Source organism: Bufo bufo, chromosome 1, assembly GCF_905171765.1.
Source record: "Bufo bufo chromosome 1, aBufBuf1.1, whole genome shotgun sequence".
Classification (NCBI taxonomy): domain Eukaryota; kingdom Metazoa; phylum Chordata; class Amphibia; order Anura; family Bufonidae; genus Bufo; species Bufo bufo.
Window position 1 is genome coordinate 418,684,052 of NC_053389.1, and position 288,358 is coordinate 418,972,409.

The following is a 288,358-nucleotide window of genomic DNA, read 5'->3' on the forward strand; positions in this document are numbered from 1 at the left end:
GTTGGTACTATTTTCGGGTACATACAGTCAGGTCCATAAATATTGGGACACCGACACAATTCTAACATTTTTGGCCCTATACAGCACTACAATGGATTTTAAATAAAACTAACAAGATGTGCTTTACCTGCAGACTGTCAGCTTTAATTTGAGGGTATTTACATCCAAATCAGGTGAACGGTGTAGGAATTACAACAGTTTGCATATGTGCCTCCCACTTGTTAAGGTCCCAAAAGTAATGGGACAGAATAATAATCATAAATCAAACTTTCACTTTTTAATACTTGGTTGCAAATCCTTTGCAGTCAATTACAGCCTGAAGTCTGGAACGCATAGACATCACCAGACGCTGAGTTTTATCCCTGGTGATGCTCTGCCAGGCCTCTACTGCAACTGTCTTCAGTTCCTGCTTGTTCTTGGGGCATTTTCCCTTCAGTTTTGTCTTCAGCAAGTGAAATGCATGCTCAATCGGATTCAAGTCAGATGATTGACTTAGCCATTGCATAACATTCCACTTCTTTCCCTTAAAAAACTCTTTGGTTGCTTTTGCAGTATGCTTTGGGTCATTGTCCATCTGCACTGTGAACCGCCGTCCAATGAGTTCTGAAGCATTTGGCTGAATATGAGCAGATAATATTGCCCGAAACACTTCAGAATTCATCCTGCTGCTTTTGTCAGCAGTCACATCATCAATAAATACAAGAGAACCAGTTCCATTGGCAGCCATACATGCCCACGCCATGACACTACCACCACCATGCTTCACAGATGAGGTGGCATGCTTAGGATCATGAGCAGTTCCTTTTCTTCTCCATACTCTTCTCTTCCCATCACTCTGGTACAAGTTGATCTTGGTCTCATCTGTCCATAGGATGTTGTTCCAGAACTGTGAAGGCTTTTTTAGATGTTGTTTGGCAAACTCTAATCTGGCCTTCCTGTTTTTGAGGCTCACCAATGGTTTCCATCTTGTGGTGAACCCTCTGTATTCACTCTAGTGAAGTCTTCTCTCGATTGTTGACTTTGACACACATACACCTACCTCCTGGAGAGTGTTCTTGATCTGGCCAACTGTTGTGAAGGGTGTTTTCTTCACCAGGGAAAGAATTCTTCAGTCATCCACCACAGTTGTTTTCCGTGGCCTTCTGGGTCTTTTGGTGTTGCTGAGCTCACCGATGCGTTCCTTCTTTTTAAGAATGTTCCAAACAGTTGTTTTGGCCATGCCTAATGTTTTTGCTATCTCTGATGGGTTTGATTTGTTTTTTCAGCCTAATGATGGCTTGCTTCACTGATAGTGACAGCTCTTTGGATCTCATCTTGAGAGTTGACAGCAACAGTTTCCAAATGCAAATAGCACACTTGAAATTATCTCTGGACCTTTTATCTGCTCATTGTAATTGGGATAATGAGGAAATAGCACACACCTGGCCATGGAACAGCTGAGAAGCCAATTGTCCTATTACTTTTGGTTCCTTAACAAGTGTGAGGCACATATGCAAACTGTTGTAATTCCTACACCGTTCACCTGATTTGGATGTAAATAACCTCAAATTAAAGCTGACAGTCTGCAGGTAAAGCACATCTTGTTTGTTTCATTTCAAATCCATTGTGGTGGTGTATAGATCCAAAAATTTTAGAATTGTGTCGATGTCCCAATATTTATGGACCTGACTGTATTATTTTTGGTTGCTCTATATTACACTTTTTGTGAGGCACAGGTTAGATCATGTGCTATTTTTATAGAGCAGGTTGTTATGGATGTGACAATACCAAATATGACTACTTTTTTTGCTTGTTTGTTTCCGTTTTACATAATAAAGCATTTTGAAATTTTTTTATTTTTTAGTGTCTCCATATTCTGAAAGCAATATTTTTTTTTATTTTTTGGGTGACTGTCTTATGTAGGGGCTAATTTTTTTCGGTGTGAGATGGTACTATTTAGGGTGCATATGACTTTTTGATCACTTGGTATTACACTTTTTGTGATGTAAGGTGTCATAAAATGTTTTTTTTTTTTTTTTTTACGGTGTTCACCTGAGGGGTTAGGTCATGTAATATTTTTATACAGCAGGTTGTTACAGATGCGGCAATACCTAATATGTATACTTTTTTCATTTATTTAAGTTTTACACAATAAAAGCATTTTTGTGCTATTGTCTTAGGGAGGGTCTCATTTTTTTGCGGGATAAGATGACGGTTTAATGGGTACTATTTTGGAGTGCGTATGAATTTTTGATTGCTTGGTATCACACTTTTTGTGATGTAAGATGACAAAAAAATAATTTTTTACACCATTTTTTTATTTTTTTACGGTGTTCACTTAAGGGGTTAGGTCATGTGATATTTTAATAGACCTGGTTTTTACGGACACGGCGATACCTAATATGTCAACTTTTTTTGTCACTTTTAATACAATAAACGCATTTTTGAAACAAAAAAAAATCATGTTTTAGTGTCTCCATATTCTGAGAGCCATAGTTTTTAAAAAATTTTGCCCGATTGTTTTATGTAGGGGCTCATTTTTTGCAGGATGAGGTGACGGTTTGATTGGTACTATTTTGGGGGGCATTTTTGATCGCTTGGTGTTTCACTTTTTGTCATGTAAGGTGACAAAAAATGGTTGTTTTAGCACAGTTTTTATTTTATTTTTTCTATGGCGTTCATGTGAGGGGGTGAATCATGTGATATTTTTATAGAGCGGAGGCGGCAATACCCAATATGTCTGTTTTTCTTTTTTTTTTACTTGAAACTTTATTTTTTTTATTATGAAAAACACTTTTTTTTACTTTTTATTTTTGTCCCTCTCTTCAACTTCTGGGGTCTGATCCCCTCTGCAATGCATTACAATGTAACCTGTATTGTAATGCATTGGCTGTCAGCTTTTATGCTGACAGCCTGCCTGTGAGAGCCAGCCTAAGGCTCCATTCAGACGTGCGTAGTGCATTGCAGATCCGCAATACACATCGCCGGCACCCCCATAGAAATGCCTATTCTTGTTCACAATTGCGGACAAAAATAGGACATGCTCTATTTTCTTGCGGATATGCGGACCGGAAGATTGGGGCGGAGCTCCAGAAATGTGGATGCGGAGAGCACATAGCGTGCTCTCCGCATCACTTCTGGCCCCATAGAGAATTCATTGGTCTTCACCCATTCCGGATAATTGCGGAACAGATTCGGACCTATTCTACGGACGTCTGAATGGAGCATAAGCGCTGGATCTCACAGACTCCTATGGAAGGCATCAGGCTTTCCTTTTCTGCCATCGGGTCCCCGCCACTGCAGCGCGGGGACCCGATGGAGATGCGGAGGGCACCCGTACCCTCCGCAAACCCTCTGCATGCCACGACCAGCTTTGACCGCGGCATACAAGGGATTAATACGCCAGCATCGGTGTCTTCACCAGGGGTCCGGCTGTAAGTGATTGCAGGGACCGTGCCGCTTATCGTGCAGGCGCAGCTCCTGCATCCGCCCCATCAGCCCGCCGCACATATACGGCGCTGGTCCTTACGTCACGTCCACCAATGCCGTACATGTACGACGAAGGTCCTTAAGGGGTTAATTGACCCAGTCGTTTTGACAACATCTTGTGTTGAATAGCGCCAACACTGGAGATGTTTAATACATAGCACAAGCCAATGAGTCCTGATATTCATGGGGTCCTACTGTAGCTCTCCTGGGCCTCTGCCACTGATTGCTATAAGAAAAAATACGTAAATCAGTGACAGAAGGAGCAGGAGAGCTGGAACTTTATGAATATCAGGACTCATCAGCTAGTGCTGTTTACTGAACAGCACTGAAAGAAAGTTACCCAGCATTTTGCTCACAGTATTTTTCATTATGATGTCTTGGTTAGGGTCACAAAAAATAGTGACAGATTCCCTTAAATTATTATTAACAAAAGTGTACTTAATATTGTTTTCAGTTCTGTTAAAAAAAAAGAAATTGTAAAATTCTAAAGCAGAACCCTCTAATGAAATCAACATTTAGTTCTTAGCCTTGAGGGTTTTTTGGATCTGTCTGAGGACACTAGGCCAGCTCTGTGACGTTAGATCTCTTTGATTTGGAATAAAAGCCAAATCTTATGCTCTCACAAGGGACAAATTGAAAAAGGAGAGATGTGTCATGAATGTGGTTTTATGGTCAATGCAGCATTTATACAAAGGGTCTTTCATTCCTTTTCTAATGGGTTCAGAAAATTGGCTCAGTTTCATCAAGCGGACAGCAAAACGCTGCAGGCAACATTTTGGTGTCCGCCTCCAGAGCAGAATGGAGACTGATCGGAGGCAAACTGATGCATTCTGAGCGGATCCTTTTCCATTCAAAATGCATTAGGGCAAAACTGATCCGTTTTGGACCGCTTGTGAGAGCCCATGACGGATCTCACAAACGGAAAGCCAAAACACGAGTGTGAAAGTAGCCTTATGTTACACAGAGCATAATTTTTGGGCACTTGGCATGGCCTAGAATGGAAGGTGTCTGTTTTGGCCTAAGGATGACTTTGTTTCCGTAGCTGATTTCCAAGTCTCAGATTGTCTTTGCTGAGGCTCTGTGGTGTCAATTCATAAACATTATCCCTAAATTACTCCACCTAGGAAAGAAGACCTTAGAGGGTACTTATCTGTAGGTATAGTTTTTCTGCTTTTCCTTCCTGTGGATCAACACAATAGAATTATAGGTTGAACTTGATGAACTAACATCTATTTTCAAACTTACAAAGTTACTGTTGAGATATAGAAAAAACTTTTATCCAGCTCACCTTGGTATGGTATATAGTCCCGGCTCCAGAGGCCCTGGGGGAGTGTTCCCGTAACAGGCAGAAAACAAATTGGAAGAAGGATTCTGGAGACAAATAAAGGTCCTCTTTTCAGCTCTTCTTTATTGAATATTTCTTAAAACCGACATAGTCACTGTCCCCACGGCATGGTCGCTGACGCGTTTCGGGTGAGTACCCTTAGTCGTAGCACCATTCTGAATGTGACCCCACATTATAAAGGAATTGGAGTGCGCCTCTTCAGAAAATCCAAAGAGAAACCTCCGATCCCATAGGCTGCCACAACAGAAGCACACCTCTTCCCCAATTATTTGTACAATTGAAAACACACTGTGTGGATAGTCCTGGGGCAATTTAACCCCTAATCTCCATGCTGTTGGTTTCTATAGGAATAAACCGCACAGTGTGAATACATAATCCTTTCTATCTGTTAAAATAACATTATAAACAACCGGAATGGCCTGACAACTGCGGTAAATTGCAATCAGTTGTAAGCCGACAATAAAGCACGACTGAGTATTGGAACAGAAGTAAGCATATATAAAAATCACATTGTTGCAGCGATAAATGTTGCAGAAAATTCACTATAAATACGTAAATCTACATAGCTAGTGTTGTGAATTTAGTTGCTCTATATATGAGAAGCAACAAGAGAAACCAACACACTTGCTTCGGTATAATCTTATCACCCTTACTTTAATCAAGCAGATTCATATTATGTGTGGATCATATTGTTGAAAAATAAGCCGCTCTGTGTGATCAGTGTCCTGAGCAGTGTTCAGCCTGCACGCACAATCCTATGCGACATTCAGAATCCCACTCCTCCTGACTACTATAACCAGAATGAGTCATTATAATTGTCAAAAATTTCCCATTGAGCTCTGGGTAAATGCACATCTCCACTTAGATAAATATCAATCAGTGGTAGATGTACATAAGCTCTTTTCTCAGGTTAAGACCCGCTGGAATCCTAGACCTGTGCTTCTGTTGTGGCAGCCTATGGGATCGGAGGTTTCTCTTTGGATTTTCTGAAGAGGCGCACTCCAATTCCTTTATAATGTGGGGTCACATTCAGAATGGTGCTACGACTAAGGGTACTCACCCGAAACGCGTCAGCGACCATGCCGTGGGGACAGTGAATATGTTGGTTTTAAGAAATATTCAATAAAGAAGAGCTGAAAAGAGGACCTTTATTTGTCTCCAGAATCCTTCTTCCAATTTGTTTTCTGCCTGTTACGGGAACACTCCCCCAGGGCCTCTGGAGCCGGGACTATATACCATACCAAGGTGAGCTAGATAAAAGTTTTTTCTATATTTCCAAGTGTTGATTTCCGTGCTACACCTGTGGTTACCCGAAAAGACATTTTTACCTCTGGCTCTACAACTCGATTTTTTACTGACAGTCACTGTCTCACACGTGCATACTTCTTCCAATGGCCTTTTCCACCCTGCTAGACCGGCAATCCAAGGCGGATTCGGTCTTTTCTGTGGAGGAGCTGACTGGCCCAGGTGATGTAAATCTGAAAACCACAATGTTTAATTTGGAACGACTATTAAATCAAGAAACCCGTGTTTGGTGGGACTGTACTACCTTATCTAAATATAAGGAAAAGAATATGATCCCACGGGGACTAAGGATTAAAAAAGTACCGACTACGGTGTTCTCGGAAGACTTTGTACTTAAATGGAACAATATCCTCTCGGACTGCTCGATGCAACTTATGGAGCTCATTATAGACTTTGAGAATATAAAACTGCAAACCTTACAACAGGAAATTCAATCTACTAGAGAGTCCCTAATCAAGTACAGTAACAGCAAGGAGTATACCGTTATGGACGAAGACATAAAGACATCCATTACCAAACTTGAAGATACCATAATGGACTATAAACATTCTAAATATCAACGTGATTTGCATGACTACACCCATAATCAGGTCTATGAATGGGGAAGGAGGGAGAATGTTTATTCTACACCCAAATCTATCCTAAAACCCCAGAAAAACCGTAATTACAAAAGATTACCTAAAAGGGTGTCTAGAGTCAGCTTTTCCTCTGACGCAGAGGGGACTGAACCTTCCTATGTGACGAGTGATCTGGAGCCGGGACCCGATGTCTCCGCCCTCCACCCTGCACCTGAGGAGGCTAGCAATTTTGCCTCATACTATAAGAGGTCAAAGATTGTAAGAGACAAGGATGATATGAAAAATGCCTCAAAAAACGCAGAGTCAGGGGGGGACGGAGACACCGGCCAGCGGCAGCAAAGATCAACTCGGCTGCAGACGAAACAGAAGTGAGTAGTAGGCAGCTAAGTGTTGTTAATTTATCTAGTGTTGTCCTGAGCAGTGAACAGATAAATGTACTTTCACTTGGTCTTAATTTTGCACCAACTTGTCATTTTGATATGTTCTCCACCCTATTAGACATTAATAAATTTGTGCGCAATATCACTGTATCCCGACATTTCCATGACATACCATCTCCTCCTGAGCCCCCCCAGGACAGCATACAATTCTGTGAAGACAACTCGTATAAAGATCTCCTGTTCAATGAACAGTTAGCTCTATGCTGTCTTGAGGGTCTTCAGGATGAACAGGGAATTAGAGACCTACCGAAACCGGCCGGCAAATTTAGCACACGTAACACCAAATTTTATCCAGTTATGTCACGTACAGGCAGTATGGATGTTTTCCAGGAGGTCCTGGAAAAAGAATTGAGGAATATTGAACTAGAAAGTAAGAAAAATAATAATTATAATAACCTCAATGCATCCCAAGCCCTTGCTCTTCAGCAATTACAACAATGTGACACCATAGTGATTAAAATGGCGGACAAAGGGGGGGCGGTTGTTATTATGGATAAGATAATTTATGGCCAACAATTGCGGGAGATGTTGGCAGACACTTCCACATATAAGAAACTATTGCGTGACCCGCTACAAGAATATATGGCTGTCTATATTTCGCTGCTATCGAAAGGAAGGGAGAGTGGTATATTCGGTGACAGTGAATATAGATACCTACATGTGGAAGTGCCAGTCACCCCCATAATGCACGCATTGCCTAAAATCCACAAGGACATACGGCCGCCCTCCCTTCGTCCCATAGTCTCTGGTATAGGCTCCCTGACGGAGCGTCTGGGCAGTTGGCTGGACAATATTCTCCAGCCACTGGTCAGACGTACCCCAGGGTTTCTAAAAGATACCTCAGATGTGCTACGAGCCATGTACAAATTTGAGTGGAATGAAAATTATAGATGGATTACAGCGGATGTGGTCTCTCTTTATCCCTCTATTCCCCACGGGGTTGCTCTACTAGCATTGGAATTTCACTTGCATCGATATACAGGACTTGGTTGCGACCATATAGACTTTATTTGTGAGGTCACGAAATTTTTGTTGACACACAATTATTTTGTGTTTGATGGTGTGCATTACTTACAGACCCGCGGAGTGTCAATGGGAGCCAAGTTCTCACCGTCCTTGGCCAATCTGACTATGTCCTATTGGGAAGAAAAATTCATATATAGTCAAGACAATCCCTTTGGGCCTGGTTTGGTCTGGTACGGCAGATACATCGACGACATACTTATGGTGTGGGCGGGCGGTGTGTCTGCCGTCCCAGACCTCCAGGCTTATTTAAATAATAATGACTATAATCTGCGATTCACCTGTTCAGCTTATGAGTCCCATACCAACTTTTTGGACTTGACACTCCGCGGGTGTCCAGGAGAGGTGGTGCACACCATCACATACAGAAAGGAAGTGTCTGGCAATTCAATTCTCAATGCAAAAAGTCACCATCCAATGCATACTATTAGAGCAATCCCCGTGGGAGAATTTATGCGCACAGCAAGAAATTGTAGTGATAGGGATAAATTAGAGGAGGAGATGGACAAGGTAGCCTTGAGACTAAAGGAAAGAAATTATCCCACTTGGATGATTAAAAGGGGTAGAACAGTAGCATCACTCAAAGATAGAAAGGAAATGTTATTTGGTAAGCCTAAGTATATGAGAACTGGAAAGGCTTCTACAGGCACTGTGGGAGCTTGCGGGGAGAAGGAGCGTGACAGTATTCCTACCTTATCCTTAACGTATAGTAGTGAATTCAATGCAATCAGCACATCTATAAAAAAATGTTTGCCTATACTGTTTGACGATAATATTTTATATCAAGCATTGAAAACAGGTTGCAGAATAGTCTCTAGAAGAGCTGCTACCCTGTCATGCTCCTTGTCCCCGTCTCTCTACACCGCTAGCCGTACCAAAAAAGATGTTAAAAGTAACTGGTTAGGTTATCAGGGTTTTACTAAATGTGGCAGTAACCCTTGCAAAACCTGCAGTTACGTTCTACCCACACAAACCTTTGATAACTCAACACATACAGCGAAATTTCCCATTCGCAGTTATATTAACTGCAATACGGAGGGTGTTGTCTATGTCGTCAGATGTACCCATTGCGATCTGATGTACATAGGCAGCACGGCACGTAAGCTTAAGAGCCGCATCCTTGAACACTTGAATTATATTAGCAACCCGAATATTCTTAACATCTCTAATATAGCGAGGCACTTCATTCAAAAACATGCTCGCAAAGTGACATTTTTTCAAGCATTTGCCATTGAAAGAGTTTCGGCACCTAAAAGGGGCGGTGACCATCGAAAGAAAATTCTTCTCAGAGAGGCATACTGGATCTTTAGACTCGGGTCTAGGATTCCAGCGGGTCTTAACCTGAGAAAAGAGCTTATGTACATCTACCACTGATTGATATTTATCTAAGTGGAGATGTGCATTTACCCAGAGCTCAATGGGAAATTTTTGACAATTATAATGACTCATTCTGGTTATAGTAGTCAGGAGGAGTGGGATTCTGAATGTCGCATAGGATCGTGCGTGCAGGCTGAACACTGCTCAGGACACTGATCACACAGAGCGGCTTATTTTTCAACAATATGATCCACACATAATATGAATCTGCTTGATTAAAGTAAGGGTGATAAGATTATACCGAAGCAAGTGTGTTGGTTTCTCTTGTTGCTTCTCATATATAGAGCAACTAAATTCACAACACTAGCTATGTAGATTTACGTATTTATAGTGAATTTTCTGCAACATTTATCGCTGCAACAATGTGATTTTTATATATGCTTACTTCTGTTCCAATACTCAGTCGTGCTTTATTGTCGGCTTACAACTGATTGCAATTTACCGCAGTTGTCAGGCCATTCCGGTTGTTTATAATGTTATTTTAACAGATAGAAAGGATTATGTATTCACACTGTGCGGTTTATTCCTATAGAAACCAACAGCATGGAGATTAGGGGTTAAATTGCCCCAGGACTATCCACACAGTGTGTTTTCAATTGTACAAATAATTGGGGAAGAGGTGTGCTTCTGTTGTGGCAGCCTATGGGATCGGAGGTTTCTCTTTGGATTTTCTGAAGAGGCGCACTCCAATTCCTTTATAATGTGGGGTCACATTCAGAATGGTGCTACGACTAAGGGTACTCACCCGAAACGCGTCAGCGACCATGCCGTGGGGACAGTGACTATGTCGGTTTTAAGAAATATTCAATAAAGAAGAGCTGAAAAGAGGACCTTTATTTGTCTCCAGAATCCTTCTTCCAATTTGTTTTCTTACTGTTGAGATACTGTTTAATATTATACTGTTGCAAGGTATTTAGGGATATAGTGAGGATACAAAGAAATTACCATTTTACTGAACGATACAGTCGGGAACTTGGCAGAAGAACCATGCTACCCTAACCACGGGCAGCATGAAACACCTACAGGCTTCCTCATTCCAATTATTTAGGATTTACTCTGAAATGCTGGCAGGCAAAGAGATAATTGTATGCAAGATGCTCCCCTCTGGCTTCACCCTGCTTGGATCAGCCTCATAGACAGGTGACTTCCAATTTAACGGATACAGACCTTTCAATCAAGCTGTGTCAGGTGGGAAGAAAATGGAGGAAAGCTGCTTCTTTGCTTAGCAGCATTCCATAGCAAAACCTAGTAAAACCTAATCTAATGAAAGATCCTGTCAGTGTTTCCAATGAATCTTCTTTCAATAATAGGAGACCCCCCCCCCCCATACATTGGAAAGTATTAAAGGTATGATAAGTTATCATTTATTCTCTAGATCTTATATCTCTATTTTTTCATTCTGGTTTTTGCTTCAATAGTTTACTGTGGTATGGTAGGTTTCAAAGCAGGGGCAACTATACAGTCCTGGTTTAGAAGGGCAAAAATGGGAAAATAAACATGTCTCCTGTCTTTGGCTACAAGTGTTACTCTCACAAACTTAGTATGCTTTAATACCTGGCTCTCCTTTGATGGAAAGTACTGTCTAAATGACACATCAGGAGTGTAGGATTTTAGAAAAGTCTCTTTACAAGTGATTTCAGTTTGTGAAGGCTATCATGCCTCGATTCTTGGAGAATTTTCTAAGTTATTTTTGAAATGCAGTAACTGCATTAATGCCTCAGATCGACAAAGAATGAAATTACCAATGTTTCTACTTTTGTGCAACTGCAGGGTTATAAAGGAGCAGCACATACCTGTTTAGACATGTGTCCCATTCTACTGGACAATAGTAGTCCATTTCTCAAACACCATATGTGGTCAAGAACTGTTTTTGCTTGAAGGCCATTAACTCTATCCCTGACCTAAATGAATAAGTCAAATAACTGAAGTGAATTTATGTAGTAAGGAGGATCTTTGTATTCCCACCATCCACTAACCTGTGCACTTTTATGTTCCCCAAGTAAACTTTAATTTATTTTGTACAGAACAATCCAGTTTCTGTCTGCCATATTGTTAGTAGAAATCACTGTTTGCAAGCAGTAACTCTGGTTACATCATGTTCCATAATACCACGCCTAGGCATCACATACGGAGGTATAGACTTACCTACTCACTTATAAGCTACAATTTTATAGCTCGTATCAAACTGTGATCAGGATGTTGATCACAGTTTGATATGATGGTATGGGAGAAGGACCTACCGTGTCCTTCTCCCATACCATGTAGATTGTAAGCCTTCACGGGCAGGGCGCTCTCTCCTTCTGTACCAGTGTGTAACCCGTCTTGTTTATGATTAGTGCAATTGTCTGTATAATGTATGTATACCTCTTCTCATATGTACAGCGCTATGGAATGAATGGCGCTTTAATAATACATAATAAGAATAATAATGTTGTAGAGCCATAGGCACAAGCCTAAGACACAGGAGAGACAATAGACGGTGCCATGTGCAGCTGCATTTATGTCATATGCAGTGTGTAAACCCAGCCCACTGCAGGTATCATGGGTAAATGGTTGGCAATAGTCTTATATAATCTACAGATAACAGGAGAATATACAGGGCAAAGCTGATTTGTGGTTGGTTGTTAGACAGTTATTGGATTATTGTAATACATACAATAGCTGAGGCACATTCTCTCTGCTATGTATTATTCAGAAACCTACAAGAGACATACAAAGTATCTCCAGCACACTATAGCATGCTTTTTACTTGTTTATTGCTATTTCAATCTTTGTCAGAGAGGCACATTTTGTTTCTATTCTTTAAAAAAAAAAATGTAAACCAGACCTATTACAAGTCAAAAGATGAAGCATTGATATCAGTGAGAACATATCAATGAGAAAACACCGCCTTATATATTTAATCCTGAGACTTTCAATGATAATATTTCACAATGAATATCTACTAGTCGGCAATTGATATATGCAAATGATGCTTGTAGCTGTAAGTGTTAGAGGGACACTCCATTGACATTTGTATCACGACATTACATTATTATGACTTAATTAGAGCGCCATACCTTCCCTATGCTATTCTAGTAGTGTGGCTGGTCATGGTTTCTCCTATTACACTCAATACACCTCCTCTTACATTTTTTTATGGCATAGTAGTGCTGAAATAAAAAATAAAATGTTTTCCATGAATATTGCATTAATACAATCTCCCTTTAATAAAAATCCCACATATGGCTTTTAGCTCTTGCTAGACATGTGGTGATCTTTTAGGTTAGGAGGGATTTTCATTTGTATTTCGTATGTATTATCTATGTAATTTTGAGTGCTATACTTAAGTGGTTAGTCACAAGTTAGACAGATGATGAGCTTTCTTCAAGGGTCATCTGAGGAAAGAGATGTGTCATGTGTAAAGGCAAGTTTCTGCAAAGATGCCATATTATTCTATGGATATATGTTTTATATAAATGATTATAACACAGGTTTCTAGAAGATCCATGATGTTCTCAAATGAAAAGCTAAACCAAGTATCTTGTAGCAAATGGAAATCCACCAACAACACAAAGTGTATATATTCTTTTGTGTTCTTTTGAGTTTCCTTCAGGTATTCATGTAAAATCTGACATAAAAAACTGTATCTTATGGCCAATCAGATTCCTTATATGAGGGTTTTTCCCATAATATAAAGTGATGGCATATGGCTGCAGTTACCAGTTCTGTCCCCTACACAATTGACAGCACTGTGTAGTTCTGATGACGACTTCAGGCACCAGAACTATAGCGAATCTGTTAATCTGCAGGAGTGCAGGTTGTCAGTCCCCTGTGAATCTGATATTGATCCTGAGGAGAGGCCATTAATATCAAAATACTATGGGAGGGGAGGGTGGTGGTTCATATAATAAGGAAGTAGATAGTGTAGATAGAGAGTGGGATATAGGAGGGGACAGTGGGGATTTAGTGAGGACTGGGGTTAGCAAGGAAAGTAGGGAGAGGACTGGGCAGAACTATACATTTATGAAAAATAGAACTGTTGATAACAAGAACCTGTTACATACAAACACCAACCAATGTAACAAAAAAAAGTCTAGCTAGCAAAATGGGCGAGCTGGAGACTATGGTACTAGAACAGGGGTACTCAACTAGTTTTATTAAAGGTCCACATACCTGGGTCTGCAGTCAGGTGAAGGTCCGAGCTGAACGCCAACAGTAAAGATGCCATGCGATCATGTGATCCATGCGCGTGGGGCGCTCTGACGTTATAGTGGAGCGCCCCGGGTAAGTCCCAGAATTAGTAATGGCCACATTAGTGCCCCAGTAAGAATAATGTCCCCATTAGTGCCCCCAGTAAGAGTATTGCCCCCATTAGTGCCCCCTCCTCTGCTTTTGCAAAAAATAAAAAATAATTTGCATTCACCTGGCTGCGGTGAACATTCGCTGCTGACTGCAAGCTCAGGACCGGTGCTCCAACGTGATGAAGTCTTGTAGGTCCTGTCCTGAGCTTCTAGTCAGCAGGGAGTGCTCTCCACAGCGTCAGCAAATGGAGGGGGAGGTACCGTAATATATATTTTTTTTTACTAGCACAAGTAGCGGTGGAGGTAACGGCTGTACTAATGGGCGTTCCATGATGGAAGCGCTCATTAGTAAGGGTACTTTCACACTTGCAGCAGGACGGATCCGACAGGCTGCTCACCCTGTCAGATCCATCTTGCCACTACTTCGCCGTGCCGCTGCTCTGTGCCCATCGACTATAATGGGGATGGGGGCAGAGTTACGGCGCAGCACGGTGAGAGGCCGCCAGACTAAAAGTACTACATGTCCGACTTTTTCGTCTGGCGGCCCCCTCAATATAATAAACATTGGTGGCGCAGTGCGCCCCCCCTCAAAATAACAAACATTGGTGGCGCAGTGCGCCCCCCCCATCACCCCGATATAATAAACATTGGTGGCGCAGTGCGCCCCCCCTCAATATACAGGGAGTGCAAAATTATTAGGCGAGTTGTATTTTTGAGGATTAATTTTATTATTGAACAACAACCATGTTCTCAATGAACCCAAAAAACTCATTAATATCAAAGCTGAATATTTTTGGAAGTAGTTTTTAGTTTGTTTTTAGCTTTAGCTATTTTAGGGGGATATCTGTGTGTGCAGGTGACTATTACTGTGCATAATTATTAGGCAACTTAACAAAAAACAAATATATACCCATTTCAATTATTTATTTTTACCAGTGAAACCAATATAACATCTCAACATTCACAAATATACATTTCTGACATTCAAAAACAAAACAAAAAACAAATCAGTGACCAATATAGCCACCTTTCTTTGCAAGGACACTCAAAAGCCTGCCATCCATGGATTCAGTCAGTGTTTTGATCTGTTCACCATCAACATTGCGTGCAGCAGCAACCACAGCCTCCCAGACACTGTTCAGAGAGGTGTACTGTTTTCCCTCCTTGTAAATCTCACATTTGATGATGGACCACAGGTTCTCAATGGGGTTCAGATCAGGTGAACAAGGAGGCCATGTCATTAGATTTTCTTCTTTTATACCCTTTCTTGGCAGCCACGCTGTGGAGTACTTGGACGCGTGTGATGGAACATTGTCCTGCATGAAAATCATGTTTTTCTTGAAGGATGCAGACTTCTTCCTGTACCACTGCTTGAAGAAGGTGTCTTCCAGAAACTGGCAGTAGGACTGGGAGTTGAGCTTGACTCCATCCTCAACCCGAAAAGGCCCCATAAGCTAATCTTTGATGATACCAGCCCAAACCAGTACTCCACCTCCACCTTGCTGGCGTCTGAGTCAGACTGGAGCTCTCTGCCCTTTACCAATCCAGCCACGGGCCCATCCATCTGGCCCATCAAGACTCACTCTCATTTCATCAGTCCATAAAACCTTAGAAAAATCAGTCTTGAGATATTTCTTGGCCCAGTCTTGACGTTTCAGCTTGTGTGTCTTGTTCAGTGGTGGTCGTCTTTCAGCCTTTCTTACCTTGGCCATGTCTCTGAGTATTGCACACCTTGTGCTTTTGGGCACTCAAGTGATGTTGCAGCTCTGAAATATGGCCAAACTGGTGGCAAGTGGCATCTTGGCAGCTGCACGCTTGACTTTTCTCAGTTCATGGGCAGTTATTTTGCGCCTTGGTTTTTCCACACGCTTCTTGCGACCCTGTTGACTATTTTGAATGAAACGCTTGATTGTTCGATAATCACGCTTCAGAAGCTTTGCAATTTTAAGAGTGCTGCATCCCTCTGCAAGATATCTCACTATTTTTGACTTTTCTGAGCCTGTCAAGTCCTTCTTTTGACCCATTTTGCCAAAGGAAAGGAAGTTGCCTAATAATTATGCACACCTAATATAGGGTGTTGATGTCATTAGACCACACCCCTTCTCATTACAGAGATGCACATCACCTAATATGCTTAATTGGTAGTAGGCTTTCGAGCCTATACAGCTTGGAGTAAGACAACATGCATAAAGAGGATGATGTGGTCAAAATACTCATTTGCCTAATAATTCTGCACGCAGTGTAATAAACATTGGTGGCGCAGTGCGCCCCCCCTCAAAATAATAAACATTGGTGGCGCAGTGCGCCCCCCCATCACCCCAGTATAATAAACATTGGTGGCGCAGTGCGCCCTCCCTCAATATAATAAACATTGGTGGCGCAGTGTGCCCCCCCTCAAAATAATAAACATTGGTGGCGCAGTGTGCCCCCCTCAAAATAATAAACATTGGTGGCGCAGTGTGCCCCCCCTCAAAATAATAAACATTGGTGGCGCAGTGCGCCCCCCCATCACCCCAGTATAATAAACATTGGTGGCGCAGTGCGCCCTGCCTCAATATAATAAACATTGGTGGCGCAGTGTGCCCCCCAATATAATAAACATTTGTGGCGCAGTGTGCCCCCCAATATAATAAACATTCGTGGCGCAGTGTGCCCCCCAATATAATAAACATTGGTGGCGCAGTGTGCCCCCCAATATAATAAACATTGGTGGCGCAGTGTGCCCCCCAATATAATAAACATTGGTGGCGCAGTGCGCCCCCCCTCAAAATAATAAACATTGGTGGCGCAGTGTGCCCCCCCATCACCCCAGTATAATAAACATTGGTGGCGCAGTGCGCCCCCCCATCACCCCAGTATAATAAACATTGGTGGCGCAGTGCGCCCCCCCCAATATAATAAACATTGGTGGCGCAGTGGGCAGTGCCAATGAGGGTTAAAAAATTATTTACTCACCTCCTCCTGTTGATTGCGTAGCTGCCGGTCTCCAGTTCTTACTTCTTTCTTCAGGACCTGTGGTGACATCACTGAGCTCATCACATGATCCATCACCATGGTAATGGGCCATGTGATGAGCTCAGTGACGTCACCACAGGTCCTGAAGAAAGAAGTAAGAACTGGAGACCGGCAGTTACGCGATCAACTGGAGGAGGTGAGTTAATTTTCTTTTATTATTTTTAACCCTCATTGGCACCTCCCACTGAGCCACCAATGTTTATTATAATGGGGAAGGGGGGGGGGCGCACTGCGCCACCAATGTTTCTTATACTAGGGGGGGGGGGCGCACTGCGCCACCAATGTTTCTTATACTAGGGGGGGGGGGGGCGCACTGTGCCACCAACGTTTCTCATACAAATACAGGAGGCGGGTGCCGGAATCAAATAGCCGGCACCCGACCTTTGTGACAGGGGGCTGCGATCAGCTACAATTAACCCCTCAGGTACCGCACCTGAAGGGTTAACTCAACTGCAGCTGATCGCAGCTCCCTGTCACAGAGGTCGGGTGCCGGCTATTTGATTCCAGCACCCGCCTCCTGTATTTGTATTACAGGTCGGTTTTCTTCATTGGTGGCGCAGTGGCCACAGCCCCTCCCCTCCTCCTGCCTCTTCTTATTGGCAGCGGCGGGGGCAGCAGCACAGGGGGGAGGGAGAGACTCCTCCTGCGCTGCTGAGAACTATCAGCTCCTGTGCCCCGCCGCTGTATTGAGCAGAGCTGCCAGAGTGTGCAGGAGGAGGAGGAGCGCTACATGTGGAGGGAGCCCTGTCTCACTGCGCTGTGGGACAGGTGGAAGTGCGCCGGTAAGCTCCTCCTCCTGCACGGCACAGTGTGCAGGAGAGCAGCAGCGCTCTGAAGGATGGCCGGGGTCCGGGCAACTGGCGGCCGCGGTCCGTATTTGGACCGCGGTCCGCCAGTTGAGTACCCCTGTACTAGAAGAACACATAGATGTAGTTGGTGTGGCTGAGACATGGTTGGACTCTTCGCATGACTGGGCTGTTAATATTGAGGGTTTTACATTATTTAGGAAAGACAGGGTCAATAGAAAAGGTGGTGGTGTGTGCCTCTCTGTGAGGAGTGATCTGAATCTGTCTGCCTCAACCGCAAAAAGGAAAAAATTTCTCAACTGGACCACTTTATGGGCCAGTCTGTAGAAGCTCCCACTAGGGGCGATGCTCTGTTGGATCTGGTAATCTCTAATGATGCAGAGCTTGTTGGTAATGTTACTGTTCGAGAAACACTAGGTAATAGTGACCACAATATAAATATATTCCCCCTAAACTATAAGAAGCAAAAGCAAAAACACAGAATTTGGGTTTAGGGCAGCATTTCAGGGCATAGACTGGGAGCAGCTACTGTCACATAATAATACAGAGGATAATTGGGAGAGCTTTAAATCCGCATTGAATAATTGCACTGAAAAATGTATTCCTTCATGGCTTACAGCTACTGTAAAAAGGGCAATAAATGACAAAAAAGGGCATTTAAAAAATACAAATCTGTGGGGTCAGATGTAGCCTTTGAAGTTTAGAAAGGGCTTAACAAAATCTGTAAAAAAGGAGATAAAATTAGCAAAAATACAAAACGAGGATCAAAAAAGGATCTAGGTCCTCCACAGGTAATTATAGACCTATAGCCTTGGAAAGTATAGTTTCTTATTGGATTAAAAACTGGTTGAAGGACCATGTCCAGAGAGTTGTGTTCAATAATTCCTATTCAGAATGGTACTAGGGTATAAGAGGTGTACCCCAAGGATCATTGCTGGGCCCTTTATTATTTAATTTATTTATTAATGATATTGAGGACTGGATTAATAGCACCATATCTATTTTTGCAGCTAATACTTAGCTATGTAGAACTGTACAGTCTATGGAAGATGTGCATAAACTACAAGCTGACTTGAACACTCTAAGTGATTGAGCATCAACTTGGCAAATGAGGTTCAATGTGGACAAATGTAAAGTTATGCATCTTGGTAGTAATAATCTCCGTGCTTCACATGTCCTAGGTATGTAGCACTGGGAGAGTCACTTATAGAGAGATTTGGGTGTCCTTGTGGATGGTAGATTAAATGACAGCATACAATGTCAATCAGCTGCTTCTAAGGCTACAGGATATTGTCATGCATTAAACGAGGCATGGACTCGCGGGGCAGGGATGTAATGCTACCACTTTACAAAGCGCTGGTGCGGCCTCATCTGGAATATGCAGTTCTGGGCACTAGTCCATAGAAAGGACTCACTGCAGCTGGAACAAGTACAGAGGAGAGCGACTAAACTGATAAGAGGCATGAAGGGTCTTAGTTATGTTGAAAGATTAAAATAATTACATTTATTTAGTCTTGAGAAGAGACGTCTAAGGGGGGACATGATTAACCTATACAAATATATAAATGGGCCATACAAAAAATACGGTGAAAAACTGTTCTATGTAAAAAATGTGCTCAATAGACAAGGTGGCACTGCCTCCGATCGGAGAGGAAAAAGTTCAGTCTCCGGAAGCGTCAAAACTTCATTACTGTAAGAACTGTGAATCTGTGGAATAGACTTCCTCAGGACGTGGTCACAGCAGGAACAGTGGACAGTTTTAAAAAGGGTTTCGATGAATTCTTAAAAGTAAATGACATTAATGCTTATGAAAACGAGTAGAAATCTGAGTCTCCCTTCTGGGATTTGCATCCCATATCTCTTTTTCAACCGTATTAACTATGTAACTATTGGACATAGTACTGGTGTAGTACTGTGGCCCATTCAGTTTTTGCACAACAGTGCCCCTACTGTGATGGAAAATTTCTTTTAAGGGGTTTTCCCATTTCTGCTTTTCATGGTCAAGATGGAAATAACTAATGTCTGCAAAGCGCTGCGGAATATGTTAGCGCTATATAACTGCATTAAATAAATAAATAAATAAATAAATAAAGTAAGTAAGAGTTGGCCAGGGTGGCCAGAATTTTGAAAAAAATCCTCAATGTTGAACAGCTGTTTTTGGTGCTGATCTGATGTGGTTTTGCCGCAGATATTGCCCTTCCATTGGAAAGGGTAAAATTATCAGCCAAAACCACAAACATAATGACATATCATTAAATTAGAAAACTGCAGGTCAATTTCCGCACAGAAAAATCTGCAAAGTGCACATGAGATTAGTGTAATCTCATACACTTTGCTGGTACTGTAATATGCTGTGGTTTTTCCGCATGGGAAACCGTGCAGAAAAATCACACGTGTTCCGCAACGTGTGCAAGTGGCCTTAAGGAGATATTCTTTAAGCCAGATGAGAACAGTATATGTTGCTTCAGTTATATGTGCCCATATCATGGGCACCGATTCCACAGCAATTTACATCAGAAAACATCATTCTGTGGTATAAATAATTTTAGGATTTTTGTCGGGTCCATGTATTTATTTATTTATTTACAAGGCAAAATTTATAAAAAATTATAAAACCTTACCAAAGATAATATATACAACCCTACGTCTGGCTGGCCAGTGGTACCCAAATATATGTTGTGTATGACATCAAAAGGGTCCAGTCCAGAGTTGATGCTAATCATGTAAATGTGAGGTAAGTAGCAGTGGATATATATCAGAAGTAATCTTTTTAGAGGGTGACATTTCTATAAATTGCTGTTTTAGTTTGGTGGAGCAAGGATATCATGTGCTTCCATATAGCATCTGTACATTCAACTTTGTCATGTGTATGAAGCCTTACAGTCATATGATTAAAATGCTAGTTCTGGCCATTTACCTTATTTTTTTCTACACTAGCAGAAGGACCCAGCTTCAGACGAGTATATTTAATGTTTGTGTGTTTCTTTAAAATATATTGACATTATTCCCCATAACAGTGACCTCTACAGCACCCCACCCCTTTAACAGTGAGCTCCACAGTCCCCCACCCCTTAACACTGACCCCCTCCCCCACCCGTTAACACTGACCCCCCCATAGTGCCCAGCCACTTTAAAATGGGACCTCCACAACAGCCCATCCCCTTAACTTTGACCTTCAAAGCAGCCCGCCCCTTTAACAGTGAGTTTCACAGCATGCCACTCCCTTGACAGTGACCTCATCAGGGGTCCGCCCCTTAACAGTAACCTCCACAGTACCCGGCTACCTTAACAGTGACCTCACAGTACCCTGATGCCTTAACAGTGACCTCCACAGCAGTTGCCCCTTTAATAGTGGGCTCTGCCCCCTTAACAGTGATCTCCACAGTGTCCACCCCTTTAACAGTGACCTCCACAGCGGCCTGCCACCTTAACAGTGACCTCCACAGTAAATGCCTCTTTAAGAGTGACCTCCACAGTGCCCGCCCCTTTGACAGTGACCTCCACAGTACCCCGTTGCCTTACCAGTGACCTCACAGTACCCTGCTGCCTTAACAGTGACCTCCTCAGCAGTTTCCCCTTTAATAGTGGGCTCTGCCCCCTTAACAGTGACCTCCACAGTGTCCACCCCTTTAACAGTGACCTCCACAGCAGCCTGCCCCCTCAACAGTAACATCCACAGTGAACGCCTCTTTAACAGTGACCTCCACAGTGCCTGCCCCTTTCACAGTGACCTCAACAGCGCCCTGCCCCTTTAATGCTAGGGCTACACGATGATATGTGTCGCGCAACATTTTGTCTCATGTGAAATGCTGTGACTGCGACACGACAGATGGATTCCATCCAAGATGGATTTTTCTGCGACTGTCGCATCACAGTTGCAGCATGTTGCATGTCGCAGCGGAACACCATAGACTATCATTATAAAAATTGTCACATGTAGCAGTGCCCTATGTGTCGTGCGACTTATTGTCGCGCGACACATGTCGTTGTGTAGTCCTAGCCTAGAGCTGACCTTTCAATCCCCGTTGGTTGAGGGGGGTGGCCTAATAGGATCTGGGCGTGGCTTAGCGGGACCTGGGGGTGGGATTTTTAAGTCTAAATTGCCACCCTACCTGCCCCCTGAACTGTGACCTCCACAGCACTCCGCTCCCTTAACAGTGTCATCCACAGAGCCCTTTCCGTTTAAAGCTGACCTATAGCAGAGAAGAAAAATGGCTGGGTAGTTATGGAAACCTGGAGTAAAGCTGTGTGTATGTGTAGACTAAGGGCCTGCGAGCTCCTATTGGCTGATAAGGAACATGTGACCATGTGTATGACAGTTGGGATATGAAGAGAAAGACTTGCAAGCTTGTTATTGCTAATGCAGGTCATTTTTTGGGAATATCTCAGAAACGGTACGTCCTAGAGAGCTGCAAGATTTCTTTCCAGGTAGCAAGGGATGTGTATACCAAGTTTCGTTGAAATCGATGGTTGCGTTTTTGAGTGATCACGGAAAATACATACACACATATATATGTCCTTCTTTATATATATATAGATTTACATGCATCCAAAATCCATGAACACAAGTCTCTGTTAGAACTTTCCGCACATTATATGCCTAAAAAATCTGTAAAATAGCAATAGAGGTTGTAGTGATAAGGAATGTGCCTGTGAAATTGGGACTGTCACCAAATATATGAGCAAGATAGTCATCAAAGGAAGACAACATGGAGCTAACACAGTGTCCATTCACACGTCTGCAGTATATTGCAGAACCGCAAATTGCGGATCAGCAATACACCCGGCCAGCACCCCCATAGAACTGCCTATTCTTGCCCGCAATTGCGGACAAGAATAGGACATGTTCTATTTTTTTCCGAAGCCGCGGACCGGAAGATCGGGGGCGCGCTCTGGAAATGCGGAAGCGGACTGCTGTCCGCATCCATTCCTGCCCCATAGAGAATAAATGGGTCCACACCCATTCCGCATTTTGCGGAACGGATGCGGACCCATACTACGGACGTGTGAATGGACCCTTAGTAGAGAATTTTACTTGAAACACTGGCCAAAAGAGTATAAAAGATTTTTTTTTTAAAAGCAAAAAATATAAAAACTGAAAGAAAAAAAATTGCCAGAAAGTATTCAATTTAACATAAAGAGAGACCAGATAGGGAATTTACGATTAACCACCATAGAATGTACACTATAAGCCACATTAAGTTCTAATAGGAATTACAGATGAGGTACTTCTAAACTTCAGTTTGATATAACATCATGGTGCATTATCATGTCACAAAAGCCATTGAAAGCCACTGAAAAAGTCAATTAAGGTTTGATTGTCTTTATTTACTTAATATGTTAGGAATCAAGATGACGATTGTAGTTCAGCAAGCAGTTCATTTTTCCATTCAGCATCTCATAAGTGCAATGATATGACTAAATCAGAAGGGAATGAGAAGGTCAAATTTGCCCGAAAGCCAATGAGGTCTCAGTCTGGAATATTTTAGTAATCTATTCTTTCAGTCATCCTGACTCTGGTTAAGGTTTAGAAAATATATTATTTACTGGATAATACATATGTTATTATTTCTGATTCTAGAAGTATACCTGCTGACAGAAAATATGATTATTGCAATTTGATAGACATGTTTGGAATAATGAACCTTCCTTAATTATATCTACCTCCATGGACGCACATTGTAAATAGCCATAGGAAATTGTGAACATTTACCTAATTGCAGATGTTGGCATGGAAGGTTGTTATCCACAAGATTTCTCTTGAGTTGTAAACATTTTAGTTTCGGTCTTGGGTTTCAGCAGATGATTTCATCAAATTTCCCATTATTCCAGTAAATTGTACTACTCATTATTATAAATTGAATTAGGAAAATGACAGATATATAGAGTAGCTCACTATGAATTCCAGCAAGGTCACATTCAAGTTAAAGTGGTTGTCTCATTACCTGTTAGAGAAAATAGACATACATTATAGAGAGGGGTTCACCACTCCTGACTCTTTTCTATGAGCTAAGGTAAAGTGACTTTTGCTTTGGCAAATTCGGCTCGGTTATTTATTCTCTGATCTCCGATTCAAATGAAATGGATACCATGTGTGATAAATAGAGGCCTACCTCATAGTCTCTAATATCTGTACATGATTTTATGCAAATGTTGTGAGATATTGTCTATATTATTTTTTGTGTGATTTAAATAAATATGTCTGGTGATTCTTTTATCTTATTGTTGATACTGACCCTGACTGTACTAGTCCATAAAGGTGCCGAGAAGTCTGCCATGGGATATACATCTCCTTTGATCTTCCAAGTTGATCCACCATGGCAGAAAAGATTTCTGTTGGAATCAGATTAGTTATGCATCTGGCATGATAAGCTTGGGACCTCTGCTATTGGGAGCAGGAATACACATTTCCTTGTGTCATCCAATTACAACCTGACTGCTAAAAACTGGATCTTTTAGAACTGCTAAGCAAGATGCTTCCTGCTCTGAAATGCAGATAAAGTGGCCCCTTCCCAACATGCGTCCAAGATCTTTGAGAATTCATACCAGAATATGAATGAGCTTTAGCTCATTCCCGGTACAAAGCTTATATTAATAACTGTAATCATCATGTTTTGTACAACATGGGCATCACAGGAAGTCTAAACACCCCACCTGAGACAGCTAGCATTCTCATATAATGAGAATCTCACATTCTGTGACCCTTACACCGGTCATATTTGGGACTAAAATGAACGGCATAATGAAACGTGCATTATGAAAACATGTTCGTACCTGTATGTCTGTCAGAACGGACAGTAAGACATACTTTATTGATATTTCACATCTGCCAGCTGAGTGAAAGAGTTAGAGTATGCAATGTTTGTCTTCCCAGAGACTACATTTAGCATCACACTCCACCAAATTGGGATAAAAACTAGGGATTTGGACATTTCTTTGACACAATCTGATGGGGATCTGATCAACATTGGGTTGTGTTCCACGTTCCTCCTATCCCTGGGAGCAGAAATAGACTCTTATCAAGCCATTCGCTAAGTATAAACATTTTTTTTAAATGTTTTTCTCCCTTTAATATTTAGAACTGTTTCTGCACGTCTATCATGTTTGTCTATTTCTTTGAATATTTTATAAGTACTGTACATTTTTATTATATTGAAGCTACATCTTTAGTCTTGTGGCTTGGAACAAGCCCAGTAAGCTCCATTTTAAATGTATACGTGTGGTTTGTGTTACCATGTGTCTGCTATAGGTGTGGCTAGTGCTACTGTGTGTATGACCCCCTAATTAATTTGTATATTAATTTAAATATCATATATGGTGACAGTCCGTTGGGGTGCATTACAGGCTGTGTTGATCTGCGACCTGCGTGTAGGGGTGCACGAGATTAAGTGTGTAAAATAGATCAACTCTTGGCAGTCGCATCAGGGTCACATGACATGGCGGTCCCCATACATGACCAGTGATTAATTGTAGAACAACGTCAACATGGAGTTTGCATGTCTCCTCATGTTTGTGTGGGTTTTCTCCCACACTCCAAAGACATACTTATAGGAAATTTAGACTGCGAGCTCCATAGGGGACGGTAAGCGATAATGTCTGTAGAGAGTTGTGGAATATGTTGGCGCTATATAAGCAAGTAAAATAAATAAGTCAAAGTCCACAACAAACCCAAAGCTGGATTACCCGCCGATCTGGAACTAAATCCCCAAGTGCTAAATAAAATAAAAAAATAAAAAAACTTTGAAAATTTAAAATTAAACACAAAGAGGGACATTTACTAATGTATTTATGCATTTGTACAAATCTGCTGTTAATCGATGACCATGTAGACCATAATGATTGTTTGAGATAGTCTTTGCTAATAAAATATTGTAAGGACCAAACAATTTCCTTGTACGCTTTATGGGAAGACTATAAACTCCTTTCTCCAACCTCAGGATATTGCTGTTTTGCAGAGTAATTTTTATTTTAATAGATGTGAAGAAAAGATACAGAATCACAGGTGGCACTATACCTGGGGAACAAGCTGAGCTTTTCATATAGCAGCAGCAGTTTCCATGGAAACCTCAGGTGTATTTTTATGAGTCACTATATTTATAAATGTAATTTCGATCATCATAGCCATTTCTTTTCATATGTTCATCACTTTCATTTGTCTGAAGAGCTACTAAGGTCAACTCGGTTCTTCTCATTAATTTGAACTGTACAGAAATTGTAAATGAAAACCATTAGGACAATTTCTGATTGTGAGAATTTTAGATGTAATAAATCAAAACAGCGTTTCGTACAATTCCTAGGGTGTGTTAGGTTAAATATGTTTCTGGTAAAATATATTGTAACCACACCTATGGATTATGGTGTTTTGTTACTTCTTCTAAACTGATGACTGGAAATGGATGAGCTTAAAATGTCAAAGGTTACATTAAGAAAACTGTATCCATGTAATGAAATGTAAATTCTGCATCAAAAACATTTATAGTCATACACTCCCTTATTTATGTTAAACCGTTTGAGAAAAAAAAATTGCTTTCTCATTTTACGCGTTCATTGGATCTACTGATATCCCATAGTGGGGCTTTATATTGTCTGGAGAAACATTTGGACATACTACCTACATGTCTTGCTCAATAAAGACACTTTGTGTCCACTGGTATATTGAGGGATTCAAGACACTAGAGCAGGGGTGCACAACCTGCAGCCCATAATGTCATTCTGTGTAGCCCCATCTATCTAGTCACAGATATGCTTATCTCCATCTGGTGGCTGTTCACAAACATTTCCTATGTTACAGAGTAGGGAAGTGGCATGTAGTGGCAATACAGCACTGTGTAACCATCTCTGTGACTCAGCAGAATGGGGCTCTCCTGACCACTGTGTGGGTCTTCAGAAAGGAGTAAAATGTGATGGAGAGGCAGCTAGACATGAGTACAGCTATCTTCACTGTAGTTTATGGAAGTACTGAAATATTAAATTTTCAACAACTCACTTAAACTATGATTTATGCATAGTCTCTTCCGTTCTGGAGGGTGAACAAGAGAGATTCTGGGAATCCTGGAAGTCAAACTGGCAACAAATAGATCTTAATGGCAAATACTTAATATTCAGATGTTATATATATATATATATATAAGTTTTATTGCGGCCCTTTGGACTGATCCAATCTGGTCCAACTTCTGGCACCCCAGTTATTTGAAAGGACAGCAGCAGTCAGATTAATGATGTGACCTTTTTATTATTATTATTATTATTATTATTATTATTATTATTTAAAATAACCATTAATTCCATGGAGCTGTAAATCAAGAGGGGGTTACAAATACATAATCTAAAGTACAATAAACAAGGAACTATTAACAGACTGGCACAGAGGGGGAGAGGATCTTGCCAGCAAGAGCTTACAATCTACAGGGAAGGGGAAGAACACAGTAGGTGGGGTAAATGCTGCAAATTTGACTGTGTGTTGGCAGCATGCTTAATCTTATTGCAGATGTTAGACTTTCCTAAAGAGATGAGTTTTCAGGTTACCTTTGAATGCTTGGATGTTGAGAGAGCACATGATGTGCTGAGGTAGGGAGTTCCTGAGCATGGGAGAGGCACGTGAGAAATCTTGTAGTCGATTATGTGAAGAACAGATGAGAGGATAACAGAGAAGTAGGTCCTGTGAGGATCGGAGATTACGTATGGGGATGTACCGAGAAAGCAGGTCCGAGATGTAAGGACTGGGGGGGGCTGGTTGTGGACGGTAGTTGTTTTAATGGGGAGCCAATGAAAGGTTTGGAAGAAGGGGGAGGCAGAGGAGAGACAAGGGGAGAGGTGGATTAACCGGACAGTAGAGATGAGAAAGAAGCAAATACGAGAGATGTTCTTGAGTTGAAAGCAGCAGGTGGAGGTGAGGGTTTGGATGTGTGGCTTAATAGACAGGGCAGAATTAAATGTTATCCCCAGGCAGCGAACCTGCCAGACTGGAGAAAATGTTGTGCTATTAACTGTAATAGATAGGTCAGGTAGAGGGGCTGAATGACATGGCAGAAAGGCTATGTACAGTACACCTTTGGGAGCAATCTTGTATTATTGCATCATACTCATTTTGATCTAAAGTAATTTTTTAAGTTGGTGTTTATTAAAAAATATGTAGCCTTTTTTTCTGTACAGGGCTGAGATGCTCTAGTAACAGGATTGGAATTTTCTCTCTTTTCCGTCAGCCAGCGCACCTGATGGGCTCCTTATCTCTGCTCTCTGACATTATAGACACTCATTATAGCTCAATTCTTATCTTACTGATAATAATGTGGTTTAAATAAATGTTTATGACCTCTTAGTAAATTAGAGATAAGGGTTATTAGATGACCGATGCAAAGTGAAAGTAAGTGAGTGAGCAAGTGATAGTCACATAGCTAGACAAACAGTTAACTTTTTGTGACAGAATGGCTCAATATTTTTAATAAAGACCAATTGAAATTTTTTAGCCCGCAATCATAAAAAAATGCCTCCAAAGGTGTACATAGCCTTTAAAAAGGCCCTGGGAAAAAAACAAAAGTGGCTTTATGTTGTAGGCAGGTCCAAACAGAGAAATACAAGTAGGCAGGGCTAACACAAGTAGGCAGGGATAATACAAGTAGGAAGGGACAACAGAAGTAGACAGGGCCCATAACACCATAGTGTAGCACAAAACACCATCCCAGCAGAACCAAATACCACAGTGCAGCACAAAATATTGCTGTCCTTGTCACAGTATTCAACTGCATCACCGTCCTGAGGACGTGATATAGTTGAATTCAGGGTAGCAGCTACTACCGCTGGCCAGGTGCATAAGTACCTGAGGCTCCCAGCATTAATTAATGCTGAGAGCATCCGATCATTATGTATCCGGCCGTGAGGAGGGCTCAGGCGGCCCCTTGAGCATTGGCCCACCGGGAAGTTTTCCTATGGGAATTATGGCTAGTTCACCCCTGGCCCTATCCAATAGATGATCAGCAAAGTTGACGGGAGTCAATGCCCACCATCCTTAAGCTATATAATATAATTGCAAAATTTCCAGTGCTGGTGTCAATTGTAGGCACTGTAGTTCAGAAAATTGATGGCTCAAATTTGGTGGATTTTGATGTGACCATTAAGCAACTTTCACCAGGAGAGGTGACGCCAATTTGCCCCCTTCTCAGTCACTATGCTATTTCCTGGACATGTTTTCCACCCATGCTATGAGAACTGCTCACTACAACCCTTTACCCTCATAGTTCAGATTTGCCATCTTCCCAATGATTCATAATCACTTCAAAAATCCTTATTCACAAGTTGTAGAAACCAATCAAATATTGTCCCAAAATAGAGCCCATTTTAGAACAATCTAGTAGACCTGAATCATATTACAAAGAGCACTAGTTAGTTATCAGTGGGGCAGGAAAGGGTGTGGGTGTAGAGAAAGAGTAAATCTATTTTTATTTTCTCATTTATGGCAGTTTACAGAAGTCACTCTTTGCTTCATATATCATTAAAGGTGCATTAAGTCATTTCCTTTGGATGTGGCTGATAGGACACAATTTGCTGTGACCTTAATAAAAAAAATCTTTTTTCATGATATAGTTCTCTATAAATAAAATCTGATGTACTACTATTTCTATTACTTTTGAAGGTTGTCATTTGTTACATGTATGTTGTTATCAGATCACTGGTTCCAATAAATGACAGAAAATCAAAGACAGCACAGGCTCTTCCAAGCCATTGATATTCTGCTTTTCATCATCCATTAAGTTACTGTAATGCATTTACTGCAACCTCTTGTATTCTCTTTGTGGATGAGTGCGGGAGAAGAAAAGGGTTAAAAGAATGCAAGGGCTCGGGAGTATTCCACTCTTGTTTTCATAAATGTGGCTTGGCAAACTCAGATTAAGATTTCAGTAGAAGGTCTTGTAAAATGCATAAACCATTGGGTAGCCCTGGGATTCCAGCTGTCATAAACAATATATTTTCTCTCAATTGCTTTTCCACTCTAATAATAGTCAACATGCATACAGTGAGCATCTGTTCTTCGCAAGCTCAGTACCTGGCTTTTCCACTGTACTAAGTAGAAATCCCAAAATGTTGTAGTTAGCAGTGTCTTATTAGTAAGCAGTATCAACAAAAGTAGATAGGGCTGGCACAAGTAGGCAGGAGCAGCAATACTGTAATGTCGTATGAAATACCATGCCGGCACAACTAAATGCCACAGTGCAGCACTAGATACTGCCCCAGAAAATGTCCCTATGTGGTGGCCATCAAAAACTGCATGTTCTGTCCTTTTCCAGTTGTCTCTCAGATATGGAGCTCACATGGCCCTCTGCAGTATTCAACCACGGCATTGCCCTAAGAACAGCTATACAATAGAATTCAGGAGGGCATCTGCAGCTACCGCTGGTACCTGCTACCAGTGTTAATTACCACTAACAGCATTAGATCATTATGTACTTGCCCAGCAGCAGTAAGAAGGGCTTGAGCCCAAGCCCCGGGCATCGGCCTACCATGAAATTTATCTGCAGGGTCTATTGCCAGTCCACCCCTGTTTAGGCATTAGACAAAAAGGCTCTTCTCATGTGAGCAAGAGATGGCATTTCACAAGAAGTTGGTTAATGGTGGGAGGCCAACCTGTCACAAGAACAAAATGATGAAGACCCCTTTAGCATTTTCTTCACAAAGATCCTGGATTAGAGTGGCACTATTCAAGAGAAAATTCAGAGTCTCTTCATTCAAGCAAATATAAATAAAAGGTGATCGCGCTGCCAGGTTTTGCATCGGGGGAATAATGGCCCCCAATTTGGGGTCATTTTTTAATACCGTCCAGTTCTTCAGCAATAATAGGACCTGCAATTGCATTAAAACTGAGTAAAGAATGTAAACCTATAGTCTTTATCATCTTTTTTTCTTGTATTTCTATTGTTATTTTCTGTATCACTCATTTCAACCCATTTACTGCATCGAGTCAGATGTTTTTTTATCATAACCTTTGTAATGATAATACAATCTCCTTCCTATCTAAAAGACACTGGCAGTGTTATAGAAATTGTTAAAAATCTTGGTCCATGGTCTGAAGATATGTAGCTTGCTACGCTTGGTGTAGCTTCGCTATATACTATTATCCCCAAAAAATCTGGGGATTAAAGCAGTAAAAGAGAGACTTAAGACTGATCCTGCTATGTCCGAAGTGCATGGAGATTTTATTTGTAAGTGCCTTGATTTCTGTCTCAGTCATAATTATTTTTGGTTTTGTAATACCTATTATTTACAGCAGACTGGGACAGCGATGGGGGCTAAATTCGCCCCCAGTTTTGCTAATATTCTTATGTCATCTTGGGGAATGAAATTATAGAACCAGTGTTACAAAAAACAGCAGGGTGGGAAACTTACCCTGTGGAAAAGGTATATCGACGACTGTTTGATAATGTGGAAGGGAGAACATCAGGGTCTGGAGAGATTTTTGGCTGGCATTAATATGAATAGCTGGAATTTGACCTTTACTAGTGAGATCAGTTCAGAACCTGTAAACTTTTTAGATCTCACTATTTTTGTTGAGGGGGAAGTTATTAAAACAAAAACTTTTTTTTTAAAACAGATGTTAATGCGTACATAGATATAAAAAGCTGCCATTATAGGCCATGAATAAAAAATATTCCCAAGGGACAATTGAAGAGAATACACCGCAGTTGCACGGATAGAAAAGATTACAGGGAACAAAGTGCAATTATATGTAATTGCTTTAAAGAGAGAGGTTATGATAAAAAAGATCTGATTAGATGCAGTTAATGGGTTGAAATGAGTGATACAGAAAATAACAATAGTAATACAAGAAAAAAAGATAGTAAAAAGACTATAGGTTTACATTCTTCACCCAGTTTAATGCAATTGCAGGTCCTATTAAAAATGCCCTTTGGAAGAACTGGGCAGTATAAAAAAAATGACTCCACATTGGGGGCCATTATTCCAGCGAAGCCAGAAGTGGTATACAAAAAGGCTCCAAATATACAGGATCATTTGGTACACAGCTATATCCCTACAAATGTTAAAAAGAAAGAAAAAAAACAGTTCACATTGCAGAAACCGCATTCGAGATGATAGAATGAAAAACATTCAAGAAATACAATCCAATCCTTTAAAATTAAAGGTGAAATGACATGTGAACAAATGGGGGTTATTTAACTTTTGGAATGTCCTTGCAGTACGTGGGACGGACGGACCATGCGGAAACTAAAAACAAGATTGCAAGAACACATCAGAAATATCAGAAAGGGTCTAGAAAACCAAAGTGTAGCCTGACATTTTTTAAAAATACATGGAAAAGATGCAATGGGGCTTAGATTTGCAGGGATTGAGAAAGTACATAATAAATGGCGTGGTGCAGATCCGGTGGCAAATATTAACCGCCGAGAGGTAGAATGGATCTATAAGTTGGGGACATTGCAGCCACAGGGACTCAACATTGATTATGATTTGAAACCATGTATCGTGGAGAAGTAACAAATACTTCCCTTGTATCACTCATTTTGCCCCTTTGGTGTGCAGCATGGAGTTATAAAGTTCCCATTGGTCATCTCCCAACAGGTGACTGTTTTATGAATGAAAGAGGTAGGTTAAGCCAACTGGAAGGTTCTCGTAGTCTCCAATTGGGTAGGAGCTAACATGTGGTTTTGTTATGAATGACAAACTAGCATCATAGTAGTTTTTCATTGGAGGATTCTTCTATGGGAATTTTATGAATAAAAAATAGGTCAGTTTAAAAAAGTAAATATGATAAAGGATCTAGATTCCCATTGAAGTTACATAATAGGTTAGTATAGTATCGATATTAAGAACGTATTTTTTGTCACCTAAGTATAGAGCATCTATTGGCCAAGTTTAAACAGGTGACAAAATTATGAATGGATGTGATCAATGAAGCTAAACGTCATCCACATAGTAACTTTTAATTGGTCAATAGGGTGGGAGTGTTTTTTTCACTTGATAGTTATTGTTCATTGGTGGGAACTTACCACGTGACCTTTTTATGAAAGAAAAAGCGCTGTATGGATTATATGAGTTTTAGATTAGGTTATATTATATTTAAGTGGAGTAAGAGGATATTTATTACTTATATTATAGAGAGATGCATGTTCTATATGTTTTAATTGTTTTATTTATCATAATATGTGTTATGGATGATGATAATAAGGTAGGGGATGAAAACTGTTTTTACAAATTCCTGCCCATATAAAAAGCAAGCCCTTGAAGGGTGTGACATTCGCCCCTGACGAAGCAAACCAGGCGAAACCTAGATCGGGCGAGTCTTCTAACGTGGATACGTTTTATTCAATGCTTGTTTAACCATTTATTTTGTGAGTATAATAAATCTCCTTTTATATAGTACATCTGGCGGTACTTCACTATGTATTTAGACTTCCACAGAAGTTTTTTTCTGGCAAAGATTTCCAATCTGCAGGAGATTTTTATGCTTGGTAGTGCCCAAGATAACTGCGATAGTTCGGCAACTTTCGAATGTTGATGCGAAACTTGGCAGCGCAATCACCTTTCATTTATATTTGACGCTGATTGTGAACTGAGCCCACTTCGCACGGGGATCTGCAGCGCCAACGGAGGTGACAGGAACAACGTAACGGAGAACTTTTTATTTATATCTTCCTTCAAGCAATCAGTGAGGTTCTACTAATCATTCACATCTAAAAATAATTATGTTTGTTTGTCATTGAAAGAGCTGATTGACAAGACCGCGCTCAGTCTGGGAAATGGTCCGTGTGTTGTCTGCATTATTCAGACCGAATGCAGCCCCCGTGACCAGAACTGGCTGCATCATAGTGTTTATGATAGTCAGTTCTTACCAGTCTATTGTATCAGGTCTTTTGTACTGTACTCACATCATCTCGGTCAGATTTGCAGCATGCATTCATAAATGCACATTTGTAACTGTCCATTATAAGGGTACAAATACAAAGAGCAAATTTCCGTGCAGTGTATTTTCAACTGTGGATTCGGCACCAAAATTTCTTCAGCAGATGTATCACAGATTGTACCCTATCCATTGCAAAGGGTAAACTCCACAGTGGATATCCCCAGCATAAACTGGCATTTAAAATATGCAGGTCAATTTATGCTACAGATTTATTCACAGCAAGTGGATGAGATTTTTTAAAATCCTGTCTACTTTGTTGGTACTGTAAAATGGCAACAAATTCACAGAGTAACTGTCCCATGTGAATGTACCCTTAGGGAACATTCATTGCTAATTAGCAAAATTAGTAAATGTAACAATTCCCAGCAGAATGTAGATAAGCCACATAGTGTACATATATACAGAGTGATAATGGTGCTGAGGAGAGTGAAATACTTACGGTATATGCCCTTTGTTATACTTACATGTCGAATGCTATGGTGGTATAGAGTTAATCCACGGCACTCCAAAAAAAAATTGTGCAACGAATTTTTACATTTTATTCTTTTTGCAGATTATCATTTGTATACATCCAGAGTAAATCATTTGTACATCATTAGTATATAGCCACATGAGACATAATTCCCAGACGTTTCGGTCTAATACAACCTTCCTCAGCGGGGTCTAGAGAAATATATAATATATACAATGTGGTCACAAAAAATTCGACTATATCCGATAATCTGTGAAAAATAAAAAAATAAAGAAAAAGAGCAGAAAAGAGAAATTGAAGGAAGGATGTCCCATAAGTAACTTGAAGGAAAAAAGGGGGCGGGGGAAAGTCACAGAGTGGAGATTAGGAAGCAAGAACACTAGTTATGGTAATCTACAGTAGGACAGGTAGTATCATGGTATCTCATTAGTAGGAGCCTATAATTATAGGTCTAAAGGAACAAGACATAGAAAGATAAAACAGATTCCAAGTGCTTAATAGGAGCTTTAAATGATGTGTAGAAATACCTGGTGGCAAGGTAGTGAGGCAGACGCTGGATGTGGCATGCATGTGGGTCAGGGCGTTATAAATACTGTCGGCGGCTGATGATTTAGTCAGGGCACATGAAAGTGACGTCAGTGCGTCTGGAGCCTGTGAGCGGTAAGCGCAAGTGCTGAGGCTGTAAGGAAGGGCATCGGCGGCTAGTGAAGGAGCCGGCAGTGCGTCATCACATTTACGGCAGTGCGTGCGCATGCGCGCTCGGTACTCAGGTAGAGTGTGGGCAAGAAGGCGAAAGTCGAAAGTAGAAGGAGAGGGGCCAGATAGAATTCATGACTAGAAGAACTCTAGAAGTGGCGTCTGTGCTGTATGTAGATAGTGGATAAAGAAGGCTGTCAATCTGCCAGATCAAGGAAGAGGTTTAGCGCAAGTACATTAGTAAATTTATAGAGGTTTAATTACGATATTGATATGGATATAGAAGGATTATCCATCAAAATAAAGGTATCACAATATAATAATATAACAATGTCACAGGATGTCATTTGTAAGTGTAGTGAGAAGTAACACCATGTTGTAATATACAGGGAGTGCAGAATTATTAGGCAAGTTGTATTTTTGAGGATTAATTTTATTATTGAACAACAACCATGTTCTCAATGAACCCAAAAAACTCATTAATATCAAAGCTGAATATTTTTGGAAGTAGTTTTTAGTTTGTTTTTAGTTTTAGCTATTTTAGGGGGATATCTGTGTGTGCAGGTGACTATTACTGTGCATAATTATTAGGCAACTTAACAAAAAACAAATATATACCCATTTCAATTATTTATTTTTACCAGTGAAACCAATATAACATCTCAACATTCACAAATATACATTTCTGACATTCAAAAACAAAACAAAAACAAATCAGTGACCAATATAGCCACCTTTCTTTGCAAGGACACTCAAAAGCCTGCCATCCATGGATTCTGTCAGTGTTTTGATCTGTTCACCATCAACATTGCGTGCAGCAGCAACCACAGCCTCCCAGACACTTTTCAGAGAGGTGTACTGTTTTCCCTCCTTGTAAATCTCACATTTGATGATGGACCACAGGTTCTCAATGGGGTTCAGATCAGGTGAACAAGGAGGCCATGTCATTAGATTTTCTTCTTTTATACCCTTTCTTGCCAGCCACGCTGTGGAGTACTTGGATGCGTGTGATGGAGCATTGTCCTGCATGAAAATCATGTTTTTCTTGAAGGATGCAGACTTCTTCCTGTACCACTGCTTGAAGAAGGTGTCTTCCAGAAACTGGCAGTAGGGCTGGCTCCATCTTGGCAGCTGCACGCTTGACTTTTCTCAGTTCATGGGCAGTTATTTTGCACCTTGGTTTTTCCACACGCTTCTTGCGACCCTGTTGACTATTTTGAATGAAACGCTTGATTGTTCGATGATCACGCTTCAGAAGCTTTGCAATTTTAAGAGTGCTGCATCCCTCTGCAAGATATCTCACTATTTTTGACTTTTCTGAGCCTGTCAAGTCCTTCTTTTGACCCATTTTGCCAAAGGAAAGGAAGTTGCCTAATAATTATGCACACCTAATATAGGGTGTTGATGTCATTAGACCACACCCCTTCTCATTACAGAGATGCACATCACCTAATATGCTTAATTGGTAGTAGGCTTTCGAGCCTATACAGCTTGGAGTAAGACAACATGCATAAAGAGGATGATGTGGTCAAAATACTCATTTGCCTAATAATTCTGCACGCAGTGTATAGTGTAACTTGATTTAGGGGTATATACCATATAAAAAGTAAATATCAGGAGATGATGGGCAAGAAACAAAAAACAAGAAACAAAAAACAATCAACAATAATCAATGATTAGTGATTAATGGTTAGTGGACAAGGATTCGGGAAAAACTGCTAGCATGGGGTGAGAGGGAAAAAAAGGGGGTGAAGGGGGAGAAGGGGAAGGGGGGGATTCTCACCCATGTTCGCCTAGTCCCCATCAACGAGCCTAAAAAAGAGAGAGAGAGCAAGTTATAATCACGATAATATATGGAAATCACATTCTCTATTTAAACCTCTTGGTTCCAATGTGTGCAATTTATGGATCCAATATGATTCTCGTTGTTGTAATAGGGAGATCCTGTTTCCCCCACGTCTAGGTTGAAAAACCTGTTCGATAACTTGGAATCGAAGTTGAGAGATTTGATGTTTGCATTTCTCAAAGTGTGCTGGTAATGGTAGAAGAAGTTGTTTCGTCCGTATCGTCGATTTGTGTTTACAAATTTGATCGTGGATATGTTGTGTTGTTTCACCGACGTAGGCTAAGCCGCACGGACGATTGATCAAGTAAACAACAAAAGATGAATCGCATGTAAAAAAAATCCTTGATATGAAACCGTTTGCCTGTGCGTTGCTGTGTTATAAAGTCACCTTTTATGATATTGGAGCATTGAGCGCAATGTAGGCATGGAAAGGTTCCATATTTGGTATTTGTCAGAAAGCGTTGTTTGGGGATTTTTTGGATGCCTCCAAAGTCCACACGGATAAGTTTGTCTATTATGTTGGGACCTCGTTTATAACAAGTGTGTGTGGAGGGTTTGCAAATTCCTTTACTGATGGATAGGCACATTGTAGAGTGGACCAGTTTTGTCGCACTACACTATGTATTTTGGGCATAAGAGGGCGGTATGTAGTTATGCAGGGAAGGCGAGAAGCATCTATCTTAGGTTTTGTGGGTGGCTGTTTAGTATTCTGTTTAGTCAGTTGAGGTGGATATCCCCTATTTGTAAATTTTTTACTCATTTCAGAAATTCTTATTGTACGTGTGACAGGGTCTGAGACAATTCGTTCTACTGTAGTAATTTGTGATTGTGGAATTGCTCTTTTGGTGGTATTAGGATGACAGCTAGAGTAGTGCAGTCGGCTGTTTCTATCGGTTGGTTTGGTGTACAGATCGAATTGAAGCTGGTCTTTGGTGTCCTTTTGTACCAATGTGTCAAGAAAACTGACTTCTTTATTGTCAATGTGAATAGTGAAGCCTAATTCAGGATATGTACCGTTAAGATGATTGTAGATGGATTCTAAGAGAGATTTGGGCCCTTCCCATATAAGGAAAATGTTGTCTATAAATCGTAGCCAAATTTTCTCATGGTGTCGGTATAGCGGGTGGATGTATACATATTAAATTTCAAAGTCGGTCATATAGGAATTAGCGTAAGGCGGTGCCATGTTGGCCCCCATCGTGGTCCCGTGTTTCTGGACATAGTATTGGTCACCAAATAGAAAATAGTTCTCCTGGAGAACAAGTGACAAGAGCTGTATGCAAAATTCCTGTTCTAGTACAGACAATTTGGAATGTGATGTTAAGAGTGATTTGGCTGCTTCAATGCCCTTCTCATGTGAGATAGAGGTATAGAGACTGTTAACGTCCATTGTTAAGAAATATTGCAAATGTGCCAAAAAAGAAAAACACATAGGCGGCACTCACCAAAAAGATGGCTTTCTTTATTTCACATTTCACGCGTAACATCAGTACAGGCATAGGGCGGATCAACATACCGCAGGCAGTGACAAGCACAGTGACAAGCACAAGCAGCTCCCACATTTTTGTTGTCTACCATTCAGACATAGGTGGCACCTTCATTAGACACCCCTGTCTCTGACTAGCCTATTTCCAGGCACTTAGCAGAAGAAAATTTCATGTCATGGTGCCTCTTACGTGTCCTGCCATTGGCAAAAAGCTGCCGTTGTTTTCATTTGTAGTGGTGTCGTAAATGAGAAACCTAGACTGCTGTGGACATGAGCTGTATCTTCTATGTTCTATTTGGGATCCCACAATAGTCAGCTTTGCGTATGGAGGCCTGGTGGTGAGCGCTTTAATCCTTCATTTGACACACTGCCCCAACTCCTGGTGAGATGATCTGCAGAGCCATAGCATATGACAATCGGTCACCCCTAGTAGTGATACAAGCGATGCTAACAGCTTGGCAATATGTGCAGGACATTCTGCTACCACATGGATTGCCTCTCATGGCAGGGCTTCCAACTGTTATTATTCAGCAGGATAATACTCTGCAATACATGGCAAGGGTTTCCCAAAATGTCTCCGCCAGAAGGCAAAACTTCCTTGGCCTGTCTAGTCACCAGATTTATCGCCAGTTGACCATTTGTGGGACCAGCTGGGATGCCAGCTTTGGCACCCTACCAGAGTGCAGCATCTACAGGCCCAGCTGCAACAACTGTGGGCAAATGTACTGCAGGATACCATACAGAAGCTGCATGCCTCCATACCCAACCATTTCTCATCTTGAATCCAGGACATGTTTGCATTGCTCCAGCAATTACACCACTCCATCCGACTCTTGGAGTTGTGCTTGGTGATTTAAGGCTTACAGTACATGAATCTGCTCAACCATGCAAAGCCATGCCATGAAGCTCCTGGCGCAGTTTTTTTGCTGATGTTAAAGTTAGAGGAAGTTTGAAACTGTGCAGTTATCGAGTCAGTGTAGGTGAATTTATCTACTGTGTGGGAGATTTATCATCTCTTTGAGGCACTTTTTTGGAACCAAAAAATTGCAAACACTGTGTTTGCAACTTTTCAAACACTAATTTGAACAAATGTTGTCACAAGTGGTGTTCTTACGCAGCCCTCCCCACTTTCATAAGCAGTTGGGGAGTGCCAGAGGGCCCGACACATTTATCTTCATTATTGCTAGTTTTCTGCTACAAATGAAGACAGAAATTTACAGCAGTTCTGAGCAGTTCTGATTATGGTGCACAGACTGCTGGAGGATGCCTTGTCATATGTTAGGAACAGGAGAGTTCAAAGACCAATGCAAAAAGTCGGTCTTTGATACATCTCCCTCTATGTGCCTCAGCACTTGATGACCCAGCTCTGTAACGTTATGTCGTCTGCCATTTTGTGGCTGAGCTGTGGTTCCTAAATGCTACTATTCTGCCATAATACCACTCACAGTTTATTCTGGAATATCTAGGAGGGAAGAAGTTTCATGGAGCAAGGCCAGTTTCACACTAGCACTTTTATAGGGAACAGCCTGCTGGATCTCTCTGCATTCTGACATTGCCGGTACCTACAGCGTTGCTGTCTGGCCGATTCTCCTATCTTCACCTGTCCCCTTAATAGTTAAAGGGGTTAAAGCTCTGAACCAGGACATACCCTCATTTTTACTCAGGCAGTCCCCTGACTTGAGCATCGGATCAGTTCATGCTCCAATGCTCTCCTTTCCCCTGCATTGAATCGAGCAGGGCAAAGTCATTTTCTGGAGTTCCGGTGAGGAACCTGGCTCTCCATAGGGCTGCCAAGCGGAGGCTTCCACCAAGCAGTAAGCCCGGTGACGTCACCGCCACTGATGGGCGGGCTTTAGCGTTGTAAAATGGCTAGGGCAGCGATAAAGCCGGCCCATCAGAGCCGGTGACGTCACTGAACACACTGCTGGGCGGAAGCCTCTGCCCGGCAGTGTGTTATGGAAAATAAAAGAGCCCTTGCCCTGCTCGATCCTGTGCAGGGCAAAAGAGAGCAGCGAAGCCCGAAATGCTCTGATGCTAACATCAGGGGGGCTGCCTGGGTGAAATTATGGGTATAATGGAGCTGGACAATAACGCTGTAGCTTCTGGCAATGCCAGAATGCAGAGAGATCTGGCAGGCTGTTCCAGCAGGGAATATAAAAGCTCTAGTGTGAAACTAGTCTAAGCCATCTTTCACATCTGCATTAGGGGCTCCATACGGGGCTTCCGTCACAGAAATTTTAAAAAATAGCGGAGAGAAAACTCCTGCATAAACTATTTTTTTCTGTGTCAAAAATTCTTCACCCGAATAGAATATGGATGTGGGTTCCGTTCGTATCAGTTAAGTACCGAATCCAGCACTTCCATTTTTTTTGTTCTTCTGCTGCCATAACTAAGCAGAAAAACATACATAAATGCCGATGTGAAAGCAGCCTAACTTGTGATGGGGCATCCTGTTACAGTACCACACTGGAAATCAGAGCTCATTAGAACAAGTCAATCTTTCACAAATGTTAGTAAAGGCAGCTTGCATGGCTAGGGGCTGGATTTTATACACCTGTGGCAAAGGCACCTTTATGAAACATCTGAATTCAATGAATAAGGGGTGTGTCTCAATACTTTTGTTTATATAGTGTGGTTTTGTTTAAAAATAGAGGGTTCATGACACACCCATTGCTGGAACGCATTTATAATGCAGATGTCAAGTATATAAAAGGTTTTATTCTTCCTTTTCAGTTCCCTCATTGCAATTTAAGTATACTTTATGATCTGATTATTTTTTATTTTTTTACCATTATGGTTAATGGGTCACTAAGAAAATCATAAAAACTGATGTCAGGTTGTCATTACATTTTCAGTTTAGGTAAATTGAAAGCAAGAAATGTATTGCAAAGGAAGTAATAACCCAAAAATATCATGTGTCCTTTCATAGTCAGAAGTCAGTTTTATGTTGAAATGTTAATAGGTTTCCTAGCTCAATATTGTCTTTTTTTTTGCATATTATACAAAAGATTAAAGGGAAAACTGACCGAATTGCTGCTTTTTAACTTCTGCAACATTTAATCTGATTCTTGTAATGAATCACTAACCATTTAGTACATCTGTTACTTTGTTTTTCTTAGTAGAATTCTTCCAAGACACAATATAGGATCAAACTGTTATTGGCAACGGAACAGCTGAATTTGCCTTGAAACAATTTTGTAGCTGAATTGCTGGCCTTGTTGCTTGTGCTCACCTTACAGTACAAATTTTCCAGAATTGTTGATAAAGCAGGCTCTGTATAATCTAATTTACATTTGCTGTTTTTGATGCCTTTTCTGTGTTTGCTAATTCATTTTTGAAGGTAAGTCCAGCTAGATCCACATGTGTTCCATTAAGTATTGCATTGCATGTGTTTAAACTACTTTTTTTGGACCAAATACTGGTGGATGCATATTATTTTAAATTGTATATATTAAGATGACCATATAGAGTTTGTTACTAAGGCAATGCATATACAACCACTGATAAAACAGTAATACTGCAGCCATAGAAGTCTGTGGTGCCCTACAGTACCTCCATATGCCACTGATTTCATTCATTTTTTTCTGTCAAATTCACTATGAAGACATAGAACCCTTTCCTTCCTTTGCAGCAGAGAGTTGGCTACACATGCAGAGTCACTTTCCATTATAGTTTATGGTAAGACAGAAACAGCCAAGTGAGAGCGAGCACAGGTTCTGCATCTCCTGTTCACTGTCGAGGGTAGCAGAATATGTGTGGCCATTTATGCAAAAGTGCTGCTTTTGGTGAACTTACTTCTAGTAGTCTTTTTTATATACCAACTCAACTCAAGGGCTTGAAGAGGTTTTCTGGTAAAAAAAAAAAAAATTCTGCTCAAAGTATCCAAAACACTGCTTATTTTTATCCCATATACCTGTTTTTCATGTCAACACTTTCATTCCCTTTCTTTCAGCATCACTGAATCCTACACAAGCAGAATTTCCTGTTTTCTTCTGCTTCCTTCTGGGTTTGCCAACCAAACCCAGCATGCATTGCTCTGTAATGTTTCAAAAGGCATTCTCCACTGACCACACCGTTCTCTCTGCAGTAATCATGCCCCCTACTCCTCCCCTCTCCATGTTAGCTAGGTGGAGCGAGCCCTGTGAAACAGTACAGAGCAATGAATGGTGAATTTGAGTAGCAAACCCAGCAGCAAACTGAGGAAAACAGATGTAAACATTATGTACAGGTGCAATAATGTACAATAATACTGAGAAAAGAGGAATTACAGTGGTGACATCAAAACAAGTATATGTGGAAAGTGCTTGGGGTACTCTAAATAATAAAAAAAATCATAAGCTGGAGAACTCCTTTAGCATTAAAGTTAAGTTAATTAAAAGTTAAGATTTCCTGAGACATTGCATATGCCAGACTTAATTAGAAATTTACTGGAGTAAAATGTGCCCAATTTATAAAAAAGAATATGCCTCTTAATAAGTGTGTTGCATCTTGAGCTGCTTTTACGCCACAGATAACTATCTGCAGTCATCTGAAACATATATTTAGTTTTGTGGGATTTATTTTTATGAATATCCTATATAAAAGTTAAGTTTTAAGTAGGTCTAAAATTTCAGTGATTTACAGATTATATACCTACATAATATGCATTAATACTACAGTGATTTGTGCTTATACACCACAGATAGAAATGTAAGCCAGCTATGTGCTTGTGTAGTGTTCTGATATAATAATTATGTCAGGCTGAGGAGGCCATGCACCTATGCTAAATGCTGCCCACTGTTTTGTAAAGTGCCATGAGTCATAGAAAATCCTAAAAGGATGCTGCAAAATGATGATTAAATACAACTTTTAGGTAGGGTTTAGCGAACCCAAACTGTAAAGTTCGGGTTCGTACCGAACTTTATGATTTTTGGACCCCGGAACCCGAACCCGAACTTTTCAGTAAAAGTTCAGGTTCGAGTTCGGTGTTCGGCGAGTTAATGGCAGAGCAGCCAATCAACAAGTGTTTAACTCGTGTGCCCTTAGAAGCCATCACAGCCATGCCTACTAATGGCATGGCTGTGATTGGCCAGTGCAGCTTGTGACCCAGCCACTATATAAGCTGGAGTCACGTAGCGCTGCACGTCACTCTGCTCTTACTAATGTAGGGATAGGATGCTGCTGCTGTGAGGGAGAGAATAGGAAAGAATCTGTTATCAGAAGTGCTTGTTAACTCAGCGATGTACAGCAATTTTGTTTTGTGGGTGCAGTGCACCATTTTTTTTTACCCTGCCCTGAGCTCACTGACAAAATATACAGAAAAAATACTGCAGTTATATTCAGGGTTTAAAAACACACCCATTTTTTGCAAGACCCTACATCTGGGGCCTTTGCTGCATTTCTCACAGTGAAATACAAGCTTTAAATACTGCAATTATATTCTGGGTTTAACCCCTTAAGGAGTCAGCCCTATTTCCCCTTAAGGACTTGGCAATTATTTGCAAATCTGACCAGTGTCACTTTAATTGCTGATAACTTTAAAACGCTTTGACTTATCTAGGCCATTCTGAGAATGTTTTTTCATCACATATTGTACTTCATGACACTGGTAAAATGAAGTCTAAAAAATTAATTTTTATTTATAAAAAAATACCAAATTTACCAAAAATGTGTAAAAAATTGCAAATTTCCAAGTTTCAATTTCTCTACTTCTATAATACATAGCAATACCTCCAAAAATAGTTATTACTTTACATTCCCCATATGTCTACTTCATGTTTGGATCATTTTGGGAATGATATTAAATATTTTGGGGATGTTACAAGGCTTAGAAGTTTAGAAGCAAATCTTGAAATTTTCCAGAAATCTTCAAAAACCCACTTTTTAGGGACCAGTTCAGGTCTGAAGTCACTTTGCGAGGCTTACATAATAGAAACCACCCAAAAATTACCCTATTCTATGAACTACACCCCTCAAGGTATTCAAAACTGATTTTACAAACTTTTTTTAACCCTTTAGGTGTTCCACAAGAATTAATGTAAAATAGAGATACAATTTCAAAATTTCACTTTTTTGGCAGATTTTCCATTTTAATAATTTTTTTCCAGTTACAAAGCAAGGGTTAACAGCCAAACCAAACTCAATATTTATGGCCCTGATTCTGTAGTTTACAGAAACACCCCATATGTGGTCGTAAACCGCTGTACGGGGACACAGCAGGGCGCAGAAGGAAAGGAATGCCATAAGGTTTTGGGAAGGCAGATTTTGCTGGACTGTTTTTTTTTACACCACGTCCCATTTGAAGCCCCCCTGATGCAACCCTAGAGTAGAAACTCCATAAAAGTGACCCCATCTAAGAAACTACACCCCTCAAGTATTCAAAACTGATTTTACAAACGTTGTTAACCCTTTAGGTGTTCCACAAGAGTTATTGGCAAATGGAGATGAAATTTCAGAATTTACATTTTTTGGCAAATTTTCCATCTTAATCCATTTTTCCCAGTAACAAAGCAAGGGTTAACAGCCAAACAAAACTCAATATTTATGGCCCTGATTCTGTAGTTTACAGAAACACCCCATATGTGGTCGTAAACCGCTGTACGGGCACACGGCAGGGCGCAGAAGGAAAGGAATGCCATACGGTTTTGGGAAGGCAGATTTTGCTGGACTGGTTTTTTTGACACCATGTGCCATTTGATGCCCCCCTGATGCACCCCTAGAGTAGAAACTCCAAAAAAGTGACCCCATTTTAGAAACTACGGGATAGGGTGGCAGTATTGTTGGTACTAGTTTAGGGTACATATGATTTTTGGTTGCTCTATATTACACTTTTTGTGAGGCAAAATAACAAGAAATAGCTGTTTTGGCACCGTTTTTATTTTTCATCTGACAGGTTAGATCATGTGATATTTTTATAGACCAGGTTGTCACGGATGCGGCGATACCTAATATGTATACTTTTTTTTTATTTATGTAAGTTTTACACAATGATTTCTTTTTTGAAGCAAAAAAAATCATGTTTTAGTGTTTCCATATTCGGAGAGCCGTAATTTTTTCAGTTTATGGGCGATTACCTTGGGTAGGGTATGATTTTTGCGGGATGAGATGATGGTTTTATTGGCACTATTTTGGGGTGCGTGTGACTTTTTGATCGCTTGCTATTACACTTTTTGTGATGTAAGGTGACAAATTTTTTTTTATTTAGCACAGTTTTTATTATAATTCTTTTACGGTGTTCATTTGAGGGGTTAGGTCATGTGATATTTTTATAGAGCCGGTTGATACGGACACGGCGATACCTAATATGTATACTTTTTTTTTCCCCCTATCTTTTACAATTTTTTTTAACTTTATTTGGGAAAAATGACGTTTTTGCTTATTTTTACTTGAAACTTTTAATTTTTTGGGGGGGGGAAACTTTATTTTTTCAACTTTTTTTTCACTTTATTTTTTGTCCCACTTTAGGACTTGAACTTTTGGGGGGCTAATCCTTTACAATGCATTCCAATACTTCTGTATTGGAATTCATTGCCTGTATGAGTAATTCAGTGAGTTTTACTCATACAGCTTCCGGCCTGTGAGATCCAGGGGGCTGGATCTCACAGGCTCATCACCGGAAGGCAGCGGCGGCGTGTGGCAGTGCCATCGGGTCCCCATGCGGCTGTAGGGGGGACCCGATGGCACTGCCACACGCCGCCGCAAACCGCAGGTCTGAATTGACCTGTGGTTTGCGGCGATCGCCGACACGGGGGGGGGGGGTCACGGGACCCCTCCGTGCATTTAGACAAGGTGCCTTCTCAATGATTTGAGCAGGCACCGGGTTCCGATCACCGCCCGCCTGGCGGCGGTGATCGGAAATACGCATGATGTACCGGTACGTCATGGGTCCTTAAAGACTCGGGAACCATGCGGTACTGGTACGCAATTTTTTGCAAAACCCTACATTTGGGGCCTTTGCTGCATTAGTCACAGTGAAATAAAAGCTTTAAATACTGCAATTATGTTCTGGGTTTAAAAAAAAACCAATTTTTTGCAAGATAATACATTTGGGTCCTTTGCTGAATTTGTGACAGTCAAATACAAACTTTAAATACTGCAGTTATATTCTGTGTTTAAAAAAACACCCATTTTTTGCAAATCCCTACATTTGGGTCCTTTGCTGCATTTGTCACAGTGAAATACAAGCTTTAAAATGCTGCAATTATATTCTTAGGGCCCTTTCACACTTGCGTTGTCCGGATCCGGCGTGTACTCCATTTGCCGGAATTACACGCCGGATCCGGAAAAACGCAAGTGAACTGAAAGCATTTGAAGACGGATCCGTCTTCAAATGCGTTCAGTGTTACTATGGCACCCAGGACGTTATTAAAGTCCTGGTTGCCATAGAAGTAGTGGGGAGCGGGGCAGCAGTATACTTACAGTCCGTGCGGCTCCCGGGGCTCTCCAGAATGACGTCAGAGCGCCCCATGCGCATGGATGACGTGTCCATGTGATCACGTCATCCATGCGCGTGGGGCGCCCTGACGTCACTCTGGAGCGCCCGGGGAGCCGCACGGACGGTAAGTATACTGCTCCCCCGCTCCCCACTACACTTTACCATGGCTGCCAGGACTTTAGCGTCCCGGCAGCCATGGTAACCATTCAGAAAAAGCTAAACGTCGGATCCGGCAATGCGCCGAAACGACATTTAGCTTAAGGCCGGATCCGGATTAATGCCTTTCAATGGGCATTAATTCCGGATCCGGCTTTGCTGCAAGTGTTCAGGATTTTTGGCCGGAGCAAAAAGCGCAGCATGCTGCGGTATTTTCTCCGGCCAAAAAACGTTCCGGTCCGGAACTGAAGACATCCTGATGCATCCTGAACGGATTTCTCTCCATTCAGAATGCATTAGGATAAAACTGATCAGGATTCTTCCGGCATAGAGCCCCGACGACGGAACTCTATGCCGGAAGAAAAGAACGCAAGTGTGAAAGAGCCCTAAGTTTAAAAAAACACCCATTTTTTGCAAGACCCTACATCTGGGGCCTTTGCTGCATATGTCACAGTAAAATACAAGCTTTAACCCCTTAGCGCAGAACGCCGTGCATGTACGGCGGGGAAAACTGTGCCAGAACGCAGAACGCCGTACATGCACGGCGTTCATTTAAAAGCTCCCCTGCCGAGATCGCGCACCTGATGCGCATATTACCGTGCTGTATCGGGGACCAAACATCTCCCCCTTGACTGCCAGGGACCGATCAGCAGTGGTCCCGGCCGCAGATCACCGCCGCAGATCCCGTTCGTTCAAAAGAGCGATCTCACGCGTGTGCGCATGCGCGCACACATCTCCTCCTCTTCTGGCACCCGGCTGTCGCTGAAATGAGAGGATCGGAGACGAGAAATAGCTGTCTGAACATAATTCATTGTGATTGGTCCACAGTCAGGACCAATCACAATGAGTTATGTACAGGACGCTATCTCTCACCTTCGATCCTGTCATTTCAGTCAGAGAAGTTGGAGGCAGTGCAGTTAGACCTGTGATAAAACACACACACCAAAAGTGCCCCTCATCTGTCCCCTGTGATCCTCATCACCCCTCATTTGTCTCCTGTGCCCTTCATCACCCCACTTATTAGTCCCCTGTGACCCTGTGCCTGTGTGCTGTCTGCCAATAGTGACAGTACATCAGCACCCCAGTCCCTGTCATCCATACCTGTTTTTGGCAAATCATTAGGGTTAGTTAGGGAGTTATTAGGGTTAGAGCTCTTGTTTTAGGGTAAGTTAGACGTTTATTGAAATAAAAAAAAATAAAAAAATAAAAATAATAATAATAAAAAAAATAATAAAAAAATAATAAAAAAATATTGGGGACGTCCGTACTTGTCCCCGATTATAAATACTCTGTTTCAAACCCCCCCATACCTCCGAACCTCTATCTTCTACCAGTGATATAAAGCTCCACAATTTTATTTTTCCATTTTTTTCTGAATATATATATATATATATATATATATAAATTTTACAAAATGTCTCAACGGGTGTACAGCGCTGAGGAGGCTTATGAAATAATTGCCTCAGAGTCTGACGCTGACAGTGGAGAAGAAGAATCTTTTCTTGTGTATAGCTCTTCATCTGATTCCTCAGTTGACGAACCCTCTCACAGACGCAGTAGAGTTAGCAGCGCATCAGCTTCTACAAATGACCCCAGCTGGACTTCTGCTACTAACTTTGTACCTCAGTTGCCGGACTTTACGGCCACTACAGGCATTCATGTGAACACTGCAGGTTTCACGGAAGCTGATTTTTTCCACCTTTTTTTTTCTGATGAATTGATAGACATGATAGTGGAGCAAACTAATATTTATGCCAATCAATTTTTAGCCGCCCACCCGAACTCATACTATGCAAGACCCCTTCAGTGGACTCCCACGACCCCTTTGGAGATGAAAATTTTTTGGGGTCTAATACTTAATATGGGGATAATTAAAAAACCATCACTACGGTCATATTGGAGTAATGACCTTCTACATCACACACCACTATACCGCACCATTATGTCCAGGACCCGATTCGAAAGTCTCCTGAAATTTCTACATTATAACAATAATGCCGATTCTCCACCCCCTAATGATCCTGGATACGATCGTTTATACAAAATTCGGCCCATTATAGATCATTATAATGTCAAGTTTGCCCAAGTCTACACCCCCCAAAAGCATCTGTCCATTGATGAATCCCTTGTGCACTTCAAGGGCAGACTGCATTTTCGCCATACCTGCCCAACAAACGGGCCAGATATGGCATCAACTCTACAAACTATGTGAAAGCCAAAGTGGCTATACACATAAATTTAGAGTTTACGAGGGAAAAGATTCAAAAATTGAACCCCCAGAGTGCCCACCTCTCCTTGGAATAGCAGGAAAAATAGTATGGGACTTGATTCACCCCCTGCTAGGTCAAGGGTACAACTTGTACCTTGACAACTTCTACACAAGTGTCCCACTACTGAAATGCCTGTTTTCCAGAGACACTGTTGCATGCGGTACTATCAGACGAAACCAAAAACATCTGCCTAAAAATTTTATAGATCAAAGGATAAGAGTGAGGGAAAGCAGGGCAGTTTGCAATGATAACATGATGCTTGTTAAGTACAAAGACAAGCGTGACGTCTTTGTACTTACTACCATACATGCCGACAGATCAACCCCTGTTCCAGTACGTGGATCCACAGAATCAGTCCCCAAACCTGTGTGCATCCAGGACTATAATAAGTTTATGGGAGGGGTGGATCTGTCAGACCAGGTACTGCAACCATACAGTGCCCTCCGCAAAACTCGGGCATGGTATAAAAAATTGGCATTGCACCTGACGCAAATTGCCCTCTATAATGCTTTTGTAATTTACAGAAGTGCAGGAAACAGAGGAAAATTCCTGCACTTTCAAGAAAAAAGTAATAAAGAACTTTTTATTTGGGGAACAGGAAAGGGAAGGGAGCAGGGCCACAGGAAGTGAGAGCAGAATAATACGAGGACAGCATTTCCCTGGGGTAGTTCCCCCCACAGAGACACGGAGAAGGCCACAAAAAAGGTGTCGGGTATGCTCCAGAAATGGAATCAGGAAAGACACAATTCATCATTGTGAGACGTGCCCCTCAAAGCCAGGTCTTTGCATAAAAGATGCTTTAGAATCTACCACACCTCTGTGACTTTTAACTAAACCCCCTTTGATCATTCTTATAAAACACCCCCTTGAAACTGTATGCTGGTAAAAATTCCTAATTTCCCGTTTCTCCACATTTCAATTGGCATTCTAATAAAACCATAACAAAGCTAAAAATTCTCATTACACCCCTAGATGAATACCTTGACGGGTGTTGTTTTATTCTACCATACAGCAGTTTACAGCCACGTATGGGGTGTTTCTGTAAACGGCAGAGTCAGGGCAATAAAGATACAGTCTTGTTTGGCTGTTAACCCTTGCTTTGTTAGTGGAAAAAATGGGTTAAAATTGAAAATTAGGCAAAAAAAAGAAATTCTCAAATTTCATCTCCATTTGCCAATAACTCTTGTGCAACACCTAAAGGGTTAAAGACGTATGTAAAATCAGTTTTGAATACCTTGAGGGGTGTAGTTTCTTAGATGGGGTCACTTTTATGGAGTTTCTACTCCAGGGGTGCATCAGGGGGGCTTCCAATGGGACATGGTGTCAAAAAACAGTCCAGCAAAATTAGCCCTCCAAAAACCAAACGGCGCACCTTTCACTCTACGCCCTGCCGTGTGCCCGTGTAGTAGTTTACGGCCACATATGGGGTGTTTCTGTGAACAGCAGAGTCAGGGCAATAAAGATACAGTCTTGTTTGGCTGTTAACCCTTGCTTTGTTAGTGGAAAAATGGGTTAAAATTGAAAATTAGGCAAAAAAAAGAATTCTCAAATTTCATCTCCATTTGCCATAACTCTTGTGCAAAACCTAAAGGTTGAAGACGTATGTAAAATCAGTTTTGAATACCTTGAGGGGTGTAGTTTCTTAGATGGGTCACTTTTATGGAGTTTCTACTCCAGGGGTGCATCAGGGGGGCTTCAAATGGGACATGGTGTCAAAAAAACAGTCCAGCAAAATTAGCCCTCCAAAAACCAAACGGCGCACCTTTCACTCTACACCCTGCCGTGTGCCCGTACAGTAGTTTACGGCCACATATGGGTGTTTCTGTGAACAGCAGAGTCAGGGCAATAAAGATACAGTCTTGTTTGGCTGTTAACCCTTGCTTTGTTAGTGGAAAAAATGGGTTAAAATTGAAAATAGGCAAAAAAAAATGAAATTCTCAAATTTCATCTCCATTTGCCAATAACTCTTGTGCAACACCTAAAGGGTTAAAGACGTATGTAAAATCAGTTTTGAATACCTTGAGGGGTTTTGTAGTTTTCTTAGATGGGGTCACTTTTAGGGAGTTTCTACTCTAGGGGTGCATCAGGGGGCTTCAAATGGGACATGGTGTAAAAAACCAGTCCATAAAAATCAGCCTTCCAAAAACCAAACGGCCACCACCTTTCACTCTACGCCCCGCTGTGTGGCCGTACAGTAGTTTACGGCCACATATTGGGTGTTTCTGTAAACGGCCGAGTCAGGGCAATAAAGATACAGTCTTGTTTGGCTGTTAACCCTTGCTTTGTTAGTGGAAAAAATGGGTTCAAATGAAAAATTAGACAAAAAAATGAAATTCTCAAATTTCCTCCCCATTTGCCAATAACTCTTGTCCAACACCTAAAGGGTTAACAATGTATGCAAAATCAGTTTTGAATACCTTGAGGGGTGTAGTTTCTTAGATGGGGTCACTTTTAGGGAGTTTCTACTCTAGGGGTGCATCAGGGGGCTTCAAATGGGACATGGTGTAAATAAACCAGTCCATAAAAATAAGCCTTCCAAAAACCAAACGGCGCACCTTTCACTCTACGCCCCGCTGTGTGGCCGTACAGTAGTTTACGGCACATATTGGGTGTTTCTGTAAACGGCCAGAGTCAGGGCAATAAAGATACAGTCTCGTTTGGCTGTTAACCCTTGCTTTGATAGTGGAAGAAATGGGGTTAAAATGAAAATTAGACAAAAAAATGAAATTCTCAAATTTCCTCCCCATTTGCCAATAACTCTTGTGTAACACCTAAAGGGTTAACAATGTATGCAAAATCAGTTTTGAATATCTTGAGGGGTGTAGTTTCTTAGATGGGGTCATTTTTGGGTGGTTTCTATTATGTAAGCCTCGCAAAGTGACTTCAAACCTGAACTGGTCCCTAAAAATTGAGTTTTTGTAAATTTCGGAAAAATTTCAAGATTTGCTTCTAAACTTCTAAGCCTTATAACATCCCCAAAAAAATAAAATATCATTCCCAAAACAATTCAAGCATGAAGTAGACATATGGGGAATGTAAAGTCATCACAATTTTTTGGGGTATTACTATGTATTACAGAAGTAGAGAAACTGAAACTTTGAAATTTGCAAATGTTTCCAAATTTTTGGTAAATTAGGTATTTTTTTGTGCAAAAAAAAAAAAAATTTTTTTACTTCCTTTTACCAGTGTCATGAAGTACAATATGTGACGAAAAAACAATCTCAGAACAGCCTGGATAAGTCAAAGCGTTTTAAAGTTATTAGCACTTAAAGTGACAATGGTCAGATTTCCAAAAAATGGCCTGGTCCTTAAGGTGAAAATGAGCCCGGTCCTTAAGGGGTTAAATACTACAATATATTCTGGGTTTAAAAAAACACCCATTTTTTGCAAGACCCTACATATGGGGCCTTTGCTGCATTTGTAACAGTGAAATGCAAGCTTTAAATACTGCAATTGTATTCTGGGTTTAAAAAACACAAATTTTTTGCAAAACCCTACATCTGGGGCCTTTGCTGCATTAGTCTACGTGAAATAAAAGCTTTAAATACTACAATTATATTCTGGGTTTAAAAAAAACCACTAATTTTTTGCAACATAATACATTTGGGTCCTTTGCTGAATTTGTGACAGTCAAATACAAACTTTAAATACTGCAGTTATATTCTGTGTTTAAAAAAACACAATTTTTTTGTAAAACCCTACATTTGGGGCCTTTGCTGCATTTGTCACAGTGAAATACAAGCTTTAAATGCTGCAATTATTTTCTGGGTTTTAAAAAAAACACCCATTTATCGCAAAACCCTACATCTGGGGGCCTTTGCTGCATTTGTCACAGTGAAATACAAGCTTTAAATACTGCAGTTATATTCTGGGTTTAAAAAAACACCCATTTTTTGCAATACCCTACATCTTGGGGCTTTGCTGCATTTCTCACAGTGAAATACAAGCTTTAAATACTGCAATTATATTCTGGGTTTAAAAAAAAACACCAATTTCTTGCAAGACCCTACATCTGGGGCCTTTGCTGCATTTCTGACAGTGAAATACAAGCTTTAAATACTGCAATTATATACTGGGTTTAAAAAAAAATATATATTTTTGCAAGACCCTACATCTGGGGCCTTTGCTGGATTTGTCACAGTCAAATACAACCAGTCAATACTGCAGTTGCATTGTTGGTTGACAAATTTAAAAAATTTGTGACCGTGAAGTAATTGTATAAAATTCACCTGTCACACTATTGTGTGACCTCAAGAAATGTTTCCTCTTTATGACACCGGAACTGCCTTACTCTCAGTGAACTTAATTGTTGACGATTGGCGGTTACATTGTCGCCTGACATAAACCAGCTGTTAGTTTGGTGGGTGAATGCAAAGAATAAGGAGAGCGTCAAATTAGGGACGTGGCCCCGGTCGTGGTGTAGCTGGTGGAGCTCCTGTTGCAGGGAGAGGATGTGGTCGATCTGTGACAGCTACACACACAAGTGAAACACCTTCCTCAGGTGCGAGTAGGCGACAGAACCTTCAGCGTTGTTTGGTAGGGCCGAATGCAGCTCTACGAATGGTGAGGCCAGAACATGTACAGGCGATAATAGATTGGGTGGCTGACAGTGCCTCCAGTTCCTTCACATTGTCTCCCACCCAGTCTCCTGCTGTAAGATCAGAGTTGGCACCTGCAGCCCATGGCCATCAGTCTTTCACCTCATCCCCTTGCAAATCAGCCAAGCAGTCTGAGCCCCAAGTCATGGAGCAGTCTCTTCTGCTTTTTTATGACTCTGCTAGCAGGGTTTCCCAGGGCCATCCACATAGCCCTGCCCCAGAAGTGGAAGAGATTGAGTGCACCGATGCCCAACCACTTATGTTTCAGGATGAGTACATGGGAGGACCACCGCAGCACGTCTTTGTTGATGATGAAACACAGGTGCCAACTGCTGTGGCTTTCTGCAGTGTGCAGACCGACAAGGAGGGCAGGGGTGAAGACTGGGTGGAATATGATGTGGAGGACGATGAGGTCCTCGACCCCACATGGAATCAAGGTCATTTGAGTGACCTGTGTAGTTCGGAGGAAGAGACGGTGGTCGCACAGAGCCACCAGCACAGCAGAAGAAAGAGCAGGGTGCAAAAGCGGAGCGGCCGTCCCCTAGACAGTACGCCTGCTACTGCCCACCGCACCAAGGGACCGAGCACACCAAAGCCAGCTCCAAGGAGTTCCCTGGGGTGACAGTTCTTCAGACAATGTGCTGACAACAAGACATGAGTTGCGAGGCATAAACGTTCTCAGCCTGAGCACAACCTGCATGACCAGGCATCTAAGTGCAAAGCACGAGCTGCAGTGGAGTAGACACCTCAAAAACCAAGAAAGGTCTCTGGCTCCTCCTGCTTCCTCTTCTGCTGCAGTCTCGGCCTCTTCATCCCCCTCTGGAGTGACAGTGGCACCTGCCACCCCACAAACAAAGGATCTGCCAGCAACCCCACCACCTGGGTCACCAAGCGTTCAGCTGTCTATCTCCCAAACACTGGAGCAAAAGTGGAAGTACCCCCCTACCCACCTGCAATCCCTGGACCTGAATGCCAGCATTTCAAAATTACTGGCCTTTGAAATGCTGTCATTCCGTCTGGTTGAAACTGAGATTTTTAAAGCCTTATGGCGGTGGCTGTCCCACAGTACGTCCTGCCCAGCCGCCACTACTTTTCCAGGCGAGCCATCCCTTCCCTGCACAACCAAGTGGGGGACAAAATCAGGTGTGCACTGTGCAACGCCATCTGTGGCAAGATCCACCTAACTACGGATACGTGGACCAGTAAGCACGGTCAGGGACGTTATATCTCCCTAACAGCACACTGGGTAAATGCAGTGGCGGCTGGGCCTAAGGCGGATAGCAGTTTAGCGCATGTCCTTCCACCACTGAGGATTGCAGGGTGCTTCTCTTTGCCTCCTGTTGCTTCCTCCTCCTTTTCCGCTTCCTCATCCTCTACTGCCTCCTCATCTGGCCAGCGTAACACCTCTACCACCAACTTCAGCACAGCCAGGGGTAAACGACAGCAGGCAGTTTTAAAGCATATCTGTTTGGGGGACAAACCCCACACCGCGCAGGAGCTGTGGACGGGCATGAAACAACAGACCGATGAGCGGTTGGTTCCAGTGAGCCTCAAGCCCGGCCTGGTGGTGTGTGATAATGGGCAAAATCTCATAGCAGCTCTGGGCCTAGCCGGTTTGACGCACATCCCTTGCCTGACGCATGTGCTGAATTTGGTGGTGCAGAGGTTCCTTAAAAATTACCCCGATATGTCATAGCTGCTGCAGAAAGTGCGGGCCGTCTGTGCGCACTTTTGGCGTTCTCACCCTGCTGCTGCTCGCCTGTCAGCGCTGCAGCGTAACCTTCCCGCTCACTGCCTCATATGCGATGTGCCCACAAGGTGGAACTCCACCTTGCACATGCTGGCCAGAGTGTGCGAGCAGCAGCAGGTGATAGTGGAGTTTTAGCTGCAGCACGCACAGGTGAGTCGCTCTGCGGAACAGCACCACTTCTCCACCAATGACTTGGCCTCCATGCAAGACCTTCGTTCCTTGTTGAGCTGTTTCGAGTACTCCACCAACATGGCCAGTGCCGATAATGCCGTTCTCTTACATATCCAAAAATTTTAGCTGTGATATACCCCTGCTCTACCTAGTAGACAGGGAAATACATTTCACTAACTTGTCTGTTACATTGTCGGGTGAAATTCACAAATTTTTGGCTGTAATATACCCCTGCTCTACCTAGTAGACAGGGAAATACATTTCACTAATTTGTCTGTTACATTGTCGGGTGAAATTCACCAATTTTTGGCTGTGATATACCCCTGCTCTACCTAGTAGACAAGGAAATACATTTCACTAATTTGTCTGTTACATTGTCGGGTGAAATTCACAAATTTTTGGCTGTGATATACCCCTGCTATACCTAGTGGATAAGGAAATACATTTCACTAATTCGTCTTTTACATTGTTGGGTGACAAATGCTCATCTTTTGCGCTAGAAAGTACATTTGCGGCCTACACTGCATTTAGGACAGTACGAATGGTGAGGCCAGAACCAGTACAGACTATAGTAGATTAGGGGGCTGACAGTGCCTACAGTTCCTTCGAATTGTCTCCCACCCAGTTCCCTGCTGAAAGATCAGATTTGGCACCTACAGCCCATGGCCATCTGTCTTTCAACTCACCCCCTTGCAAATCAGGCAAGCAGTCTGAGCCCCAAGTCATGCAGCAGTCTGTTATGCTTTTTGATGACTCTGCTGACAGGGTTTCCGTGGGCCATCCACATAGCCCTGCACCAGAAGTGGAAGAGATTGAGTGCACTGATGCCCAACCACTTCTGTTTCAGGATGAGGACATTGGAAGACCACCGCAGCACGTATCTGATGATGACAAAACACAGGTGCCAACTGCTGCGGCTTTCTGCAGTCTGAAAACCGACAAGAAGGGCAGGGGTAAAGAGTGGGTGGAAGATGATGTGGAGGATGATGAGCTACTAGACCCCACATGGAATCAAGGTCATGCAAGTGACCTGTCTAGTTCGGAGGAAGAGGCGGTGGTCGCAAAGAGGCACCAGCACAGCAAAAGAGGGAGCAGGGTGCAAAAGCATTTTGACATTTTACCATTTTTGCCATGAATAAACCCCTGCTCTGCATAGGTGACAGGGACATAAATTTCAAAAATATCATCTGTTACATTGTCAGGTGACATTTTACGAATTTTCCATATGCAAACCCCTGCTCTGCTTAGGTGACAGGGACCTAATTTTTGTAAAATCGTCTGTTCAATTGTTGGGTGACATTAACACAGTTTTGCCATGAATAAACCCCTGCTCTGCATAGTTGACAGGGACCGAAATTTTTAAAAATCGTCTGTTCCATTGGTGTGTGACATTAACCCATTTTTGCAGATGAAAAACCCCTGCTCTGCATAGGTGACAGGGACTTAAATTTCTAAAATTCGTATTTAATTGATGCGCGCCACCTCCTTTCATTCGATCCTTACGCTTTAACAACTTGTCCCACATTTCCGCTCGATCACATTTCAGCCATTGACCTCCCTTGGATGTGGTATCCCTTTCTCACGCTCCCTCTCCAGCGTGGAACTCTAATTCGCCACTAACCATGATCAACATGGTAGGCGCAGTAACGAACATCGAAAGTTGATAGAGAAGATATCCAATTGGATCGTGGACGTCACGGGCACATGCGATCAGGCAGAAGTTATCTAGAGTCAACAAAGCGGCAGCAGGGCCTCTCCTGTCTAACGTTTCCAAATCCAAAATACCCCAGTGACATTTCCTGTAATTTTTTATTAATCATAACAGGGTATTTTAAGAATCCTGTATTGTTATTTATCGTCACTACCTCCCTGAGTCGGGAGTGGGCAATTGAAGCTTCGGCTTCAATAATTTGTCCCACATTTCCACTCGATCACATTTTATTTCATCCATTGACCTCCCTTGGATGTGGTATCCCTTTCTCAGGCTCCCTCTCCGGCCTGGAACCCTAATTCCCCGCTACCCATGATCACTATGGTAGGCGCAGAAAAGAACATTGAAAGTTGATAGAGCAGATATCCAATTGGATTGTGGACGTCACAGGGACATGAAACATGGTTGAGCAGTATGTGTGCACACGCCTACACGTACTGACTGATGGGTCTGCCCCCTTCAACTTCTGAGTCTCCAAATTGGGCACATGGCCTGAGCTTGCCCTTTACGCCTTGGAGCTGCTGGCCTGTCCTGCAGCCAGTGTATTGTCTGAACGTTTGTTTAGCACGGCTGAAGAGGGTTATCACAGTTATATTTCCCAATGTTTTGAGGTGTACCCTAATTTAAACAATTTTTTTTTATTAAAACCAAAAAACAGTGTTGGCTACCTCCTCCACCGCCGCTTCCACCTACACCGCCACATCCACCACCTCCTCAACCTCCTACTCCATATGGACCTCCTCCTCCTAGATCAAGATTTTTATTTTTCTACTTTTACGTATTTTATGTTATTTTAAGTCATTTCCCTGTCCACATTTGTTTGCACAGCAATTGCAGCCCTCTAGCCCTTTCCATGACTTTTTTAGAGCCATTTTAGTGCTCAAAAGTTCGCGTCCCCATTGACTTCAATGGGGTTCGGGGTCAAGTTCGGGTCCCGAACTTAAACTTTTTTGTGAAGTTCGGCCGAACCCGTCAAACCCGAATATCCAGGTGTCCACTCAAATCTACTTTTAGGACTTTTTGCCCACTCCTCTTAGAAGAACTGACAAGTCAGAAAGTTTGTTAGGCTTTCCTGTGTAGATTGAATGGTTCATCATTATCTGCTTACAGAGCTTTTCATACTGTGTAGCAAGGTGGAAAGTGGTTCTTTCCCCTTTAAATCCTTTAATGTAGTTGGCTAGTGGTAAATGGTACCTGGCTGCATTCCTGAGGTCTGAAGTAACAGTACATGCCTAGTGCAAACTGAAGACCTTTAGCTATCTAATAAAGAACTCGGCTCCATTGAGGACATCATCAGGGTAATATGGATTTCAACCATCCATGATGGCTCTTGCTCCACTAGATGGCAGATCTAGTGGAGCAAGAGCCTATTTGCATGTGGGCTGACAAAAAGGTGAATCAAATGACAATCAGGGTTGGGGCTTTGAAGCAGGGCCCTCCTGTGGGGTTCACCACCTCTGCTTTCTGTCAGCAAATGGGGGGGGGGGGTGAGGACATGGCTCCATTGAGGACATCATCAGGGTAATATATGTCTTGCTATCACTACCTCTCTTTGTATCATATGGTGATTGGAAAGTTGTAATATTGGGAACTGGTTAATGGGAAACTGGCTCATTTCACAGCTTTGGTGACTGTTACTTACTTTACTCTGTATGTTATCATTTGTATATGTGTTTTATCATATTCTAGTAAACTTTTTATGCACCTAAGTCCTGTCAGACTGGGGTTCCATGGACCCACCAGAGGAAATTATTCTTGAGGCCCAACCCCCATATCATCAATAAAGTCTAATAGGTTTTTATTCAAAGAAATAGAACCTAGTGGCAAGTAACTGGCACCATAGGTTGCCCCAAATGTTTGGCTAGACCTTGGATCTTTGTGTTGCTCTATGGTACCGGGGCCCACATGAGGATCTTCTGGTGTGCAAGTACGACCCTGGTTAGGGAGCAGTATGGTTTCCATGTGCTGCAGTACAGGCTCAGTACACAAAATCTGCTACATACAAGAGGAATACTTTGGACTTGTTTGATGAATTGCCACTGCACCCTTGGGGTAAATTTGGATGACTTTCCACTCCTATGATGATTTGCCACTGTTCTATGTTTTTTCAGTTTGGAAATAACTTTCACAGAGGTCCTGTGGTACTTCGGATCCTTAGAAATTGTTTTCAAAGACTTAAGTTACCAATTAATGTAACCATTCATTTTAGCATTTGATCTGGAATTTATATCGAGAGATTTAGTGGGTAAAAAATACAAATCCTCCCCAAAAAGTTATGGTATGTTGGTTGTATCTTTGTGTATGTAGATATGTAAATATGTATAGATATGCCTTTACATGTATATTATATTTTTCAGTTGCAGGCAATTTTACTTTTAATCATTACCATTGCTGATACTTGAGAGTTACAAAAAGGCTGTCAGTTTTGTGAAACCTAAACATAACTTAAATTTTTGTTCTAATTTGATTTGAATTTGGTGTGTTCTGACTTAATGTTAATATGTTCGGTACATTCAATCATTTCCATATGACTTATAATTTAACAATAATGAGAGTATGAGCTAGAGTAGATGGTGAATATGTTCTAAAAGCAAATTAATGACTCATTTGATTAAAGTCATCTCGTCATGTATTTTTCTAAAGCTACATATCTCTAAACTGCTGCTTTTTTGTTCCTGCCTTTGTCCCATTTTATTACGAACTGTATTTTTTATATGCTCATTTTTTTTTATTTTGTTCGTTTATAGCCAGACAGATGTACTTTCTTGTAAAACTCCAAAATGATTGCAATTGTATGATTTCTACGCCAAAGAAGAGGCCACATATGCCTGGTATTAAAAGTCCAAGTAATTTGGGTTAAACATAACCACATTTTAAGCCTAATATGAAGACTGCATTAGAAATATAGTTTGCTAAGTGACTGTACTGTAATAGGTTCAGAGATTCTAGAGACACATGGTAAAAGCATAAAAGCACATTAGAATTGAAAATCCTAGAGGGATGTATGAAAACTGAGGAGTAGAATTCTGCAAAATATTTTGATGAAATACTTAATTTGAAACTTTCTGTAGATTTACATTCGAAATGAAAATTGGCGTTTGTTCCACTATGCGTTCAATCACGGTTTTACAGGGCTGATTTGTGTATAAACAGAAATGTTGCTGACATGATATAATTATTTAACTAGCATGCCTTGCATATAGCCTGTCATGGTAAGATCCATAACCTTAAATGACCTTCTTGAGTCTACACGATTTAACTCTTTGCAGTTCTGCGACTTGGGTTATTTATGGCACAATTATTTCATTTATATGACATTACTGCATTCCAATTGACTTTACGTCTCAATTGGGAAGATAAACATAACAGATAACAGGGGAATTATTATTATTTTTTTATATGACCTAAGGCTAGGTTCATACTACATTTTTTCATCCTGTTGAATGGTCCCTTTTTTCTCATCTTTTAACCACCCGTTAACTATAAACATCTAGCTGCTCAGAACTTATTTCTGCGCAGATGTTTCTGAATGTCCAAGCTGAATTTCCAGCTGTACGCTAATCGTGAAGCTGCGGGAGTGGGGTGCCCACTGTCAATGACAGCAGGGCTCCCCATAGTTACAGCAGGGACAGTTTTTTACCATCCCTGCCTTCCCCATTGTGTATAACCAGTAACCAATGAGCACTATGTATACAGATCAAAAAACGGCAATGCTGCTTGCTTCCTGCTCTGGTTCTAGCAATCGTGTGATTGCTTGGGGATGGGTCAGATCAGCTCTGTATTGAGGCTGTACAGCCTTGTACAACCCCTCTGGGAACTGTATTCTCCCTGTAACTAGAGATAATACTGTATGTCAACCCCAGTTACAGAGGGAAAACTGCAATAAAAAATAAATTATTTATATATTGTGGCGAAACTAACCTCACCACTGGGTTTTGGAGGGGCCTGTTTGCCAGCCTCTTGCCTCAGGATTATGGCCCATATACTAACTTTGAAGGAGAAGACAGACCGGCCGCACAGCCTAAATCTGTGGAACTGTTTTGGGCAGGAAAGTCATGCTTTTGGTCGGCCAAATGTGACTTCCATGGAATTCGGGAACCCTTGCTGGGATCTGGGTGATTTTTGGATATGTTGTTCACCCATATCAGAGCTATCCATGGATGTATACATTATGGGGATATGTGGGGTTTTGAGGTGTTTTCTGTGTTTTGGGAAAAATTTGTGTTTTCTGCCTGTGAGTGATTAAGTTAGCCCATTATGTTTGGTAATTGTATCACAGGCAGAGCCCAATGTGTTTTGGTAATTGTATTTTGTTAATTGCGTCACAGACCATGCCATTGTGTTAGTTAATTGCGTCAAAGACAATGCCATTGTGTTTGTTAATTGCGTCACAGACAATGCCATTGTGTTTGTTGAATAGGTTTAGTTTTTGTGTTTAAACTGTAAAGCTGTAAAGGATTGGCTGCTATGTCATGTCCTCAGTTCCCAACCAGGTGCACGGGGGTGGTACCCTTGTTCGAAAATGTGTATATAAGTCAATGCTGGTGTGTTCAATAAAGAGTTCCTGTTTTACCTTCAACATAGAGCCTCGTCTCATGTGTGTGGGGATTGCTATACGTGTATACTCCCCGAGCTATAACTCCTAGCTCTTGTAAGAGCTGTTCCTGTTCCTTGTTCCTGTGGTGGTATTGGTGTCGAGTGGAGTGCTTGGAGTCCTCGGGAAGCGCTAGGAGCATCCATCCATGGAGGTACCCGGTCGAGGTGCCAGGAGATCCGTTACATTGGTGGCAGCAGTGGGATCGTTCCCACAGCCAGAGGGACAGCTACAGGAGACACCATTCTGTGGATTTACAAGTTGGGGGCAATGCATGTCCCAGTACAGTGACCCTAAGAGCAACAGAATGGAAACAGCAGTGGAGTACGATGAGGGTGTCATGGATGACCGAGATGCAGTCCGCAAAGGCATCTGGTACCAGGCACTGGGTATTGTGGAGTATATGCGGGACGAGAGACTCCCCACGGAAGACCAGCAGTTGCAGAAGCGAGTAGCCCTGCGGATGCCCTTCCTGGGAGAGCAGCCCCGGGAGGAATGGGTAAAGAAATTGGAACACCTAGCATGGCAGGAGCTGTGGCTGGAAGATGCCTACCGTGCTCTCTGGTGGTATGGGGCACAGTACCTACCCAGGACAGCTGAGCATGACATGCCAGAGGGAGAGGAGTTTGATGGTCCTGGCTTGTTATGGGAGACTTTTTCAGAGCTGGAGTTTGGGAGCCCTACACAAGCCCGGTTCCGTGATCTCTTGGAATGGAGGGAGAGCAGGAATGACTGGGACGACACTCATGAGATTGAGCAGGACCTGGTCCACCTGGTGACCCGGGAGATGGAGCTGGAACAGGGCTACCAGCAGCTGTTCCACTCCAGTGAGAAGGCTCAGCAGGAGAGCAGAGTGACAGACCCAGAGCCAGACCTCTTCAGCTGGGAAGATATTGTGGAGGTTTACTGGGAAGAACCCCAGGGGGCCAGTGGAGATGGGACCGAGGTCTCTCCACCGGTCCTGCAGGCAATTGGGAGCCTAGTCTCCATTCCCCAGCGGCAGGCTGAGTTACAGGGGGCAGAGACAGTCGGTCCTGTCCCCCAGCGGTAATGTGATTTATTGGGAATTGGAAGCCCAGTCTCCATTCCCCAGCGACAGGCTGAGTTACAGGGGGCAGAGACAGTCGGTCCTGTCCCCCAGCAGCAGAGTGTTTTAGTGGGAGAGGAGAGCTTTGTCCTCCCACCCCAGCGGCAGAGTGTCCAACAGGGAATAGAGAGCCCAGTCTCCTTTCCCCAGCAGCAGGACACTGTATTGGGAGCGGAGACGGTCGGTCGCCTTCCCCAGTGGCTGGAAGTATGTATGGGAGAGGAGCTTGTTACCCCCTCTCCCCAGCGGCAGCTTAACGTACCAGGGGGAGACAGTAAGCCCCACAACAGTGCAGATGAGACTGAGGTCTCTCCACCGGCCCTACAGGGATGCTGGGCAGTCGGCTCAGATCCCCAACGGCAGCCGTATTTTTAGGGAGTAGGGACAGTCGGTCCTGCTCCCCAGCGGCAGTATGTTTTGCAGGGAGAGAAGAGCATCGTCTTTATTCCCCAGCAGCAGTGTACCTTGAAGAGAGATGAGACAACCAGTTTCTCTCCCCAACCACAGGGGGACAGCACCCCTAAATATGATGGTGCAGATCGGACCGCAGTCTCTGCACCAGGCCTACCGGGATGCTGGACGGCCGGTACAGATCCCCCACCAACCCCGCAGGAATGCCAGGAGGAGGAGGTAAGCGCTCCATCCTCTCCACAGCTGATCCGCAACAAGGTCCTGTGGGTAGGATTCCATGACCCCATCCCAGCAGAAGAGCTGGCATCTGGGCAGAGCGCAGTTGGCCTCTGCCCTCCCCTATCCTCTTGTCCAGAGGCTGACTCCCCACTGTCTACCCCAGCGGAAGAGCTGGCATCTGGGCAGAGCGCAGTTGGCCTCTGCCCTCCCCTATCCTCTTGTCCAGAGGCTGACTCCCGACTGTCTACCCCAGCGGAAGAGCTGGCATCTGGGCAGAGCGCAGTCGGCCTCTGCCCTCCAAGTACCCACAGCTCCAAGCTAGAGAACAACAATGAAGCAAGGAGTAGCAGATGCCCACTCCACAGCTGGGGACATACAGAACAGAGCCAGGCCCCAGAGTTCAACTGGAACAGTGTTGGTTTATGGGTGGGCTACTCGACTAACTCAGGCACCGACCGACAGGAGGTCAGGTAGCTGGTTAGTCTACTGTTGGGAGGGGAGAAATGTGATGGACTGAACCGTCACTGGGGCTGCTGGAGAAGCCTGAGGGCCAGCCTCCTTCCTACGGACTATGGACCCAGAACTATGGAGACCCCCTCAGACCTTTTGTGGTTACAAGAAACTATGAACCCGGATTTATGTGTGGAATTTATATGCCACATATTTCCTATTGCCCATTAAAGGTGCATGGTGTGGATTCAGCAACACAAAAAGGGTTAACTCTGCACTGAGACTCCCACTGATTGTGTTAGTGATGGGATTAAGATAGCTATAAGAGCAGCCACCTCCTAGATGAGTAGATCACCCTATGATACACTCAGGAGATAATCCCATCACATGTGTCTCCTCGCCCCCTATTCATTCATTATGGAGGGGGTGAAGATGTCTGTTTGCATGTTGTTCATTGTTGATGCCATTGTGTTTGATAATTGCGTCACAGACAATGCCATTGTGTTTGTTGAATAGGGTTAGTTTTTGTGTTTAAACTGTAAAGCTGTAAAGGATTGGCTGCTATGTCATGTCCTCAGTTCCCAACCAGGTCCACGGGGGTGGTACCCTTGTTGGAAAATGTGTATATTAGTCAATGCTGGTGTATTCAATAAAGAGTTCCTGTTTTACATTCAACATAGAGCCTCGTCTCATGTGTATGGGGATTGCTATACGCTGTATACTCCCTTGGCTATAACTCCTAGCTCTTGTAAGAGCTGTTCCTGTTACTGCTTCCTGTGGTGGTATCGGTGTCGAGTGGAGTGCTTGGAGTCCTCAAGAAGCACTAGGAGCATCCATCAACGGAGGTACGCAGTCGGGGTGTCAGGAGATCCATTACATATATATATATATATTAACCCTTTCAGGCCCGGAGGCTTTTTTTGTTTGTTTTTTTTGCGTTTTGCGCTCCCTGCCTTCCCAGAGCCATAACTTTTTTCTTTTTCTGTTCACATATCCATATGAAGGCTTGATTTCTGGGGGACAAGTTGTAATTTTCAATGCCACCATTTAATATTGCATATGATGTAGTGGGAAGCGGTAAAAAAATTCCAAATGGGGTGAAATTGCAAAAAAAAGCAATTCTACCACAGTTTTACGTTTTTTTTTATTTACAACGTTCAATGTACGATAAAATTGAACAGTTACTTTTATTCTAAGGTCAGTATAAATCCGGCGATACCTTACATGTATAGTTTTTCTTGCATTTTGCTTCAAATTTAAAAATGGGAAAAAAATCTGTTATATTTTTTTTATCGCCATATTTTGACCTCTATAACTTTTTTGTAATTATGTGTACGTAACTGTATAGGTAATTTTTTGCGGGGCGATCTGAAATTTTCATTGATAGTATTCTGGGCTGTGTACGACTGTTTGATCACTTTTTATTAAAAAAAATTGTAGAATATGTTTGCCATATGGGGAATATATTTTTATGTTTTTATACTATGGGCGTTTTCGCATATCGTGACACCCATGATGTGTATTTTTTTTATTTTTTTAGTTCTTTTATTTCTATTTTGGGAAAAGGGGGGTGATTAGAATTTTTATGTTTTTTAAATTTTTTGATTTTTAAAACCTTTTTTTACACTTTTTTATAGTTCCCATAGGGAACTATAACATGAAATCATTAGATTGCTAGTATCATAGACTCCAATGCACTTGCGTTGAAATCTATGATGATTTTACTACTTTCCTATGGAGCCCTATTACAGACAAGGGCTCCATAAGAAATACTATGCAGCAGCCTCCTGTCATTCACAAAGACAGGGACTGCTGCACACATGTGCCGTCTACTCCAATCGCCACACAGGGGAGCTGGAGCATAACCGTAAGCGTGCGCTTTCGGTTTTCAGCGCGCTCAGATGCCATGGTCAGGATTCACCACAGCATCTGAGGGGTTAAATGTCTGCGATCGGCATTACTGCCGGTTGCGGACATGAGCCGCGGGTGTCTGCTATAAGAAGCAGGTGGCCACCCGCAGCTATTGCGCCAGCAGTGCACAGGAGTGGCGCCATCTTTAAAGACCTGGCCAGCGCCGTACATGTACGGTGCTGGGCGTTGTATGACCTCATGGGGAGCAAAAAGTATAAAATAAAAATAAAATAAAAAAGACAAAAAAAATGAAAATTAAAAAAATGCCACCACACCCCACACAACAGCTTCTAGACCCACCTCCGGCAATATAACCATGCATCCCCTATCAAAACAATAGTTATGGAAAGGGGACATAATTTTAAAAGAATAATTATTCAGTTGCATGTTGTGCTGTTAAAGGGTTTGTGTCACTTCAGCAAATGACATACATCATGTAGAGAAAGTTAATACAAGGCACTTACTAATGTATTGTGATTGTCCATATTGCTTCCTTTGCTCCCTTGATTTTATTTTCCATCACATTATATATGTCCAGGGGATACAACCACCCTGCAATTCAGCTGTGGCCATGCTTGCACACTATATGAAAAGGCGCCGGCCTCTCTGGTGGCCGGGACCAAAGGAGTATGCTTTTTCCTACAGTGTTCAAACATGACTACTGATGCTGGATTGCAGGGTGGTCATAACCCCTTGATAATGAGCAGTGTATAAGGTGATGAAGAAATTAATCCAGGAAGCCAAGGAGGCAATATGGACAATCACAATACATTAGTAAGTGCCTTGTATTAACTTTCTGCACATGATAAATGCCATTTACTGATGTGAGACAACCCCTTTAAAGGGGTTGTCCGAGTTATTTTTTTGTTCTTTGTATGTTTCTAACTAGTCAAATGAAAGGACTTTACAATTGACTTACTTTATCTCCAGTTGCTGGTTTCTCAGATTTCACTGAGGGTCACATCACCTTTGATGTCAGCCTATCTCCCTGCTCTGATGATGTTTCGAGATCAGATATGTGTCTGTACACGAGACGTCACTGGGCTGGCCACGCCCCCCTGCTCTGTCGTTGTCCGCTTCTGCTGCTTTCTGCCCTGTGTCTCCCTCCCACTGCATACTTCAGGAAAAATTAACCCCTTCAGCTGCACAGACTCAGGGCTGAAGGCTTTACTGAGTAGCTGCAGGCAGTGAGGAGACAAATGTTGGGCACAGGAGCTGACAGACTAGAGGCGTTCTGCACAAGAACAGGTAGGGAGAATATCCTGTGTGTCAGCAGTGTCATTGTACATCTGGTACTTGTAGTCCTACACATACAACATGCTGCTGAGTATCCCAGCAGGCAGACATGTCACTCAGGACAGCACTTATATTCACTCCCTTTGCAGTGCAGAGGGAGGAGCAGAGATTGTTGTTATTGCAGGTAAACAAAGGGCCAGAAGAGAACCAGGGAAAGGAGGAAATATAATTTTTGTTACCTAAAACTTGCTTAGCTCAGTATTATATTGCTGCCCATCAGATTTTCAGTGCTATATTTTTTTTTTTATAACTCGGGCAACCCCTTTAACAAAGAAAATGAAAACAATGTGGAAAAATAGACTATTGTTTCCTGTTTTTACATTTGCCTGGGTATAAAAACAAAAATTACAATGGCATAAAAATGAAGTCCCATGTATCACCGAAAAAAGGAGCAAAACTTATTTACATAACCAAGTGGAAAAAAGTTATGGCTTTCAAAGACCCATGTACTGGAAAAATAGAAAATGAAATTGGTCAAGAAGGGGGGTAAAACTGGTCTCGAACTGGTTAGGCTACTTTCACACCAGCGTTTTTGCTGGATCCGTCACGGATCAGCAAAAATGCTTCCGTCATAATAATACAACCATCTGCATCCGTTATGAACGGATCCGGTTGTATTATCTCTAAAATAGCCAAGACGGATCCGTCTCTAAAACTATTGTACGTCAATGAGAGAGGGATATGTTTTCTTTTGTGTCAGAGAAAATGGATCCATCTTAATCGAGTCATGATGGATCCGTCTTGCTCCGCACCACATCGCAGACAGAAAAACGCTGCTTGCAGTGTTATTCTGTCCTCGATGGGAGCGCAACCAAATGGAACAAATTGCATTCTGGTGCACTCCGTTTCGTTCAGTTCAGTTTTGTCCCCATTGACAATGAATGGGGACAAAACTGAAGCATTTTCCCACACTATTGAGATCCTATGACGGATCTCAATAGCGGAAAGGGAAAGCGCAGATGTGAAAGTAGCCTTAGGCATTGTCACCCATAGGCTCTCATGTTTTAAAACGAATAATGCTATATTCTTTTTCGTGGATCCCTCTGTATGGAATAGTGCAGTCTGCTGCGCTGTTGGTATTGTAAAAAACAGGATCTCTGATGGATAACGTCCTGCTGGAGGCCAGAAGGATAGTCTTTTGGCCTCCATCGGATAAATATAGGCATATAAAGTTCCACTTTTTTCACTATAAGACCGGAGTGCTGCCTTGTTACCTATTTTGCTGTCGTCTGTGGATTTTGCTTGTCCGGAATCCTGCAAGCACTTTGCACTTGGCACACAGGAGTGCTGCTATTATTTTGATTTGTTTGTAGGCCTATAGTTCCATTTAATGTATGTGCTAAGTGCATTACCTAGGGCATACAGTAAGTTTTTTAAATAAAAAATCAGACTTCAAAATGGATGCAGCAACAATATGCCTATTCTGCACAGTATAACAACTGAACCTTTAGGATCCTATTTTCTGCCCTGTCAAAAAATAATGGATACTTATTTTTCAAACGGAGACCAACCAACACGAGTAACAAACAAAAATGCAGCAAGCTGCAAGGGTAGTTTGGAGGATGGAAGTAGTTGTACTCACAGTAATGGATAACCGGCACTCCAGCTGTGCTGAAACTACGACTCCCAGCATTCTCCATTCATTTCTATGGAGTTCTGAGAACAGACAAGCGAGTTTACATCTTGGGAATCATAATTTTACCACAGTTGGGCTGCCGGATGTTAGCCATCACAGACCTAAGCTGTGCAGTGACCGGAACGGCGCACTTTTTACTCCCTTCAGGGCATACCCTGGTTCTGGGGTTCTGCCTGATGGCGGTACGGGTGCCTTTAATGAGAATGAATTGTGAGGTGCAAGCCAGGGTCCATTGACAGCTGAAGATGATGTTGGTGCAGTGTGGCAGTGGAGGAAATAATGAGGCCAAGTTAATAGCAGAATGGTTCTTTACTAAAGAATCAAAGGGCTTGTCTCACTTCAGCAAATGGTGTTTGTCATGTAGATAAAGTTAATAAGAGACACTTACTGATGTATTATGACTGTCCATATTGCTTCCGTTGCTGGCTGGATTGATTTTTCCATCGTATTATATACTGCTCGTTTCCACGGTTACGATTACCCTGCAATCTAGCAGTGATGGCCATGCTTTCACACTATAGGAAAAAGTGCCAGACTCCCGTGGTTCCAGCCATCGGAGAGGCCGATGCTTTTTCCTATAGCGTGCAAGCATGACTACCACTGCTGGATTGCAGGGTGGTTGTAACCATGGAAACAAGCACTATATAATGTGATGGGAAAATGAATCTATCCAGTAAAGGAGGCAATATGGACAATCACAATACATTAGTAAGTGCCTTGTATTAACTTTCTCTACATAATAATTGATATTTGCTGAAGTGAGACAACCCTGTAAGTTTCTATGCATTAGTCTCAGTTCTCAGCATGCAAGCACTGGCAGTTCTTACACAATGTGCACATTCCCCACAGTTCTTACAGGCTGCCCAGCTGATGTAGTAGTTAACAGGCCCAAGTCTTTCTCTGAAGCAATTTTCCTCACACTGCACTTTTCTCTCAAGCATAAGCATTCAAAGATAGGGGTGAACACTTCTCACTATGCAACCACAGGGTGGACCCCAGCATCAGTTCTGCATCTTTTTTTTTACAGTTAACTGTATTCATAATAAATGTTTCCACAATGTTCTTAGCAGGTCATGGATATTTAGCAACTGACACACAGACTGTATATTGCCAAAGCTGGAGCGTGCAGCTCTTTTGAAATCCACAAACAGAGCGGCACATTTATTAAGACTGGCAATTTAGACACCTGTGCTGCTGGTTGGAAGCGCCAAAGTTATGAGGAGTCCAAGGTAAAATCACATATCAATATAAAACATCTCACAAAGTGGACGCCAACAGCATAAGAGCTTTTCTCTCCCGACTATTAGTTAATTACTATTGTGGGACTTCACCATTTGAGTGCCATCCACTATTCCTTATATAGGAATTACAGTGTGACACCATGATTTCTTATTTGCACGATAAACAACCACATGCACCTTGGGAACCAAGGTTTTAAAATAGTTGCAAGTGAGAAGTTTGTATTCTGTTTTAAAGACCCTGTGTTTGTGAATTAAAAAAAAAAAGCGTGCTACAACTTTGATATTATTTGAATTGGGATCATTGACTTAATTCTATTGGAGTTGCTGTGCTCAGTGTGAACTACACAAATAAGTTCTTTTATATTTGAACTTTCACCTTGTGCTTGTAAAATATGAACAGGTACCATAAGATTTAAATCTCCTAAACCAACTGGTTCAGGACCCGACTAGAGGGACAGCAATACTGGATTTAGTATTAACCAATAGGCCTGACAGAACAACAGACGTGCAGGTTGGGGGACACCTGGGAAATAGTGACCATAAAGTAATAACCTTCCAATTGTCATTCAAAAGAGTGTTTCTTCAGGGAGGAACAAAAATACCAAACTTCAAAAAATCAAAATGTAGCCAACTAAGAGAGGCCATAGGCCTAGCTAACTAGGACAAAGTCCTCAAAAACAGTGACATTTGACACTGTACCGCATGAAAGGTTAATATACAAAATGAGAATGCTCGGACTGGGAGAAAACGTCTGTATGTGGGTAAGTAACTGGCTCAGTAATAGAAAACAGAGGGTGGTTATTAATGGTACACACTCAGATTGGGTCACTGTCACTAGTGGAGTACCTCAGGGGTCAGTATTGGGCCCTATTCTCTTCAATATATTTATTATTGATCTTGTAGAAGGCTTGCACAGTAAAATATAAATTTTTGAAGATGGCACTAAACTGTGTGAATTAATTAACACGGAAGAGGACAGTATACTGCTACAGAGGGATCTGGATAGATTGGAGGTTTGGGCAGATAAGTGGCAGATGAGGTTTAACACTGACAAATGTAAAGTTATGCACATGGGAAGGAATAATGCAAGTCACCAGTACATACTAAATGGTAAAACACTGGGTAACACTGAAATGGAAAAGGACCTAGGAATTTTAGTGAACAGCAAACCAGTGTCAGGCAGCTGCTGCCAAGGCCAATAAGATAATGGGGCAACAAAAGGGGCATAGATGCCCGTGATGAGAACATAGTCCTACCACTTTACTAATCACTAGTCAGACCACACATTGAGTACTGTGTACATTTCTGTGCTCCTGTGAACAAGGCAGACATAGCAGAGCTGGAGAGGGTTCAGAGGAGGGCAACTAAAGTAATAACTGGAACGGGGGACTACAGTACCCTGAAAGATTATGAAAATTAGGGTTATTCACTTTAGAAAAAAGAAGACTGAGGGGAGATCTAATAACTATATATACAGTCAGGTCCATAAATATTGGGACATCAACACAATTCTAACATTTTTTGGCTCTATACACCACCACAATGGATTTGAAATGAAACAATTAATATGTGCTTTAACTGCAGACTGTCAGCTTTAATCTGAGGGTATTTACATCCAAATCAGGTGAACGGTGTAGGAATTACAACAGTTTGCATATGTGCCTCCCACTTGTTGAGGGACCAAAAGCAATGGGACAATTGGCTTCTCAGCTGTTCCATGGCCAGGTGTGTGTTATTCCCTCATTATCCCAATTACAATGAGCAGATAAAAGGTCCAGAGTTCATTTCAAGTGTGCTATTTGCATTTGGAATCTGTTGCTGTCAACTCTCAAGATGAGATCCAAAGAGCTGTCACTATCAGTGAAGCAAGCCATCATTAGAAAAAACAAAACAAACCCATCAGAGAGATAGCAAAAACATTAGGCGTGGCCAAAACAACTGTTTTGAACATTCTTAAAAAGAAGGAGCTCAGCAACACCAAAAGACCTGGAAGACCACAGAAAACAACTGTGGTGGATGACCGAAGAATTCTTTCCCTGGTGAAGAAAACACCCTTCACAACAGTTGGCAAGATCAAGAACACTCTCCAGGAGGTAGGTGTATGTGTGTCAAAGTCAACAATCAAGAGAACACTTCACCAGAGTGAATACAGAGGGTTCACCACAAGATGTAAACCAATGGTGAGCTTTAAAAACAGGAAGGCCAAATTAGAGTTTGCCGAACGACATCTAAAAAAGCCTTCACAGTTCTGGAACAACATCCTATGGACAGATGAGACCAAGATCAACTTGTACCAGAGTGATGGGAAGAGAAGAGTATGGAGAAGGAAAGGAACTGCTCATGATCCTAAGCATACCACTTCATCAGTGAAGCATGGTGGTGGTAGTGTCATGGCGTGGGCATGTATGGCTGCCAATGGAACTGGTTCTCTTTTATTTATTGATGATGTGACTGCTGAAAAAAGCAGCAGGATGAATTCGGAAGTGTTTCGCGCAATATTATCTGCTCATATTCAGCCAAATGCTTTAGAACTCATTGGACGTCGCTTCACAGTGCAGATGGACAATGACCCAAAGCATACTGCAAAAGCAACCAAAGAGTTTTGGGAATGGAGTGGAATGTTATGCAATGGCCAAGTCAATCTCCTGACCTGAATCAGATTGAGCATGAATTTCACTTGCTGAAGACAAAACTGAAGGGAAAATGCCCCAAGAACAAGCAGGAACTGTAGACAGTTGCAGTAGAGGCCTGGCAGAGCATCACCAGGGATGAGACCCAGCATCTGGTGATGTCTATGCGTTCCAGACTTCAGGCTGTAATTGACTGCAAAGGATTTGCAACCAAGTATTAAAAATTGACATTTTGATTTATGATTATTATTCTGTCCCATTACTTTTGGTTCCTTAACAAGTGGGAGGCACTCATGAAAACTGCTGTAATTCCTACACCGCTCACCTGATTTGGATGTAAATACCCTCAAACTAAAGCTGACAGTCTGCAGTTAAAGCACATCTTGTTAGTTTCATTTCAAATCCATTGTGGTGGTGTATAGAGCAAAAAATGTTAGCATTGCGACGATGTCCCAATATTTATGGACCTGACTGTAAATATATCAGGGGTCAGTACAGAGATCTCTCCCATCATCTATTTATCCCCAGGACTGTGACTGTGACAAGGGGACATCCTCTGCGTCTGGAGGAAAGAAGGTTTGTACACAAACATAGAAGAGAATTCTTTCAGGAAGAGCAGTGAGACTATGGAACTCTCTGCCAGAGGAGGTTGTGATGTTACATTCACTAAAAGAGTTCAAGAGGGGTGTGGATGTATTTCTGGAGTGTAATAATATTACAGGCTATAGGTACTAGAGATGGGTTATTCTGAATACCTGATTGGAGTCGGGAAGGAATTTTTGGCTTCTACCCCTACAGTTTTTTTTGCCTTCCTCTGGATAAACTTTCAGGATAACAGGCCGAACTGGATGGACAGATTTTTTTTGTATAAACTATATTATAAAATATGTTAAACATTCAGCTATGGAGATTCCAAAGGTCCTACTCAGACAGCTTTTCTCCACAGAACATCTACACACACCTCCTCTCCATACTGACTTGCTTTGTAATGTTCTCCACTTTTCTATACATGTTTGCTTCTCTGGCTGGTTCACACCACAGGGCTGTGTTCAACCTGCCTCTTCCTGTCTCACTGTCTCAGCACTCACTCACTGCTCTGATGTAGCTCCTTCCTATTGGGAGAGATACACAGTCTCACCTAGCTATGTTGGTTACTGGCATTACAGTGATTGGCTGGCCGGAACGCGTCATGGGGTGCTATAAAGCACCCGATGACACGTGGCTCGGACAGTCTTAGTCAGGGAGAGCTGTGCTGTAGAAGGGAATTGAATTTTATTTTTTTGTTAAGCAGGATTGGTGTTAGACACCCAAAAGTCCTTTTAAGGACTATTGTTGTATCTGGCAGCAATATATATTTTTAGCGCAACCTGCGCTAAATAGCTTGCAATTGTTTGGCCGCTGCAGACAGCGACATTATCTGCGCTACATCTCCTGTGTAACGTGTGTGCAGCCAAAAAATATCTGTGACATCCAGTGTACTTTTTCCATAGATGGTGTCTGCTGCGGACAGTGACATTACCTGCGTTACTGTCACGGTCATTTTAGTGTTTGACCGTGACGCGGTTGCCGTGCAGACTCATTGCTTTTGGCAACGTGTAGTTTGTTGTTTGCACGTGCACTTTCCTTTTATATGGTGTTGTCCCTGTTTTGGTTGGCACGGGGTTAATTACTAGTGGTGTGGTGGGTGTGACCTCAGGCCTCCTTATATATTGGTGTGATGGAGCCTGAGGACATAGTTTGTTGGTTGTCAGTCTGTGTAGGAGCTTTGCTCCCTGGCTGAATGTGGTGTCTGTGTGAGTCACCCTTATTTATTATATTGTTTACCTTGCCCTGGCTGAGTGTCCCCTCCGGTGTGTTTCTGTTATTCCTCCCCCACCTGGTGTATGTTGTTTTGGTGTGGTCTGTGTTTGGAGGTTTATATGTTGGTGTGCCTGCTCCGAAAGGGGCTTGCTTTCCCAGAGGGGTTTAAGCAATAACAAGACTGTGGGCTTCCCAGCCTGGAGCCGTCCTTCCATCTCGGCTGCAGCAGGTAAGTGTGGATAGCATTTGTTTTGTTGCTGTGTTACTTACCTGCCGTACTGCTTATCCCATAGTCTTGCATCCTGCCAGCTACTAGGCCTCTGGGGACACCATTCATCCGTGGTGAAGGATGAATGGGTGGTCTCTGCCCTGTCATCAGGCCTAGGGCATAGCAGGGATACCTAGGGTTCTAGGTTGGTGAGCATGAGCCCCCTTACCTTCAGAGGCGGCTCATGCACTAGGAGTCTAGGGAGATTTCAGGGTTGCATTAGGAGGTGACCTGCTCCCTGTTCCCTGCTATCTCGCGTTGCAGCCACTGTCATTGCACGGTGGGGGGTTTTCCCCACTCCCCGCCGTGACAGTTACATCTCCTGTATAACGTTTGCACATCCTAAAAATATATGTGACATCCAGTGTACTTTTTCCGTAGACGCTGCGGACAGTGACATTACCAGTGCTACATCTCCTGTATAATGTTTGCGCATCCTAAAAATATCTGTGACATCCTGTGTACTTTTTCCGTAGACGCTGCGGACAGCGATATTATCTGCGCTTAATCTCCTGTTTAACGTGTGCGCATCCTAAAAATATCTGTGACATCCAGTGTACTTTTTCCATAGAGGCTGCAGACAGCAACATTATCTGCGCTACATATCCTGGATCAACTTGCAGGATAACAGGCCGAACTGGATGGACAAATGTCTTTTTTCGGCCTTATGTACTATGTTACTATGTTACTATGTTACATTTCCTGTTTAACGTGTGCGCATACTAAAAAGTACTGGGACATCCAGTGTACTTTTTCTGTACACGCTGCAGATAGCGACATTATCTGCGCTACATCTCCTGTATAACTTGTGCGCATACTAAAAATATCTGTGACATCCAGTGTACTTTTTCCGTAGACAGCGTCTGCTGCGGACAGTTACATTACCTGCGCTACATCCCCTGTATAACGTTTGTGCATCCCAAATATCAGTGACATTCCCTGTAATTTTTTATTAGCCGCTAGTGACAGCAGTGACATTACCTGTGCTACATCTCCTGTATAACATTTGCGCATCAAAAATATCAGTGACATTCCCTGTAATTTTTTATTAGCCGCTGGTGACAGCGACATTACCTGCGCTACATCTCCTGTATAACGTTTGCACATCCCAAATAGCTATGACATTCCCTGTAATTTTTTATTAGCCTACTGGTGACAGCAGCGACATTACCTAGGCTACATCTTCTGTATAACGTTTGCGTATCATAAATATCTATAATTTTTTATTAGTCGCTTGTGCCAGCAGCGACATTACCTGCACTACATCTCCTGTATAACATTTGCGCATCATAAATATCTGTGACATTCCCTGTAATTTTTTATTAGCTGCTGGTGAGAGCGACATTACCTGCGCTACATCTCCTGTATAACGTTTGCACATCTCAAATAGCTATGACATTCCCTGTAATTTGTTATTTGCCGCTGGTGACAGCAGTGACATTACCTGCGCTACAGCTCCTGTATAACGTTTACTGTGACTCACTGATAAAGGGACTACGGGTCCCGAAACGCGTATGAGAAGTTTGGAGGACTACAGTATCGGCTTGCAAGCAGGATATAACCATAATTGGACTTTTCATTAAATTATCGAAGAAACCAAAAAAAGCTCACAACTATATCCGCAGAAGCACCAATTCCAATTTATCACAGTGTCTCCGGATCGCTCCACTTCACACCGCTACAGCGCGGGTCACGTGAGATGAGGTAATCGCTGACGTCAACGCTTACATTCAGAGGTGACGCGCACCTGCACACTTCACGTGGGACGCCAGAGACTCGAACATAGACGCATCCAGTACAGACGACATATAAGGGACTGCGAGGGGGTAAACGAACATATTTAAAGGTAAGAGCCGTCAAGTACCAAAGAACACACAGGACGCCGCGTCTAGGTACATAGACCAAACCTCTTTCCCCCTGCATGTAAGTCCTACATACTATTTATTTTATAATCTGCGGCAAGTATATTGAATATAGTGAGCCTAAATAGAGCGGGACTATTGTCATTTGAGGAACAATAAGTGAAGAAAGACAATCTGGGCATTTATTGATACCGCTGATGTAGACAGTGTTACGTTTACAGTGGTCCCATTGATACGATACTTTATTTGAGGATTGACTGACATCCTCTTGTCTATATCATTGGTTTATCTGGATCTGGAAGATTTTAATTAATAATACTCATTGATTCATGCTGCTAATCTGAATTCATACTGTTATTGAACTGGAGGAGTATAACTATTTATGCTGCTTATTTGAATCCTTATGCCGCTAATTTGATTTCTCATTCAACTATTTATGCTGCTAATTTGAATCCCTATGCTGCTAATTTGATTTCTCATGCTGCTTTAGATCTTTTACGTACGATATTATATTATATTATATTAACTTGCTATATATTTAATTTATTTTATTTGTGTGGGTTTATTCTAATTGGTTTAATAAATAATACGTTACTCCAATTGTAAGTGGGCCTGCTAACAATTCAAATAATTTTTATCTCCTGTATAACGTTTGCGCATCCCAAATAGCTGTGACATTCCCTGTACTTTCTTATTAGCTGCTGGTGACAGCAGCGACATTGCCTGCGCTACATCTCCTGTATAACGTTTGCACATCATAAATATCAGTGATATTCCCTGTAATTTTTTATTCGCCGCTGGTGACAGCACCGACATTACCTGTGCTACATCTCCTGTATAACGTTTGCGCATCATAAATATCAGTGACATTCCCTGTAATTTTTTATTAGCCGCTGGTGACAGCGACATTACCTGCGCTACATCTCCTGTATAACGTTTGCGCATCCCAAAAAGCTGTGACATTCCCTGTAATTTTTTATAAGCCGCTGGTGACAGCAGCGACATTTCCTGCGCTACATCTCCTATATAACGTTTGCGCATCATAAATATCAGTGATATTCCTTGTAATTTTTTTATTTCCCGCAGTTGACAGCAGCGACATTACTTGCGCTACATCTCCTGTATAACGTTTGCGTATTATAAATATCAGTGATATACTGTATACCTGTAATTTTTTATTAACCGCTGGTGACAGCGACATAACCTGCGCTACATCTCCTGTATAAAGTTTGCGCATCCTAAATAGCAGTGAAATTCCCTGTCATTTTTTATTAGCCGCTGGTGACAGCAGCGACATTACCTGCGCTACATCTCCTGTATAACATTTGCGTATTATAAATATCTGTTACATTCCCTGTAATTTTTTATTAGCCACTGGTGACAGCAGCGACATTACCTGCACTACATCTCCTGTATAACATTTGCGCATCATAAATATCTGTGACATTCCCTGTAATTTTTTATTAGCTGCTGGTGAGAGCGACATTACCTGCGCTACATCTCCTGTATAACGTTTGCACATCTCAAATAGCTATGACATTCCCTGTAATTTCTTATTTGCCGCTGGTGACAGCAGTGACATTACCTGCGCTACATCTCCTGTATAACGTTTGCGCATCATTAATATCAGTGATGTTCCCTGTAATTTTTTATTAACCGCTGGTGACAGCAGCGACATTACCTGCGCTACATCGCCTGTATAATGTTTACTGTGACTCACTGATAAAGGGACTACGGATCCCGAAACACGTATGAGAAGTTTTGGGGACTACAGTATCGGCTTGCAAGCAGGATATATCCATAATTCGACTTTTTATTAAATTATCGAAGAAACCAAAAAAAGCTCACAACTATATCCGCAGAAGCACCAATTCCAATTTATCACAGTGTCTCCGGATCGCTCCACTTCACACCGCTACAGCGCGGGTCACGTGAGATGAGGTAATCGCTGACGTCAACTCTTACATTCAGAGGCGACGCGCACCTGCACACTTCACATGGGACGCCAGAGACTCGAACATAGACGCATCCAGTACAGACGACATATACGGGACTGCGAGGGGGTAAATGAACATATTTAAAGGTAAGAGCCGTCAAGTACCAAAGAACACACAGGACGCCGCGTCTAGGTACATAGACCAAACCTCTTTCCCCCTGCATGTAAGTCCTACATACTATTTATTTTATAATCTGCGGCAAGTATATTGAATATAGTGAGCCTAAAAAGAGCGGGACTATTGTCATTTGAGGAACAATAAGTGAAGAAAGACAATCTGGGCATTTATTGATACCGCTGATGTAGACAGTGTTACGTTTACAGTGGTCCCATTGATACGATACTTTATTTGAGGATTGAATGACATCCTCTTGTCTATATCATTGGTTCATCTGGATCTGGAAGATTTTAATTAATAATACTCATTGATTCATGCTGCTAATCTGAATTCATACTGTTATTGAACTGGAGGAGTATAACTATTTATGCTGCTAATTTGAATCCCTATGCTGCTAATTTGATTTCTCATGCTGCTTTAGATCTTTTACGTATGATATTATATTGTATTAACTTGCTATATATTTAATTTATTTTATTTGTGTGGGTTTATTCTAATTGGTTTAATAAATAATACGTTACTCCAATTGTAAGTGGGCCTGCTAACAATTCAAATAATTTTTATCTCCTGTATATTGTTTGCACATCCCAAATAGCTGTGACAGTCCCTGTAATTTCTTATTAGCTGCTAGTGACAGCAGCGACATTACCTGCGCTACATCTCCTGTATAACGTTTGCGCATCATAAATATCAGTGATATTCCCTGTAATTTTTTATTAGCCGCTGGTGACAGCAGCGACATTACCTGCTCTACATCTCCTGTATAACGTTTGCGCAACATAAATATCAGTAATATTACCTGTAATTTTTTATTAGCCGCTGGTGACAGCAGCGACATTAACTGCGCTACATCTCCTGTATAACGTTTGCGCATCATTAATATCAAAGATATGCCCAGTAATGTTTTATTAGCCGCTGGTGACAGCAGCGACATTACCTGCGCTACATCTCCTGTATAATGTTTTAGAGCGTCAGCTCAGCAGCAGGCCCTCAACCATAATTTTTTCAATAGTCAGCTCAGCAGCAGGCCCTCAACCATAATTTTTTTGATGGTGAGATCAGCAGCAGGCACTCGCCCCTAATGTTTTAGATGGTCAGATCAGCAGCAAGCACTCGCCCCTAATGTTTTAGAGGGTCACCAGCAGGCCCTTGCTCCTAATGTTTTTGAGGGTCACCAGCAGGCCAGCAATCATTATTTTTCAAGGGTGTGTATGATGCCCTCCTTTATGTGTAATAAAGGGTGTATTGGAGTGCCGGTTTCTTGTAATTTTTGGCAGCCCTTTCACTTAGTGCATAGGCTTTATGAGTGTAGGAGTCTCACTACCTGAACAATTGTACCACAATGTGAATGAGGCCCTCCTTTATGTGATATACAGGTTGTATCGGAGTGCCTCTTTCCTTGTAATACAGGAAAGAATGTTTCCTAACAATTTTTCCTCTAAAATCGATTTTATCTTTGGTTTTGTGCGTATTATTGTCAGTCTGTAAAATTGGTGTACTACTCGGATAACATCGTTCCCAGCAGCAACCTGTGAGTCCAAGATGCATCCAGACATCCTCCCCATGCTGTTCCCGGACCATTTCAGTGGTGTTTCCATCAATTTCTGACCTTTTCATGTGAACCAGACACCCTCCCCTCTTCAGAGCAGGGGGTGCCTGGTTTAATGCTTGGGTTCTCCCATTGACTTCCATTGTGTTCGGGTGCTCGAGCATCCCGAGGTGTTCTACTCAAGCCTCCGAGCATTTTAGTGCTCGATCAACACTACTCAAAAATGTTATCTGTAAAGCAGAGATCATTACTTTTGCTGCATGTATTTTGTATGTTCTATGATATATTCTACTCAAATGGACACTACCAATAATGCTTTTTCTCACATATTAACAGTAGTGTTGATCGCAAATATTCGAATAGCAAATTTTTTTTGCAAATATCGGCACTTCGCTAATTCGCGAATATTTCGAATATAGCACTATAAATTCGCTATTTCGAATATTTTTTTTTTATTATTGTTATATTTTTTTCTTTCCCACTTCCCAAAAGTAGTTCTTACCTGTCCTGAGGATTCCTGGCTTCCTGGCTGCTCCAGTCAGTGCTCGTTGCCGCTTCTGCCGACTTCCGTGCTCATGGAGCGTCCCCATCACCATGGGAACACCTCCATACTAGAATGTTCTGTCGGATGTGAGAATTAAGTTGAAATCGCAATGCGATTACTTCAAGTTATATTAATCGAATTGCGATTTCAACTTAGCACTGCTAGATTCCATATTCGTTAACTTCGTTAATTCTAGCAAGCAGACCCATGCGAATCACAGCTCTAAGTTAAAATCGCAATTCGATTATTATAACTTGAAGTAATCGCATTGCGATTGCAACTTAGACCTGGTTTACTATGGTTGGCTTGGTAGAATTAGCGAAGATGACGAATATGACGAATGTATTCGTCATATTCCTCAAAACGAGATAACAAAGTATTCTCCATCTTCTTTTTAGCTCCATATTCGTCAACTTCGCTAATTCTAGCAATCAAATAGGAAAATTGACTATAGAGACAGCTGTGTTTAATTCGCTATGCGATTATATTACTTTGCTTTTTTTTTTAATAAGTAGAATAATAATAATTATCAAGTATAATTATTTTATTTATTTTAAAAAAAAGCAAAATAATATCACATAGCGAATTAAAAACTTAGCTGTCTCTAGTCAACTTTCCTATTTGATTGCTAGAATTAGCGAAGTTGACGAATATGGAGCTAAAACGAAGATGGAGAATACTTCGTTATCTTCGTTTTGAGGAATATGACGAATACATTCGTCATATTCGTCATTTTCGCTAATTCTATATATCAAACCAATAGGAAAGTTACCTTAAGTTAAAATCGCAATACGCAATTATTTAAATCGCATATTAATCGCGATAACTATAATAATGACGAATATTCGATTTTGACGAATATTCAAGCGAATATTCGCAAATTTCATCGAAATCGAATATGGCACCTCCCGCTCATCACTAATTAACAGCCTATATGTGAATATTATATGTAACATTCAGTGCAGTGCTCTTCTGTGGGCATCTTTATCTAGTCCTATCAAGAGAACAATACAGTTTTGTCATACTGTTGTCCTAATTCTACGAATCAACTATTTTACTTGCAAGTAACATCTTCCCTTCCTAGCAGGAGTGAACTAAATAATGGATTACTATATGTATAGGCGTTGTATCTGTCTGGGCTGACTGCTACAGAGGGACAATATTTTGTATTTACTATTCAGTAGCATGCTACTGCCAAAAGAACAGCCAAAGTTTAAAAAATAAAGTGTTTTCTATGAATATTGAGTTTTAAAAATGTTTCTTTCTGACAAAAGTGTCCCTTTAAGGCCATAATATTCCAAAATAATTAATAGTATTCCAATACCAAATATTCCAATATAATTTCTGTTGTTGCTTTCCCGTTTCCATAACAATTGTCCAAAAGAGCTGTATTGTTTGCCCACCTTTGCCCTGGTAAACTGTATTTTGGGCAATAATTTACCGTCCTTAATAATAATCAATTAATGAGGAGGTCCAGTGCTCCAGTATAGTGCTCCAGTATGTATGATTGATGCTTGCATGTATAGACTTTGTTATATTGCCCATTTAGAGAACAGAGCGGTAGTTGTATACAGAAATATTTTTACACTTAGGTCATACTGAATAATGGTTTAGCTTTGTTAGTTTCTTTATATACAGAGGTCTGAAAACAAGTGTTCAGTTTACAGGCTAGGATTATTTAAACAATTTGACAAGAATGAAGAAGGGAAGCATTTAGACTGGCATTCTGTATTTTACTGCCTCTTCCGTTCCGCAAAACAACCTAAATTCTCTGGCTGGCTACACTTTTTGAAAAAAACATACCAAAAGGGCCAATATTAACTGTATATGTGGGGGCACATAAAAATCATACAGGGGTTGTTACCCTGCTTAGGACTTACCTGTCTTAGGCCACACATGGATGTCATCCGTGTGCTGTGTGCATCCATGTGTCCATTCCACAACAAGATAGAAATGTCCTATGCCACAAAATGTGGACCATGGACCCACTGAAGTCAATGGGTACGCAAAAAACGCACTGACATCACACGGATGTCATCCGTGTTTTGCAGAATACAAAACAGATATGGTTGTGTGCATGTGGCCTTAGCCACAGTGGAGAATTGCTAAAAGCAGTGCTCCCACATACATGCATTACATTTCTTTTGAATGGCTGGCATGTGCTGTCTACTACATTTTACCCAGTGGTCACTGCAGGATATAGCTCCCGCATTGTCAGCTATGACAACTGATCACTGGAGTTTTCTGAAGCTGGATCCATGCCAAATAGCTTACTGCCAAGTCTGTATTAATTCCATGAGACCACCCACTTAAAGGGAACCTGTCACCTGGAAAAGACAATTTGCACTAATCACAGTACCTTAAAGTATCTCTCATAGGGGGAAAAGTGTAAAAACAAAATTTGAACCAGATTTGTCGTAAATCTGTTAGGCAGCACAGTGGATCAGAAGCTAGAGAACCATTGTCTGGCATCACTGAGTTTCTGGAGTAAAATTCTCTTTATGCTTGCTGCGTATCCTCTTGGTATTTTTTCCTGTTCTAAAAGCATCATTTTAGATTAGCTGGTTACCTATGAAATTAGCTGTAATGTTTGTGTATGTCTAAGGCCTCTTGCACACGACCGTATGGCCTCTTTCACACGGGCGTCATGGATTTGGGCCGGATAAGATGCGGGTGCGTTGCGGGAAAATGTGCGATTTTTCCGCGCGAGTGCAAAACATTTTAATGCGTTTTGCACGCGTGTGAGAAAAATCAGCATGTTTGGTACCCAAACCCGATGTCACGGGTAAGGAAGGTAGAGAGGAAGTGTACCCCCTTAACTGCCACCCTCAACCCTGTCCCTGCCTACTTGCACCACCCGACCTAGGTGACGGGGCGCAATTGGGCAACGGTCCCTGACCTACGTAAGTGCAGAGTAGAGCGAACAGAGACAGAGAGGAACAGACAGCCAAGGCAGAAGGCGGTATATACGAGACTTAGGCAAACGGATAGACAGGGAGGTAGATAAGACAAAGTACCCAGTGATGGGGAAGGCAATGGCGGGTCAACTAGCCGAGGTCGGTCCTGGAGGTCACGTCAATACAAGGGATGAGGCAGGAGACAAAATCCGAGAACTAGCCGAGGTCAAATCCGAGAGATAGCGTAAGTACCAAGGGAGCGGGCAAAAGCGAGGTCAGGAAACGAACTAGGTCAATACCAGAGGTCAAGTAGGATGCTAATAATAATAGTACACACAGCCCTAGAGACGAAATCACAGGCAACCTGTGGCCAGCAGGTTGCCTGTTTAAATAATGGAAGAGAGGGATCATGTGACGTGGCCAGCGTCACATGATCCATCCTCCCTGACTGTAGCCGAGCGCTGAGTGCCCAGCTCGGCGCTCAGCCCCTCCCGGTTCCCATGGCGTGAAAAATCTCTCCGGTGTGAAAGAGGCCTATGGCTTTTTCAGTATTTTGCAGTCCGCAAAAAACGGATCCTCCAAAAATACGGATGACGCCCGTGTGCATTCTGTTTTTTGTGCAACGGAACAGCTGGCCCCTGATAGAGCAGTACTATCCTTGTCCGTAATGTGGACAATAATAGGACATGTTTTATCTTTGAACGGAACGGAAAAACGGAAATACGGATGCGGAAGGCATACGGAGTACCTTCCATTTTTTTTGCGGATCCATTGGAATGAATGGTTCCGTATACGGTCCGTATACGAAACGCAAAAAACTAAACGTAAACGGGAAAAAAAAGTGTGCAAGAGGCCTAAGGCTACATGCACACGTCCGTGCCATTTTTTGCGGTCTGCAAACCGCGGATCCGCAAAAAACAGAAGCCGCCCATGTGCCTACCGCAATTTAAGGAACGGGCGGCCTATTGTAGAAATGTCTATTCTTGTCCGCAAAAAATGCGGCTCGGATGCGGACCACAAAAGTGGTCGTGTGCATGAGGCCTAAGGGAGAGAAATTCAATTGATTGTAATCTGAAGATACTGAGAGTAACAAAAACCTAAATATTTAAAAGGGTACTCTGGTTGCAACAAGTTGTCCCCTCTCCACTGATCACAAGAAAAAAGAACTGAGGAGGGGAGAGGATGGGAGAAGTGGTGGCTATGATGTTGGCAGTTGGCAAAGAGCGATATAGTGCTTCTAACATCTCTCTATAGCAGTTTCTGAGGACATTCATTCCAAGCACTATGGAAGTGTATTGTCATCTCAATTATGCCTTGCTGAGGTAGTCTTGTTTCTACCACTTAAATGGTTGGCTCCCAGTATCCATGCAGGCTTGCCATTACTGGCTGTAAGGTCCAGCACTTGCTTGACCCAGCTTTTTTTAAACTCAGCTTGCTGGATGGTTGTGACTTGTGATCTGGTGTCCAATAGGGCAGCAAAGGGAACCTTGTTGATATGGAGGACAAATTCTTGACGAGGTCCCACATACCTAGGTATCCAACCTAGCTCTTTCAGTTCTTGCCAAAGAACCACATTTTTAGTTCTGATGCAGTTCTGGTTTCAAAGGTGGTGCCTAGTCTTTCAAGAATTTTCTCTACAGTCTTTTTCACTGACCATGGCCAAGATTTGACTTCTTTTGGTGCAGCACCCTCTAATTGGCCAGCGAGGATTTCCAGTCTCTGCTCTGTAGACACAGGATACAGTTTGAGGGTGACAAGCATTTCTCCCAAAAGTGTAGAGTGGGAGCCATACTGTCCCTAAGTAGTATGGCATAGTCAGTGGCATAATGCGTGGTGTATTAGTTGTAGGGGAGCTACTGCGGCTTGAATGATCATTTTTCCCATTGAGTTAGCAATGAGTTCTCCCAAATACGCAATCCAAAGGGAGGCTATTGTACACTTTTATCTTGTGTTGCCATGGACAACAGTTGTAATTTAAGTGCAGGTCCCTTTGTGTTGCAGTGGGATTGCAGTGGGATTGTGCAGTAAGCCGGATTGGGGTTATGCACTCTGACGCTATAATATGCAATGACTGGGTCAGGTGTAAATGATAGTTAAGAGTTTATTGTTCGTGACACCAATTGCAGCGTGCGCAGGGTACTAATACAGGGCCCTTTAAGGTGTTGTAACTCACGTACCAGGTTAGGGATGCCAGAGTGGTGTAATGTCTGTGTGGTAGTAGTAATAGTGTCAACGGTGTCTCCTACCTTGGTACGGCTGGACTCCTGGATCCTGGCTCACTTGCAATAAATGAGCGTGTTGCTAGTAGGAGTAATTGAGGAACTTAGTAGCAATGAATGAGATCCAGACTTGAAATATAATTCAAACTTGTCTTTACTCTGGTGCAGCAGTAATCCATATGAGGTACAGCAATAGTCTTTGATCCCAGTAGGTATTGGCAATGTATGGCAGGAATCTGTCTTCTGCTTCTATCATATGCCTGGAGAATATGGCAGGAATTACTATCTTCTGCTTTATCTTCTGCTGTGTAGGGGACTGACTAGCTGAGGAGGAATTTGGCTTCTCCTGGTCTCTGGATGTTGTGCTCACAGGGAATGGTTCTTCCTGGAATTCTGGAGACAAGATCCTTGGTTGGGATCCCTATTTCTGGGAGCTCCTACCAGCACAGCCTTCCCCTTGCAGGGAGAGCTGGAACACTCACTGAACTTCCTTCCCCACCCATGAGGCAGGAAATGGGCGAGCCCACTCTGCTCAAAGAGGGGGGAGCTAAACTGGAATTAACTATTCCAGTTCAGCAACACTAAACTGTCTCTAAGTCCCTGGTAACATTGCTGCCACCTGCTGGTGAACATGAAAATTACAGCAATATATATATTACAAGGATTTCAATGCACATTAGTGAGGATGTGATGTTAAATTATACAGGATGACAATGCAGATACACTTAACAGGTTGTAGCGGGGTAAAAGAGTTTTGTAACATAACTCTGGGATGTTACAATTGCATAAGAGAGTCCCCAGACAACTAATGCAGTGTTATTTATCCCAGCAGCACTCACTATTGGTTTCTATGCCAGAAACTTGCTTGGTCTCTCTTTATTGGTGCAGAGACATATTTGTACTGAATAGTGGTTCTCTGTGTGTCTTTTGCAAGATGGTATAACGGGTACGGCTGTCTTTTCTGTCCCCCCGGGAAAGTTGTGTAGGCACTTTGGATTTCACTTGGTGGGCAGTAGCTTCCACTGAGTTGGCAGGATGATCTTTTCCTGCTTTGTGCAAATCAATTTGGGTAGTTTACCTCTTGTGGGCTGGTTACAGCCTAGGATGTGGATCAGTTCAATGACAGCAAGCTTGGCTATTGGCAACAACCTCAACAGCACAGTAAGGCTGGTAAAGTCACTTTTAGCCACTTTTAGCACAATAAAGTCTCTTTAGGGTTCTTTATAGGACAGAGGCACAATCCTTTCCATCCCCTAGATGGTAGGGTGCAAGACAGGTGGGTAGATGCAGGGGCCTGCAGGCGAATGATGGAGTGAATAATCAGGCTCGTTGGTTGCAATAAATACAGTCTATCTTTACTGAATTGATTATGAGAGTTGCATTAAAGGGGTATTCCTATCACATACAATGGGGGCATATCGCTAGGATATGGGACCCGCACCTTCAACGAGAACGAAACAGGAAGAGCTGTGGCTCCCCGCTGCTCCCATAGGAGTGAATGGGAGCGCACCGCACACACGCGGCCCCTGCTCCCATTCATTTTTATGGGGCAGATGGAAATAGCCAAGCTAATGCTCAGCTATTTTCGGCGGCCCCATAGAAATGAATGGAGGGCGGCTGCGCATGTGGATTGTACCCTTCGTTCATTTCCCTGCTCCGTTCTCATTGTAGGTGCGGGTCCCAGAGGTGGGACCCGCAGTAATCAGACAATAGGGGCATATCCTTGCGATATGCCCCCATTGTCTGAGATGGTAAAACCTCTTTAAGAGCAACGGCAATTGGTACAGTCCTGAGGTATATCACAGAGCTTACTTTTCTACAATAGCTGTGTATGGGCAGCAGCAATGATGGTAGTAGCAGTCCCTGATTCCCACTCTAAATACACTTTGCAATTTTCCAGGATAATCACAGGCGTGCTATCCTGTACTTGTTAACTCTTTCTGCAATTCCTGGGATGAGAAGTGCAGATTTTAGATCCAGATGGCCAGTCTCTCTCTGTGGCAAGAGCTGAAGGCTATTAAACCTATCCACAGCAGTAAAGTTTCTTGCCATAAACAAGCGAATGCCTTACTGTCTTTATTTTGCACGGCCTTGGTGGTTCTGGACCTTCTAAGATGGCTGGTCTCTTTCCATTAGGCGTACTCTGATGATAAAGTTGCTTCTTTGGCAGCTGTAGTCTGAAAGAGATAGGTTCGTTGGACTTGAGCCTACTCTACAAGAGCTTGCACACATAGGTCTATATATTGCTTATAAAATGCTATTAGGTATACATCGTGCATAAAGAAATAAGTGCTCTAGCAAAAAATCACATTTAACTCAGCAACACTAAATTAACCATTTTAGGTGTAATTAACCCTTTGCGGTAGTCCACTGGGGCACTGCAATATTCCAAATACACATATGCTTTAGGCCTAATGTTTTTTCCATGCACATAGCATCCATTTTAAGATTCAGCCTAATTCTGTTTTATGTAAATAAAATCAATTTTCTGTGAACTCTATAGCTCTCTTTCCCCTTCTTAAACCACAAGAAATTTTATGCAGAATATTGCATTTCTGTATCTCCCTCTGCGATATGTTCTGTTGAATCCAGCTCATGTATACTGCCAACTTCCTTTAAACTCTTTCCAGCCATAGATTATGATTTGTGGCCAGAAATTAAATACAATCCTGAGAACAGCTCCATGTGCATACAGCAATAGGGTATAGTTGGGATATTGTATTTCATATAATAACCAGATTCATTGAGATAAAGGATGTTATTAATTTTGGTCATTAGGCACAGTTGGGTTGTTCTAGTTAAACTGACCTTTATACTGAAATCTAGTCCATATTTGCAATTTTGCATGATTTTGCTTTAACACACAGATAATAAAATATGGCTTAGCTATCAATACATATAGGTACAGTAGCCCTAAAGCTTGTCTAGACCTGCGTTGAAGGTGCTGTAACACTCAGATATTAGGTTAAAAAGAAAATTCTATTGTAGCTTCCATTTTTTTAAGTTTGGTAAAAACATTATGAAACACGACCTAATATACTGTACAGTCGTGGCCAAAAGTTTTGAGAATGACACAAATATTAGTTTTCACAAAGTTTGCTGCTAAACTTCTTTTAGATCTTTGTTTCAGTTGTTTCTGAGATGTAGTGAAATATAATTACACGCACTTCATACGTTTCAAAGGCTTTTATCGACAATTACATGACATTTATGCAAAGAGTCAGTATTTGCAGTGTTGGCCCTTCTTTTTCAGGACCTCTGCAATTCGACTGGGCATGCTCTCAATCAACTTCTGGGCCAATTCCTGACTGATAGCAACCCATTCTTTCATAATCACTTCTTGGAGTTTGTCAGAATTAGTGGGTTTTTGTTTGTCCACCCGCCTCTTGAGGATTGACCACAAGTTCTCAATGGGATTAAGATCTGGGGAGTTTCCAGGCCATGGACCCAAAATGTCAACGTTTTGGTCCCCGAGCCACTTAGTTATCACTTTTGCCTTATGGCACGGTGCTCCATCGTGCTGGAAAATGCATTGTTCTTCACCAAACTGTTGTTGGATTGTTGGAAGAAGTTTCTGTTGGAGGGTGTTTTGGTACCATTCTTTATTCATGGCTGTGTTTTTGGGCAAAATTGTGAGTGAGCCCACTCCCTTGGATGAGAAGCAACCCCACACATGTATGGTCTCAGGATGCTTTACTGTTGGCATGACACAGGACTGATGGTAACGCTCACCTTTTCTTCTCCGGACAAGCCTTTTTCCAGATGCTGCAAACATTTGGAAAGAGGCTTCATCGGAGAATATGACTTTGCCCCAGTCCTCAGCAGTCCATTCACCATACTTTCTGCAGAAGATCAATCTGTCCCTAATGTTTGGAGAGAAGTGGCTTCTTTGCTGCCCTTCTTGACACCAGGCCATCTTCCAAAAGTCTTCGCCTCACTGTGCGTGCCGATGCGCTCACACCTGCTGCCATTCCTGAGCAAGCTCTGCACTGGTGGCACTCCGATCCCGCAGCTGAATCCTCTTTAGGAGACAATCCTGGCACTTGCTGGACTTTCTTGGATGGTCATTAAGTTTTACTGAACCAAGAGAAGTTCTGGTATTATGGCCATAATACCAATACTACATTGCAGCCACCTTAAACAGACTTAATGGGATTGTCTCATCATAACAACTTGTCACCTGCTCAAAAGATTGGTGATATGTATTTGATCAGTCTGGGTCCATTTGCTCAGACTCTATCATAGAGTCCTCCTTGTGAATGGAGTGCCATTCATGCATGCGTGTTGCCACTCCATTCAAGTCTATAGGACTGCAGGAGATAAGCTATATGGTTTAATAGCGGGGCAACCTCTTTAATAAGTACTAAATCATTTCTTATATCTTAAAATCAACCATGCTACCTTGCTTAAATAAGGACATCGCTACTTTCATAGGGCTGTCATTCCATATTTTACACTAATGAAGGCTGATAAGTCAATGACGTGCTTCAAAATTAGCCACTGTGGAGAGAAAGGAACACTAATCAGGGACTTTTACCCCCTCAGATGCCATGGTCAATTGTGACAACAGCATCCAAGCGGTGAAAGGCCAGGAGTGCTGTGCTTCAGGCACCTGAACAGCTCCCCCGCACTCAGATTAAGGAAACTGTTCAGTTGCTATGACAGCCTTGGACATTGTAAAGGCTCTGAGGCCGGCCAGAGCAAAGTTTCTATTGAGCCCTGTGGCAGGGCTCCATAAAAACGCTGTGACTCTCCCATAGGTAGCAATGTTAAATCATTGCAGCCTATGGGAGAAGCTATCAGACAATCGTATGTCTCTGGGGAGACTTAAAATTAGTGAAAAAAAGTACTTTTTGTAAGTATTTAAACAAAAATTCAAATCGTCCCCATATTAAAATAAAAATAAACAATAAAAAAGATCATAGGCATTGTCTATTAAAATATAAAAATATTTATCCCGTACAGCAAATGGCGTACAGAAGAAAAAAATTTAAATGGATGATTTGCCATTTCTATGTCGCTTTACCTCATAACACAGCTCCTTAGAAGTAAATGCAAAAAATTTTATGGGGGTCAGAATGTGGCAATGAAAAGAAAAAAAATAATTTGAAGTATTAAAACAAGATAAACTATAAAAATATGGTAGATCTATAATCAAACTGATCCAAAGAATGAAGGTAATACGAGTTTTACTGCATAGGGAATGCCGTAAAAAAACAAAACCCATAAAATGATGAAAGAATTGTACTGATTCCGTCCCATTTGGACTCTTTTTCCAGCTTTCCACTACATCATATGAAATATTAAATAGTGGCATTAGGAAGTGCAACTTGTCCCGTTAAAAACAAGCTCTCATATGGTTATGTTAACCAAACAAATAGGATAAAACGGAAAGTTGCGGTATCAGGAAGGGCTAAAAAGTTAAAGAATATGTTATACAAGTGAAAGTAAAATTACTTCTAGTAAAATCTTGTATTATTATGTACAGATATAGCCAACCTCACTTTATCATTTTACAATGTATGATGTGATGTGCTTTTAGCATCGTGACTCAAGAAGCAAGCATCGTGATGTTCTAGATGTGGTTTACAGTAGATTATAGATAACTTATAGGATAAATTGTTCTAATGTGAAACATTACTTTTTAATGATGCATGAATAATATAGCATGAAAAAATCATGAAGAATGAAAAGACAAATTGATGCTCATCACTATCAACAATACACACTTAAAGGTTTTTTTCTAGGATTACTATGGTTTTTAACAGGTATGCACATATAGGGGCACATTTATTAAGACTGGCATTTTAGATGCCGGTCTTAATAAACCCCTAAGCTGGCGGTGGTTCCTGTTAAAAAAAATTAAATGGATGATTTGCCATTTCTATGTCGCTTTACCTCATAACACAGCTCCTTAGAAGTAAATGCAAAAAATGTTATGGGGGTCAGAATGTGGCAATGCAAAGAAAAAATATAATTTGAAGTATTAAAACAAGATAAACTATAAAAATATGGTAGATCTATAATCAAACTGATCCAAAGAATGAAGGTAATACGAGTTTTACTGCATAGGGAATGCCGTAAAAAAACAAAACCCATAAAATTATGAAAGAATTGTACTGATTCCGTCCCATTTGGACTCTTTTTCCAGCTTTCCACTACATCATATGAAATATTAAATAGTGGCATTAGGAAGTGCAACTTGTCCCGTTAAAAACAAGCTCTCATATGGTTATGTTAACCAAACAAATAGGATAAAACGGAAAGTTGCGGTATCAGGAAGGGCTAAAAAGTTAAAGAATATGTTATACAAGTGAAAGTAAAATTACTTCTAGTAAAATCTTGTATTATTATGTACAGATATAGCCAACCTCACTTTATCATTTTACAATGTAGGATGTGATGTGCTTTTAGTATCGTGACTCAAGAAGCAAGCATCGTGATGTTCTAGATGTGGTTTACAGTAGATTATAGATAACTTATAGGATAAATTTTTCTAATGTGAAACATTACTTTTTAATGATGCATGAATAATATAGCATGAAAAAATCGTGAAGAATGAAAAGACAAATTGATGCTCATCACTATTAACAATACACACTTAAAGGTTTTTTTCTAGGATTACTATGGTTTTTAACAGGTATGCACATATAGGGGCACATTTATTAAGACTGGCATTTTAGATGCCGGTCTTAATAAACCCCTAAGCTGGCGGTGGTTCCACCGAAGTTATGAAGAGCCGCAGGCCTCTTCATAACTTCGGCGGATCCTGTGCCAGTTCTAAATGTAAGACAGCTTCCTAGCTATCTTACATTTAGACCTTTTTCTATGAAGCCTTTATGGTTGGTGGTGGCCCCAGCAATTAGACCTAAGAACAAGCTAATGCAATGTGCTAGCTTGCAGGGAAGGTGTGAGATAGAGAGCATAGGAGTGGTGGCTGCAGCAATGAGGGTGCTTGTGGTCCTCATGGTGGCTAACCCTGCTCCAGTGCTCCCACAGGCCAGGCCTGCAGTGAGTGGAGGGGCGTAACAGGGTCTCCTTCCTGATGGTGGCTGGGGTGCCCTTGATGTAAAATGAGCTGTGCGGTGCAAAAGGCAGGAGAATAGGAGGCAGATGATGATCAGATTGGGTATATATAGATCAACAACCAGGCTTAGTTATAGCAAAATAAAATGTCTCCATTACTGAATAGATGATGGGTGGCACAGTACAAGAACATGCAGTAGGCACAGTTCTGAAGTATGTCACAAAGTAGGCTTTTCTCAAAGGTTGTGTGTAAAAGGTAGCTTTTATGATGGTGGTCCAACCTTAGTCTCTTTATAGATACTAGCAATCTTCACAAATGACCAAAGGTGTGCTATCACTCTCAATATGTCTCTGCAATGCCCATCTGCAGGGTGCAGTCCTAGATCAGATGGCCAGTACGTCTCAGAAGTGTGGTGGTCACCAGAAGCAAAATATCACAGAGAAAAATGACTTTTCATATAAAACGTAACTTTTACTATCAATTGTTCAAATAATACCCCATATATATGTAAATAATAATAATAAACAATGTCAGATATTTTGACAAAGCCTTACTTAGGACTTATCCAGGATAGTACAATCCGATAAAGAAAATTACGGCAACTTACAGTTTGGAGACAGTGGACCTGGCCAGAGAATAAACGAGAGGTGAAGTCAGGACAGGGGGAGGAGGGGAAAAAATCCCTAATGTGTCCCTCAATATACCCCTGCCTACAGGCGTAGCACCCGCCCCGAAATCTCATAAATTACTACAGTGATAGCTTTTGGTCACCAGAAGCAATATAACCCAAACCACGGCAGTAAAGGCTTAGGACTTTTAATGATTCAGTCCAAGCACAACCAACATGGTCCTCAACCTTCTGCAGTAATTCAATTCTTCATTCCCTCAGGGGTAAATCCTTAAAGTTGCTTTTTTATGGCAGCTTTCACTCAAAGGAATGTTTTTGCGGAGCAGGATTCTGTCTTGGTCTACATGTCAGCAGGACACACTATTCATGTCCTCTATTTTTCTTAATCACCAGCAAACTCCACTAACCAGGGAAATGGGACCACCCCATTACCCAGCAACTAACACTAAGAACTACCAGTTAACTGTTTCCTATCCCTACATAGCCTTTTTGGGTTACAGTGCATAGACCATAGCTCAGTAACACAGTGAACACTTTAGTAATGAACCACAGCATTAATCCTTTAGTTTTGAACTATAACATTAACCCTTTATTAGTGAACAAGCGGGTCACTGCACTAATATCCTTTGAGAAAATCAACCAAAAGGGCTCCTACATACAAGAATTTGTCCTGGTGTTTCTCCGCTACTAAAAAACTACACAGAAGCCAATTTTTCCATACCGCATGCAGTTTTATGGTATTTTTTGTGGCTTTTTTTTTTCCAAAACAAATATGTGAATGGCATTTTTTGGTTCAGACATTTCCTCCTATATAGAATGGGATGAAAATATGCCTAACATGGTAAAGACTTTAATTTGCTGTGTTTAAAAAACTGCAGAGAGACAAAAATGTCACCAATTAAAAAAAAGTTTGTATGTCCTGCATTTCACATTTCCCATAGACTTTAAAGGAGTCTCCGGGAATAACTTAGTGATGCTCGCAGCCTGATTCCACTATTGAAAGATTCATAATTGCCTGTTCCCTGGCACTCCCGTCCTGTGTGCTGGCTCCCATGTGTCAATTCTTCAGTCCACGGCTTGTTTACCTCATCCCTAGCGTGGGCATATAACCTGCTCTGCTACAGCAAATGACTTCAGCGGTGACATGTCCCCAAGTGATAAGTCACCACTGAAGTCTGTAGCTGGCTGCAGCAAAACAGGTGACCATGCCTATGCCTGTCCAAAAGTAATTAAGCCAGGGACCATAAGGTGAACACACAGGAGCCGGCATGCAGGATGGAAGTGGCAGGGAGCAGGTAAATATAAAGTAAAGGAGGCAAGCTGCAGACATGACTTAAAAGTTAGCTATTCCTGGAAAACCCTTTTAAGCTACCATCTGGAGCTCGCGTTTTCACCACAACAAAATGAGTAAAAAGGTATGTTCAAAAAACACCACTGAAACTGCAAGCTTGCAGAAAAATGCCACAAAATGCTTATGTGTGTTTTGAGCCTTAGGATGGTTTCTTTCACACACAGTATGGCAGTTTTTGATGCAGATTTTTTTAGCTAAGGCCTCTTTCACACTTGCGTTGTCCGGATCCGTCGTGCACTCCATTTGCCGGAGGTGCCCGCCGGATCCTTAACAACGCAAGTGAACTGAAAGCATTTGAAGACGGATCCGTCTTCAAAATGCGTTCAGTGTTACTATGGCACCCAGGACGCTATTAAAGTCCTGGCTGCCATAGTAGTAGTGGGGAGCGGTGGAGCAGTATACTTACCGTCCGTGCGGCTCCCGGGGCGCTCCAGAATGACGTCAGAGCGCCCCATGCGCATGGATGACGTTATCCATGCGACACGTCATCCATGCACGTGGGGCGCCCTGACGTCACTCTGAAGCGCCCCGGGAGCCGCACGGACGGTAAGTATACTGCTCCCCCGCTCCCCACTACACTTTACCATGGCAAACAGGACTTGGAAGCCATGGTAACCATTCAGAATAAGCTAAACGTCGGATCTGGCAATGCGCCGAAACGACGTTTAGCTTAAGGCCGGATCCGGATTAATGCCTTTCAATGGGCATTAATTCCGGATCCGGCCTTGCGGCAAGTGTTCAGGATTTTTGGCCGGAGCAAAAAGCGCAGCATGCTGCAGTATTTTCTCCGGCCAAAAAACGTTCCGTTCTGGAACTGAAGGCATCCTGATGCATCCTGAACGGATTTCTCTCCATTCAGAATGCATTGGGATAATCCTGATCAGGATTCTTCCGGCATAGAGCCCCGACGATGGAACTCTATGCCGGAACCCAACAACGCAAGTGTGAAAGAGCCCTTAAGCTAGAAGTAGATTTGGCAGGAAGAAATATAAATCCTTCTTTCCTTTCCTTCCATCCAACTCCCGTCTTCGGCTCCAAAAATCTGCCACAAAAAAGCACCACTAGTTATTATGTTTGAAAGAACACTTACATTTTTCACATGAGGTATAAGGGTGTTGGACAGTAAAGAAGTTATAGGGGTCACGGTGTACTACAATAGTACCATCTATCAATAAATTCCAAGTTATACTGAGTCTTATTCCACAAGCCTATATAACATCTGTTCAGCTCTTACTGAGCTATAACATATTGACAACAGCTAGAACAATATGTTCAACATGACAGGTTGGTCTTAACACCTTAAGCAACAGCATAATAGTACATCTCTGGAAGTAGGTACTAGTTAGGCTTCAGCAACGTACTACTACAGTGTGTGCCATCACTTCTAGGTGCCAGCTGAATTATACAGCTGACAATCCACCTATCTGCTGGGATCAGAGTCAACTCTGATCCACACAGTTCAACCCCTTAGATATCATAGTTAGAGAGAGGTAGGACCCATTGTCCCTAGTACAATTTGATTAAAATGTGCTGAATGGTTTCTATGGCAGCTAGGGGGCCTGCCATGTATGGGCCAACTGGGCATTATGTCAGTTTTACTGTAGTATTGCTGTGTATTTCTTACATATATATAAAAATGAATTTCTGTCTGTCTGTTCTTTGTTTGCGGTCAAACGACTGGACCAATCTGCACTTAATTTAGCAAATAGGTAAATCAGGTGCTTCCAAAGGTTTTAGACTGGCTTTATCTTTCTAGGACCTACTGTTCTTAAGATATTCACAATAAATCATAATACAAAAGCAGATGTAGCACCATCACATGACCCATATTAGCTAATAGAAGCTTGCAGGTCCTTAAGGCTTAGCCTTACTCACATACATACAGTCACATGACTTCATGGCCAATAAAAGCTTGCAGGTCCTCTATTCGTAGCCTCCATAACATACGCAATGTTTTATACCAGATTTCCATGACAATCCAGCTATTTTCCTTCACTGTTATAGGGGCACTGTGGATTTCAATATTATGGAGGCACTGTTGATGTCACTGTTATGGGGATGCTGTGGATGATACTGGGACCGTTGTGGATGTCACTGTTATGGGAACACCCTAAATGTCACTGTTATGGGGGCTCTGTGCATGTCACTGTTATGGGAACACTGAAAATGTCACTGTTATGGGGCGCAGGGAATGTCACCATTATGCGAGCATTGTGGATGTCACTGTTATGCAAGCACTGCAGATGTCACTGTAATATTTTTCTCCTACTATCTGTGGTGCCACAAATGGCAAAACATTAACAGGAACCGAAATGTAAGGTGACAGCCTTTCGGTGTAAATGTCCATTGGTAGGAACAACGAAAGTTTCAGTTAGTCAACAGTACTCTGCTGTTTGCTTATTGGTTTTACTTAATTCCTGTCAATGACAGCCATCAAGAGGAATGGCAGTAAGGGTCAAATATATCATGTATAGGAACCAAGTGCTCTGTATGGAGCCATTGACACAAATGTGAACAAAGTCTAAATCTGCATATATTGAATCTTGAGTAATGTAATGTTTTCTCCTAATGTGAATATCCCATTCTAATCAAAGTAATGAGGATTTATCTTTACAGTGGGTGTATAATATACCATTCAAATAATTTTCCTCTTAAACAAGTGCTGACAGAATTGTACATGTGTGGGCGTGAGGACATGATGTAAGAATCGAAGTCTGAAATGATTATACAAGATAATGCTTTGAATAATACCATAGTGCCATTGCTCCGGTAAAAAAAATACATGCTGACTGCAGAACTGGTGTGGGAGTGTAGTGTGTCACAGTTCTTTTCTGGAAGACAACATAGCTGTCTGTCAGGGGGAATTATGTCTATGACCAGTTTAGGAACAAATCCTGCGATGACTTTTAAGGCCTACAAATGAATATGTCTTTCATAAATGCTAACATTTCATTCCCGGTATTTGTTGCAGATATATGAAATCATTTGTTTTTGGCAGGTGTTATATTACATGATTTCAGAATTTAAAAGGAATATATCACCTTATTTTTTAATCATACAATGCATTCAGAAAGTCTTCAGACCCTTTCACTTTTTTCACATTTTGTTATGTTGCAGCCTTGTGCTAAATAAAAAAAGATTTTCAAATTTCCCCAGTATTTGCAAAGTATTCAGATCCATTACTCAGTACTTAGTTGAAGCATCTTTGGCAGCGATTACAGCTCCAGTCTTCTTGGGTATGATGCCACAAGATTTACACACCTGGATTTGGGGATTTTTTGCCATTCTTCTCTGCAGATCCTCTCAAGTTCTTTCAGGTTGGATGTGGACTGTCAGTGGACAATCATTTTCAGGTCTCTACAAAGAGGTTCGATTGGCACTGGCTGGGTCACTCAAGGACATTCACAGAGTTGTCCCTCACCCATTCCTGTGTTGACTTGGCTGTGTCCTTAGGGCCATTGTCTTGTTGATAGTGAACCTTCAACCCATTCTGAGGACCAGAGCACTTTGGATAAGGTTTTCATTATGAATATCTCTGTACTTTGCTCCGTTCAGCTTTCCTTCAACTCTAACCAGTCTTCATGCCACTGAAAAACACCCCCACAGCATGATGCTGCCACCACCATGATTCACTGTAGGGATGGCATTGGCAGTGCCTGGTTTCCTCTAAATGTGACACTTAGAATGAAGGTCAAAAAGTTAAATCTTGGTTTCCTCAGACCAGAGAATCTTGTTTCTCACAGTCTGAGAGTTCTTTATGTGCATTTTTGCAAACTCCAGACTGGTTCCATATTTCTTTCACTGAGGAGAGGATTCTGGCCACTCCTACCATAAAGCGCTATTGGTGGAGTGTTGCAGTGATGGATGACCTTCTGGACGATTCTCCCATCTGAAAAAAAGGAGGGAACAGCAACCCAGCGTCAAAGTTCAGTAGTGGTGCAGGGCGCACCCTGTGGGGACCAGATCCAAACCAGTCTCCAAATGAATCCAAAATCTGAAATGGATGAAAAAGGCTATTTCGCAGCTGAAATGTTGCATCATTTGGAATGCTGACTATGGAATAAATTTGAACAGATTTTTCACCTGCATCAGCGAGTGCTGCCCTCTTCTTGGATTTTGGATTCTCCCACCCGCATACAGGATCTTTGGAGCTCAGCCAGAGTGACCATTGGGTTCTTGGTCATCTCTCTCACCAAGACCTTTCTTACCCAATTACTTAATTTGGTGGGGTAGCCATCTTTAGGAAGAGTCCTAGTCATTCCAAACGTTTTCCATTTAAGAATTATAGGGGCCAGTATGCTCTTGGGAACTTTCAGTGCAGCAGACTTTTTTGTATGCGTCTCCAGATTTGTGCCTCCACACAATCCTGTCACTGAGCTTTACAGGCACACAAAAATGTAAGGTAGGACAGCACCACTTACTTGAATACACTCAAGCGACTTTGCGGCGGTGCTCGTGGCGTCAGGTCTCGGCCTCAGAGACCCCCAATGTACCAGCAAAAAATGAAGAAGGTCACGGCACTCCAGAAGCAGATTCAATGTGTTTTAATCCACCAAGTATTCAGCAGCAACGTTTCGACAACAGTCTTTATCAAGCTACATGTAGCTTGATAAAGACTGTTGTCGAAACGTTGCTGCTGAATACTTGGTGGATTAAAACACATTGAATCTGCTTCTGGAGTGCCGTGACCTTCTTCATTTTTTGCTGAGCTTTACAGGCAGTTCTTTATTTCTCATGGCTTGTTTTTTCTCACTGATATGTATTGTCAGCAGTGAGACCTTAGATAGACAGGGGTGTGTCTTTCCAAATCATGTCCAATCAACTGAATTTACCACAGGTGGACTCCAATCAAGGTGTAGAAACATCTCAAAGATAATCAAAAGGAATGGGAGGCCCTCAGACATTTTAGTTTTTCCTTTTTAAAATATTAGCAAACATTTCTAAAATGCTGTCATCACTTTCTCATTATGGGGTATTGAGTGCAGAATGATAAGGGGAAAAAGTGAAAGGGTCTGAAGACATTCAGAATGCATTGTAATCTTTTTCTCTATTTTTAAAATTTTCTGATTGTATGCTTTGTTCTATTTTCTTTACACATGTTATAGGTGAACCCATAATAATAGATGAAAGGAAATAACTGACTGAAAGGGGTTGTGCCACGTTAAATGCTGTTTTAATATAATTCAGCATGAAACTAGTTACTTTTGTAATTTACTTTCTGTTACAAAAATGCTTCAGTTGTGAGATATTCCCTTTTCTTTAGGCCTCATGCACCTGACCGTATGTATTTTGCGGTCCTCAAAAAGCGGATCCGCAAAAAGTACGAATGACGTCCGTGTGCATTCCTTATTTTGCGGAACGTTGCATCTGGCCCTTGATAGAACAGTACTATCCTTGTCTGTAATGCGGACAATAATAGGACATGTTCTATTTTTTTGCGGGAAGGAAATACAGACATACGGAAATGGAATGCACACGGAGTAACTTAGTTTTTTTTTTGCGGACCCATTGAAATTAATGGTTCCATATACGATTCCCCCAAAAAAACGGAACAGACAAGGAAAGAATATATGTTCGTGTGCATGAGCCCTTATTAAAATGGTCCCCCCCCCCCCCCATGTTTAACCCCTTAGCGGCCAGTCTGTTTTGGGCCTTACTGACAAAGTGTTTTTCTTTCTTTTCTCATCGTTGCCTTCCAATAACTTTAAAATTTTTCCATCTATATAGCTGTAGGAGGACTTATTTTTGGCGGCATAAGTTGTAGTATTTAATGGCGCCATTTTGGGGTACACATAACTTTCTGATCAACTTTTATTAAGGGAGGGAAAACAGCAATACTGCCACTGAGTTTTTAAGTTATAAATTTTATGACGTTCAATTTTCGGTGTAAATAACAAAATATCTTTATTCTCTGGGTTAGTATGGTTACAGCAATACCAAATACATATAGTTTTTTTTATGTTTTACTAGTTTTGTGCAATAAAACCCCTTTTTTTAAAAGGGAGAAAATCTTTTTGCATCACCGCACCCCAAGACCCATAACTTTTTTAATTTTCTTTCTATGGAGTTGTGTGAGAGCTTGATTTTGTTTGGGACTTGTATTCTTTATTGCTCCTATTTTGGAGTAAATTACGCTTTTTGATCCTTTGTTAAGTTTTTCTGTGGCAACTAAGAATAAATTAGCAATTCTGTCTTTTTTTAAGGCGTTTATTGTAGGGGATAATTGACATGATATTTATGTAGTGTGGGTTGTTATGGACGTGGCGATACCAAATATATAGGGGAGATTTTTTTTTTGCCATTTTTTTCATTGAAAAGCGTATATTTTCAATGGAAAAAAAAGTTTTATTTTTTATTCAATAAATGTGTTTTTTTTTTACTTTTTTTTTACCACTTAATAGTCCTACAAGGAGACTATAAGGCCTCTTTCACACGGGCGTTGCAGGAAAATGTGCGGGTGCGTTGCAGGAACACCCACGATTTTTCTGCGCGAGTGCAAAACATTGTAACGCGTTTTGCACGCGCGTGCGAAAAATCACGCATGTTTGGTACCCAAACCCGAACTTCTTCACAGAAGTTCGGGCTTGGGACCGGTGTTCTGTAAATAGTATTATTTTCCCTTATAACATGGTTATAAGGGAAAATAATAGCATTCTGAATACAGAATGCAAAGTAAAATAGCGCTGGAGGGGTTAAAAAAAAAATAAAAAATGTTTAACTCACCTTAGTCCACTTGATAGCGCAGTCGGCATCTGCTTCTGTATTCTTTCTTTAGGACCTGGGTAAAGGACCTTTGATGACGTCACTCCGGTCATCAAATTGTACGTCACATGATCTTTTACCATGGTGAATCACCATGGTAAAAGATCATGTGACGTACCATGTGATGACCGGAGTGACGTCATCAAAGGTCCTGTAACTGTATTTAATGCTCACCATAGGTCCTTCAACAAAGGAGACACAAGGAGATGCCGGGCTACGCGAGCAAGTGGATTAAGGTGAGTTAAATTTTTTATTTTATTTTTTTAACCCCTCCAGCGCTATTTTACTTTGCATTCTGTGTTCAGAATGCTATTATTTTCCCTTATAACCATGTTATAAGGGAAAATAATAATGATCGGGTCTCCATCCCGATAGTCTCCTAGCAACCGTGTGTGAAAATCGCACCACATCCGCATTTGCTTGCGGATGCTTGCGATTTTCACGCAACCCCATTCACTTCTATGGGGCCTGCGTTGCGTGAAAAACGCTGAATATAGAGCATGCTGCGATTTTCACGCAACGCATAAGTGATGCGTGAAAATCACCGCTCATCTGAACAGCCCCATAGAAATGAATGGGTCGGTATTCAGTGCGGGTGCAATGCATTCAACTCACGCATCGCATCCGCGCGGAATACTCGCCCGTGTGAAAGGGGCCTAACAGACAACATTTTAATCGTGCATTAAATTTTAATTTCAGTGCTATACTGACATTGACCAGCAGGCTGCTCCAGAGAGGCACAGCCTGCTGGAAACTACTAAAGGCTGGCTTGGGGCCTATATCAGACCCCAGCCAGCCTTTACATACATCGGCACCCCGTGATCGCATTTTCGGGTTGCCGATGGGAGACAGAGGGAGTCCGCTTCCTCTGTCAGCGCTTTACATATGGTGGGCACCATTGACCACGGCATGTAAAGCGTTAAACAGCCGGGATCGGCACTCCTGCTTGTCCCGGCTGTTAGAGCAGGAACGTGGCTCTCATGTGAGTGCGGGGGACCCGTGCAGCACTTAGACCGGGCCGCCATGAAAAAGCGGCAGCCCAGCCTTAGGCACTTTAGTGACCACCATAAAAAAGGCATATGGGTGGTCACTAAGGGGCTAATCTGTATAGTAATGTGCATGTCCACCTGCTGAGCTGGTTGCACATGCTCAGTTCCATCCCATATCTACTATTAGGAGCTCTGACTGTTACAGCTAAACAGCTGCAGCATACCCCCTGAGCTGCCAGCCTGAAAAAAATCTAGCAGAGCAATTTGAGCAATAAATGGGGAGATCTCTGGATCCATATGAGGTACAGGGCTGGCTCTATCTTTGTTAAAAAGAGATTTTCATGTACTACTGTATATAATGTCTGATTTTCATTTAATGCCACAAGCATTGAATAACCCCTTTAATAAGGAGAGTGTCATGGCCATGCTCAGTAACATTGAATTGAGCTGTCAGACAATCATCTATCCTGCAATCTGATCCAGTGCCATCTGTTTTCATCATTATAATAGAAGTATTACCTTTCAGTGTAGTGGGAATGATATGACTGCTGAAAAGTCATTGTGAATGTGCAGTAACTAATGTAAAAGCTACAATATTTCATTATTATTTAGAAATTATTTAGAAATAAAGCAAATGATTAAAAAAATTACATACATTTTGTATTTAACATAAAAATAGTTCATTAGACCTTTACATTAAAATGTTGCCCACTGATCAGAAGAGAGTAAATAAATGGTAGTGGTTTTACTTTATGTTAAATGGATCCTGTCATGCTGAGCATGGTGTCTGAGCTGCAGGCAGCGTGTTATAGAGCAGGAGGAGCCGAGCAGATTGATACAGTCAGGTCCATAAATATTAGGACATCGACACAATTCTAACATTTTTGGCTCTATACACCACCACAATGGATTTGAAATGAAACGAACAAGATGTGCTTTAACTGCAGTCTGCCAGCTTTAATTTGAGGGGATTTACATCCAAATCAGGTGAACGGTGTAGGAATTACAACAGTTTGCATATGTGCCTCCCACTTTTAAGGAACCAAAAGTAATGGGACATAATAATAATAATCATAAATAAAACTTTCACTTTTTAATACTTGGTTGCAAATCCTTTGCAGTCAATTACAGCCTGAAGTCTGGAACGCATAGACTTCACCAGATGCTGGGTTTCATCTCTGGTGATGCTCTGCCAGGCCTCTACTGCAACTGTCTTCAGTTCCTGCTTGTTCTTGGGGCATTTTCCCTTCAGTTTTGTTTTCAGCAAGTGAAATGCATGCTCAATCAGATTCAGGTGAGGTGATTGACTTGGCCATTGCAAAACATTCCACTTCTTTCCCTTAAAAAACTCTTTGGTTGCTTTTGCAGTATGCTTTGGGTCATTGTCCATCTGCACTGTAAAGCGCCGTCCAATGAGTTCTGAAGCATTTGGCTGAATATGAGCAGATAATATTGCCCTAAACATTTCAGAATTCATCCTGCTGCTTTTGTCAGCAGTCACATCATCAATAAATACAAAAGAACCAGTTCAATTGGCAGCCATACATGCCCATGCCATGACACTACCACCACCATGCTTCACTGATGAGGTGGTATGCTTAGGATCATGAGCAGTTCCATTCCTTCTCCATACTCTTCTCTTCCCATCACTCTGGTACAAGTTGATCTTGGTCTCATCTGTCCATAAGATGTTGTTCCAGAACTGTGAAGGCTTTTTTTAGATGTCGTTTGGCAAACTCTAATCTGGCCTTCCTGTTTTTGAGGCTCACCAATGGTTTACATCTTGTGGTGAACCCTCTGTATTCACACTGGTGAAGTCTTCTCTTGATTGTTAACCTTGACACACATACACCTACCTCCTGGAGAGTGTTCTTGATATGGCCAACTGTGGTGAAGGGTGTTTTCTTCACCAGGGAAAGAATTCTTCGGTCATCCACCACAGTTGTTTTCCGTGGTCTTCCGGGTCTTTTCGGTGTTGTTGAGCTCACCGGTGCGTTCCTTCTTTTTAAGAATGTTCCAAACAGTTGTTTTGGCAACGCCTAATGTTTTTGCTCTCTCTCTGATGGCTTTGTTTTGTTTTTTCAGCCTAATGATGGCTTGCTTCACTGATAGTGACAGCTCTTTGGATCTCATCTTGAGAGTTGACAGCAACAGATTCCAAATGCAAATAGCACACTTGAAATGAACTCTGGACCTTTTATCTGCTCATTGTAATTGGGATAATGAGGGAATAACACACACCTGGCCATGGAACAGCTGAGAAGCCAATTGTCCTATTACTTTTGGTCCCTTAACAAGTGGGAGGCACATATGCAAGCTGTTATAATTCCTATACCGGTCACCTGATTTGGATGTAAATACCCTCAAATTAAATCTGACAGTCTGCAGTTAAAGCACATCTTGTTCATTTCATTTCAAATCCATTGTGGTGGTGTATAGAGCCAAAAATTTTAGAATTGTGTCGATGTCCCAATATTTATAGACCTGACTGTATATAGTTTTATAGAAAATAATTCAGCATAACTTGCATTTCATTCATTTAAATTCCTGCTCATTCTGGGCTTTGTAGTCCAGGAGACGGTACTATCAGTGATTGACAGCCTTCCCTTTATGACTGTGTATACAGAGAGAGTTGTCAATCACTGATAGGACCTTGACTTCAAAGTCCAGAATGAGCAGGAATTTGAAAGAATAAATGCATTTTCATGGTGATTGGTTCCTTTGAGATTAATGGGAAATTAGGCTTCATGCACATGGTCATAAGCATTTTGTAGTCCACAAATCATGGATCCACAAAAAAACAAAAACAGTCCATGTGTGTCCCGCACTTTCCTGTCCTGCGTCTCCTGACCTGTTGTAAAAATCTCTATTCCGGTCCGCAAAACAGACAAGATTAGAACATGTTCTATTTTATTTTATTTTTGCTGGACAGACATATGGTCGCACAGATGCAGGCAGCACATGGATGACATCCATGTGCTGTCCGCATTTTTGGCATCCCCATAGAAATGAACTGGTCCGTGTGCGATCCACGAAAAAATAAAAAAGCCTGGACGACTGAAAATACGGTCGTGTTTCTGAGTCCTTAGGAAAAGAAATGAAAAAACAAAATCTGTATCACTTGATACATACAGTACTTGGATTTGTAAATGAATTATACAATATAAAAATTAGGATCCTGAATCAAGAGGCAATCACAGATTTATCATCGGTACTCTTCCTTTCATAAGATCTCAGAACTGTACAGAATAGTAAATACTTACTAGTTTATGATATCTTGAGCTTTGCCCAATCGTCCATTACTTTTAGGCCTCTTATGTTCCGTTTATGTTCCGTTTTTTGCGTTCCGTATACGGTCCGTATATGGCCCCATTCATTTCAATGGGTCCGCAAAAAAACGGAATGTACTCCGTATTCTGTTTCCGCATTTCCGTTTTTCCGTTCCGTTTCTATTATAAGGATAGTACTGTTCTATAAGGGGCCCGCTGTTCCGTTCCGCAAAAAACTGAATGCACACGGACCTCATCCGTATTTTTTTGCGGATCCGTTTTTTGCAGACTGCAAAATACTAAAAAAGCCATACGGTCGTTTGCAAGAGGCCTTAGAAACACAAATACTCTTTCCAATTAGTGAGATCAGCTTAGGGAATAAGCCCCCTAAGAAAATATATAAGAATTTTCAAAATCTTTCCCAGACCTTATGGGGTATAAAACTGGTGTAAAGGAACACTGGCTTAGTGGCCCATAGCAACTAATCACATTCCACCTTTTATTTTTCAGAGCTCCTATGTAAAATGAAAGGTGGAATCTGATTGGTTGCTATGGGCAACTAAGCCACTTTTCCTTTACACCAGTTTGATAAATCTCCCTCCTCTTTAATAAAGTTTGGGAAGGGGGTGGGGGTAGGAATTGTAAATGTGCCAGTATTCTGGTGCAGAGGACATTCACCACATCTATTAAGTGTTCCACTTTTTTGCTTTGTTTGGTGAGAAAAAAAGAGCGTGATTTACAGGTAGATGCACCAAAATTCAGGTGAACAATTCTGACACAAAGTAACCCATCTAATAGGTTGTATAAATTTAGATAAAATTAATTTTTACACAGACTGATGGGTCGGCCAATTATCAGGAATGAACCAGACATTGCCAATAATTGCCTGATCATCAGTCAAGAAGAAATTGCAATTTTATATCAAGACACGGAGGCTTCATATTGCTTAACTCTTTCTTTACTTGAAAATAGCAGCAAAGAAGATAATCTGAAAAAAACATTATTACAGAGGTAACATAAGCCCCTCCCCCTTAGTCCTCCATAAAGGGACCTCCTCAACATCTCCACTACCTCTTTCTTTGCTGCTGCTATTCAGTTAAGTACCTCACCACAGTCCTCTGGGCTGTGGGTGAAAGATTTGTCTATATTTATTGATTTCGTTCATTTTATATTGCCTGTGTTTTTCTATTGTTTTATTCCTTAGGGATTGAGCTATTAGGGGTCGCGTTTTCTCCCCTTAGTTATATTTATTTGGGATTTTCTCCTTTTTCATTGTTTTTCTTGTTTCTCCCGATTAATTTTGCTTCCCCCCATCCTTTCTTCTGTGGGGGTTATTTTCCCGCCCTCCGGTGGTCGCTGACTGCCTTGCGGCTTTTGGTTTTCTTACCGGCCACTGAGGGGTCTCCTGCTACCTTCGGCGGTCGTATCCGGGCGCCATTTCCTTCTTCTTCATCTTCTTCTGGCGCTTCTGGAAATATCGCGAGAGTTCGGCGGCCATTTTGGGTTGCGCCCGAGGTCTCGCGATTGCGGGATTTCGGGCGCGCGCGCTCTCCGGCTGTTTCTGTTCTCCCAGCTTCTGAGATCGCACGAGATTTCGGAAGTTTCAGTGCTTTCACCAACGGTCACTTCGGCTTGCCGCGCTCCTGTCCGGTCGCTTATTCATTACCTCTCAGGGTCCTTATTTAGGTACTGTTGGTTTGCCCATTACTCACCTATCATGTCCCTGGTTACAGCCCCCTCTTCTCTGATCATTAGCAGCCCCTTGCTGGATTCTAATCATGCTGCTCCCCAGGCTGTGCCCCCCCCTTCTGGGGCAGCTATTCCCTCTATGGCAGATGCCCAGACTAGGGCCTTACAGCAGTCCATTTCAGACGCTATTTTGTCTGCTATGGGCTCTGTTTCCTCAGCCCTCACCAGCTCCCTGTCTCAGGTCCTCTGTGCCCAGACAGTTACCATGACGCATGATACTACAGTGTCATTACCTAACACCTCCAGAAACTCCTTGACCGATGGCTTAGTTCCATCATCTGACAGCGTGCTCCGGTCGCGCAAAAGAGCCTATCCGCGCAAGGCAGAATGTGCACGGAACTGGAAAACGGCTAGAGCCCAGCCGCAACCAGAATCTGACTCTCAGGAGTCTGAGGAGGAGGTTGAGTTACATTCCCCAGTTAACTCTGAGGGAGATGAGTTTGACTTGGATGAGGGGCAACCGGATCCGGTTTCCCGGCCGTCAGCGTCTAAGTCGTCTGCGACGACCGACGCGCAGGCACCCCTTACGGATCCATCCGGTTCCCCGTTATTTGACCCGGACTCACTCCATCACCCCAGGTCATCCGAGTGGCTGCCGGCTCCCCATGTTGCTAGCTACATTGAGTCCATGGCCCGCAAGCCTCTTAGCAAGGAGGCTAGAAACAAACTGCGGGCTGAATGTCCCCGTCCGACTATACCGAACAGGGTATGTGAAACTCCCACAGTCGACCCTAAGGTCGTACAATTCCTGTCTAAATCGGGAACCTAAGTTAGCCAACATGGCCCTAACTGAGTCGGGCAAAGACGCCCAGGGACCCTTTATTAAGGATCTTGGAAAGTTTGTGGGCACATTTACTGCCCTTGATAAGGCGCAAACCTCTATGCGCAAGGTTTTCAGTAACCGGGTTTCCTCCAGGGCCGGCAGTTCAAGGGGCCGTCTGGCCGGCCGTTCCTCCTTCCAGTCCCGAGGCTCGGGACGAGGTCCCTCTTCATCATCCTTCCGGTCCTTTGGTCAGGACCCCAGGCAACCTCCATCCTTCTTCCCAGCGCGGGGTTCTTTTGGACGAGGCAGATCCTATCGTGGACAGCCGAACCTTCGACGCCCTTTCGGTAAGTCAACAGTTTCTTCCCCCTTTTTTGGACCTATGTATAGGGGGCAGACTCTGTTTCTTTTCCCATGTGTGGGCCACTATCACTTCAGATCCGTGGATTTTATCCACAATACTAGGTTTCCACATAGAACTTGTGTCGAACCCATATCTTTTAAGGTCTCCCCCGCACACTCAGGCGTCCCGGTCTGCCCAATCCCTCATAGACGAGGAATTGAATCAATTGCTCCTGAAAGAAGCCATAGAGCCAGCCTCCCGGACCCCTCGGGGAGTGATCAGCAGTATGTTCCTCGTGGAGAAAAAAGGAGGTCAATTCCGACCAGTAATAAATCTGAAGGCCCTAAATTCCTTTGTGAGATACCGTCATTTCAAGATGGAGGGCATCCACCTCCTTCGGGATATGCTCCTTCCTCAGGACTGGCTAGTGAAACTAGACCTAAAGGACGCGTACCTTACGGTACCGATTGCTCCATCCTCAAGGGATCTGTTGCAGTTCCGTTGGCGGAACGCCCTGTGGTGGTTCACGTGTCTTCCCTTTGGCCTGTCGTCCGCCCCATGGTGCTTCACGAAGTTACTTCGCCCGGTCATGGCCTGGCTCCGCAGCCGAGGTGTGAGGCTCATAGTCTATCTGGACGATATTTTGATCATGGCCGGGGATTATTCCACCATTCTGAGTCACTTGCATCTGGCAATGTCCCTTCTCCCCAGCTTGGGTTTCATTATCAACCGGGAGAAATCCTGTTTGATCCCGTCCAGGACTTTGGAGTTCCTAGGTTTCCTGGTGGATTCGGAGGCTCTGACTCTCAGTCTTCCCGCAGTAAAGGTCAGTTCCATATGCAAGGAATTGCGTCGCACGTTGGCTCTACCTCAGGTATCCCTTCGTCAGTTGGCCAGAGTGGTAGGTCTGTTATCGTCCTCCATCCAGGCGATTTTCCCAGCCCCACTGCATTATCGGGCCTTGCAGCGCCTGAAGATTGCTCATCTGCAGGCGGGAGCTACCTATGCGGACCTCATCATTCTGGACTCGGACACTCGGGACGAGTTAGTTTGGTGGATTGCCAACCTGTCAGCCTGGAACGGGAGGGCCATTTTTGGCCCTCGTCCGGATCTGATAGTGGAGTCCGACGCCAGTCTCCTGGGCTGGGGGGCCCATTGCGAGGGGGTGTCCACTGGGGGCCCTTGGGCGTCCTCAGAGTCATCCCTGCACATCAATGCCCTAGAGCTCCAGGCGGGATCCTTTGCGATCCGCAGTTTTGTCAACGGAAGGACCAGAGCGTGTGTACGTCTGCGGATGGACAACGTCTCGGCGGTCCGATATATCAACTCCATGGGAGGCACCCGATCCAGGATGTTAACTCATCTGGCCAAGGAGTTTTGGGACTTCTGCCTTTCCAACAACGTTTCGGTGGTGGCGGAGTACTTACCAGGGCTCCACAATACTCGGGCCGATTGGAGCTCTCGTTTCATGTCCGATTCCAGCGATTGGAAATTGGACGAGGGAATCTTCGCCTCTGTGTTATCCCTCTGGGGTCCGTTTTCCATCGACCTTTTCGCGTCTCGATGGAACGCCCAGCTCCCCAGGTACTTCAGTTGGAGGCCGGACCCATCCGCGGAGGCGGTAGATGCTTTCTTACAACAGTGGTCAGGGAGCCTGATGTATGCTTTTCCTCCTTTCTCCCTGATTCCACGGGTCCTGGCCATGGTGCGTTACCAATTGGCGGATTTGGTCCTAGTGATCCCGTTTTGGAACACTCAATCGTGGTTCCCTCAGCTCCTGGAGTTGTTGGTGGACTATCCCCTGTTATTGTCCCACTCAGCGGCCCTATTACGAGGGCCGTTGAGTCAATCACACCCTCTTGTAGTCTCGGACTCCTTACGCCTGCTGGCTTGCAGGATTTCGGGAACCCCGATCCACCCACGGATGTTTCGGAGACGGCTAGGTTCCTATTGGAGAGCGCATGGGCCCCCGGGACCAGAAGAGCTTACAAGTCGGCATGGCAGTCTTGGTCTGGTTGGTGCCTGCTCAGGAATCTGGATCCCGTTACGACCTCGGTGAATAATATTATCTTGTTCCTTTCTTCTTTGTACAAAGATGGTAAGGCCTATCGCACCATTAATGTTTTTAGGTCGGCTATTTCGTCCGGCCATAGGGGGTTCGAAGGCTGCCCAGCGGGGCGTCATCCCCTTGTTTGTCGTTCGCTTAGAGGTTCTCGCCTTACCCGACCTCCCCGTCCTCGTTTTTCGAGTTCTTGGGACGTATCCATAGTTTTATCCTTTCTGTCGTCTTGGCCGGTCAATTCGGAACTCTCTTTACGTCAACTTTCGGTCAAGTTAGTTACTTTATTTTGTCTGGTCTCCTGTAAAAGGGTGTCGGACGTGCGGGCGTTGGACTACGATGCTCGCTCGTTAACCCCGGAAGGTGTGACTTTTAATATCTCACGTCGCACTAAGACCAGTATTAAGTCTGTGGATTATCCGGCTTTTCCGGAATCCTTGATCCTGTGTCCAGTTGCATGTCTTAGGGAGTACGAAGCGCGGACTTCGCCTCTGCGGACTACTTCTCATTCGCAGCTGTTCATTTCTTTCCGCCGGCCTCACCTTCCGGTCACTAGTGTCACCTTATCGCGTTGGGTGAAATGGATCTTATCCCTATCTGGCATCGACACCTCCATCTTCACGGCGCATTCGGTTCGAGGTGCCGCGGCCACGTCCCTTACCCTATCGGGGGCTAAATTGGAGGATGTCATGAGACTGGCGGACTGGTCTCGAGTTTCTACTTTCAGGGAATTTTACTTCAGACCGGGTCCGCATGTGTTTTCGTCCATTGTGAGTCGGCTTTAAACTAGCAATATGAAGCCTCCGTGTCTTGATATAAAATTGTAGGATTTTACTAATTTATGACGTAAAGTCATGATTTTATGAAAGACACGGAGGCGAGTATTGCCCCACCCGCTCTTCTCCCTCCCTTTATTTATATATTTTGTACTAGTTTGTATGCTAAGAGTTGACGATTTTTCCTTTGCATTGGCTGTGAATGTATCAGTGCGACTATTTGGAGCTCGTCCTTGGCTCCTTGCTATTTATTTTTATGTTTCTTTCCAGGTTGATTACAAGGCCCAGCAGTCTGTGAATGATGTTCCCCAGTGTTGTCACGTCCTACCAGGATTTCGTTTGGGGATTGTTCCATTGTTTGAAGTCACGCCGGTGTTCTTGATTCTCGGCGGTTCCAGTTTCGGTTTGCAGATCCGTTACCAAAGAAAGAGGAAGTGGAGATGTTGAGGAGGTCCCTTTATGGAGGACTAAGGGGGAGGGGCTTATGTTACCTCTGTAATAATGTTTTTTTCAGATTATCTTCTTTGCTGCTATTTTCAAGTAAAGAAAGAGTTAAACAATACTCGCCCCCGTGTCTTTCATAAAATCATGACTTTACGTCATAAATTAGTAAAATCCTACAATTACATGCAACAATCACCTTTACTGTATGAGGACAAGAGATCGGTGCAGTGACCACTTGTCCCCATAGAGAATCATTTTTTCTGGGCAGCAGATCACTGTTTAGACAGCACAATCTGCTGCACAGGAACAATCATTTCTGGTGCCAGCCAGAAGACACAATCACCCGATGAATGAGCATTATTAGTAAATCTATCCCTTTGATTTTGAATTCCTCGCAATTAATACAAGCCTGTTTGCTTTGACTGAATGAAAACTTCTTGTTTGCATTCAAAAGCTGAAAGCAATACTGTCCTAGTCTATTGTCATGTAATGCAAAAATTATTAGTTTAGGTAAGCGCTGTCAGCCAGGAATCCAGCTATCACAAATGTGTATGAATGTTGCCAGCGGTCTAACCTTCTAATATGGAAATGTGGTTCCACAAACAAACCACAATGTTAAAAATCACTACATGTTTTCTAAACCGATTAAATAAAGTAGTCAGGTTTCACTGTTCAGGGTAAAAATGCAATATGGCATTTATTTCATCAAAGGAAGTAATTTTTTTAAATTTTTTGTAGCTGAGTATTCTTTCAAACTCCGACATGTAACCTGCACCTTTTCAGGATGCACATCCCATGTACAGTATCAAATGCACATAGACAAACCTGAGTTCCCGGATTGAAGGTTGCGAGTAGAGATGAGCGAATCGAAGCTGAAGTGGAATTCGATCCGAATTTCAGGAAAAATTCGATTCGCAGCGAATGTGAATTTCCTCACGCTTCGTGGTGACAAATCGTAATTTTTCCTAAAATGGCGGCTACACATGTAAGGACATGGGGCAAGGAACTGTGGGAAGGCGGGATCACCCATAATGCCATGCATGCAGCCAATCAGCAGCATACCAGCACTGTGATGTCACAGCGCTATAAATACGGTGGCCATCTTAGATTCAGACATTTTTCAGCGTTCCAGCGTTCTGAGTGCAGGGACAGATGTGAGAAGGCGCTAGGGACAGCAATCGGAAAAACCTCATTGTAAAAAAAAAACTGAAAAAAATTATTTATAAGTGCAGGGAAAGGATAGGAAGGAATCATTTCACAGCATCTTAGTGCAGGGAGAGACGTCAGAAGGCGCTAGGGACAGTGCTAGAAAAGCGATTTACAAGTGCAGGGAAAGATTATTTGGGGATCCAAATAGCCATTATACAGCTCTGTCATTCCAGCAATTTGTTCTTGTTATTGGGGTGCAAGTGCTATGTTGAAAAGCCCTTAGTGGCCTATTTCAGTACAGAAAGAAAAATATATACACACTTCACTGTTGCAGTTATTTGTCGTGAAAGCGTTTAGTGGCCTATTTCAGTACAAAAAGAAAAATATATTCTCAGTTCACTTCTGCAGTTATATGTGTTGAAAGAATTTAGTGGCCTATTTCAGTACAAAAATATAAATATATTCTCAGTTAACTTCTGCTGTTATATGTGTTGAAAGCGTTTAGTGGCCTATTTCAGTACAAAAAGATAAATATATACGCACTTCACTGTTGCTGTTATTTGTGGTGAATGTGTTTAGTGGCCTATTTTAGTACAAAAAGAAAAATAAAGACGCACTTCACTGTTGCAGTTATTTGTGGTGAATGCGTTTAGTGGCCTATTTCAGTACAAAAATAAAAATATATTCTCAGTTCACTTCTGCAGTAACGTGTTGAAAGCTTTTAGTGAACTATTTTAGTACAAAAAGAAAAATATATACGCATTTTACTGTTACAGTTATTTGTGGTGAAAGCGTTTAGTGGCCTATTCCAGTACAAAAAGAAAAATATATTAGTCGCTTTTAGAGGTGTTTTAATTTGCTTTTAATTTATTTAGTTCAGCTAAAAGTATGTCAGACAAAGAAGTGCCAGAACATGCACAGAGGAGTGGCAGAGGCATAAATGTTTCTGGAGCAGGCAGAGGTCGCAGCAGAGTAAGAGGTCATGGCAGAATGAGTCGCAGGGAGATGCCTGAGCTCCCGGTGTCATCTAGCGGTCGTGTCTTGACCAGCAACCCAGCGGTTCTTGATTGGTTAACTCGGTCATCCACTTCCTCCCAAGTGACATCAGACACCCCCAGCCAACAGTCAGTGGGTTCGTCAGACACAACCCTTAGTTGGCATGGTCCGGGCGCAGGCCCTGTGCCCTCATCTGTCTCCAACCTGCCTATGTCCTTTCCTCCACTAGGCGGGCAAGTAGTGATGAGCAGAGTGGCGTGGGAGCTGGTGTTGCGAGCAGTCATGCTCCTGACCCAGAGTCGGTTGAGGAGGACATCAGTGACGTGTAGACACTATTCGATGATGATGATGTAGCTGATCGCACTTGGGAACGAAGGGGCTTTATTTAAAAAAAATAAAAGTATTTATATAATAATGTAATAGTATAAAATCCGGTGTCTCCATTATAAATCTGCAGCGTTTGGGCCCCGTGTGGCTACTACACACTTTCAAAATATTCCTTCAGCGGGGCGAATAGATGCCGGATGACCGGGACGCTCCATGACCTTCCCAGGAGCTTCTTTCAAGAGCAGCGGTTCATTTCTGAGACGTCCGTATAGTGTGGGGGGAATCCATAGACCCTCTCCATCTCCGTGCACCTCAGGATGTCCTCCATAATGAGTGGGAACTCGAGAACTTTTCGCTGACGAAGAGACCAGCCAGGGGCTGGTAGTTATGGTTTGAATCTTGATGAACTTCGCTACTCTTCTGGGCTCCAAGAAATCTTGAAGCTTTGTTTTCTCATTGTCTGTAGCTACTAGTGTTGAGCGCAAATATTCAAATAGCAAATTTTAATCTCGAATATCGGCACTTTGAGAATTCGCGAATATTTTGAGTATAGTGCTATACACTGCGTGCAGAATTATTAGGCAAATAAGTATTTTGACCACATCATCCTCTTTATGCATGTTGTCTTACTCCAAGCTGTATAGGCTCGAAAGCCTACTACCAATTAAGCATATTAGGTGATGTGCATCTCTGTAATGAGAAGGGGTGGGGTCTAATGACATCAACACCCTATATCAGGTGTGCATAATTATTAGGCAACTTCCTTTCCTTTGGCAAAATGGGTCAAAAGAAGGACTTGACAGGCTCAGAAAAGTCAAAAATAGTGAGATATCTTACAGAGGGATGCAGCACTCTTAAAATTGCAAAGCTTCTGAAGCGTGATCATCGAACAATCAAGCGTTTCATTCAAAATAGTCAACAGGGTCGGAAGAAGCGTGTGGAAAAACCAAGGCGCAAAATAACTGCCCATGAACTGAGAAAAGTCAAGCGTGCAGCTGCCAAGATGCCACTTGCCACCAGTTTGGCCATATTTCAGAGCTGCAACATCACTGGAGTGCCCAAAGCACAAGGTGTGCAATACTCAGAGACATGGCCAAGGTAAGAAAGGCTGAAAGACGACCACCACTGAACAAGACACACAAGCTGAAACGTCAAGACTGGGCCAAGAAATATCTCAAGACTGATTTTTCTAAGGTTTTATGGACTGATGAAATGAGAGTGAGTCTTGATGGGCCAGATGGATGGGCCCGTGGCTGGATTGGTAAAGGGCAGAGAGCTCCAGTCCGACTCAGACGCCAGCAAGGTGGAGGTGGAGTACTGGTTTGGGCTGGTATCATCAAAGATGAGCTTGTGGGGCCTTTTCGGGTTGAGGATGGAGTCAAGCTCAACTCCCAGTCCTACTGCCAGTTTCTGGAAGACACCTTCTTCAAGCAGTGGTACAGGAAGAAGTCTGCATCCTTCAAGAAAAACATGATTTTCATGCAGGACAATGCTCCATCACACGCGTCCAAGTACTCCACAGCATGGCTGGCAAGAAAGGGTATAAAAGACGAAAATCTAATGACATGGCCTCCTTGTTCACCTGATCTGAACCCCATTGAGAACCTGTGGTCCATCATCAAATGTGAGATTTACAAGGAGGGAAAACAGTACACCTCTCTGAACAGTGTCTGGGAGGCTGTGGTTGCTGCTGCACGCAATGTTGATGGTGAACAGATCAAAACACTGACAGAATCCATGGATGGCAGGCTTTTGAGTGTCCTTGCAAAGAAAGGTGGCTATATTGGTCACTGATTTGTTTTTGTTTTGTTTTTAAATGTCAGAAATGTATATTTGTGAATGTTGAGATGTTATATTGGTTTCACTGGTAAAAATAAATAATTGAAATGGGTATATATTAGTTTTTTGTTAAGTTGCCTAATAATTATGCACAGTAATAGTCACCTGCACACACAGATATCCCCCTAAAATAGCTAAAACTAAAAACAAACTAAAAACTACTTCCAAAAATATTCAGCTTTGATATTAATGAGTTTTTTGGGTTCATTGAGAACATGGTTGTTGTTCAATAATAAAATTAATCCTCAAAAATACAACTTGCCTAATAATTCTGCACTCCCTGTATATTCGTAATGATGAATATTCGTAATTTCCATCTGAACACATGATTCCTCTCTGCTTCTTGCTTGTGGGCCAATGACTCATTGGCCCACAAGCAACTTAAAGGGGTATTATCATATTAATGATCACTGTTAAATCTGTTAATGATTTAACAGTGATCATTTTTCTAAATATATTTAATTAACAAATTCCCACCCCTTAGAAGAAAATAAACCTATACTTACCTGACTGTTGTCTTCCGTCTCCCCTGGTTACGGCCACTGCTCTTCTCAGGAATCCCGGTGGCCGCGCGTGCGCAGACGACTTCTTATCTTCTCCCGGCCGGCCGTGCGCTGTACTGAACGCGCACGCCGAAACCGTGCATGGCTATGGTGATTTCTTCCTGGCCAGTATAGTATACTTGCCAGGAAGAAGTCACCAGGGCGCATGCGCGGTCTCGGCGTGTGCGTTCTGTACAGCGCGCGGCGCGGCCGGGAGAACACATCAATCAAGATGGAGCCCTCCCCCTGCCAAGTGCCGAAACCAGGAAGTGGACAGCACGCCGGGAGCAGGTAAGTATTAAACGGCGTGTTGAGAATACCCCTTTAAGCAGGGAGGAATCATGACTTCAGATTGAAAAAAATTATGAATATTCGTCATTACAAATATATACCACTATATTGAATATAGTGCTATATATTTGTTTTTTACCCACGCCTATATTGAGCGCGCAATATTTGAGTATTGCACGAAAATTGCCTTGCCGATTTTCGCATAAAAAAAAAGAATGTAGAATATAACGAATATACCAATTCGAGAATATATGACGAATATACTACTAAATATTTGCAAAATATCACAAATTTGAATATAACCCCTGCCGCTCATCACTACTAGCTACTAGAGGCCTGTTCATGCCAGGCAGGTTCCCCCCAGAAGTATCTGGCTCGATGAGCAGCCGATACCGCACTTGCACCAATCGTGGCAAGATTTATCTCCAGGTGGAGAGATATTGTATTTTGGAATGCTTTCTCCATTGCAACCATGTCGTCGATTCTTTCCTGTCTTAGACAACACTTAATTTTTTTTATTACATTTATTAAATATTTTATATTAAGTGGAACCAAAACTTGAATAAATTTATAAGACACTAAACTTAAATTCTCCAATATATTATCCCAATCTTCAATGGAAATTCCTGGACAATCAATTTTCCAAGCCTTCTGTGCCGTAGAACGTGCATTAATAAATCGTGCAGAGCCGAAGTGGCCTCCTCATGCTGCTGCCACCTCCACACTTTGTCGTCGTGCCACTCTGTGGCCTCCTCATGCTGCTGCCACCTCCACAATCTCTCATCGTCATGCTACTCTGTGGCCTCCTCAGGCTGCTGCCATCTCCACAATCTTTCGCCGTCGTGCTACTCTGTGGCCTCCTCATACTGCTGCCACCTCCAGACTCTGTCATTGTGCCACTCTGTGGCCTTCTCCTGATGCTGCCAACTCCAGACTCTGTCATTGTGTAACTCGCTGGCATTTCCCTGATGCTGCTGCCGCCACCTCCAGACTGTGTCATTGTGCCACTCGGTGGCCTCCTCATACTGCTGTCATCTCCAGACTGTGTCATTGTGCCACTCAGTGGCCTCCTCATACTGCTGCCACCTCAAGACTCTGTCATTGTACCACTCGGTGGCCTCCTCATACTGCTGCCAACTCTAGAATCTGTCATTGTGCCACTCTGTGGCCTTCTTCTCATGCTGCCAACTCCAGACTGTGTCATTGTGCCACTCGATGGCCTCCTCATACTGCTGTCATCTCCAGATTCTGTCATTGTGTCACTTAGTGACCTCCTCATACTGCTTCCACCTCCAGACCCTGTCATTGGGCCACTCTGTGGACTTCTCATGCTGTTCCCACCCTCCCCACTTTATGACTGGTCCACTATTTTGGCTTTCGGCCTGGCTGACATCATCATTTATTTGACCTTTCTTTTGATCTGTCAGAAGGAAGGAAAAATTAGATGCACAATGGATCCTGTATGTGTAGCAGCTGTAAGGCCTGTATGGTCCCATCAGAATTGGCTTATGATTTGTTAGCCAAAAGCAGGAGTGGGTACAAAACACAGAAGACATGCAAATATTCCATTCACGTGTCATCTCTGTTTTAGATCCACTCCTGTTTTTTTTGGGCATTAGCAATACTGATGGATTACTTACCAATTGCTGACTGAGCAATACTGATGGATTACTTACCAATTGCTGACCGAGTGAAGGCGTATGCTCCACAGATAGGATCCGTTTTTTGTGGGTTATTGTTTTATTGTTTTGACGGATCAGAGGAAGGGCATATTAATCAGTGACGTCAACACAAACTTACTGCTGACACCCTCTCTACTCTATCAGTGGGCTCTACTTGTATAAGCGTTTAATAGAAGAGGTTCTGTACACATCTATGTGGAATCATCTGACAACGGTGTAAAAGGAGTGCGCTTCTTCTTGGTGCTAACATTGAACTGTAAGGCTGAGTTCATACTTGAGTTATTTGGTCTGTTTTGGCCCATTGACTGCCCAAATAATTGAAGTGTGCAGTGATTCTAAGAGCGACACCTGTCATCTGCATGTCATATGGACTCACAGTATTATTTCACTACCAACGCAGACTTCCTATGCATGTTACTGCAAGGCACAGTGTTCTACACCACTATAAAGACTCTCTGCAGCCAGGAAATAGACGTTTTTAAATGTAATTCACCGCAAATTTATTCGGATCAAACCGAATTTTTTCAAACAAATTGGGCGAATCAGATTTTTTAAAAATTCACTCAACTCTAGTTATGAGCACCTTGGGGGCAATTTTTTTATTATTGCCTTCTACTTATTTGAGGCCAAAATATTTTTTTCAAATGGCCTTTATGACCATATTTTTCAGACTATAAGACGCACAAGTGAACCAAAAATGAGGGAAAAGTAGCAATGTGTCTTATAGTCTGCATACTGATGCATTATAGAAGCGGTCATCAGCATGCAGGAGGCGCGGAGAGTGGTGAGGGAAGAGCTGCGCTGGCTGTACTCACCCTCCCTGGTCTTCTACCAGGCCCCCTCTGCACTGTGTCCTGACTGTGTACAGCATCAAGACATAGTGCACATAGGAGCTAACTATGACCTGACGCTGTGTGCCATCAGGTCATAGTGCAGCCCGGGCCAGAAGAATGTATGATCTGAGGTCTGATCTGAGGCTCATGGAGGCTAGGGGGGGTCTGACGGGTGTCTGATCTGAGGCTGATGGAGGTGGGGGTTTCTGACGGGTGTCTGATCTGAGGTTAATGGAGTTACGGATCTGACGGTTGTCTGATCTGAGGCTGATGGAGGCTGGGGTTCTTATGAGGGTCTGATCTGAAATCTGACGGAGCTTGGGCGTCTTATTTTGAGGTCTGATCTGAGGTCTGATAAAGAATGGAGGTCCAATGAGAATTGGGGGTTTGATCTGAGGTCTGATGAGCATTGGGGGTCTGATCTGCGGTCTGATGAAAAAAAACTTTTTTCTTATTTTCCTCCTCTGAATCCTAGGTGTGTCTAATAGTCTGAAAAGTATGGTAATACATTCTCAACATTGTTTTTCTACAGCCTTCAGTTCTACTGCAACTGCAGACTATTGCTTCTACTTCTCAGTGAATCGGTCAGCAAGTTACTTTAGTGGCTTGATCTGTAGCCCTTATCCTTACTTTCCTAATAGCTCATAAACATTCATTTAAGCTGAAATGTTATCAGTTCTGATAATTTAGCTTAAAGCAGTGTTTATCAGCTGTCAGGGAACTACAGATACAGTATGAGCTACAGATTGAGCTGTCAAAGCAGCGCTCTGATGTATTCACTGAGAAGGATAAGCAATAGCCTGTGAAACCGAAAGCTGTTTTAGACAAACTTTTAATTTTTAATAAAGACCAATATAAAATATTTTTAGCTGAAAATAAGTTGAATGCAGCATTTAAACAAAAATGTTTTAGCTATGAGCAGGTGTAGATTTCAACTATAATTTATGCCAGTTTCTGGCATACAGTTGCAAGAAAAAGTATGGGAACCCTTTGGAATGATATGGATTTCTGCATAAATTGGTCATAAAATGTGATCTGATCTTCATCTAAGTCACAACAATAGACAATCACAGTCTGCTTAAACAAATAACACACAAAGAATTAAATGTTACCATGTTTTTATTGAACACACCATGTAAACATTCACAGTGCAGGTGGAAAAAGTATGTGAACCCTTGGATTTAATAATTGGTTGAACCTCCTTTGCCAGCAATAACTTCAACCAAACGTTTCCTGTAGTTGCAGATCAGACGTGCACAACAGTCAGGAGTAATTCTTGACCATTCCATTTTACAGAACTATTTCAGTTCAGCAATATTCTTGGGATGTCTGGTGTAAATCGCTTTCTTGAGGTCATGCCACAGCATCTCAATCGGGTTGAGGTCAGGACTCTGACTGAGCCACTCCAGAAGGCGTATTTTCTTCTGTTTAAGCCATTCTGTTGTTGATTTACTTCTATGCTTTGGGTCGTTGTCCTGTTGCAACACCCATCTTCTGTTGAGCTTCAACTGGTGGACAGATGGCCTTAAATTTCTCCTGCAAAATGTCTTGATAAACTTGGGAATTCATTTTTCCTTCGATGATAGCAATCTGTCCAGGCCCTGACGCAGCAAAGCAGCCCCAAACCATAATGCCCCCACCACCATACTTCACAGTTGGGATGAGGTTTTGATGTTGGTGTGCTGTGCTTCTTTTTCTCCACACATAGTGTTGTGTGTTTCTTCCAAACAACTCAACTTTGGTTTCATCTGTCCACAGAATATTTTGCCAGTACTGCTGTGGAACATCCAGGTGCTCTTGTACAAACTGTAAACGTGCAGCAATGTTTTTTTGGACAGAAGTGCCTTCCTCTGTGGTATCCTCCCATGAAATCCATTCTTGTTTAGGTGTTTTACGTATCGGGATGTTAGCATATGCCAGAGACTTTTGTAAGTCTTTAGCTGACACTCTAGGATTCTTCTTCACCTCATTGAGCAGTCTGCACTGTGCTCTTGCAGTCATCTTTACAGGACGGCCACTCCTAGGGAGAGTAGCAGCAGTGCTGAACTTTCTCCATTTTTAGACAATTTGTCTTACCGTGGACTGGTGAACAGCAAGGCTTTTGGAGATACCTTTTTAACCCTTTCCAGCTTTATGCAAGTCAACCATTCTTAATCGTAGGTCTTCTGAGAGCTCTTTTGTGCAAGGCATCATTCACATCAGGCAATGCTTCTTGTGAAAAGCAAACCCAGAACTGGTGTGTGTTTTTTATAGGGCAGGGTAGCTGTAACCAACACCTTCAATCTCATCTCATTGCTTGGACTCCAGTTGGCTGACACCTCACTCCAATTAGCTCTTGGAGATGTCATTAGTCTAGGGGTTCACATACTTTTTCCACCTGCACTGTGAATGTTTACATGGTGTGTTCAATAAAAATATGGTAACATTTAATTCTTTGTGTGTTATTAGTTTAAGCAGACTGTGATTCTCTATTGTTGTGACTTAGATGAAGATCAGATCACATTTTATGACCAATTTGTGCAGAAATCCATATTATTCCAAAGGTTTCACACACTTTTTCTTGCGACTGTATATCATAGTAAATTTCCCAGGCTACAAAGATCATGACCCCTACAATCTGCATATCATCCACTTTCCAAAAAGTGGCGAGCGCAACATAAAACCCCAAGAAGTAAAATTTTTTCCTTGCGCAAATGGTGCTTGCAGAAAAAAATGGTAATAATAGTGTATCAGACTGCAGGCTGACTCGCCCCTACTGGCAGATCAGGAAAAAGTAGAATTTCAACATGCCCCATCATTTGTTACCACAGGAGATAAGCCACTGCTTTAAAGGTGTAAGCTGCAGGTGGATGTCTGACAAAGAGACTTAGACTGGGTTGTGATTACTTCTTCACAGTGCAGTAAAGAGAATGCCGTAAACAGATTTAAACTGTGATAGCTGTAACAGGTTGGAACTTGCACACACATAAAGGACAGCCTTTATATGGTCTACATTGTCAATCAGGAGAAATTATTCTAGTGCTCTGTATTAATGACATCATTGTACCTAAATATTTCCAATTACAGTGTCTTAATGGAGTTCATATCTTGGAACAAAAACTCTTACCAGCATAGTTTGGGGACAGAATTTTCTATAGACAAACATAGCACTTTTATTGTAAACTCCTTTTGTTTTGTTTGAGGTCTTTGTTCTTATTATTGGAATTCTGCGATTATCAAAGTGGGGTTAAAGGGAACCTGTCACCTCCAACAAACATCCCAAGCCGGCAGCAGTACCTTAGAGTAGCCAGTAGCATGTTTGTAATGATTATTTTCTTCCTGCAGGCAGAGAAGCAGAAGCTATAAAAACGTTCTTTAATCCCCTGCCCGGCGCGATTCTCTAGTCAGGCTTGAAGTCGCGGAGGCAGCGGCCTCCTTGCTTCAAGTCACGGTAACTACGCCCCTGTCACGACCATGGTCATGGTCGTGACTCCTTGGGAGCCGCATGCATTTGCCTGCGGTCTTGTATGGTTGTCAACCACAGGTGAGGGCTAGTATCTTGCCTCACGTGTGGTTGCCGCTGGCAACTTGTGGTTGTTGGGCAGTGGAGCAGCCTGAGCTGGTTGCTGGGCGGCTCGCTGTCCATGCATGCGGTTGTCTTTGCCAATGTGTAGTTTTGTGTATGCACTTTGTCTGTTTGTTGTGCACGAGGTTATGTTTGTATGCACTGTGACACCTCCCTTCACTTGCGGTTGTCCGCGGCAACGTCTGGTGTTGTGTGCATGTGGTGGCAGTGTCTCGGCCTGCTGGATGTTCCTCAGGACATGGTTGCCACGCATGCCGTTGCCAGCGGTAACAGGTGAGTGTGTTTATGTGCTTTTCCCTTTAAGTGTCTTCACTACCCTGCCTGGTGTAGGAAGGGTTAACTTCCTTCTTTCTGTGTGAACACTGGGTGTGTCTGAGTGTGGGTGTAGCTACTTTGGGCTATAAAGCCTTTCTGGAGACCAGATGCTGAGGGGTACTTCAGCCATGGTTGCTGGAGTCATCCTCCTGGTTATTTACCATCTGCCAGTGTGGGCCACCCTTGTGGTCATACTGTCACAGCTGAGGATGGGGAAAACCCTCAGCCGTGCGATGCCAGAAGATGTTGGTCGCTGCATGGCCAGGACAGAGCTCAGGGAGAAGGTCACCTCCTATCATATCCCTAACTCTTACCCTGCTCCTAGTTGAGGGCCACCCTGAGGGCTAGTAGGAATCTTTAGATTCCGGTGTATGAGCCCTCCTACCATCAGGGTCGGCTCATACGGCTAGGAGACAGGGTCAGAGTTAGGGATATGATAGGAGGTGACCTTCTCCCTGAGCTCTGTCCTGGCCATGCAGCGACCAACATCTTCTGGCATCGCACGGCTGAGGGTTTTCCCCATCCTCAGCCGTGACAGCCCCCTTCCCTGCCCCTTTGCTGTGACTGACAGCCGGCAGTTCAGCAAAGCCAGCCGAACTGTCGCGCATAAGCGCTGTCAATCACAGCGAAGGAGCAGGGAAGGGGGCGTGGTTATCGTGACTTGAAGCCTGACTAGAGGAAGAAAATTACTTCCTGCCTGCAGGAAGAAAATGATCGTTAAAACACGCTGCTGGCTACTCTAAGGTACTGCTGCCGGCTTGGGATGTTTGTTGGAGGTGACAGGTTCCCTTTAAAGTAATCTTCTTATTCATTCAGTGTGTTTTATTCTACAGGTTGGAGAACACAACACCTTTCTAATCCAGAGATGACCAGCATAACCAGGGCCTGCAGCATCTCAAAAAGAGAATTACGCATTTCTGACCTTTACAACCATCCAATTCCATCCTTCTATCTGCAATACCCAATACAAACATCCATCACCACACTTCCGGATATATACGGTATCTATGTGTTTGCTGCCCTTTGTATTTTTCCATGCATGTTTTACTTGTCCATAATGCAAGCACAATATTCAATGTACTTTGTAACAGTCCTCCACAAGAACACGGGTTGATCTGAAATATCAGCAATGATTCTTTTGCCTTCTTATTACTTCTGCATCTTTGCAGAAGCAACCCTACTCTTGTCCATAGTATGCAATCAAGTGAGGCTGAACTGCAGTACTGCATACAGTCCATGGAGTAGAGCTGTTTCTGGAACAATTTAGGACAACATCTTTAACTTTTGGATTTATGCATGACCTTTGTCAAATTGGTGACAGTGAATTGATGAAGTCCATAGGTTTTTGAAATGATATATAGCTTTACAACCAAATCTTAGTTATAAAGTTTTCTGTATGCATGGTAGACATGCATTCAAAAACTTGTGAGAAGAACCTCTGACCTCTGTTGTAGAGACTGAGGTTTATATTTTCAATAGGAAAAGACCACCAATGCTCACTTTGGATTGTCTATTGATGGTCACTAAAATCATTAGTAGCAACCTCAATATTTCCTAATGTATTACACTCTAGTACCAGACATGTAGATTCTCAAAGCTGCAATTCATTTGGCGCAAGCTAACTTGGGTTGCAGAGTCTAAATGATCCCCTTTTTTACCCTTAACTCACCCGAGATGTGGACTTTGCTACAAAAAGATCTCCAGTAAGTGATCCCCAGTATAGTCACAGATTACCAGCAGTAGTGTTGATGAAGAGGAAGTATAGTCAAGAAAGTAGCCAAGGATCATCACCAGGATATCAGTAAGGATGTAAAAGGCCATAGGACAAGACACAAGCATTGTCAAGATAGTAGCCAAGGGTCATCACTAGGATAGCAGTCGGGATGTGACAGGCCAGTAGACAAGAGCATAGTCAAGAATGTAGTCAAGGGTTACAGCCATTAGTCTAAAAAAAGGTACCAGGTAGAAAATGCAGTAGTGAAGTCACGAATAAAGCCAAGGTCAGGATCAGAAACAAACACTAGTCGGCAGCAACATTTAGAAACAGGAGCCAGGAGAGGTATGCATCTTAACAGCCAGACAAAGCATGGTAAGATGAGGCTCCTTTAAATAGACCAAATGGCTTGCCACACTATTGGGAGCACTGCAGGCCACACCAACATGGCAGCAGTGGAAGCCTAGTAACCATATGTAATTGTTGGGAACCTCACTGGTTGGGTTGCTATAACTACGCAAAGTATGTAACACTATAAAGGAAAATGTTGCGCAAAGAATTAGTCTAAGAGTTTTTCCCTGAAGTAAAACATTCAGGTTTACTTGGGAGCAGTGGTACAGCGAATAATGGACTATGCAGCCCTGATCTTAATATTGTTTCATTTTGATAAATACATAAACTCAAGAATGCACTGTTTGCATGTAATTCTTATAATTGGGTTCTCTCCAGTTTGTATGACTTAGAAGGCAAGATTGGATGCTATGCTATATTTGGAAGCTTATGCTGTGTTTAAGTAGGTAGAAAACAAAAAAAGAGCTATTACTCTAAATTATTATATTAGTATAGATGGTGACATTGTCAAGTCTATATGAGAAAATATACATGGACATAATTATACCAGTGACTAACTGAAAAGGCAGCAAACTTTCCCCCAGCCTTGATCTCAGGGGTGATCATAATTGCGGAGAAGGGATTGTTTACTTAGCCTCATTCATAAGCGTTGCCCTGAATATATAATAGAATACTGTGATTACATTTATTGATTTTGATTACTTACATAGATTTCAGCCGCTTACTGGATATGTATATGCAAGGCTTAGGTGACTTTGTGATTATTCTCATCATCACTTGTCTCATCCTGATTTACACTTCAACAGAAAGCGTTTCTTCATCTATAATGCAGTCATTAAGGACTGGAGTTGATGCATAATTCATGTTTTTATTTTGCTACGATGCAGCATAAATCAGCATTGATTTCAGTTGGTTAAAACACTCAAAACTAATTAGGATACAGCCACACTATGCAGATACATTTGAATATAGATTTACTGTCTCTATTGTTGCTTTACAAGACATATGTTTGATATATTTGTAATAACAACATTATTATGTAATAACTGGTTAAATGTTCATTTATGGATCCTCCATTGCAAATTATTTCCCTGTGACTTAGACGGGGGAGAAGATGTCCATCAATGTCAGATGGGTGCAGGTCCCACTCCTATCTCCAGAATAGGACCCTCAAAGTGACCAGAGAGCAGCCATACATGCATGGCCACCCTCCATTCACCGCTATGAGAGTTCTGAAAATAGCCGAGCACTGTTTCAGCTATTTCCAGCAGTTCCATAGAAGTGAATTGAGAGGTGGCTGCACTTGCGTTGTGTGCTCTCCACTCACCACTATGGGACTTGTTATTTTCATAACTCCAATTGTGATGAATGGATGTGTGGTGTACTCTCCTTCACTTCGGGCGCCCCATTCTCTAGGTAGGAGCAAGTCCCAGGGGCCCGAGTTTTGTCCCAGATGGGCCAAACCCTTTATATAATGAAGTGGAGAACCGCACTCAGTTCAGTTGGTTCTGGTGCCAATCAAGGGCTGGGAACAGCCAATATACAGTCGTGGCCAAAAGTTTTGAGAATGACACAAATATTAGTTTTCACAAAGTTTGCTGCTAAACTGCTTTTAGATCTTTGTTTCAGTTGTTTCTGTGATGTAGTGAAATATAATTACACGCACTTCATACGTTTCAAAGGCTTTTATCGACAATTACATGACATTTATGCAAAGAGTCAGTATTTGCAGTGTTGGCCCTTCTTTTTCAGGACCTCTGCAATTCGACTGGGCATGCTCTCAATCAACTTCTGGGCCAATTCCTGACTGATAGCAACCCATTCTTTCATAATCACTTCTTGGAGTTTGTCAGAATTAGTGGGTTTTTGTTTGTCCACCCGCCTCTTGAGGATTGACCACAAGTTCTCAATGGGTTTAAGATCTGGGGAGTTTCCAGGCCATGGACCCAAAATGTCAACGTTTTGGTCCCCGAGCCGCTTAGTTATCACTTTTGCCTTATGGCACGGTGCTCCATCGTGCTGGAAAATGCATTGTTCTTCACCAAACTGTTGTTGAATTGTTAGAAGAAGTTGCTGTTGGAGGGAGTTTTGGTACCATTATTTATTCATGGCTGTGTTTTTGGGCAAAATTGTGAGTGAGCCCACTCCCTTGGATGAGAAGCAACCCCACACATGAATGGTCTCAGGATGCTTTACTGTTGGCATGACACAGGACTGATGGTAGCGCTCACCTTTTCTTCTCCGGACAAGCCTTTTTCCAGATGCCCCAAACAATCGGAAAGAGGCTTCATTAGAGAATATGACTTTGCCCCAGTCCTCAGCAGTCCATTCACCATACTTTCTGCAGAAGATCAATCTGTCCCTGATGTTTTTTTTGGAGAGAAGTGGCTTCTTTGCTGCCCTTCTTGACACCAGGCCATCTTCCAAAAGTCTTCGCCTCACTGTGCGTGCAGATGCGCTCACACCTACCTGCTGCCATTCCTGAGCAAGCTCTGCACTGGTGGCACTCCGATCCCGCAGCTGAATCCTCTTTAGGAGATGATCCTAGCGCTTGCTGGACTTTCTTGGACGCCCTGAAGCCTTCTTAACAATAATTGAACTTCTTTCCTTGAAGTTCTTGATGATCCTATAAATTGTTGATTGAGGTGCAATCTTAGTAGCCACAATATCCTTGCCTGTGAAGCCATTTTTATGCAATGCAACGCAATCATTTCAATGGGTCCGCAAAAAAAACGTTCCGCTAGATTTTGAGTCTTGTCCTATTCTTGTCTGCAAATCACGGTCCGTGGCTCCATTCAAGTCAATGGGTCCGCAAAAAAACGGAACACATACGGAAATGCATCCGTATATCTTCCGTATCCGTTCCATTTTTTGCGGAACAATCTATTGAAAATGTTATGTCCAGCCCAATTTTTTCTATGGAATTACTGTATACTGTATAGGCCATATGGAAAAACGGAATGGAAAAACTGAACCGAAATGGAAACACAACGGAAACAAAAAACGGATCCGGAAAAAACGGCCTGCAAAACACTGAAAAAGCCATACGGTCGTGTGAAAGAGGCCTTAAAAAGGTTTTGAGAAGGATGAACTTTCAAATCATTGGCTACAACAAACTGATAATTCTACAAATGTTCATTCCTAATCATTGGCCCATGTTAAAAAGCCTTTATGCATTTTCGTCTCAGAAACTCTCAAAAAAACAATACTCCAGTCCAACCAAGTTTCATAGATTATGGTAAATTATTTAAATCCTTTTTAACTTTATTATCCTTTTTTATCGGTACAATGCCAATGCAATGTATTTGGCATATGCTAACACACTTCATATAACAAATGTATTTTCCCTTAAGTAATAAAATAGTTTGCATTTTGCAGAGTATTTTTAAATATCCAAAGCCCTTTTAATCTGAATCACGTTTTCAGTACAACTACTGCAATGATATCTAAAGATTATGATAAATATATATATATATATAAGGCAAAAAAATGAAGGCAGCACTCCAAATAGTGAAGAAAGTGGAAGGTTTATTCACCCAACCAGCAGCAACGTTTCAGCTCTCTCTATGGAGCCTTTGTCCAGCTGAGTAACATGTGCATGATAGCATACATAAATAGTGGCAGTGATTAACATGATTGCAAATCCAATCAAAATATCATAGGAACAAATAAGACAAATATATAAAAAATACAATCATATGAATAGTACAATTCATCCATATACATGGTGTCAATATAGTGAGACATAAGTAAATATATAAAAATACATAATAATTCATAGTGCATGAAAGATATCCAAATCTTACATAATTGGTAATCATTACAGCAGTGAACAGGTGTGTAAATAAAACAAAATTGATTAAAAACCTTGAAATGGATCAATGTTGGCTGAAGCGACATGGTGGAGACTGCTGGCGTCCGGAAACAACAACGGCGCATGCGCCGCACTATCTGTTATCGCGAGACTTGTACAAGAGCTGAAGGTCATTATAGACCATAACAAAGATGGCCACTGTGGGAACATCGCATCAGGGCGCATGCGCAACACGGCACTGTCGCCCATCCTGTTTATAACATCACTACATTGTGGAGCATATACCGCACTGTTGTAGCAGAAAAGCCGGTCCATGAATCGGGGGCCGGCGGTTCAATTCCGGTCACCGTCAAGGTATCCGTATCGACAGGGGGGCGTGGCAGTCATACCGACTCCACCCCATCGTCCAGATGTATCGGCACATCCGCACCATGACGCTCATAATGGCCAAGTGGTGACAAATCCAATTATGAATAAATCACACTGGCCAGAAAGAGCGCATGGATCCAATGCATCGGTAATCATGTGAAAATGAAAGTATATACAAAAAAATCCATTAAAGGGGAAGCAGGACTGTCTGGCCGTCTGTGTAATGTGACCCAAGACCCAAAAATAGGAGCCCGGGCCACACAAGACAGACAGGGACAGTCACTGGACTGCTCAGCATCACAGAATAGTACAAAGTTGTATATAGGGATCGCCGACACAGTTCCTCCAGTCTTCACCATATATGTCCATTCATAATATGAAGTCATGATATTTTCCTATATAGGACAAAGAAGATAAAGAAAAATTCAATTAATATAAGGCACATGTTATTTTCCATATACGCTATCCAAATAAAAGAAAGAATGTGCATAATCAGTAATTAGACAACCCTGAATTCCACATTTAGACCCTGAGGTTTCAGGGTGCCTAAAGTGTAGATCCAATACAGTTCACGTTTTTTTAAAAGTTTAATGCGGTCGCCTCCTCGTCTAGAGGGGGTTATTTGTTCCAGAATTCTGAATCTCAAATCATTTTGTGTGTGCTTAGCCTCAACAAAATGTTTTGACACAGGGAGATCCATTTTTTGTTTTCGAATAGAATAACGGTGTTGGTTGAGGCGAGTTTTTACGTCCCAAGTGGTCTCCCCAATGTATAACAAATTACAAGGGCAGATTAGCAAGTAGACAACATACGACGAGTCGCATGTTAGGTACTGTCTAATTTTAACGCTCTGACCTGAGATTGGATGGAGAAATGTATCGCCTCTCAGCATTAACTTGCAGTTAATACAATTGAAACATGGGTAACAGCCCTTCCTAGTGGACCCAAAATAGGTCTCACATGTCTCCCTCGATGTACCAATATCGGATTTAACCAGTCTGTCGCCCAAATTGCGACTACGTCGATACGAGCACAGCGGTGGGGATTTAAATTCCTCAATCTGCTCAAAATTGCTGGCTAGAATTCGCCAGTGCTTTCTAATAATAGCCGCAATACTCGTGCTGTTGGTGCTAAACTCAGAAACAAAAGGGATCCGAGGCTGGGATCGTTTAGGATCACCTAGTCCCGCCTTGATGGTCTCTTTGGTAAGGGATTTTACCCTGTTGGTGTGTTCTTGGATAAGTTTTTTAGGATATCCACGTATCTGGAATTTTTGACCCATTTCTTTTAATCTCATATCTATTTGTAATGGATCTTGTACAATTTTCTTTACACGGAGAAGCTGACTGAAAGGAAGTGACCTTAACATGGGTTTTGGGTGGTGGCTCTCATAGCGCAGCAGTGTGTTTTTATCTGTTGGTTTTACATATAAGTCAGTTGTTAGTTTACCATTTTGAATGCTGACCTGGGTATCTAGAAATTGTATTGTTGACTCTAGACGAGGAGGCGACCGCATTAAACTTTTAAAAAAACGTGAACTGTATTGGATCTACACTTTAGGCACCCTGAAACCTCAGGGTCTAAATGTGGAATTCAGGGTTGTCTAATTACTGATTATGCACATTCTTTCTTTTATTTGGATAGCGTATATGGAAAATAACATGTGCCTTATATTAATTGAATTTTTCTTTATCTTCTTTGTCCTATATAGGAAAATATCATGACTTCATATTATGAATGGACATATATGGTGAAGACTGGAGGAACTGTGTCGGCGATCCCTATATACAACTTTGTACTATTCTGTGATGCTGAGCAGTCCAGTGACTGTCCCTGTCTGTCTTGTGTGGCCCGGGCTCCTATTTTTGGGTCTTGGGTCACATTACACAGACGGCCAGACAGTCCTGCTTCCCCTTTAATGGATTTTTTTGTATATACTTTCATTTTCACATGATTACCGATGCATTGGATCCATGCGCTCTTTCTGGCCAGTGTGATTTATTCATAATTGGATTTGTCACCACTTGGCCATTATGAGCGTCATGGTGCGGATGTGCCGATACATCTGGACGATGGGGTGGAGTCGGTATGACTGCCACGCCCCCCTGTCGATACGGATACCTTGACGGTGACCGGAATTGAACCGCCGGCCCCCGATTCATGGACCGGCTTTTCTGCTACAACAGTGCGGTATATGCTCCACAATGTAGTGATGTTATAAACAGGATGGGCGACAGTGCCGTGTTGCGCATGCGCCCTGATGCGATGTTCCCACAGTGGCCATCTTTGTTATGGTCTATAATGACCTTCAGCTCTTGTACAAGTCTCGCGATAACAGATAGTGCGGCGCATGCGCCGTTGTTGTTTCCGGACGCCAGCAGTCTCCACCATGTCGCTTCAGCCAACATTGATCCATTTCAAGGTTTTTAATCAATTTTGTTTTATTTACACACCTGTTCACTGCTGTAATGATTACCAATTATGTAAGATTTGGATATCTTTCATGCACTATGAATTATTATGTATTTTTATATATTTACTTATGTCTCACTATATTGACACCATGTATATGGATGAATTGTACTATTCATATGATTGTATTTTTTATATATTTGTCTTATTTGTTCCTATGATATTTTGATTGGATTTGCAATCATGTTAATCACTGCCACTATTTATGTATGCTATCATGCACATGTTACTCAGCTGGACAAAGGCTCCATAGAGAGAGCTGAAACGTTGCTGCTGGTTGGGTGAATAAACCTTCCACTTTCTTCACTATTTGGAGTGCTGCCTTCATTTTTTTGCCTTGTATCTACAACTTGGACCGTGGTCACAGGTCTGATAAGGAGGATTTTTTGCACCCGCTTTCTTTCTTGAGTGCTGCTTCTTTTCTTTATTTCTCTATATATATATATATATATATATATATATATATATAATAGTTATGCAAAAATATGGTTAATACCTACCTTTAAAGAGATTCTGTCACCAGAAACCACCGAATCCAGCTGTTTGCATAGACACATAAGTGTGTTTCAGCTGACCTTCGACATACATGTTCGGCGCAATGGGAAGTGACTTCCTGACCCATTCTGTACATGTACGGCACAGTGATCGGGCAGGAGCCCAATGAAGACTCCTATGTCAGTGAAATAACTCCTTAGATGCTGCACCGTGGCATCTAAGGGGTATACAGAGGGAGGAAGCTTCTGCTCTCTACCCAACGTCTTTTTGTGATCGCAGGGTGTCAGTACATGGTAAGGCAGCCTGAGGCCTTACAAAGGCCTCAGGGCCTGCCAGCTACAGAGGACTATGAGGCCAAATACCATAGGCAACTGTCAGTGTAAGGCCTCATGCACACGACCGTTGTGTGCATCCGCGGCCGTTCCGTTTTTTTTTGCGGACCCATTGACTTTCAATGGGTCCGTGGAAAAATCGTAAAATGCACCATTTGGCTTCCGCGTCCGTGATCCGTTTTTCCAGTCCGTGAAAAAAATATGACCTGTCCTATTTTTTTCACGGACAACGGTTCACGGACCCATTCAAGTCAATGGGTCCGTGAAAAATCACGGATGCACACAAGATAGTCATCCGCGTCCGTGATCCGTGTCCGTGATCCGTCTCCTTTTTTCCAATTATTTTCAATGCAAACTTGACTTAGTTTTTCCATTTTCATGTCCGTGGATCCTCCAAAAATCAAGGAAGACCCACGGATGAAAAAACGGACACGGATCATGGTACAACGGAAACCGTTTTTGCGGACCGCAAAAAAAAACGTCCGTGTGCATGAGGCCTAATGCTGACAGTCACAATGCATCACAATACAGTATGTATTGTACTGATTTGGAAAAAGAAACAAGGCACCACAGTGGGAAAAAAGCAAAAAAAATTACCTTTCCAGGAAAATAGTACACCTTTTCCCTCATCAAATGTTTTTTCACATGACCTACCCAATAAGGTAAATGTCATAAAAATAAATAAAGAACAGCCATTTTCTGGTCATCTGGCGAACTGCTCTATAAAAATATCATATTATCTATCTTAGGCCTTGTTCACACGAACGTTTTTTTTGCGGGTGTACGGGCCGTTTTTTTGTGTTCCGTATACGGAACCATTCATTTCAATGGTTCCGCAAAAAAAAACGGAATGTGTTCCGTATGCATTCCGTTTCCGTATTTCCGTTTTTCCGTTCCGTTGAAAGATAGAACATGTCCTATATTTGGCCGCAAATCACGTTCCGTGGCTCCATTAAAGTCAATGGGTCCGCAAAAAAAACGGAACACATACGGAAATGCATCCGTATGTCTTCCGTATCTGTTCCGTTTTTGCAGAAACCATCTATTGAAAATGTTATGCCCAGACCAATTTTTTCCATGTAATTACTGTATACTGTATATGCCATACGGAAAAACAGAACAGAAACGGAAACACAACGGAACTCAAAAATGGAACAACGGATCCGTGAAAAACAGACCGTGAAAAATTATAAAAGCCATACGTTCGTGTGAACTAGGCCTTATCAGGTGAATACTGTTAAAAACACAAATTACAAATTATGCCAAAGCAGCCATTTTTTTTGTCACCACGCCTCCCAAATAATTGAATATTAAGTGATCAAAAAGTGGTATACAATCCAAAACATCCCACAAAAACCAAGACCCTCACAAGACCATCGCCTGAAAAATTAGCTGTACTGGTATCCCAGAGGCTGTAGGCTGTTTTAAAGCAACATGGCACCCCTAAACCAATGCATCAAAATCTGCCCTTCAAAAGACATATGGTGCTCCTTCCTTTCTGAGCCCAGTGGTGTCCATACAGCAGTTCACAACCACATATGAGGTGTTGCCATGTTCAGGAGAAAATGGGCAACACATTTTCTTCTATTAAACCTTGTGAAAACTAGACCGTTGGGGCTTATGCAACACTTTATTGGAAGACTTTATCTTTTAGTAACATTTTCATAGCCACGTTGCTAAATCTGTGAGGTCAAAGTGCTCAGTACACCCGTCCATAAATTCCTTGAAGGTTGTCATTTCCAAAATGGGGTTACTTTTTGGGAGTTTCCACTGTAGGGGTACCTCTGGGTCTCTTCAAATGTTACATGACAGCCAAAAACCATTCCAGTAAAATCTGTGAGTCAAAAACCATATGACGCTCATTCCTTTCTGAGACGTCTGTGTTGTTTCTGATGCTGGCCACACCTCTAGCCTCCAGGTGTTGCTGTTGTGGTCATTTGACTTTCCTTATTTATAGTTGCTTCTCCCACAATGCGGTTTATAGATTCAGTGGTATCTGTGGTCTGCTGGTGTTTGGTTCTCGGCTGAGTTCCTGTTGCTGCCATAGCTACTGGAAAGTTAAGTGTTTCCTTTCCCTTTTGCAGTTTGTTTTTCCTCTGCCCTTTGTTGTAGGCCTGAGGGAGACTCCTGGTCATCCTTCCTTTCTGGAGTAACAGGTAGTTTCAGTCCTGTCACTATCGCCAGGGTCTTATAGGGTGAGTTAGGACTCTAGGTACTCCTGCATATGAACTCCTACCTTTCGGGTCTGTTCATACTGATAGCCAGTCAGGACTGTGACTAAGGATTTGACTAGGAGGTGTCCTTCTTTCTTCCCTTGCTTTCAGGCCTTGTTCCTTGTTACCTCTCCTTCTTCGTCCGGTGTGGTGCCTCCCTCCCAACCACGGGCGTGACAGCCTGATCCTGTCATCAAAGCAGCCAGGGAGGGGCTAGACACAGAAAGGAGAGAGGCTTGGGTGAAACAAGAGCAATAGTGATACCTTCATTGCACCAAATGCTTAAAGAGGACCTTTCATGCGATTTTATTAAGGGAGATATATACCTGTACTTGCGGGGTGCCCCATGCTGATGCTGCCACCCTGCTTGATTTTTTTAAAATAAGGAGTTTTTTTTCTCCCTGGCTGTGACGCTCTGCGATTGGACAGCGCTACAGCCAGGGACAAGGAGATACCCACGGAAAAAGACTCAGTCTCCTCCCAATTGCTCCGATGCTCAGTATTAGCATACTGAGCCGGAGAAATACAGCGGGGCATAGGAGGCATATACAGGTACAGGTATATATCTCCCTTAATAAAATCGCATGAAAGGTCCTATTTAATTTGCATATTAAGAAAAACTGTCCTAACTCGGGAATAGAGCCTCAGATTAAAAAAAGAAAAACAGCGTTTTAATCAGGTGAACCACAACAATGTGTCCATGTAAACAGTTTGATATGAGGTCGCTGGTGATAGATTTCTTTTAAAGTTTAAATGTGTATATTCATATAAAGAATGATGGTTCTTGTACACTTTTGTTTATAAGGCCATGCCTTTATGAATGTGTCGCTGGGAAGATATAGTCCCCGACACCATGATTGAGGAGTTTAGCAGTAATTGTCTCCAAAGCATGTGACCACATTGGTGTGGAAATGCTGCCTACTACACAAGGGCCTAGTGGCTGAGGTGGTAAAAGGGCAGTCCTTTATGCCAAGGGTGAAAAGTGTTATATTTACCCTGTATGTGTCAAGTGGGTTTGTCTGGAAAAGACCGCCAAAGACAGAGAAATCATGAGGGTACCACAGGTGTACAGTTGGGAAGAGAGACGACACGGCAGTTTCATAACTACATAACTACATAAAGACTGAAGGAGGAGGCTAAGCTGGCACCAGGATTATTGGAGCAAATGCCCTGGCCTACTGTATGTGACTTCCCCTCCAGGAGTAAGGCCATTAGTGTGAACCTGGACTATAAGAGAAGTAGGACTGAACAGAGGCTCTGCTAAAAAGAAAAGCAACATGTACCCCTGCGTCAGGGAGGCACTACAATTGCTGCATCACAACGGAGAGCCACCATTGTCACCTTTGTCACGATGCGTTGAGTTTGTCTGTTCAGTAATGTTTAAGAACTGAAACTCCCCATATAAGAAGACTGTGGGTAGCACTGTACTTGGCTGTACTGCTGTTTCCCATCTGGCCTCCTTGTTAAACTGCCATGCTGCTTAGTAAAGGTGACTGTTACTTGCAGCACCCATGTTGTGTTTCACTGTGCCAGGCTTTCTGAGGGTGAGTAACACTCCTTGCCTAGCATCACACCTTGGTTCGGTTATATTACAGATGGTAAAGGATTTGCCATGGATACTTGTCAATGTCTCTCAATTATTGGCCACTGCCTGATTAACACCACTATCAGATTTTGTTATTGTCCAAATGTCACATCTTTACTTCTTTCATGAATCATACTTTAGGGAAAAGATGTCGGAACAAACATGGCTTGAGTTATGGCTGCTAACATAGGGCTAGCGTATTTGTGGCAATGTCAACAAAAGGTCCAGCTTACATTTTTAAAGGACCTTGCAGGACCTAAAGGGTGAGACGTACAACTCTGTGATAGAAAAGTTAGCCTTTGAATATATTTTACTTCAGATCACTTGAAGAAACTAGCACCAGTCATGGAACTGTCATAGCAGCCACAGTGCCATGTAACATTGGTTGTCTTCAGGGGCGTAGCTAATGGCTCATGGGCCCTGGTGCAAGAGTTCAGCTTGGGGCCCCCCTTCCCTCAGTGCTTTGTGGCCAGGGGCAGGAAGCACAAGGCCTTTGTGCTGCCCGAGGCAAAAATTGAAACGGCACCACCTTGAGCCAGAGGTGTAACTTGAGCAGCATGCACTTTCTATAATACTGGTGTCTTATGCACCACAAGGGTCTTTAGGCCCCCTCAGGCTCCTGGGCCCGGTAGCGACTGCTACCTCTGCACCCCCTATAGCTACGCCCCTGGTTGTCTTAGTTACTACATAGCAGTGCTATGCTGTCCTAATGTCCTAAGTGCCACATAACAGTGCTGGCAATAGCATCATCCTAAGGCCCCATTCACACAACTGTATTTTTGGTCCGCATCCGATTTTCATTTATAGGTGGATCGCATGCGTACCCATTCATTTCTATGGGTCCGTGTGCTGTCCCCGTCGATATGTGCATTCTGCAGCCCTGCAAAAAAGATAGAACATGTCCTATTCTTGTCTGTTTTGCGGACAAGAATAGACATTGTTATGGGTCCGCATAAAAACAGATGCAGCACGGACATCATGCGTATTTTTTGCGGATCAACGTTTTGCAAAATGCAAAATACATACGGTACATTTGTGTGAATGCACCCTTATGCAAATTGCGGATCCGCAAATCACGGATACCGAATGTGGGGAACGGAACGTCCGACCCACAATAGAACTGTCCTGTCTCTGTCCGTAACAGGACAATAATAGGACATGTTCTATTTTTTTGTTGAACGGCCATGTGGACATACAGGAATGGAATGTACACGGAGTATATTCAGTTTTTTATGAAGACCCATTACAGTAAATTGGGCACGGAAATGGAAAAAAAATACATTTGTGCGCATGAGCCCTTACTGTAATGTCCTAGTGGGCTTGCCAATCACAGTATCCCTATAAACGTGCTAGCCACAGTGTTTCATAACACTTCCAGATTGGAACTTTCCTCTGCGTGTCTGTACAGTCGGAGAAAAACCTAGAAGACAATTGTTTTATTGGGTCTTAGAAAGAAATTTCTAAATTATGAAATATGCATAAATGAGTCGGCTTTTAGTTAGTTAATAATTCATATCTCATATGACTATTACATAAGAACCAGTTGCATTAAATTCTAAAAATCAAGCATTTCCAGATCAGAGGGAGAACGGACAGATGAATGGCGTAACCCCAGATAACAATAGCCATGAACTGTTACGTTGCCCTTGTTGTCCTGAGTCTCCGAATATTTGACTTTCAAAGTTTCAATTTATAGCAGCTATAAAACTGAAAAATTGCATTACGTTATTGCAGAGCCACATGTAAGTGCTGGCAGGGTGTCATAATTACTTAGTCACAGACCCATTCTTCTCCCCCCCCCCCCCCCAATCTCTGCCCCAGGCGCGATTGGGGAGTACCCAGCTAAGCAGGGTCTGCTCTGTATTATCTGTACTAACTGCTTGAGTGCTGGAGCCGATGCTGACCCATTGTAGTGTAGAAGCAGGATATCTCCTAACGGAGGAGTTAAACTGAGGCGAAAGATGGGATCCAGGTTAGACAGCTCAGGGGACTAGGAGGAACCATCCTATTTTGGCACAGAATACCTCATAACAGTGTATTTGCATGTTTGTGCAATGAGGTGACTGGAATAAAGTACTGAGGCGAAATAGAAGTTAGATCAGACATATAGAAGACTTTAACAATGCTTTGTCTCATGTTTTTGGTCCTAATATGAAAATGATGTCATGTTTAAATCTATGAATCTTCTCAGTGACTGCTGGCTATTGCTAAAAGAATTAGACGGCTTTTTTATAGTAGTCCGAACTGGAGGTGAACAAATTCTTCATGTTATTGGGAGTGAATGCATATACTGTACTGTCAGTTCTTAGTCTGACCAAAGCCAACGTTTTTCTAGAAGAATAGCAGCAGTTTGAAGCATCGCCGCTCCTTTTATCCTATTCCGTATCTATAAGGCCCCGTGCACACAACTGGATATTCGATCCGCATCCTTTCCGCACTGTTTGCGGATTGGATGTGGATCCATTCATTTCAATGGGGCCACAAAAGATGCGAACAGCACACTATGTGCTGTCCGCATCCGCATGTTCGTTCCGCCAGTCCACAAAGAATACCTGTGCAACCCACAGTGTTAGAGAATGTAATGCTGGTAGTCCAATCCATAGATTGTGAGTAGTCTCCATAGGATTTATAGAAAATGTAGTGCTTGCCTTAGAATTTAGCAATTTTGCTAATACAATCTATAAAAAATACTTGGATACTGTCCCTTTAAATCGCTTTTGGGCTACCACTTAATGTTATTTTAATATAATTCTACATAAAAAACAAGTAACTTTTGTAATTTACTTTCTGTTACAAAAGTGTGCCAATTGTAAGATATTCCCTGCATAAAATCGGTGCTGTCTGGTGTTTGATCTGTATAGTAATGTGCGCATCCACTTACTGAGGTGGTCGCACATGCTCAGTTCCATCCTTAAACTACCAACAGCCATTTCTTTTGTTAGAAGCTGTGACAGTTACAAGGAGAGCGCTGCAGTAGAAAGGACACACACCCATGAGAAAAGAGACACCACTGAGCTGTTATAGGGAGAGAGCTGCAGTAGAAAGGACACAGCCCCTATGAGAAAAGAGACGCCACTGAGCTGTTATAGGGAGAGGGCTGCAGTAGAAAGGACACACACCCATGAGAAAAGAGACACCACTGAGCTGTTATAGGGAGAGAGCTGCAGTAGAAAGGACACAGCCCCTATGAGAAAAGAGACACCACTGAGCTGTTATAGGGAGAGAGCTGCAGTAGAAAGGACACAGCCCCTATGAGAAAAGAGACACCACTGAGCTGTTATATGGAGAGAGCTGCAGTAGAAAGGACACACACCCATGAGAAAAGAGACACCACTGAGCTGTTATAGGGAGAGAGCTGAAGTAGAAAGGACACAGCCCCTATGAGAAAAGAGACACCACTGAGCTGTTATATGGAGAGAGCTGCAGTAGAAAGGACACACACCCATGAGAAAAGAGACACCACTGAGCTGTTATAGGGAGAGAGCTGCAGTAGAAAGGACACAGCCCCTATGAGAAAAGATACACCACTGAGCTGTTATAGGGAGAGAGCTGCAGTAGAAAGAATACACCCCCTGAGAAAAGACATGCCCCCAAAGTTGCCAACCTAAAAAGAATCTAGCTGAAAAATGGGAGCAATGAGTGGGGAGATCTCTGGATCCATGTGAGGTACAGGGCTGGTTCTAGCTTTGTTAGAAAGGTATTGTTATGTACTATATGAAGTCTGATTTTCATTTTTTACGTCAATCATGGCATAACCCCTTTAAGCCAGATAGCTGAGCCTATGAAAACAAAATTAACTTATTCGGCCAAACGTTCACTAAAAACGTATTTGTCTCACGTTCACATGCAATTAGAAAAATAAAGTATTTTTTTCCAAGCGTGATATTTTTGCCAGCGTAAACCACCGGTCCTCAGCTCAGATAAGGTGACAGTGTAAACAGCTGTGCGCAGTGTATTTGAGTAAACATGGAGCCGACAAGCAGTCAGCCAGCTTTCAATGAATTATTTTGCCATTTCTTGGTCAGTTCGGATATAAAAGACTTTTGGCAGGCGATGTGCAAAATGCTTGCATAAGATACGTTCTGACTTAAGATCATTAACAGATCGTTTTCGGGAAATAAAATAGAGCCAAAGACTTCCCAAAGGAGCTAAGAATTTCCTCTAGAGACCAATCTACCAAGGCAAACGAATGCTGAAAAGATAAAAATAAAGCATTTTATGGGGTCATTAGCTTGGCTAATACAGTTGGGGTGGTTCCTGAGTGATTGGACATTTCCTTTAAGTAAAGTATATGCTCTGTGTTAACCCATTATTGATTTCTGTTCAAACGCAAAACCACATAACCATTGATTACCTAAGAATTTGAATTTGCTGAGAATTTACAGTATGTTTGTGCATAAGGAGGCAATGCTTGAGGGATTAAACCTTAGCGCGGGATAAATACTGCAGTTGGCAGTTGCTTTGACTCCCACCATCTACCTGGTTGAGGCCAGAGATTGTCTGCAGCAATAGCATGCTGTCGACCTGACGTCACCGCAGCAGCCAAGTGAATATAACCCAAGGGGACGAAAAGAGGGTCAGCACTAAAACAAACAGAGAATTAACGAGTAGGTAACCATAGGTAACAGTCTATCAGTCCAATAGAAGTGAAAGAAGCACTGTTCATGGGAAAAACCATATAACAAAAAGATCCTTGCATCTTAAACAATAATAAAAATAAAAAAACACGAAAATCTACTATTGCAATTCTTAGTAAGTACTTTTACTGCAATAATGGGCCATTATTTTGGGACCTTTAACTATTTAGCAATATAAAAAATAATAAATAAACTGACAAACATGTGATCATTAATCCCGCCATACATTTACAGCAGATGTCTGGTCTTTATAACGCCGCACTCTCAGGAACTGAGTGCGCCATAGCCAGCGAGTGACTGCTGCTACACAACAGATACCTATAGGTAATGTCAGTGATTGGAGGCAACTTTGATCACGGACACTCAACCTCTCAAATGCCATGGCTAATTCAACTGCGGTATCTGAGGGCTCATTTTCTGGAGGTGGGCTGTATTTGGTAACTAAATGCCTTCTCCCACTAAAAGATCATGGGAGCCATCACTTGCTATGTGAAGACTCCCAGGCCTGCCATAGCAAAGTTCACAGGGCTCAATAGGAACAAACCAATTTGCCGATAGATACAGGGGTAAACCATTGCAGTCTATGATAGAAGCAATCTGATGATCCCATGTTCAAGTCGCCTAGGGCAGTGGTTCTCAACCTGTGGTATGAGTACCCTAAAGGGGAACATGGGACTGCCCTAGCATCCAGCAATATTTCATTGCTGGTTGCTTGGGCCTCTTAACATTCAACTGTATCGCCATCCTCAGGACAGCAATACAGTTGAATACTGTAGCAGGGCACGGGAGCCGATGGCCTAAAGCCTATCACAGGCCACCACAGGCAGCACAATGACGTCATCATCATGACCACCTGTGCAGGCCTGAAGAGGCCTGTGTCCTGCACCACATTGCAGACAGCGGCATGACAGTAAGTATTTGCATTTGTTATTTTCCTTTAGCACCTTGGGGCAGCACTATTGGGCCGCTATAGGGAAGTGATTATTGGTAATGAGGGGCACTATAGGGACATAGAACTCCTGGTAAGACTATACATGGGCATTGTTTCTACTGGTAAATATGATGGGGCCTTTATTACTTCTGGGGGGCAGTATAGAGGGCTGGGTCTCATAGGCAATTATCTGTGTGATACTGACAGTCACAATCCATTACAATATACGATGTATTGTAATGCACTGTAAAAGGGATCAGACCCCCAAAAATTGAAGTCCCCTAGTGGGACAAAAATAAAAAAGTCAAGAAAAGTCTTCAAGCTATATAGGTATCACCACATCCATGACAACCAACTCTTTAAAATGCCATAAAAATAAAATAAAAACAATGCATAACAAAAAAAGTGCAGTATCCAGGGATCAAAAAAGTACTACTAGCAATGAAAATGCCACTTCATCAAAAAACGAGCCCTCACACAAGACCATAGCCAGAAAAAATTAAAAATATATCGGTTTCAGAAAAATGGTGATGCAAAAACATGATAAAAAAAAAAAATGCTTTGTGCAAAACTGGTAAAAAGTAAAAAAAAATATATACACTGCTCAAAAAAATAAAGGGAACACAAAAATACCACATCCTAGATCTGAATTAATTAAATATTCTTCTGAAATACTTTGTTCTTTACATAGTTGAATGTGCTGACAACAAAATCACACAAAAATAAAAAAAATGGAAATAAAATTTTTCAACCCATGGAGGTCTGGATTTGGAGTCACACTCAAAATTAAAGTGGAAAAACACACTACAGGCTGATTCAACTTTGATGTAAGGTCCTTAAAACAAGTCAAAATGAGGCTCAGTAGTGTGTGTGGCCTCCACGTGCCTGTATGACCTCCCTACAACGCCTGTCCATGCTCCTGATGAGGTGGCGGACGGTCTCCTGAGGGATCTCCTCCCAGACCTGGACTTAAGCATCTGCCAACTCCTGGACAGTCTGTGGTGCAACGTGACGTTGGTGGATAGAGCGAGACATGATGTCCCAGATGTGCTCAATTGGATTCAGGTCTGGGGAACAGGGGCTAGGCCAGTCCATAGCATCAATGCCTTCGTCTTGCAGGAACTGCTGACACACTCCAGCCACATGAGGTCTAGCATTCTCTTGCATGAGGAGGAACCCAGGGCCAACCGCACCAGCATATGGTCTCACAAGGGGTCTGAGGATCTCATCTCGGTACCTAATGGCAAATGGCAGTCAGGCTACCTCTGGCGAGCACATGGAGGGCTGTGCGGCCCTCCAAAGAAATGCCACCCCACACCATTACTGACCCAATGCCAAACCGGTCATGCTGGAGGATGTTGCAGCCAGCAGAACGTTCTCCACGGCGTCTCAAGACTCTGTCACATCTGTCACATGTGCTCAGTGTGAACCTGCTTTCATCTGTGAAGAGCACAGGGCGCCAGTGGCGAATTTGCCAATCTTGGTGTTCTCTGGCAAATGCCAAACGTCCTGCACGGTGTTGGGCTTTAAGCACAACCCCCACCTGTGGACGTCGGGCCCTCATATCACCCTCATGGAGTCTGTTTCTGACCGTTTGAGCAGACACATGCACATTTGTGGCCTGCTGGAGGTCATTTTGCAGGGCTCTGGCAGTGCTCTTCCTGTTCCTCCTTGCACAAAGGCGAAGGTAGCGGTCCTGCTGCTGGGTTGTTGCCCTCCTACGGCCTCCTCCACGTCTCCTGATGTACTGGCCTGTCTCCTGGTAGCATCTCCATGATCTGGACACTACGCTGACAGACACAACAAACCTTCTTGCCACAGCTCGCATTGATGTGCCATCCTGGATAAGCTGCACTACCTGAGCCACTTGTGTGGGTTGTAGACTCCATCTCATGCTACCACTAGAGTGAAAGCACCGCCAGCATTCAAAAGTGACCAAAACATCAGCCAGGAAGCATAGGAACTGAGAAGTGGTCTGTGTTCACCACCTGCAGAACCACTCCTTTATTGGGGGTGTCTTGCTAATTGCCTATAATTTCCACCTGTTGTCTATCCCATTTGCACAACAGCATGTGAAATTGATTGTCACTCAGTGTTGCTTCCTAAGTGGACAGTTTGATTTCACAGAAGTGTGATTGACTTGGAGTTACATTGTGTTGTTTAAGTGTTCCCTTTATTTTTTTGAGCAGTGTATATAAACTGATATCTCTGCAATCGTACTGACCAGCAGAATAAAGAGAACATGTTTTTTCCTGCATGGTGTATGCCGTAATAACATAACCCAAAAGCTTTGGAGGCATTGCTGGCTCTTTCTTATCCTGCTTCCCAAAAAGCAAAATAAAAAGCTATCAAAAAGTCATATGCAACTCCAAAATAGAACCAATGATAACAGCAACTCATCCCGCAAAAATAATCCCTCACATAGCTCCGCCTACAGAAAAATAAACGTATGGTTGTCAGAAAATGGCTGAACTGGTACCCCAGAGAATGTTCAATAGCAACATGGTGCCCCTAAACCAATCCATCACAATCTACTGCAAAACCGATTAGATAGTCTTCCTTTTTGGACCCTGTAGTACAGGGATTAGCAACCTTCGGCACTTCAGCTGTTGTGAAACTATAACTCCCAGCATGCTCCTTTCACTTCTGTGGGAGTTCAGAGAACAGCCAAGCAAGTTTGCATGGTGGGAGATGTAGTTTCACAACACCTGAAGTGCCGGAGGTTGTTGATCCCTGCTGTAGTATATCCAAACAGCAGTCCACATTTATAGCATTTCCGTACCCAGTAGAACCCACCTAACAGTGTACTCTGGGGGTGTACTCTGAAATGCCATGTCTGTAGAAAACTTGCAATTTTCATTCCGAACAGTCTCCTGCTCATTAATTTCTGCAAAACACCTGTGGAGGCAAAATGCTCTCTACCCCTTAATAAATACCTTTAGGGGTTTAGTTTCTAAGATTGGGTCAATTCTCAGGGGCACAATTTATTATTTCACACTCTACAGAATCTCTACAGTTGTCAGCACAAAATGTGTAAATCACCACATTGGGCCTCAAATGCGCCTGTACTCAGGGAAGTAACTACCATAGCGGCAGACCATGTGACTGCTATGGGACCCAGAGCAAGAGGGGTCCAGGTTGGGATCATCTTCTCTTCTACTTGGGGGGGGGGAGAAAACTTGGTCAGGGCCCTGTGTGGGGGGCCTGGTTTGATTGCTATGGGGCCCTTACTTCTCTATGTATGCCACTGCTGGTACTCTTTTAATCCTGAGCCCTGTTGTATGTCCCGGCAAAAGATTACAGCCATATTTTGCCTGGAAGCACAACATAATAATAAAGAGGGCTTGCTTTTCACACTGGAACACGATGGGCACAATATATTGGGCACAGAAATGGCATATCTGTGTAAAAACCTTTGCAAAACACCTGTTGGGTCAAAATGCTCACTACACCCCTTGGTAAATTCTGTGAGGGATGTAGTTTCTACAATGGGGCCACTTCTTGGGGAGTTTCTTCTTTTTTATTTAACCTCAGAGCTTCTGTAGTTTTATAAATCACCAAACTAGGTCTCAAATGAATACGATGCTCTTCTTGCAGTTTACAAGCACATATGGGTGCTGTATTCAGAAGAATATGGGTAACACATTGAAGGGTCCTTTTTCTCCTGCCTGTTACCCTTTGTGAAAATAAAAAAATTGGGGTTAAAGCAACCTTTTATTTTTATAATTATATTTATTATATTTATTTTATTTCACAGCCAAGTGTTTCTAAATTCTATGAAACACCTGTGGGGTCAAATCACTCAATACACCCCTCAATAAATTCCTTGGTGGTGTAGTTTCTAAAAGGGGATACATTTTTGAGGGTTTCCACTGTAGTGGTATGTCAGGGTCTCTTCAAATCTTGACATATTCTCCCCTCAAAAAACATTCCAGCAACATCTGTCCTCCAAAAATCATATGGCGCTCCTTCCCTTTTGAGCCCTGCAGTGTGTCCATACAGCAGTTTAAGACCACATGTGGGTTGTTTCTGTAAACAGCAGAATCTGGATAACAAATATTGAGGTTTGTTTGCTGCTAATCCTTGTCGTTAAAGGGAAAAATAGATAAAAATGGAAAATCTACCAAAAAGTGAAATTTTGAAATTTTTAGAAAACATCAAATTTTTTAAAATTTTTCTGTAAATTATTGTTTTGTTTTTTTAAATAAATAAAAGTAAGGCATATCGACTCAAATTTACCACTAACATGAAGCACAATGGGTCACAAGAAAACAATCTCAGAAAAGTAAAAGCATTCCAAAGTTATTACCAGATAATGTGACACATGTCAAATTTGGAAAATTAGGCAGGGTAAGGAAGGTGAAAAATTACAGGGTCCTGGAGGGTTAAACACTACTTGTTATACAGTATGACAGACTTAAAAGTCCTAACACTGAAAGATAATTTTAAAAATTTAAGGGGTTCTGCAGTTTGTTTAAACTGATGATCTATCTTCTGTTCACTTGAATGGAGCTTAGCCCCGCCCAGGCCAGTTGATACTAGTCGTGACATTACTGGGCCAGCGGTAAACAGTGAGAAGGCCGCAACGCTGCTGGAGCGCGCTGCCTTCTCAAACAGCTGATCAGCGGGGGTCCCGGGTGTCGGACCCCCGCCGATCAGATGCTCATGATCTATCCAGAGGATAGATAATCAGTTTAAACAAACTGCAGAACCCCTTTAAGGTAGACATATGCAATAGCTATCAGGTAGAATCGGCACACCACCATACAGATAGTCAGCCAGTCTTGCCAAAATTGGTGGGTCTGGTCTACTTTGCTCTTATGTGTATGTACAATTTAACATGGAGAAGAAAATCTGGGAATTCAAACTAATATTAACACAAGGACTCAATCAAACACCTGGATTTATGACCATGGACACACTTTACACTCCTTAACCACAGCAGCCTGACTCCAGCTCTCTGAACTCCTAAATCCCCCATGCACCGATGCAAAAACCTTTCACGACCACTACCAAGTAGACAGAGGCGGACGAGGAACTTAAAGTGGCCCTGGAAAAAGAAAACTGTGGCTGTTGCAAGTGGGTCCAAATTGACAGGAGATGGAGCAAAACAAGTAGATGGGGCCAATGCAAGTTGGCAGGGTCAGTAATACCATAGTGCAGCACAGAATATCACACCACAGAACTAAATATCACAGTACAGCACAAAGCACTACCCCAGAAGCCCCTTTCTGGTGGCCATCAATAGCTGCTACGTTCTGTCCTCCTCCAATTTTCTCTAATATGGATATTGAGCAGGGGGCTTAGCAGGTGAAATGTGGGCAACAGCACCAAGCCAGCCCTACCCTCAGCATGCTGCCTGGACTTCTTCTAGTAATGATCTCTATAGTTTCCCCAGTAGTAGGTATCCAGCCAGCGGCAGTGAAGTGGGCTTGGGTGGCCCCGTGGACTTCGGCCTACCTGGAAAATTCCCTGTAGGGTCTATGGCTAGTCTGCTCCTACAAGTAGACAGTGTGTGGATAGAAAAACTGATATATGCAAATAGGGTATCATCTGCGGTGCCAAGAGTCGGACACCTATCGATCTGATATTCTGAACCTGGAAAAAACACTTTAATGATGTATCACCCCATGTACAATGGTTTGTTGCAACATCTCTTAAATAAATAATTCTGGGTCCTGAAGAAGGAGGAGGGGAGTGCTACAGACATTTAATTTGTTCTGGCTAGCCAATAAAGGTATCACTCTTATACTACTTGTTAATTTTTTTACGCAAACATGTTCTGGTAGACATGGTACCACACTCATTTTTGCTGTACACCATTGGGAATAGCAAGTAGGTCTCCAAAATGCTGGATCTAACAATTTGAGTCGCAATTAAGCTACTCTAATTCCATGTTAATGGCATGTACATGAGCATTGGACTCTGTATAGTGGCATAGGAAGTCCATCAGCGCCTATGTACGGACTTGCTGTGTGATGCTATATAATGCCTTTATAAAGCACCTTAGATTTCTCTAGAAGCAATGTTATGAGAAAAAGAAATTGCAAGGAAGAAGGGTTTCTCAATATGGATCCTTGCAACACAAAACCATAATATGGTGATGCTCATGAGCCTTACAGTTCAAAGTCTTATTTTACAAGGAATTTTAATGGAAGTCACTGTAAATGTCAAATGAAATTTACACTAACAGTGTGTGCCCATTGGTGCCATTAGCTTTTTAGGTAGTAAAGTTCAGACTGAAGTCTTCCCTTCGCATTGTATAACAAATCATAAAGTGTATACATTTTTTCCCAAAGACTTAATTATGTTTATGATACATATGCCAAAAATAAAATGTATGTCTTTGAGACCTTAGATATGTGCTGGAAATTGGACATGTCATCCAGGCTCCAGATTCTTCTCTACCGCAGAGCTATGATCTAAGAGGTCGCCTTGCATTGCCAAGAGTTTTGTTTTGGCTTCCTATGCAGGCATTTCTCCGTTAGACACACTTTACTAGTGCCTCCTTTAAAAAGAGCAACAATAGTGTATAGGCTTTTGTATACAAAGAATAACTGCTCCTCAGAGCAGGTAATAATTTGCATGCAAACAAAATGTCCTTGGCACATCTGAATATACAAAGAGATGAGGCCCATGTTGAAATAAGTGGTTTGTGCTTTTAGTCCTGCTAGTGGTTGCCAGAATTATTGCATAGCAAAGCCTCCTTCTGTTCTTATTGACAGAATGAATGCAATAATACTTCTGTCATAGTCCATATCCTCGTTGTCTCGGTTTTGCTTATTACCCAAAGGAGGAGAATATGGCCAGACTTAATGTTACTATCTTCAGAAAATATTTTTAGCTACTGTATCATCAATCAGATCTTTCATTCCTCTTCAACGTAAGTAACAGTTGAGGAGACTGCTTTCTTCTTGCTCTTGTACAATTTATACAATATGAATATATTTTGATTAATTGCAGATAAGAACTCTTAGGCTGTTTTCACACAGTCAGTGTTTGATCAGTGATTTCCATCGGTTATTGTGAGCCAAAACCAAGTGTGTAGCCTACATAGAGATATGGTATAATGGAAAGATTTACACCTGTTCTGTGATTTTGACCCACACCTGGTTTTGGCTTACAGTCACTGATGGAAATTACTGGTTAAACAGGTCTTAGGATCAATGAATGGAATGACTTTTGGGGTTGTTGTCAGTTCCATGTGAAGCTCTGAAAGTTGTCCTAAAAAAATATATTGCCTTGGAACAGACATTGATTAGGTATCCTGTAGTAGGCTTAAACATCCCAGTGCTCCAATGTAACTCAAGAAAGTAGAGAAAAATGTGGATTGTGATAAAGTAGACATATGGTGATGTTGCAATGCAGAATTACTGGTTGGATGTGCAATGTTCAATCTAAGTCTTCTAGAGCCCCTGGCACTGCAAAAATATGGTAGCTTGGGAGGATGACGGTATGATATACTATCCCTGGTGGTCTTGGGTAGTTAAGGAGTTAATGTTCACAACCCTGGTGATCTATAGTAGTGAAGGGGGTAATGTCACCATGACAGTCACAGTCACAATGCCAACATAGGGTAGTTAAGGTTTTGATGGTGACATTTGGTCACTAAAATGATTTAGACCAATATCCCTAGTGGGGTTAATGTGAAAACACTGGTCTTAATAAATGACCCCCTTAGTCTATACAAGTCAGCAAATCGCAGAACTCTAAGCAGTTTCTCTTGAAGGGCCCAAAATCTTCAAGGGGTTTGTCAAAGCCAGACACATTCTCATTTTCCTTTCTGTTTACTTATCCTTCAAGTTCTGAATAGTGTTTCTCGATGTGGCAAGGAGAAAAGCCAAAGACAATTTGCTCAAGTCCTGTTACAGCTAGGTAAGACAAATCGAAAGGCACATAACCATAAATACATGTTTGCATGCCTATTCAGAAGAAACCTGAAGAGGATCTCAAACTATGAAATATTTCAAAATAACCGCATCCATATTTTGCCTTTTCCTATCACTTTTGTAGTAGGAACTGCTGGGTGTCCATAAAAGTACAGTTTTATTGGGGTAACTAACCTGTAATGTTTTGGGCCATGACAATGTTCAGGAGTGATGTGGCAGCCATGCTTTATAGAAAAATCACAGAACAAGTCAGTGCCTCCTGCATTTTAAAAAACATAGGTGCACAGTCACAATTAAAGGAAAAGTTATAGAGGCATAGCAGCGTTCCTCAAACTACTTTCAAGGAGAGCTAAACCCATAAAAACACTGACTGCTACCATTATTAACTCTTGGGGTAAGTAGGCAATGACCTGTCTTATGTGTGTTTTACCTTTGTAATAAACTATTATTTAACTTGTTGTTATATTCTTTTTCTTTTTACCTCTGTATCCTTAACATGTATAAACCCTGCTTAGTCTTGGCAATAGCTATGCATGTAATGCCTTGTAGCCAGTATTTTACCAGTTAGCAGTGCAGGTAGTTCCCCTAAATAGAAGAAAATCCTATCTGAAGGTCGGTTCACTGAATGATTTAATGTGGTTAGCAGACTAGAAATCCATATTGGGAACAAAGGCAGGAAGGTGATATTTATAAGAGCGACTTCCTACGGGCTGCACTGTGCAGTGTGCTGTCACTAATACAAGAAACCCTTACTGTACATCTGTCTTCCTGCACATCACCAAAGGAATGAAATTAGTTCAGCTCCTCCACTGTATTAGAACTATCAATCTATAGCTTTCTATCTGTTTTATTGACTTTAATGACAATAAGTCATTCTTAAATTGCTCTGTTGTGGTGCTATAGAGGAATTGAACACGTACAGCCACTTCCAGGGTTACAACCCAGTCATAAGCTTTTATTTTCAAAAGGCCTTTGTAGCAAAATGGGTTGTCTAAAGTGGATACTCATTTCAAGATAATCAAGGGAATGTCAGCTTAAACCCTTGTTGACATCCGCCAAGCACGTGCGGTGCAACCCATAGTTTTAAACATGGTGTACGCTCCGGAGCTGAGCGTACACCATAACTCTCCGGTAACTACTGTGTCTGTGACTGGAGATAACTCAGATCATGGAAATTTAAACCCTGAGATGCTATGGGGTCAATTGTGACCACAGCATCTGAGAGGTTATTTACCATGAGTTGGCTTCCCCAGGTGATTAAACGGGCAACATAAATTGGATTGTGGGAGCCGTTTGGTTGTTATTGCAGCTGGGATCTTTCTGATGGCTCTCATGCCTACTATAGTGAAGGTTCTATTGAGTTCTGTCTGTGGCAGGGCTTAATAGTAACCCAGCTATTTTCTCATAGACTACATTGATTTGAATTTATAATATTTTTATGTTTTATTAATTTTTTACACAAAAACTTTTAGCTCCTTTAGGGACTAGAACCTGCAATCTTTTAATCGCTTGTCCCATAGACCATAATAGAGTACTATTATGGTCTGAGAGATTCTGACACTCTGCCTGCTGAACTGAACCTTGTGCATGGCCTTACAATCAGTTAACCATGACAGGCCTGGGAACCTTCAAAAAGCCCCAGGCTGTCATGGTAGCTGATCAGTGCCCTGCAACTTCACTAATTGTGCTCCAATCACAAGGCAAAGTGAACCCCTCCTTTACCTAAGCCCACAAATGTCACGATCGTTACTGAATGCGGGCATCTGAGGTTAAAGGACTGAGTTCGATGTCATTGCCAATCCCGGTTATTCGGGCTGGGTGCCAACTGTATTATACCCACTCCATACAACCCCTTGCTTGTAATGATGTACATGTATGTGATTATGTGTGAAGGGGTTAATACTGATTCTCAGGACTGTTCTCAGGATAGGTTATCAGTATGTGATCGTGGGGGTCCTTCACCCAGCACCCACCGCCAATCAGCTGTTCGAAGAGGCTGCAGCACTCACAGCTTGCCAAGTACAGCACCATCCATTGGATAGTGGCTGTGCTTGGTATTGCAGCTCAACCCTATGCACTTGAATGGGACTGAGCTATGCCTATTCTATGTGACTGATGAACGTGACATCACTGCTCTAGGAAGACCAATACCGATCAGATACTGGTCAGTGTAAAACACTGGGGCAACCCTTTAAAAACATAACAAAAGCTATATAAATTTGGTATTGCTGTAATTATTGAAGAGACATAGTGGGTGTACTAAAACTTATTTTTCAGGCAATTATCCATGGGAAATAAGTATACAAATTAACTCATACTAGCCAAACCAGAGTGTCCCATCTGTACACAGCACTATTTCAGAGTTTTTGCTCCTCAGCAGTACAGAGCCGGGTAAGATGCCTTGGGCTACATGCTCAAAATAGTATGTATTTTGCCGTCCGTAAACCGTGAATCCACAAAATCTGGATACCATCCGTGTGCATGCCGCATTTACCTAATAAAACTGCCTAGTCTTGTCTGCAAAATGGACAAGAATAGGGCATGTGGTATAATTTGCAAAACAGCAACATGGATATGGACAGCACACAGATGACATCCGTCTGCAGTCCGCATTATTTTCAACACCATAGAAATTAACGGGTGCGCGTGCGATCTACAATAAATACAGATCAAACGCAGACCCAAAATACAGTCGTGTGCATGAGGCCTTACATGTAGCTTGGAGAGAGGACTGGTTATTATTAAAGAGACACAGCAGTGCATGGAAAGTTATGTTTTAGGTGATGCTCCATGGGAAAGAATATACAAATTGGATCTTGCTAAGCATTGGTTTCTGTCTTGCTTTTCTCATCCCATGAACTCAACTTTTTCCCAGTTTCTTTCATGAACCCTGACCTTGGCTCGGGATAGCAATGCTTTAAATTCTTTGAATGTTCTTCTGCAGTATTTTGTGACTTCCTTGATAGGTTGTTGTGTTCTTGGAGTAATATTAGCAGGTGGGTCACAAACCACTGTTTTAAGTCTTTTCATTTTTTTTCTTTTGGCGGTATTAACTCCCTCTGTAGATTAAAGGATAAATGACGTTGTAACCCTTTTCAATCTGATATATTACATCATTTTTTTTTCTTTTTAGTGTACTTTCCATCCTATGCAGGTTTCTACACATCTTTTTAGATTGTGTTTTTGTATACAGACTAATACAGCAGTTTTAAAACTCTCATTCATATTAAGTAAGTATAATTTACATAAATGCTATTTTCCATACAAACAGCTCTAGGAACTCATTCTTTAAGAGTAACAGCAATTGCTGCGAATTCCAAGTATATAAACATTTTTATCTACCGTATGTTTGTCACAACATATGAGTTCAGCCTAAGGCTACGTCTACACGACGACATTTGTCGCGCAACATTTTGTTGCACCAATGTCGCGCAACAATTTTTTTAATGGCAGTCTATGGTGTCGCACTGCAACATGCAACATGCTGCGACTGCGATGCAACAGTCGCAGAAAATCCATTCGAGATGGATTTTTCTGCGACTGTTGCGTCGCAGTCGCAGCATGTTGCATGTTGCAGTGCGACACCATAGACTGCCGTTATAAAAATTGTTGCGCGACATTGGTGCAACAAAATGTTGCGCTACAAATGTTGCAGTGTAGTTGTGCCCTATCTGTCGCGCGACTTATTGTCGCGCGACAAATGTCGTCGTGTAGACCTAGCCTTAAGGAACACAGAGGATGTCCACTGCAAGGAGAGGAAGAGTAGCTGCCTGCTTGAATCAGTGCTGGTGCTGCTGTGATCACAAGACTTTAGTAGCTAGCAAATTCTATCTACACACACATACACAGTTTGTAATTCCCAATTTGGGTGAGTTTTGATAATTTTTTTTAGCTATTTCAGTATTTCTCTTTCTGTAAGTATAGGACTGCAGTAAGTATAGGATTAATAATTGGAGCATGCTGTGTTGTATGCCTTGTAGCAATGATATTGTTTGATGTAAGCATTGCTTCTAGGAGAAAAAACTCATGAATCCATCATGTGGTGGCACACAAAGTGCCTATGGGTCCATAATACAGGATCTTAGTGACTCCATGTGCCACACTGGGTCGGTGCACACAGCGCTGTCATGTCTATGAGCCATTATTCTATAGCTCAAGAAACTATCATACAAACTTTAATTGAAAATAAATAAAACTTGGTAATGCCCTGACTTTTAGTTAGTACCCAGCAGGTGGCAACCAGCTATTATGATGTGGTGCTAAAGGGTAATGGAACAGTTCAGTTATGCTGCCATAGATAGTTGGTACCAGTAGACACATAAGTAATAGTTCTGATTTAAGGTATAGAGTGAAAGCACGGTTCTTGCATTAAGGTGTACTTTGTCTAGTAAAACAGAATGTAAGGTTGTATTGGTCTTTCAGATAGCTCCATTGCAAATGCCAGAAAATACGACCACAGGCTCAGTATTTCCACCCAAGTTCACTGCTCATGTTCACTTTTTCCTTATAGTGGGCTGATTACATAAACAATGATTAAAAAAAGAAAAAAGAGAATTAGATCGCACATCCACAAGCTTTGCTTTGATCTATAACTGCTTCTCAGCAAAATTAACATCGCTTCTGTTGGGCATCTGGATCCCGCCGCCTGCTGGTGCGGAGCTGTTGCGCCGGCAGTCACCAGGCAGTGCCGTGCCAAATTTAGAGTAGGCCCCACTCTAAGAGGTAACCTTGACGTGGTGAATGGGCTTATGTCTTTTGATCGAAATGTACACTAATGCCTCTTATATAGCATGAAGTATAGGGGGCCGTACCAGGGGCGTTGCTAGGGTCTCAAAAGATCCGGGGCACAAGCCCCAATAAATATGTTGCCCCCCCCACACACACTTTGCTGTACTTGCTATACAGCAGCACTTACCTGTCATGTCCAGGGCCTCCAGGTGACGTCTCCTCTCTGTCATCATCCTCTTTGTAGATCTTCTCTCTCATCATCTTCTCCACTCGGTCTGGACAACTTCTCTCAACCGCCTCGTCTCTGCAGAGTGTGACACACAGACATCTTAGCTTCCTCACATTCTATCATTATCCCCCAACTGAAGTCCCCACAATGTTATCCTGCTGCTTGCTGTGCCCCCCCCCCCCCCCAGGGGTGTAGCTATAGGGGGTGCAGAGGTAGCAGTCGCTACCGGGCCCAGGAGCCTGAAGGGGCCCAAAGACACTTGTGCCACATAAGAAGACACACAAAGCACTGAGGGAAGGGGGGCCCAAGCTGAACTCTTGCACCGGGGCCCATGAGCCTTTAGTTACGCCCCTGCCCCCCCCCCCAATACCCCCAAATACTATCCTGAAGAAACATTACTGCCCCCCATAGTAATAGTGCTCCTCATAGTCCCACCAATAGTAATTCCCTTCTAGAATGCCCTCATTAGTAACACTGCCCCAACCATGATAATGCTCCTCAACAATGCCCCCATTATTAGAAGAGCCCCCTCATATTAATAATACCCTCACAGAGTCCTCAGTAGAAATAAGGCCCTCCAACGCACAATCCCATGTAAACATCACCCCCTAAGGATACTTTCACACTTGCGTTCGTGCGGATCTGTCCTGTACTTGTACAGGACGGATCCGCACCGATAATACAAACGAATGCATCCGTTCAGGACCGATTCGTTTGTATTAGATTTGAATTTCTTCGTCCTGACTTACATTGAAAGTCAATGGGGGACGGATCTGTTTACAATTGATGATGATGATGATGTATAGTCTTGTGTACACGCAGTCTTACCCTTCGGGACTCGATGCGCTGTAATTGCACCATTTGCACAATTGCACCATTTTGTGTCAATGCAAAGGGATCCGTCCCCATTGACTTACATTGTAAGTCAGGACGGATCCGTTTGGCTCCGCAAGACCATGCGGACACAAAAACACTGCTTGCAGCATTTTGGGGTCCGCCTCCAAAACGGAACAGGGGGCCGTACGGAGCCAAACGAATGCATTCTGAATGGATCCGCATCCATTCAGAATGCATTGGGGTTAAACTGATGCTTTTGGGGCTGCTTGTGAGAGCCTTGAAACGGATCTCACAAGCAGATCCCCAAACGCAAGTGTGAACGTAGCCTAAACATTAAGTTCCATGTACATAAACATCATTCCCCCCCACCATCCACTTTCAACATAGTCCCATGTAAATAACATCACTCCTTCCCCCAGCCACCTCAAGCACACAGTTCCATGTCAATAACATCCCTCCCTTCAGCCCTAACATACATCCCAGTTAAATAACTACAACTCCCAGCATTGCTCTGCCTCTCCCTTCACTTACCTTTTCTCATGTACAGACATCACCATTAGGCTCCTTCTCCTCTTCACTCCGGTCCAATCCTGCACTGGTCACATGATGGTGACATCATCCAGGTCATCCTATCACAGCCTGTTTTGCTGATCACATGACCTGTGATGTCACCACAGGTCCTTCATCTCTTCCCAGTGTATTAGATTCAATTGTATTGCCGTTCTGTGTACGGCAATACAGTTGTATCTAGCAGGCAGGCAGGACATTCGGGGCATGGGACAAAACATCCGGGGCCCAGGCCCCGAATGTTTTAACCTAGCAATGCCCCTGGGCCGTACACTAAATATTGCGCTGAGAATCGATGTTAATTTTGCTGAGAAGCAGCTTGTGGATGTGCGATCTAATTCTCTTTCTTTTTTTAATCATGATTACATAAACAATCTTGTCGTTACAAGCCTTAATGGGTCTTGCAGAAATCCAGAAGCAACCTCATTCATATGTATGGAATAAATAAGCTGCATGTGAGCTTCTACTGTTACTTCTCACAAGAGAGAGTGTTCTAAGGGTACTTTCACACTAGCGTTTTTCTTTTCCGGCGCTGATTTCCGTCCTAGGGGCTCAAATCCGGAAAAGAGCTGATCAGTTTTATCCTAATGCATTCTGAATGGAGAGTAATCCGTTCAGGATGCATCAGGATGTCTTCAGTTCAGTCTTTTTGACTGATCAGGCTTTTCAGAAAACCGTAGCATGTTGTATTTTTACCTCCGGCCAAAAATCCTGAACACTTTGACTGAACGCCGGATCCGGTCTTTTTCCCATCGACTTGCATTAACGCCGGATCCGGCGCCGTGTGTTCAGTCAAACCGGATCCGGCTTTTGCATGTTAAACCCGAAAAATGTGAAAAAAAAGTTAAAGTCCATAAATGGGGATCCGTTTTTTCCAATGCATTTTTTCATTGTGATCAAAATCCTGATCAGGATTCAAATGTAATCCGTTTTCACACGTTTTTCCGGATCTGGCGGGCAGTTCCGCTGTCGGAATTGAACGCCGGATTTAAACAACGCTAGTGTGAAAGTAGCCTTAGACACACTGATTTTATTCTACAATTACCTCTATATAACAAATTGATATTAGTGTCTAAAGTTTCTCCACTTACACACTGTATGATTGTTATTGATGGAATTCCTGGTGGATCTGTGCACTGAAATGCATCTGATAGCTGCATGTGTCACCTCTGGGACCTTCTTCCCTCTACCCCTGAATTACTCCCCATCCTGTTCATAACTGGTTCGAGTTATTGTATTGCATTTTTGTATTGATACGTGGCAATATACAGCCATCGTCACTTTATAGGCCCTACAATTTTAGGTGTCGGAAAAGTTTCAGTATTTTTTCCAGGGTCCCCAAATATTCTCAAACCGATGAGTGGTGTGGGAGTCCCAGTGAGCTATCTGTTCAAGGCGATATAACTGATCGCACTTCTGTATGCATTGTGGCTTTGTGGGAGGGTCCGTAGACTTCCAACTCACCACAATCAATAGCCTAGATGCTGCTAACAGAATATTGCATAGGGTATGAATGGGTCTTGAGCACTTGGGATCACTGTATATCCCAAAAAGGCACAATTTCGGGGATGCAGTGATAGGAACCTTGCTGATGTCTGAAATAGTTTTGCAGACAAGCTGCCAGTAGGGTTTTATTTTAGAGCAGGACCACCAAATGTGACCATGAGTTCCCACTTCACACCGACACCTCCAACATTCTGGGGGCGCAATCTAGGAACTTGCGGCTGGGGTGATGCGGTGTGTAGTACCATTGCGTTAGTATCTTATAGCTGTTTTCCTGTAGTTTGGCACATCTGGACACCCTGGATGGGTTTAAAAATGCACTTTTAACTTCATTGGGGGTGAATGTGATATTTAAGTCTCTTTCCCAGCGAGTAATATAAGGCTGGGTGTCAGAACCTGATAGAGACAATAGGAGATTATATAATTTTGATATTTTGCCTTTTGGCTCTTTGACCTGTAAAGCTAATTTTTCCAAAAGAGAGTGCTCCGGAGGGTCGGATAACCCCATTAGGTGTTTTTTCATACATTGGCTAAAATCCACCAAATGAAAGGTAGACAAGCTAACCAGTAAAGGATGTTCTCGTAGAGCCTCGAGTGACGGGACATCATAATCTGGGCAAAGGTCTAGGGCTGGGGATGTAATAATTTTCACCCTCTCTGGTAGAGTTTCCTGAAAATGAATAGAGGAATTGAGAAGCACAACTCTTGCTTGCAATAGTACTTGATAATTCGGAGATAGTTGTGTCAACCAATTAGAATCATTCCACATGCGTAGAGTATATCCGGTGATGGGGCTGTGAGAATGTATTGCTTTATACACGTGGCTATTCGCCCCGCTGAAGGATTATTTTGAAAGTGTGTAGAAGCCACACGGGGCACCCACTCTGCAGATTTATAATGGAGACACCAGATTTTATAATATTACATTATTCTAAAGAAGAAAAAAAATTAAGCCCCTTCATCACCCAAGTCCCAAGTGCGATCAGCTACATCATCATCATCGAGTACTGTCTGCACGTCACTGATGTCCTCCTCTACTGTTTCTGGGTCAGTAGCCTGATCGCTCGCAACACCAGCTCCCACGCCACTCTCCTCATCACTACTTGCCCGCCTAGTGGATGAAAGGACAGAGGCAAGTTGAGGACAGGGGAGGGCACAGGGCCTGCTCCTGGGACATGCCAACTAAGGGTTGAGTCTGACGAACCCACTGACTCTTGGCTTGGGGTGTCTGATGTTAGTTGCGATGAAGTCAAAGATCGATTCAACCATTCAAGAACCGCTGGGTTGCTAGTCACGACACAACCGCTAGCGGACACTGGGAGCTCAGGCCTTTTAAAGTGACCCCTGCTGCCACGGCACCTCTGCTGCGACCACAGCCTGCGCCAGAAACATTTAGCCCTCTGCCACTCCCCTGTGCAGGGCCTGGCACTTCTCTGCCTGACATACTGTTAGATCAAATAACCAAATATTAGATCAAATATTTTTTATTTTGCCACTAATACACAGCAAACAGGGCTTTAGAATATATCACTGCACCGCTGAACGGCAATTAGGCCCAAGTTTTTTCTATTTTTTCATAAAAGGCTTTTCAACAGATAAGTGCAACAATGAAAGGTGAATATATTTGTATTTCCCCAGTAATAGGCCTCATGCACACGACCGTTGTGTGCACCCGTGGCCGTTGTGCCATTTTCCGTTTTTTTTCGCGGACCCATTGACTTTCAATGGGTCCGTGGAAAAAACGGAAAATGCACCGTTTTGCAGCCGCATCCGTGATCCGTGTTTCCTGGCCGTGAAAAAAATATGACCTGTCCTATTTTTTTCACGGCCAACGGTTCACGGACCCATTCAAGTCAATGGGTCCGTGAAAGAACACGGATGCACACAAGATTGGCATCCGTGTCCGTGATCCGTGGCCGTAGGTTACTTTTTATACAGACGGATCCGAAGATCCGTCTGCATAAAAGCTTTTTCAGAGATGAGTTTTCACTTCGTGAAAACTCAGAACCGACAGTATATTCTAACACAGAGGCATTCCCATGTTGATGGGGACGCTTCAGGTTAGAATATGCTAACAGAACTGTGTACATGACTGCCCCCTGCTGCCTGGCAGGTGCTGCCAGGCAGCAGGGGGCAGCCCCCCCCTGTAGTTAACACATTGGTGGCTAGTGTGGCCGCCCCCCCCTCCCTCCCCTGTAGTTAACTCATTGGTGGCCAGTGCGGCTGGCCCCCCCCCTCCCCTGTAGTTAACTCATTGGTGGCCAGTGGGCCCCCCCCTCCCCTGTAGTTAACTCATTGGTGGCCAGTGGGCCCCCCCTCCCCTGTAGTTAACTCATTGGTGGCCAGTGCGGCCGGCCCCCCTCCCTCCCCTGTAGTTAACTCGTTGGTGGCCAGTGGGCCCCCCCCCTCCCTCCCCTGTAGTTAACTCGTTGGTGGCCAGTGGGCCTTCTCCCCTCCCTCCCCCTCCTAATTAAAATCTCCCCCCTATCATTGGTGGCAGCGGAGTGTACCGATCAGAGTCCCAGTTTAATCGCTGGGGCGCCGATCGGTAACCATGGCAACCAGGACGCTACTGCAGTCCCGGTTGCCATGGTTACTTAGCAATTTGTAGAACCATTATACTTACCTGCGAGCTGCGATGGTCTGCGTCCGGTCGGGAGCTCCTCTTACTGGTAAGTGACCGGTCATGTCACTTACCAGTAGGAGGAGCTCCCGGGCGGGCCTGTCACTTACCAGTAGGAGGAGCTCCCGACCGGACGCAGACCATCGCAGCTCGCAGGTAAGTATAATGGTTCTACAAATTGCTAAGTAACCATGGCAACCTGGACTGCAGTAGCGTCCTGGTTGCCATGGTTACTGATCGGAGCCCCAGCGATTAAACTGGGACTCCGATCGGTACACTCCGCTGCCACCAATGATAGGGGGGAGATTTTAATTAGGAGGGGGAGGGAGGGGGGCCCACTGGCCACCAACGAGTTAACTACAGGGGAGGGAGGGGGGCCGGCCACACTGGCCACCAATGAGTTAACTACAGGGGAGGGGGGGCCCACTGGCCACCAATAAGTTAACTACAGGGGAGGGGGGGCCGGCCGCACTGGCCACCAATGAGTTAACTACAGGGGAGGGGGGGCCGGCCACACTGGCCACCAATGTGTTAACTACAGGGGGGGGGCTGCACCATATTGTGTCAACGTCAAACGGATCCGTCCCCATTGACTTGCATTGTAATTCAGGACGGATCCGTTTGGCTCCGCACAGCCAGGCGGACACCAAAACGATCCTCCAAAAATCAAGGAAGACCCACGGACGAAAAAACGGTCACGGATCACGGAAAAACGGAACCCCGTTTTGCGGACCGCAAAAAAATACGGTCGTGTGCATGAGGCCATACACTGCAAACTGGGCTGTAAAATATCTCACTACACCGCTGAACGGCAATTAGGCCCAAATTTTTTTATATTTTCACACAAAAGGCTTTTCAATAGATAAGTGTAACAATGAAAGGTGAATATATTTGTATTTCCCCAGTAATATACTGCAAACTGGACTGTAAAATATCTCACTACACCGCTGAACGGCAATTAGGCCCAATTTTTTTTATATTTTCACACAAAAGGCTTTTCAATAAATAAGTGCTACGATGAAAGGCAAATTTATTTGTATTTCCCCAGTAATACATGCCAAACTTGGCTGTAAAATATCTCACTGCACCGCTGAAAGGCAATTAGGTCCAAATTTTTTTCTATTTTCACACAAAAGGCTTTTCAACAGATAAGTGCTACGATAAAAGGCGATTTTATTTGTATTTCGCCACTAATACATGGCAAACTGGGCTGTAAAATATCTCACTGCACCGCTGAAATGCAATTAGGCCCTCATTTTTTTCTATTTTTACACAAATGGCTTTTCAAAATACAAGTACAACTATGAACGGCAGATATACGGTATTTGTATTTCGCCACTAATACATGGCAAAGTGGGCTGTAAAATATCTCACTGCGCGGCTGAGCGGCAAAGATATTTTTCCTTTTTCCACTAATAAATGCAAAAAAGTGCTTTAAAACAGATAACTGCACCGCTAGGCGGCAAAGATATTTTTCCTTTTTTCACTAATACACGCAAAAAAGTGCTTTAAAACAGATAAGTGCACCGCTGAGCGGCAAATATATTTAACTTTTGCCACTAATACACGACACCACACAACGGCTAATAAGCCCTTTTCCCCCACTATTACAAGCCAAAAAATGCTTTAGAACATATAACTGCACCGCACAAGGGCAAATACAACGTAGAAATATTGCCTTATGAACCCTGTTAATGCCTGTATCAAACATCAAACAGCACTTGCACCCTAATAAGAACGGTTTGCTGGAATTATAGAGCTGTATAATGGCAATTTGTATTGCCAGTCAGTGCAGCAAAGTGTAATCTGATTGTTCCTATTACCCAGGCTGTCACCTCCCCGACTGAACCCTGTTCAACAGAAATGCAGTGGAATGATTCCTCCCTATCCTTTCCCTACACCTTGAATAATCTTTCCCTGCACTTGTAAAACATTTTTTTTTAGCACAATGACGATTTGTCTATCACTGTCTCTAGCGCCTGCAGACACGTCTCTCCCTGCACTAAGTACGCTGGTGAATGGCAGAATCTAAGATGGCTGCCGTATTTATATGGCTGTGACATCACAGGGCTGGCTGCTGATTGGCTGCATGCATGTCAGTATGTGTGATCCCGCCTTCCCAGACTTCCTTTCTCCAAGTCCTCACACGTGCAGCAGCCATTTTAGGAAAAATGCGTTTCTTTACTTCGAAGCGCGAGGAAATTCGCATTCAGTGCAAATCTAATTTTTCCTGAAATTTGAGCTTCGATTCGCTCATCTCTAATCACAATCTCTTTATAACAAAGCTAGAACCAGCCCTGTACCTCACATGGATCCAGAGATCTCCATGTCCATTGCTCTGCTAGATTTATATCAAGCTGACAGCTCAAGAGGAGTGTCTTTTCAGCTAAGAGGGTGTGTCTCAGATCTCCCTTTAACAGTTCAGGAGGCAGTTGAAGGATGAAACTGAGCATGTGTGGCCATCTCAGTGAGCAGGTCAAAGAAATAAGAAAAAACTAACATCAGGTGGTGCTATACAGATACATTTTATTAAATAACTCAGTGGCTATGCTCAATTTTTAATTACATGCAATTACAAAAGTATCAGATCCAGGTGCTGGTTTAAAAACTGTAGAATATTTTTTGTGGGACAACCCCTTTAACAACAGGATATGGCTTATGAAATATAGCAAATGGCACAGAATATCAACAACGGCTATATTAGCAATTGCCACATAGTTATCTCACATACATATTGGTTACAAGTAGCCAGAAAGTGGCCAACAGTTTTAATCTGAATAAACTATTAAGGTAAGAAAATGGTGTCCTCTTCTAGTGCGTGACCTTTTCCTACTGGAGTCCCATTTTGACAGCAAATATGACAGTGATATTGTCAGTGTTGTGTTACATTGTGTTTTGTGTTCTTTTGTACTGGCTGGCAAGTAGGATATTGAAAAAAGCTAAAGAAAGTTAATCAAGACAGATGACAATTTAAAGAATGTGAAATGAGTAAATGGCAAATTTGTTAAAGTCTCCACATCTACGTAACCCGTATAAGCCTCTACATCTGTAGTTTGTAAGCTTTGTAGTCAGTCACATTCCCCAGTAACAAATCCCAGTTTAAAATAAAATCCAGTAATGTTTGCCTAACAGCAAACATAAATTAAGGATTCACGTCATTTGGTCGCAGCAGACTGAGCTTTGTTTCCTGATCACTGGAAGTATTTTGTGATGGATAAGCTCGAGTTGTACTTTGCCTTTTAATAATTTATTTTATTGAATCTTGAGATTTCATTCCTTGCTTTTTTTTGTTGTAGTTGTTTTAACCGCTATAGAACCAGCTGTAATATACTGTATTTCAGTTTTGCAAGATTTAATGCGAAATTAGACTTTTAGATTTTGTCTTTATGGTTCAGTTTTGACATTGAAAGTCAGTGTCCTCTTGAGGCATCTAGAAACCTATTAAAGTATACCATCATCTTCCAGCCGTTACTATTAGTGATGAGCATAGTTATGAAAAATTTGATTCGGCTACTTCGCCAAATTTCACAAAGAAATTCAATTTGTCACAAAGCACATTCCTTTTTATGTAGCACGCACAATGATGGGGAACGGAGATCGCACCGCCCCACCATCATTGAAACCTTCAGATGCCGCGTTTACCACTGATCATGGCATCTGATGCCACAATTGAGAACTTTTAGGGGTTATACAGGTAAAAAAAACATATCCCCATTACCCATTTGCTTGTAGAGAGGCTGTATTTTCTTTTTCTTACCACCATTACAGGAAAAATAGATTCCTTACCACAGATCAAAATTCGAATAGAAGTCAATTCATTTGGCTTTGATTCGCTCAACACTAGTTACCATTAAAAGGGTTTTCCAGAATTTTTTGTGGAGCTCCGACACCAGGGACCCCCGCCGATCAGCACCTTACATTGTATAGCGGCTGGGCTTGGCAGCGCGCTCCTCTTCTTTGCAGGGTTTGCACTGTACTCACCATTCTACAAAAAAATAGGTGGCATGGGGCATTTTTTGGGGGTCTGAGCTGTAGTCTAACACTGGGAGTCTGATCTGAGATCTTATTGGGGGTCTGATTAACATTGGGGGGCTGATTTAAGGTCTTATTAGGGGTCTGAGCTGGGGTCTAGTTAATATTGGGGGTCTGATCTGAGGTCTGATTAACACTGGGGGTCTAATCTGAGGGTCTGATGAAAAAAAAAAATGTTTATCTTATTTTCCTCCTCTAAAACCAGGTTTTTTCTTATGAGCAGGTTCGTCCTATAGGGCAAAAAATACAGTATATATCGTTTTCAATATTGCATGCACTAAAAATAAAAATGATAACGTGTCTGGTCATGAATAGGAGAAAACTGCCCAGTCTTAAACTGGTGAAACTATTCCCCTGACTTTCTCTATCATTACCAGTATTTTCTAGATTTAGCTTAACCATTAGTTGGAGTTATCTCTAAAACCTAGTCAGCAGTGTTATAGGTCATAAAGAACATCCTGTATCATCCATTAGTTGGACTAGGTATCTCAAGTGTTCACATTTTATGAATCTGACCCTGAGTGCGCTGTAACTATGTATTGCCACATGGAATTATCTCATGTCATAGCCTCCTATTTATAGGACATTTCGCGGATTGCCTTAGCAGCAAATTATTAACCTTCATTGACAGCTAGATTTTGTAAACTGGTGAACCAGTTTTCAGTGTGTCATTTTTTTTATCTTTCAATATCTACTCATATAATATCTCATACTTGAATATTATATCTTAATAGCGTTTTTTCTGCCACCCTGAAAAGTAACATTATGTCCTGTTGACCATATGGACACAGAAGTTGTGATCAAGACAGGAACCTGGCTGTGATTGACAGTCAAGCTTCACCTGTAATCAGGGGCGTAGCTAAAAGCTCATGGGTCCTGGTGCAAGAGTTCAGCTTAGGCCCCCTCCCCCTTCACTTAGTGCTGGTGCACCTAGCTTTTCTGCTGCCCAAGGGAAAAATTGAAACTCCCCCCATGCCAAATTCTCAACCTAACCCCTTCCCTCCAGTCCTACTGTTAAAGAGGTTGTCCTCTTTTTACTACTGATGACCTATCCTCAGGATAGGTCATCAATATCAGATCAACAGGGTTCCCCAGCACCCTAGCCGATCAGCTGTTTGAAGAGAGAGCAGTGCTAATATGAGAACTGCTTTCTCTGCTTTGTTCACCTGCTCACTGTAGCATTTGCAGTGATGAGCAGGTAAACGGAGAAGAGAAGGCAGTGCTCATATGAAAAAAAAAAAAAGCAGACAACTCCTTTAAAGACATACTTGGAAAACATTACATACAGCGCTACAGAACATACAGGGTAATACAGCCCCACATATGTACCTCTTCCATCCAGCGACTTCTCTTCTCTGATGTAGATATTCTCTTTTCTCTTCTTTTCCTCTCAGACCAGACCCCCATAGTGACTTCTTTCAGCCGCGCCTCGTCTCTGCAGAGTTTAACAAACATCTTACTTTCCTACTTTTCCATCATCCTCCTCACCTTCCCAACACCCCATCCTGCCACCTCCAATATTGTGTCCGCTGTGCCCCCAATGTTATCCTGCAGAAACAGTCCCCTGAAAATACTGGTACCACACAGAGCGTCAGTACAAAAACACCCCTTTATTTTGTGCGCCAGTTTAAAAAATACCCCTTTCAGATCAGACCCCCATATAAAACCCTAAATGAGATCCCCATCTCAGACCAAACCCCCTTTAGACCTCTATGTCAGACCCCAGTTTTAGACCTCATATCAGACCCCCCCATTAGACCTCCATGTAAGACCCCGACCCAATATCAGACCTCAGATAAGACCCCCATTAGACCTCTAGACCCCCAATCAGACATCTATACCCCCATTAGATCTCTCCAGACCCCCATTACACCTCTCCATACCCCCAATCAGATGTCTATACCCAATTAGACTGATTAAAATAAATAATAGGAATAGCTCACTCCTATGCGATTAGGGCCAGGTGCTCTAGGCCAGAAAACTGTATCACCCGTACAGGAACAATATTGGAAATAAATAAATAAACTGGGCTGGCACTCTGTATGTGTGGCGTAATATGGATAAAATACAATAAAATTAAATTAAATATGAATAAGAAATATATAAATACAATGTAAAGTGATCACACAATTTAATTCAAATGACAATAAAATACATCACTAAAATAATAACTAAAAAATGGACACTGCACAGCAATATTGGATATAAAACACTGCAATGACAATGGAATTGTTCAGAAAAAATATATATATGATCCCAGTATGATATTAGAAAAATATTCAAAAGTGTTCCTTCATATATAAGTCTTTAAATGGAACGAAAAAAGCAGGTATAATGTCCTTCCTCTCAAATGCTGTATGAAGAGAGGTACCGCTTATGTGCAGTATGTGATTTAGTCCGTAATTTAGAAAAGGCTATGAGAGTAAAGGGTTCCCAGAGATGGCTTTTTGGTTGTAATCCAAATTCAATGAATGGATAAAGTGCTGTGTGCTCTGAAGTAACAGTAGGTCTTACCTTAGCCCAGATGATTTTCAAAGGTACCGCATACCTGATTATGCACGGTTCCGTATTGTGTGAAAGGACGCCAAGGTAGCGTAGTCTGTGGCGTACTACTAGCTTGTTCCGTAGTAGAGGCGAGTGACCGAACTGTTCGTGTCCCAGGACGTCGGCGTCTCACGTGACCTATGACGTACCTCTAGTCCGTGATCGTATCAGGATATCACGAGAGCTGTGCTCAGCGGTTTCTGTGTGGAAGAATTCTTTCCTGGAGCGCTCCAATTTTTTGAAAAGATATTCACAGACTTGATATCAGCTGTAAGAAGGCCTTAGACGAAATGGGAGCTATCAGCTGTTTACGCCAAACGCGTTTCGGGGACCTCTTACCCCTTCTTCAGTGGCAGCGGAAGGACATTATACCTGCTTTTTTCGTTCCATTTAAAGACTTATATATGAAGGAACACTTTTGAATATTTTTCTAATATCATACTGGGATCATATATATATTTTTTCTGAACAATTCCATTGTCATTGCAGTGTTTTATATCCAATATTGCTGTGCAGTGTCCATTTTTTAGTTATTATTTTAGTGATGTATTTTATTGTCATTTGAATTAAATTGTGTGATCACTTTACATTGTATTTATATATTTCTTATTCATATTTAATTTTATTTTATTGTATTTTATCCATATTACGCCACACATACAGAGTGCCAGCCCAATTTATTTATTTATACCCAATTAGACTTCTCCAGACCCCCAGTCAGACCTCCAAACCCCCATCAGACCTCTCTAGACCCCTAGTCAGGCCTCTCCAGACCCCCAGTCAGACCTTTAGACCCCATTAGACCTCTCCAGACCCCCCAGTCAGACCACTCCAGACCCCCCCAGTGAGACCACTCAGACCCCCAATGAGACCTCCAGAACCACCATTAGACCTCTCCAGACCCCCAGTCAGACCACTTCAGACCCCCAGTAAGACCTCCCCATTAAACCTCTCTAGAACCCCAATAAGACCTCCATATTAGACCTCAGATCAGACTGTAAAATAATAAAAATAATTTACCTCTCCTGTCTCCTACTGCCACTCTCCCTGTCCTGGCTCTCTTCTCAGGGCCCATGCTGCACAGTCACCTGACCTCCTGCAGCGTCAGGTCAGAGTGCGCTCTGTACGTCCTGACGCTGCAGACAGCCAGGACACAGCAGCGCGGGACCTGAGAAGAGTAAGCGGAGGGGTAAGTACAGCGCTCACAGTGCTTCACCCCCGCCTCCTCCTCCTGCATACTAGTGAGCGCTTCCATTAAGGAAGAGCTCACTAGTATTCCCTTTCTAAGATGCACTGCATCTTATAAAGGGAAAAGTACAGAACCACTTAGGGTCCAGGTCGCAACTGCAACCGTTGCAACCCCTATAGCTATGCCACTGCCTGTAATGACCAGGATTAAAGCTTGCTGATCCTAGCTATTTAAAATGTTTTTTTCAATAGCAACAATGGTATTCAAAGAAGGCTGACTAATGGAAAACCATCGGCCCCTCTGTGAGAATAGAGCAGGGTGCCACTAGGATACCATAACAGTTTCTATGTTTCTAGGTATGTTTCTATTAGTCCATGCTAAGGGCATGGCCTGATAGACTGCCACTCTGTGTAGTAGTAGGACTAAAAAATGTTGAAGTTTAAGCTAAGAAAAATGAATATGTACCCGAAAATTTCCTCCAATACAGATATATTGGAGGAAATTTTTAAAAAGTTCTGACCAATAATTCAATAAAAAAAAACCTTAATCTTAAAGGTCTAAAACAGACCAGTCTTTAATGGTTAAAGCAGTAACCCACCTTGGTCACTGATTGGCTAAGTGGTCATTTGCAGAATATGAAGAGGGATGAGGAAGCAAAGACCAGTGAGAGACTGTGGGAGCAGCAGGGAATTGATAAGGTGTGTATGAAATGGTTTATTTATGTTATACCACGGACAGACTTTTTCTAAAACCATAAATGGCTGGACTACACCTTAAATCCAATTGATTACTGCATTTATGATTTGCGTGACTACATTCTATAAATGTTTATTATAGAGATTACAGTTTTTCTCTTTTAATCATTAAGTATGTTGTAATTCAAGGTTATTGCTCAATGCGGTGAAAACTGTTCATAGACACTTTATGGAATTAAAACAGTACTATATATATAGCATGATACTTAACATTTAAAGCACTGGAGCATAGCTGTGTGATGTGAATTTAAAGGGGTATTCCAGTAACTACAGGTTATCCTCCTATCCACCGGAGAGGAGATATCTGATTGTGAGAACACGGATTCCCCACATATCAATTAGTTATCCCTTATACAGTGGATATAGGCAGTGCTGTACTTATGGTGGATCACACAACTGTGATGGGTCTCGGGCTGAGGGATTTATGCGCTGAAATCATTCTCTTGTTACCTGACATGAAACCACTGCATTTTTCTGTAGGGGAGGCTCAGTGGAATGAAGTTTTTACAGCTTTCATTAAGTTCAATGGTAACTGTATAAATTCGTATACCCTAAGCTCCACCTAGTGGTGGCTGTAGGCAGATAATTTTATTATACGCAGTGTGATTTGAAGCAAGAGATTTATGTGGGAGACATAGGTATTGTTAATATGGTATTCATAATAAGCACCATATTTATGAAGCATCTGTTTCACATTATTCCAATATAGAAGTCAGATTTTTTTTAAACATTCCTCCACTTAAAGGGGTTGTCCAGTTTCTACATATTAATAAACTATCCTCAAGAGAGGTCATCAATATCAGATCAGTTTGGATCTGATACCAGCGACCCCAATGATCAATTGTTCTCAGCAGCCACTGGTGCCAAAAAAAAAGTTGAAAGCTGCGTCCACTGTGTAGTGGCCATGCCAGGTTACTGCTCAGCCTTTAGTCAAGTGAATGAGACATACCTGACATGCCAACTATTATATTTGGGAACATCCCTGGATAGAGGATAGCATGTAGAATACCACTTTAGAGAGGACCTCTTACCTCTCCTGATATGTCTATTTTAGTAAATGCTTGCATTACCATGTAAAAACTATTTTAGAGCATCTATTCCTATGACTATTTGATGTGCCATTCCTCTATTATTCCTGCTACAAGATATGAATGAATTGCTAGCCATTTGCAGGGAAGGTTCATGTGACGAACTGCACTACGTCGGGATCACGCGGTACGGTTTTGTCAGTGGTTACCAAGATGTGACATCCAGCTTAGCACAGTTTTACACAGGCAAGCCCTGTCCACACAGGCACAGGGAGGCATGAGGAGTGAGAGAGGGTAGCCCACGAGACCTCCTGCGTGGCACAACACTCGCTCACAACCCTGACAGGCGGAGAGAGCCCTTTCACTGCTCCAGTGAAACAGAGCCCTGCCAGACCGGTAGACTGCCACCAGTTCCTCATTAGATATAAGCCTGGTCCGTTAATGTGATTATATCTGGCCAGAAACCACCCCAGGTAGCATGTAACGTTATACCGAGAAACGGACATGTGGGATTCGTGAAGCGAGATAAAGAACAGTGCAAGATGAAATTATACACTATAGACACAACACTATATACACACAGATTATAAAAAATGGTCGGATATGCAAATACAGGTGATGGTACAGTCAACGTTAAAGGGAGTCTGTCACCAGCATTTCACTTTTTTAACCCTTCCCACAGCTCCCTAGCATGCTTACAGTTAATAAAAACGTTACCTCTGGCATCAATCCTGGACTTATAGAACCCTCAAAAACGATCTTTATAAGATATGCAAATGAGGGCTCTCAAGTGCCCAGGGGCGGCGTTACAGGTCCATCCGCGTCGTTAGCCGGCGCATGCACAATAGTTACTGTGATGCCGTACAAGGAAGATTTATAAAAGGAAGGGAGATTAATAAAACTGATGTAAAGTAGAACTGGCTTAGATTTCACCTTTCATTTTCTAAAGGAGCTGTGAAAAATGAAAGGTGGAATCTGATTGGTTGCTATGGGCAACTACGCCAGTTCTACTTTACACCAGTTTGTTAAATCTCCCCCTCTATGTACTTTATTATAGATGGACTTTGGTTGTTTTTATCAAAGCCTGCTTATTCTAAAATTTACCAATTCTCAGGTTTATATCTGTTCCTCTGGGGATTCCCATCCAGTACGCTACAGGATGAGGTAATAAAGATAAGACAGAGATTCCTCAAGAACTGATATTGCCTAAGGGTCAAGTCATCTTGGCATGTTAGTAAAAGTTGCTATAAAAACAGATTTATCTTAAGACTCTTTGAGACTTTGCTCTAGTTTCCTCAGTTGGAAGAAGTAAATCCCTATATATGAGCAGTGCTAGCTGTCAATGATATGATGGTAAACCTGTTCCATTTACTTCTTATCTAAGCAGCATTTGCTCTAATTATCTTTTTATGTGTTTTATACAGATTACATTACCTTGTATCTTGAATTTGTAAATTTCAGGTTCACAAGACAACCTGTTTTCTAACCATAAACGTTGAATAGCTGTCGACAGCTAATGCCTGACTCCCTTCTGAATCCCCCTTACATATGTTTCTGATCAGATAAAAGTGTATGTGTATTCAGTGGGGAGAGAAGCTGTATAGCGCCACCTGCTGTTTGTTCTTTTTCTTATTTCTTTGTCTGACTCACTGAGATGGCCGCACATGTTCAGTTTCATTCTTCAATTGCCTTGTGAGCTGTGATAGGCAGAAAACTGCAGGAGAATGGACACATTCCCTGAGCTGCAGAAGAAAAGACACTCCTCTTGAGCTGCAGAAGAAAAGACCCTCCTCTTGAGCTGCCAGCTTGATATAGCCAGCAGAACAATGAATGGGGAGATCTCTAGATCCATGTGAGGTTTTTACATTAGTCATGGGATTACCGTTTAATGCCTTCTAATACACCAGCATATCTGTATGGATAAAACTGGACAAAATGAGAGGAAGACCCATGTGCTCCAATTCTCACAGTCCTAGGCCAAAGGTCCAGAGAATTACCTTCTCTGAGGATTATCTACTTGAGAGAAAGACCTCACAATTTCTACAGTACTTAAGAAAGGGAGAGATAAAGGAAAAAACCAAGAAGGTCCAGAATCTGCATGGCCGAGCATTAAAGTCACCCAATAAGGTTTTGCAGGACCCCAGTGCAACAGGGGGTATCTGCAAATTGTTGTCTGTTAATTTGATGTTTTGCACTGTATGCCATATAATGCAATACACACTGAGAGAGTTCCAACATGAGCTGCATGTGGCTAGGACTTCCACTCTGGCCCAGCTTAGGAAGTGGGTGGGCTCCACCTCCTAGTTGAAGATTCTAGTAATGTGAGGCTAGACAGATTGGAGCAAGGAAGCTCCTACTCCAACAGCCTTCCAGATCTCCTGTGAGGAACACTACTCAAGAGAGAATGCAAACTTGTAAAGCTATAGAGTTCTCATATTCTGTTGCTGCAATGGAATAATAAGCCAAGACATCCAATGCACCCAAGCATTACAATCCCTGTTGCAATGGAGGGAAAACGGGTAAAGACAACCTAAACGCTACAGGTACGATTTGACCAGTCGTACTGTTAGAAGTGCACGCTGTCATGCAAACTGTGGTCTTTATGACAGTTTCTAACCAGTGATTCGAGAATTAGAGGCTGTAGCAAGAGAGAGATTATATTGAGTGCTACTGCATTAACGATCCACTGAGCTTATGCTGGGATATCTGAGTGTACTGCTGAATGTACCTCAATATACCTGTCGCATTAAGTAAAGGAAAATGTTATTTGTTCTGCAATCTCTGCCATGTTTCTTCACCCACCCTTTCATTGTACTGGACCCCAGGGAACGTCTGCCTGAGCAAGCGAACCACGACACTACAATATCCCATCAAGGCCACTACCACTCCTATGCTCTGCACCAGCTCCCACAGGGGTTTGCTGGAGTATTTGCTGATCAAAGCTAATAGACTTTACTGCAGTGAGAGGGCATCGGTGTGAGGATTGCCACTGTGATTGATTGTAACAGCCAGAGCCACTAGCACTCTCATCCTCCACTTTGCTCCCCCGGGGGTTGCAGCATGTCTATATGCCCTAATAGCTCTTCATGAAGCAATCCCTTTAAAGAACATAATCACAAATCACCATTAATTACAAGCTAATATTCAATGCGGAGTTCAGCTGTCTGTGTTGAAGTCTGCTCCTGTCTTCCTTTCTGAGCCAGAAAGTAACTAACAGTCACCAGTCTTAGTCATATTAGCTGTCATGTGCTTATCATTTCATTCACTCAGTTGGGAATTATGCAGCGGGTTCAACAACATCAAGCCGCCTCGGCAATGTATAAACATAAGAGGGAGTATATATTAGAACCAAACTTGAAACACCTTCCCAATAATATAAAATATAACTTTTATTATTTTCTTTAAAAATATGCTCAAATCAAGCCCGTGGGTCATATATACAGATACATATAACATACATGGCAACACAGAGGGTTTAACAGTGCAAGGCCTGGAAAGGGTTACTCCACCACCTAGGGGTGGTAATTGCAAGAAGAAGCTTTTGAATCGTGAGTCCTTTTGGATCTTTAAAATGGGGTCCACTACACCAAGTGGACTCAATCGGAAACATGACCTGATATTACATTATTGAATTTTTGATCCATGACTTGTGTGTGTTCTTTTGTTTTAATCAACCATGCTTTTTAGCACATGTTGTCAATTTCATTTGAAGGAGGGGCTTGTAGTTAGTGCGTCCACCTGCTTTCAAGTGGAGGCGCTATATATCTAACCCCCTCCTCAGTATGTGTATGTCATGAGGAAGGATCGATATGGTCTCTGATCTGAAACATGTAGACTGGACTGTAACTGGCTTTTATCTGCACTGAAAAATAAAGGTAACATTTTAACTAAGCTGGACCTTTTTCTCTTTTTACTTAAGCAACGCTGTGGTTCTTGGCGTGGTCCGTGCTTGGTGTGGGTTTGAGCACGCCTATACTCTCTCTTTGCCTACCTATACAGATACATATGGCACACTAATTATCTCAGAACCATATAAAAAACCTCCCAGGCTGTGAGCTGTGCGCTGTGATTGGCCAGCGCTGCAGCCTAGGAGAAGGAGACGCCCACAGGACAAGGGCAGACACCGCCTACTATAACTTACAGAGCGAAGATACCGGAGGGCATAGCGGGAGAACGGAGCGGCGCCCAGGGATAACAGTAAGTGCAGTGAGATTCCCGGGCGCCGCTCTCCATGTCAGCATACTTCGTTCACAATGTTTTTCCAGGTGAAAGGTCCTCTTTAAACATCAAAGAAAGCATGGGGGTGTCTTTACTCCGTAATCCCACTATTATGTAATGGAATGCCCACAAATGAAAGGGTGGCTTTATCCTGTATTCCCTTCCCTGCACCATAGCCTGAAGAAATTTGGCTTGTAGCACGATCACTATGATGACTGTGGGGTAGCTATAATATGGCTCTAAGGCTTGAGGCGCCTTACCTTAGGCAAAAGGCTCAGAAGGGGAAGTATTTATTGTCTCTGTATACATCTGGCAAGTCACAGGAGGAGGGCAGTACGGTCCCATGGATCTCCTGGAAATGAGAGACCTCAGGATGGGAACAATCCCGAACATTTAACAAGCGGGAAGGAGCAGCCTAGGGCTTCTAACGATTCCCGAAGCAGCAGGGGTACCTGTGTAAAAACTGGGTCTGCCAGGACTTACCACTTGGTCCTACCCGGGTGTAGGCCATTAGTATTCAGCATCCGTATAAAGACAGTCCGTATAAAGGGGAGAGAACAAGAGCTGTTAAATACGGCATACTTAAGTAAGTTGCTACATTTTTGTTAAGTGCAATGGTAAGTGCAAACATCATAAACAGTGCATAAATTGACATTGCGGCACCTTGGGGAGAATACACACAATGGGCATGTTACCTTAAACGTTGCATAACTTGTAAACTGCAATAGTATTAAAGTATGAAATCACAAAGAGCTCAGGTATCACATTTGAGTCTTTTCCTTAGGTGCAAGCTTTTATGTTGCAATAAAACATTTTTATAAAATAGTGCAAATTTTTTTATGCAAGGATAGGCTCAACAATAACTTGAGTCCTTATTCCTGGAAGTGCTTAAAGTTGTAGAATCCTCTGGAAACTGATAAAAGTCAATTGTAATCCACAGGGGTAAAAGTTAATTGTAATCCAAAGGGTTAAAATGTTTAAGAGCGACAGGCTATCAAGTAACCTGAGAAAGGGGATAAAACACTGAACTTGGATGTGAGGGGGTGAAGTATTGATGGGGGGAGTCCTAACTGAGCATGACCATCAGGGTGAGGACTAACCAGGCAACCTGAAACATAAAAACGTTAAAACAGACAAGGCCAACAGGTCCTCACCCGTCAGGAATCAGTCCACGGAGTGGCTCCCAAATGTCATTTTTGTAGTAGTAAAACACTTTTTAGAGGTAGGTGTCCAGCTCCTCATCACTGCTGGAACTGCTGAACCTCATGAGAGGACGCTCCTGCCTCTGGTGGTAGCTCATGGTAGCTGCCGTTGTGGTACTCCACTGCCCTCTGCTGGATGTGAGGGGGTGAAGTACTGCAGGTACTGGCTGTGCTGACAGCCTGGAAAACGCGGCAGTCACACGCTGTAGCCCGGGATCTCCAGCCGGCACAGAGGGGGATAGGACCTCTGGCTGAAGGGGCTCAGGAAGGGTTGAAGCAGGTTTCTGGGGCTGCTTCCAGGGCAGGACATATGGGGGCATGACATATGGCTGTAACTTGGGGTTAAATGTAAGGACCGAATTGTTTATCTGTCCTACCCTCAGGGTTGGTGGCGCTGCCAAATCAGGGATGAGAGGTGCTGGCTCTGGTTGAAGCTGTTCCCTAAAGCGCATACGGCCATCAGGGGTTTCTTGGAGGCTCCTCACCTTGCCCACAGAGTCTGGATCTTCCTGCCAAGTCTCTGGGACGACGGCAGGGGTGAGTGGCTTGTCCAACAAAGTGACTCCAGCAGCGAATGGTCCTTGTAGGGAGCGCATGGGAGTATACTCGACGTGATCTCCCACATATAAGTTGTGCCGGGCCTGTGGCAGATAGTGTCGCTTGACCAAGCGACGGCCCACAAATATTTCTGTACCGGAATGGCTATCTTGCAAAAAGCCCACTCCTCGTTCCACAGAGAACCATAAAACAGTCCCTGTTCGCCTGATTAAGGTGGGATCTCCTGGCTGGGGGTCATCTATTACTTGTTTAACCCACTCCTCGACGGCTGATTTGTATTCCCAGGCCGTCTGGGCGAAAGCGGTGATCTTGTGGGGCACCTCAGGCTCTTTAGCTGGTTGGGAGTAGAGCTGGGCGGCGGAGTGGGAGATCCGGCCGCCTCCGCCACACCAGTAGGTGACTGTAGCGGTGCAGGCCTAGGACTGGTGACGGTTACTGGGGTCGCAGGACGTGGTGCAGGGGAAGATGCAGACCGGGCCGGGGCCTCAGGGAGCGCGGCAGCTCCTACCTGTAGTTGTGGCGGGGCGGCCGGTTCCGGTGCCTCCTGGTTGCCATCTGGGGGTGCCATCTTCATCTGTGATGCAGACTTGTCAATGGCGGATGCAGCGACGTCAGCGGCGTCCTCTGCGGAAGCAGGTTTCACGTCTGTGCCCATCTGGAGTGGTGCGTGGTCTTCCGCGCTGACACTTGTGGTGGCGGAGGGATATGCGACCTCCTTGAACTTGATTAAGTCTTGGCTCTCTGCATCAGGAACCGGGACATCAGCGGCGGCCTTCTCTGGATCCTCAGGGATACTGGCCAAGGTAGGTGGCGCAGGTTCTTTGACATGGGGGGAATCCACTGCCTCCGGACTGGTGCCAAAGATTGAGGGTCCGCGTTGCTTCAGTAGTTGGGAGACCTGGATCTCCAGCGGATATTCTGGGTAGACTGGCTCTCCACCAATGGACATCTCGTTCCATTTGGGACATGGATACGCCCTTGCTGCCTCTTTGGATACACAAACTGCCAGATCTGAGGGTGGAGCCCAGAGGGAAGAGTCTTTAGCCCCTCGGCTCACCATAGAAAGTTCACTGGTGGCAGTCTCTAGTTTTCCCGCTCCCAGCGGGGCGTATTCGATATCTTCACGCTCTTGAGAGGGCGTTGCAAAGTTTTCCCGCTTCTGTGGGGCGTATTCGGCATTTTCGCGCTCCTGAGAGGGCGTTCTTGTCTTTTCCCGCTTCTGAGCATGAAGAAGAAGCGCCATTTTAGCGAATATGGCGGATTAACTCTTGTAATGCTGTAGCTTTCTGGAATCGCAATACAGCAATAAAGTCAATTTTCAGGGTCCTTGCACAAGCGGCAGCGCTCGCAGTACTGTGAGACATGTGATGGGATACATTTTAACACACAATTGGATCCGGTTCTGATGGACAGGGATGGCACACAATTCAATACGATCCTGTTCACAGTGACGCCAAAATATGCAGTAAGCCGGATTGTGACTGATGCACACTGGCGCAATATTGATAGTTTTTGTTCGTGACGCCAATTGCAGCTTGCGCAGGTACTATAGCAGGGCCCTTTAAGATGTTGTAGCTCACGTACCAGGTGAGGAATGCCAGAAGGGGGAAAATGTCTCTATGTAGTGTCAACGGTGTCTCCTACCTTGGTACGGCTGGACTCCTGGATCCTGGCTCACATGCAATAAAATGAGTGCTGTTAGTAGGAGTAACAGAGGAATGAAGGAAATCCAGACTGGAGATAAAGTTCAACTTGTCTTTACTTAATGCAGCTTGAATCCATACAAGTACAGCATTAGACTTGGGTCCCAGCAGGTATTGGCAATATGTGGCAGGAATCAATATATCTATTCTGCTTCTTAACATATGCCTGGAGAATCTGGCAGGTATCTATCTTCTGCTCTGTCTGTCTTCTGCTTGATATGGGCCTGACTAGCTGGAGGAGGAATTTGGCTTCTCCGGTTCTTTGGATTAACACTCACAGTTCTGCTCGCAGGGTATATTTCGTCCTGGAGCTCTGTAGTACTGGAGGTGCTGCTTTCTTGTCCACCAGCACTGAGGCTGAAGGCTCAGTCTGGGAAGAGGGATCTTTGGCCTCAGCCGAGGCTGGATCCTAGGTTGGGATCCCTATGTCTGGGAGCTCCTACCAACACAGCCTGGGGGGCTGGTACACTAACTAGAACTTTCCTTCCTCCCCATGAGACAGAATGTGGGAACATTCCACACCTCCTCAAAGAGGGGGGAGCTAGACTGGAATGAACTATTCCCGTCTAGATATACTAAACTGGCCAAGATCCTGTTACATACTGCTGCCACCTGCTGGTGTACATGGAAATTACAGCATAATATATAAAATAGGCCTAGAAAATACATATAATGAAGAATGCAGTGTTAGATTACACAGGATGAAAATAAATGTACACCTAACATGTTGTAGCGGGGAGAAAGAGTTTAGTGACATACTCTGGGATGTTACACATGTCTACCATACATTTATTTTTTATGGAAATTCCAAAAATAGTTGAGTGCTGGCTCGGCTCGGCTATTTTCAGTAGTTCCATAAAAGTGAATTGAGCAGTGGCCATGCTTGCGTGCACCTTCCATTCATTTCTATGGAACTTCCAAAAATAGTCGGACTCGCAGCTCAGCTATTTTCAGCACTCCAATAGAAATGAATGGAGAGAGGTTACGCATGCAATGTGCGCTCTCCTAAACTTTCGACGTTCCATTATAGGGATAGCTGTGGGGCCCAGAGGTGGGACCAGCAGCTATCTGACATTAGTGGCATATCCTAGCTATATGCCACCAATGTTAGAGGTGAGACAATCTCTTTAACAGCTTTTGGTAGCAAGTTACCCTACTTACTCCAATGCTCGGCCATGCAGACTCTAGGTTCTTTAGTTCTCTACTTTGTCTTACTCCATCTCTCCTTTTGTTTATCCTGCAGAGATCGGTGAGTCTCTGTAGCACTATTCCAAACTCCAGTCTAGACTAAGGTTAGGGGTGGGGCCAGCCCACACCTAATCTCCTACAAGGACTGAGCCAGGATTGTTAACCCTGGTTGTGCCATCTATATCTAGTTATGCTGGGTACAATACCTAGCATAACATTATATGACATTACATAAGAAAGAAATCTTTTGCATATACCCCTTACTCTGGGGTACTGCAATTATTGTAAAAAGTAAGTTCCTCTTCGATTAAGTTGAAGAAAAAGATATATCTATTTATGAGGTTTGTTTTTTTAAAACTGATTTTCACATGCAGATGGTTTCAGAGAAGAAGATTCTGGCTTTGTTGAAGCCTAGCTTTCCAACTCAATAGTTATATAATGTAGCTCATATCACTATAAAAAAAATGCATCTAAAATTATAACCCAAGTCAAAAATGAAGCCTTGAAACCTGAATCCCTATGTGCAGTAACTGTCTACAAGTTTTCTCCTGTGAGCTCAGCTGTCTGTGCTAAAGTCTGCTCCTATCCTTATTTCTGAGACAGAAACAGAACCAGTCTCAGTCATATTTACTCTCATGAGCTTATCATTTCATTCACTCAGTGGTTCCTCCCCCTCCTTCTCTCAGCACTCCCTGTCATTCAATATCATTAAGGGAAACCTTCCCCTTTATTTGTCGAAATGCTTGTTAGTGAGAGAAAACCTACTCATTTACACGGGAAGATTATTGGGATTCTTGCAACTCTTTATTCTCCGTAATTGGCCTGTGGAAATGTGCTGCTGATCACCCAACAAATCAGCGTTTTGCTGATCCAGAATAAAAAAAATCTTTGTCAGCAGCTGATCACCCAGTGTAAATAGTAGTGTGCTGCCAACAAACAATGAAACTATGAATGATTGTAGTAATGATTGTTCATCGCATACAGCACTAATGCTCACTGCATGAAAATGTAGCTAACCAGCAGGCAATGATCGGGAAAAAACATTAATTCCTGATAATAGCCCCGTGATATCAGCCTGTGTTAATGGTCTGCTAGTTACATTTCAATTACAATCACTGACAGACAGTACTCATGGACTGGTTTCAAAGAAGAAACTGTAAATATATTTGAAAGTAAAGTGAAAGTACCATACTGTCATCATGCTCCACCTCTTTCTTACATTGGCTTTGTACACTGCGAATGTAAAATCCCTTTTCTTAGTACGTTTTATGATGTCTTACTGGGCTGCTGGGCGCATTGCAAATTAAGGTCACAGATCTGCCTGCAGTATATCCCTATCAGCAGTACAGAGTATTATAAAAGGGATCAAAAGATCACTGGTAAAGTTCCGTAGTGGGACTAGTAAATGGTTAAAAAAATGTAACCCAAATTTTTATTCCATTGAATAAAAGCTTTTTTATGTAAAAAATATAAAAAATTAAATCCCCACAAAGTATTTGGTATAACCGTGTCCGTAATGACCCGCACTACACAACATGTAGTGCGGGTCATGTAGTAATTTAACCTGTTGTCACCGCCAGTTCTGTGAGAAGGTCTGACAGACGTTCTTCTCTACCTCTGGTATGACGTTCTTTGTTTTGGTTTCACTTTCTCATCTCCTTTCCTTCTGCCAGGTGTCACTTATTTAGACTAATCGTCTTCCTTTATATTCCCTCCCATACTGCCTCACTTTGCGGTTTATACTACTTCCTGGATGAAGTGTTCACTGCTGGAGGCTGCTGCTGCTGTTTGCTCAGATAAGTATTTTCCTTTATTGTGTTTCCTTTCTGGCTTGATTCTAGGTGACCCTGACTCCGTCCGTATTACGTTCAGGGAGCCGGTGGTCGTGTCCCCTCACTATTATAGGGTTTTCAGGTGTCACACAGTCTTAGGTACGTGGGCATGCAATCGTCTACCATTGAGACCCTTGCATGTGCATAGCAGTCAGGGAGAGCTCTTAGGGTTTTATAGGGCTCACCTATATGCTCCTTAGTTTGGGATCAAGCCAGTCGGTCGTTTATTTATAAGTTCCAGCTATCTGCAACTTCACCCGTGACATTATAAACTGCCTAAACCGTCTTAAGCATAGATCCAGTTTCAGCCTTGATTGACCGCATGCAAGGTCTTTCGCTGGAGGTAGCAGATCTCCGTAAAACTGTGTCTCAGTTTCAGGTGACCGGTTCTGCTGGTGTTCATGGAGTTTGTTCCGAGCCTAAGATCTCGCTTCCGGATACGTTCTCCGGGGGTAGTGAGAATTTTGTTCGCTTTAGAGAGGCTTGCAAACTCCATTTTCGCCTACTTCCCCATTCCTCTGGTGATGAGGAGCAGAGGGTGGGGATCATCATCTCGCTGCTCAGGGATAACGCTCAGTCTTGGGCCTTTTCGCTGCCAGTGGGGGCATGACCCCTCCGATCGGTGGATGAATTTTTTGTAGCCCTGGGGCAGATATATGATGACCTGGATCGTATTGCTATCCCTGAATCTAAACTGCGTCTTTTATGCCAGGGTAAACAGTCCGCAGAGATATATTGTTCTGAATTTCGGAGATGGGCAGCTGATACTGGTTGGAATGATGCTGCACTTCGAAGTCAATTTTGCCATGGTCTTTCGGAAAGATTGAAAGATGCATTTGATTTTCATGAGAGACAAGCCTCGTTAGAGTCTGCCATGTCTCTAGCTGTTCATATTGACAGGCGTCTTAGAGAGAGAGAGGAGACTACTCTTTCCTGTCAAATTCAGCCCAAGGATAGTGGGGCTGTCTCATTCAGTGCGCAGGGGTCTCAGTCTGTCTCAATCCCCTCTGAGGAGGAGGCCATGCAGCTGGGTTTGCTTGCCTCTGATAGTAGAGGATTCAGCTCTCAGAGGAGACTTTTTTTTGTTTTGGGGGTATAAATCATTTGGCTAATGTTTGCCCCTCTAGGAGATTCATGGCGTTTTCTGAGGGTAATAAAAAAAAAAAAATAAACCCTCTAAAAACGTTGATGTGGAAATTGAAGGTTTGCCGTTTGCTTGTAGTTCCCGTTTTCTCCTATCTGCCAGGGTGGCGCTAGACAGCAAGAACATTGTTTGTGAGATTTTTGTAGATAGTAGAGCAGCTGTCAATCTCATTGATAATCAATTTGCAACAACGCATGGTTTCCAGGTGTGCACTTTGGAAAAGGATATTCCTGTTTTTGCTATCGATTTCGATCCACTTTCTCAAAGATTGTTAAAGGGCATAGTTCACAATATCCGTTCTACTGTGGGTGACACTTATGTTGAGGATATGTAATGTTTCGTCTTAAGCGGATTACCTACTCCTCTAGTGTTGGGGCTACCCTGGCTCACTAAACATAACCCCACCATTGATTGGCAAGCAAGGCAAATAAATGGTTGGAGTGAGTTTTGCAGAGAGAATTGCTTCACGGCGTCTCTTTCAGAGGTTTCTACCAAGACTGTGCCATCTTTTCTCTCAGAATTTTCTGATGTGTTTTTCCAGAGTGGTGTCCAGGAGTTGCCCCCTCACCGGGAGTACGACTGCCCTATTAATCTCATCCCAGGCGCCAAGCTGCCAAAATCACGATTATACAATCTCTCCCAACCTGAAAGAGTTGCTATGCGTACTTATATCTCTGAGAGCCTGAGAAAGGGACACATCCGACCCTCGAAGTCACCTGTTGACGCTGGGTTTTTTTTGTTAAGAAAAAAAAATGCTTCTTTAAGATTTTGTCTGGATTTCAGGGAGCTTAACCGTATCACGATTCGTGACCCATTTCAGCTTCCTCTGATCCCGGACCTGTTTAACCAGATTGTTGGGGCTAAAGTTTTTTCTAAGTTGGATTTAAGAGGGGCATACAACCTAGTCAGGGTCAGGGAAGGGGATGAATGGAAGACGGCCTTCAATACCCCATAGGGTCATTTCGAGTTATGCCCTTTGGTTTGATGAATGCTCCAGCCGTCTTCCAACATTTTGTGAACAGCATTTTTTATCATTTAATGGGGAAATTCGTACTGGTGTATCTAGATGACATTTAGATTTATTCTCCTGATTTCAAGACTCATCGGGACCACTTATTTCAGGTCTTGCTGATTCTGCGGGAGAATAAATTGTACGCTAAACTGGAAAAATGTGTGTTTGTGGTTCCAGAGATTCAATTTCTTGGTTTTCTTCTCTCCGCTTCTGGTTTTCAGATGGACCCTGAGAAGGTCCGCGCTGTGCTTGATTGGGAGCTTCCTGAGAATCAGAAGGCACTGATGCGGATTTTGGTTTGGCCAATTATTACAGAAAGTTCATTTTGAATTATTCCTCTGTTGTTAAGCCACTCACTAATATGACTAGAAAGAGGGTGGATTTTTCCTCGTGGTCGGTAGATGCGCTTAAAGCCTTTTCTAGTATTAAAGAGTGTTTTGCTTCTGGTCCCATTTTGGTACAACCTGATGTCTCTCTACCTTTTATTGTTGAGGTGGATGCTTCTGAGGTGGGTGTGGGTGCGGTCTTATCTCAGGGTCCCTCTCCTGCCAAATGGCGACTGTGTGCCTTTTTCTCAAGGAAACTCTCCTCTGCAGAGAGAAATTACGATGTGGGAGATAGGGAGTTGTTGGCCATCAAATTAGCTTTTGAGGAATGGCACCATTGGTTAGAGGGAGCCTATTACTGTGTTTACCGACCATAAGAATCTGGCCTACTTGGAATCAGCCAAGCGTCTGAACCCGAGACAGGCCAGATGGTCTTTGTTCTTTTCTAGGTTTAATTTTGTTGTTACGTTCCGCCCTGGGGTTAAAAATGTGAAGGCGAATGCCCTGTCACCTTGTTTTCCGGGAGGGGGGAACTTTGAAGACCCGGGTCCCATTTTGGCTGATGGGGTGGTCGTCTCTGCTCTTTATCCTGATTTGGAGGCAGAGGTTCAGGCAGCCCAGGCAGAGGCTCCTGATCTTTGTCCTCCTAGGAGGTTGTTTGTGCCTCTCGCTTTACGACACAAGGTTTTTAAGGAGCACCACAATACTGTCCTTGCTGGGCACCCGGGAAGCAGAGCCACAGTGGATCTCATTGCTCAGAGATTCTGGTGGCCGGCTCTTCGTAAGGCGGTTGAGGGTTTTGTGGCAGCCTGCGAGACCTGCGCTAGTGCCAAGGTCCCTCATTCACGGCCATCGGGTTCTCTCCTCCCGTTACCCATTCCTTCCCGTCCTTGGACGCATGTGTCCATGGACTTCATTACGGACCTGCCTCGTTCCTCGGGGAAGACTGTGATTCTGGTGGTAGTGGACCGTTTTAGCAAAATAGCGCATTTCATTCCCTTTCCTGGGTTACCCAATGCACATTGTTAAATTGCATGGCATTCCTTCAGACATCGTTTCTGATAGGGGCACGCTATTTGGTTCCAGATTCTGTAAGGCCTTCTGTTCTTGCTTGGGGGTTCGGTTGTCGTTCTCTTCTGCTTTTCACCCGCAGTCGAATAGTCAGACCGAACGCGTCAATCAGAATCTGGAGACATATCTGCGCTGTTTTGTGGCGGAGAATTAGGAGGATTGGTATTCTTTTTTGTCCCTTGTGGAGTTTGCTTTAAATAACCGTCGCCAGAAGTCCTCTGATAAGTCACAATTTTTTGGTGCATAAGGGATTCATCCGCAGTTTGGGACATTCTCTGGAGAGGGGTCTTCTGGTTTACCTGATGAGGAGAGATTTTCCTCGTCTTTGTCATTTATTTGGCAAAAGATTCAGGGTAATCTGAAGAGGATGAGTGAGAGATATAAGCGTGTGGCGGATAAGAAACCTGTGCCTGGTCCGGACCTGAATGTGGGTGATCTGGAGTGGTTGTCTACAAAGAATATGACTGGTTCCCTCCTAGAAGTTGGGTCCTAAATTTATTGGGCCTTACAAGATCTTGTCCGTCATCAATCCCGTTGCCTTCCGTCTTGATCTTCCTCAGACTTGGAAGATCCATAATGTTTTTCACAGGTCCCTATTAAAACCTTATATCCAACCTACTGTACCCTCCTCTTTGCCTCCTCCTCCGATTTTTGTTGATGGTAATCTTGAATTTCAGGTCTCTAGAATTGTGGATTCTCGCAATATCCGCGGTTCTCTTCAGTACCTCGTTCATTGGGAGAGTTATGGTCCTGAGGAGAGGATGTGGGTCCCAGTAGCGGACATTAAGGCCACTCGTCTCATCAGGGCTTTCCATAGGTGTCATCCTGAGAAGGTGGGCTCTGAGTGTCCGGAGTCCATCCATAGAGGGAGGGTACTGTCACCGCCAGTTCTGTGAGAAGGTCTGACAGACCTTCTCTACCTCTGGTATGACGTTCTTTGGTTTGGTTTCACTTTGTCATCTCCTTTCCTTCTGCCAGGTGTCACTTATTTAGACTAATCATCTTCCTTTATATTCCCTCCCATACTGCCTCACTTTGCGGTTTATACTACTTCCTGGATGAAGTGTTCACTGCTGGAGGCTGCTGCTGCTGTTTGCTCAGATAAGTCTTTTCCTTTATTGTGTTTCCTTGCTGGCTTGATTCTAGGTGTGTCACAACCAGACAGTTGAGAAGCTCTGACAGGAGCTTTCCAGATCCTCCTCCTTGAGTTTCTTTGTTTTGGTTAAGTTCCTCATCTTGTTAGTCTATCTCAGCTGTCATGCAGTTGAACTGATTGCTTCCCTTTAAGTTCCTCCCCATGATGCATTAGGTTGCGGCTTATACAACTTCCTGGAGTGTGTGTGCTTGCTGTTTCTATTTCCCAGTCCTCTGCAAGATAAGTGCTGTTCCTTTATTTGTGATTTTCTGTCTGCTGGATTTTCAGGTGACCCTGACTCCCTCCGTGTCTAGTGTAGGGAGCCGGTGGTCGTGTCCCCTCACTATTGTAGGGTCTTCAGGTATTAGATAGCCGAGGTACGTGGATATGCGCCCATCCACCTTTGGGGTGTTCGCATAGGCTGAGCAATTAGGGAGAGTGGCAGGTCTCATGTAGGGGTCTCCCTTTTGTTCCTTAGTTGTGGATCCAGTGAGTCATTATTCTATTGCATTGTCTTGTTTCCTGTACACCATCCGTGACATTATAGGCCGCCAAAACCGTCTCAAGCATGGATCCGGTTTCACTTTTGGATGAGCGCTTCCAGGGTCTTTCATTGGAGGTAGCTGATCTCCGTAAGACTTTTTCTCAGTTTCAAGTGACCGATTCAGCTTGCGTTCATGGAGTTTGTTCTGAGCCTAAGATCTCGCTCCCGGATACGTTCTCCGGGGGTAGTGAGTATTTTGTGCGTTTTAGAGAGGCTTGCAAACTCCATTTTCGCCTTCTTCCCCATTCCTCTGGTGATGAAGAACAGAGGGTGGGGATCATTATATCGCTGCTCAGGGGTAACGCTCAATCCTGGGCCTTTTCGCTGCCGGAGGGGGCACGGCCCCTCCGTTCAGTGGATGAATTCTTTTTAGCCCTGGGTCAGATATATGATGATCCGGATCGTATTGCTCTGGCTGAGTCTCTGTTATGTCAGGGTAAACAATCCGCAGAGATATACTGCTCAGAATTTCGGAGATGGGCAGCTGATACTGGTTGGAATGATGCTGCACTCCGAAGTCAATTTTGCCATGGTCTTTCAGAGGGATTGAAAGATGCATTTGCCTTTCATGAGAGACCTACCTCCTTGGATTCTGCTATGTCTCGTGCCGTTCGTATTGACAGGCGTCTTAGAGAGAGAGGAGAGATCTCTCCTTCCTGTCATACTCAGTCCCGGGACAGTGCAGCGGTCTCTTTCTGTGCGCAGGGGTCTCAGTCGCTGTCAGCCCCTTCTGAGCAGGAGCCCATGCAGCTGGGGTTTATTGCCTCTGACAATAGAAGATTCAGCCCGCATGGGAGGGTTTGTTTTTGTTGTGGAGGTATAAATCATTTGGCAAATGTTTGTCCCTCTAGGAGATACAGGCAGTTTTCTGGGAGTAATAAAGCCAGTACTAGCCAGTATAGTCAGTGGCATATCCGTTTGGTGCATTTTTTCTGTGATTTATATGATTGTATTTACATCCGCACAATGCTCCGTTTTGTGTAGGATACCCTTGTGGTGCATGTGGACCGCGCCGACATCCTCCACCGTATGCATTTTTTGCTGGGGATAGTCGTTTGCTGCGGTCCACATGCGGTGGGGCTGCTCCCCCAATGTAAAACACGCTACAGTGTTAGGGGTTGAGCCGCTCCTCCAGTATTGCCACTATATTTCTGTGTTTTTGTCTTGTTTTATATGTAGTGTATGTGCCGTTACCTGGCATTCAAACACTCTTTTGCACCTGGTGACCTCCATCACAGGGTCTGATATGGGTGTGGCTTGCAGTTTTGGCTTTGTTCACATTGCACTAGTTGTCCTGCTAGGCGTTTGTGTGGAAGCCTGGCTGCGAGCTGGATTACATCACCTTCAGACCGTGTTCACACCATAGGTAGCGTAGTGGTAGGACCCTTTGCCATGCTGAGTGACCGTGACGTGGTGCAATGATGGGCTCCGATATTTTCCTGACAGGAATATATTGGCGAAAGTCTCAGCTTTTAATATCTGCATTTATGACTAGCCAGTATAGTCAGTGGCATATCCGTTTGGTGCATTTTTTCTGTGAGTAATAAAGAAACAAAAAGGAAAAAATCTTTTAAAAATGTTCCGTCTGTTACTATTGGCAGGGTTGAGGCGGAAATTGAAGGTTTTCCGTTTGCTTGTAGTTCCCGTTTTGTCCTGCCTGCTAGGGTGGCGCTAGAGAGCAAGAGCATTTTTTGTGAGATTTTTGTGGATAGTGGAGCAGCTGTCAATCTCATTGATAATCAATTTGCAATAACTCATGGTTTCCAGGTATGCACTTTGGGAAAGGATATTCCTGTTTTTGCTATTGATTCCGCTCCACTTTCTCAGAAATCATTAAAGGGCATAGTTCACAATATCCGTTTAATTGTGAGTGATGCTCATGTTGAGGATGTGTCATGTTTCGTCCTTAGCGGTTTGCCTACTCCTCTAGTGTTGGGGCTACCCTGGCTCACTAAACATAACCCCACCATTGATTGGCAAGCGAGGCAAATAAATGGTTGGAGTGACTTTTGCAGAGAGAATTGCCTCATGACATCTGTTTCTGAGGTTTCTACTAAGACTTTACCACCTTTCCTCTCTGAATTTTCGGATGTCTTCTCTGAGAGTGAAGTTCAGGATTTGCCCCCGCACAGGGAGTACGATTGCCCTATTAATCTCATCCCAGGCGCCAAGCTGCCTAAATCTCGTTTATACAATCTTTCCCAACCTGAGAGGGTCGCTATGCGTGCTTATATCTCTGAGAGTCTGAGAAAAGGACACATACGACCCTCGAAGTCACCTGTTGCCGCTGGTTTTTTCTTTGTTAAGAAAAAAGATGGTTCTTTAAGACCTTGTCTGGATTTCAGGGAGCTGAACAGTATCACTATTCGTGACCCTTATCCGCTTCCTCTGATCCCGGACCTGTTTAACCAGGTTGTTGGGGCTAAAGTCTTTTCCAAATTAGACCTAAGAGGGGCATACAACCTGGTCAGGGTCAGAGAAGGAGACGAATGGAAGACGGCTTTCAATACCCCTGAGGGCCATTTTGAGAATTTGGTTATGCCTTTTGGTTTGATGAATGCCCCAGCCGTTTTTCAGCATTTCGTGAACAGCATTTTTTATCATTTAATGGGAAAATTTGTATTAGTGTATTTGGATGACATTTTGATTTTTTCTCCTGATTTCAAGACTCATAAGGAACATTTACGTCAGGTCTTGCTCATCCTGCGGGAGAATAAATTATACGCGAAACTGAAAAAATGTGTGTTTGCGGTTCCAGAAATTCAATTTCTGGGGTTTCTTCTCTCCGCTTCTGGTTTTCGCATAGACCCCGAGAAGGTCCGCGCTGTGCTTGAGTGGGAGCTTCCTGAGAATCAGAAGGCGCTGATGCGTTTTTTGGGCTTTGCCAATTATTACAGGAAATTTATTTTGAATTATTCCTCTGTTGTTAAATCACTCACTGATATGACCAGAAAGGGGGTAGATTTTTCTTCCTGGTCAGTAGAGGCGCGTAAGGCCTTTTCTAATATCAAGGAGAGTTTTGCTTCCGCTCCCATCCTGGTACAACCTGATATTTCGTTACCCTTCATAGTTGAGGTTGATGCTTCTGAGGTAGGGGTGGGTGCGGTCTTGTCTCAGGGTTCCTCTCCTGCCAAATGGCAACCATGTGCCTTTTTCTCGAAGAAACTCTCCTCCGCAGAGAGAAATTATGATGTGGGAGATAGGGAATTGTTGGCCATCAAGTTGGCTTTTGAGGAATGGCGCCATTGGCTAGAGGGAGCCAGACACCCTATTACCGTGTTTACTGACCATAAAAATCTGGCCTACTTGGAGTCAGCCAAGCGTCTGAACCCGAGACAGGCCAGATGGTCTTTGTTCTTTTCAAGGTTTAATTTTGTTGTCACGTTCCGCCCTGGGGTTAAGAATGTGAAGGCAGATGCCCTGTCACGTTGTTTTCCGGGAGGTGGGAATTTTGAAGACCCGGGTCCCATTTTGGCTGAAGGTGTGGTGGTCTCTGCTCTTTTTCCTGAATTGGAGGCAGAGGTGCAGGCAGCCCAGTCAGAGGCTCCTGATCTTTGTCCTCCTGGGAGGTTGTTTGTGCCTCTCGCTTTGAGACACAAGATTTTTAAGGAACACCACGATACGGTCCTTGCTGGGCACCCGGGGGCAAGAGCCACACTGGATCTCATCGCTCGGAGATTCTGGTGGCCTGCGCTTCGTAAGTCGGTTGAGGATTTTGTGGCAGCTTGCGAGACTTGCGCTCGTGCCAAAGTCCCTCATTCACGGCCATCAGGTCCTCTCCTTCCCTTACCCATTCCTTCCCGTCCTTGGACACATCTGTCCATGGACTTCATAACGGACTTGCCTCGTTCCTCGGGGAAGACTGTGATTCTGGTGGTGGTGGACCGTTTTAGCAAAATGGTGCATTTCATCCCTTTTCCTGGTTTGCCCAATGCTAAGACGCTGGCGCAGGCATTTATTGACCACATTGTCAAATTGCATGGTATTCCTTCAGACATAGTCTCTGATAGGGGCACGCAGTTTGTTTCCAGATTCTGAAAGGCTTTCTGTTCTCGCTTGGGGGTTCGGTTGTCATTCTCTTCTGCTTTCCACCCGCAGTCGAATGGCCAGACAGAGCGCGTCAATCAGAATCTGGAGGCATATCTGCGCTGTTTTGTGGCGGAGAATCAGGAGGATTGGTGTTCTTTTTTGTCCCTTGCTGAGTTTGCTTTAAATAACCGTCGTCAGGAGTCCTCTGATAAGTCACCATTTTTTGGTGCATATGGGTTTCATCCGCAGTTTGGGACTTTCTCGGGAGAGGGGTCTTCTAGTTTACCTGATGAGGACAGATTCTCCTCGTGTTTGTCATCTATTTGGCAAAAGATTCAGGATAATCTAAAGAGCATGAGTGAGAGATATATGCGTGTGGCAGATAAGAGACGTGTGCCTGGTCCGGACCAGAATGTTGGTGATCTGGTGTGGTTGTCTACCAAGAATATCAAATTGAAGGTTCCCTCCTGGAAGTTGGGTCCTAGGTTTATTGGGCCTTACAAGATCCTGTCTGTCATCAATCCTGTTGCCTACCGTCTTGATCTTCCTCAGACTTGGAAGATCCATAATGTTTTTCATAAGTCCTTATTTAAACCTTATGTTCAACCTATTGTACCCTCGCCTTTGCCTCCTCCTCCGATTATGGTTGATGGAAATCTTGAATTTCAGGTCTCTAGGATTGTGGATTCTCGTCTTGTCGGTTCTCGTCTCGTCGGTTCATTGGGAGGGTTATGGTCCTGAGGAGAGGATGTGGGTCCCAGTGACGGACATTAAGGCCACTCGTCTCATCAGGGCTTTCCATAGGTCCCATCCTGAGAAGGTGGGCCCTGAGTGTCCGGAGTCCACTCGTAGAGGGAGGGGTACTGTCACAACCAGACAGTTGAGAAGCTCTGACAGGAGCTTTCCAGATCCTCCTCCTTGAGTTTCTTTGTTTTGGTTAAGTTCCTCATCTCGTTAGTCTATCTCAGCTGTCATGCAGTTGAACTGATTGCTTCCCTTTAAGTTCCTCCCCATGATGCATTAGGTTGCGGCTTATACAACTTCCTGGAGTGTGTGTGCTTGCTGTTTCTATTTCCCAGTCCTCTGCAAGATAAGTGCTGTTCCTTTATTTGTGATTTTCTGTCTGCTGGATTTTCAGGTGACCCTGACTCCCTCCGTGTCTAGTGTAGGGAGCCGGTGGTCGTGTCCCCTCACTATTGTAGGGTCTTCAGGTATTAGATAGCCGAGGTACGTGGATATGCGCCCATCCACCTTTGGGGTGTTCGCATAGGCTGAGCAATTAGGGAGAGTGGCAGGTCTCATGTAGGGGTCTCCCTTTTGTTCCTTAGTTGTGGATCCAGTGAGTCATTATTGTATTGCATTGTCTTGTTTCCTGTACACCATCCGTGACAAGGTGACCCTGACTCCGTCCATATTAAGTGCAGGGAGCCGGTGGTCGTGTCCCCTCACTATTATAGGGTTTTCAGGTGTCACACAGTCTTAGATACGTGGGCATGCAATCGTCTACCATTGAGACCCTTGCATGTGCATAGCAGTCAGGGAGAGATCTTAGGGTTTTATAGGGCTCACCTATATGCTCCTTAGTTTGGGATCAAGCCAGTCGGTCGTTTATTTATAAGTTCCAGCTATCTGCAACTTCACCCGTGACACCTGTACGGTGAATGCCATAAAAATAAAACTGAAAAAAACAATTCCAGAGTTGCTCATTTTATTTATTTACCCCAAAAAAGTAATAAAAACTATCAAAAAGTGTTATGTACTTTAAAATCATACCAGTTAAAACTACAAGTTGTCCCTCAAGCCTCACACAGCTTTGTAGAATAAAAAATAAAAAAGTTATGGCTCTTGGGATGCAGAGATGCAAAAACATTTTCTTCATTTTTTTTAAAGAATTCTTATTGTGCAGAAGTAGTAAAAGATATTAAAAAAAATATGTATATTAAATATTAAAATGGGTGTAAAGGAAAACTGGCTTAGTTTCCCATAAAGGAAAAATGGCTTAGTTGCTCATCAACTTTCATTTTCCAAAGGAGCTCTGAAAATAATAAATGGCTATTCTGTAACTAACTGTTTAGGGGGGGGTCGGACTGCTGGGAACCCCACGGACCCAAGAATGGGGGTTCTGTACCCCTGTTATAATGGAGCAACAGGTCTGAGCAAGCACCCTGCAACTCTATTCATTCTTTATGGGACTGCCAGGAATAGCAGGATACATGAGCCGATACACAGGGCAATGATCTGGAACAAACTATTCCTTCCTGATCGTTGCCCTCACATTACAGTACACACTGTAACTGCATAGTAAAGACCTATTGTTCACACAAAGACGTATAAGTATAAGCGATGAGAATTTTGCAAAATAATCAGCTACATTCCACCTAGACTTATAACCCAAACATAAATCTCCATTTTGAATTTGCATAAATAAAATACCCTATATTATATCAAATATATTATAAGGCATTTATTATTTTAAGGTCCATGTTTTTTACATTTATGTTTTTAATATATGCAAGTTGTTATACAGTCAGTCAACATAAAATGTGACAAATATAAAGCGAACTGCTGTTTATGGATCTTATATACAGTTGTCCTATTCTGCTTTAAAAAAAAAACACCTATTTAGGGCAAAAATCTTAATTTTGCAGCCTTTGCTGCATCTGTCATTGTGAGATACACCCTTTAGATACTGTTGTTCTATTCTGCTATTAAAAAAACACCCATTTAGGGCAAAAATCTTAATTTTGCAGCCTTTGCTGCATCTATCATTGTGAGATGCCTTTAGGGTGCCTTTACACACTGCAGATTTTGTTGCAGAATTTTCCGCAACTGAGGAAAATTTGGTAACAAAATCTGTAGCGAGTGAGTGCACCCTTACATTTTCATTCTAATTGCAGCTTGTGAGAATATCTCATGCAGAATTACACAAGCAATGATGATACTAAATATATTATATATATATATATATATATATATATATATACAGTTGCAAGAAAAAGTATGTGAACCCTTTGGAATTATATGGATTTCTGCACAAATTGGCCATAAAATGTGATCTGATCTTCATCTAAGTCACAACAATAGGCAATCACAGTCTGCTTCAACTAATAACACACAAAGAATTAAATGTTACCATGTTATTATTGAACACACCATGTAAACATTCACAGTGCAGGTGGAAAAAGTATGTGAACTCCTAGACTGATGACATCTCCAAGAGCTAATTGGAGTGAGATGTCAACCAACTGGAGTCCAATCAATGAGATGAGATTGGAGGTGTTGGTTACACCTGCCCTGCCCTATAAAAAACGCACACCAGTTCTGGGTTTGCTTTTCACAAGAAGCATTGCCTGATGTGAATGATGCCTCGCACAAACGAGCTCTCAGAAGACCTATGATTAAGAATTGTTGACTTGCATAAAGCTGGAAAGGGTTATAAAAGTATCTTCAAAAGCCTTGCTGTTCATCAGTCCACGGTAAGACAAATTGTCTATAAATGGAGAAAGTTCAGCACTGCTGCTACTCTGCCCAGGAGTGGCCGTCCTGTAAAGATGACTGCAAGAGCACAGCGCAGACTGCTCAATGAGGTGAAGAAGAATCCTAGAGTGTCAGCTAAAGACTTACAAAAGTCTCTGGCATATGCTAACATCCCTGTTAGCTAATCTACGATACGTAAAACACTAAACAAGAATGTATTTCATGGGAGGATACCACAGAGGAAGCCACTGCTGTCCAAAAAAAACATTGCTGCACATTTACAGTTTGCACAAGAGCACCTGGATGTTCCACAGCAGAACTGGCAAAATATTCTGTGGACAGATGAAACCAAAGTTGAGTTGTTTGGAAGAAACACACAACACTATGTGTGGAGAAAAAGAGGCACAGCACACCAACATCAAAACCTCATCCCAACTGTGAAGTATGGTGGTGGGGACATCATGGTTTGGGGCTACTTTGCTGCGTCAGGGCCTGGACAGATTGCTATCATCAAAGTAAAAATTAATTCCCAAGTTTATCAAGACATTTTGCAGGAGAACTTAAGGCCATCTGTCCACCAGCTGAAGCTCAACAGAAGATGGGTGTTGCAACAGGACAACGACCCAAAGCATAGACGTAAATCAACAACAGAATGGCTTAAACAGAAAAAAATACGCCTTCTGGCGTCGCCCAGTCAGAGTCCTGACCTCAACCCGATTGAGATGCTGTGGCATGACCTCAAGAAAGCGATTCACACCAGACATCCCAAGAATATTGCTGAACTGAAACAGTTCTGTAAAGAGGAATGGTCAAGAATTACTCCTGACCGTTGTGCACGTCTGATATGCAACTACAGGAAACGTTTGGTTGAAGTTATTGCTGCCAAAAGAGGTTCAACCAGTTAATAAATCCAAGGGTTCACATAATTTTTCCACCTGCACTGTAAATGTTTACATGGCGTGTTCAATAAAAACATGGTAACATTTAATTCTTTGTGTGTTATTAGTTTAAGCAGACTGTGATTGTCTATTGTTGTGACTTAAATGAAGATCAGATCACATTTTATGACCAATTTGTGCAGAAATCCATATCATTCCAAAGGGTTCACATACTTTTTCTTGCAACTGTTTATATATATATAAAGCTGAGTGTATGTGTGTGTGTATGTCCGCTAAAGGAATCAGCACCATTGCATTTACAATCACGAAATTTGGCATACAGGTACATCAGGTGTATGGGAATGTTTTAGACCAGGTCTCAGCTCTCTAGGACATACCCTTCCTGAGATATTCCCAAAAAATGCATTAGCCAATAGAAGCTTGGTCACATGACCCCTATCAGCCAATAGAAGTTCGCAGGTCTTCCAGCCTCCGCGTACACAGTTGTACTCCAGGTTTCCATTACAACCCAGCCATTTATCTTCACTGCTGTAGGAGAGCTTTAAAGGAACTCTGTCACAAGGATAATTGCTATTGAAGTAAAGCCATGGCCTAATAGCACTTATTTCCAGATGTGCCTTTGTTCCAGCAATAGATGTTTTTATCCTCTGAAAATCCAGTTTATTTAATATGCAAATGAGCCAATAAGGTGCCCAGAGGGGCGTCACTCTTGCAGGAAGGAGCCCAGACACGCCCCCTGCCACAATGTGTCCACCCCTTAAAAGACTTAAAACCCCGCCCCCATGTACGCTAAGCCACACCTCTTATCTGGTTATTCCACGACCCCTCCCACCCCTGAGCCGACGGGGATTGAAAAAATAAAAGTAAAAATCTACTTCTGTCAGTTGCAGGGGTGGGAGGGTGGGTGACTTTCTACCTGCAGCTCACACTCACACAGCACAGTGCTGCTGTCTTAGAGTGAGCTGTTCAAAGGGACATGCCCCTGATCCAGTTAGGCCACACCCCCTCCCACTCCTCAGCCAACTGAGATTGAAAAAATGAAGTTAAAAATCAACTTCTAGGTCCCGATAAGCCGCGCCCTGATCTAGTTAGGCCACGCCCCCTCCCACTCCTGATCCGACGGGGATTGAACAAATGAAGGTAAAAATCTACTTCTGTTAGCTGCAGGGGTGGGAGGGAGGGTGACTTTCTCCCTCTAGCTCACATTCAGACAGAACAGTGCTGCTGTCTTAGAGTGAGCTGTTCAAAAGGACACGCCCCTGATCCAGTTAGGCCATGCCCCCTCCCACTCCTCAGCTGACTGAGATTGAAAAAATGAAGTTAAAAATCAACTTCAAGGTCCCGCTAAGCCACACCCCATTCTGGTTAGGCCACGCCCCTCCACTCCTCAACTGAAATAATGAAGGTAAAAATAAACTTCTGTCAGCTGCAGGGATGAGAGGGAGGGTGAATTTCACCCTGCAGCTCACAGACAGTACAGTGCTGCTGTCTTAGCGTGAGCTGTTCAAAAAAACACGTCCCCGATCCAATAAAGGCCACTTTTAAGGGGGCGGGCCCCTGTGAAGGTCGCTGTCAAGGGGGTGGTATGCTGTGAAAGTCCCTGTTAAAGGGGAAGGCTGCTGTAAAGTTCAAAGTTAAGGGGGTGGGCTGCTGTGGAAGTCCAAATATTAAAGGACGGGGCACTGTGGGGGGGTCAATGTTAAGGGGTGGGGGGCTGTGGAGGTCACTGTTATAGTGGATAGTGTTGATATCTTTTATCGACACACACAAGCATTAAATTAAATAGATTAAATATACCGGGTCCTTCAGCTAGTATATATATATATATATATATATATATATATACACAGAAAATCCGCAGCACTCCTTGAGTAAAAAATGTGCAGTTTATTCACACATGTCAAAAAAAAAAAAAAAGACAACGTTTCGGTTCTCTCACAGAACCTTTCTCAAGTCAAGTGAACATAAAGTGCATACGTGCATATATAAATATATCTTCACATCGTGACCAATTAGTTCATCAACCAATGCAGTCATAGTGCACTCCCCTGCCAGGGTAAGCTACAATTCATATAATTAACTCCACATGTTAACATACGCACCAGTTAATCTCAGTGCATATCAGTGATATTCTCAGTAGTGATTGATCATCGTAGGTGTACAAAAGTGCATATAAAAATAAACAGTGCAATTAAAAACCTAACTGTAATACCTTGCCGGGAATTTATGAGGAGAAGTACACGGAGAAGGCGTCTTTTACTTATGTGGAGCCGCGCCACTCTTCCGCGTCTGCTGCTCCTTAGTGCGCATGTGTCAGTCCCTCTTCCCTTGTGACGCAGTACATAACCATTTTACGTCACCCCTGGGCGGAGACCCAACGTGATCACGCCCGATCGACCGTACCAGCGTCCATCGAGCACGTCATACATGCGCCAGTGCGCTGCACTAGTCGTCCGCGCCCCATCACTGGTCTAAATCCGCCATTTTTAGTTAGGGCAATCATTTGGGCAATGCTTTACACCTCTATTTCTCCTAATAGTTCCTCTTCATACTTACTACCCGGCATAGGCAAAAGTCTAGATAGCAATTTAAACAATATATACATATAGATATGTCATATATTTAACATGAACATATCACTGTAGCTTCTATTAAATCCACCATATACAATATACAGAATACGTCAGATCACACGCCCTATGGACAGGATATTAGCTAACCATTCTTCCTGTAACCCTAAATTCGACATTTAGCCCTTTGGGTTTCAGTGTATCTAACCGGAAAATCCACCTAAGCTCAGTTTTCTTTAATATATTCAATCGATCTCCTCCTCTATCTAAAGGTTTAACATGATCTATGATCATAAATCTCAGATCACTTTCCTTATGATTTTTTTCCACAAAATGTTTCGACACGGGCAAATCCCTTCTTTTATTCCTAATGGATTGTCTATGGTTATTCAACCTAGTCTTTAGATCACACGTGGTTTCACCAACGTAGAGCTGTTTGCAAGGGCACCATAATACATATATCACCCATGACAAATCATAGGTGAGATAATGCCTTATATTAAAGATCTCTCCCGTGTCTGGATGTGCGAACACTGATCTCTTCACCATCAGCTTGATAAAGATGAGAATATGAATGTAGCAATGAATAATATGGAACAATCCTTCATAGACAGGGGGTACCCTAGAAGGCTAGTGAAAAAACATGCTGATAGAGCAAAAGCAACCCCCAGGGAGGAGTTGCTGACCTCTAAACAAAGACAGGCGAATGATAGATTGCCTTTTGTATCATCATATAGTGAGTTGAGTCCAAGCATCGAAAGGATAGTGAGGCGACATTGGGGACTACTAAGTAGTGGTCACCCCACTATCGCTGCTTTTAAAAAACCGCCTATGATGGCATATAAAAGAGCAGGGAACATCAGGGACAAGGTTGTACACTCCAGAGTGCCTGAAAAGGGTCAATTAAGACAGACGTTTCTTAAGACAAGGCGCACGGGCTCTTTCCCGTGTCTGGGATGTGTGAACTGCAAGCTGATGGGGAGATACATAGACAAGACGTTCCTCAAATGACCGCACAAAAATATTTGCATAAGTGGGCGCGGCATTGGACCCCATTGCCGCGCCCATCGTCTGCAAGTAAAACTGTCCCTGGAACACAAAATAGTTGTTCCTCAAGGACAGCTCCAACAGTGTCAATATAAACTGACGTGCTGGAGTGGAGTAATCCGAATGTCGCAACATCTCCACTACAGCCGCCAGACCCTTGCCATGGTTAATCGAAGTGTACAATGACACTATGTCAAAAGATGCCAAAATCGCCCCCTTTGGGACCCGCATTCCTTTAATTTTGGTGATGAAGTCTCCAGTATCCCTAATGTATGACTTAGCACCCATAGCATACTCTCTCAGTACTTTATCCAAAAACACATTTATATTTGATAAAATCGAATTCCTATCTGAAATTATTGGCCGCCCCGGAGGGTCGACCAACCTTTTGTGTATTTTTGGTAATACATATATAGTGGGTGTAACCGGGGACTTCACCACCAAAAATTCTTTAAGTTGTCTATCAATGATACCGTCCTGTATCGCAACAGTCAAATGTACATCAATTTTCCTGGCAATATCAAATCTGGGGTCCCTGACCAAAGGTTCATAGACACCAGGTTCGCCCAATTGCCTTTGTATCTCCTTAATATATAAAGAGGTGTCCATAACCACGATCCCACCACCCTTGTCCGCAGGCTTGATGGTGAGATCGGGGTTACTAGACAAACTCTCTAAAGCAGACATTTCCTGTGCCGTGATATTTGTTTTTTTGAAGGTATCAGACTGAATATTTTTTCTCAATATGGCTACATCTCTCTTAACCGCCTCCGAAAAACACTCAAGGGCATGTGAACTGACAAGAGGAAAGAAATCACTTTTTAAATGCAGACCAAACTGTTTCAAAGTCTATTGACCATTAAGATTACTAGCCTCATTGGTATTCATGGTACCAGAGGAACCGGAGTCGAACCACAGTTTTAGATTCCTGAAGAGGCGGTTCAAGTCCAGTTCCAACTGGAACCAATCAGGCTTAACCTGTGGACAGAAGGAAAGTCCTTTGTTCAGTACTTTTAATTCATATTCAGTCAATGTATAAGATGAAATGTTTACCACCACATTTGACATTATTTCTTCCCTAGAAGGCTAGTGAAAAAACATGCTGATAGAGCAAAAGCAACCCCCAAGGAGGAGGTGCTGACCTCTAAACAAAGACAGGCGAATGATAGATTGCCTTTTGTATCATCATATAGTGAGTTGAGTCCAAGCATCGAAAGGATAATGAGGCGACATTGGGGACTACTAAGTAGTGGTCACCCCAATATCGCTGCTTTTAAAAAACCGCCTATGATGGCATATAAAAGAGCAGGGAACATCAGGGACAAGGTTGTACACTCCAGAGTGCCTGAAAAGGGTCAATTAAGACAGACGTTTCTTAAGACAAGGCGCACGGGCTCTTTCCCGTGTCTGGGATGTGTGAACTGCAAGCTGATGGTGAAGGGATCAGTGTTCGCACATCCAGACACGGGAGAGATCTTTAATATAAGGCATTATCTCACCTGTGATTCGTCATGGGTGATATATGTATTATGGTGCCCTTGCAAACAGCTCTACGTTGGTGAAACCACGTGTGATCTAAAGACTAGGTTGAATAACCATAGACAATTTATTAGGATTTAGACCAGTGATGGGGCGCGGACGACTAGTGCAGCGCACTGGCGCATGTATGACGTGCGCGATGGACGCTGGTACGGTCGATCGGGCGTGATCACGTTGGGTCTCCGCCCAGGGGTGACGTAAAATGGTTATGTACTGCGTCACAAGGGAAGAGGGACTGACACATGCGCACTAAGGAGCAGCAGACGCGGAAGAGTGGCGCGGCTCCACATAAGTAAAAGACGCCTTCTCCGTGTACTTCTCCTCATAAATTCCCGGCAAGGTATTACAGTTAGGTTTTTAATTGCACTGTTTATTTTTATATGCACTTTTGTACACCTACGATGATCAATCACTACTGAGAATATCACTGATATGCACTGAGATTAACTGGTGCGTATGTTAACATGTGGAGTTAATTATATGAATTGTAGCTTACCCTGGCAGGGGAGTGCACTATGACTGCATTGGTTGATGAACTAATTGGTCACGATGTGAAGATGTATTTATATATGCACGTATGCACTTTATGTTCACTTGACTTGAGAAAGGTTCTGTGAGAGAACCGAAATGTTGTCTTTCTTTTTTTTTTGACATGTGTGAATAAACTGCACATTTTTTACTTCAAGGAGTGCTGCGGATTTTCTGTGTAGTTTATCCTGTCCTGTATCGGGGGACCACCGCGGGCACCTGCACAGCTACAGCTGTTTATTAAGGAGTGCTGCCTGACCTTTTCTATGGATATATATATATATATATATATATATATAGATTTAGATTTACTGACAGTATAGTCAATATTTAAAGGCATAACAATATAGTTGGCTTAAGTTATTTTACTTCATCTGCCATTTTTATATCAGAAAAATACATTTTATTCCTGACCTTTAAATTTCTCTTTATGTTAAAAAAGTATTGTATTTGCCTCAACAAATGTTGGCTTATTTAGATGCATATCTTGCTTCTTTTCAAGTTTCTCTTAAATATCAGAATTTTTTTGTGACAGATTTTCTGCAAGACGACAAATAAATGCCACAGTTTTGCACAATAATTGGTTTAACTGAACTCCAGGTTATTTGTTTCATTTTTTACCTTTTCAGTGGAATAAGGTTAGTAAAATATTGGACTAGTGATATAATGTATATGAAGAATTCATTAATTTTAACATTGAGATTGTTTTAATTGATAAACTCTTCAACTTTTTTAACTGGTCAGCACATACAGAATAATAAAGTAAGTGTCATGAAAGGTAGGAAAAAGTGCAGCTCTGTACTCCACCGGTAACCACTGTCCCTATCCACCCACAACTTGGCGACGGTCCCTGAACTGACTAATTACAGGAGCCTAAACCTAATGGGGGAAAGAGTAGTCAAACAGAAAGAGATCAAAACCAGACAGGAAAAAACAAGGACCAGATCAGAATCCAAAAGCTAAGTCAAATACACAATGGAGTGAAACCAGGAGAGATAACATCAGAGACAAAATCAGCAGGTAAAGGCAAGTTCACAAACTAGCAGAGTCTAATACCAAACAATGTCCAATATCAAGCAAGGTCAAATAGCAATCAGAAATACCAGAAGGTCATGTCAGAGGCAAAGTCAGAGAAACAGGCATAAGATCAGTGATCCAGAGTAACAAACACAAAACTAGCTAGTGAGGCAGTAATACCAATCACAGGCAACCATGGCCAGCAGCTGCCTTTTTAAATAGCATGCTCTCAGGAAGCATGTGATGCCAGCACTTTGATTGGTTCGACATCCCTGCTCCCTGATAGGTCAACCAGCCTCTGTCAGCTGGGCTGGTGTCCGTAGCAACCATAGTGTGGCTAGACTTACCATGGGAGGGCAATGTCATACTCACCTTAGATATTTTCCGCCAGTGACGTTGTGATGCTTCACAAATCACCTGATGGTCTCTATTCCTGGTCCCACACAATACACAGGAAATGATTGCTCACCCAACCAGTGGTTGAAGTGGCTCACTAATGCAGACAGTGATTAGTTTCCTACATGTCGAGACAGCAATAAGTAGAGACCATGTTCTGTTGGATCAGAAGTTGTGGGGGATGGGTAAGGTGAATATGACTTATTTTATTATTTGATACCATACGGAGCTTTTTAAAAAACGTAATTGGCCAGACAACCCTTTATTGTAGGTCATTTATAAAATAAAGCCGTGTTTCTGAGCACTATGTTACCTGTAAGCATACCTTTGTAGGCTCCTTGAATAGTTGTAACTTTTTCCGAGTTAGCTGGATCGCTGAAGAAATCCTGCGCCTGCACCGTCCACTTCTACTCATCGCAGGCGCAGTGAGTGCAGGACGCGCTCCTGGTGCCGGCTTCCTCACTGTGACGTAGTCGGCGCAGGCTCAGTGAAGAAGCCAGCACCAGGAGCGCGTCCTTCACTCACTGCGCCTGCGATGAGTAGAAGTGGACGGTGCAGGCGCGGGATTTCTTCAGCGATCCCGCTAACTCAGATGTCACTCAAGAGGAGCGGGGCGGGCTAAACGGAGGACCTGGGAGGGATAAATGGTTAGTAGACCGAGCCTCTAGGTGCTGAATCAATGCCCTTATAGCACCTAGAACCTCATTAGCATATTTTAAAAGTGTGTTTTTTAGGAGAACGGCCACAGAGACAAAAGTATAAAGAACACTGTTATGTACTGCTGACATTAGCACATCGCTAATGTCAGTCAGCTGCATAACAGAATTACTGATGATAGAAACCCTTTAAGGTGATTGATTACCACGATTAGTGAAAAAATATTATGTGACTATTAGGGTTGTCCCGATACCGATACTAGTATCGGTATCGGGACCGATTCCGAGTTTTCTCGGCGGTACTCAGCCGCCGATACCCCGCCCCGATACATAAATAGAATACTATGGGCGTAACTATGGGCGGGGCCCGGTGCAGTCACTGTACTCTTACACCGGGCCCCGCCGCTCACCAAAGTATTTATAAACGTGAATCCTTATCCTGTTATTAAGTTGAACTAACGCTGCCCTCTCCCATGTTCCCCTGTATCCCCCTGTATCCCCACAGCACTTACTTAAGCTTCCATAGCAGGCAGAGCAGACGGCAGCAGTAACGTCACTCACTGACGTAGAGCGCCTGCTCCGCCCACTTTATGAGTGAAGCAGGCGGAGCAGACGCGCGACGTCAGTGAGTGACGTTACTGGTGCCGTCTGCTCTGCCTGCTATGGAAGCTTAAGTAAGTGCTGTGGGGATACAGGGGGATACAGGGGAACATGGGAGAGGGCAGCGTTAGTTCAACTTAATAACAGGATAAGGATTCACGTTTATAAATACTTCGGTGAGCGGCGGGGCCCGGTGTATTGGGGGACACTGTTATGAGGGGGATCTGTGGATGACATATAGCAGTGTCATCCACAGATCCTCCCCATAACAGTTCCATCCACAGATCCCATATAACAGCACCATCCACAGATCCCCCACCAAATAACAATGCCATCCTCAGATCCCCCCACCCCATAACAATGCCATCCACAGATATCCCACCCCATAGCAGTACCATCCACAGATCCCCATAACAGTGCCATCCACAGATCCCCCATAACAGTGCCATCCACAGATCCCCCATAACAGTGCCATCCACAGATCCCCATAACAGTGCCATCCACAGATCCCCCATAACAGCACCATCCACAGATCCCCATAACAGCGCCATCCACAGATCCCCATAACAGCGCCATCCACAGATCCCCCATAACAGTGCCATCCACAGATCCCCCATAACAGTGCCATCCACAGATCCCCATAACAGTGCCATCCACAGATCCCCATAACAGTGCCATCCACAGATCCCCCATAACAGCACCATCCACAGATCCCCATAACAGCGCCATCCACAGATCCCCCATAACAGTGCCATCCACAGATCCCCCATAACAGTGCCATCCACAGATCCCCCATAACAGTGCCATCCACAGATCCCCCATAACAGTGCCATCCACAGATCCCCCATAACAGTGCCATCCACAGATCCCCATAACAGTGCCATCCACAGATCCCCCCTAACAGTGCCATCCACAGATCCCCCATAACAGTGCCATCCACAGATCCCCCATAACAGTGCCATCCACAGATCCCCCATAACAGTGCCATCCACAGATCCCCCATAACAGTGCCATCCACAGATCCCCATAACAGTGCCATCCACAGATCCCCCATAACAGTGCCATCCACAGATCCCCCATAACAGTGCCATCCACAGATCCCCCATAACAGTGCCATCCACAGGTCCCCCATAACAGTGCCATCCACAGATCCCCCACATGACAGTGCGTCATCCACAGATCCACAGATCCCCCAAAACGGTCACATGACATTTAAAAAAAGTATCGGTATTCGGTATCGGTGACTACTTGAAAAAAAGTATCGGTACTTGTACTCGGTCCTAAAAAAGTGGTATCGGGACAACCCTAGTGACTATAATTAGTGAACTTGATTAGCTAACTTCTTGCACAAGATTATGTGATAGGTTGAACTGCAAGATCTGGATTTATTATTATTATATATTTTACAGCATTATTAATTCCAGGGTGCTGTACGTATGGATTTATGAATGAAATGAGCTTTCTCAATAACTCAGACATGATTGGACCTGTTTACAGATGGCAGTTGTTGAGATGTGGCTATTTAAACTTTGGGACCCCTTTTTGCACAAAAATGTGTGACATTTTGCTTTTTCCACAGCTAGTGCCACGTTTTCCCTAAAAAAAAGAACATACATGGAGGTTTGCAAATGGGGGTGGGCCACCATGGCCCAACAGATATATCATAAATTACACCAGAAAGCTGCCATAAACTATAGCTGAAATAAACACTGGCCCAGTAGTCGTTTGGACAGCCCAAAGATAAGCCAAGTCAAGCAAATATTACCCCAGCACATTTCTTTTTAAAACACCAGTATGAAACACAAGTCTTAATAAATGTTTGATAAGTGATTATTTATTGCAATATGGAATAAACGTAACTTCATATGTTAGGAATACACTTTCTTCTTTCTCCTTGTGTCTGAGTATATGAGGAACACCGTGGATTGAAAGTTTTGTTACGACATAGGGTACAACCTGGGAGGTCCAGGTGAATGACTTGACACTGCCTGTCCACCTCAACCATTTTTCTTTACATGTACAAGGAGTGATAGAATATCTTCTTTGATTAGATGTGTGGCCAAACATTCAAAGTGTGTAGTCATGGAGTTTTTAGTTCTGCAACTCTGATATGCCCTTTATTCTCTATGCAGCTCAGACCACTGCATTTTGTATATATTCTGTATCGTTCTTTGCGCCCTTTTACCTTTCTCTGAGAAATTATTTACTTCGTACTAGTCAATATCAGCCAACAAGACCATCTGTGCTGGGAAGATCTTCATACGCATTTATGAATAGTTTTTGATTCCCATAGTAGGACTTTCTTCCCTACATACCAAGATATTCTTGGGCACCATACTGTCCTAGAAATCATAAAGTTGGCAGCGCTTCACACACTATCTAGGACATGCTTTCCACATGAAATAAAAGATGACAGGCACCAGAGATTTCACTGGTGCTCTGCTGTCTATCACCTGCACAAGCCATCCACACCTCATCTTATAAACATAAGTGACAGGGTAGAGGTATCTGTGAGCAAGGCTGAACTAGAAAGAGAAATCCTACAAAGCATCTGTCTTGACATAAAAAAATGCTGAACCCCCTAAACATTGTTTACAGCTGAAATAATGAAAGTATGGCATAGGAACTGAGCAGTGGTTCTGTTGAACCTGCCTTACAGACCAATGAGGGTTACTGTGTAAGTTTCTAATATAAAGAAAAACTAAAGTTAGACAACAACTTTGGGCTGTATTTTCATAGAGATGACACAAAATGTAATAACTGTCCCTGCTACTGTCTTATCTTGATCTGCAGCATTTTTGGTGGAGATGATCAGTCTATCCAAAAGTCCCCCAGCATTTATTCAGATGACTGAGGCATGAGCCACAACATACCAAGCGTATACTGCAATGGTGTAAATAGTTCTTACTCTGATGGTTAGGCTGATATATAGCCTAATGTGTGATAGTTGAACCAAGTTAAAGAAAAAAACAAATCTCTTGCACCAGTGACTACTTCGAAGGCTCTATTCACATCTCCATGAATTTTCAGCTTTTTTGTTTCACCAGACCCAACTTACTTTCTGTATAAAGGCCTGTCATTTTCCATTGCAGTGTTCAGCATTTTACCAGGAAGAAGAGAGCTGTGAACAGAGCCTATTCTGCCAAAGTTAAGGACAATCAATACTTTCCTATAATTTCTGACTTCAACTCTGTACACTGGTTGTCTGTCACCCTTCGGTGTGGGAGGGAAACCTACACTGAACGTAGGAGGGAAAGGGGTGAGGGGAAAAGGCCTGGAAACTAGGGAGCAGGTCACCTCCTAGAGAAACCCTAATCAAAATCCTAACTGACTGCAAGTATGAACTGACCCCGAAGGTAGGTGAGTTCATACACCGGAACCTAAAGTCCTAACTCACCCTGTAGGACCCTGGTACTAATGTCAGGACAAGAGACAACCTATTCCTCCAAACAGTAGGACGAACAGAAGTCTCCCTCAGGCCTAAACACAAATGACAGGTAAAAGAGCAACACAGGTAAACCAACACAATAAACAACAGGGGAAGGAGACACTTAACTTCAGATGGCTATAGAAGCACAGGAACTCCGCCCAGATCCAAACACAGCACACCAAAACTAGACAGAAGCTATAAACCGCACAGCATGGTGGGAGAAGCCACAATAAATAGGGAAGGTAAAATGACCACATAAGCAACACCTGAGGCAAGGGGTGTGGCCATTACCAGAAACAACACAGACACAAATTGATCCAAAAGAAACCTGTCAGATCAAAGCACGTGTTGCCAGTCTCACTGATCTCCTGGCACCTGTCACGGGAACGTCCGTAACATTGTCATGTTCTAAGAAGAAGTCAAGGTTGTTAAAATGCAGGCATCTATCTACATTCCTGCAGACCAGAGAGTGACAAGAGCAGATGCACGGAAACAGGTAGGCCTACCATTGTCACACCCTTTCTGCTACTCCTGCTAGGTGAACAAATGAAAACATGACAACAAAGACAACAAAAGACAACAAAAATGCCTCTGTTAACCTAAAAATTGTAACCTGTTGAGAACTTAGAAAACATACTGCTAATAAAAGCAAACATGTGATCGTAGGCAGCAGCACAGCTGTGTGTAGCACAGCGTTGGATGTTGTGCACATGTCTGCTGCCAGGCATACACTTTAAATGGTCACTGTACTTTTAGACAACTATGCATAACTCAATAGTACAGGCTAATTTAATAAATAAAAAACATCAAATTCCAAATTGTCAATCCTACTCTGAGCGCTGCAGATTTCGGGTTTGGTGGGTCCTGTTCACACCATGCTTCAATTTCCAAGGTAAAATATAAACCTCCCAACAAATTCAAGTCCGACCGCTCCAGAAGATGTCGATACTGCAACCAATCACTGTTCAACCAGCGCTTCAAATTATACTTCCATCTGTCTCTCCTGTAAGTTTTTAGATAGAGGAGCAAGGGATAGTTAAGCACCACAGTAGATTTTCTAAAATAAGCATTTATTAAACTCACAAGATCATGAAAGATACAAGCATATCGAGTGTTTAGACCGGTCTCCCGTCTAGAGCCCAACCAGACGCCCGGGTGTTTTTTTAATAGTTTTGTCGCATACTACAGTGGCTTTGTTCCTCTCCTGACTAAGAAGTGAAGCGGGATAACCGCGATGTTTAAACCTTGCACTCATCTCATTGACGGGTTTCCTCAACCCCAACATCAAAAACAATTCTGCGGATCCTCTGGAACTGAGAGTGAGGCAATACTTTTTTAACAGTAGGTGGGTGGTTACTCGAATAATGTAGAAGAGAATTTCTATCGGTACTTTTGATATATAAATCAGTTTCTATCACTCCATCTCTCCCTTTAATAACAACAGTATCCAAGAAACTAATTCTACTATAGTCATAATGCAGAGTAAATTGGAGTTCACTCCATACAGAATTCAGATAATCCGCAAAATCAAGAAGGGTCCGAATGCCGCCATGCCATACACAAAACACATCATCTTATCAGCGTGCCGGCTGATCATTTTCTTCGTGATTAGAAGCTAGTCTCCGGAGATCCACTAGCTCAGAGACAATTGACAATTATGGATGCAGCATGAAAAGATGAAAACTGTTATGTCCTATAGTGGCCAAATAGAGTGCTATCACTCATGTATACACAAATAGTGACTTATTCTGAACAGTCATCTGAAAGTTTAGGTAAGCTTTAAAGCCAACACATAAATGCCACTGTGCCAGGGAAATCTAGGACAATAGGATCCTATAATGAAGCACAGTCAAAATATAAGATATTATATGTTATATACATTCTGTTATAACTTAGGCACACATTTCCTCCATGTTATTGTAAACCATCAACATCATAGTCCACTGTGAGGTTAATATATTTTCTGCATTCTAAAAGCAATACACCACAAAAAACAATACCCAACCCTTGCAGTGCTGCTGTTTTCCCTGGTAATGGAGCTTTGTAGATGACCATTTGAGAGAGCCTCCTACTGAAGTTGCTTGCTTGGCCTTTGCTGTAACTCCCATGGACCTTCACGGAGAGGATCATGTGCATGCACGACAAACTCTCTATTTAAGTCTCTGCATTGGCAAACTGAACTCCAATTCCCCAAACAGTTGAGGGTTCCAGAGGTGGGGCTCAAATAAGCATTTAGACATACCGTATACAGTGGAATTTAATTCAAAATTTAAAAATTGTTAAAGGGGTTCAGCTCTGAACCCAGACATATCCTCTTTTTTTACCCAGGCAGGCCCCATGATATGAACATCAGAGCATTTAATGCTCTGATGCTCTCCCTTGCCCTGCACTGTATAGCACAGGGCAAGGGCTGTTTGTTTATATTTTTACACTGCTAGGCGGAGGCTTCCGCCTAGCAATGTTACCGGTGACATTCAGTGCAGAGAAAAGGAGAGCATCAGAGCATCAAATGCTCCGATGCTCATAATCAGGGAGGATGCTGGGTGAAAATGGGAATATATCCGGGTTCAGCTCTAAACCTGGACAACCCTTTTAACCTCTAAAGCCTTATCTAATTATGCTGCATGCTACATTTCTTCTGTAATTCACAGATACCACCCCACATGCAAAGTATGCTCTTACTATGACAACTTCCTCTCTACCTTAATGTGTTGCCCCAATATTCCAATATTATGCATTGACATCACTTTAACTGAAATATGCAAACTAACTTTGTAATTACAGATCGTAATGGTTTTCTTTATGATAGATTTAGAAGTATCACAAAGTGCACATTTTGCTCTTACTGTTATTGTAGTGATATGTCATGAAACAGAGCCCTGAGAAGTGTTACCAACAATATGTGAAGAAAGAAGTGTCCCTAATACAACTGAATCATGATATGAGAAGCCATTAGGGCCTCCCTCGTTATCACCTCACTTTTCCTGTTCTAATCTCAAGTTTCTGGGAACTCTCTCTCTTCAGTTTTAGCTTGAGATAAAAATCTGCATTAACATGTCTCTTTTCCTCTGTAGAAGTACTTCATGCCAAAATAAAACTTGGCTTACATTTTATTTGCGTTATAGGTTTCTCGCTGAAGCTACTGATTATTTGCCAGTTTCTTAGTCCCATCCAGACTCTTTTAAATTCCTTTTTTACCCTGTCTTGTATCAGCCAGCCATTATGTATTGCTCTTGTAGTACTCCTTGCTCGCATTTAAAGCTGTGATTTGCTGTATGTCTAAGGTTCACACATCATTATGACTATGACCTTTGAATAAAAGAGAGTGCGCCCCTGTAAAGTGGCACAGGTGTATGCAGAGCTGATGATGCCAGCTATCGCTTTTCTGCAGCTTTTAGCAACACTGCAATTTTAGTGACAGAACCTCATCTTACTGAAAATTTTAATTGTGTTTGTGCATATAATGCATGTATAAAGATATATATATATATATATATATATATATATATATATACACATATATATTTTGTGGGGATTCGCTCTGGTAGACAGGATAAGCGGACACAGTATAGAGGGACCAACGAGTTCTTAAATCAAACAGTTCAGTGTTTATTCACACTCTTGGCAAGTTCATAAACAAAAAATCACATTATACACAAAATTTCATCTTTGGTTTACACCCAGCTGGAAGTTCTGCCTCAAAGAGTCCATGAACAGACTTTAGGCGGCCTGTTTCCCTTCACACTGGTCTCAGACCTCCAAGCCCAGTACAAGCCTCAGATTCCAATACAGAGATCCTTTCTGCTTAACCCAGTTGTCTTTTAAAGGCAGCTATGTGTTGTCAAAACCCGGACAGGCACATGAGTCCAGTCCGGTGTTTGACCCCACCTGGCTGCTAATCAGTCCAGCAGCACACACTGGGAGGAAAATACCTGCCTCCCCATACAACTCCCTTTATTTTGTCACATACCCCCCCTTTGTTCAACCTTGAGGGAGTGAACACATGCTAAACAGAGCATCCGGTACAAGGCATCCGCGTTTCTCTGCAACCGGCCTGCTCTGTGTTCTACCGAAAACTTAATGTTCTGTTGTCTCTAGTGCGCTTGATCAGCCGCTGGAGATAATGACGTTGTCCTGTAAATAAACATGCATGAGGATCATAGTAAATTTATCTGGCATTGATCACTGAGCAAGGTGAGATAAAGTTAACTCCAGTGGTTATAGGATACATGTGTTTGTTAGCTGGCTATGTTATTCTAAATGATGGTGTCTTGTCTTCCTATGTCATCACTTCCTGTGTGTCATCACTTCCTGCATCCTTGTTACATGAAGTAAATGGTCGGGTGATGGGCCAGCCCCTTTTCTATTGTTACACCTTTTGTGAGTAAACAATAAAAGTGTACACACTGGGCGGGAGCAGGGCAGTGCTCAGCAAGAATTCAAGATGGTAACACCTTTGTCTTACTGCGTTTGGTAGATTTTGCCTGTCCTTACACAAAGTCTGATGAGAGCGGATTTCTGCTATTAATATTTCTACAAAAGATGGCGAGCTTGGAAGGATTCAATGGATTTTTTCTCTGCACAGCAGGTAAAATGGGAGAGAAAAGTAAACTGTAGTTTTGTCTGCTGCATTAGAGAAAATTTCTGCTTGTTAAAAGAACGTTTTTCACTCTATTTGTGTAAGGATAAGGTAAGTAAGTGCTTTTCCGTTGTGTCGTTTTTGGTGGATCTGAGTATGTGTGTGCTGAGCAGTACATTAGAGACCGCATTTAAAGAGTATTTTCATATTGTTAGCCTGTAGATCACCCGCAGAGTGGAGGTTTTGCTCTGGTTTCAGGGGTGGGGAACAGGGAATATAGAAACAGTTTTGTTTAATTTGGTTTTCCTATTGCTGGATATTGTAGATATTTTCCTTTGTATGTGTGAAGGCCATGTGGGTTTGTCGGCCATTTTATTTTCCTTTGTGTGTGTGAAGGCCATGTGGGTTTGTCAGCCATTTTTGATGTCCTTTGTGTGTTTGAAGACATAAGGTTTTGTCGGCCATCTTGGTTAGTTTGGTGCTGCAGGTTTTAACAAGGAATTAATTTAAGTTTGAGCTGGTTCATTTTTAGTTTTGGTGTCTATGGAAAGCAATTTGGTTGTTTTTGCCTCAAATGTCAGTTTTGTCAAGAATAGTTATCTTGTCTTTTTGCAACTTTCTATGTACAGTTTGATTTTGTTTTGGTAAGTTTTGTGCTGGATATCAGTTGAGTGTTCGGTTATGATATAGTTCAGTGACCAGTCTGATACAGGAATCATTGTGTGAGCATTAGTAGCAGTTTAGCTGTGAAATTGTCCTATAGTTGATGATTCTGCTTAATGTTTGTATATCTGTGGCTGTTACACTGAATTGTAAACTTGTTTGGCATAATTAATACGGGTACTACAGTGTAGAAAGGAGGTACTTGTAGTTCTGTGCCAAAAGTATTGGGACAACTTCTAGAGATCGGTACCAGTGTTTTTTTTTTTGTAGTAACCATTGTGTTTATATTCCTGTACAATGCAAAGCATTTTTAAAGAAGTAGCAAAGTTGAAGGACACGGCGGCCATTCTTCAAGCTATGCAGGGATCTACTGATCCATGGCTGCAGGCTCAGAATTGTGTAGCAAACCTGATCGGTACTAAAAAATGCCGCAAAAGAAAAGGCAAGTATGGTCTGATTTTTGATGCTGGGTGGATATCGGATAAATATCAGGAGTCTTGTAGGCTGAAGCTGAGTTTGGAAGGAGAAGTGGAAAATTTAAAAGTGGAAATTGTTAAATTGAGAACTCTTGTTCAGCAGGCAGCTGAAGCTAGCGCTACTTATGAATGTACTGTGAGGTGTAATACTGAGCTGCGCAAAGAGAATGAATGGTTATCTGAAAGCACGCACAGGGTGCTGTAAGGGAATTGTCTGCTCTCTGCAGGAGGACAGAAGATGAACAGTCTCAGTGCTTAGTGCAGCCAGAGGCATTGAAGCAATCGTTAGAGAATAATGTGTCTGAGATTAGAGGCAATGTATGGGCTGTAGGTATGGAGAAGTCTGAGGACTGTGGGTCACATAGTGGATCCGACTCAGGGATGGAGATGGACAATGTGTCTGACCCTGGAGTTGGAAGTGTTAACACAATGCCAGAAGATTCCTCAGATGAGTCTGTGGTAAGTGGACTCAATACAGATAGTAGTGTGGGATCTAGTCATGCTGGGATGATTAATATTGTGCAGCAAGTCAGATCGCCATATGCCCAGACAAGGTATTGTGCAGGGAGACAAGCTATTCGTTGTTTTGCATGCAGGACAATTGGGCACATTGCACGATATTGTGACGTTGCTAATGGCAACAGACACAGGTATGTTAAGTACCCCAGAACCACACCTAGAATAAAGTGATTTATTCAGCAAGGTGGGGTAATGGTCCCAGACATGGTTCTTTGCAAAGGCAGAGAACCCAGGGACGGCCAAGGTCATTGATCAATGAAGCAGATTTTAAATCCCAATGTGAACGGTAAAAATGTGAAAATGTGAAGCTCAGAGAGGAAAGAGATTGGTTCCTGGAATTCAGTAGAGTTTCTAATTTTTGTGTGCCAGAGAAGGGTAAATTAAGGTCTTTATAAACTATTTTAACTCTAAGACCTAATTTAAATAGATTTTTCCCTTCCCCTAAAAAAAAAAAACGGTTTTGGGACCTTGTAATGTTAAATCCTGTTTCTTTGGTAAAATGAATCTGAAGCTGGTTTGGGGCTGGGCAAATTAACATTTCAATGACTGGGTGGATAGAAATTCTCCTGCTCACGGTTTCAGGTGAACCCTCCAAGACATTGATTTGTTAATTCAGTCTTATACAGTTGTATGTTTTCCAAAGGGTTTTTGTTTTTTTGTTTTTTGTGAGGTTTGGTTTTAAGTTAACATTTACTGAATCTTAATGTAAATAGCAAGACTTCCTGTAACTGAAGTTTTCTACGTTTTCTTTTACTAACCCATTTTTATTTTTAGTCTATTATTCAGTTTTTCCTTTTTCATATTTGGCGCTTTTCTCTTTCTTTTTCTCTTTTTCTTTCTCTCTCTCTCTTCTCTGTAGATTTGGTTGGGAGTACTTGGGGTCTCGTGATATTGTGTGGGAACTACTGTCTGAATTCAAGGGTTGCTGCTGGCTCCGATAGTCTGCTGGCGGTGTCAGGAGCCAAGCCATGTAAGAGCTGAGGGTCCCCATCAGATGAAACCCATGGATACTAACTATGGCTACAGTCAGTCGCTATATGCAAGGAAGCTGTGTGCAGCAGGTACCCCAAAAACTCTAAACCACCTGTGCCAGGTGGAGGTAGGAGACACTCCAGCGGTGGCTCTGCTAGACTCAGGGAGTCTGGTGTCCCCTGATACAGTCAGCGGGGTGTATACTGGCTGAAAAGTCGGGGTCATGTGCATCCATGGAGACTTAAAAGACTATCCCACTGCCCTGGTGTCTCTAACCACAGGGGCTGGACTCATGAAGTGGCAGTTGCCTGAAATTTACACTACGAACTTATAATAGGGAGAGAGTTCCCGGGCTTCCCTGCACTGTGGCGTGCTATGAGAGTGACTGATACCAATGAGACAGGGGTAACCCTAGCAGAGTGGCCCGGCTCAGGGGGGAGACCAGAACCCTGGAAACATGACTGAAGGGCCAGCGGTAGGGGTGACCGCCACTTTGGTGAAAAGGGGGAGACAACCCCGCTAAGTGTGATGGTGGGAGACATGGAGGACTTGCCGCCGGGTCCTGAATTGACAGATCTCAATGTCTCCCGGGATAATTTTGGTACCGCCCAACGTCGGGACCCAACCCTATCCCGCGCCTGGGAAAATGTGTTAATAGTAGAGGGTGAACCACAACAACCTGGGGCAGAGTCAGTGTTTCCCCGTTTTGTAGTTCATCAGGATATGTTGTATCGGGTAAACCAACTATGGGGTGAGCCTATTGAACAGTTGGTGGTCCCCAAGGCTTATTGCAAGCTTGTGTTAGATCTAGCCTACCAACACGTTCTCGGGGGTCACCTGGGGTTGCAGAAAACTCAGGATCGTATTCTACAGCAGTTTTACTGGCCCAGCATATTCAAAGAAGTGGAAGAGTTTTGTAAGTCTTACCCGACCTGCCAGATAACTAGCCCCCAGCCACATTTCCGTAGTCCCCTAGTACCTCTCCAGATTATCGAAGTACCGTTTGACCGAATAGCTATGGACCTCATAGGCCCAGTACTGAAGTCCGCCAGAGGGTATCAACACATCTTAGTCATTCTAGACTATGCCACTCGGTAACCAGGCGGTGCCACTGCGAAATACCTCGGCCAAACTCATAGCTAAGGAGTTAATGGAGATGTTCTCCCGAGTAGGACTACCTAAAGAGGTTCTGACCGACCAATGGACCCCTTTTATGTCCAAGGTGATGAGGGAACTCTGTAAATTGCTGCACATAAAACAACTACAGACGTCCGTTTACCATCCGCAAACGGACTGTCTGGTAGAACGGTTTAACCAAACCTTAAAAAATATGTTGAAAAGGGTAGTGTCTAAAGATGGGAAGGACTGGGACCTCCATCTCATGTTCGCTGTGCGAAAGGTACGCCCTTCGAACTGCTATATGGCAGACACCCTTGCGGTTTCTTGAAGGTGGCCAAAGAGGCATGGGAACAACAACCCACTCCCCATAAAAGTGTCATTGAGTACGTTACTCAGATGCAAGATCGGATAGAGACAGTGTTGCCTCTTGCTAGGGAGCATATGGAGGCAGCTCAGCGAGCCCAGAGTCGGGTCTATAATCGGCAGTCTCCGGTCCGGATCCTTAACCCAGGTGATCGGGTTTTGGTTCTGGTGCCGATAGTGGACAGTAAGTTCCTGGCTACGTGGCAGGGGCCATACGAGGTGCTCGAGAAAATTGGAGATGTAAACTACAAGGTACACCAGCCACGGTGGCAAAAGCCAGAGCAGGTTTACCATGTGAATTTACTCAAACCGTGGAAAGATAGGGAAACCTGTACAGAAAACAGCCCGCGGCTGGGTTTTCTAGGAGAAGAGGTACCGGCCCCTCTGTCTGATGCAAGAGAGGCGGTTGCCACAGTAAAAATTGCTGACAGACTCTCCTCTAAACAGACTCAGGAGGCCAGGGAGTTCATTAGTCGGAACGCGGATGTGTTCTCGGACCTCCCTGGACACGCTTCCATAATCCAGCATGATATTGTCACTAAGCCTCAGGCAAAAGTCTGATTAAAACCATATCGGGTACCTGAGGCTTGGCGACAAGCCATATCGGGGGAGGTACAGCTAATGTTGCAGCTAGACGTCATTGAGGAGTCAAAAAGTGAGTGAGTATTGATACCCAAGCCGGACAGGACATTGTGGTTTTGTAACGACTTTCGAAAACTTAACGAGGTTTCCAAATTTGATGTTTATCCCATGCTTCGGGTGGATGAGCTCATCGAGAGGTTAGGACAAGCCCAGTATTTTTATGTTTTGGACCTCACAAAAGGGTACTGGCAAGTGCCCTTAACGGAGGCTGCCAAAGAGAAAACTGCCTTCATCACGCCTGAGAGTCTGTATCAATATAAGGTCTTCCCCTTTGGTCTGTATGGCGCCCTCGCCACTTTTCAGCGACTAATTGACATTGTGCTTCTTCCACATCGTCGGTATGCTTCGGCTTACCTGGATGATATTGTGATCCACAGTACTGACTGGGAAAGTCACCTACCCAAAGTGCAGGCTGTAGTGGACTCCCTTCGGAAAGCTGGCCTAACCGCTAACCCCAAAAAATGTGCGATAGGGTTAGAAGAGACTAAGTACCTGGGGTATGTGACTGGGTGTGGAGTCATCAAACCCCAATTGAACAAAATAGAGGCGATATGGAATTGGTCCCCGACCTGTCACTACTAGGCAAATAAAGTAATTCCTGGGAATGGTGGGCTATTACATGAGGTTTGTTCCCCACTTTTCTACTCTAGCCGCACCCTTGACAGGGCTCTTGAAGGGACGAAAATCAGTGATGGTTCGCTGGGATGATCGGGCGGAAGAGGCTTTTGCCGCTTTGAATTCGGCCCTGTATGGGTCACCGGTTGTGGTGACGCCCGACTTCAAGAGGGAGTTCGTGGTACAAACGGATGCCTCCGAAGTAGGCTTCAGTGCTATACTGTCTTAGGAAGTCAACGGGGATTAGCATCCCGTTGTGTTCCTAAGCCGCAAGCTCACCCCAGCTGAGACCAGGTACAGTATAGTGGAGAGAGAGTGTCTGGCTGTCAAGTTGGCACTCGAGTCTCTCCGCTACTATTTGTTGGGGAGAAAGTTCCGCCTGGTGACCGACCACTCCCCTCTCAAGTGGATGAGCCAGGCCAAAGACAGGAATGCCCGGGTCACCAGATGGTTTCTGTCTCTGCAGAACTTTAAGTTCTCGGTAGAACACAGAGCAGGCCGGTTGCAGGGAAGCGCGGATGCCCTGTCCCGGGTGCATTGTCTGGCGTGTGTCCACCCCCTCAGGGTTGAACAAAGGGGGGGGTATGTGACACAGTGAGGGGTTGTGTGTGGCAAGGCAGGTATTTTCCTCCCAGCATGTGCGGCTGGGCTGGTTTCCAGCCAGGTGAGGTCAGATACCGGACCGGAGTTTAAGTGCCAGTACGGGTTTTGGCAGCACCTGGATGTCATTAAATAGGCAGCTGGGCTCAGCAGAGATGTCTCTGTTTTTGGGATCTGAGGCTTTGTGCCGTGCTGGAGGGCTGAGAGCTGCATGCTGGGAAAACAGGCCCCCCTAAAGCCTGCTGTGGACTACTACAGGCAGAACTGCCAGCAAGGTGACTTGTGTTATATGAACTTTCCATTGTGTGTGAATTAACACAAAGACTGCAAAGTTACGTGCTGCTTTGTGCAATTGCCTCAAGTGTGAATAAACACTGACGTTTTGAATTAAGAACTTGTATTTTCTATACTGTATACTTGTACTGTATACTTGTATACTGCGCCTGCTTATCCTATCTATCAGAGTGAAACCCCACAACACATATACACAAACACATGGACAAAATTGCTCTTTCATTAAAGAAAGAAAAACCCACAACGATCATTGAAATTACTTGAAACTGACAAAGTAATAATAAATAAAAAATTTGAACCACAATTCAATTTATTTCAGTGACCATTGTGGGTTTTTCTTTCTTTCTTTGCAGCTAGAAGGGCCCTGGGTAGACTCAGTAAGGTCCTGGTAGATTGTCACATGTCAATATAAATATCTTGAGAGGGCATATAGCAATGCACCGGTCACAATATCACAGGACTCTACCAGTCCATAATACACCTCAACAACAAAAGACATGGGCCACTTTCAGTTTCATATGTATTTAAATTCATTGCTTGCAACATACATCTTAAAACCAATATTCCATAGAAGTCCAAAGAAAGTACATAGATGAAAAAGTGCTGTGCTATTGCCATATACTTATCAGTTCAGATAGTTCATCTCTGAAAGTGAGTCAGCATGAAAGTGAGTCCACATGAGAGGTAGAAAGTCAGTGTGCTAAGACACTCGACAGCGACATTTCAACACTGTGCAGTCTCAGTCCTATGGATTTAAATAGCCGATCCAAATAATGCAAATATATCTGAAAAGCAACACCCATAATTAAAATCAAAAGCTCCACACAGAACACTACTCCATTGATGAAAAGGGATATTCTTACTTATAAAAAATGGTTAAAACAAAACAACTTTTATTCAGTTGTTACACTAAAACAATCCCTTCACCGGAGACCTTTCAAATTGCAAGCTTCATATGATACTCATAGTGGCCCATGTCATTTGTTGTTGACATTGTCACAGGTATCTGGAGCCATACTGACTGCAGTGCATCCCAAAGCTTCTAGAGGGTGCGTGGGGGAATACGACGATCGAGGTGGTCCCACGGATGCTCGATTGGGTTCAAGTCTGGGGAATTAGGGGGCCAGGTTAGTACTTAGAAGTCTTGGCCTTGCATTTCCAACCAATGTGGGACATTTATAGCCATGTGACATGTCACATTGTCTTGGTGGAAGATCCCATCTGACCCAAAGAAGACAATCAGGTTGTATGGGTGTATGTGATTTTACACTGAATAATTCATACCCAAATCAGTTGAGAGTGCCTTCCACATGGATGCGTGGGCCCAGAGAAAGCCACAAAAGCTTTCTTCAGACCATAATGCTACCACCACCAGCTTAGAGAAGGTAACCCTTTGCCAATCAGCGAAGGTCTAATGCCAATACTGCCAGTTTTCACATCGCTTATTCGCAATGATGCCATTTGTCCTCGCACGATACACTTTCCCTACAGCAGCTTTTTGCCAACTCTGATAAATCTTCCCTTTAACCCGTGACAGGAATGAATGATATGTGTACAGGTAGTCTATCACACAGCTTATATCCCCACCGCCAGCTGTATTTGCACAGTACAGGCTTGGCACAGATTTGTTTTATTTTACCAAAAACAGGCTAAATGGACAAGAAGTCTAAAGGAAATAATTAATCACTTCATTTTGTACCTTGATTTCAATTTTGAAAAAAGAAAATAAAGGCTAAATCTGTATTCACACGTTGGTCTAGATTTACTAATGTGCTATAAACTCTCGTTTGGTAAAACGTGTGGAGCAATTTAGCATAATAAGTTGCATCTACTCTTTCTTAGACTTGCCTGATCAGTGGGCACAACTTAATTTAAAAGGGGTAATCGTATGGTCTTCAGCCGCCACTCCGTCTGTGGCATGGTGCACGGGTCTTGGGAAGGTGATCCGTGCAGCAATGAAGAAACAGACCAGTACTCACTGCTTGTAGAATATGCTTCTTCTTTATTATTATTATCTTAAATTACAAAGATGTGACGCGTTTCAAACATGTATGAAAAGGGGTGTGGCCTAATTAATGCAGATGTCATATAAATACATTATAAGTATTATAAAACTAATAATTAATACCCTTTTTTATAATACTTATAATAGGAATTACGTATTTATTATCTATACCAGGCATGCTCAACCTGCGGCCCTCCAGCTGTTGCAAAACTACCACTCCCAGCATGCCCGAACAGCCTACAGCTCTCGGCCTACAGCAGGGCATTGTGGGAGTTGTAGTTTTACAACAGCTTGAGGGCCGCAGGTTGAGCATGCCTGATCTATACATTGTTACCTTCCTGTATTTTGACTACGAAATTTTTGTCATTTTTTAATTAAAGGGGTTGTCCGCATTCAGAGCTGAACATATCCCCATTTTCACCCAGGCAGGCCCCCTTCATGATCCGATGCTCTCCTTTGCCCTGTACTGAATTGAGCAGGGCCAAGGCTTTTTCTGGCAATAGAGCGCACTGCAAGGGCTTCTTTGTTTATGTTTTTACACTGCTAGGTGTGCCCTGATGGGCGGCCTTTAGTGCTGCCCTAGCCGTTTTACAGGCTAGGGCAGCTCTAAAGCCCGCCTATTAGTGCCGGTGATGTCACTGCACTCACTGCTTGGTGGAAGCCTCCGCCTAGTTTTACCCATGGAGAGCCTGGTACATCACCAGATCTCCAGAAAAAGCCTTTGCCCTGTGCGATTCAGCGGAGGGCAAAGGAGAGCATAGGAGCATTAAATGCTCCGATGCTCATGTCAGAGGGGCTTCCTGAACCCGGATGACCCCTTTAAGTTTCTGCAAAGGAAAATATAGCAGATTTATGCATCTATTTGTGGGTTATCTCTTCATTGACAAAGGACAAATCTCATTTAGCGGTTTATGGGCAACTGATTCACCCCATTAACTTTCATTCCCCTTTGTTACACTTCAGAAGTAGAAATTGTAATTTTACAAAGTGCTCAATATTAGTAGTGTTGAGCGCGAGTATTCGTATTACGAATTTTTATCGCGAATATCGGCACCTCGAGAATTTGCGAATATTTAGAATATAGTATTATATATTTGTAATGACGTATATAATATTTTTTTATATAATACAGTACACATCAGGTGATCATCCCTCCCTTCTTCTAGCTTGTGGGCCAATGAGAAGGCTTTGTCACAGCTTGGCAACATCCCTAGCAACCAATAGAAAAGTTGCCTACCCCTTACTATATAAATGAAGACACTCCCCAGCAGGCATTTTGTGGAGTTTCATGTGAGAAAGAGAGGAGCTTGAATACTGTGCTGTGCTTTTTCAAATTACATTCCAAATCGCATATAAATAATCCTGATAGTTAGTGTTAGATAGTAATAGGGAATTGTGTAGCTGAATAGCTGATAGGGTCCGGTGCAGGGTGTAGTGTAGGTTATAGAGATCGTTAGCTGAAATATATAATCCATATAGTTAGTGTTAGATAGTAATAGGGAATTGTGTAGCTGAATAGCTGATAGGGTCCGGTGCAGGGTGTAGTGTAGATTATAGAGATAGTTAGCTGAAATATATAATCCATATAGTTAGTGTTAGATAGTAATAGGGAATTGTGTAGCTGAATAGCTGATAGGGTCCGGTGCATGGTGTAGTGTAGGTTATAGAGATCGTTAGCTGAAATATATAATCCATATAGTTAGTGTTAGATAGTAATAGGGAATTGTGTAGCTGAATAGCTGATGGGGTCCGGTGCAGGGTGTAGTGTAGGTTATAGAGTTCGTTAGCGGAAATATATAATCCATATAGTTAGTGTTAGATAGTAATAGGGAATTGTGTAGCTGAATAGCTGATAGGGTCCGGTGCAGGGTGTAGTGTAGGTTATAGAGATCGTTAGCTGAAATATATAATCCATATAGTTAGTGTTAGATAGTAATAGGGAATTGTGTAGCTGAATAGCTGATAGGGTCCGGTGCAGGTGTAGTGTAGGTTATAGAGATCGTTAGCTGAAATATATAATCCATATAGTTAGTGTTAGATAGTAATAGGGAATTGTGTAGCTGAATAGCTGATAGGGTCCGGTGCAGGGTGTAGTGTAGGTTATAGAGATAGTTAGCGGAAATATATAATCCATATAGTTAGTGTTAGATGGTAATAGGGAATTGTGTAGCTGAATAGCTGATAGGCTCCGGTGCAGGGTGTAGTGTAGGTTATAGAGATCGTTAGCTGAAATATATAATCCATATAGTTAGTGTTAGATAGTAATAGGGAATTGTGTAGCTGAATAGCTGATAGGCTCCGGTGCAGGGTGTAGTGTAGGTTATAGAGATAGTTAGCTGAAATATATAATCCATATAGTTAGTGTTAGATAGTAATAGGGAATTGTGTAGCTGAATAGCTGATAGGGTCCGGTGCAGGGTGTAGTGTAGTTTATAGAGATAGTTAGCTGAGATATATAATCCATATAGTTAGTGTTAGATAGTAATAGGGAATTGTGTAGCTGAATAGCTGATAGGGTCCGGTGCAGGGTGTAGTGTAGGTTATAGAGATCGTTAGCTGAAATATATAATCCATATAGTTAGTGTTAGATAGTAATAGGGAATTGTGTAGCTGAATAGCTGATAGGGTCCGGTGCAGGGTGTAGTGTAGGTTATAGAGATCGTTAGCTGAAATATATAATCCATATAGTTAGTGTTAGATAGTAATAGGGAATTGTGTAGCTGAATAGCTGATAGGGTCCGGTGCATGGTGTAGTGTAGGTTATAGAGATCGTTAGCTGAAATATATAATCCATATAGTTAGTGTTAGATAGTAATAGGGAATTGTGTAGCTGAATAGCTGATAGGCTCCGGTGCAGGGTGTAGTGTAGGTTATAGAGATCGTTAGCTGAAATATATAATCCATATAGTTAGTGTTAGATGGTAATAGGGAATTGTGTAGCTGAATAGCTGATAGGGTCCGGTGCAGGGTGTAGTGTAGGTTATAGAGATAGTTAGCGGAAATATATAATCCATATAGTTAGTGTTAGATAGTAATAGGGAATTGTGTAGCTGAATAGCTGATAGGGTCCGGTGCAGGGTGTAGTGTAGGTTATAGAGATCGTTAGCTGAAATATATAATCCATATAGTTAGTGTTAGATAGTAATAGGGAATTGTATAGCTGAATAGCTGATAGGGTCCAGTGCAGGGTGTAGTGTAGGTTATAGAGATAGTTAGCGGAAATATATAATCCATATAGTTAGTGTTAGATAGTATAGGTTATAGTGTGTGGCAGGACAATAAATGTGCAATGTGCATGCGAGAGAGATTTCTCTGCTGTCCATACATACATGCTACAGAAATAGTGCTGTGATGTCCCAACAATACTAAGTTCAACAATCAGTATTATGTTGTCAGACCTGATTAAAGGTGACGTTGTATGTATTGCGCTAAAATATTCGAATCAATAGTGGCGATTTTCGCGATCTCGAATACTTTGAAAAACTCTATCTGCATATAAAGCTATTGTTATGATATGCATGGAATTTTAATCTAAAACTGTGCTGTAATGTACAATGACTTACCGTCATCAGTTCTTCCTCACTATCTCGAAAGTTGCTGCCAACCATTTTCATCGCTTATGTAGCTAATAGTGCGTACGTGTGTGCGCATAATAGCGCAATCGAAAATACTATCACGAATATTTGGCGAATATTCGCCTAAATATTCGTGATATATCGCGAATTCAAATATTGCCCCTGCCTCTCATCACTAAGTATGAGCACAAAACTTGTAGTTCAGGAGCTCCAAAAATAAAAGAATACTAGACAGCATTTTTATAAATATAGTTATACTGCCATTGACATCCTTATTACCTGGTCCACTTCTTCTTTGTACTACTGTCATTAACAGTAGAATAACAGTAAATCTGTCCCTTTGCCTTTTTCCTGCCAATTTTACAAAAAAATGAAACAGGTCATTCATCCAAAGGTCTCAGGCTATAGACCCTTTGCACTGATATTTTTAAAATAATTTTTTGCTTTCTATATTCAAACTTAAGCAAATTCTAAATAGTCTTTATTAAAAATTTCCTTTCATTTTCTTATAGCACAGTGTAGGTTCTTTACCTAACCGCTGTTGCTTCTAGTAACATAGTACATAAGGCCAAAAAAAGACATTTGTCCATCCAGATCGGCCTGTTATCCTGCAAGTTGATCCAAGGGATGGGGGGGGGGGGATCTGAATCTGACATCCATCCATTAGGGCACCTGTTTCTGACAGCTCTCTCTGCTGTCCCCCTCCCTTCTCTCAGAGATAGCAGCTGTAGATAGAGAAGACAGTACACATAAGGCAATCTTTAGAGGGAAATGAGCAACATCTTGGACACACAGATCCAGTATGTATTTCTGAGAGGGAGATAAGAAAAGTCTGAGAGTAAGTTGCAAGCTGAATATCAGAGGGTCTGAAAATTAATAATGTGCAGCATGGTGGCTCAGTGGTTAGCACTGGTGGCCTTGCATCTCTGAGGTCCTATGTTCTAATCTGACCAAGGACAACATATGCATGGAGTTTGTATGTTCTCCTTGTGTTTTCGTCTTTTCAAGTTACGAAAGTGTCTGAAATCCTTAGTAAATAAGTCACACTTGGGCTGATTTTTCCACACATTTTTTGTGTGTCAGAAAGGTGGTGCATGTTTTCATAGATATAGCAACATAGAAACATATACAAAAATATTCAAACACCTATTGTCTAGATACTCCTTATTAGGCTACATGCACACAAACGTTAGGGTCCGTGCCTGTGCTGCGGTCCGCAATGCACGGGCACAGACCGTGGGGCAGCCGCATGCGGATCGCGGACCCATTCACTTGAATGGGGTCCGCGATCCGCATCCGATGGTCCGCACCGCAAAAAAGTAGTGCATGCGCTACTTTTTTGCGGTGCGGAGGCACATGCAGAAACACCACGGAAGCACTCCGTAGTGCTTCCGTGGGGTTCCGATCCGCGCCTCCGTTACGCATCTCCGTGATTGCGGACCCATTCAAGTGAATGGGTCCACAATCAGTGATGTGGAATGCACACAGCTGCTGCCCGTGTATTGTGGACCCGCTGTATGCGGGCTGCAATACGGCCACGGGGGGCACACGTGTGTATGTAGCCTTAATGGAATAGAATTTTTTTTTAAATCTGCATATTCAGTTGTTGTGCATCTCAGCCCTAAAGCTATGCAGTACAAGTTCTGTTCATTTGCACGGGAAGCCTTTATAGTACCAAAGGGTAGTCCAAACCACTGAGTTTCTGTATACCACATTAAATGGCATCTACCCCTCCAAGCAGTCTGCACCAGATTTTCCCGTTTGTTTCTCATTTAAAATTAATATACTTCAGTGCAGCTAACAATTTAACTATTGTGAACGAAATTGTTTTATGTGTTTGCAAAGGACGATGCATGGAGAATGATCAGAAAATGACTCTCTGTCTCTTTCTTGTTTTTCTCTCTCCCTCTCCACCTTTCGTCTGAATAATGGATTGTTTCAGGGCTTACTTTAATATCATTTTTATGGTTTCACAGAATTAGGCAGACTTCCAGTAATAGAACTGCATGTGAATCTCGCCTTGTTTATGCAGGCTGAGAAAACCACATCAGCTATTTACATGGTGGGTGTTGGGTGGGCACAGATCTATGTGCAATAATGGAAAATGGCAACTTAAAAATCTGCTAATAGGAACCCTTTTTCTATGTTATCATGTGCCAGGATCAGATTAGGGTGTTAAAAGGGTTACTGCCTGTAGTAATGTTGAAAGAAATGTACTAAATGGGAGTTAATGGGAAAGCACTGAGTATCCATAAATGAATGCACAAGATTACTTGTTTCTTTGTCCCTCCAGCATCAGCGTCACGAGTCATACTTAAGCAAAAAGTTTTCATCCACTTTGCATATTATAGGAATATGCCATAAATGATAAAAGTCAAAACACCTTAAAACATATGTTTGCTTTGAAAGAAGAACAGATATTGGAGGAGATTTTTCAAACTGGTGTAAAGAAGGACTGGCTTAGTTTCCCATAGCAACCAATCAGATTCCACCTTTCTTTTTTCACAGCTCCTTTGGAAAATAAAAGGTGGAATCTGATTGGTTGCTATGGACAACTAGGCCAGTTCTTCTTTACACCAGTTTGATAAATCTCCCCCATCATTTGTGGGTTCCTGAAGTATGCTGCCTCCAGTGCCCAAATAATATTGTACAGTGCAGCATACGGAAATATACGGACCTCCTGATACCAGAAAGCAGAACTTTGTGGGAGATCAGATAGCAGTTAAACTTCAAATAATTCAAAATTGGTACAACCAAAGTACAGTATTTGAAAAAAGGGAAACAAACTATAACAATTTGAACAATAAAAGTTAGAAAAAGTAAAGTAAGGCCTTCCATGGCTTCTCTGGAAGTATCATTAGTTTAGGCCCTAAATGTGTAATTGTGGGGTGTGAGCCAAAAGTTTGCTGATAATCAACAACATGAAAGGACCTTGCCCACCCATACATGTGGCTGCTGCTCCAGCTAAGCATGGGCTACCAATGCTTTGCTTCTGGTCAGCCCCATCAAAGGGGTTGTGCCAAGAAAAATATTCTAAAAATATTCTACGTTTTTCAAACCAGCACCTGGATCTGAATACTTTTGTAATTGCATGTAATTAAAGTATAACTGTCGTATTATTATTTTTTTTGGAGTATTGGATTGTGGTGATTAATATCACCTTGGTGGCCCTATTTCAACTATCACTGTGTATTCAATTACCCCTTAATTCCAAATTTTTGTCCCCTGTACTGCCTACTTTTATCTATGCTTAAAATAGGGTTGCTAGGCATGGTCCGAGCACGCAGCGTGCAGGGTCACATTACTGACAGCCAGGGACTGTAAGTAAATGATTAGAGGTGGTCTCACGCTCAGTTTAAATCTTCAACTGTGATCAGACATATTTTCTTTTAGAAGCTGAGGCAGTTGCAGGGAAAGAGCTACAGCAGAAAGGACGCACCCCTGAGAAAAAGACATACCCCCTGAGCTGTCAGCCCAAAAGAAATCTAAACTGTAGCATAACAGTTGGAGCAATGAATGTGGAGATCTCTGGATCCATGTGAGGTAGAGGGCTGCTTCTAGCTTTGTTAGAACGAGATTGTCGTGTACTATATAATGTCTGTAAGTGTATTGAAAAATACAATGCTGAGAAGTATGATTTACATTTGTAACACAGTGGTCAGTTGTATGTTAATGTACTGTATCGCATCATATTAAGGGCTCATGCACACAAACGTATTTTTTTTTTGTTCGCGTCTGTTTTGTTTTTTTTGCGGCCCGTATGCGGAACCATTCCATTCAATGAGGCCACAAAAAAACAGAAATGACTCTGTATGCATTCCATTTCCGTATTCCATATGTCTGTTCCGCAAAACAATAGAACATGTCCTATTATTGTCTGCATTACGGACAAGGATAGGACTGTTCTATTAGGGGCCAGCTGTTCCGTTCCACAAAATGCACATGGACGTCATCCATATTTTTTGTGGATCCATTTTTGCAGACCTTTTGAGGCCTTAACAAGAAATGACCTAAGTGACAGTTCTGTCCATTTTGCAATAGCAAGAAGAACACACACCTCTACAAGTGCATGTCCTATGTATAGATGCATATTTATTCTTTAACGACCGCCCACTGTCTTTTGCACTAAGAGTCGGCTGTTAGTAACAGCCTGGGTTCTTAGCGCAGGCTCTGCTTCACAGCTGGGGTTGGAGTAAGCTCTGATTCCAGTGGTTAACCCTTTGATCATGCTGTGTTCCATATCATGGCAGGATTATAGGGGGCTCCCACCTATGATGCCAGTGACCCACAAAATATTTTAGTTTTTTTCCACTCTGCATTTCAGCAGCCATAAGTTGTTTTTTTGTTCACTAAAATGTCTGTGCGAGGCCTTATATTATGTGGGAGAAATATTATTAGTTTTTGTCTGTTTTACAGTGTAATTTATATAATTTGTTCGCTGTTAAAACTATTTAGTGAAAAAAAACAACAACTTATGGCTGCTCAAATGCAGAGCGTAAAAAAACAAAAATATTTTGTTGATCATTAAAGGGATTGTTCGGGTTCAGGGCTGAACCTAGATATAAGCTCCCCTTCACTCCTTTACCATGTATGAGAGGACCATCGGAGCTTTTCTGTGCTCTGATGCTCCCCTTGTCCTGTGCTGCATCGTGAAGCACAATTTTTGTTTGTTGTGAGCCGGTGACGTACCGGGCTTCACATTAGTATGCTAGACAGAGGCTTCCGCCTAGCAATAGACACGGTGACGTCACCGACACAAATGGGCGGTTTAGAGTGCTGTTCTGGGCAGCTTTAGAGGCATGTACTAGTGGAGCGCAAGTCAAGTGGAGCATCGGAGCAAGGAAAGGCTCTGATGCCCCTCTCATACATGGTAAAGGAGTGAAGGGGAGCTTATATCTGGGTTCAGCCCTGAACCCGGACAACCCCTTTAATGATCAACAAAATGTTTTTTTTCCGCTCTGCATGAAGAGTGAAGGGGAGCTTATATCCTGGTTTAGCCCTGAACACGGACAACCCCTTTAATGCTTTTTCAGGGCGGGTCATTAAAGGCTCTATATAAATACTGTGAGTTTTCAATGCCAGCTATAAAAATAATTCCCTCTATCTGGCAAGTTGATTAATATTTTTCATTACTGTTTTTTTTTTTTGAAACGGACAGTGATGCGGTGACATTTGATACAATGGTTCCCATGGTTACAGTCACTGTTCTTGCTGTTCCAGATATAAATTGCTCAGATGCTGAGATCTAGGATAGTATTGCTTGCTATTACTGACTTTGAAAAATGGTCACCAATAGTACCATGAACTTACCGTAATAATTTTGTCACCAGGAATGGTCATATCCATGGCCTGCTATGGACATGGACTGCTTGCTAAATTTATTTTTACAGAGATAAAATAGAATAAGATCAGGATATATGACAATATTTGATAATATGCTCGGGTCAAAGTAATTATTTATATTAAAAGCTTTATATTTTTCTTGTAAATTAGTAACTTCCTGGCCGCATGTCACGTACATGACTGCATACTGATCTTAGCTGCCTTTTGCTTTTAGAATGTAATTAACTCTGTATGACATTTCCTTTAAAAGCTATGCCTATTATCTTCTATGGAGGAAGAGGTTAAATAATTGACTGAACTTGTCAAGTCATTGGCAGATGAGTGTCCGTAAGTCTGGATACAAACAAGTATTCATAGCCAAAAGACACTGAAGAGGGAATGAAAGGCAGGAAACAGCTTGGATTCCTCACCAGTCAAGGTCAGTTCAGCAGCCTTCTTTAGGGTTTACACTTCGATCAGCATCTAAGGCCTGCTTCCTTTAGTAACTAAGGATTTGTTCCTTTGCCGACCTCAGATCTTGAGCATCCTGTGTTTTGCCATGGCAGCTTAATAAGAATGAGTGGGACATTTACACTTGCAGCATATTAGAATAGAAGCAAACATGATGCTCATGGAGCACGTAGGTGGCAAATGCTCTGTGCGTAATAATGCTGTGGTGGGCAAAGCTAGTTCTCATACTCATGACATTAACTTGGTGAGCGCTAAATCCTATAGAAAACTCTACTGCACTGGTAGGCTAAGAATATAGTCACATGCTAACCTCTGTCCATTTTATTAGAAGTAGGCTAGCAGAAAGTGAAGCACATGCTGGAGAATTAATCCCATTCAGATTTCTGGACCAGATTTTCAGTTAGAGAGATTTCTGCAAAAGATTTGTCTTTTGCAAATCTACCCTTTGCCATATTCACTGGTACAATGGATGCAACTGATAGAAAGGATTGTCATCTGTTTTATTTTTACAACCACTGTTCCAAAAAAAAAAAAAGCGATGCAGAAAACATTGGATAGCAGCTGTACTTGGTATTGCAACTCTACCCTATTCACTTGAATGGGACTGAGCTGTGTCTAGGCCATGTGACCGATAAACATGACGTCGCTGGCCTAGGAAGAGGCCGCGGCGCTCACCAGAGTGATAATACCCATTACAATGGGTATTATAACTAGTTGATGCTCTACAGGGGGATATTAAAACTATTGGGGCACCACAAGGGGCCATTATAATTATTGGGGGCACTATAGTGGGAATTATATATACTTGAAGGACTAGAGGAAGCACTATAACTACTGGTTGCATTATAGGAGACATTTTAACTACTGGCGGCTCTACAAGGGAGTATTCCAACTACTAGGGGCTCAGCTGTCAACCACACCAGGCCTTCTCTAGGAGGTAGTGGCCTGGTGGCTACTTTGTAGCGAAGCCCAGATCCCTGTGTAGGGGTTAAAGGATGAATACGGTGTGGGTGCCAGGATAACACCCTTAAATTTAGCCAACAGTCAAATGGGTTGGTTGACAGTCATTCCACACTTACTTATAGTTACAGGGAATAAGGTTTTAGAACAAAGGAAGGGATAACACTGAAATTTGTGGTCATGGAAATATTATACTTCAATAAAGTGATGAGAAGATCTACTTGTCCAGTAAAGAAATAGGTAGAAATTGAATGAACCAGGATCCTTTTTTCTATGAATAGGAAGAAAGAAAAAGAATAGGAAGCAAAGATAAAACTCTGCCAGCTTATGAAGAATTTGCTTTAATCTCTACGGGAGAAGGAATGATCAAGCAATCTCTTCCAACTTGTAAGGGTCTCAGACCTCACACCGAGAAAACAGTCTATTGAAAGTCAACAGGCTTAGTGTTTACATAATGGTATACAAGAGGTAATGGTAGTCTCAAGTCTCTGAATATGGACATGTGGAGTCATTTATTGAGAATGGCATTTTAGAGGCCGGTCTTAATACCCCTTGCACTGGTTCATGATGTGCCTAAGTTATGTAGAGGTGCCAGCCTCTACATAGCTTAGGCGCATCGACTGCCAGCCTAAATCTACGCCCGCTCCCTTGCTGGTGTAGATTTAGATTATTTTCTACACCTAAAACAGGTGCAGAAAATTATAAATGAGATTGGACAGGCCGGCCTGTCCCCTTACCCGCCCACACCATGCTCCCTTTTTAGACCTGGCGTGAGCAGGGAAAAGTCGCAGTTTCAGCCTTAAATCCCCTTTGCATCTAAATCTGCCAAAAATTGACATATATCTGATAATAAATTACCCCCACAGTCTTTACCAGTGGCAACAGGCAACTATAAAACTGTTATTTTGTGAGGGAACACTCACTCTCCCCCTGACTTGTGTTGTATGCGGCTCCCTGAGCATCAGCACTCTGGTACTCATCTCCTCCGAGTGGCAACAATGAAGATGGATAGATGTGCGACTCACCTCACAACTCACAGTATGGCACACAACTGACTCAATTACAGGACTGGGCTCTTCCATAGGTCAAGGCTGCTTTCAGGATGCACAGACTAGGTGGTTCACTTCGGCCTCACTCCTTTACTCCTCTGTGGTGCTAACTACAGCCTGCCTTCTCTAAGCCCTGGGGTGGTGCACTCTTACGGCTAATGCTACCCCCCTCCACTTCTAGCTAGCAACATTTCAGTCATTCCAGCTCTCCTCTCCATCTCTCTATCCTGCATCTGACATGAAGACTCATCTTCTCCTCTAGGAATATGCAGCTCACATGAGCGTGCCAAAGCACTTGCCCTCATCCGTAATCCAAACCTGTCACTGCCACCAATGTGCCCTGTACATTCCTGACTGCCTCGAGTGTAGCTCTGTTACAATGTCCTCACATCCTGCCCAAGGCAATATGAATCTCCCAGCGTGCCTATACACTATCACAAGATGCCTGCAACATTCCCACCAATATTCAGCTATTCCCAGGCCTTTGCACACAGAGCCTCCTTGTTTCATACCTTATATAAAACTTAAAGGGGTATTAACAACTGAATCTGACGTATTTGCCAATGTCTGATAGGTACTTCCAGGATTCACAACTGTCAGGAGACTAATGCCATACTCACTATAGAAAATATACTAGTGCTAATGCTATACTCATTATGTAAATGTGAGATTTTTGGCAAATGCATTTTGCACGAAATCATTTGTGTCCATCCACCAAGGCAAAGTGATCTCTTTTGGACAGGAACCTTCGCAAAATACTACCTTTTTTGGTGCCACAATGGCCTCCATTAAATTTTGGGAAAGCAGGTTCCACATACTGTATATGCTAAGCCCACTCTGTATTATACCTCTCCTGGTGCCGAATGGCCACAAATGAATACAGGGCGAGCAGGCTTCAGCTTTATATGTGCATTTATTAAAATCAGCCTGTGGGAGAGACAGGTCACCACCAATGGAGACAGCCACATCTCCAAATGCAGACTGCAAAGAAAAAAACTAAGTTAGACCTCATGCACAAGGCTGCGTTTTTTATGGATCAGATGCAGACCCATTCATCTCCAAAAGTCCGTCAGTAAGTCAGTTCCTGGATGTCCTATTCTTGACCATTTTGCAGACAATAATAGCACTCTTCTCTAGATGTGGGGGCGGAAAAGGCAGCATGCTCACAGTCTGGATCCGTGTTTGGGAGTCCGTGATTTGTGGATCCTGAAACACTTACGGATATGTGCATGAGGCCTTAGTCTGGATAGATAGATAGATAGATAGATAGATAGATAGATAGAAACACTCAACAAATTCTCAAATTCTTATTTAACAAGTGCACATAATAAGTTTATTGATAGCAATTTCTAGGCTAGCACTGTAACACAGTGTGAAGTTTCAGGGAGGTGTCTACAAGGCTAAATGAAATGATTAGAGATGAGCGAATTTCTTAAAAATTTGATTCGGCTGCTTCATCGAATTTAAAAAACAAATTTGCTTTGTGACTAATTACTTTGTCAAGAAGCGCATTTTTTTAAAGTAGCAGGTGCATCGACAGGGAGCTGCGGTAGTGCCACCCCCATCATTGTACCCCTCAGATGCTGCATTCATACACGATCGCAGCATCTGAGTTTAAAAACTGTGTAAAATGAACAATAAAAAAACTATTACATCAAACTTACCGCCTCCATTTGCTCACGACGGGCCTGCCGCCACCATCTTGCTTGAAGATCTCGGCCGAAATCCCATACGGCCAGTGTAATGATGTATTCTCGCGCCGCACGAGATTTTGGCCGAGATCTTCAAGCAAGATGGAGGCTGGCGGCCCATCGCGAGCAAATGGAGGAGGTAAGTTAGAATTTTTTTAGTTTTTTTTATACTATTTCAGGATAAATCGATTCGCTGAAATGAAGAACGAGGAAATTCAGCTTCTAGGCGAATTGAATTTATCCTGAAATTTGGATCGAATTCCACTTTGTGGGTTTCGATTCGCTCATCGATAGAAATGATAGACCAAAGTGTGAAATACTGGATATTGCTCAGGTTTGAGAGAATTTCGGACCATAAAGTTATGGAACATGTTCTCACAGGATTTAGTAATGCCTGAAAGTGTTGATAGATTTAATATTTACTGATATTAATATCATGCCTTTTTTACTTTGTATGCGTGCCTAAGGGTGGTTGTCCACCGGAAACGCGTAAGAGCAATTGATTTTACATTTTTCGATATAAAGTATGTTGCTCAACAAATTTCTATTTTCCATGGAGGATTTAGGTCTTTTCACAACCTACTATGTAACTATGTAAAAGTTGGTAAATCCCAAGGTGAAAGTTTCAGTCTCGATGATGGGTGTAATGGGGGCCACCACTAGTAAGAGGTGTCAGATCAGCAAGGTCTGTGTGATTACAAAAGGGAAGATCTTTATGGGGCAATTGCCTGATTTTTTCATGTTTATATCAATGCAGTGCCAACAAGGGTGTGTTCAACTGGGCGTGCTTAAGTCTAATCAAAGCTGGCTTTGAGCATAATGAAATGAATCCACTATGCGGGAGGTAGATGCTGCCTTATAATATAACAAGCAGTGGGAACGGGAGAGGTTGCCTTCATTCATACGCCCACACAGAATAATTCTTACTGATCAGAGATGTTTATCTTCCCTTCTAAAATACAGAGCTTAGAAAAGAAAGCATGCCGTAAGAGGATTGGGAGGGTTTGGAAGAAATAGAGCAGAATGGGCAATATGTTGATAATAAAGGGGTTGTCTCACTTCAGCAAATAGCATTTATTATATAGATAAAGTTAATACAAGGCACTTACTAATGTATTGTTATTATTCATATTTCTTCCTTTGCTCGCTAGATTCATTTTTCCATCATATTATAAACTGCTCGTTTCCATGGTTACGACCACCCTGCAATCCATCAGCGGTGGCCATGCTTGCACACTTTAGGAAAAAGCACCAGCCTATGCACGCTCCCACCGTCCCGGCCACTAAAGAGACCAGCACTTTTTCTATAGCGTGCAAGCACAGCCGCCGCTGATGGACTGCAGGGTGGTCGTAACCATGGAAACAAGCAGTGTATAATGTGATGGAAAAATGAAAGCCAGCAAAGGAAGAAATATGGACAATCACAATACATTAATAAGTGCCTTGCATTAACTTTCTCTACATGATAAATGTCACTTGCTGAAGTGAGACAACCCCTTTAAGTTCTCCCAAGCTAGAAGAATTATTTCCTATCTCATCTGTCTCTAGGTTCACAGATACCGAGGTAAGGAGGACACATTTATTTGAAATGTTAAAATTGGAAGGGATTCAGGCTGCCATTAAAATTAAAACTTAGCCTGGAGGAGGTGAATGGTCCAGTCCAACATCTAGAGTAGAACGTACCTACAGGGGATATACAGTTGCAAGAAAAAGTATGTGAACCCTTTGGAATGATATGGATTTCTGCACAAATTGGTCATAAAATGTGATCTGATCTTCATCTAAGTCACAAGAATAGACAATCACAGTCTGCTTAAACTAATAACAAACAAAGAATTAAATGTTACCATGTTTTTATTGAACACACTTATTGAACATTCACAGTGCAGGTGGAAAAAGTATATGAACCCCTAGACTAATGACATCTCCAAGAGCTAATTGGAGTGAAGTGTAAGCCAACTGGAGTCCAATCAATGAGATGAGATTGGAGGTGTTGGTTACAGCTGCCCTGCCCTATAAAAAACACACACCAGTTCTGGGTTTGCTTTTCACAAGAAGCATTGCCTGATGTGAATGATGCCTCGCACAAAAGAGCTCTCAGAAGACCTACGATTAAGAATTGTTGACTTGCATAAAGCTGCAAAGGGTTATAAAAGTATCTCCAAAAGCCTTGCTGTTTATCAGTCCACGGTAAGACCAATTGTCTATAAATGGAGAAAGTTCAGCACTGCTGCTACTCTCCCTAGGAGAGGCCGTCCTGTAAAGATGACTGCAAGAGCACAGCGCAGACTGTTCAATGAGGTGAAGAAGAATCCTAGAGTGTCAGCTAAAGACTTACAAAAGTCTCTGGCATATGCTAACATCCCTGTTAGTGAATCTACAATACGTAAAACACTAAACCAGAATGGATTTCATGGGAGGATACCACAAAGGAAGCCACTGCTGTCCAAAAAAAAACATTGCTGCACGTTTACAGTTTGCACAAGAGCACCTGGATGTTCCACAGCAGTACTGGCAAAATATTCTGTGGACAGATGAAACCAAAGTTGAGTTGTTTGGAAGAAACCCACAACACTATGTGTGGAGAAAAAGAGGCACAGCACACCAACATCAAAACCTCATCCCAACTGTGAAGTATGGTGGTGGGGCATCATAATTTGGGGCTGCTTTGCTGCGTCAGGACCTGGACGGATTGCTATCATCGAAGGAAAAATGAACTCCCATGTTTATCAAGACATTTTGCAGGAGAACTTAAGACCATCTGTCCACCAGCTAAACAGAAGATGGGTGTTGCAACAGGACAATGACCCAAAGCATAGAAGTAAATCAACAACAAAATGGCTTAAACAGAAGAAAATACGCCTTCTGGAGTGGCCCAGTCAGAGTCCTGACCTCAACCCGATTGAGATGCTGTGGCATGACCTCAAGAAAGCGATTCACACCAGACATCCAAGAATATTGCTGAACTGAAACAGTTCTGTAAAGAGGAATGGTCAAGAATTACTCCTGACCGTTGTGCACGTCTGATCTGCAGCTACTGGAAACGTTTGGTTGAAGTTATTGCTGCCAAAGGAGGTTCAACCAGTTATTAAATCCAAGGGTTCACATACTTTTTCCACCTGCACTGTGAATGTTTACATGGTGTGTTCAATAAAAACATGTAACATTTAATTCTTTGTGTGTTATTAGTTTAAGCAGACTGTGATTGTCTATTGTTGTCAGTTAGATGAAGATCAGATCTCATTTTATGACCAATTTGTGCAGAAATCCATATCATTCCAAAGGGTTCACATACTTTTTCTTTCAACTGTAAAGGAAGCAGTCTTCCTGGATGCCTCATATACAAAGTACTATAAAAAGCACATGAGGGTGAGGGTGAGGGTTCAGGAAGTTCAAGTTACGCCTCTGATTTAGAGCCATATCAGCATGCAATAAAGGTTTATAGAGGATTTACAGATGGGTCAATTACAACAGTAAACTTTCTGTAACTACCAAGCACCTGTAATGGTCATGGACAACACTAAGACGCCTTATTTCAGTCTAATGGAGATTAGGTGATATTGTCCACTCAGCTTTTAATAATTTTTTCTTAAAGAGGACCTTTCACCGATCCTGACATTGTGAACTAAGTATCATGACATATACAGTGGCGCCCAGGGATCTCACTGCACTTACTATTATCCCTGGGCGCCGCTCCGTTCTCCCGTTATGTCCTCCAGTATGTTCGGGGACTTGGTTATATTAGGCGGAGTCTGCCCTTGTTCTGCTGGGCGTCTACTTCTCCTAGGCTGTAGCGCTGGCCAATCGCATCGCAGAGCTCACAGCCTGGGAGAAAAAACCTCCCAGGCTGTGAGCTCTGCGCTGCGATTGGCCAGCGCTACAGCCTAGGAGAAGGAGACGCCCAGCAGAACAAGGGCAGACTCCGCCTACTATTACCATGTCCCCTAAGTCTCCACCTACTATAACCAAGTCCCCGAACATACCGGAGGACATAACGGGAGAACGGAGCGGCGCCCAGGTATAATAGTAAGTGCAGTGAGATCCCTGGGAGCCGCTGCATATGTCATGATACTTAGTTCACAATGTCAGGATCTTTGAAAGGTCCTCTTTAGGCTGGGTTCACACCTGAGAGTATTCGATAAGCGCTTTTTACAGGCGTTTTTATCGGGCGTTTTTGAGGCGTATTTTGGGGCGTTTTTGTATTTTGGAAAAGCGCGTAGTACACATAGGCATCCAATGAAAAACTGCCACAATACGCGCGACAATACGCCCCAAAGAAGCTCCTGTACTTTTTGGGGCATAGGGCGTTTTACAGCGTGTTCGTACGCGCTGTAAAACGCTCAGGTGAGAACCATGCCCATAGGGAAACATTGGTTTTTGCCTGTTGAGCGTTTTACAACGCGTAGGAACGCGCTGTAAAACGCTCAGGTGTGAACCTAGCCTTAAAGCCAAAAAAATGGAATTGATGACAAATAGGTGTGAACATGGAAAAGTAATGGACATCAAATTAATATTACTAAAGCATGAGATATGTAATTTGTAAACTCTGATCTGTGTTTGCCTTCAGCAGAAAGAGTGGTGCAGTTTTATCTTTCATCTTATAGAAGGGAGTTACCAAATATAACATGCTAAAATGTAATTATTGTAGAAACAAAGCAAAGCCTATGTGTCATTGTTTTTAGAAAAACAGCTTAAAATATGTTACATCACACTGCTTACCGGCAACAACAATGTGACTGAACAGACGGTAGAATAAATGATATGAACACTATTTTTCTACTCCTATAAATGTCCAGCAATAACCAACAGTAAAATTCACACCACATTTTTTTATCCTGTTGAAACATCCTTTTTAGGGCTCATTCACACAACCGTGGGTGTCCCGTTGCCGTATTGCGGACCGCATATGCGGATCCGCAATAAATGGACACCATTCCATGTGCATTCCGCATCACGGATGCAGACCTATTCAGTTGAATGGGTCTGCAAATCCGGAAATGTGGAACGGAAGCACGGAACCCTACGGAAGCACTACGGAGTTCTTTTGTGGGTTCCGTTCCGTGCCTCCGCACCGCAAAAAGATAGAACTTGCTCTATCTTTTTGCAGAACGGATGGATCGTGGACCTATTCAAGTGAATGGGTCTGCGATCCGCAAGCGGCTGCCCCACGGTTGGTGCCCGTGCATTGCGGACCGCAATTTGCGGTCCACAGCACAGGCACCACATGGTTGTGTGAATAAGCCCTTAGGCTGAGTTCACATTTATATTCTGAATTCCACTTTTCTATTCTGTCTGAAGAACTTAATTCCCGATTGTGTCATAGAAAACGGATCCGTTTGGCTGTTTCATCAGACGGACACCAAAACACTACAAGCAATGTTTTGGTGTCCATCATCCATTTGGTGTTCTTCTTGAAGGACCTGCAAAAGGACCTTCGCTGACGTCATCGCGCTCACTACATGACGTCAGCCCAGGTCCTGCTGAATAAAGGTAGAAGGAAGAAATTCCTGAGGAAGGAATACGTCTATTCCGAAACGCGTCGGAGGCTTGGTGGACTGAGGAGGTATCCGTAGTACTTGTATGTGACGTCACAACAAAGGTTTCCTGGGAAACAACCACGCCGCTTCCCTCGCGCGTGTGTGCTACTGGCCGGAGCCACGCGCACGAGAGGAGGAAGCAGAAGACAAGTTCAAGCCGGGAGTGAATACAGAAGGAAGATTCCCCTGGACCAAATTTACAGCATAGCGATATCGGCAAGTATCCTTTACGACTGTACATAGTATCTTTTAATGATTGTGATTAAGTGAGAGTGAACAGGATTCTATATATCACATATACAACACACCTTTGCTAAGTCAGCACGGGTTCGGCCATATAATTAATCTCTGCCTTTAGAAATGGTTTCCGTGGGGTCTGTCTGGCCCTGAAAACCAGAAAAAATAGAACATGTTCTATTTTTTCACAGACAGTATTGACTGGCCTTTAAAAAAACTGCCATGTGAGTACCCCCATAGACTGTAATGGATGTCAAAACTGTTAAAAAATGGTAATATGAATGTAGCCTTAGGTATCAGGGCTCCATAGAAACACAATAGAATTCTTATAGACTCCAATGCTAATGCATTGGAGTCAGAGAAGCAATCTAATTGCTTGTTCAAGTTAAGTGTAAAAAAAAAAGTGTAAAAAAAAAAAAGAAAGAAAAAAGTTTTTACAAATATTTTTTGCAAATTATATATATATACTTATATAGCGGTACTATATTCTGCAGCGCTTTACAGACATTAGCTTCCAACTGTCCCCAATGAGGCTCACAATCTAAAGTCTTTGGAGTGTGGGAAGAAACTCACGCAAACACAGGGAGAACATACAAACTCCATGGAGATGCTGTCCTTGGTCGGATTTGAACCTAGGACACCAGCGCTGCAAGGCACCAGTGCTAACCACTGAGCCACCGTACTTCTCACATATATATATATATATATATTTAACCACCTCCCGACTGCCTAATGCAGGAATGCGTCCTGCGGGCGGCCGGGTTATTCCTCCTGGACGCATCGGCGCGTCATCTCACGAGACGTGAGATTTCCTGTGAACGCGCGCACACAGGAGCGCGCGTTCACAGGATTGGAAGGTAAACGAGTTCATCTACAGCCTTCCAGCGGCGATCATTCGCTGGCAGGCTGTAGATGCAATTTTTTTTAACCCCTGAAAGGTATATCAGACGCTGTTTTGTTAACAGCGTCTGATATACCTGCTACCTGGTCCTCTGGTGGTCCCTTTTGTTTGGATCGACCACCAGAGGACACAGGCAGCTCTGTAAAGTAGCACTAATCACCACACTACACTACACCCCCCCCTGTCACTTATTAACCCCTTATTAACCCCTGATCATCCCATATCGACTCCCTGATCACCCCCCTGTCATTGATCACCCCCCTGTAAGGCTCCATTCAGACGTCCATATGTGTTTTGCGGACCGCGGATCCGCAAAAAAACGGACACCGCGGATCCGCAAAACACGGACACCGGCAATGTGCTTTCCGCATTTTGCGGATCTGCACATTGCCAGAACTATATAGAAAATGCCTTTTCTTGTCCGCAATTGCGGACAAGAATAGGACATGTTCTATAGGCTCTACAAAAAACGCAGTTCAGTCCGTCCGCGTTCAGTCCGCCCCACCGCAGTGACAGAAATATTTTTTTTCTGATCACTGCAAAAACACCGTATAATGGCTGCGGCGCTATAAAGAACACTTTTGAGAGGCATGGCGAGTTCATAGAAGATTTTTTTTTTTTGGCACAAGTTAGCGGAAATTTATAATTTTTTTTGTTTTTTTGTTTTTTCTTAAAAAGTCTCATATTTCACTAACTTTTGACAAAAAATTAAATCTCACATGAACTCACCATACCCCTCACGGAATCCAAATGCGTAAAAATTTTTAGACATTTAGATTCCAGACTTCTTCTCAGGCTTTAGGTCCCCTAAAATGCCAGGGCAGTATAAATACCCCACATGTGACCCCATTTTGGAAAGAAGACACCCCAAGGTATTTCGTGAGGGACATGGCGAGTTCATGTAAAATTTTATTTTTTGTCACAAGTTAGTGGAATATGAGACTTTGTAAGAGAAAAAAAAAATAATAATAATTTTCCCCTAACTTGTGCCGAAAAAAAAAAATTCTAGGAACTCGCCATGCCCCTCACGGAATACCTTGGGGTGTCTTCTTTCCAAAATGGGGTCACTTGTGGGGTATTTATACTGTCCTGGCATTTTATGGGACCTAAAGCGTGAGAAGTAGTTTGGAATCCAAATGCATAAAAAATGCCCTGTGAAATCGTAAAGGTTCTCATTGGATTTTGGTCCCCTTTGCGCACCTGAACTCACTATTCCCATCAGCGAATACCTTAGGGTGTCTACTTTCCGAAATGGGTGCTCAGAAAGTCAAAGTGCGTAAATTCACATTTTTGCACCAGTTTGTAAACGCTAGAACTTTTACCCAAACCAATAAATATACACTTATTGCAATTTTGATTAATATCCAAAAAAGTAAAAATGTCAGCAGCAATGAAATACCACCAAATGAAAGCTCTATTAGTGAGAAGAAAAGGAGGTAAAATTATTTTATTTGGGTGGTAAGTTGTATGACCGAGCAATAAACCGTGAAAGTAGTGTAGTGCAGAATTGTAAAAAGTGGTCTGGTCATTAAGGGGGTTTAAGCTAGGGGAGCTGAGGTGGTTAAATCACCCCCCCCCCCCCCCACCCTTCCTTTCCCCAAACTGAAAATAAAAATACATAATTTAAAGGGTTTCTGTCACCCCGCAAAACTACTTGACATCACCGAAAGAGAAGACGTCATCGGCGCAGGCGCACTGAGGGAGTGCTGAGGAGACGAGCCTCCTCATCTCAGAGCGCCTGCGCCGAATGACGCGAGGCGCGCGATTTTTGAATTACTGACAGGGCCGGCCGGAGGAGGAGATCACGGCTGGCCCTGTCAATCAACACGGCGAGGGGGCGGATTTCTGCAGCAGCTACCAGCAAGTAGACGCCCTACTTGCTGGTAGAGCCCTCATTTACATATTATAAAAGTTCGTTTTATAAAGAATCGGCCGCATGAAAGTAAGTAAGAGCATTATATTCTACTATATCGCACTATGAGGAATCTAACTATCCAAAAAAAAAAAAAAGAGTTTTGCGGGGTGACAGAAACCCTTAAAAAATAAACATCATGACCATTGCTGCATGCGAAAACTCCCTTAAATTTTTTATGTAAACTGATCAAAAAGTCATACACACTCCACAATGGTATTTCCCTGCAAAAAATGAGCCCTCACACAGCTCCATACACATAAAAAGAAAAAAGTTATGGGGCTAAGAATATGGCGATGCAAAGAAAAAAAAAAGTTTTTTCCAAAGTTGTAATTTTTTTTTCAGTATTAAAACACAAGAAAAACTGTACCTCTTTGTAATCATACTGATCCATAGAATGAAAGCAACAGATCAGTTTTAACGGATAGGAAACGCTGTAAAAACAAAACCCATAAAACTGTGGCAGAATTGTGTTTTTAATAATTCCACTCTATTTGGAATTTTTTCCTTCTTCCCACTACATTGTATGCAACCGTAATAGGTGCCATTAGAAAGTACGACTTGTCCCGCACAAAACAAGCCCTCATATGGCTATCTGAATGGAAAAAAAAAAAAAAAGTTATGTCTTTGGGAAGGCCGGGATTAAAAAAGGAAATTGAAAAAATGGAAAATAGCCTTAAAACCACTGTGCAATAACCTAACACCACCATATGCAATATTCTTCCCACTGCTATACTGAATCATGGCAGGGCATACTTAAACATATCACCACTTATTAACTGTTATCAGTGTTAAACCAGCTGCACCAATAATAGGTAGGATGATAAAATTCAACCAACAGCAGGTTACAGGGGTATAAGAGCCTAAGTTCAAGGCACTTGACTCTATTCAACTACAGGTGGCTCCATACACCACCAATGGTGCTTAACCCCTACTATACTGGACCTTTGCAGACTCAGTCAGGGACACTGTCACAGACAATTACCCACATTTTCTGTGAAGTTTTCACAGCTTTTTTTTACTGCAGCCAGATGTCACTTTAATGTCTATGGGTAAATATGGTATATATGAGTGGTTACATAGATAGCATTATAGTTTTAAAGGCTATGTACACACTTCGGAGGCAATATTTTTTATGATTGCATGTTACTCATTTTTGGCTAAAAATATTTTTTTTAATTGGCCTTTATTAAAAATATTGAGCTATTCTGTCACAAAGGCTTAACTGATTTTCTAGCTGTGTGACTGGTCATCTAATAACCATTATCTCTAAACTACTCAGAGGTCAATACTTCTTTAAGCCACATTCTTATGAGTAAGATAATAACTGAGCTATAGCAGAGAGCAGAGATAAGGAGTCCTTCTGCTCCCCAGATGACGGAAAAGACAAAAAATCCACAGGCAGCTACTAGAGCATATCAGCTCTGTACACAAAAAAGAAAGCCATATTTTTAATAAAGACCAATTTAAAAAAATATATTTTTAGCTCAAAATAAGTGAAATGCAATAATACAAAATACATTCTCCTCCAAGATGTACATAGCCTTTAAGTGTCTTTGTAGTGTGTTGGGGTCTGTAGTGTTTTTATCAAATTGCCAGCACACTCTGGGTATCTAATTTTTATGCACTACGTCCTATATTGAAAAAGCTTTTTGGGGTCTCCCAGGTCAACTTCCTACAGAGGTATCTGCAATATAAAAATGTACTGCAAACGTAATACAAGTTTGCTGACACACAGTAATCAGATAAGTAAGAACCAGACAGGAACCCATATGGGTTTGGATTTCAAAATAAAATACAAATAACTGTCCATAAGCACACGGTTCTAGTGTATTCAGGCATTTCCACTTTCCACTTGCAAACGCTGACACTTACACATTACTGCACTGATAGGCTTTTAGGTTCCAAACCGGATGTCTTGTAGTGGTTATATATGTTCGCTAAAAGCAAATGGCAAACAGCCAAAATGGTAACAATTCCAACATAGATATACAGAACATTAACAGGCTAATTATAGTCATTGAATAGCAAGGCAAAACACATTCTAACATTTCTATAGTACAAGTGAATTCCTGAGGAAAGTCCAGTGACTTCCACCCCTTCTCATAAATCATGGTTGAAATTCTAGGTCTTAGATCTGTGGCAGGTTACACATGGCATATAATTTCTCTAGTCAGGAGGCAATGGACCTTTGACACCTGTGAGTTCTTAGAGCACGGCAAGCCTTGTCACCTGAAACATGATAAAACTATTTCACATTTATGACAGGACAAAAATAATGTACTTTCAATGGGCTGTGCACATCAACAAGGATTAGAGCTGCCATTTACGTCACAGAGAAAGGCTTGGCAATGTATGCTGTTGTGCAAAAAGTTGGGAAATGTTTCAAAGGTGGGCAACTAGATTATTACATGAGATGGAAGGTCTCTCTTAATCTTGTAAAAGGTGATCTTATTAACATGTATCAATACATGGCTGGTCAATACAAAGAAGTGACACATGATTTATTAATTCCAAGGACTTTACAAAGGACCAGGGAGTATTTGTTATATTTGGAGGAAAGATGATTTAGACATCTATACAGAAAAGGTTCCTTAGCTTGATCAAATTATGGAAGCCCCTACCTCAACGGGTAGTGATAGCAAATATTATGTCTATTATATGATATTATATGAGTTTAAAAAAGGGCTAGATTCTTATCAAATAGCAAACGGCACTGAGAGTCTTCCTGCATTTACTATTATGCAGCTGAATAGGAAGAGACATGCATATGTCTGATTGGGACTCAAGTAGAAGCATTCGCAGGATATGTGAGTGCAGTGGAGACAGCGGCATCTGCAGTGCGATGGATGGGTAAGTACTAGGCCTGCACGCTATATCGCCAAAGCAATCGTATCGCGATAATCGATGATTGCGATATAACGATTTGGCCGACCCAAAAATGCTGCGATTACCTACAATGATACACGGCTGCCGCACAGCGCGGTCGGCGGGTGTATCAACAGAGGGAGGAGGGGCCTGGGGACGGCATCTGGATTAGGAATGACAGCGGGGACCGCTGCAGTCCCTGTAATCTAATGCACTGGCCCCGCTCACTGTATAATCTTATCTAACCTGTAGGCATTGTTAAGATATAATAATCATGTGTAATCCAGCTGTATTACTTACAACTATATTCCGTAGCAGAGATAGAAGGAGGCAGGCCGGGAGGGCGGGCGGCGCGTCACTCACTACGTCATGCACTTGCGCCGACCACTGTATGAATGAATCAGGCGGCACGGGTGCGTGACATAGTTAGTGACGCACCGCCCACCCGCCCTCCCGGCCTACCTCCTCCCTCCTCTCTGCTACGGAATTTACAGTCTTGTGAAAAAATTAGGACACCCTTTGAAAGCATGTGGTTTTTTGTAACATTTTTAATAAATGGTTATTTCATCTCCGTTTCAACAATACAGAGAGATTAAAGTAATCCGACTAAACAAAGAAAACTGAAGAAAAGTCTTTTCAAGATCTTCTGTAAATGTCATTCTACAAAAATGCCTATTCTAACTGAGGAAAAAGATAGGACACCCTTGCCCCTAATAGCGAGTGTTACCTCCTTTGGCTGAAATAACTGCAGTGAGACGGTTCTTGTAGCCATCTACCAGTCTTCGACATCGGTCTGAGGAAATTTTACCCCACTCCTCAATGCAGAACTTTTTCAGCTGTGAGATGTTTGAGGGGTTTCTTGCACGTACAGCCCTTTTCAAGTCACCCCACAGCATCTCAATGGGATTCAAATCTGGACTTTGACTTGGCCATTCCAGGACTCTCCATTTCTTCTTTTTCAGCCAATCTTTGGTTGATTTACTAGTATGTTTTGGGTCATTGTCATGTTGCATGGTCCAGTTCCGCTTCAGCTTTAATTTTCTAACTGATGGTCTCACATGTTCTTCAAGCACCTTCTGATACACAGTAGAATTCATCGTGGATTCTATGATGGTGAGCTGACCAGGTCCTGCTGCAGCAAAGCAGCCCCAAACCATGACACTTCCACCTCCATGCTTCACAGTTGGTATGAGGTTCTTTTCTCGGAATGCTGTGTTTGGTTTACGCCAAACATGTCCTCTGCTGTTGTGTCCAAATAATTCAATTTTGGACTCATCTGTCCAAAGAACATTATTCCAGAAGTCCTGGTCTTTGTCAACTTTATCGCTGGCAAATGTCAGTCTGGCCTCGATGTTTCTCTTGGAAAGCAAAGGTTTCCTCCTTGCACACCTCCCATGCAAGTTAAACTTGTACAGTCTCTTTCTGATTGTAGAGGCATGTACTTCTACATCAACAGTAGCCAGAGCCTGCTGTAGTTCTCGAGATGACACTTTAGGGTTTTTGGATACCTCTTTTAGCATCTTGCGGTCTGCTCTTGGGGTGAACTTGCTGGGGCGACCAGTCCTGGGCATGTTGGCAGTTGTTTTGAAAGCCCTCCACTTGTAGACTATCTTCCGGACAGTGGAATGGCTGATTTCAAAATCTTTTGAGATCTTTTTAAATCCCTTCCCAGACTCATAGGCTGCTACAATCTTTTTTCTGAAGTCCTCTGACAGCTCTTTTGCTCTCACCATGGTGCTCACTCTCACTTCAACAGTCAGGAGCACACCAAACTAAATGTCTGAGGTTTAAATAGGGCAAGCCTCATTCAACATGCAGAGTAACGATCTACTAATTATGTGCACCTGGTGTGATATACCTGTGTGAGATCTGAGCCAATTTAAGAGGGAATACATGTGAGGGTGTCCTATCTTTTTCCTCAGTTAGAATAGGCATTTTTGTAGAATGACATTTACAGAAGATCTTGAAAAGACTTTTCTTCAGTTTTCTTTGTTTAGTTGGATTACTTTAATCTCTCTGTATTGTTGAAACGGAGATGAAATAACCATTTATTAAAAATGTTACAAAAAACCACATGCTTTCAAAGGGTGTCCTAATTTTTTCACATGACTGTAGTTGTAAATAATACAGCTGGATTACACATGATTATTATATCTTAACAATCCAGGTTAGATAAGATTATACAACAGTGAGCGGGGCCGGTGCATTAGAATACAGGGACTGCACCAGTCCCTGCTGTCATTCCTAATCCAGATGCCGGCCCCCAGCCCCTGTATTGGGGGTCATTCAAAACACAGAAGACATGCAGTGTCATCCACAGATCCCCATAACAGTGTCATCCCCATTTCCCCCTCCCTATAACAGTGTCATCCACAGATCCCCCATAACAGTGTCATCCACAGATCCCCTCCATAACAGTGCCATCCACAGATCCCCTCCATAACAGTGCCATCCACAGATCCCCCATAACAGTGCCATCCACAGATCCCCCATAACAGTGCCATCCACAGATCCCCCCCATAACAGTGCCATCCACAGATCCCCCATAACAGTGCATCCACAGATCCCCTCCATAACAGTGTCATCCACAGATCCCCCCCATAACAGTGCTATCCACAGATCCCTCCATAACAGTGCCCTCCACAGATCCCCCCATAACAGTGCCATCCACAGATCCCTCCATAACAGTGCCATCCACAGATCCCCTCCATAACAGTATCATCCACAGATCCCCCCCATAACAGGGCCAAACACAGACCCCCTCCATAACAGTGTCATTCACAGATCCCCCATAACAGTGCCGTCAACAGATCCCCTCCATAACAGTGCCATCCAGAGATCCCCATAACAGTGCCATCCAGAGATCCCCATAACAGTGCCATCCAGAGATTCCCCATAACAGTGCCATCCAGAGATTCCCCATAACAGTGCCATCCACAGATCCTCCATAACAGTGTCATCCACAGATCCCCCATAACAGTGTCATCCACAGATCCCCCATAACAGTGTCATCCACAGATCCCCTCCATAACAGTGCCATCCACAGATCCCCCCCATAACAGTGCCACCCACAGATCCCCCATAGCAGTGCTATCCAGAGATCCCCTCCATAACAGTGCCATCCACAGATCCCCCCCATAAAAGTGCCATCCACAGATCCCCCCATTAACAGTGCCATCCACAGATCCCCTCCACAACAGTGTCATCCACAGATCCCCCCACAACAGTGCCATCCACAGATCCCCTCCATAACTTTGTCATCCACAGATCCCCCCATAACAGTGCCATCCACAGATCCCCTCCATAACTGTGCCTATCACAGATCCCCCATAACAGTGCCATCCACAGATCCCATCCATAACAGTATCATCCACAGATTCCCCCCATTAAGAGTGCCATCCACAGATCCCCCATAACAGTGTCATCCACAGATCCTCATAACAGTGTCATCCACAGATCCCCCATAACAGTGCCATCCACAGATCCCCTCCATAACAGTGGCATCCAAATATCCCCCCATAACAGTGCCATCCACAGATCCCCTCCATAACAGTGTCATCCAAATATCCCCCCATAACAGTGCCATCCACAGATCCCCTCCATAACAGTGTCATCCAGAGATCCCCCATAACAGTGCCATCCAGAGATCCCCCATAACAGTCCCATCCACAGATCCCCATAACAGTGCCATCCACAGATCCCCCATAACAGTACCATCCACAGATCCCCTCCATAACAGTGTCATCTAAATATCCCCCATAACAGTGCCATCCACAGATCCCCTCCATAACAGTGTCAAACAAAGATCCCCCATAACAGTGTCATCCACAGATCCCCTCCATAACAGTGTCATCCACAGATCCCCCATAACAGTGTCATCCACAGATCCCCTCCATAACTGTGTCATCCACAGATCCCCCCCATAACAGTGCCATCCACAGATCCCCCATAACAGTGTCATCCACAGATCCCCATAACAGTGTCATCCACAGATCCCCCATAACAGTGTCATCCACAGATTCCCCATAACAGTGCCATCCACAGATCCCCCATAACAGTGCCATCCACAGATCCCCTCCATAACAGTGCCATCCACAGATCCCCCCATAACAGTGCCATCCACAGATCCCCTCCATAACAGTGCCATCCAGAGATCCCCATAACAGTGCCATCCAGAGATCCTCCATAACAGTGCCATCCACAGATCCCCCATAACAGTGCCATCCACAGATCCCCCAAAACAGTACCATCCACAGATCCCCTCCATAGCAGTGTCATCCAAATATCCCCCCATAACAGTGCCATCCACAGATCTCCTCCATAACAGTGTCATCCACAGATCCCCTCCATAACAGTGTCATCCACAGATCCCCCATAACAGTGCCATCCAGAGATCCCCCATAACAGTGCCATCCACAGATCCCCCATAACAGTACCATCCACAGATCCCCTCCATAACAGTGTCATCCAAATATCCCCCCACAACAGTGCCATCCACAGATCCCCTCCATAACAGTGTCATCCAAATATCCCCCCATAACAGTGTCATCCACAGATCCCCTCCATAACAGTGTTATCCACAGATCCCCCCCATAACAGTGTCATCCACAGATTCCCTCCATAACTGTGTCATCCACAGATCCCCCCATAACAGTGCCATCCACAGATCCCCCATAACAGTGCCATCCAAAGATCCCCTCCATAACAGTGCCATCCACAGATCCCCTCCATAACAGTGCCATCCACAGTAAATAGACCTCTAGCACAATTCCCTTAAAATATTGCATCGGATATTGGATCTTTCTTACATAGGGCTGAAGAAAGCATAGGTTTCTTAAAAAGCCTGGAAGAATCCTAAAGTTTTAGTGGTGGAAGAGAGTCTGATATGTTGAGCAGAAGTCTAACTGTATCATGCTATATTTACAGTACTGGTCTTTTCATATGAGATGAGAAATCTTATGGGACCTCTCAAGCTTCTGGGACCAGGTGCAAGCACACTCTCTGAACGCTATATAGTCACGGCTCTGGTTGAGAAAGGGAGTTCTAGAGTATGAGGAACGTGTGGCAGAAATTATGGAGGCGATGGTCTAAAGGAGCAAATAACAGAAGAGAAGAGCGGAAGGTACTGTATTTTGAGGACAAGAGATTACATATGGGAAGGTATCAGGAGATTAGGGCAAAGACATATGGACCATAAGTCATTGTAAATACTTAGAAATTGTTAAGCAATGGGTAGCCAGTACAGATGAGCGAATTTGCCTTTATAGTGGTGTAAACACTGTGCCTTGCAGTAACACGCATAGGGAGTCTGCTGTGGTAGTGAAACAATACTGTCAGTCAGTATGACATGCAGATGACAGGCATCGCTCTTAGAATCACTGCACACTTCACTTATTTGGGCAATTACTGGGCTAAAACTGACCAAATAACTCAAGTGTTAATTCAGCCTTACAGGTCAAGAAGAAGCGCACTCCTTTTACACCATCGGCAGCTGTTTCCACATAGATGTGTACAGAACCTGTTCTATTAAACACTTATACAAGTAGAGCCCCCCCAACAGAGTGGAGAGGGTGTCAGCAGTAAGTTTGTGTTGACGTCACTGATTATTTTGTCCTTCTTCTGATCCGTCAGAACAATAATCCCCAAAAAACGGATCCTGTCTGTGGAGCATCTGCCTACACTTGGTCAGCCTTTTGTCAGTAATTCATCAGTATTGCTAAAGCCAAAAGAAACAGGAGTGGATACAAAACAGAGATGAAAAGTGAATGGAATATTTGCATGTCTTCTGTGTTTTGTACCCACTCCTGCTTTTGGCTACCAAATCATAAGCCAATTCTGATGCAAAATAGGGACCATCTCATGCAAGCCTTACAGCTGTTGTGCGTCTCGTTTTTCCTTCCTTCTATAAGATCAGAAGAAGGGTCAAATAAATTATGATGTCAGCCAGGCTGAAAGGCAAAATAGTGGCCTAGTCATGAAGTGGGGAGAGTGGGAACAGCATGAGAAGTCCACAGAATGGCCCTATGACATAGTGGTGATGTGGAAGCAGCATGAGGAGACCACAGAGTGGCACAATAACAGAGTCTGGAGGTGGCAGCAGCATCAGGAGGAGTCAACAGAGTGGCACAATGACAGTGTGGAGGTGACAGCAGCAGCATCAGGAGGCCACAGAGTGGCACAATGGCAGAGTGTGGAGATGGTGGTAGCAGCAGCATCAGGAGAAGGCAACAGGGTGGCACACTGACAGTGTGGAGATGGTGGCAGCAGCAGCATCAGGAGGAGGACACAGAGTAGCACAATGACAGTGTGGAGGTGGAAGCAGCATCAGCAGGCCACAGAATGGCACAATGACAGAGTGTGGAGGTGGTGGCAGCAGCATCAGGTGAAGGCCACAGGGTGGCACAATGACAGTGTGGAGGTAGCAGCAACATCAGGAGACCACAGAGCGGCACAATGACAGAGAGTGGAGGTGGCAGCAGCATGAGGAGGAGGCCACAGGGTGGTACAATGACAGTGTGGAGGTGGCAGCAGCAGCATGAGGAGACCACAGAATGGCACAATGACAGAGTGTGGAGGTGGTGTCAGCAGCATCAGGTGAAGGCCACAGGGTGGCACAATGACAGTGTGGAGGTGGCAGCAACATCAGGAGACCACAGAGTGGCACAATGACAGAGAGTAGAGGTGGCAGCAGCATGAGGAGGAGGCCACAGGGTGGTACAATGACAGTGTGGAGGTGGCAGCAGCAGCATGAGGAGACCACAGAGTGGCACAATGACAGAGTGTGGATGTGGTGGAAGCAGCATCAGGAGGAGGCCACAGGGTGGCACAATGACAGTGTGGAGGTGGCAGCAGCACCATCAGGAGGCCACAGAGTGGCAAGGTGACATAGTGTGGAGGTGGTATCAGCATCAACAGGAGGCCACAGAGTGGCACAATGACAGAGTGTGGAGGTGGTGGCAGCAGCATCAGGAGGAGGCCACAGGGTTGCACAATGACAGTGTGGAGGTGGCAGCAGCATGAGAAAACCACAGAGTGGCACAATGACAGAGTGTGGAGGTGGTGGCAGCAGCATCAGGAGGAGGCCACAGGGTGGCACAATGACAGTGTGGAGGTGGCAGCAGCAGCATGAGGAGACCACAGAGTGGCACAATGACAGAGTGTGGAGGTGGCAGCAGCAGAATCAGGAGGAGGCACAGGGTGGCACAATGACAGAGTGTGGAGGTGGCAACAGCATCATCAGGAGGCCACAGAGTGGCACAATGACAGAGTGTGGATGTGGTGGCAACAGCACCAGGAGGAGGCCACAGGGTGGCACAATGACAGTGTGGAGGTGGCAGCAGCACCATCAGGAAGCCACAGAGTGGCAAGGTGACAGAGTGTGGAGGTGGCAGAAGCATCAGGAGACCACAGAGTGGCAAGGTGACATAGTGTGGAGGTGGCAACAGCATCAGGAGACCACAGAGTGGCAAGGGGACATAGTGTGGAGGTGGCAGCCGCATCAGGAGACCACAGAGTGGCAAGGTGACATAGTGTGGAGGTGGCAGCAGCATCAGGAGACCACAGAGTAGCAAGGTGGCATAGTGTGGAGGTGGAAGCAGCATCAGGAGACCACAGAGTGGCAAGGTGACACAGTGTGGAGGTGGCAGCAGCATCAGGAGACCACAGAGTGGCAAGGTGACATAGTGTGGAGGTCGCAGCAGCATCAGGAGACCACAGAGTGGGAAGGTGACATAGTGCGGAGGTGGCAGCAGCATCAGGAGACCACAGAGTGGCAAGGTGACACAGTGTGGAGGTGGCAGCAGCATCAGGAGACCACAGAGTGGCAAGGTGACATAGTGTGGAGGTGGTAGCAGCATCAGGAGACCACAGAGTGGGAAGGTGACATAGTGTGGAGGTGGCAGCAGCATCAGGAGACCACAGAGTGACCCGGTGACAGATTGGGGAGGTGGATGGCAATACCAGGTGGCAGCATCAGAATAGTAGCTGAGGCAGGTAGACAGAAGAAACCAGTCTCTTTTGTCAAAGGCACCATGGATGATCTAGTCTGATGCATCAGGCATTGGTGGGTAGAAATCCTGGCTGATCCACGCCTGATTCATCTTGACAAAGGTCAGTCTCTCCACATTTTGGGTGGACAGGCGAGTTCTTCTTGGGGTAACTATGGCCCCCCGCCACACTAAACACCCACTCTGATGCCACACTACTAGCCGGGCAGGACAGCTTTTCCAGGGCAAACTCTGCCAGTTGCATCCACAAATCCAGTTTGGCTGCCCAGTAGTCTAGCGGATCCTCAATGTGGGGTGGCAGGGTGCTGTCCAAGTATGCCACCACCTGCTGGTTCAAGTCCTGCTCCAGGTCTAGGTTCTGCTGGTGGTGAGTAGTTTCTTCACTAGGCGGGTGAAGAATGGTGCTCATCAGTGACTCTAGACTCAAGTTGCTGCTGATGGAGCTGGAACTGCTCCTCCCCCCCCCACCCTGCCACAGCAACCATGGCAGAGGAACGTGAGCGCAGAGGGTCATACCTGCGAGAGGATGGGCGATAGCGCAGATAGGCAGCGGCCCACTGACTACATAGGATGTCTCTATAGTAGTTCAGTTTGTCCTCCCTCTCAGCAGGTGTAAAAAAGGCCCCCATTTTGGACCGGTAGCGAGGGTCCAACAAGGTCCAACAAGTCATCTCTCTGCCGAATGGTGACAATTCGGCTGTCACTATGCAAGCAAGTGAGCATGCATCGGGCCATTTGTGCAAGTGACTCAGAGGAACTCCCTGCCTCCATCTCCACTGCATACTGCCACGGTGTGTCTGGGTCCTCTGGATCGTCTTCCTCATCGCCCTGTAGCTCCTCTGGCTGCTCCTGCTCCTCCTCTCCAGTCACCTGTGTAGAAAAACCACCAATTTTTTTACACATTGCTTGTGCTCCAATGTCCTCCTCCCTCTCCAGTTCAGCCCCCACAGGGCTCATGTGGCCATGAGATCTAGGCACCACATCTCCAGTCCCCAAACCAACCAGATTTACTAGCATCTGTTACAAGACATGAAGCAGTGGAATGACGTTGTTCATCCCGTAGGCCTGGCGACTGACAAATAATATGGCCTCCTTAAAGGGCCTGACCAAACGGCAGGTGTCACGCATGAGCTGCTACTGGCTGACATCGAAGTTACACTGGGGAGTACTACTGGCCGCTTGGATCATCAAGAAATCGTTTATGGCCTTTCTCTGTTCGTATAGTCGGCCCAACATATGGAGGGTGGAATTTCAAAGGGTGGAAACGTCACATATCAGCCTATATGTATATATGGATAGGGCACTCTCAGAAATCAAGGACCATGCAAAGATACAAGAAATATATTTATTTATGCTGAATATAAAAGGATGATCAACAATCAATAGCTTATAGCAGATAAATGGTAATATATTAATAAAAGAATAGCAGTATAATAGATACGTCCAAATACACCACTCCTAAAAACACCTGCTTTGTTAGCAGTAAATCAATAGCAGCAGAATACAAGCAGTAAAATACAAGCAGTAAATAAATAGCAGCAAAATACGATCAAATGGGTAAATAGCAGCAATATAATCGAATATGGACAATCCCAATAGCAATGACTCGATGATATAGAAATCGGGTAGGCTGCAAAGATTCGATCTGCAAGAAAATCAACCTGCAAAAGAATCAGAAGTCAATAGTGTCCACTACTAGTAATCGATAAGAAAACTTCAAAGTTCCTTACTTAATTCCACCAAAACCAATCCGTCCTATGAACATTAGTTATGGTTGATTTCGTTGTAAAAACTTTCCTGAATAAAGCAGCGTCCCGCTAAAACAGGATGGGTAGCGGCGCCCCGCTACTTAACAGCTTGCAAGCGATTATTCGTTTACCTTTAATCCAGCTTCCATCGAATCAGACTTTACCGAACCTTGGGATATTGTCACTCCCTGCGTTGTGCCGGCGATGTTGTCGCACTCTGGTATTGGGAGTTTTTTCTTAATGGAGACCACGCTGGCGGGCTGTTATTCAACACGTGGGCCAGTGATGTATCGGTCCCTCTATGTGTTAACCGTCAAATCGCGTAGGTAACTTTCGAAGATGTTAAATCCCACTTTTTCCGGGTCGGTTGCAGTCGATGGTTGGTAAATGTATCTGGTCACAAATTGCGGGGGATGTGGCACCAGACGCGTTTCGGGGTACTTGCATTCACCCCTTCCTCAGTGGTAGACATCCCCCTTTGGCATTCCTCTTTTATAGTGATCACACTATTACGTAATTCATGGACTAGATGGTTAATTGAAAAACGTCAGTTCCGGTTTATAAGGTGTATGTAATTACTCAGATTGATATAGGATAAAAAAAATTCGATCTAGTACGATGTAAAAAAATTGACATCGTACTATATCGAATTTTTTATATCGAATCTTTTATATCAAATTTTTTATTGGTTCTTTTATCGAACTTTTCATTTGAACTTCTTATTGAATCTATAATGACTATATACATATATTTAATTGACTGTCTGATAATCCAACATTAGTGTTATTAATATATTCCTGTTTGACCTTGTATCATGAATACCCTATAATTCTGACAGTTTCATGATATTGTATGTGATGTCTTTACAATTTAGACATAAAGATAAAAGCGATAACGCAATATGCATAGGTGCGTTTTTTTCTTCAGATGATACATGTATCTACTATGAACAAATGTATGCAATTATATACATCTAGGTAATTGCTAAAGCATGAAATTTGCCATTTTCATTTTTATTTTTGGGCAATACATATGAACTAACAACAGACATTTGTGTACTATATCAATCTGAGTAATTACATACACCTTATAAACCGTAACTGACGTTTTTCAATTAACCATCTACCAGGGGTGGCCAACCCGCGGCTCCCGAGCCGCATGCGGCACCTCGAACCTCCACTTGCAGCTCTCAGAGGAGAGCGGTCTCCTCTACATATGCGGCTCGCAGAAGGGAGCGGGCCAGGGATGTCGCAGGTTTCAAAATATTAGCAGCACAGGGGAGAAGGAAGAAGAAAGCAGTCCCCTCCTCCCCCCTGTGCTGCTGCCGCTGCCTCCAATGAGAATGCAGAGGGGAAGAGGAGGGGAGGGGCTGTTTCCACTGCCACCAATGAAGTTAACTCACTCATTTATTCAAATACAGGAGGCGGGTTCTGGCTTCAGAATCATATAGCCCGCACCTGAGGGGTTAAGTGCCGGGGAACGCAGCATAGAGGCCAGGTGTCGGCTATGTGATTCTGCCGGCACCCGCCTCCTGTATCTGTATTAAAGGTTGTCATTGGTGGCGCAGTGCACCCCCCCCTCCTTAATACATGCAGGCCCGCGCTCTGACCTGACGCTGTGCACATCAGGTCACTGTGGAGAGGTCGCCACAGTCTTCAGAGCAGCGGCAGCAGAGGTAGGAAAAGCCTCCTACACAGTTTTATTTTATTAAAGTACTGATCTGGGGGTCTTATCTGACATGAGGTAGTATGAGCTCAGATAAGACCCCCAAATCCTCATCAGACCCAGAAAATAAGTCTCCCCAGTGCTCACATAAGACACTAAAAATCAGACACCCCATGCTCACATCTCCCCTATGTCAAATCACCCCTGAGCATCTGAGCGGTCATCTGATAATAAGGCGGTCATCTGAGCATGGGTCGTCATCTGAGCATGGGGCGTCATCTGAGCTTGGGGCGTCATCTGATAATAAGGCGGTCATCTGAGCATGGGGTGTCATCTGAGCATGGGGTGTCATCTGATAATAAGGCGGTCATCTGAGCATGGGGTGTCATCTGAGCATGGGGTGTCATCTGATAATAAGGCGGTCATCTGAGCATGGGGCGTCATCTGAGCATGGGGCGTCATCTAAGCATGGGGCGTCATCTGATAATAAGGCGGTCATCTGAGCATAGGGCGGTCATCTGAGCATGGGGCGTCATCTGATAATAAGGCGGTCATCTGAGCATGGGGCATCATCTGATAATAAGGCGGTCATCTGAGCATGGGGCGTCATCTGAGCATGGGGCGTCATCTGAGCATGGGGCCATCATCTGATAATAAGGCGGTAATCTGAGCATAAGGCGGTCATCTGAGCATAAGGCGGTCATCTAAGCATGGGGCGTCATCTAAGCATGGGGCGTCATCTGATAATAAGGCGGTCATCTGAGCATAGGGCGGTCATCTGAGCATAGGGCGGTCATCTGAGCATGGGGCGTCATCTGATAATAAGGCGGTCATTTGAGCATGGGGCATCATCTGATAATAAGGCGGTCATCTGAGCATGGGGCGGTCATCTGATAATAAGGCGGTCATCTGAGCATAAGGTGGTCACCTGAGCATAAGGCGGTCATCTGAGCATGGGCGGTCATCTGAGCATGGGGCGTCATCTGAGCATGGGGTGTCATCTGATAATAAGGCGGTCATCTGAGCATAGGGCGGTCATCTGATAATAAGGCGGTCATCTGAACATAAGGTGGTCATCTGAGCATAAGGCGGTCATCTGAGCATGGGCGGTCATCTGAGCATGGGCGGTCATCTGTGCATAAGGGTGTCATCTGAGCATGGGCAGTCATCTGAGCATGGCCGGTCATCTGTGCATAAGGATGTCATCTGTGCATGGGGTGTCATCTGAGCGTGGGCGGTCATCTGAGCATAAGGCGGTCATCTGAGCATGGGCTGTCATCTGAGCATGGGCGGTCATCTGAGCATGAGGCAGAATTCTCACTAAAGCGGTGTACACTACACGTAGGAAAGGTGGTTTAAATGCACTTTTAAATGTTTGATAACTCAATTGCAGTAATACTGTTGTGTGCACGCATATTTGTGTAAACGGATAGCTTGTGGCTCTTGGCAGTCATACGATTTTTTTTTTCTGGCTATTTGTGTCTGTAAGGTTGGCCACCCCTGATCTAGTCCATGAATTACACAATAGTGTGATCACTATAAAAGAAGAATGCCAAAGGGGGGATGTCTACCACTGAGGAAGGGGTGAATGCAAGTACCCCGAAAAGCGTCTCTTGTGCCACATCCCCCGGAATTTGTGACCAGATACATTTACCAACCATTGACTGCAACCGACCCGGAAAAAGTGGGATTTAACATCTTCGAAAGTTACCTACGCGATTTGACGGTTAACATATAGAGGGACCGATACATCACTGGCCCACGTGTTGAATAACAGGCGGCCAGCGTGGTCTCCATTAAGAAAAAACTCCCAATACCAGAGTGCTACAACATCGCCGGCACAACGCAGGGAGTGACAATATCCCAAGGTTCGGTAAAGTCTGATTCGATGGAAGCTGGATTAAAGGTAAACGAATAATCGCTTGCAAGCTGTTAAGTAGCGGGACGCCGCTACCCATCCTGTTTTAGCGGGACTCAGCTTTATTCAGGAAAGTTTTTACAACGAAATCAACCATAACCAATGCTCATAGCACGGATTGGTTTTGGTGGAATTAAGTAAGGAACTTTGAAGTTTTCTTATGGATTACTAGTAGTAGACACTATTGACTTCCGATTCTTTTGCAGGTTGATTTTCTTGCAGTTCGAATTTTTGCAGCCTACCCGATTTCTATATCATCGAGTCATTGCTATTGGGATTGTCCATATTCGATTATATTGCTGCTATTTACCCATTTGATCGTATTTTGCTGCTATTTATTTACTGCTTGTATTTTACTGCTTGTATTCTGCTGCTATTGATTTACTGCTAACAAAGCAGGTGTTTTTAGGAGTGGTGTATTTGGACGTATCTATTATGCTGCTATTCTTTTATTAATATATTACCATTTATCTGCTATAAGCTATTGATTGTTGATCATCCTTTTATATTCAGCATAAATAAATATATTTCTTGTATCTTTGCATGGTCCTTGATTTCTGAGAGTGCCCTATCCATATATACATATTTTTCCATTTATCGAGTGAGTGTTCTCGTTAGGATAGGAGCACCTCTTTTTGGAGTTCTAGTTTCTTAGTGCGACATCTTACCCTGTAGTACAACATATCAGCCTATGTTAGCGGATGCTGCCGCTGCAGCTCGAGGAGGGTGTGCTTTGCGGTGTATGAGTGGCTGAAGTACGTGCAAAGTTTCCTGGCCATTTTTAGGATGTCTTGCAGATGGGTGGAAGGAACCGCTTGCCAACCATATTGAACATGGGATGCAGGGCACATGGTTCAGCTCTCCTTGACGGAGCAACGACACCATGTTCTTCCCGTTGTCGGTCACCATAGTTCCAATTGTCAGTTGTCGCGGAGAAAGCCAGGATTCGATTTCTTGATGAAGGACAGTTCATCCCCTGTGTGGGTCCATTTTCCCACGCAAACGAAGTGCAGAACAGCATGACACCGCCATGCCCTGCACATGTGGTATGCTGGAGGGGCACTGTGAATTGTCCCTGCAGTGGAGACTGAGGACACAGTGGAGGATGGGGAAGCAGAGGCAGACATTGTCGCAGGACCAACGGCGTGAGAACGTGGAGGCGGAAGCGGCGTCACCTGGCCGAGTTGCTGGTGTGACTGTGCAGGAACCACATTCACCCAGTAGGCCATAAAGGACATGTATTATCCCTGATCGTAGTTACAGCCCACACGTCGGCGCTGCTGTGCACTTTGGCAGACACTGACAGGCTTAAGGACTGGCCCACCTTCTGTTCTACATACGTTTGCAGGGCTGGTACTGCCTTTTTGGCAAATAAATGATGGCTTGGGGCTCTCCACCTCGGCTTGGCACAAGCCATCAGTTCTCTGAAAAGTGCAGAGTCTACCACTTGGAAAGGGAGGGACTGCAGCACCAGCAACGTGGCCATGAGCACATTCAGCTTCTGTGCCGTTGGATGAGTGCACGCATACTTTTGTCTCTTGGCAATCGCTTCGATGATCAATTGCTAACGGAATGACTGACGAGGAGTAGGAGGAGGAGCAGGAGCATCAGGACTAGCAGATGATGGGAAGGACAGACAGCTCACTTCGGCTGAGGTGGTGGAGCCTTGACTGCCTGATATCTGCTGCGTGCCATTTGGTGATGCAGTGGTTTCTGCGGCAGGCTGGACCACCACATCGGAGCCACAGTTCTCCCAGGCCACTTTATGGCGACGCTTCATATGTTGACGCAGGGCCGTGGTGCCAACATTGGCCACGCTTCACCTCCTGCCCACAGATTCTATAAATGGCCATGTTCACCTCCGGCGGCTTAACAAAAAACTGCCAAGTAGGTGATTTCTGTCCTGTGTCACATCATCAATAAAAACTCGGGAACCAGTGCCACTGACAGCCATGCATGCCCAAGCCATCACACTGCCTCCGCCGTGTTTTACAGATGATGTGGTATGCTTTGAATCATGAGCTGTACCATGCCTTCGCCATACTTTTTTCCCCCATCATTCTGGTAGAGGTTGATCTTGGTTTTATCGGTCCAAAGAATGTTTTTCCAGAAGTGTGCTGGTTTTTTAAGATGTTTTTTTAGCAAAGTCCAATCTAGCCTTCTTATTCTTGAGGCTTATGAGTGGCTTGCACCGTGCAGTGAACCCTCTGTATTTAATTTTTTGCATTTTCTCTTTATGTTAGATTTGGATATTGATACGCCTATATCCTGGAGAATGTTGTTCACTTGGTTGGCTGTTGTGAAGGGGTTTCTCTTCACCATTGCAATTATTCTGCAATCATCCACCACTGTTGTCTTCTGTGGGTGTCCAGGTCTTTTTGCATTGTTGAGGTCATCACCAGTGCTTTTTTTCTTTCTCAGTATGTACCAAACTGTAGATTTTGCCACCCCCTAATAGTGTAGCAATTTCCCAAATAGGTTTTTTCTGAAGGATGGCTTTTTTCACCTGCATGGAGAGCTCCTTTGACCGCATTTTTACTTCTCAGCAAAATCTTCAAAATGCAAGCACCACACCTCAAATCAACTCCAGGCCTTTTATGTGCTTAATTGAGAATTAAATAATGAAGGAATTAGCCACACCTGCCCATGAAACAGCCTTTGAGTCAATTGTCCAATTACTTTTGGTTCCTTTCAAAACAGGGTAAAGGAGCTGAAACTTCTAAACCCTTCATCCAATTTTAATGTGGATACCCTCAAATGAAAGCTAAAAGTCTGGACTGGACTTGAATATGTTTTAGTAAACAGGTAATAAAACAAAATTTGTGTCAGTGTCCAAATATATATGGAGCTAACTGTAACTGCACCGCTGAACTGCAAATATATAATTTTTTTGCCACTATTACACGCCAAAAAGGACTGCTATTTTCTTACTTCACTACACAACGGCAAATACTTTTTTTTGTGCCACTGATACACTCCAAAAAGGGCTTTAGAACATATAACCGCACCGCTGAACGGCAAATAGGCCCTTACTTTTTCCACTTATACACTCCACAAAAGGCTTTAGAACATATAACTGCACTGCTGAACGGCAAATATATATTCTTTTGCCACTAATACACACCAAAAAGGGTTGTAATTTTCTCACTTCACCACACAACAGCTAATAAGCCCTTTTTCCCACTAATACAAGCCAAAAATGCTTTAGAACATATAACTGCACCGCACAAGGGCAAATAAGGGGTAAAAATATTTCTATGTAATAAATCCTGTTAATGGTTGTATCAAACAACACTTGCACCCCAATAACAAGAACGGTTTGCTGGAATTACAGACTGTATAATGGCAATTTGGATCCCCAGTCAGTGCAGCAAGGTGTAATAGGATTGTTCCTATTACCCAGGCTGTAAAGTCCCCTACTGAACCCTGTTCTGCTTCAATACTGTGGAATGATTCTTCCCTATCCTTTCCCTGAACTTCTATACAGCAAAATAAAAGTTTTAAAGTCTTTTGTACCACTGTCCCTAGCGCCTGCTGATGTCTCTCCCTACACTGGAAAATGGCTAAATCCAAGATGGCTGAGGCTATTTATAGGGCCATGACATCACAGGGCTGGCTAGCTGCTGATTGACTGCATGCATGGCATTGTGGGTGATCTCTCATTCCCAGAGTTTCTTACTCCATGTCCTAAAACATGCAGCAGCCATTTTAGGAAAAAATGTGATTTGTTACCATGAAGCGTGAGGAAATTCAGATTCAAGGCGAATTGAATTTTTCCTGAAATTTGGATCGAATTCCACTTCGTCAACTTCGATTCGCTCATCTCTAGTAGCCAGTGTAGGGACTGACAGAAAGGAGATGTGGTAGAGGAGCACAAAGAGTGGAGCATTAACCAGGCAGCAGAGCTATGAGATTCCGAGTAGGGTTTCCCTTAAATTCAGCAATAACTGAAAATTCAGACAAGTAAAAAAAATCCAATTTTGACGCCTTGATTCTGCCACTTAGGGATAGAAAATTGATAGTGTCCAGCAGGTGCACACACAGAAATTGCTTCTGAGCAAGAACAATATTGTGTCCCATTGCTCTCTTGGCCCAATAATTGATCACAAAGCACCCTAAATATCATCCTAACACTCTATCAGTAATTGTGGACAATTAAATTATTAAAAGGGAATCTCTCAGCTCTGTAAGCAGTGTATAAGGCTACTTTCACACTTGCGGCAAAGTGATCCGGCAAGCAGTTCCGTCGCCGGAATTGCCTGCTGGATCCGGCAAAACGTATGCCAACTGATGGCATTAGTAAGACGGATCAGGTTCAGGATCAGTCTTAAAAATGCCTGATCAGTCAAAAAAATGCATTGAAATGCCGGATCCGTCGTTCCGGTGTCATCCGGCAAAACGGATACGGCATTTACGTTTTTCACCTTTTTTCCGGTCTGCACATGCGCAGCCCGGAAGGACGGATCCGGCATTGCGGTATTTTGAATGCCGGATCCAGCACTAATACATTCCTATGGGAAAAAATTCAGGCAAGTCTTCAGTTTTCTCTTTTGCTACTTTTCTCTTTTGCTACAGTTTTCTCTTTTGCCTGATCAGTCAAAATGACTGAACTGAAGACATCCTGATGCAAACTGAACGGATTACTCTCCATTCAGAATGCATGGGGATAAAACTGATCAGTTCTTTTCCGGTATAGGGCCCCTGTGACGGAACTCTATGCCGGAAAAGAAAAACGCTAGTGTGAAAGTAGCCTAAGTGACACTGAGTTGAGTTATGTAATCTTTATCTTCATACTCGCATTGTTTGTGATGCTCGTACTCACGTATATAATGGAGAGGACTCAAGAAGGAGTCCTCTCAATGCATTGTACTGATGGTTTGTGGGAGCACAGCATCAGAATGCACATGAATATGAAGACAAAAATGACAATACCAGACTCTGCGTCACTTACACTCTACACCACACGCTTACTCAGGTTGGGGGAGGTGTTTTGAAGCTGATAGATTCCCTTTAAGTCTATTAAATGCAATCTAATAGAGTAGACAGTAATAATGCAACAACCCAAAAAATTTCCCCTTTCGCACAGTTTCTTTTTTTCTGTGTAATTAGGGTGTATTCACTCATAAAGTACACAAAATGGCATGTATCATGTCCATGTAATTACAGGTGAAAATGCTCCTTTATAATTTGCCCAAACACACACATTTACAAGAATACTAAGTGCTGTATATTGAATAAATGACAGATTCAGCGCTCCGTTCATCTGTTACTAATTCCGATGGTAAGAAGTGTGTGTATGCAGGAACAACATCTGAACAGAAGGCTTGGTTTCCAAGGAGACTTGAAGCCATGACGTCCTCAATTAACTGTGGCTTCGATTCTATTCCTTCAAAAATAAATCAAAAACATGAACGGTATTATCCTCTGCTATAACATTGTGAATAGTTGTGTTTCATTGCATTTTTAAAGATTAACTTGTTGATTGGCTGTAATCGGCATGGGATGCATTGGGATCTTATCAGTCCTTTTTTAATCCTTTTCTTCTTTTCTTCTGCATGTGGTCCTCCATTATAGCACTATACAAGGTATCAGACTGAGTCATTTCCTTCGCCTTCAGATCGGCTGCTATATTTAACTGCTTCTATATACTGTAAACCAATAATCTACTTCAACGAAACAATGTACCTGAACAGATTTGTATTTAATGTGCGCGGTCTAAACGATCAGTTATAATAGTCTATATTTTATGTCATGTTTGGACATACATTATAATTGAATATTTAATTAAACAGACTGATACCTGGCAAATTCAATTCATATGATTTGTAATCAGTTTTTTGCCATTGTGCTTGGCAACAAATATTTTTTTTTTAATATTGTTGCAAAATGAAATAAAAGCTTCACAATGGCAGTGTCGCATAAGTGCGCGCAGCGGTTTTCTTCTGGCTGATTCTCTGCATATTTGCCTGGTTGTGGCCAGATCTCCTCTGGTCCCCATTATAAATAACCTTTAAAAAACGTCATTGCGGACCCCTTTGGCGCTGCCTAGACCTTGATTGAATGAACTGCAGAATTGAAGTGTCTGGTATTAAGAGATCTTTTATTATACAGTATAGTCAACACGTTTCTGGGGCAGGATTACCCCCTTTGTCAGGACTATTTACAGTATGACAGGCTACACAAGGTTTAAAAGCCCGTTTTTGGCGGGCTGAGGAGGGGGTGGGGCTTGTGGGAAGGGGTGGGGCTAGGTGAATAGGTAAACATATATAACATATACAGAACATTGGTTACATATATAGATTTAAAATATATTTAAAATACAACATAATGTAGATCACAATGTGCAGTCCATCTGTCAGGATGCATGTTTCTTCCTCTGGGGATGCAGGGTGGCGCCGCATGAGTGGGTGTTATTCTGCTGTCCGTGGGGAATGGTTCTGAGGATATGTTCCTGATCCTCGAATGGCGTGTTAGGTAGAGAGCAGGCTGCTGCGCTGGGGTGCTGGTTCTTGTCCCCCAGGAGGCAAAATATATATATATACAGGTGCGTATTCTAGGTACCTAGATCATAGGTATACTCGTGTTGTGGTAATGGGTATCTATATTTATTGTTGCATTTAACATAGTAACATAGTACATAAGGCCGAAAAAAGACATCTTCCCATCCAGTTTGGCCTGTCATCCTGCAAGTTGATCCAGAGGAAGGCAAAAAAAAAAACTGTGAGGTACAAGCCAATTTTCCCCACTTTAGGGGAATAAAAAATTCCTTCCTGACGCCAATAAGGCAATCAGACTAACTCCCTGGATCAACGACCCCTCTCTAGTAGCTATAGCCTGTAATATTATTACACTCCAGAAATTCATCCAGGCCCCTCTTGAATTCCTTTATTGTACTCACCATCACCACCTCCTCAGAGGTGGAGAGTTCCATAGTCTCACTGCTCTTACCGTAAAGAATCCTTTTCTATGTTTGTGTACAAACCTTCTTTCCTCCAAACGCAGAGGATGTCCCCTCGTCACAGTCACAGTCCTGGGGATAAATAGATGATGGGATAGATCTCTGTACTGACCCCTGATATATTTATACATAGTTATTAGATCTCCCCTCAGTCATCTTTTTTCTAAAGTTTATAACCGTAATTTTGAAAATCTTTCAGGGTACTGTAGTTGCCCCATTCCAGATATTACTTTAGTTGCCCTCCTCTGGACCTTCTCCAGCTCTGCTATGTCTGCCTTGTTCACAGGAGCCCAGAACTGTACACAGTACTCCATGTGTGGTCTGACTAGCGATTTGTAAAGTGGTAGGACTATGTTCTCATCACGGGCATCTATGCCCCTTTTGAAGCAGCCCATTATATTATTGGCCTTGGCAGCAGCTGCCTGACACTGTTTTTTACAGCTTAGTTTGCTGTTCACTAAAATTCCTAGGTCCTTTTACATGTCAGTGTTACCGAGTGTTTTACCATTTAGTATGTACGGGTGACTTCCATTATTCCTTCCTATGTGCATAACCTTACATTTGGCAGTGTTAAACCTCATCTGCCACTTACGGTATCTGCCCAAGCCTGCAATCTATCCAGATCCCTCTGTAGTAGTATACTGTCCTCTTCCATGTCAATTACTTTACACAGTTTAGTGTCATCTGCGAAAATTTTTATTTTACTATGCAAGCCTTCTGCAAGATCACTAATAAATATATTGAAGAGAATAGGGCCCAATACTGACCCCTGAGGTACCCCACTAGTGACTGTGACCCAATCTGAGTGTGTACCATTAATAACGATCCTCTGTTTTCTATCACTCAGCCAGTTACTTACCCACTTACAGACGTTTTCTCCCAGTCCGAGCATTCTCATTTTATATACTAACCTTTTATGTTGTACAGTGTCAAATGCTTTGGAGAAGTCCAGATATACGACATCCATTGATTCGCCGCTGTCAAGTCTAGAACTTACCTCTTCATAGAAACTGATTAAATTAGTTTGACATGACCGATCCCTCATGAATCCATGCTGATATGATGTTATTTGCTTGTTTTCATTGAGATCCTCCAAGATAGCATCTCTTAGAAAACCTTCAAACAGTTTACCCACAACAGATGTTAAACTTACCGGCCTATAGTTTCCAGGCTCTGTTTTTGGACCCTTTTTGAATATTGGCACCACATTTGCTATGTGCCAATCCTGTGGCACACTCCCTGTCAGTATAGAGTCCGCAAATATCAGAAATAAGGGTCTGGCTATGATATTACTTAATTTTCTTAGGATACGGGGGTGTATGCCATCCGGTCCTGGCGATTTGTCTATTTTAATCTTTTTAAGTCGCTGATGTACCTCTTCCTGGGTCAGACAGGACACTTTTAATGGGGAATTAATTTTTATATTCAGCATTTCATCTGACAGTTTATTTTCCTCAGTGAATAACATGGTAACATAGTAACATAGTACATAAGGCCGAAAAAAGACATTTGTCCATCCAGTTCGGCCTGTTATCCTGCAAGTTGATCCAGAGGAAGGCAAAAAAAAAAACCTGTGAGGTAGAAGCCAATTTTCCCCACTTTAGGGGAATAAAAGATTCCTTCCCGACTCCAATCAGGCAATCAGAATAACTCCCTGGATCAACGACCCCTCTCTAGTAGCTATAGCCTGTAATATTATTACGCTCCAGAAATACATCCAGGCCCCTCTTGAATTCCTTTATTATACTCACCATCACCACCTCCTCAGGCAGAGAGTTCCATAGTCTCACTGCTCTTACCGTAAAGAATCCTTTTCTATGTTTGTGTACAAACCTTCTTTCCTCCAGACGCAGAGGATGTCCCCTCGTCACAGTCACAGTCCTGGGGATAAATAGATGATGGGATAGATCTCTGTACTGACCCCTGATATATTTATACATATTAATTAGATCTCCCCTCAGTTGTCTTTTTTCTAAAGTGAATAACCGTAATTTTGATAATCTTTCAGGGTACTGTAGTTGCCCTATTCCAGTTATTACTTTAGTTGCCCTCCTCTGGACCTTCTCCAGCTCTGCTATGTCTGCCTTGTTTACAGGAGCCCAGAATTGTACACAGTACTCCATGTGTGGTCTGACTAGCGATTTGTAAAGTGGTAGTACTATGTTCTTATCACGGGCATCTATGCCCCTTCTGATGCAACCCATTATTGGCCTTGGCAGAAGCTGCCTGACACTGGTTTTTGCAGCTTAGTTTGCTGTTTATTAAAATTCCTAGATCCTTTTCCATGTCAGTGTTACCGAGTGTTTTACCATTTAGTATGTACGGGTGACTTGCATTATTCCTTCCCATGTGTATAACTTTACATTTGTCAGTGTTAAACCTCATCTGCCACTTATCTGCCCAAGCCTCCAATCTATCCAGATCCCTCTGTAGTAGTATACTGTCCTCTTCAGTGTTAATTACTTTACACAGTTTAGTGTCATCTGCGAAAATTGATACTTTACTATGCAAGCCTTCTACAAGATCATTAATAAATATATTGAAGAGAATAGGGCCCAATACTGACCCCTGAGGTACCCCACTAGTGACAGTGACCCAATCTGAGTATGTACCGTTAATAACTACCCTCTGTTTTCTATCATTGAGCCAGTTACTTACCCACATACAGACGTTTTCTCCCAGTCCGAGCATTCTCATTTTATATACTAACCTTTTATGTGGTACAGTGTCAAATGCTTTGGAGAAGTCCAGATATACGACATCCATTGATTCGCCGCTGTCAAGTCTAGAACTTACCTCCTCATAGAAACTGATTAAATTAGTTTGGCATGACCGATCCCTCACGAAGCCATGCTGATATGGCGTTATTTGCTTATTTCCCTTGAGATGCTCTAAGATAGCAACTCTCAGAAAACCTTCAAACAGTTTACCCACAACAGATGTTAAACTTACCGGCCTATAGTTTCCAGGCTCTGTTTTTGGACCCTTTTTGAATATTGGCACCACATTTGCCATGCGCCAATCCTGTGGGACATTTCCTGTCAGTATAGAGTCCGCAAATATCAGAAATAATGGTCTGGCTATGACATTACTTAATTCCCTTAGGATTTGTCTATTTTAATCTTTTTAAGTCGCTGATGTACTTCTTCCTGGGTCAGACAGGACACTTTTAATGGGGAATTTATTTTTACATTCTGCATGTCATCTGACAGTTTATTTTCCTCAGTGAATACATTGGAGAAAAAAATATTTAACAGCTTTGCTTTCTCCTCGTCGCTCTCTGCGACTCCCCCCTCATTACTCTTTAAAGGGCCGACACCTTCAGATTTATACTTTTTAACATTTATATAATTGAAGAACATTATAGGGTTAGTTTTACTCTCTATGGCAATTAATCTCTCGGTCTCTAGTTTGGCCGCTTTTATTAGTTTTTTACATGTTCTATTTTATTCCTTATAGTTTTTCAGTGCTTCCATGCTACACTCCTGTTTTAGTGATTTATATGCTTTCTTTTTGTCATTTATTGCTTTATTTACAGTTCTATTTATCCACATTGGTTTCTTTTTGTTCCTTAACCTTTTATTCCCATACGGTATGTACCTCTCACAACGAGATTTTAGGATGTTTTTAAAGATATCCTATTTTGTGGCTGTATTTTTATTTTTGAGAACTTTGTCCCAGTTAGTTAGGCCTATGGCCTCTCTTAGTTGGCTAAATTTTGCTTTTTTGAAGTTTGGTATTTTTGTTCCTCCCTGTAGAAACGCTCTTTTGAATGATAATTGGAAGGTTATTACTTTATGGTCACTATTTCCCAGGTGTCCCCCAACCTACACGTCTGTTGTTCTGTCAGGCCTATTGGTTAATACTAAGTCCAGTATGGCCGTCCCTCTAGTCAGGTCCTGAACCAGTTGGGAGAGGTAATTGTCTTTGGTTATTGCCAAGAACCTGTTTCCCTTATGGGATATACAAGTTTCAGTTTCCCAGTCTATATCTGGGTAGTTAAGGTCCCCCATAATAACCACCTCATTATGATTTGCCGCCTCATCTATCTCGTTTAGAAGTAGATTTTCTGTGGACTCTGGTATATTAGGTGGTTTATAGTAAACTCCTATTAGTAATTTATTGTTGTTTTTAGCTCCAGGTATCTCTACCGACAGTGACTCCACATGTTCATGTCCCTCACTTATATCTTCACGGAGTGTGGGCTTTAGACAAGACTTTACATAAAGGCAAACCCCTCCCCCTCTCCGGTTTTGACGATCCTTTCTAAACAGACTGTAACCTTGTACATTAACTGCCCAGTCATAGCTATCATCCAGCCATGTCTCAGTTATTCCCATTATGTCATAGTTCTCCTCACAAATCACTAATTCCAGCTCCCTAGTTTTATTAGTCAGGCTTCTGGCATTAGTATACATACATTTGAGAGGTTTATGTATATTTTTTACCCTACACCTTTCCTTCTGAACTGTTCTAGTCCCTCCTTCCAGTCATCCCCCAGTCCCACTACATGCCCCAGGTCTCTATCTGCCCTATCTTCCCCTCCTATAATGTAATTTCCCTCCCCCCCCAGTCCCTAGTTTAAACACTCCTCCAACCTTCTAGCCATCTTTCTCCCCAGCACAGCTGCCCCTTCCCCATTGAGGTGCAGCCTGTCCCTACAATAGAGCCTGTAGCCGATAGAAAAGTCAGCCCAGTTGTCCAGGAACCCGAACCCCTCCTTCCTACACCAGTTCTTGAGCCACTTGTTAATCTACCTAATCTCCCGCTGCCTTTCTTGTGTGGCTCATGGTACAGGCAGTATTTCGGAAAATACTACCTTTGAGGTCCTTGCCCTAAGCTTTTGACCTAAATCCCTGAAATCATTTTTAAGGACTCTCCACCTACCTCTAACTTTGTCAGTGGTTCCGATATGGACCATGACCGCTGGATCTTCTCCAGCCCCTCCCAGTAATCTGTCAACCCGATCCGCGATGTGTCGAACTCTAGCGCCAGGAAGACAGCACACTGTTCGGCGATCACAGTCTTTGTGACAGATTTCCCTATCTGTTCCCCTAATACATTAGAGAAAAAAATATTTAACAGCTTTGCTTTCTCCTCATCGCTCTCTGCGACTCCCCCTCATTACTCTTTAAAGGGCCGACACCTTCAGATTTATACTTTTTAACATTTATATAATTGAAGAACATTATAGGGTTAGTTTTACTCTCTTTGGCAATTAATCTCTCGGTCTCTAGTTTGGCCGCTTTTATTAGTTTTTTACATGTTCTATTTGTTTCCTTATAGTTTCTCAGTGCTTCCGTGCTACCCTCCTTTTTTAGTGATTTATATGCTTTCTTTTTGTCATTTATTGCTTTCTTTACAGTTCTATTTATCCACATTGGTTTCTTTTTGTTCCTTAACCTTTTATTGCCATACGGTATGTACCTCTCACAAAGAGATTTTAGGATGCTTTTAAATATATCCCTTTTATATTATTATTTATAATATCATTTCATGTATTTCATTCAGGCCATTTGGAGTGAGGGTATTCAATTGATAGATCCAATACGCTTTTATTTTTCGGAGGTCAAATCTATTATAGGGATTAGGTGGTATGAAGTCTATTGGGGTGATATGTATCTGGTGTTTCTCTTTTTCAGGGGTGCTCAATCATGCGGTGTCTAGATAGACTGTGTTTGGTGTACAGTTTCTGTATATTGTGACGGTGCTGATTTAGACGGCAGTGTAATGGTTGGGTGGTGCATCCTACATATTGCAATCCGCACTGGCATTCAATCATGTAGATTACATATGATGATTGACAGGTTAGGTGATGTTTGATGCTGAAGAAGGTCTTGTTGGTGTTTGAGGAAAAGGATATTTTTTTGTGTGTGATGGTCTTACGACAGAGTTATTGGGTGTTGCATTTATAACTACCCGATTTATTTTTGTATTTTTGGGGTTTTGTTTAATGTCTGTATTTTTTGGGGGGTGTCTTTTCAGATGGTTGGTGCTAGTAAGTTTCGGATTGTGGGGGCTCATCTGTATGTGATTTTCGGTCTGTTTGGTAGATATTTTGTAGGATATTTGTAGTAGGATTTGCCAGTGTTTCTGTAGGATTTGTAGAAGGACAGAATTAGACATACTGTACTGCGTGACAAAATGAACGGTTTCCAAGGGAGCAGGTTCTTTCATACTTGGTTGTAGGCATTCAGATTGTGTTAATTCACGGTTTCTTTTGTATGCGTCGGATATGATTTTTTCGGGATATTGTTTCTCTTTGAATCTTTTTTCTAGTAGTTTTGATTGTGCAGTGAAATCTGTATAATTGGTGCAGTTGTGTCTTATGCGTTTATATTGGCTATATGGAATATTCTTGAGCCATTTCTTGTGATGGAAACTCTTGGATATAGCTGTTCGTGTCTACGGTCTTAAAGAAGGTTTTTGTGATAATTTTGTTGTCTTGATTGGTTACGATGATGTCTAGAAATTCTATTGATTTTCTACTAAATTTAGGTGTGAAGGTGATATTCCAGTCTGTGAAGTTGAGGCTGTTACAGAAATCAAGTGCTGATTTCTCATCACCATCCCGATGATGAACAAATCGTCTACATATCTTTTATAGTATACAACATTGTTTTTATATATCTGGTGTCCCCATATATGTGTATCTTCAAATTCCCCCATAAAAATATTAGCGAACGCAGGTGCTACCCGCGTCCCCATCGCTGTCCCGGTGCGCTGATGGTAAGTGTTATTGTTGTATATGAAGTAATTGTTTTCTAATATGAACAATAGACTTTCTGCTAGAAATTCTGTCTGAGGTGGTTTTAATGACTTGTTTTTTGCAAGAGTGTTTTTGTTGCTGTATGTTGGAGTAAAGGGCAGTAACATCGAGTGTGAGTAGACCATAATCCGGTAACCACTCTATTGTTTGTAGTTCGCGTATCAGTTGCCTTGAATCATGTAAATAACTGGGTAACTGTTTGACATATGGTTGTAGGAATAAAATCAGGTATTGTGATAAATTGCTGGTTGCACATTTTGTGTTTGATACTATCGGGCGTCCTGGGGAATGGGTTGTGCTTTAATAGATTTTGGGCAGATGGTAGAAATATATGATGCAAGGTGTTTTCAGGGTTAAGAAGTTTTTTCTTTTCTGTTTATGTACTGATGTGCATAGGCTTCTTTTATCATTAGGTTAGTTTTTTTTTGTTATTTCTGGAAATTGATCCTTGGGGGGTTTTCATAGAAGGTGGGGTCTCCTAGGATATTTTCTGCTTCTTGTTCATAATCATCGGTGTCCTGTATCACTATTCCACCACCTTTGTCTGCGGGTCGTATGATTATGTCATTATTGTTTTTGAGACTGTTCAAGGCTAGTAGTTCTGTTTTGGTTAGGTTCCCTTTATAATTTAGGGTGTTTGTGTCATTAATTTTTGTTTTAATTTCTTGTGCAATTACCTCAAAAAAGGTCGGAATAATGTGTCCCTGGCTCTGTTGGGGGAAGAAGTTGGATTTTGGGCTCACATATAAATGTTTGTATGGTGGGCTTGTATGGTCATTTTCTGTGGTCCGGTAGTGAGGGATATTTTTGTTATTTTCTATCTCAAAATGTCTGGACCCCATTATAGTTAATAGAGCTGGACAGAGACTTTCAAGCTTCCGGCATTGCCAGAATACAGAGAGATCCCTAGTGGTAGTGTGAAACTAGCCTTAGAAAAATAAGATATGTTTTATAAGGATATGTATTTCTGGTTTTAACTGGCAGAAAAAAGTTTCAGTGACACATTCCCTTTAAAACAGAGGGTAACTTCCTTTAACCGTTTTTTTTGTTCATACAGATGCATACAGTGGCATGCAAAAGTTTGGGCACCCCTGGTCATAATTGCCATGACTGTGAACAGTTAAGCAAGCTGAAGATTAAATGATCTCCTAAAGGCATAAAGTTAAATATGAAACACACTTTTCAACATTTTAAGCAATGTCAGTGTATTATTTTGGTTTTGTAGAGGGAAAAACATAAAAAGTACCTTGCAAAAGTATGGGAACCCAAGGAGATTTGAGTGCTCAGATAACTTTGACCGAGGTTTCCGACCTTAAATAGCCTGTTAGGGTTAAGGCTTGTTCACCATGATTATTAGGAAAGGCCAATTTCAAATAAATAAAAAAAACAGACCCCTTTTAACCTTGTTCCCAGCAGCCATGGGTTCTTTAAAGCAGCTGCCTAACACTCTTACAAAACAGGAGAAGGCTATAAGAAGATAGCAAAGGGTTTTCCCAGTGACATTTCCTCAGTTCAAAATGTAATTAAGAAATGGCAGTTAACAGGGACAGAGGAGATCAAAAAAAATGGGTGGAAGACCAAGAAAAATTTCAGAGACAGCTGCTTGTAGGATTGCTAGAAAGGCAAATCAGAAACCCCACCTGACTGCAAAAGACTTTCAGGAAGATTTAGCAGACTCTGAAGTTGTGGTACATTGTTCTACTGTTCAGCGATTCCTGCACAAATATGGCCTTCATGGAAGAGTCATCAGAAGGGTCAGAAGTTTGCAGAAGAACATTTAAACATGCCTAATGCATTTTAGAAACAAGTCCTGTAGATCGATAAGGTTAAAATAGAACTCTTTGACCACAATGAACAAGGTATGTTTAGGGAAAAAAGGCATAGAATTTCATTAAAAAAACACCTCATCAACCATTAAGCATGGGGGTGGATCAAACATGCTTTAGGGCTGTGTTGCAGCCATTGGCATGGAGAACATTTCACGGGTACAGGGAGAGAATGGATTCAATAAAATTCAGCAAATTCTGGAAGCAAACATAACACCAACTGTAAAAAAGCTGAAGTTGAAAAGAGGATGATGGGTTGTACAAATGGATAATAATCTTAAACACACCTAAAATTCACAGTAGACTAGCTCAATAGGTGCAAGCAGAAGGTTTTACCATGGCCTTCATGGTCTCCTGATCTTAACATCATTAAAAATCTGATAGACTTGAAAAGAGCAGTGCATGCAAGATGGCCCAGGAATCTCACAAATCTGGAGGAAATAATGGATGAAAATCCCTCAAACAAGAATTGAAAGACTCTTGGCTGGCTCAAAAAAAGCATTTACAAGCTGTGATACTTACCAAGAGGGGTGCTACTAGGTACTAATCATGCAGGGTGTCTAAAGTTTTGTTTCGGCTCCTTTTTCTTTTTTTGATATTTTGTATATGTAACAGATGGAAAAAAATATATGTTTTTGCTTAAAATACAAAGGGCATTGACATCTTTAACTTTATGCCCTTTGGAGATCATTTAATCTTTAACTTGCATAAAGGGGATGTCTCACTTCAGCAAATTGCATTTATCATGTAGAGAAAGTGAATACAAGCCACTTATTAATATATTGTGATTGTCCAAATTGCCTCCTTTGCTAGTTGATTCATTTTTCATTCTCATTATACACAACTCTTTGGTGGCCAGGACCATGGAATCGCATATAGGCATGCATACACAGCAGCTCCCATCCCAGCCACCTCGTATCTGCACTGCAGTGGTGGCCATAACCCTTCGATACGAGCAGTGTATAATGCGATGGAAAAATGAATCAAGCCAGCAAAGGAGGCAATATGGACAATCATAATACATTAGTAATACATTAGTAAGTGCCTTGTATTAACTTTGTCTACCTGATAAATGGCATTTTCTGAAGTGATAAAACCCCTTTAACCCCTTAGTGACCACCTTTAAGCCTTTTTACGGCGGTCACTAAGGCGGCCCAGTCTAAGCGCTGCACGGGTCCCCCGTGCAGCGGGGAGCGTGGGCCTGACTCTCACATGAGAGCCACGGCCCTGCTCTAACATTCCGGACTGGTAGGAGTGCCGATCCGGGCTGTTTAACACTTTACATGCCGTGGTAAATTGCGCCCGTCGCATGTAAAGTGCTGACAGAGGGAGGGGATTCCCTTTGTCTCCCATTGCCGGTACCCCGTAAATGCGATCGTGGGGTGCCGATGTGTGTGAGGGCTGGCTGGGGTCTCTTGTAGGCCTCTCTGGCACAGCCTGCTGGTCAATATCAGAATAGCACTGATATTAAAATGTAATGCACTATAGGAATGATGCATTGCATTTTAAAATCAATCAGAATGTTCTCTGTTATAGTCCCCTTGTGGGAATATTAAGTGGTAAAAAAAAAGTTTAAAAAAAAACACATTTATTAAGTTTAAAAAATCTCATTAAAAAATTACACTTTTCTTCCCATTAAAAAATACACTTTTCAATTAAAAAAATTACAAAAAAAAAATCTCCCCCATATGTTTGGTATTGCCGCATCTGTAATGACCCGCCATAAAAAATAAATAAAATAAAAGACTGAATTGCTCATTTATTCTTAGCTGCCACCGACAAAAAACTTAATAACAAGCGATCAAAAAGTGCCATTTACTCCAAAATGATACCAAGCCCTCACACAACTCCATAGAAAAAAAATAAAAAAAGTTATGGGTCTTGGGAAGCGGCAATGTAAAAAAAAAAATTCTTTAAAAAAAAAGGGATTTTATTGCAAAAAGTAGTAAAATGGAAAAAGAACTATATGTATTTGGTATCACTGCAATCCACTGTAATGATAGTGACCCAGACAATAAAGATATTATTATATTTATGGCGAAAAATGAACGCCGTAAAATTTATAATGTAAAAACGCAGTGGTAGCATTGCTGTTTTTCCCATCTCCCTCCCAGAAAGTTAATAAAAGTTAATCAGAAAGTTATGTGTACCCCAAAATGGCGCCATGAAAAAAACTACGTCTTCCGCAAAAAACAAGCGCTCATAAAGCTACATAGACGTAAATTTTTTTAAGTTATAGCTCTTGGAACGCGATGATGAAAAAAGGAAGAAAAACACTTGGTCAGTAAGGCCCAAAACAGGCTGGTCACTAAGGGGTTAACTGTTCATAGTAACAGTAATGTTGACCAAGGGTGCCAAATCTTTTGAATGCCACTGTATAAACTGAACTCTAGTAGTCACCAGAAGGCAAAGTAGTTGCTAAGTAATATGAAGTCTTACACACAATGATATGTCTAAGGTATTTTCCCATTTACATAATCGTATGAGGGATTGTTTTTTGCTGGACAAGTTGTACTTTCTAATGACACCATAATAATAATGCATACAATGTAGTGAGAAGCTGGAAATTCCAAATGGAGTGGAATCGGAAAAAAAACTATTCCACCATAGAAACATAGAATGTGTCGGCAGATAAGAACCATTTGGCCCATCTAGTCTGCCCAATATACTGAATACTATGGATAGCCCCCGGCCCTATCTTATATAAAGGATGGCCTTATGCCTATCCCATGCATGCTTAAACCCCTTCACTGTATTTGCAGCTACCACTTCTGCAGGAAGGCTATTCCATGCATCCACTACTCTCTCAGTAAAGTAATACTTCCTTATATTACTTTTAAACCTTTGCCCCTCTAATTTAAAACTGTGTCCTCTTGTGGTAGTTTTTCTTCTTTTAAATATGCTCTCTTCCTTTACCGAGTTGATTCCCTTTATGTATTTAAAAGTTTCTATCATATCCCCTCTGTCTCTTCTTTCTTCCAAGCTATACATATTAAGGTCCTTTAACCTTTCCTGGTAAGTTTTATCCTGCAATCCATGTACTAGTTTAGTAGCTCTTCTCTGAACTCTCTCTAGAGTATCTATATCCTTCTGGAGATATGGCCTCCAGTACTGCGCACAATACTCCAAGTGAGGTCTCACCAGTGTTCTGTACAGCGGCATAAGCACTTCACTCTTTCTACTGCTTATACCTCTCCCTATACATCCAAGCATTCTGCTGGCATTTCGTGCTGCTCTATTACATTGTCTTCCCACCTTTAAGTCTTCTGAAATAATTACTCCTAAATCCCTTTCCTCAGATACTGAGGTCAGGACTGTGTCAAATATTCTATATTCTGCCCTTGGGTTTTTACGCCCCAGGTGCATTATCTTGCACTTATCCACATTAAATTTCAGTTTCCAGAGTTCTGACCATTCTTCTAGTTTTCCTAAATCCTTTTCCATTTGGCGTTTCCCTCCAGGAACATCAACCCTGTTACATATCTTTGTGTCATCAGCAAAAAGACAAACCTTACCAGCCAGGCCTTTTGCAATATCACTTATGAAGATATTAAACAAAATCGGTCCCAGTACAGATCCCTGTGGAACCCCACTGGTAACATTACCTTGTTTTGAATGTTCTCCATTGACTACAACCCTCTGTTGTCTGTCACTCAGCCACTGCCTAATCCACTCAACAATATGGGAGTCCATGCTCAATGACTGCAGTTTATTGATAAGTCTTCTATGTGGGACAGTGTCAAAAGCCTTACTAAAATCTAGATATGCGATGTCTACTGCACCTCCACCGTCTATTATTTTATTCACCCAGTCAAAAAAATCTATAAGATTTGTTTGACATGATCTCCCTGAAGTAAACCCATGTTGTTTTTCATCTTGCAATCCATGGGATTTTAGATGTTCCACAATCCTATCCTTTAATAGGGTTTCCATTAATTTGCCTACTATTGATGTCAGACTCACTGGTCTATAGTTGCTCGATTCCTCCCTACTACCTTGTGAATGGGCACGACATTTGCCAATTTCCAATCTTCCGGGACGACTCCTGTTACTAATGATTGGTTAAATAAATCTGTTAACGGTTTTGCCAGCTCACCACTAAGCTCTTTTAATAATTTTGGGTGTATCTCATCAGGCCCCTGTGACTTATCTGTCTTCACCTTAGACAGCAAACTTAGAACATCTTCCTCTGTAAAGATACATGCATCAAACGATTTAATAGTCATTGTCACCACATTTTCCTTTCTACAGCGTTCCCTATGCAGTAAAACTGACATGCTACCTTCATTCTCCGGATGAGTACGATTACATCGATAAAACATTTATATAGTTTGTCTTGTTTTAAAAATGAAAACAAATGTTTAAAATTTGGGGAAAAAAATCTTTTTTCTTAGCATCATCATATTCTGTCCTCCATAACTTTTTTATATTTACGTCTGCAGAGCAATGTGAGAACTAATTTTTTGCGGGCCGATCTATAATTTTTTGGAATGTGTATGCCTTTTTGATGAGTTCTTACTAAATGTTTTGGGTGGCGAAGTGAAGAAAAATGGCAAAGTAGCAATTTTGAAATTTTAGAGGAGGTTACAGCATTCACTATATAGGATAAATATGTTTATATTTTAATAGCACAGGTGTTTTAGGATGGTGAGGGGCAAATGATCTTTAATGTTTTTGTTTTTAATTTTTTTTTTTTATGGAGAAAGGGGAGGATTAGATTTTTTTTAATTGTAAAAAACATTTTTTTACACTTTAATTAAGCGCCTTTAAGAGCCTTTTACATGTGATCCTTAGATTATTTGTCACGTACAGTTCAATGAATTATTTTGCATTGTAAGCCACTTTGCTATTTTTCTATGAAGTGCTGTAGAGATCAATACCACTCTATTAGGCCTCTTGCACACGACCGTATGTATTTTGCGGTCCTCAAAAAACAGATCAGCAAAAAATACGGATGACATCCGTGTGCATTGCGTATTTTGCGGAACGGAACAGCTGGCCCCTAATAGAACAGTGCTATCCTTGTCCGTAATGAGGACAATAATAGGACATGTTCTATTTTTTTGCGGAACGGAAATACAGAAACTAAATGCACACGGAGTACCTTCCGTTTTTTTTGTGGACCCATTGAAATGAATGGTTCCACGGACACGGAAACAAAATACGTTTGTGTGCAAGAGGCCTTAGTCTGGAACTCTTCAACAAGATGCAGCCAGTGTGGGGATTCGCTCTGGTAGACAGGATAAGCGGACGCAGTATAGAGGGACCAACCAGTTCTTAAATCAAACAGTTCAGTGTTTATTCACACTCTTGGCAATTTCATAAACAAAAAGTCACATTCAACACAAAGTCCCCTTTTGGTTTTGGTGTTAGTTTACACCCAGCTGGCAGTTCTGCCTCAAAGAGTCCATAAACAGACTTTAGGCGGCCTGTTTCCCCTCACACTGGTCTCAGACCTCCAAGCCCAGCACAAGCCTCAGATTCCAATACAGAGATCCTTTCTGCTGAACCCAGTTGTCTTTTAAAGGCAGCTATGTGTTGTCAAAACCCGGACAGGCACATGAGTCCAGTCCGGTGTTTGACCCCACCTGGCTGCTAATCAGTCCAGCAGCACACACTGGGAGGAAAATACCTGCCTCCCCATACAACTCCCTTTACTGTCACAGCAGATAGAAAGAATGAACAGCTTCACCAATCTCTGCTTGAAGAAGCTGTTCAGGGCTCCCGGGGAAAGCTGCATTAGATGCTTTGGTGACAATTGACCATGACATCTGAGGGGTTAAATATCTGCATTTGGCATTATTGCCGATTTCAGGCATCTAAAACAGCAGAAACTTGGCAGCTCACTTTGCTTGTGAGCAGGCGCCATTTTTAAAGACCAGACATGAAAGAGTTAACTAATGATTTTCTAATATCATATTCCAATACTAGATTTTCACTGGTTTAGCTCCTTAAAGCAAGGTTCACACCTAATGAGGAGTAGAGATGTCACGAACATAAAATTTTCCGTTTGCGAATGGCGAATGCGAACTTCCGCGAACCGGGCGAACCGCCATAGACTTCAATAGACAGGCAAATTTTAAAACCCACAGGGACTCTTTCTGGCCACAATAGTGATGGAAAAGTTGTTTCAAGGGGATTAACACCTGGACTGTGGCATGCCGGAGGGGGATCCATGGCAAAACTCCCATGGAAAATTACGTAGTTGACGCAGAGTGTAGTAAGTTGAATTCGCAATGTGATTAATATAACCTGCATTAATCGCATTGCGAATTCAACTTTGAGCTAAGTTCCTAATGGTTGTATTGCTAGAATTGATGAATATAACGAATATAGCACCATATTCTCAATCTTCGTTATATTCTAGCAATACAACCATTAGGAACCCATCTCTAAGTTGAATTCGCAATGCGATTAATATAACCTGTATTAATCACATTGCGATTACAACTAAGTCAAATTTGTGACACTGCAGCTTCAGAATGAATCTAAGATGGATGCTGTCCTTGCTTTTTGATAGGAGGTAGGAGGGTCTGGGAGGGAGGGTATGCTGATTGGCTGGAATGTGTCTGCTGACTGTGAGGTACAGGGTCAAAGTTTGCTCAATGATGATGTATAGGGGGCAGACCGAACATCGCATATGTTCGCCCGCCGCGGCGAACGCAAACAAGCTATGTTCGCCGGGAACTGTTCGCTGGCGAATAGTTTGGGACATAACTACTGAGGAGGTTCCATTAGCAGTCTCCATCACATATTCTGGCAAAAATACAGGACAAAGGACCACAGATTGCTGCACTATATTGTCAAGCAGAAGGAAGGACACCATAGTGGAAGTCTTTGGCCACCATTGCTGTTTGTTATGTGATGGATCTGGCCCTGAAAGGTGGCAAATATGCTGCAGATGTGAGCCTAGCCTAATAGGCTGAAAGTATTTGTCATCCACAGTGAAGTGGTAATACAAGTTATAGATGTATAGTACTTTCAAAAAGGCTTGAAAAATACTCTTGTTTGAGCTGAAACGTTGCCATCCACATGGGTGATTAAACACCACTACTTTTTACCTGGAGTGCTGTCCTTCTTTCATCTTTATATATATATATATATATATATATATATACACTGCTCAAAAAAATAAAGGGAACACAAAAATAACACATCCTAGAACTGAATTAATTAAATATTCTTCTGAAATATTTTGTTCTTTACATAGTTGAATGTGCTGACAACAAAATCACACAAAAATAAAAAAAATGTTTCATCCCATGGAGGTCTGGATTTGGAGTCACACTCAAAATTAAAGTGGAAAAACACACTACAGGCTGATCCAACTTTGATGTAATGTCCTTAAAACAAGTCAAAATGAGGCTCAGTAGTGTGTGTGGCCTCCACGTGCCTGTATGACCTCCCTACAACGCCTGTGCATGCTCCTGATGAGGTGGCGGACGGTCTCCTGAGGGATCTCCTCCCAGACCTGGACTAAAGCATCTGCCAACTCCTGGACAGTCTGTGGTGCAACGTGACGTTGGTGGATAGAGCGAGACATGATGTCCCAGATGTGCTCAATTGGATTCAGGTCTGGGGAACGGGCGGGCCAGTCCATAGCATCAATGCCTTCATCTTGCAGGAACTGCTGACACACTCCAGCAACATGAGGTCTAGCATTGTCTTGCATTAGGAGGAACCCAGGGCCAACCACACCAGCATATGGTCTCACAAGGGGTCTGAGGATCTCATCTGGGTACCTAATGGCAGTCAGGCTACCTCTGGCGAGCACATGGAGGGCTGTGCGGCCCTCCAAAGAAATGCCACCCCACACCATTACTGACCCAATGCCAAACCGGTCATGCTGGAGGATGTTGCAGCCAGCAGAACATTCTCCACGGCGTCTCAAGACTCTGTCACGTCTGTCACATGTGTTCAGTGTGAACCTGCTTTCATCTGTGAAGAGCACAGGGCGTCAGTGGAGAATTTGCCAATCTTGGTGTTCTCTGGCAAATGCCAAACGTCCTGCACGGTGTTGGGCTGTAAGCACAACCCCCACCTGTGGACGTTGGGCCCTCATATCACCCTCATGGAGTCTGTTTCTGACCGTTTGAGCAGACACATGCACATTTGTGGCCTGCTGGAGGTCATTTTGCAGGGCTCTGGCAGTGCTCCTCCTGTTCCTCCTTGCACAAAGGCGGAGGTAGCGGTCCTGCTGGGTTGTTGCCCTCCTACGGCCTCCTCCACGTCTCCTGATGTACTGACCTGTCTCCTGGTAGCGCCTCCATGCTCTGGACACTACGCTGACAGACATAGCAAACCTTCTTGCCACAGCTCGCATTGATGTGCCATCCTGGATAAGCTGCACTACCTGAGCCACTTGTGTGGGTTGTAGACTCCGTCTCATGCTACTACTAGAGTGAAAGCACTGCCAGCATTCAAAAGTGACCAAAACATCAGCCAGGAAGCATAGGAACTGAGAAGTGGTCTGTGGTCACCACCTGCAGAACCACTCCTTTATTGGGGGTGTCTTGCTAATTGCCTATAATTTCCACCTGTTGTCTATCCCATTTGCACAACAGCATGTGAAATTGATTGTCACTCAGTGTTGCTTCCTAAGTGGACAGTTTGATTTCACAGAAGTGTGATTGACTTGGAGTTACATTGTGTTGTTTAAGTGTTCCCTTTATTTTTTTGAGCAGTGTATATATATATATACACTCACCTAAAGAATTATTAGGAACACCATACTAATACGGTGTTGGACCCCCTTTTGCCTTCAGAACTGCCTTAATTCTACGTGGCATTGATTCAACAAGGTGCTGATAGCATTCTTTAGAAATGTTGGCCCATATTGATAGGATAGCATCTTGCAGTTGATGGACATTTGAGGGATGCACATCCAGGGCACGAAGCTCCCGTTCCACCACATCCCAAAGATGCTCTATTGGGTTGAGATCTGGTGACTGTGGGGGCCATTTTAGTACAGTGAACTCATTGTCATGTTCAAGAAACCAATTTGAAATGATTCGAGCTTTGTGACATAGTGCATTATCCTGCTGGAAGTAGCCATCAGAGGATGGATACATGTTCTCATTCTGTTTACGCCAAATTCAGACTCTACCATTTGAATGTCTCAACCGAAATCGAGACTCATCACACCAGGCAACATTTTTCCAGTCTTCAACAGTCCAATTTTGGTGAGCTCTTGCAAATTGTAGCCTCTTTTTCCTATTTGTAGTGGAAATGAGTGGTACCCGGTGGGGTCTTCTGCTGTTGTAGCCCATCCGCCTCAAGGTTGTGCGTGTTGTGGCTTCACAAATGCTTTGCTGCATACCTCGGTTGTAACGAGTGGTTATTTCAGTCAACGTTGCTCTTCTATCAGCTTGAATCAGTCGGCCCATTCTCCTCTGACCTCTAGCATCCACAAGGTATTTTCGCCCACAGGACTGCAGCATACTGGATGTTTTTCCCTTTTCACACCATTCTTTGTAAACCCTAGAAATGGTTGTGCGTGAAAATCCCAGTAACTGAGCAGATTGTGAAATACTCAGACCGGCCTGTCTGGCACCAACAACCATGCCACGCTCAAAATTGCTTAAATCACCTTTCTTTCCCATTCTGACATTCAGTTTGGAGTTCAGGAGATTGTCTTGACCAGGAGCACACCCCTAAATGCATTGAAGCAACTGCCATGTGATTGGTTGACTAGATAATTGCATTAATGAGAAATAGAACAGGTGTTCCTAATAATTCTTTAGGTGAGTGTATATATATATATATACTAGCTGAAGGACCGGGCTTCGCTCGAATATATTTAATCTATTCAGGGCTTTTTTTCTGGCGGAACGCACCGGAACGGCGTTCCGCCACCTTTTGCCATCGCGGCCTGCCATGCTCCAGCATGGCAGACTGCGATGTATCAGTGGGGAGGGACTGGGAGGAGGAGCTGGGGGCCGGTGCGTTCACTGTGCTCCGGCCCCGCCGCTCCAGTACAGTTATAAAATGTGTAATTCAATTAATAATGATTCATGCTGCCCCCTCTGTAGTATGACATTCAATATATCCTACTCACAGGGCTACTGTTATATCGGAATGCAGGCAGACGAGCGGCAGAGTAACTGACTGACGTCACGTGCCTGCCCGGCCTACTTTATGAATGAAGCAGGCGGAACAGGCACGTGACGTCAGTCACGCTGCCGCTCGTCTGCCCGGCCGGCCTGCATTACGATATAACAGTAGCCCTGTGAGTAGGATATATTGAATGTTATACTACAGAGGGGGCAGCATGAATCATTATTAATTGAATTACACTTTTTATAACTGTACTGGAGCGGCAATGGGGGGTCTGTGGATGACACTGTTAAGGGGTGGGGGGGTTGTGGATGGCACTGTTATGGGGTGGGGGGGTCTGTGGATGGCACTGTTATGGGGTGGGGAGGTCTGTGGATGGCACTGTTAAGGGGGGGTCTGTGGATGGCACTGTTATTCGGTGGGGGGGTCTGTGGATGGCACTGTTATTGGGTGGGGGGGTCTGTGGATAGCACTGTTATGGGGTAGGGGGTCTGTGGATGGCACTGTTATGGGGTGGGGGGGTCTGTGGATGGCACTGTTATGGGGTGGGGGGGGTCTGTAGATGGCACTGTTAAGGGGGGTCTGTGGATGGCACTGTTATGGGGTGGGGGGTCTGTGGATGGCACTGTTATAGGATGGGGGGGTCTGTGGATGGCACTGTTATAGGATGGGGGATCTGTGGATGCCATCCACAGATCCCCCATAACAGTGCCATCCACAGATCCTCCACCCCATAACAGTGCCATCCACAGATCCTCCACCCCATAACAGTGCCATCCCCAGATCCCCCATTAACAGTGCCATCCCCAGATCCCGAATTAACAGTGCCATCCCCATCTGGGGGTTTCTTTGCTGGGCTGGACTTTTATAGCCCCCCAAATTTTATTTGCATCCCTGTTCTCTAAAGGGGCGGTTTTAGGGGCAGTCCTAGGAGTGGGTAGGGGCGTGGCCAGGGGAGGGGAAAGTTAGTTCCACCACCTTTTCTCTGACAAAAAAAGCCCTGAATCTATTTCATTTAATGTTTGTGTGTGTCGTTATATCAACACTATCCACTATAACAGTGACATCTACAGCACCCGCCCCCAAAACAGTGACCTCTACAGCCCCCCACCCCTTAACACTGACCCCCCCACAGTGCCCTGTCCCTTAAAATTGGACCGCCACAGCAGCCCACCCCCTTAACTTTGGCATTTACAGCAGCCTTTCCATTTAACAGTGACTTTCACAGCATACCACCCCCTTGACAGTGACCTCCACAGGGGCCCGCCCCCTTAAAAGTGGCCTTTACTGGATCGGGGGCGTGTCCTTTTGAACAGCTCACTCTAAGACAGCAGCACTGTACTGTCTGAGTGTGAGCTGCAGGGAGAAAGTCACCCTTCCTCCCATCTCTGCAGCTGACAGAAGTGGATTTTTACCTTCATTTTTTCAATCCCCGTTGGCTCAGGAGTGGGGAAGCATGGCTTAGCGGGACCTAGAAGTTGATTTTTAACTTCATTTTTTCAACCTCAGTTGGCTTGAGAGGGGGCCTGGCCTAACCAGATCAGGGGCATGGCATAGTGGGACCTGGGGGCAGGGTTTTAAGTCTTTTGAGGATGGACACATTGTGGCAGGGGGGCGTGTCTGGGCTCCTTCGTACGAGAGTGACGCCCCTCTGGGCACCTTACTGACTCATTTGCATACCAAATAAACTGGATTTTCAGAGGATAAAAACATCTATTGCTGGAACAAAGGATTATCCTTGTGACAGATTTCCTTTAAAGCTTTTTTACAGAAGTGAAGATAAATGGCTGGGTTGTTATGGAAACCTGGAGTAGAACTGTGTATGTGGAGGGTGGAGGACCGGCGAACTTCTATTGGCTGATAAGGGTCATGTGACCAAGCTTCTACACTGCGTGCAGAATTATTAGGCAAATGAGTATTTTGACCACATCATCCTCTTTATGCATGTTGTCTTACTCCAAGCTGTATAGGCTCGAAAGCCTACTACCAATTAAGCATATTAGGTGATGTGCATCTCTGTAATGAGAAGGGGTGTGGTCTAATGACATCAACACCCTATATCAGGTGTGCATAATTATTAGGCAACTTCCTTTCCTTTGGCAAAATGGGTCAAAAGAAGGACTTGACAGGCTCAGAAAAGTCAAAAATAGTGAGATATCTTGCAGAGGGATGCAGCACTCTTAAAATTGCAAAGCTTCTGAAGCGTGATCATCGAACAATCAAGCGTTTTATTCAAAATAGTGAACAGGGTCGCAAGAAGCGTGTGGAAAAACCAAGGCGCTAAATAACTGCCCATGAACTGAGAAAAGTCAAGCGTGCAGCTGCCAAGATGCCACTTGCCACCAGTTTGGCCATATTTCAGAGCTGCAACATCACTGGAGTGCCCAAAAGCACAAGGTGTGCAATACTCAGAGACATGGCCAAGGTAAGAAAGGCTGAAAGACGACCACCGCTGAACAAGACACACAAGCTGAAACGTCAAGACTGGGCCAAGAAATATCTCAAGACTGATTTTTCTAAGGTTTTATGGACTGATGAAATGAGAGTGAGTCTTGATGGGCCAGATGGATGGGCCCGTGGCTGGATTGGTAAAGGGCAGAGAGCTCCAGTCCGACTCAGACGCCAGCAAGGTGGAGGTGGAGTACTGGTTTGGGCTGGTATCATCAAAGATGAGCTTGTGGGGCCTTTTCGGGTTGAGGATGGAGTCAAGCTCAACTCCCAGTCCTACTGCCAGTTTCTGGAAGACACCTTCTTCAAGCAGTGGTACAGGAAGAAGTCTGCATCCTTCAAGAAAAACATGATTTTCATGCAGGACAATGCTCCATCACACGCGTCCAAGTACTCCACAGCGTGGCTGGCAAGAAAGGGTATAAAAGAAGAAAATCTAATGACATGGCCTCCTTGTTCACCTGATCTGAACCCCATTGAGAACCTGTGGTCCATCATCAAATGTGAGATTTACAAGGAGGGAAAACAGTACACCTCTCTGAACAGTGTCTGGGAGGCTGTGGTTGCTGCTGCACGCAATGTTGATGGTGAACAGATCAAAACACTGACAGAATCCATGGATGGCAGGCTTTTGAGTGTCCTTGCAAAGAAAGGTGGCTATATTGGTCACTGATTTGTTTTTGTTTTGTTTTTGAATGTCAGAAATGTATATTTGTGAATGTTGAGATGTTATATTGGTTTCACTGGTAAAACTAAATAATTGAAATGGGTATATATATGTTTTTTGTTAAGTTGCCTAATAATTATGCACAGTAATAGTCACCTGCACACACAGATATCCCCCTAAAATAGCTAAAACTAAAAACAAACTAAAAACTACTTCCAAAAATATTCAGCTTTGATATTAATGAGTTTTTTGGGTTCATTGAGAACATGGTTGTTGTTCAATAATAAAATTAATCCACAAAAATACAACTTGCCTAATAATTCTGCACTCCCTGTATTGGCTAATGTATTTTTTAGGAATATCTCAGGAATGGTACGTCCTAGAGAGGTGAGACCTGGTCTAAAACCTCCTCGGACATCTGATGTACCTGTGTGCCAAATTGTGTGATTGTAAATGCGATGGTGCAGATTCCTTTAGCGGACATACACACACACACATACACTTAGCTTTATATATTAGATATATATACACACCGTATATATATATGTATATATATACACTGCTCAAAAAAATTAAGGGAACACAAAAATAACACATCCTAGATCTGAGTTAATTAAATATTCTTCTGAAATACTTTGTTCTTTACATAGTTGAATGTGCTGACAACAAAATCACACAAAAATAAAAAAATGGAAATCAAATTTTTCAACCCATGGAGGTCTGGATTTGGAGTCACACTCAAAATTAAAGTGGAAAAACACACTACAGGCTGATCCAACTTTGATGTAATGTCCTTAAAACAAGTCAAAATGAGGCTCAGTAGTGTGTGTGGCCTCCACGTGCCTTTATGACCTCCCTACAACGCCTGTGCATGCTCCTGATGAGGTGGCGGACGGTCTCCTAAGGGATCTCCTCCCAGACCTGGACTAAAGCATCTGCCAACTCCTGGACAGTCTGTGGTGCAACGTGACGTTGGTGGATAGAGCGAGACATGATGTCCCAGATCTGCTCAATTGGATTCAGGTCTGGGGAACGGGCGGGCCAGTCCATAGCATCAATGCCTTCGTCTTGCAGGAACTGCTGACACACTCCAGCAACATGAGGTCTAGCATTGTCTTGCATTAGGAGGAACCCAGGGCCAACCGCACCAGCATATGGTCTCACAAGGGGTCTGAGGATCTCATCTCGGTACCTAATGGCAGTCAGGCTACCTCTGGCGAGCACATGGAGGGCTGTGCGGCCCTCCAAAGAAATGCCACCCCACACCATTACTGACCCAATGCCAAACCGGTCATGCTGGAGGATGTTGCAGCCAGCAGAACGTTCTCCACGGCGTCTCAAGACTCTGTCACGTCTGTCACATGTGCTCAGTGTGAACCTGCTTTCATCTGTGAAGAGCACAGGGCGCCAGTGGCGAATTTGCCAATCTTGGTGTTCTCTGGCAAATGCCAAACGTCCTGCACGGTGTTGGGCTGTAAGCACAACCCCCACCTGTGGACGTTGGGCCCTCATATCACCCTCATGGAGTCTGTTTCTGACCGTTTGAGCAGACACATGCACATTTGTGGCCTGCTGGAGGTCATTTTGCAGGGCTCTGGCAGTGCTCCTCCTGTTCCTCCTTGCACAAAGGCGGAGGTAGCGGTCCTGCTGCTGGGTTGTTGTCCTCCTACGGCCTCCTCCACGTCTCCTGATGTACTAGCCTGTCTCCTGGTAGCGCCTCCATGCTCTGGACACTACGCTGACAGACACAGCAAACCTTCTTGCCCCAGCTCGCATTGATGTGCCATCCTGGATAAGCTGCACTACCTGAGCCACTTGTGTGTGTTGTAGACTCTGTCTCATGCTACCACTAGAGTGAAAGCACCGCCAGCATTCAAAAATGACCAAAACATCAGCCAGGAAGCATAGGAACTGAGAAGTGGTCTGTGGTCACCACCTGCAGAACCACTCCTTTATTGGGGGTGTCTTGCTAATTGCCTATAATTTCCACCTGTTGTCTATCCCATTTGCACAACAGCATGTGAAATTGATTGTCACTCAGTGTTGCTTCCTAAGTGGACAGTTTGATTTCACAGAAGTGTGATTGACTTGGAGTTACATTGTGTTGTTTAAGTGTTCCCTTTATTTTTTTGAGCAGTGTATATATATATATATATATATTAGCAGAAAAAAAAAAACATATTCAATGGATACCATATAACTATCAAATACCACTATTGAAGGAGGTCAATGCTGGCGAAGGGGAGGTGTCCTAGTTGCTCTGTGAGGGCCGGTGACTGGTGTTACTACTAGGACACCTCCCCTCCGCCAGCATTGACCTCCTTCAATAGTGGTATTTTATCGTTATATGGTATCCATTGAATATGGTTTGTTTACTGTCACCTAGGTGACTATTACGTTAATGCGGCTCACAACAGTAACTT